The sequence below is a fragment of the Denticeps clupeoides genome, chromosome 1, assembly GCF_900700375.1.
Source record: "Denticeps clupeoides chromosome 1, fDenClu1.1, whole genome shotgun sequence".
Taxonomy (NCBI): Eukaryota; Metazoa; Chordata; class Actinopteri; order Clupeiformes; family Denticipitidae; genus Denticeps; species Denticeps clupeoides.
Genome location: NC_041707.1, coordinates 4,540,091 through 4,786,570, shown reverse-complemented (window position 1 = coordinate 4,786,570; position 246,480 = coordinate 4,540,091). Strand labels below are relative to the sequence as shown.

Genomic DNA, 246,480 nt, shown 5'->3' with positions numbered 1-246,480 from the left:
GCACGGGCACGGCACCGCCCCGCAGCACGCCGGCCCGCCGGGCCCGCCGTAGTAGTAGCCGCCGCCGTAGCCCGCCCGGGCCCCGGGCCCGCCGTGCGGGTACAGGCCGCCGTACTCGGGGCACAGGGCGTCCGGCAGGCCGGGGAAGAGGAGCGGGCCGCCCCGCGGGAGCAGCAGCGGGTCCTTGCAGCCGGCCCTCCCGGCCAGAATGCTGTCGATGCTGAACATCCCGGCGGGCATCACGGACGCGGCGACGCGCGGTGGCTCCTCCGCATCACCGCCGCGCGGACCGACGGGAAAAAAAACCCAGAAAAAAGCCCCCCAAAAAGCCCCAAAAGATCCGGCTCCTCTCGCTCCGCTCCGCGGCCGGACGCGACTTCCCGACTCGGCCGACCCCCGACGCGCTTTTATACCGCCGCTGACGTCACAGGGCGCGCCGCTCTGTGTATTGCGCGTAATTCGATTAGATTAGTTCGTACCGCCGACACCCGTCCACAAAGCTGCAGGTAATGGCGCGTATTTACCGCGTGTGTGTGTGTGTGTGTGTGTGTCTCCGAAAAGTTTTATAACCGTTTCTTTATAAAAAAAAAAAAGTTTATTTCCGACGTGCAGATAATATGATTGATGCTTATTAAAAAAAAAAAAATAAGCAATTTGGCGCGGAACCGGACCGCGGCGCGCCGCGGGGGCGAACTGTGGCGCGAAAGTTCCACGCGTCCGCGCGTGCGGCGCGCGTAATGCGCGTTATTTCGCCGACGGCCGGTGCGACACGATTAACCTGTTCGCTCATCATCATCATCGCCGCCATCGTCTTCGTCGGCGGCGCCGGAAAATTCACTTAATTTGCCCGCAAATTCGTGTGTGATTTTCGGCGACTCGCCGCGTTTATTTGCTGCTGATCAAATAAAAGTCGGCGTGGCGCGGATCTCGTCGAGGTGAAGGAGGAAGATGACCCTGAAAAAAAATACTCTTCAGCCCACTTTCCCACGCAGGTCACAGGCATTCTGTACATGTTCGAGTGAAGACTCGCAAATTAAACAGACATATTTAATTATAGGTGTAAATATGGACGTGTATACTTATAATTTAACTGCGAGCAAGTAAAACCACAAACACGCGTGGGGATCTTTTATTCTTTCTAAAAGTCCCACGCGTGTTATTCGTCTGTTTATTAATATGTGCACCATTGGTTGTGTTTTGTAAAATAGAAAATAATTCACCGGCGACGTTGCTTATAAAAAATACCGCACGATGCCGGCGACAAGCGTCTCGAAACCTGGACGCGGTGGGATTCTTTTTTAATTGAAGAATCGACGTGAAAGACACCAGCGGTACGTGGCTCTGTATTTTTTTATTTTTATTTATTTATTTATATATATATATATATATATATATATATATATATATATATATATATATATTTTTTTTTTTTTTTTTTTTTTTTTTTTTTTTTTTTTTTTCTGTAGTGTTTAAATAGATGTGTCGCGAACGCGCTGCTTAACTTGTCGCCTGGTTTTGACAGGAATGTCGCCGCCGCCGCCGCCGCCGCCTTTTCATATGCAAACAGCCCGTAATAATAACGCGTCCCGGGATTATTATTATTATTATTATTATTATTATTATTATTATCGTTATTAAAAACGTACGTCCGTCTGTACGTTTCAACCGCTCGGAGAGGTGCGAAGGCGCCACTTACGACGTCAATCACGGGGGCGCGCACGCACGGCTTCTTCACACCAGAGGTCAGAGGTCACGGGGAAGAGCCCTGTGGCACCGTCGATTTAAGTCATTTTTTACTCTTTTTTTGGGGGGGGGGCAGGCAGTAAAAAAACGACTAGCCGGTGTCACTTTCAGCAGGCGTGGGGCCGGTGCGAGTGGCCGGTGGCAGACTGCGGCACGGCGCCCGCTTCCTGTGGATTTCGGCGCTAAAAGGGCCCCTTTGAATCGGACCCGTCGCCGGTTTCCTCGTGTTCACCGTGCACGTCTGGGCCGCCGTGCGGCGAGCCGTCCGGGTCACACTGTGGCTTTTGTGAGGTCATGGAAGCGCCTCGGCCGCCCTGCCACGCGGCGAAGGGCTCGGCGTCGATCTGTTATCACAAAAACCTCACACTCACACTCACACACACACACACACATCCATTCTTCACACGTTCTCAGTATAATATCTTTCATTCCGGCCTTCTCGGCCTTTTCAAGATGAAATTTTCCTGCTGAAGCAGGTTCCACGCGGACACATTAGTACACGAATGAAGGTGCTGAGCACTTAACGGGGCTTTTAACGCCACTTCATCCTTTGTTGTTGTTGTCCCATTTTCAGCCGTCCGACACTTAAACTGTCTCATTTCCCTCCGGCGTCGGGGCCGGCGCGGGAATTAGCGGTGAAAGCCTGTCAGGGGCGCCGTCCGGACTTACCAGTCGCTCATTACCGCGCCGATCCGCGCGGCCAATCCGTGTAATTAGCGATTAAAAGCCGGGACATCTTCGGCGGAATTACAGGCCCGGGCCCTCTGCCTTTTCTTCTGCCTTTTGTGAGGATCTGGGAAATGGAAGCAGCGCCGGGCCGCCCTGCAACCTGGAATTATTCTATCAAGGCGTGCGGGAGCAGGCATGACACGGATGAATCCCAAGCAGCATATTAAGAGGGCTAACGGGGCCTTAATGTCTGAAAACGGTCATTACGGCCCTTCCTTCCACCCCTCCGTCCGTCTCCATCCGTCTGTTTTTACGCATCTTTTTATTCGTCTGACTAGTTTTTTTTTTCCTGACAGGAGACAAACGATCCGCCGCTCGCCAGGCCTGTTAATACAACACCATGGACAGCAACAGCGTGGCATCTCCGGCGAGCCGGCCATGTGGGGGCGCCGGCGAGCTCCGAGTGTGTAAAGACGCGCGTTCGCAACGCGCCGGGCGCAAATCCCGCGGAAAAGTCCGCAGTTCGGACGGGCAAATTCCCGTGCGGGGTGCCTGGAGCTGAGATGTCGGCGTCAGCCCCGCCCTGACGGTCACCCACCGCAGGAGAGGAGAAAAACCCCCCCAAAAAAAAAGCACTAAAACAGAACCATATTGTTGGGATCTGGGAGATATTACCGGGAGCACCTGGGCCGACTGGGCAGCCCTCTCCGTAACCCAATATAGAAGCTTAGCTACTGGTGGTGGTCCCATTAATCCGTTACAGGTGCCAAAGGCCCCGCCCCCGCCAAGAACCAAAGTGAAGGGAAGCACGGCACACGGTGACACAACGAAACGGGTCCTCTGCTTTTAACCGTCGCCCTTGGTGAGCAGTGGGCGGCCATGACAGGCGCCCGGGGAGCAGCGTGTGGGGTCGTCGCATCGCTCGGTGGCACCGGGATTCGAACCGGCAACCCTCTGAGTACGGGGCCGCTCCCTTACCCGCCCCGGTACACCCACCCTCATCCCAGCTGCCTCTCCCCAGCGTCACTGCAGCGGGAAGCGGCCTTCACCCCGGGATCTTCTCACGTACCGTTTTATAACCTGCCGCGGCCGGCATTAAACCCTGCAATGCGGCGGTGGCCAAGTCCGCGCTCGGTCCCCTCTCGTCTGTGGAAATTAAACGCCGCATCAAACAGTGCCGCCATTGTGATTTCACGAACCTGCGAACGTGCCAGCTTAATAATCTTTAATATCCACCGATGACAGAATGGAATTAGCTGCATATTTTCCGCCGAAAAGACAAATTCAATTTTCTCTCTCCGGTTCGTGTAAGACGGGCCCTAATCCCATCTTTATGCAGTTGTGTATTAACTCCACACCCCCCCCCCCAGCCCCCCCGCCGCCGAAATGCCACTACAGTCGCCGGCCGGTGGGACACCGGGGGGGGGGGGGGGGGGGGGCTTCTCAGAGGATCCTGGGAGTCCGTACCGTATTACGGCTAAGCTACGCGGTAATTACCCTCATTACGGGTAACTGGAGCGCGGAGAGGACGGATTTGCTGATAACGCCGTACAGGAAATTTATCGTAAATATAACGGAATAATCCCGGGAACACGGGTTTATGTTATCAGCCGTTGAAGCCGGGCCCGGGGAAGCGCAGTACTTTACTCCACTTTTTGACACCATGACTGTGGAGACTTTTCGTGAATCTTTACAGTATTTTTTGCGTTAACGATGCCAAGAGAAGTCCTGGCCATGCGGTGTTAAATCAGTCTCTTCGGAGGCGCGGGTTCATATCCTGGCCTAGCGGTTAAGGAAGCGGCCCCGTAATCAGAAGGTTGCCGGTTCGAATCCCGATCCGCCAAGGTGCCACTGAGGTGCCACTGAGCAAAGCACCGTCCCCACACGCTGCTCCCCGGGCGCCTGTCATGGCTGCCCACTGCTCACCATGAGTGTGGGGTTAAATGCAGAGGACACATTTCACTGTGTGCACCGCGTGCTGTGCTGCTGTGTAACACTTTAATTACATCGTTCTCTCCGTGTTGCTATTGGCTACAGAAACATCGGGTAATTCAATCGGCCAACCAACTCTGACATTTTCACGTTTGTCCAGTCTGTTTTTTACCCTGGTGAAGTATTCTATCTGAGATAATTCAGTTCTTCACCCCAAAGGCTCGGCTGTAAAGTAAAGTAACCGGCGAAACGCGGTCTATTTTCCCACAGTTCCGCCCGTCGTCCATCTGGTCACGTAATCTACTGGCTCTGTGCGTCGGTGGTGTACGCGGCAATTCGACGTGGAACGTCCGACCTTTGACCTCTGCCCGGATGCCGCAAGGTAGGCGCGTTAAAATGCAGGAAAGGTGGCCTCCAGTGGACCCCGGCGCAGGTCTGACGTGAGTGTGCACCGCGCAGTGGCCGAGCTCACCGCCACCGCTCTCTTCTCAGCCGCTGGAGTCCGCTTGGCCGAGAATGGCCACCGGCGGCCCTCGGCACATTTCTAAGGCGTAGCGCCGAACTCCATTTGGTTTCATTTCCTCTCCGGCGAAAGGGAAGGAAGATTAATGAAATGACCCCCCTTCAAAAAAAAAAAGAAATCCATCCTGTTTCGCTTCTATGAAATCAGCGGTGAAACGCTGCCACCGGGCCTGTTCGAGGGGCGGTGGGGAACGGGGATAAAGTTTCCGCACTCGCCTCGGGAGGCCTCACCGGTTTCGCCACGACGAGTGAATTCGGTCGTCGCTGAAGTCGGCATCTCGGCTTGCGGCTCGTTTCAGTTCAGTTGGTAGCAGTTTATCAGTAAATCCAGACGATTCCACTCGTTGGCCTTGTTGCAATCGGGACTTTTCTTGGAATTACAGGAGATGTGAGGTGTGAAAAAACCCCTGTAGACGTCCGTCAGGTTCTTGGCCGTTGTAGACCACATCTTCAGACGTCTACAGCCTCTTGAGTGTTAATTGAGACATCCTAACCTACAGATCATTTCCTATTTCCTGTGTCCAGTGCTCATTGACTCATGGGAAATACAGTTCGGCTGACATTGCGTGGTATTGATACCACGTCCCGTACTGGACCATTCTTTGGAACAGCCTGTGGGCTAGTATGTGGAAAGTGTGTCTAATAAGATAAAGTGAAGTGATTGTCATTGTGATATACAGCAGCACAGCACACGGTGCACAGTGAAATGTGTGCTCTGCATTTAACCATCACCTTTGGTGAGCAGTGGGCAGCCATGACAGGCGCCCGGGGACGGTGCTTTTGCTCGGTGGCACCTTGGCGGATCGGGATTCGAACCGGCAACCTTCTGATTACGGGGCCACTTCCTTAAAGACTAGGCCACTGCTCTTTGGGCACTAACACAACGCCCAAAGAGCGAACAAGGTAGGCCTGAGGTGTGTGTTTCTAATGAAGTGAACAAAGTCAAAGATGGGAGGAGCTAGTGGGAATGACTGACAGCTCTCACAGGTGTGAGTGGTCACATATAGCCAGCTCCTAATGTCCTACCGAATGTCACCTTCGTGAACACGCCCCTACTCGTGACAGTAGGGCCCATGCAGTGCTTGCTGTTTCGGGTCGAACTTGTTACGTTCACAGCTTCGAAAGCGGACCTTGCTGAAATGTCTTTTAAGACTCCATAAATCTCGTCTGTGACTCGCCGCCGCCGAGGCCGCGCCGAAGAGTGGCAGCCGGCGTACCCGAGTTTGACGATGATTGTTTTCAGTGCCCCCGCCTCCCCGCGACTCTGCACTCTGTCATTCCGAACGATAATAAACAAATACCAACGGTGGGGGAGAAAACCTGCTGAAATCTATTACTGGGAGCGCTGCGGTTCTGCCGCGTTTCTCCCCATCACTGTAATTTCCAGTGCCAGGCTGATTCGGGCCAGACTTGCCACATTCTTATCTGATCATGACGGGTGGTCCCGCTCCCATTTACTCCGGTGTCAAAGATCTGGAAGCCTCCGGGCCGCACTTGTGGATCTTCTCGCGGCGAAAAGCACGGCTGGGTGCACGTTCGGCGGGAGGATAAATACCGGTGGTTAGGGCACCGGTATCATAATCTTTTAATGAGTGCGCGCTGTGTTTATTTTGCTCCGGGGTCACATACTTTCTGGGGTTTTTTTTCTTATTTGTCCACCCAGATCAAAGTCAGTCCTACAATTTAACTTTGGGCGGTGCCACGCCACCCCAACTGTCCTAATTTATTCCTTTTTTTTTGTATCAAATTAACTGAACTAAATGCATGCATATACATTACATGGATAAATTGTATATATGTTTTATTTGATTTGTGTAATGTATACCCATTCCTTTAATTCATTTATATAATTGCATTTTTTTTTTATTATGATATGCATCTTATTTTAGTTATATTAGTTTTTTTTTTGTTTTTTTTTTTTGCATGCGTCGGTTCAAATTCATCCACACCGTGTCAGTGTGTTACAGTGTGTTTTGTACAGAAAATTGGCCACCGTCCACCCTCTCCTTGGGGTTTTTTTTTTGTGAGAAATCTGTCTGGGGAGTCAGAAGTAATACAAGCCCCCTAAAACGCAGCAGCAAGTACATTTTATGGCCTGCAAATCTCTGACAGGCGAAATGGCTTTACAATAGCGGTACACTTTACAACACGTACACATGTCAGAAGCGATGAGGCAAACGAACGGCCGCATGGCCCGCCACCTTCCCGCGTCTTCTTCCCTGACCGAGGAGGTAAAAGTGCACCGCCTGGAGGGTTTTTTAATCGCGAACATGAGCTTGGAATAATTGTTTGCAAACGATGAACAAATGCCCCCGAAAATCGATTTATACCTCAGCTGCGCGCTGCGGATGTGCCCCGTAATGCAGTTTGGGGAGGGGGTGGGCGGGGTATTGGTTTTGGCTGCACCTTTTGCTGAGATTTGATTATATTGATGGAGAAGATGTATGAAAGATAAAAGATTAAATGCTGAGCCTCATAAGGTTTCATTTGTCTCGTTCACGTCACATGTGTTCCTGGTTACGACATTCGCCTCCGCTCAATCATGAAATTGGCAAAAAGCGAAATGCATTTCGGGGAAATATTTTTTTTCAACGGAAAATTTCAATTTCTCCCGGTCCGATATGGACAGTGGCTCAGGTTGCAGTCGTTTGGTGGTGCAGACGGTCCCATCAGCAATCAGCAGAGTACGTCCTCGTAACGTTTACGACGAGCAAACAACAGACGTTACCGTTGACCAAACCGAAAATTCGGGCCTGCAGCGATCGGGATTTGATGGTAGACTGACCTGCCGCCCGTTCGGCAGCGGAGCACAGTACCAACCAGATGGACGTCCGGCCCGGAGACCCATCGGCCGGCATTCGGAGTCGAGTTTCCATCCCACCTACTACGTGGTGCCCTCTCCAGGCGCGGGCCGGCCCTCCATCTGTATTTATCCCATTACACAAATCTACCAGGATCCAATTAATCTCAGAAACGGTCGGAAAGTATGCGATCCGCCCCGGGCCCGAGGAAAGCTCGCGCTTGCGGTGCACATCATGTCCCCGAGTGTAATTCTACATGATCGTGGCTGCCAAACATCCCGGGCCGACTTAAAACTTTATATCAAATCCCCCCCGAAAATCGTATAACTTCCCGTGATTGCTCGCACTTGCGGCCTTCTTACAAACACGTCGAGGAACCAGGCGGTGGATCCCCTCCAGAACACACATTTTCTGTCTCGCTGCGTTACCCCGCGTTGCCAGCGTATTTATTTTTCACTTTCTAAAGTGGTGGCTGCGGGGGGAAAAAAAAGGGGGGGGGAACAAAGAGTCATTCTGTAACCATGTGTGAAGTTAATATATTTTTTTCCATGTTGCTGTTGAGTGAGCGAGGTTGCGCTTTTTCTCTCCTCTTTTTCTTTCTGGCCGACTCATATTCCACCCAGACGGACTTGAGAGAATGCAGAGTGCTTTACATCATCAGTCCAGAGGCAAAAACAGGACGAGAATTCACAAGGCCGCCATTTATTGTTACGGTGTAATTTTTTTTTCTTCTTAAATATAAAAGGAATGAAGCTTTACTAAATATGACAAGTCCAGTGCGTCCGCAGCTCAGTTTTTTGCAGGCGTGGACACAGACATGTCCATCAGTCAGCTGACCCACAAAAAACAAACAAAAAAAAAAGACTTAACCCTGTATTTCTGCAAGGAAATATGAAATTTACATACATTCCGGAACATTCTCTTCATTCTTCTGATCCATTAAAAAGGTCATTGAGACCAGATCAATTCAAATTTCTACAGTTAATCTGAAGTATTATTACTTCTTCATTATTGTTCGTTTTTTGTACGGACATTGGTGTGAGACTTTTAATGCGTTTTAAATCAAATGAAGAAGGTTTTATTTGAAATGATTCACATTGCAATGTTTTTTACAGCACAGTGTTTTTGAGAATATGTTTTCATTTGACGTCGATGGTTGGCAGTAATTCTCCGTTCTGTATTTAATGAACTGAAGGTCCTCTGAACACGTTTTAATTGACAGGCAAAATATCATATTCAGAATTACATCGCCAAACATCTGTGGTCCAGAGTTTAATTTCTATTTCAACTTTATTTCAAGAAGGCCTTTGAACCATTGCATATTTTTCAGCCAGGAGGGGTTATTGTTGTCCGTTGTCCAGTTATTTACATGATGAACATGCGCACACGCGAAACCACAAGGCCCTAATGCTTTTCTTCTGTCAGTGACCACTTTTACCAGCTGGAAAATGTCTCCTCCGCGCCAACAGAGGTCTCCGGCAAAGTATCACATGATACGTCAAAAGCTGAAGCGTAGATGGGTCACTTGCACTCCATAACCGCACGCTCCCGGACGGCCTCTGGAGAACCACCCTGGAAAACGGCTATCGGCTAATCGTAGCCTGGCTGAGGCCTGGATAAATACATTATCCCGACGAGCGAGGAGTAATCGCTGTGGCGTTATTCTGCCCTTTCCGACCCAAGACTGGGCTTTAAAATCACAAATCTCATCATACAAGACAAATGTTTACGCTGATGATTCACTTTTTATCCCACCGTTCCAAAGGCCTTCTGTCTATAGCACTTAATTAAGTGTCATTAAGTTTTGGTTAAATATCATTTATGACATGGGCATTTAAGATAATCCGAGGTACACCTAATCATTTTAAGTAACACACACACAGAGACATTACAATAAATAAATAAATAAATAAATAAACAATAAATAAATTATATATATATATATATTTATTGTTTGTTTGTTTGTTTGTAATGTCTCTGTGTGTGTGTTACTTAAGATGATTAGGTGTACCTCGGATTATCTTAAATGCCCATGTCATAAATGATATTTAACCAAAACTTTGTGTGTGTGTGTGTGTGTGTGTGTGTGTGTGTGTGTGTATATATATATATATATATATATATATATATATATTGACATTCACTCTGTAAAGGGTGGGGAGGGTTTGGACAGATGTTTCCAGATGCAGTGAATCTGCTGTGATAAAGGTTAAAGGTGAACCATCCATAAATGACACCAATAGTGTATGTTGTTACATTACACTTCAACAGCCATTAACTTACATTTGTTTCAGGTAGTTAAACTGTTTTTTAATGAATTGTGAAAGGGCAACGAACCATTAATTAAATTATTATAATCTATTTATTAGTGCATGTATATAGTGGATTAAAGTGTACATAGCCCTGTTAAAATGCAGTACAAATGCAGATTTGGCTCAGGCAGAGCCCATAACTAAATAAAAAACTATTTTTATAAATCTGTCAAAGACCATTGAGTTATTCTGCATGTGACTTTGGGCCAAACAAGAAATAAATGTTGTTGTTGTGCACAAGAGATGCCCTCGCAATATGACAGATTTGGAACCATTAGGAAAAGTAGTCAATGAAACACAGATTATAGGTCACATTACAAGTTTTGACATTTGAATCATGCATAAAGCACTTTTTTTTGCCAGTCTGACTGTGTGCGCATGTTTATTTTCTGCCTATAGGAGAATTGAACCGCTGCTCATTATTTCAGAGCTCAGCGTGTCACACTGCACAGAGGATTGGGCGTCGGTGATGTCACCGGGCCTGAGGACGTCTGAAAGACGGAGATGGTTGTATGTGTTATTAACGTTTTTGTTTGGCTAACCGTGTGTCATTTGTCTCCCGTTTTACACGTCCCCAAAAGCCAATTAGCTCGAGTGTGTCCACCGGAGTGCACTCGACGTTCTTGCTCGTGGCTTATTAAAAGCTCTTTTGAACAACCTACTACCACAGGTCGTACAGTTTCGCTTTCTTTCTTTACCTCGCTCTCTTTTTTCTTTTTAAACCGGTACAGTATTTATTTTTCCACCACAGGGTGCCCTGTGGGGACAAAATGACAACTTGACACCTTCCTCCAGCCAAGATAAAGTTTGGGAGCATGTTGGTAATGTGGAGGGCAAACACTACGTAGCGCGCCGTGGGTCAGAGGGGTCAAATCCGCAGGCCTGTTGAAGGAGACGGCCGCTTGGCACCCTGGGAGAACCTGAACCGTGTCGATGATGAGCCCCCCCCCCCCCTTATAATATATTCTTCGCTGCCCCGTCATCTTTTTTTAAAGACTCTTCAGGGATTCATTCCTTCAGTCACAGCATTGCCATCGTGCTGTAAATTCCGGCCGCGGCGAAGTGAGGACCTGCGTTTTTATGAAGTCCGAGTTCAGTGAGAGTGCAGGCCGGGCCCCGAGTCTCTGGGTTTCATCTGATTTGCGGTGGCAATCAAAAAAAAAAACAAAAAAGCCAAAGAGGGGTTCCAGCACGCTGCCCGTCTCAGATGTGTTTTGGATTGAAAATAGGATTAATGTGCTAAAGTGTGATTAGAATGGTTAAACACGATTAATTGGAACGGACTCGTATCGCCGAGGGACCTGGGGGCGGGGGGGGGTCGGGTCCGTTTCTGGACACGCTCCAGCCCGGCGACTGAACAAAGCGGGCGGACTGTCCAGGATTTTCCATGTCTCCGCTTGCGCGCCCCCTTTTTTCCTTTAGCATTTTCTCATAGCCGGCTTGTCTCAGAGCAGATTAAATACAGCTGAGAATGTTGGTCTAGGCCCGCAGCGCGGGACCCTCTGGGAATAGGCAGGAACCGCCAGCTCCGACTTGGCCTGAGCCGCACTGCTTGAAAACAGCCATGCACCCAGGGCAGGGGTCCAGGTGGATCGGCTGGGGAGAGGGGAGTAATTTGGGGTTATTTAAAATGATCTATTAAACCCCTGAACTTTAATCAGGGTTGCTACTATACTGACAGCCGTGATTTACTTACGAATCAGTAGGATGGGGATGGGAGGGGACGGATAAGCTCAAAATGGGGCGCCTGATTTCACTTCTTCTGTAGAGGAGAGAAGGGATCGGCGTGGGACGGCGTGCTCCGCATACCTGGCCTAGTCGGCGGCCTCGTTAGCACCTCACCGCTAATCGGCTCTTTGCGGAGCGGTTCACGGGGTCCTCGGGCCGGGACGGTGCCCACTTGGTTTAATTTATGGTACAAACTGGGCGACACGCTCCAGTCAAGCTGGTTCACGCCCATCTTGTGTAACACACCCCTGTGCTTTCGTAAGTGATTACCACTCACCGACTGGCGATTTCACACTGTAATCCAATGCCCATAGCGTCAAATTTGCTAATGCTGCACTTGTGCCCTTCTTCCATTGGGTACATTGTAATTTTATACTGTGTAATTAACATGTAATTACCAGTGAAATTACAATATTTCCATATAATCTAACCATGTGGATCTTAAAGTGGTCAAGATTAAATTCACACACACAAAACCATCTTACTTAATCAAAAAATAAAATGTGGTGCTGGGGATAGTTGGTTGACTGGTTCTTCCTGTTCTGAAGAAGGTTAAGAACTTTATCCTAACCTTGTACTTATGTACGACATAAGTACCACGTTGACTCGTAATGAAGGCTGTCTTGGCACCATTTACATTTTTCATTCATTTCAGATTTGTCGCGTAACGAATGTGCAAAACAAAATGGTGTCATTTACACCAATCTGGCAACACTGGTGGCCGGCTCACACTTGTTACAAAATATCTTATCTGGCTCAGTCTGCTGGTGTTTAGACCCTGAATGTGAGATGAAACACATTCTACAGGCTTTTTTTGTACATGAGTACATGACATTGCACTGATGATGCTGACCGTGTTATAAAAGCGCGGTGCACGCTCTGCCAGCTGTTGGCTGTAAGCAGCTGCCGGACTCTATAAAAACCGTTATTAGTTACGTCTGTGGACCCGCAGGAGAGGAGAACAGACAAGTGAAAGGCGTTTCTACGAAACTGGCCGCTGTAATTTTATTATTACTATAATAATTATTATTTCTGTCTTTTAGCAGCATACACAGATTTCCATTTATTTATTTATTTATTTTTGTGGTCCAATCTGTGACCTCACCAGAAAATAAGCGCCTCTGTCTCCCCAAACCTATCCAAATGCACCTTGCCAATACTGAGGGAGTGAGAGAAAGAGAGAGAGCACTATTTGGCAGACCCCCCCGGTCAGAATAAATGGCTTTATGAGTGTTTTAGCTGAATTAACAAATTGAAAAGCAAATAAAAGCACTGTAGGGAAACATAAATGTTGGACAGAAATCCAAATTTGCCACCCTTCTCTCATCCCCCCCGAGAGCCCATTCGCCGGTCGGGGCAGCGGGGGAACGGGGCAGAAGTGAAAAGTGAACTGTTGCCTTACGGCAGATTTATAAGGCTCGGCCAGTTCCAACAGTGGAGAATTAGCAAGTTATGGGCTTTGGCCTAAACCCTGTGGTTGCTTTGCCCTGACAGTGGAATAATACGCACTGTCAACCCATTTCAGATGGAATTTGACTAAAAGGCAGTCGTTCTGATGCCTGTCTGTAATTGCCTGGGTCATGGCCGAGGCTCCGGTGCAGACGAGCGAGGCAGGTATTATATATTATTATGCGATGAGGGACTTCAGACCCTCATAAAATGAAGTATCAGGGGTATTTCCCAAACATTTAGCTCAGAGGCCTGGACTGTGTAAAAATCAAGATCTGGTTCCCCTGTACCGTTTTCTTTTTTTTTTTTTTTTTTTCTCTCTTCGTACATTAATTTCCAACAATGGCCATTTTTATTTGACTGAGAGCAGAACAAGGCAGGAGCCTGCAGCGAATGGCGGAGTGAAAGCACAGAAGGACTGTAATGAACCTCTTTTTTTTTTCTCCCTGGGAAAGATCCAGAGATAACCTGAATCAAGGAGGTTGATGGGGTTTTTTTCCCCCCGTTTGGTTATCTTTGTAAATCAGATTTAAATCAAACTTAAGACTTCAGGTTAGTTCTTTAGGGATCGCCTCATGCTTAAAACATGAACTCTGTATATGCAGGTTATTATTTTTATGTGTGTGTTTATAACGAGTCGTATTAACGATGCCTGAATGCAATAGTAACTGAGCTTTCATCATAAATGTAGAGATGAAGTCACTCATTTACATTTACATTTACATTTACGCCATTTGGCAGACGCCCTTATCCAGAGCGACTTACAACCTGCTTTCAAGTTACCATCGATGAAGAGCAGTAGAATCACCGACTTGGGTGCAGAGTACAGTTGGCTGTATGCTAATGTCCACACGATGAACGTAAATTTATTGTCCCGTTGTTGTCCCTGGCTGGTGGAACAATCTGCCCTCTTCCATTCGACTAGCTGAGACTACCACCACTTTTAAGAAACAGGTGAAAACCCTCTTATTCAAAAAGTATTTCAGACAAATCTAACACGTACACACGCACATGCGTACACACTGCACAAAACAATACTAAATATATATATATATATATACATTATAATTTTTTCTTCATCTAGCATGCTCTTTTCTGACAAGTTAGGCCTTATCAGGGCTCTTAGATTAGATGATTAGATTAGATTCACCTTTATTGTCATTACACATGTACAAGTACAGGTCAACGAAATGTAGTTTAGGTCTAACCAGAAGTGCAATAAGAAGCAAGTGCAGGATACAGTTCAAATAAGATTGTTGATAAAACTGTTAAAATTACGAGAACCAATATCCAAAAGCTCTTGTCAGGTTTACGATGTTGAGGCACTACTGTTCTGCACGAACAGGCCCGAAATGAGCAAGAAAAGTACCGCAAAACTGCAGAAACTGGAGAGACGCTGAGTCTCGCGATGTGTACGCGCCGCCATCTTGGTCAATTGTGTTGGTCATCTTAGTTGTGTAAACTCAAAATTCTATAGAAATTGAACAAGAATTGCTGGTGTCTTCCTCTTGTAAGTCGCTTTGGATAAAAGCGTCTGCTAAATAAAGTAAAGTAAAAGTAAAGTAAAGTAAAGTAAATTGTGAAAGTGAAGTGATTGTCACTGCATATAGTGAAATTTGCCCTCTGCATTTAAGCCATCAACACTGAGTGAGCAGTGGGCAGTGGGCGGCCATAACAGGCCCCCGGGGAGCAGTGTGTGGGGATGGTGCTTCGCTCAGTGGCAAATTGGGAGATTGGGATTCGAACCGGCAACCTTCTGATTACGGGGCCGCTTCCATAGCCGCTAGGCCACCACTGCCGCATTTATCTAGAGAGAACACCATCCAGTCATCCAGGTTTACTAGTGGCCGAGTTAATTACATTAAACATGTTCGATTAATTGGATTGCAGCAATCGACATGTTACTTGTGAACTGTCTGCAACTTACAGAGGGGGAATTGGTGTTTCCGAACTCACAAAGGGGAGGAGCCTGTAGGCATGATTGACTACTCTTACACAGCCTACTCCCTCAATCGGGACGACTTAAACCCCCTCCTGTCAAAATGTCACGTCAAATTGCAGCGCAGCTTCCGTCTGCTCCGACTCCCTCCCATCTCCACACTCCCTCGGACGTTAGGAGAAACGTGAACGTGCTCTTCACCACAGACATGTCAGGACCACTCCCACGTGCAGACTATCAGCACTCTGATTCAGGCATTCTGGCGGACGAGAAGAATGACATTACAGGGAGTGCAGAATTATTAGGCAAGTTGTATTTTTGAGGAATAATTTTATTATTGAACAACAACCATGTTCTCAATGAACCCAAAACACTCATTAATATCAAAGCTGAATGTTTTTGAAAGTAGTTTTTAGTTTGTTTTTATTTTTAGCTATTTTAGGGGGATATCTGTGTGTGCAGGTGACTATTACTGTGCATAATTATTAGGCAACTTAACAAAAAACAAATATATACCCATTTCAATTATTTATTTTTACCAGTTAAACCAATATAACATCTCCACATTCACAAATATACATTTCTGACATTCAAAAACAAATCAGCGACCAATATAGCCACCTTTCTTTGCAAGGACACTCAAAAGCCTGCCATCCATGGATTCTGTCAGTGTTTTGATCTGTTCACCATGAACATTACGTGCAGCAGCAACCACAGCCTCCCAGACACTGTTCAGAGAGGTGTACTGTTTTCCCTCTTTGTAAATCTCACATTTGATGATGGACCACAGGTTCTCAATGGGGTTCAGATCAGGTGAACAAGGAGGCCATGTCATTAGTTTTTCTTCTTTTATACCCTTTCTTGCCAGCCATGCTGTGGAGTACTTGGACGCGTGTGATGGAGCATTGTCCTGCATGAAAATCATGTTTTTCTTGAAGGATGCAGACTTCTTCCTGTACAGCTGCTTGAAGAAGGGGTCTTCCAGAAACTGGCAGTAGGACTGGGAGTCCATCCTCAACCCCACAACCCCTCAAGGCCCCACAAGCTCATCTTTGATGATACCAGCCCAAACCAGTACTCCACCTCCACCTTGCTGGCGTCTGAGTCGGACTGGAGCTCTCTGCCCTTTACCAATCCAGCCACGGGCCCATCCATCTGGCCCATCAAGACTCACTCTCATTTCATCAGTCCATAAAACCTTAGAAAAATCAGTCTTGAGATATTTCTTGGCCCAGTCTTGACGTTTCAGCTTGTGTGTCTTGTTCAGTGGTGGTCGTCTTTCAGCCTTTCTTACCTTGGCCATGTCTCTGAGTATTGCACACCTTTTGCTTTTGGGCACTCCAGTGGTGTTGCAGCTCTGAAATATGGCCAAACTGGTGGCAAGTGGCATCTTGGCAGCTGCACGCTTGACTTTTCTCAGTTCATGGGCAGTTATTTTGCGCCTTGGTTTTGCCACACGCTTCTTGCGACCCTGTTGACTATTTTGAATGAAACGCTTGATTGTTTGATGATCACGCATCAGAAGCTTTGCAATTTTAAGAGTGCTGCATCCCTCTGCAAGATATCTCACTATTTTTTTCTAAGCCTGTCAAGTCCTTCTTTTGACCCATTTTGCCAAAGGAAAGGAAGTTGCCTAATAATTATGCACACCAGATATAGGGTGTTGATGTCATTAGACCACACCCCTTCTCATTACAGAGATGCACATCACCTAATATGCTTAATTGGTAGTAGGCTTTCGAGCCTATACAGCTTGGAGTAAGACAACATGCATGAAGAGGATGATGTGGACAAAATACTCATTTGCCTAATAATTCTGCACTCCCTGTAGTGAACGTCTCCCGTCGGTCGTTCGGGTCTTTTGTACAGCAGCGGGCAAAACCATGATTTGGCCTGTGGTTCGCACTCTACCTGCTTTAAAAAAAAAAAATGTCTTCCACCTTTATTAGCATAATAGGCAATTACATGTTTTCATCTCAGCATCTGTTTTTAATGTCCATCTGTTTCTGTTTCCTCTGTGACCCGGGCTGCTTCTGTCCTTCAGCGGGCCTGCATCTTATCGATATCAGTAATGATATCAGTATGTTTTTTCCTGTGTGTGAATCTGGCCTTGCCTCTAAATTATTTATTCAAGTGTGTGCAGATTTGACGACCAGTGACATATTTTTACTAGCTGGCCACCTGGCTGATTATATCATTCATGCACCGAGTGTTAAGATTGTCCTCCATATTCAAGAGGATCTTGACAGCAATGGCTTCCCTCGCTCAAGGAGGCCATGCAAAAATAACGAGCCGAGTACGTCAGCGCTCTAATGCGTTCGAACGCGGACATGTACGCCGTTACCGGCTGAGCGCACGTCTGATTATGAACCACAGTACGGGCGAGATGAACGTTCCGGGTCCTCATTCACATCATTACAGTGAAATGTTTATGTACGAGGAGGTTTTTCCGAATCTCGTATCGTATGACATGAATCATGCAGAAATTCGGAATACGACTTGCAGTGCAACCGTTTATTCTCCGGCCCAGGTGAGTATTACACGTTGCACTAAATCCTTCCTGCTATTTGCAATTTGCATGGTGGCTCTTACGATGGATGGATGGATGGATGGATGCAGACAAAAGGGGGAAAAGGACATCTTATTCACATACTTTATGCCACACATCAGAGAAACAGCGGGACGCGCAGTGGACATGTCCTCTCTTGGTGTCAGGTTTATTACAGGCTGCTGCCGGGGGGGGAGAAATGGCTGCACTTAGCCGTACCGCAAGTGATTTTTTTCCTCCCATTCTGCTCCACACGGTGACAGATGATGGCCTGATGTCACAGAGGGAGGGAATTTTTTTTATTATTATTATTTTGCACCCTGTATTTATTTGTTATTGCCTGTCTCCATTTTTTTTTTTTTTTAAACACTTTTCACGGCGCACAATAAGTGAAGCTTTAAGTGATTGTTGCTACAAGCCATGAAAGTTTGTCACAAGCCCTTAAAAACCCGCACCATGCGTGTCGGACTAAGACGGCTGTTGGGAATTCATGCACTTTTGAAGAGGGGGGAAAAAAATAAATAAATCCAGTGAGGGGTTTTATTGCCAAAAGAACGAACGTGATGCATGGCGGCTTTTTCCCAGGTTCCCCTGCGCTCGATTATTCTCTGCCGCGTCGTGTTTTTACTCTGTCATTACATTTCATTAAGATGCAGATTAGGGGTCTTTAAAATGCATCATCGGCGGCGGCGGCCCGCTCCCCCGCCTTCGTCGGTGTTGCGTAAGGGTCGATCTGATTCATTCTCTTGACCTCGGCCCTGCGGAAAATTCGGCCCCGACCAAACAAAACAGCCGTTTTCACGGGGGAGCCCTCGCTTCACTCGTCACCCCGGTGCCGAGAAACTCTGCGACGTTTCGCCGGTTTCCAACAAGCCGCGCCGTTCTAATTTCCTAATTACTGCCGACAGACAGCTTGCACGCTGTAGCGGCGCGGCCCCGCAGAAACGCTGAGACAACAGGGGTTCAGGCCTCGCCGCGCTGGAGATCTTCCCGGTTATTAACGGGCCCAATCGGATAACTTATTCCCACTTCAGAGATGGTGAGAACTAACTGACCTGATAGCTGTTTTTACAATGCGTGCGTGCGTGTGTGTGTTCGTACGTTCTAGACGCCATCATGAGACCAGCCACGGTTAATAACAGCCGCCGCCGTTTCGGGGGAGCGGCCCTGGACTTGAATGTCAATCCGACAATTAGAGGAACGGTTTTGTTCCGGGACCCCCGCTGTCGGGCCGGAGGAATTCCACGCGCTGAGATGCGGGGATTAATTAAGGCTCTGAGGTGCGCCGGGCCCCGACTTATCTGTTTACCCCGCATTTCGGGCCTAATAGGGAAAGCAAACAGAGACGTCGCTGCTTCTTATTTGCGGACAATTGTTGCTGATGAGGCGGGGAGATAAGTGGGGGGGGGGGCGGGGGAAGGTGGGTTGGGGAGGGGGGGGGGGGGGGGGGGGGGGCTGCGCCTCCAGCTCCTTCCCCGCCCGGCGGGAGGCTGCTGGCTAAAGCCTGAATAACAAATGAGTTTTGCTGCGGATTTGGCTAATCATCCCGGGCCTCCGAGCCCCGTGGACAATTCTCAACTTATCACAAGAGTCAGAGCACTTGAACCGCAGACCCCTGCCCCTAATTAACAAGCCGGCACAAATGAAAAGCAGCTGGGAATAATTACATAATTAAAGTGCCGATGGGGGGAAGAAAAGCATAATTTCTGCGGCCGTTGCCATAAATCTTGTGCTGTCCGGGCCCATACTTTCAAAGTGAACTCTTCGCCCGAGCAGGTTAGTCACGCAAAAAAAAAAAAAAAAAAAACAGGGTCCCTTTGTGTTTTCTGTTGGACCTGCTTAATAACAAAGAGCCGGCCGGGCGGCGGCACTTTCCCCCACAAACGTCTCCCAATCTGGGAAGGTGAGTCTTTTGACACCTCAGTGGCATGAAAAGTTACTGCGGCCCATCAGTCCTACCTAGACGTGGCCAAAATAGCCTTTTAAAAACGTATTATTTGTCATTCTAATTCTATTAAATATATATATATTTGAAATATAAATGAAATAAAATGTTCATAATATATTTCATATACATATTTAATGCTGACGTGTACGGTAAAATGGTAACATAAAAAAATTGCAAATAAATACAATAAATGCAGTTTTAAAAATATATAGAGTGAATAGCAGCAATTTAAAATCTATATATATAAAAAAAAAAAAAAAAAGACATTCCACCCTCGCACGCTGAGCCACCAGCAATGCAACAATTAAGCAATTAAAACAATTAGACAGAATAAGCTTTAAACACCTCTAAGTGTAATGTGGATGGGGCCACACGTCCAGGCGGCTGTGAGGCGGGGTCCCCCAGAATGATTAATAGTTTAATTTCTCAAAATTATTTAGACACACAAATAATTTGATAGAACGACGGCTATTAGCGAATCTTGTAATAGGCGTGTTCCACTGATGAAAGGTTTAATTTGTTTTCAGAGCACTTAAAGGGTTAGAAAAGCCACTCAACTCACATCATCAATCATCTGTCACTTAGCAGAAGTGATGCATTGTGCCAGCAAGGAAAATATGCCGACTTAAATGCATGCAGTCAGATGGATTTCTTCCTCTTTCGGACCGTGGGCTTCGGCCTTTGCGCTGCACAATGACAATGACATTGAAATGAAGGATATTTTTCCACCATGATGCATAAAACATTTCTGCAGAGGATGATCCTGGCCATTTCTCATGGCCATTAAAATGGTCCACAAACAGAGTTCAAAGAATTACATCCAATCCTGTTCTTTTGAACATGAAACGGCTCATTTTTCCGCTTTCTGGGTCGACGCGATTACACCTGTTATGAAGGAAGTTCCGTATGCGCGAGTAGAAAACAACTTTGGTAATGCACTGCCACACGAGGCATATTCATTTCTCATAATAAAGCAACAGCTTCCTCGGATTCAAACCCGACTGCCTCACCGCGGAGAACTTCCGGTCCAAAAAGAGACGTTCTCATGAACAATGTTCCACGTGCACCTTCTGCTCCGAGATGCAGAGGACTGTGAGGAGAAGAATAAACCCTCACAGGGGACATGTCCTTCCAGGAAACGGTGGAACCCGGACTCCAGCGTTAAAGGAAAGCGAGCATGGACGTTGCAGCTTCTGCTGTTGCTGCTTTTTTAGATAATGAATCAATTCGCATTTCGCCACTTCCTCCATCGTTTTCCCCGCCACCGTTTCCTCTGCGTGGACCCTTCCCACCTTTTCTGCTTTTTGGGGCAGTGGTGGCCTAGCGGTTAAGGAAGCGGCCCCGTAATCAGAAGGTTGCCGGTTCAAAATCCCAATACGCCAAGATGCCACTGAGGTGCGACTGAGCAAAGCACCGTCCCCACACACTGCTCCCACTGCTCACCAAGGGTGATGGGTTAAATGCAGAGGACAAATTTCACTGTGTGCACTGTGTGCTGTGCTGCTGTGTTTCACATGTGACAATCACTTCACTTTACACTTTACTTTTGTTGTTGTGCTTGCATGATCATTGCAAGGGTGGCTTTTTATTGTTTTGGGTTGTTTTTTTTCAGAACATAAATTGACATTGAACATAAAATGCATTTTAACATTCCCAACAGGCAGGAGATGAGCATCCGGCCTCCTCCTCCTGGAGCGGGCGGGAATGCGTCCGTTTGAAATAAGAATCCCGGTGCCCGGGCAGGGATTAGCCAGATCGGAATAATTCGGACGTGTCGCATTTAAACCAACGGCCGTGGGAGAAAATAAAAAGGCCGGTCACGCCTCAGCTCGCGCCATTGTGCACTCTCTCGCGACTGTTTACATCGGGGGGGGCGCTGCATTTCCACGTAAATCACGCCGGAAAAGCGGCAAACCTGAAGCAGATTGCCCGTGTTTACATTCGGTTTATGCGAATTTAAACAGCGTCGCGCAATTACAAGCCCAATTCATATCGTTTTTTTTTTTTCTGTGTCCTATAAGTGACTTTTGCGTGTCGGAGGAGCCCCATTTTTACATCCACGCCCGTGGACACATCAGCTCGCTGCCACACAAGGCCACGATTGCGACCGAAGCTGCACCAGCACATTTCAGCCGCCTGACAGACTGAAGGTTAAGATGTTCTGAATTAGATTTGAATTACAACCACTAAATGCCCCTGTCAGAGCTGGTTACGCCTGACACTGGCCACGTACGCCCCGGCTGACGGGCTCTTATGGGACGGCCGGGGTCCTTCTCCAGACGGCACATCTCTGAAAATTGTCACGGCACAAATGGGCTAATACAGAGGCATTTTGTTGTCCAGGAATGCTAATCCACATCTTCCCCACGCCAGTTGCTGAAAAAAGAGAGGGATTTTCGAGAGCAAAGACGGTGCCACAGGAACTTATAAAACAGAAGTTTGTTTTTTATATATATATATCAGCCGTCGTTTCAAATCTAATCATGGAAGGTAGATATGAAACTGCAAAACCAAACCAAATTGTCGGTAGTGAACTGGATGCCGTCTGGATTATAAGGACAAATGTATAAATACATCATGCTGGATGGTGGAGGTGGCGCTCACAGATCCTTCAGCCAACAGTCAAACTCTCTTAAGGAGAAAAAGAACGAAGAACGAATGGCGGAATTTGCGGCGCGTCTGGCCTGGCATCAGCAGTGGTGGTGCAGCTTTCTCAGGCCGGAGACTCCCAGCACTTCGTCTCCGGCCCACCTTCTCGTCAGACCAGGTGTGAAGGCTCCGCTTTACTAAGAAGGCCCGGGAAGCTCGCTGACGGGCCCCAACCCACAGCTTCAGACTGTGGGCCCGACAGAACACCGATGGTCATTGCAGGCATGGCTTCAGGATTAACCCAATGAAATATTTGGGGGGATGAGAGACTAATGGCCCCCTCGGCCATCCTATTTGTGGCCCAGAAGACTAAATGGGAGGAGCCCGTGGCAATGATTGACAGCTCACATGTACCCCTGCTTCCTTATTCTGGACGTTTTAAACCCCCATGTTGGTCTTGTGCTATTATGTTTCCTGATTGTTTTCACCTGCGTCTGACTGTATACATCTGCCCTGTTCGTGTCTGTCAGCCGTCCGGTCGTTGTTACGTGATGTCTCCCCTTTCCTGTTCAGCATGTATTAAACCCCTGCGTCCTTCACCCCAGCGTGACACCCCTCCTGTCAACATGTCAAAGACGCACAAGAACTTCAATAAGATCTGGACTCCTCAAAACCTGTTCTCGACAAGATCAGAAGGCTTTCAGATTATTTAAATCTGCCTAAATGTCCCTACTCAATGGCCAAACGTCATCTCTGGACGGCACGCAGAGACATCATTGGTGCTCTTACTCAAGAGTTTTACTGAAGTCCATCTTGCCAACGTCACCAGTGGGCTGCGTCACAAAGAGCGTGCGTTCAGAAAAATACTCAAGATGCTTATGCTTTTTTTTTTGGCACGAAGTTATTACCACGACACGGCAAGGCAGGAAGTGTCAGTAAACGTTGCAGATGGGCTGATGGGATTATTTTAAGACGACCTTGTGTGGTAGTACGTTTACATTTACAGCATTTATCAGACGCCCCTTATCCAGAGCGACTTACAAATCAGTAGTGACAGGGACAGTCCCCCCCTGGAGACACTCAGGGTTAAGTGTCTTGCTCAGGGAAATAATGGTAGTCTCCTGGTTCATAGGCGAGCGTGTTACCTGCTAGGCTACTACCATCCTAGTAGTAAATGTCATGAGTTGTACCATGTCTGCTTTATCTAGACCAGAATACAGAATTTGCACAACTTAAACATTCATATTTACACGCCGACCAGTAAATCACCGAGGTGATTTGAATCGGATCCTTTTTGGGTTTTTTTTTTTCTGCATCCGCAGCGTAATTACGGCTCCGCGGCGCGACGAATCGCCGGCTCGGGCCTGAATCCGGTGCCTGTGTGCTGCATCTGCGCCGGGGCAGAGACGCGGTAATTCGAGTGTGAAACTTTTCCAGCGACACCTCGTTAAAGGCTGCAGTCGCCCCCGCCTCCACCGCCCTTGGCCCACTGCTGCCCTCTGGGGTGCCCACACTATGAAGCAACACACACACACACACACACACACACACACACAAAAGAAAAACACTCGGGGGCGCGTAACACACCGCAGAAACGCATCGGAATCAGCTCCCTGGTGCTATTTATAGGTGTACGTTACATAGCGAGTGCAAACGGGGTCACCCGGTTGGCGAGCGCGGAGCAACGGCCGCAGGCCGGACCAAACGCTTACCGAGGGCATTATCAAGGCGGGGTTTACGCGGGGATTTGCTCGGTCGTAAATACGTCGCAGCTTCGTTAAACGCTGGACGGCGGCGGTAACGTATACCAGAGAGCAGATGAGCCGGGGCCAAGGGGACGAAATAAATACCGCTAATGCCGGGGCTTTAGCGTCTGAAATAACCCTCCATCTGAAACCACTTCACTGCGAAGCCTCTGTGCCGGAGCAGCGCCCGGACAGACCAAACGGCACGTCGGCTCGTTGCGGCCTCGCCATTAGCCGCTGCGGTCGCACGCCGCTGGAGATGCTCCTCGGAGCGCCGCTTTTGATGTCTTCCGAGCGAGGATGCACGGGCAATTACGGCGAGACTGTCAGCTCCTTTAAAACCGGGGCCCGTGGCTCAAAAGCGCTTTCAGGTGCGAGTTCGTAGCGCGCCTACTCCAACGCTACTACCGTTCCGCCCCGACTACGCCAAAATATGTCCTTTAATGTCAAACCCGCAGACTGTTTTCTCAACGCGTTGGAACACTTTACCAAAAAACGTCCCGAGGCGGAAATGTTTAAGGCGAAACGGAGCGGGCGAGAGACGGAGGGAGAGAGAGAGAGAGAGAAAGAAAAACACAGGCCTCATGCGACTACAGAGCTACAGCAAATCAATCCAATACCCGGGGCCCGGCCATGCCAGCGTGGAGATCTTTTATAAGTGCGCCGAGGATAAATCTACCCCTAATAACACTGTAATTTTATACACGGGCTTATTCCGCAGCTCCTAAATAACGCGCGTCGTGTACGCTTCCCTCTCCAGACGGGGACGTGGAGTATGGCGATGTGGGCCCACAAAAACGAAATATATTTATATATCTCGGCCGAAGGGTTCGGGTTTCAGATTATCATCAAGTAGCGAAAGATCCCCCGGTATTTTGTAGTGGATTTTGAGTATTAAGTCGGGCCTTTAAAGTAGCTAATTATGCGGAGTCGCGTCCTCGCGGCGACAGCTGCGCCGCATTACCAATCACGGGCCGGGCCGCGTCAGGTTACGCCTCTCAGACGCGAGCGGCACCGGAGCGGGTGCCACGAGGCGGCCTTCTGATGTGTCCCCTGGCCCCCGAATCCGAGAGCAATAAAACGAAGCGGCGAGTTTCCACCAGGGGAAATCCAGCACCCGTCCCCTCCGCGCCACCAACAACACCAGGTTATCAATTACTAATTGGAAGGGACACCGAAATTGCTGCGGTTTCATTCTTGACTCCATCGCCGTCCTAATAGCCGCCGCCTGATGAAGCCGAGTCAATCCGAGCACAATCAGGCTGTTTGGCTCGAGTTACCGCTGGATTCCAGTAGTGAGCGGTGGAACCGAAGCAAATCAAACTTTTTTTTATACTAGTGCATCTTAAAAAAAAAAAAAATAATTTCACGCCATTATCCAGAGCCACTTACAGTCAGTAGTGAGCCTTACAGTCAATAGTGTCCCCCGTCCCCCCCCGGAGACAATCAGGGTTAAGTGTCTAGCTCAGGGACACGGGGTTTGGGTCGGGGTTGAAACTTTGCCTTCCTGAATTACACCGCACGCCCTGGCCACTTTATTAGAAACATCTACGTGCGCCGCAGTTCCGCCATGTTGGCGGTGGGGACTGCCGTTCGGCTGGTGTCACGCGCAGCTTCTGATCCGATCACATCCCACGGCCACGTTGTGTCTGAAACGAATAGAGAGGCCGGCGGGCACGTTGTGTGTCCCGTTTATAGCCGCTCTTTTGGACAGGAAGGATCACGGAGTCATACGTTAAACAAAAGCAAATCCTCTCCACCTTGCCACATCTGGAACGTATAAGATGGCCAGGGTGCAAGGGCCCCCGTTGAGGGGCCAGACCTCTCCCGGCCCTCGTCAGCGGCGAGAAGGTGACGGCGGAGCCCGCGTCCGCCGCGGCCGAAGGTGCGATCCGTCTGGGTGGACCGGTCCGTCTCCGCGGCTCTGGGCTCCGTCCAGGCTCCCCGTCGCTCTCGCAGGTCCGACATGTTAACACTGGGCAGGGCCACGGGGGCCGCGAGGACACGGCTGCTCTACATCAGCGCTCCGCAAACACATTGTTCCTGCTTCAGCTCAGCAGGTTTGACATACGAGGTACAAGGGTAATTGCCTTCGGATGAAAGCGAGAGTTTAAAAAAAAAATAAAAAATTTTACCTGACGCTCAGCATTAGGGAGTCTGGAGAGGACGACATGGAAGGCCGAGAGTCACAAAAATACTATAGAAAAACGAGCAGAGACAATGCAAGATGCACCTCAAGTAGGATTTTTAGTTTTTAACCTGACGCTCAGCATTAGGGAGTCTGAAGAGGACGACATGGAAGGCCGAGAGTCCCAAAAATACTATAGAAAAACGAGCAGAGACAATGCAAGTTGCACCTCAAGTAGGATTTTTAGTTTTAGTTTTTAACCTGATGCTCAGCATTAGGGAGTCTGAAGAGGACGATATGGAAGGCCGAGAGTCCCAAAAATACTATAGAAAAGCGAGCAGAGACAATGCAAGTTGCACCTCAAGTAGGATTTTTAGTTTTGGTTTTTAACCTGATGCTCAGCATTAGGCAGTTTGAAGAGGACGACATGGAAGGCTGAGAGTCCCAAAAATACTATAGAAAAGCGAGCAGAGACAATGCAAGTTGCACCTCAAGTAGGATTTTTAGTTTTGGTTTTTAACCTGACGCTCAGCATTAGAGTCTGGAGAGAACGACATGGAAGGCCGCAAAAATACGACATGGAAAGTCGCAAAAATACTACAGAAAAACGAGCAGAGACAATGCAAGTTGCACCTCAAGTAGGAGTTTTAGTTTTAAACCTGACGCTCAGCATTAGGGAGTCTGGAGAGGACGACATGGAAGGCCGAGAGTCCCAAAAATACTATAGAAAAGCGAGCAGAGACAACGCAAGATGCACCTCAAGTAGGAGTTTTATTTTCTTGGTGCGAGGTAGGCAAATCAGTGGCAACTAGCAAGTTAACACACTCAGGTATGTACATACGTATGCAGCAGGCCTGTGAATGAGGCCATAACCAATTCTTCTTTTTTTTTTTTTCTCAACCAGTCTACTCAATCACTCCATTTGTTCTAAGCACGCGCGGCGCTTGAGGGAAGCGTGATTGAGTTCTAGACGGACGACATTTCCCATCTGAGGTAAATGAGGAGGACATGACTGCGGACCTAAACCTCGCTCATTATTTGCATCTGCGAACAGTGGGTGCAATTTGGCGGCGCGACTCAAAGCTAAAACACGGTTGTTGCGGAATGGAAATAAGCCGGCCCGCCCAAACGATCCCGTTAATTATTTTTGCATCTCGCTCGGGCAGGCCGGCCTGCTGTTCCCGAAGCCCCCCTGCCCAAACCTCATTTCAATATTTCACAGACTCGCTCATTCCTCGTAACGGAGTGGAGGGAGGATGTTGTTAGGGGGTGACAGGGGAGCAACGCCGCATGTAACATCAAATCAAAGCACATAGACAGAATATATAATATTTATTATTTCACATCTCATTTATTTTATGCAGCTTGAAAATCAGCGAAGCTAAATGCAATAAGTCACCTGCACACTGAGAAAAATCATGTTGGATATATATATATATAAATTCTTTTTTTTTTTTTTAATGAAAGCAAGTTTTGACAAACCCAATTGGATAACCTTTGATATTAATCCGGAAATGTGAGTCAATTTAAAACTATCCAGTTTATTTAAAATCTTGCTAATTACATTTCATGCACACTTCAATAATGAGGCATTTGTCCCCCAATATTTTTATCACGACCCTGGGTGAACATATTAACACCACACCACAAAGGCTACAGATTGAACACAATTATTGGATGCTTCACCAACTATTTAGATGGAAATTGTACGATGACGCGAAAAAAATAAATGCCATATTAGCAAATAGCAATATTTTGGAATATGGTGAAAGGTCCTTTTTTGTAGTTCAGTTGTAAAAGTCCCAAACACGTACCATGTACTGTAAATCCTGCTTTGTTTGATCATGGGCAATATTTTAAGAATTGGAGGGACTGGATTTCCATCAGCGATCAGCCATGAATAACAAACATCGACAAATAATTCATTTTTCAATGGACACAGAACATGTGAAGTTTTTGATCCCTCACGAGCCCTCCCTTGAGATCAAGTAGAGTGTGGGTTTCATGGGAGCAACTTGAGAACAAAACGAACTGGTGGTTGACGTTGGTCGAAATTTCAACTTTGGGATCTTAAGTAAATCGAAAAACACAAATTGCATTAGGTAAAAAAATATATGTTTCTTGAACTAAACAATCAAGAGTCAACTTCATCAATTGGTCGTATAGTCAATCTCTGAGCGGATAAAAAGAAAAAAAAAAAAAAAAACTTTTGCTTTTCACAGAAGATCTAATCACAGCAACTCAAAGGGACCCCAACCTGCCTCGCAAATCTCTCCGCGCATAATGAGATGAAGAGATTAGCATAAAGCAGTTCCCCCCACACCGAGAGCACAAAGGGTCGCCGCCGCATTAGGCAGCTAACAACGAACTTCCTAATTGAACAGTTTAGGATATAGTTCAGGAGATAGTAGGATTAGGCGTCTGTTTATTCTGACGCTCCATTAACGCCGAGCCCCGAGCGGCGCAGGACAATGGCGCAGGGCCTTTCACGCGCAATACACACATACGGATTACAAAGGGCCGCCATTATCTTAACGCGACACTGTTGACTTGGCCGGTCCAGGTCCTCCACGCGCATGGAAACGAGGCGGAATTAAGTCGCCATCTCTGGGATTTGCCCACAATCCACAAGATTCCATTAATTTGGAACCTCTAAAGCCGACCGTTACAACGAGTTCATCATTTCCATCAATTTATCTCACGCCGAGACACGTTTTTTTTATATTCTTCTTAAAAAAAAAACAAAAAAAAAATCTTAATTTGTGTTTCTTAGTGAACAGCAGGTTTCCAAGAGGTAAAATAATGATGAAGACGATGCCGTGTGCAAGGGGGTGGGACGTTCCCCTGCCTGGCCTGAAGACGGGGCGCACAGGGTTGGATCCAATTACGCGTGAGGAAGCCCAGACGCGCTCGCGAGCTGAAAGGCCATCAGTAAAGCCCAACATTAATAACCCGGCGCTGCGGCGCACGCTGTAATTGCCCAACTGCGATACGCCCTAATCCGGAGGAGGTCCTGTAGAGAGACGAAGGTGCCGTTTGACGTTCAAAACTGTGGCGGAAACAAGATGCCGGGGGTCAAAAGGTCGCCTCGTGTAAATTTGCGGCGGCCAACTGACAGATTAGTGCCAGCGAGGAACCCGCACTGGACGAGGTCACCCAAAGTTTCGGCGGGGAGACGAGCCGAAAACTAGGCGAGGCCCTCTGTGTATTTATTCGTCATCGCTTTGTTTTTACAGCGCGTGGGACGAATGGGTCGGATGACGCGGCGTGCGCCTGCATATTGTCAACACAGGTAATAAGTCACCATTACCCTCCCCATTCCCACACTCGGCCGATTCAACAAATCAGACGGGCCCGATGGGAGACGAAGGACGACTGGCCGCCATTTGCATTCCACAAATATATATCTATATGTGCACGATTATATAAATCATGAACGTCTTTTTGATTTACATAAAGAACGAAGCCTTTAAGTTCACAGCGCCTTACAGCTCCCAGATGTCGGGATACATCGCAGAAACGTTCGTGAAGAGTGTGACAAAGGTCACAAAGGACAGAGGTCAAAGCTGCTTGCATTGTACACATTTCACTTGTCCTGGCCACTTTATTACAGACGCCATCGTGCGCAATATGTCGCAGGCTCATCGGCGGCCAGCCTCTGATCTCTGGAAGTGGGTGCTGGCGGTTGACACCACTGTTGTGTCACACGCTGACCCCGGTGCACCTCTGAAAGCTCCTGCGTGTGGGCCTGAGAACTTGGGCCCGGTTCTTCTTCTTTCACTTCATGTGGGTTGTGTTCTAATGCAGCACGGGAAGAAGTCCCATGGATGCGGTGGTTTTAATGTTAAGGCTGATCAGAGTATTTCAAGTTTACTCGGTTAAATACACCACGTTTGCCATAAGCAAGTCTAATAACAAAAAAACATATGCATATAATTCATAAAAAAAAAAAAAAAAGGGTCTACTGCATTTATTACGCAGGCATTTGTGTAAACATGATTAAAATGAAACGCACTTCCCGGGGCTCAGAGCGGCTGTAAAAACCGGTGCCGGACCGGGCCCGGAGTTTAAGAGGACTGAGGTAAGCAGCACCCAGATCCCACAGCTGCCTCCCAGACGTGTGTAATGGGGGGGGCGTTTTTACCTACAGCGGAGGCCTGTGTACAAACCCTGACATCGCACTGCAACCAGATCCTCCTGGCCACCGTCATTAGGCGCGCCGCCCCGGCTCGCCCCGTTCCGACGGTGGCTCTGCGCTCGAGGTGGCCGTTTCTAATAAAGTGCCGGGCTCCGCGTATTAATATCGGAATTTTTCGTTTGATCGATTGGAAGGGAAACGATGCCTTATCCAGCTGCCTCAATGCAATCATAAAAAATAAATGTGACCCGTGTCAGCAAAATGATTGCGATCATCCTGGAGATTTCCAAACTACTGGATCTTAAAAACTGACTGTGTTGTACGGATGTGTCCTTCCTGCGCTCACTGTACCATTTCCGACAAAGCAAAGCAGACAGGCAGTAGAAATTAACACTCACAAAAAGGTGGAACGACCATACCATAAACTTTATTGTATATATACATATAGATATATATGTATATACACACACACAGACACACACTCTCAGCTACAATTATTTAAAACAGGGGAAAAATATTAAAGGTATTTGTGATCCATAAGGTGCAGACCGCAAACCATTGCAGTACATTTACAGTATGAATGAGCAGTAATACCGCGTCGGCTGCGGTGGGCGCCGGCTCGCAGTTCCCCTGCCGGCAATCAAACATTTCCACTCCGGCGACTTGCTGCTGATATGGGTGCGTGTTTTGTCCGTTTTCATCCGTCTAGCATTATGTTGCGTCGTACACGAGCCCTTTTCCAATAAATGCCGGGGCTGTGAAGGGTCCGATGAAATCTGTACAATACGTGAGCGCGAGGTGGGGGGGGGCTTCAGCTAACAAGCACTATTACATTTTAGATCCAAATTGTACAAAAAAAAAAATAAAATATTCTAACAAAAAAGAAATGAACAGAAAACAGAAATCAAGCAAGAAAAATCATTGACCAAACATAATTCAAGTCATGCCTGTCAAAGGAATTGGTGGTAATGTGGGTTACAACAGAATTCCATATTTAAGGCAGGACATCGTGTATACACAAGACATACATTTAGCCCCAGATTGTAAAGATCACCTACTTGATTTTTTTTTTTTTTTCTTCTTCCTTCTCTACAGTGTATTTAATAAGATGATAACCTGCAGGCACGTTGTTTCGATTTTTTTTTTTTTTTATAAAATACCAGCAATTGAAACAGCAGCAAGGCCAAAACCACAAGTTTTCCTTTTCAACTTAACGGCATCATATATATATTTATACATACACACTAATCTTTTTTTTTTTTTCCTTACTTTCTGACATGAGGTAAAGTATGGCGCCCAAGTGCAATGCTTATTTGTGCTACATGTTTAAAAAAAAAAAAAAAAAATCTCTGCCAGTAATAGAAGAGAAAACAGTCCGCAGCATACAATGGTGGACTTCCTTACATCAAGGTTTCCAAAGTGGACAGGTAATTCATGCCGCAGAGAAATTACTTGTCAATTACATTTGAGACAAATGATTGCGTGGGTGTGGCACCAACAGTGATTTTTTTTTTTCTCTCTTCTTCTTCACATTCTTCAGAAGGGTCATTAGCATGTCAATAGTACATTTCCTTCTGTTAGACGTGTGCAGGGCACAATGTAACAAGGTTAGCTGTTAAGTGTTGGGAGTATGAGGAGCACATTTCTCTCAGACCTTCGGAACCCACGCTTGTTTGCTGCCACCCAGCGCGGCCCACAGCAGAGTGGCGGCAAATTCATCCAACGTGTCTACATTAGGAACAAGCAAGAGTCAACGGAAAGCAACGTCACTTGTCTCGTGCCTGAGAAATGAAACAAGATTGCACTCACTAGGCAGGCAAAATGTAAAGTAAGCGTAGAGGCAAAAAAACACAATATTTCACAATGAAATGCTTTTCTCCAACAAAATGGCATGATAACACTTTTTTTATGCATGAGGTTGTCCCTTGCTTAATTATTTGCCTATTTTTGAAGCTGGGGGGCATCCTATATAGTTACCTTACTGGTAATATATGGCACCACAATTACATGAGTAATTGAAATAGTAATTATAGGTAGAGTCGCTGGAAGATTAAGAGATCGGCTGCTTAGGATTTCTAAGTGACAGAAGGCACCATCAGTTCATACGTCCCATTAAAAATAGATGCAACTGAAATCTGATTTTTTTTTCTCTCCTTGTCTTTTGAGGGAATGTCTATTCAGTGCAAAGTGTCATTTACATATCCTGCAAGTATATAATGTACTGTACATTTTGTCCAAAATACAACAAACATAGTAAAAGAGAACAAATGTCATGCATTTTTGCCACAGAAACGTGAAAGAAAAAAAAAAAAAATTGTTCAAGCTTAGTATTTTTCTTCCATAGATTTATTCAGATAAGACTTTCAAGAAGCTCACTGCATTGTTCTGAGGTAGCAGCACCGGCGTTTTCATCAGCTCTCGCCTCACAGCAGACATCCCTTCATTACTTCAGACCACAGTATTCATACCCTAGTTCTAATTTGCATCATCATTTTTTCCCCATGGTGATATCCTTAAGGGAACCTATAATTATTTAAAAATGGTATTTAAGTGGAGGGTTTGAAATATCTTGATAAACCTATAAGAGGAATTGAGCCTTTTTTTTATGTTTTTGGAGTGCAATCTGTTAAGATCCCCACAAGCATTAAGTGAATGCCTCAGCCTCTTCCCCATCTTCAAGCACTAAAATTAACAAGGTAAGGGGGAGCAAAAAAAAATAATAAAAATAATAATCCTACTAACAGAACGGAACAGCCCAACCAGACCACTATATGTGTGAAAGGTCAAATAAAGAGGTATTATAGTTACAGTGCAAAAGATGAGAAATTCAAGCTTAATAAAACATAGCACCCAAACAAAAAAAGAAAGAAAAAAAATGCATGCAATTAACTGAGGTATTCAAGTGAAGAATGCCTATTAATACAACACAAAAAACAAAGCTAGACAAGAGGTTGTCCTGTGATCCAAAAAAAACAAAACAAAAACAAAATGCCGGTTTCCACATTGCTACACATGTGAATTGCGAAGGCTTGAATGCGTGAAACCTTTTGCCATCCCATCGTCTTTAAACTTTGGTAAGTGAAGTCCGTGAAACATGCATCGTCTGGTGAAATACTGTCCTACAGACTGAATGTAAAAGGTGCTGTGTGTCTTACAGAAGAAATATCCAATATTTTTGTTTGTTCTTTTTTTTTCCCCACAAAAAATCTGCAGCATATTAGGTGATGTCATTTTCTTGTCATAATATATCAAAACTAAGTCAGTCAATGGAGACATCTAATGCTCATTATGACCCAAGAGACAAAAGTAAATATTATTGGTATCAAAAAAAGACATTACTTAAACCGCCATACAGTATAAACCTGTCATAATAAACATTTCATATATAGGTAGCTCTATAACATTATATAATCCATCCAGTTGGCTTTGATAATACACAGCTACATGCATCCTCAAGTGCCATTCAGCTAGAAACATTTTTAAAATGACAGTAATCGGGAATGTTGAATTCCTATCCATGATTAGGGTTACGGGGTAGGGAAAGCACAGAATACAGATGCATCTATGGTTTGGTGCCAATCGAACAAGACATTTAGAATTACAGAATTACCCCTCAAAAACACGGCCGACCCTAACGAAATAAGTGCAATAGTGATCAAGGAAACCACCTCTGGCGCACAAGCGTCGTCCGTCGCAGCACTTTTCAACTGGCACTGGTGTGCAGAATGAAGTTTTTTTGTTTTTTTCCATTTAACACTACATAACACGAGCCTCTTTGCCTACCTGTGGAGAGAACATGAAAAGAGTGGCGGCGACGTGACGTTTTGTTTTAGGCAAAAACAAAGCCATCGTGATGCAAGAGTAGAAAAAGCGCAAAGTTGAAACCTTACATGAACTCTGCTCTGAAAGAACCGAGAAGAACAATGGGAGGGGCAGAGAGAGAGAGAGAGAGAGAGCAGGGAAATAAAAAAAAAAAAAAAAAAAAAAAAAAAAAAAAAACTGCGCCACCATCACATCTCGACTGCAGACAGGGCTCTGTCGAGCTCAGCTCAGCTGTTTTGGACCTGAGGCTGATTGGCTTTGAGGCTGCGCAGAGCTCGGCGTGCCGCCGCCGACTTGGCTATCCGGTAGCTGCGGCCCACACCTTTAAACTTGCCCTTACCCACCACCTCCACAGTCACCCGTACTTTTCCGTCGTACGTCCGCTCAGCAGGGCTGGGGAGAGAATATATATATAACTTACTTTAAAAGATTTACATTCAAATATATTCTGCCACAGCTAAAACAACAAAAGTCTGCACCGTTTGCCCAAATTCTTCACAACGGCATCGATGGTTCTGTAGTAATTAACTGTTGCAAGTATTTAATCAACCTTCCTGAATTAATAATGCCCCATTCTTTTACGTTACATTAGCTATATTAAATAATTATGAATGCTGATTATGAAGGAAATTGTCAAATAGTTAAAAAGGTCAAATTGCCATTTTAGTAGAGACAAACCGCGGGAAACATTCGCTTTTCAGAAACATCCCTGACATTCAAACTAATGTACAAAAAAAAAAAAAAAAAAATCAGCACAACCTTCATTACATCATAAATGTAATGTCGGCTCGCATCTGATGAGCACTCCGGCCGACGGATACCTCGCACGAAACGCCCCGAGGCAGAGAAATTATTCCCACCTGAACTTTGCAGTCTCGGGCTCCATTTCAAGCAATTCTCGTACTGGAGATCGAGGGACGTTAGCTGAGAATTTTTCTAGAGGCAGAGGGAGGGAGGGGGGAATCATTTCACAACATTTCAATATAATATTTCATTTCCCCCCCCCCATCAAACGTCCAAACATCACTACATATGACAATTACAGAATATACGAGCCTCGCAGTGTGAAGCGAAACAATCACAGCGAAAATAAACTGCCGCGCAGACACTTACCTATAAGTGGCCTCATCATTGGATAATACACTTGCCAAACGGTCTCCAATGACATCTTGCTGTCCATGTAAATTGCACCGGCTAGTGATTCGAAGATGTCCCCCATCGCCTTTGGGACTTCAATGTCCTCTTCCTTCTCCTCGTCCTCCTCCGAACGGCGCAACTAGAAAAGCATTTCAATAGTCCTTTCATTTTTAAGCGTGCACCACTTCATCACTTCAGTCATCATCTTACAAATGACCAAAACAGAAAAACAAAAAAATGCAAAATGGAAAAGAAAACTTTTTAAAAAGGTGGTGTTGTACAAGTGTGCGATTCTAAACTGATGCAGCTGAAGAATGCATCCACATTGTAAATGCACAACGGGTTTGCTTGCAGCGGAATTGCAACGTGTTAAAACCCCACAAGGCACTGCTATAAATGCATTCGGAGAAAACCGCACCTCTGTTTACCGTATATATGCAGAGCCAACAAGTAAAGCTTTTTAAAAGCTCTGCTTTCTTTACGCGCTACGAGCACAAGACTAAGAGGGACGGGAAACGTGTGGGAAAATGAGCAGGGTTAAAAATAAATAAATAAATAAACCGGTGCTAATTGTAACATTGAAAATTCAATAAAACAAATGCACAACGTGCAAAAGACTTTTACCAAATTCCCAATTCAAATTTACAAGAAGCGAAAGGATAGATAGAGAAAAAAAAAAAAAAAAAAAAGATCGTGTTTGCAACCAGACCCAACCAAAATTATAGAAATTGAGCCCAAGCCTGACCCATTTGTTTGCCATAAATGCAGTAGAACATAATCTGTAATACAACTAATATTATTTTTCATATTTTTATGAACTTATTTCTTCATAAAATACACACAGTATTATTATGAAGAAAAAAAGTTGACAACACAATAAAATCTATACTAATCAATACAATGAATTAAATAAAGGAACCATGAAGTGCACTAGTCTTCGAATGATAATTAAATCAGTTTTGAACATGCACACCTCTAACAAAATGGACAGATGTGCCCCTAGTCACCCACTGCCATAACTAAACATGGACCGAACCGTAGCTGGGGGGTCCACTGCAAAGATGGGAGACTGAAATAATCCATTTTTACAATCTGCAACTTTGTGTGGGTTTCAATGAACTTGTCTTTCCTCTTACTGTATCCAGTGTTGTCCCTACGGCATAAAAAGCTTTCCAGTCAAACAAGAGCGGCTTTCCGTGCCAAGATAAGCATTTCAGGAGAAATCAAATCCAACTGTATTACCGAAAACACTGAGCGCAGAGACCGTTCACAATAATTGCCCATGTCCTGAACAACATTTCTGAACGTTAATAAGTGGCAAGGAGGGAAAAACAGCAAAATATAAAGGGCTAGTTGATCCACAGGACGATAACCGCGGAGCAGGAAGGAGCCTCACCTCGGAGTCCATTCCCTGCATTTCGTTCTTCTCCAGCTGAAATTGCACAAAGTCATCGATCACGTGGAACAGCTCGGGCGAGACGGCCTTGAAGTACTTGTGGTAGTCGTACTTGACAGCCAGGGAAGCAAATATGGTGTTGTTGACGAGTGCCGAGCGCAGGTCGGTCAGCACGCCGGGCGAATGCTGCCGGGGGTCTTCATAAAGGTGCTTTGTTATGAGGTAGTCTAAAATTGCATCGCCCAGGAACTCCAGCCGCTGGTAACAATCTTGGCAAGACGGAGAGATAAACACAGACAGACGGATGGAAATGGGAGAAATTAGCGATCAGGCGGCTTTCAGATATCACTGCATGAAGATCACAGCATGGCAGAGATGAGCTGCGAGCTGTCAGGACAACTTGCAATTCCATCTGTCAACCTAAAACCGACACACACACACACACACACACACACACACCTGTGATAGTGTTGTAATGGTATGAGGCATGAGTGAAAGCCTGCAGAAGGTAGGCCTTGTTTCGGAAAGTGTAGTTGATCTTCTCCTCGAAGTTCTCGAAGCCCGAGATGAGGTGGTTGAGGGTGCGCTCGGCGTCCGGGTGGTCGAACATGCAGCGTGGCGGGATCTTCAGCCAGCCGTAATGCAGCTCCGCCCCTGTAGCCGGGCCGCCGCCACAGATCCGCTTCTCAACTGGCAGGACCTTCAGGCCCAGGGAGCAGAGGAACATCTGGGCGGCGCGCTCACCACAGCTGGTGAGGTAGCAGCCCAGCAGGGCCTCCACACAGTCGGCGATGCTCTTGTCGGCGATGCACTGCTCGGTGTGGAGATCGTACGAAATGGGTTGCTTGCCCAAGTCAGTGCCGCAGTTCTCCTCGGAGGGGTTCCAGAAGCCCACCACGAAGTCGTCTTCCTCAGCCGCCTTGCTCGGGTCCAGGTAGCACATGGCGTCCCAGGAGCTGTAGTCAAACTCGTCACCGGCGTCGGAGGGGAAGCGTGCGTTGGGAAGGGTGGGCTTCTTGGGCACCTTCCATTCGTAGCTGGGCTCAGCTGGTGGGAAGCTGCCCAGGGAGATCTTCTTGCCGAACGCCCCGGAGCCCATCAGCATGTTGTCTATGAAGTTGATGTGCTCCTGGTAGTACTCCAGGTCGTCCTCCACATTCACCTCGTCCTTTGGCCCCTTCCACATGAGATCCACATCTTCCTCCAGGTCGTCACCATCGTCTTCATCTTCGTCGCAAGCCTCGCTGCCCTTTCCGTTGGCCAGGTCCTCTTTAGTCTGACAGAATAAACACAAGGCTTCAGAACGACGCACATTACCAAAGTCCGGCGACTCAAGTGGTGCTCAGGAGCCACCAAGGGGATTTGGAACGATTACAGCTTAACCGCAGTGTTACAGCAGCTGAGGGAGAGTAAGAAGCTGGCACCCCGGCTCAATGAGTCATAGCAGTAAGGCAACTCAATATCTGACAAGTACCCTGAAAATCATCTTTATATCATTAATAACCCATAAAGTTGACCATATGGGGAGGGGGAAAAAAAGAAAAGAACTCAAATGCATATTTATTAAATGTTAACGGCCCTGATACCCAATATTGTAAAAACAGGGATCTGACACTTAAAATTACACTCTGCCTGGCAAAAGTGGTTCCAGCCAGGGAGCCACACACACACAAAAAAAAAAAAAAAAAAAAAGTGGGAAAAGGTCCACAAAAACACTCAACCTGTCAGGACTTGAGCTTGGACTGTTTTTTCCCCCCTCCTTTTATATTTTCCATAAATTGGTTCCTTAATTCCCTCTTATTTATCATTTAACAGTACAAGAGGTAAGCAGTAACAAACCAAAAAATCCAAATATACTACTAAAAAGTGATCCATTTGAACACTTCATTGTGATGTTATAATTGGCCCATAAACATTCTGACTATAATTCTGACTATAAAGCTTGAACATTCTTTGTGTTTTTTTGTTTTTTTTTACGAAATTAGGTAATTTAGATAAGAATTCATAATTAGTGTAACTAGGCTAAAAATTAGAGTAAAAATGTTTTTAAATCCTACACCCTGTATCTGTAACTAATAATGCTTTAACCCCAGGAACATTCATAAATAACACTGCCCAAATAAACACAATTGCATAGAATCGGGGTTATTCGAAAATAAGCAGGGCTTTATAATCCAAATGCTCTCAGTGTAAATTCCAAACAGCAAACCCCCCATATTATTTTAGGAGATGGGCCCAAAATCCTCTTTATCGGGTTAAAGTGCTCCGATAGTTTTACATAAAAGCCCAGAGCTACACTCTCCCCTGGCTACAGATAAAGAGCACTTGTGCTTATATTTATGCAGCTGCGCAAACAGTCAAGTACACTAAAATCCCTGCCCTGCAGCCCCAAGATGGGGGGAAATGATCAGGAAGGTTGAATCTGCCCTCTAGTGGTGAATGAGAGCAATGCTTAAAAACAACAACAACAAAGTACAACAAAGGGCTGAGAAACAGGTGATGTGGAAAAATGTCACCTCTTCCAAATCCCACTTGTCTGTGCTGCTTTTATCCTGGTTCACCACGTAGCCTGGGGGCAGCCAGTTCACTGGAGGATCGAAGATGGAGACCACCATTCGACTGGGCAGACCCTTCTTCTTCCCTAAACGATAGAGGTTGCAGTTGCTGACCTGTTGACAGGACACATCCCTCATGTCAGTGCTTTACTCTTTTAATAATTGTGGACTAACACATATACACATACATAAAACAGTACAGGCCAAAACTTTGGACAATCCTTCTCATTCAACATGTTTTCTATATTTTCATGACCATTTACGTTGGTAGATTCTTACTGAAGGCACCAAAATTATGAATGAACACATGTGGAGTTATGTATTTAACAAAAAGTGGCCTCCACAGTCACCGAACCTGAACCCAATCGACATGGTTTGGGGTGAGCTGGACCGCAGAGTGAAGGCAAAGGGGCCAACAAGTTCTAAACACCTCTGGGAACTCCTTCAAGACCGTTGGAGAACCATTTCAGGTGACGACCTCTTGAAGCTCATCAAGAGAATGCCAAGAGTGTGCAAAGCAGTAATCAGAGCAAAGGGCGGATATTTTGAAGAAACTAGAATATAATACCTGTTTAGAGTTTCTTCACCTTTTTTGTTGAGTACATTACTCCACGTGTTCATTCATAGTTTTGATGCCTTCAGTGAGAATCTACCAACGTAAATGGTCATGAAAATAAAGAAAACACATTGAATTACATTTACGGCATTTACGAGACATCCTTATCCAGAGCGACTTACAATCAGTAGTTACAGGGGACAGTCCCCCTGGAGCAACTTAGGGTTAAGTGTCTTGGTCAGGGACACAATGGTAGTAAGCGGGATTTGAACCCGGGTCTTCTGGTTCATAGGCGAGTGTGTTACCCACTACCACCTCCAAACTTTTGGCCTGTACTGTACATATACATACATACATATACACACACAAACATACGTATGTGTATATTCATGCACATTTCACTTTCTAAGTATCTAAGTATTCTCTCTTTCTTTAAACATTGTAAAAACTGTAACTCATTTGCACACCTTCACCCTACCAGTTACACATATTTTATGTTAAAGACGTAAAAGTGTAATACTTGGTTATGTTTGCAATATTTGCATATTGGTTCATTGTTTACTTGCAACATTTGCAATACTGTGGTCTGTAGCAGTTGCAGAAAGCATTTCACTGCATATCATACCGTGTATGACTGTGTATGTGACAAATAAAATTTGAATTTGAATTTAAATTAAGGTTGTAATATTTTTAATTGCATTTCCCTAATCACTCTGCCACTGGGAGCAATCATATCTCTTTTAGCACACTCATCTCTCTCACAGCACTTTTACATTAGCTCCATTCTACACTATTGGATGGTTTGTGACATACTGGATATCGGCAGATCTATTAGCAATAATTCTATATGGAATATAACTAACCAAAAGACTCTACCCCAAGGACAGATGAATGGGTCAAGGATGACAAATAATTGGACAATGGTCTCCTCACTCACCTTCTTGCTCCTCATGTAGGACAGACGGCCTTCGTGGGCATCAGGATACGTACAGAACAGATAGGTGGTGATGGCATGCTTGAGGAAAGAGTCGCCCAGCATCTCCAGCCTTTCAAGGTTGAATCCGTCGCTGGCGTTGGAGAGGGTCAAGGCCTGGAGGATGAGGCCTGGGTTTGGGCCCAGAGTTTCTGGAGAATCTCCAGAGCGTCCAACTGTACTTACAGCTGTTGCCTCAGATGCTCCTAAAGCAACAGGCGAAGGTGCTGTGGTGCTGCCTGCCACCCTGACCACCGGGCAACGTTCTGAGGTAGGTTTTGTCACATGTCCATCGTCGAGATCGCCGCTCCTGCCTGGAGTACATTCATCTCTGGCCTTGGGCTGGCTGGTGGTACTCTGAGAGGGCTGCACAGCAACTGAGGTAGTGGTCTGTGTCTGCGTCTCGACCTCCAGCATGCTAGGGCTGGAGCACTGACAAGCGTCTTGTCCATCTTCTGTGCCATTGGTTAGGTCCCTGTTGCGGGCACAGTTGCACTTGTCTTGGTCGCAGTGTGGCTGCAGGCCAGTCGCAAGGGGTGAGTGGGTCTCTAGCTTTTCACCTGGCGGCGTGCTGCAGTTCTCACATGGGAGAGGGCTGTCTTCAGACCCGGGGACCGGCTCAAAGTCGAGCTTACAGTGATCGTCATCTTCCGCGCACGCACTGGAACATGAAATGAAAGCCTTGCTGTCGATGGATCTCTTCCATCCAAAATCTAAATTGGGATACCTGTATGTTACAGGACAGAAAGGAGATATTTAGAGATGTTTGCCCACACAAGAAACCCCCGGTTATAATTAAAATTCTATTAAACTTTTGGATGATTTTGTAATATTAATAGAAATGAATGTATTTAAGTGAGTGTGTGTTTATATTGATTTATAATAACTGATAATGTTTGTATGTGTTTGCTTGAGGCTGACCAAGACATAAAAGGAATTTGGATCTAAGGCGATGAGAAAATACACCTGCCTGATTTACTAATCAAATGGATCGTGAGCCATAAGCTGCAATACAGCGCGAACTGTGGATGAATTGCAATTAAACAGGAAAATAAATAAATCTAAACTTTTTGCATTAGAATGGTTTCTGAAGCCTTTAGGTGTATTCAGACACACCTGAAGTCAGGGGGCAGGGACTGCATGCCCACGCCAGCATCAGTGGCAGTTTGAGCTCGGAGCTCCTCTGCAGTGAGAAGGCAGTGAAGTCTGTAGAGGATGCTGGGAAGGCAGACTGCTTTCCTCCACAGCGAGGCAGGGATGGGGTGAATGGCACAAAGTTCAGGAACTAAAATCTGTAACAGATGGCGGAACGTGTATTGAAAAGCATAAGAACATAAGCACAAGACATGTCAGCAGAGTGTGTCGATACAAAGACCACCAGGCTGTGGAATTCACAGTGGTCACACTCAGCATCTGGTAGGTCATTACCTGTTTATTTTGTAGACTTTCCCATTTGGCTTTCCTCTTCTCGGCACTGCTGAGGGGAAGGGCTTTCCCCTTCTGGTTCAGGTGGCGAGGAGTCAAGAGATTCAATCTGTTGGAGATGAAAAACACACACACATCGGCTTTAATGTTTAATGTGCTTAAAACACACGAAACATAGTCCCTGCCAGACTTCGAGGGTTCACCTGGAGGATGTGTGATCGACATCCAGCAGGGGCTGGTTAAGGTTGGACAGGTCCAGGTTGTACTTGGTTTTGTAGTACTCAGCAAACGTCTCGTACTCGGGGGAAGGGAATTTGCTGAGGGGCGTCAGGTCTGTGTACACGTCCGCCACGTAAAATCGATGAGGCTGGTCAAAGTTGCGATACCTGAAGTGTGGAAGTAAAAAGAACCCTTCAAGGGTTGATGCTCACAACAAAACCAAAGAGTAAAAGTGCACACTTTCTTCCCCAAAGTCTAGCCTTTTAAGTCATATTCAAAACAAATTTCAACCCCAACTCACCTTGGAATGATGACAGCATCCTGGTAGTCCTCCAATTTGAAAATGAAAGGGTTTTGCTTTGTGTACTGGGTGTTAGGAATGCCAATGCGTGCCTCTGACTTTTCAATGTCCTCCATAAATTCGAAATCCAGATCTAGGGTGTTGGAATTGTCAACTGAGAACACACATACGCCGGAGTTCAGTTTTTGCTCCATAAAGCATCTTTATCAGCCAGACGACAACACATTGAGAGAAAACACTGTTACATGGAAAAGGCTGGATGTTCTATTTGACCTGCGCGAGCCACCTTACCGACATTGAGAGGTAGAATGCAGTAGGCCGCGTCAGCATCAGTGGGTCTGAACTCCAGAGCGGGCTTCTCAAGCCGGAGTATGTGTGAGAAGATGTACTGGTGCAGACGTGTGATGAGCTCCAGCTGTTGAACTGTGAGGGAGAAGCCGAACTTGCGCAGCTCAATGGAGATTGTGACCTCGCCTGATCGCGTGTACACCGGAAAGTGGGGTATCTGAAAGCAGCGGGCAAACTGATCAATACTGTGAGCAATTCGATGCGGTTAAATGGTGCAGAACTCAGACTTTTCTTTAGTATCTATTAAAAGCAAACAAAGTGCCAAAGTAATGGTAACTTTGAAAACTGTAAACTGTTATCTGTTGAATGGAACCTCATGGCAGACAGTGAATGAGGGGGTAGGTATAGTCATGGTTTCATGTTAATAAACTGTTTATTATCTCGTATCTTCGGTTTAAGTCTGGCAAAATCAATTTGAGAAAAAATTGTTGTTCAATATGGGAAAGTATATAGTGATCTTTTTTTTTGCGCCATATCGCCCAGCTCTAGCACTAACAATACAAACATTCATATTATAAAGCAAATAAATCAACACTATCCAAAGCATTATAAAGCAACATGAGAATATCCCTCAGAGATCATTCCAGAGCATATACCCGAGGTATGGGTTTTGCGGTCAGAATGCCAAAGCATCTGGTGGTGTCTTCTGGAGGGTAGAGCTTCCTGCGTCTGAAGTTGAGCTCATCCGGCAGAGGGGTTGTGAGAACCATGCCTATTACATACAGGTAACAGGCCTGTTCTGGTACAGGGTAACTGCCCCGAAGACATTCAGGTATCTGCAGACACAATTCAAACATTTTGCAGGCACGTAAGACAGAGGTCCACAAGGATTTGCTGGTTTAGCAAAAAATTATTAGTTCAGCACTTACAGCTTTTGGGTAGCACTGCCGTCTTTTGGTGGATCCCGGCCTCCCTGTTAAATCAAGGCAGTATAGTAGAGCACGTTTATTTAAAAAACTTGCAGCTGTTAACCAAGTGTTTTACAATAAATATTTCAAATTATAAAAATATAAGATTAAAAAAAAATATTTTACAATAATTGGAACACAAATAAATACAGTCAAGTGTTCAAAGCCAATGTATAACATAGCGTTTTTAGCCTTGACTTAATAACCAGATTGTGAAGATCCTGCAACCAACTAATAACTCGCATGTTTTAACCTGGATCTTAGAACACTGAGGAGTAATTGTTCTGCAGATCTAAGTGATCTAGTAGGAGCATGCATGGTTAGATGATTAAGATGGATTTTTTTTTTAACCAATATATTTAACTGCCTTGTGAAATTCAAGTTATTGTCAATTATCACCACCAGGTTTCCTCACAAAGGGCAACATCTGATTTTCAAAATAACCTACGTAACGTTGGCCAATAATAAGCAGTTAGATTATTTTATGATTTAACCTAAGAAAACCTAAGGCCGTCCATGCCTTAACATCTTTCAAGCTGTCCAAGTCCTTCAGGGGTGTTGGTGTATCATGTTTCACTGAAGGGCTGATCTGTGTGTAGTCAGACTAAAATTGATACGAGTTACCATATTTTTAAAAATAGAACCTAATGGCAGCATATACAGTAAAAGGAGCATAGGGCCAAAGACGTGCCCCTGAGGGACCCCATATGAAAGTGGTGCTTTCAAGAACGTGTCGCCCCGCTTAACTGTTTCACTCAGATAGGATTTAAAGCAATGTAGTGCCAATCCTTTGATTCCAATCATGTGTTCTAAGCAAGACAGCAGAATTCCATGATCAACCATGTTGAAGGCTGCACTAAGGTCTAAGAGCAGTAGAATAGCAGGGTTTCCTGAGTCTGTGAATGATAAAATGTAATTTAAAATGTATAAAATTGATCCGGTAGGCAACGTTTACCTGGCACGTTTGTCTCTTCCTCGTCATGCAAATCCAGCTCCTCTTCATACTTTACAGTCTCCTTTCCAACAGGCATCAGATGATCATCCAATTCGCCTGAGGAATAAGAGCAATAATTCCAATTTAAGCAGGAGCTGGCAAATTTACTCACAAGGGCCAGTGTAAAGATGAGAAGATAAGGGGTACAATTCTATAAGCTATGGGGTTCTTTTTTGGTCTTTTTTTTTTTTTGTGTGTGTATAATTATTTTATTCTTGTTACTATATTATTTGATTATTGTGTGTACGGGCTGGTTTTTCCTTAAATTTTTAACTTTTCAATAACACTGAAAATGTTTCCTATGCCATTTAAAATCTAACAAAAATATATACACACATATTGGCCAGTGTATATGCAGAATTTTGATGACAGAAGGTTTTGCAAAATTGATTGCAAAAATATGGACATTTTATATATTTTTAAAAATCTAATTACCTATTTTGTGTAGTTTTTCACAGCAGAGGAGAGCAACAGCTTTCTCAGCCAGTCTTGCACAGTTCATTATAGGCCCCTGGCAAGGAAAAGAACACATCCCAAGATGACTCTACTGCCACTGCACACTGCGACATTAGCAATGAAAAGCTCCACTCACAGCCACAGGCACTCTAAGAGGAGAGTTAATTGGCAGGTAGAGGGTAGACTGGTAACGTCCGTCCCTCAGCTCCACTGTCTTACACTTCGGTGCCAGGTGAGTAAACGGGTCGCTTGGGAGTCTTGCACAGTATCTGCAAGTTTGATCCAAAAAGACAGTGTATAAAAACAAAAAGTAAAAAATGCAAAATCTGTATTTAAAAAAAAAAAAAAAAAAAAAAAAAACCTGTTGATGTGTCCGATAGCAGTGTTGATTGTAACTCTGGGTCCTCCCTCTTCAGACCGAAGAACGTATGGCGGAAGAACATTGTCATCATCAACCACCGGCTCCGCCTCGAACTCGCTGCACTCGGCTGATTTGGAACATTTATTCCTAAGGATCTGCAGACAGACCATATACGCGCAATGAGCACATGCATCGTGTTCTCAGTAGTAGAAACAATAAAGCACTAAAAGACCTTTTCTATCGCTTTGTAGGTTTTGAGGTCCTCTTCGAATGCTTTTGTTCGTTCACTGTCTGCCAGCATGATGTAGTTGGAGACAGGAGCTCGTGCTCGACCTTTGGACTGCACGTATGACCTGTACTCCGTAGGCAAGTCGAAACGAACCACCAAATTGCACTTGGGAATATCAACGCCTTCCTCCACAATGCTAGTTGCAATGAGCAGGTTGGTTTCATGTGCCCGGAATTTGCGTAGAACCTGGAGGATGAGGGGGGTGGGATAGATAAATAAAACCCCCACACACACATCGTAAAAAGGCTGTACCAGTGAGGAAGGGGGATGGGGGAGAAGAACATGGACCAGGATCCTCTCACCTCCTCCTGCTTTCTGAACTCCACCTCCATCTGTTTGTTGCGAGGCTGGTTCTTGCCGATGCTGTGGCCTGTAATAAAGTTGCTGCTGATGTATGCCAGCTCTGGGTCCTGTTTGCCTGCCTCTTTGATAAGCCTGGGAATTAAATTTTTTAATGTCATTTTAATAATCACTATCATGCAGTCGAAGTATACTTTTTAAAACTGTTATTTAAAAATGCATGATTTAAACTTACCGGTTCAGAACAACTGCAGTGTATCGCCTCTCAACAAAAATGATTCCACACAGAATGTTGGTGAATGGAGAGGGAAAGTTAGCCTCAGGCTTCTCCTTCACCTCCACCTCCTCGTCCTCATCCTCATCTTCAGAGTCGCTCCAGGAAACATAGTTGTCCTGGTTGCGGTTGTTGTACCACTCAACGCTTTCAAACTGCTGCCGCTCAAACGGCTTGTACTCGTGCAGGATTTCCAGCAGCTTGATCACTTTGGGGGTCACGTACTTCAGGTCCAGGGAGGCCGGGGAGAAGTGCTCCTCACACAGTGCGTGGATCTTGCGCAGAATGGTGTCTGTAAACAGCAGGAATTTCCTGCTCAGGTCTTCCTGCTCGTGTTTGATGTACTTCTGCAGCTCCCGCACCATGATCCCCGCTGCCTTATCGGCACACCATGGGCCCAGAACCGCCAGTACTGCCCGGCAGTCATTTAACACCTTGACAAAGAACAAGAAATTATGTTAGAATGAGATCAGAGGTGCAAAAAGGTGTGTTAGTCAATCTGTTTAAAAAGTCTTATACTTGGGCTACTATGACGGAACTTCACATATGAAAAACAATGGTCTCCGGCAATGGCATCATCACCAAAACTACTTCCTAAGGCAGAAATTAGTCACTGTGAAATGACTGCCACCTCAAATCTATTCCTTTATATGGCAGACGCATGTAAAGGATAAAAAAAAAATATTCAGGCAGCCATCTTCGAGTGTTTCATTAGAAAGGTATATTGCTGCCTGAGAACTCTGACTTCTGGCACAGTTTTCTCATGTGGCTGGGCGGGGCTTCGACTCATTGGCCAGCAAGTACTTGAGTGACAGAGACAGTCCCTGTAACTGTTGAGAGTCTGTCCCTGTAACTACTGATTGTAAGTCACTCTGGATAAGGGCAGCGAGATCTCGCAGCGAGAGTTCAGAGTTGTGATGGGTTCGGTTCTTTTCTGAAACTCACATTTTAGCCTTACTTGGCAAATATGATTAAACAACACACAAAGCATTCAAATTCGCCTAATAAGGTTAAAATATGAGGTGACGGATGATAAATCAAGAGCCGTGCTTCCCATCACTAGTTCAGACGAACAGAGCTGTCACTCAACTAGCTGCTGGCCAATGAGGCGAAACCCCGCCCACAGGGGTGAACTGTGCCAGAAGTCCAACAAAATGTAAAACGAGGCAGAGTGACTGAAAAGCCAGCAGTGAAACTGAGAAAGAAAAAAAAAAAAGCAGTGAAATTGAAAGTCTCACAAAAAAAAATGAAAAAGAGGACGATGTAAGCAAAGATGTAGGTTGTCAAAAGTTCCAACCTCTTATTTTACATTTCAATGTGTTTTTTTTTTTTTTATTCTCAGCCACATTAACGGCGTTTAAGTAGTCAAGATATTTTTTTTTTCAAAAGCTCATACACTCTAAATTCTGGACTGCGGCTTTTACAACGATGCTGCTAATTTATGAATTTTCACAGGCCAGCTAGCTTCCTGCTGCCAACACATATAACCTAGTCACATCAGACCAATGAAATTGCCTGGAAATATCCAGTACTTTGACAAAGTGAGCTACCAAGATTTTAATTTAGAATGTATTTACATGTCTTAATACATACAATTAATTACTATATGCATAATGATAATTGTTGGTAAACAGCTTGTAAATTAACTATTTGATCAATGCAGACCTGTTTGGCAATGAATGTAGGTTCTCGATCCTCTCGCTGTGCAGGTATGTTGCAGTCGTCGAGGAAACGAAGGGCTTCATCCAACTCGGTCAAGAGTTGCACAGAGAGGCCGCTTTTGTCCTCATAAGGCCCACAGTCCAGGACCACCTCGCGGGGCTGGGAGGCATATCTAAAAGCCAATACGCGAGTCAGCATTGGATCCTCATCACCGCATAACTCTCAGAATTTACCTGTCCAACACGACAAGGTCCGTGGCTGTTTCCGCGTTGCTTTTCAAAATCCACTCGAGGTTTTGTATCTTCTCCTCCAGGTCACCTGGGTCACATTTTCCATTTAAAATGGAAGCAGTCAAACCCAGGATTCGGGGACAGCACAGAAAGTCCTCACATAACTGAAAATTTCAGAGGGGTTTATTACTCACCAATTACAGGAAAGTAAAAAAGAAAAGTGAAAATTGAAAACTAAACTGTGGCTCATGGAGAAAGATCACGTTAAATAGAGCTCTGCTTAGACATCTGCTTTGATATCGAAATATAAATGTAATATTCATGGTCTAATATCCATCTTATTATCTCACCAAAAGCATAAATATTACTACTTATTCTATGCAAATAGCCTTTTTGTCTGCTACAGTCACTCAATTCAATATCAAGAGCTAAATATCATCTATTAAAAAAAGAAAGTGGCTGAAATGACACGGCCTTCCAAAGGATGACAGATGAGATATATTTGTCCTCGCTTTAGCAAGGGTGACATGGTCATCCAGCAGCAGTTTAACAGAGAGACTGTAATTTTACCCTCATTATTTCCCGATAGGGATGGTCCGTGATTGCAAGGTGACATTCATCAAAAACCACCAGGTTGATTTTTGATAGTGGCAAGAATCCGTTCTTTAGCACATGTAGGAAGATGTGGCATGTCATAACGAGCACCTGCAAGGAGCGACATTACAGAAGAAGAAAAGGCTGCATGAGGAGCGAGCGCATTACCCCCCACAGAAAGATTACAGGATGACAGTTCAAGGGAAGATTGAATCCTCTTGTGATTTAAATGACGCCCTGAAATTGACATGAAAATTTCTGAGACGTGTCAGCAGAGCAACATCGAGGGGGGAGAAAAAAGTTCACCTGGTTTCCTCGGATTTCTTGGCTCCACTTTTCCTCCGTCCATGACAATGCATTCTCTGTGTACTCCCCGACCCGAAGATCTGAGTGGGTCCTAACAGTAGCCGCTTGCTGAACCACAGACGCCGCTTTACAAGGAAGTAAATGCACAACAGATGTTGCAAAGTGCCGGGATATTAACAGCAAAAACGGACAATAAACCCCAATGTGACCTCTTACCTGCATTGACCAGGAAAACGGTTCTCTTCCCGCTGTCTCTGTAGGCTCCCCGAATTTGGTGGGAGAGCTCTTTTGTTAGGAGCACTGCAATAAAGGTCTTCCCTGAGCCAGTATTTAAGCAAACAATAGTATTGTGTTCAAGAGCTGCTTCAAGAAGTTCAACCTGAAAACAGAAGTAGACACACTGTGTTGGGACAAAACTAGTCTAAAATATTTTTAAAAAATAACACGAAAATTTTATGATCGCCACTTTTCAAATCGCAATTAGCCAAATACCATGTGAACATAATAAATGACTAGGCAATATTTTATCGATACAGAGACATCAAATAGCAATATTTTAAGTATACAAATTTAGTCCACCAAGTGGTACTGTCAAGCATTTCCTTTAGTGAAGTCAGCACAGATGAGGGTCAGCGTGCGGCGACAACCTCCACTCCTGTAGATGGCGCTGTACAGCTGGGTACTTTGAATTACTGCTTGCCGTTTCAGGCAGAGTGAAATCGCAAAACATGTCAGACCTATCACAGCATTGTATTTCACTTCTGGTTTTACATTTTCAGTGAACTGTAGAATATGTACAGTTTATTATGATACGTATCATATCGTGTTATCCTTGCCAATATACACCCCTATAAATGACTAACTAGAAAAAATGTGGCATTGCATGAATAATAATACAATTTATAACAATCATATTGGTGTAATACTACTCAGACAATAACCGAAAAAGAGACAATATGAAATACAGCGCCTATTATCGCAATTCGACCCTTAGTGCCAAGTTCAGAGCTGAACAATAGCCAAACAATTTTTTTTAGGAATTGGAAGAACTCTTTTTGCAAGAGTTAATTTTTTTGTTGATTTCAAACGTGAAGCCCTTACTATTTTTGTAATATTGTGAAATAGTTCTTTGCATGAAATGCACGTTACATGAAAATGGTTTACGAAAGTAAACAGTAAATGCCCAAGCACTTTGAACAGTCATTAAATGTGGTTTGTCATATTGCATTTGTACTTTTGTCCCATCCACTCCATAATCACAGTTTTTAAGTGAAATACAATTATAACCTGGAATTCAGAAGAATTAAAATGAAAATAAAAAAGGGAATTTAGGAAAAAATTTAACTGACTTCAAAGGGCCCAATACATGGGTGGGTTAAACTTGCCTGATATTTCCTTGGTGTATAAATGTTGTCATGGATAGCTTCCTGTTGCCATGGGAGGCCAAAGAAGGGTCCCATGGGTGAGGAGGCAGGGGTCACCAGCTGTAATCCTGCCATGCTTGGGGGTCTCCAGACGTCCAGTGTTTATCTCATTTCATCGTGTTCTTCTATAGCTTACTGCGGAACCAAAACACTGGGAGTCACCGCCGATGAAAAGCTAAAGCACATCAACGGCCGCCAGACCGAGAGAAAAGCGGACTCCCTAAAGTATGTGTTTGATCAATTAGCGGGTTTTAAAAGTTGGCCCTGCTCTGGATAAAATTGGCAAGAGTTTTGTGTACAGCAGTGTGATAACCCGGCAGAAAGGAGAAAGATGGATGGCGCACTCACAGGTTGGCCCTTGGACACTCTGCTCGGTGACCAGGGAGAGCTTATTCTGGGCTTCATTATCAGCGCTCTTCTATCAGCTCATACGCCTGCATTGCATCGCTCTTCTCAATGAGCTAGAACAGAAAAGAACATTCAGACATGATATACTCCCGTTCGGTAATGCTGTTTATCTTATGATGGAATCGCTGTGCTTACACGTCTAAAGAGAGGAAAAAATAAATCCCTCTCATGAGGTCATGAACAGCCAGCTTCATCAACCATTGATAAAAAAAAAGGAAAAAAAAAAAAGAAAAAAAAAAAAAAAAAACTAGTCCTTTTGCTACACAATTACAGTTAATGGTAATTGCATTTGCATAATATCTACATATGGTCTTAAGACACACCTTTTAATAATCAGTTGATGGACAGGCACAGCCTGAGATGCGGATTCCTCTCAACGCCCTGAAAATAAAAAGACTTTCACGCTGATATTTTACTGACTGGCAGGTGAACGCATTTGCTGTTTGCTTAAAACAAGGTAATGCTAAATGTTCTACAGGGTGGGCCATTTATATGGATACCCCTTAATAAAATGGGAATGGTTGGTGATATTAACATCCTGTTTGTGGCACATTAGTATATGTGAGGGGGCAAACTTTTCAAGATGGGTGGTGACCATAGTGGCCATTTTGAAGTCGGCCATCTTGGATACAACTTTTGTTTTTTCCAATAGTAAGAGGGTCATGTGACATCAGATTTATTGGTAATTTCACGAGAAAAACAATGGTTTTGACATAACTTTATTCTTTCATGAGTTATTTACAAGTTTCTGACCACTTATAAAATGTGTTCAATGTCACCAACCATTCGCATTTTATGAAGGAGTATCCATATAATTGGCCCACCCTGTATATTAATAAACGGAACCCCTGACCGTCAAAATAAATTTTGCAGTGTTTGCATCTCCAAGTCTTTTTTTTTTTTCTGGCTTTAGTAAACCTTCATTAAGGACTCTCATTAGGTTTTGGAAATCTAACATTTGACAGTTCGATGCCACAGGCCACATGCCGTACACTTAGACAAGTGCAGGAACACAGCGCTGGGCGTGGCCTCCATGTGGGACAGTGTGAGAGCCAAATTCATTATATCGTGCACCGAAGCAATGCTAATCATGGCCAAATATATCACAGTGAGCAAAACCACGCGAGCTTATTCTCTGTCTAGGCCTAGATGGAAATTTTTAACACTTACAGCATAATTATCAGGGCGGTGTGCTTTATCATATATTGGTGTGCTACGAAACTACAGTAAGCAGAGGCACTGAAAATGAATATTTGTAAAATGCACTCAATAAAACTGTCTGGGAAAACAGAGCACTTGTGGAAGCGACAATTTTTTTCTTGTTCAGCACATTCAGCTTAATAGTAAGCGCCTGTCATGGCTGCTTACTGATCTTTAAGGGTGGTGGTTAAAAGCAGAGGACACATTTCGTTGCGTCACTGTGTGCTCTGCTGCAGTGTTGCGCAATGACAATCACTTCACTTTCACTGGAGCTACAAAGACGTTTAGATCCAGCCCATCACCCCACGTTATAGAACCAAACTGAAGACGCAGGACTATGAAATAAAAAATAAAAAAATAAAAAATTTAAGAGTTGCATGTATCCAAATCTTGGGAGCTTTTGCTGTGATTGCAGCACTTGTCTCCACCACCTTAAGTTGGACAACGGGGACGGTTTGACAGTCCTGATGGTTTATACTGAAACTCTCTCATCGTTCGCTCATGAGCATCGCATCGAGCAGCTTTAAATGATGACAACAGTGATTTAGATACTTTGAAGTGCCTTATACGATGTTGTCCTTTTTTAGCGTAGTTAAATGAACGTTTCATGTATAATATATATATTTCTGTGGGAAACTGTATTTAAAGACACTGTGTGCTATTGTACGGACAATAAAATCACTCGAATCTTGAACAAAGCAGCCAGATTTATCAGAACCACAAATCACAGACCACTACAAGCGCGAACTTACGAGAGTAAAAAAAAATATTTAAAAAATTCTTAATCGTCGACCAACATCTTCAGGCACAAATGCGGTCCAGCATTGCATACAATAATGAGGACAAAATAATAATACAATTAATGAATAAAAAAAATTGCAAAATCGGAGTTCTGCGATAGAAAAATGGCCCAAAGCCCAAACCCGCGAACCTGAACACCGGCACCAAGAATGAAATCCAGCCGCATCAATATAACGCCGCACCTCGCTAGCTGGACGTGAACGTCTTTAGCACCTTCGTTAAAATATCGATCGAGATTAAAGCCTTTTTTTAATCTCTAAATGCGGGTGACAGTGACGTTAGGCCTCGGTGCGACCTTGGCCTTGGCGGAATAAAGGAAGCCCGACGGGGGCTTCTAGGCAGGGTCGCCACCCTGATGAGCTAAACCCAGCCGGCCAAATGGACGTTTCCTTCTGGACGACTTAAACCATATTCTCAATTCAGAATAAAGAGTCAACTTCAAAAACACCCCACTGGAAACGGCGGCCGCTCGTTAAACTAGCCGAACAGCTACGCGGCACCGCGCACAAAACGCGTGCGCAATCGCGGCGTTTATATCCGGGAGCTTCTCGTGTTGTGCATTTATACACTAGAAATATATATATACAACCATGAATAAAGAAGTAAACTATCACCGTTAGCCATGCGGCTAGCTAACTAGCTCGCATGCAACGAGAGCTGCTAGCTATGCTGGCTAATTGACTCCCGAATGATTGAAACGGCGAATCGCGGCGCTTACACCGAGCGTGCGTCCAGAACGTCCAGGGCCAGCGTCCTCGCCTAATAAAACGCCTTTATTCGGCCCTCTGGTGGGAACATAGCCGCGTTGCTTTCTCCATTCCCTCCCGCTGTTATCAGACTCCAGAAGTTCACGTGAAGCCAGCAGTAGCCACGGTCCAGACGCGCATGCGCGGATTTAATTTCAAAATAAAAGTCCACGCAAACTGATGGCGGAAGAGCGGTCGACGCAGGGGCAAGGTGTGTAAGATTTACTTAAACATCAGAGGACAACACATATTCAAAATGTTCCTGTAGTTCACAGTGCAAACTCCGAGACGTAACAAGGACGACGGAATGATCGGCCTTGGCGCCTTTGTATTCACGAAGGCTTTTACTTTGACAGGAGATAAATGTTTCTGCCAGACGTGAGGTCAAATAATCGTTAATAGTTTTGCAGAGTTACTCCGGTTCCAAGTGCATAGCATTCAGCCACGACGCCATCAGGGAGCTGGTGAAGTCCGCTCAGATAACGTTTTCAGAGAAGTTCGGGTCCTGGATCTACGTAGATGTGACCCTGACCCAAGCCATGTTCCCAGACGACAGTGCCTGCTTTGCAAAGAGTTTTACTGTTGTCTGTATATCTGCACGTCTGTATATAATGTTGTATAACTAAGATCTACTATATACCACGTGTGAGGGAAAACTGCTCCAATTAAAATATGCCAATCGCCTTTGACCGCTTGGTGGCGCTCCTCGTATTCGAAAGTCTCGGAAAAACAGATCCAGCAGCCATTCATGAGATGCATGGTCACGTGTTTGGACGAAGATCAATTTTTAAAAAAATGATACATTGAGTCAAGGTTGTAGCATTTCATTTATTGCCCTTGATGGGTGCTTTTAGAACGATATAAAAAGTGTGATGAACATTCAATCATGTTGGCATTATGCAGCGTGTATGTGTATGCAAGTGAGCCTGATGCAAAACTATGTAAATATGATGTGGTCCCGCAGATTAAGCAAACTGTAATTATTATTAGTGAAATTAATTTTAAATATTTTTGAATGAAGCACTTTATTACATTGAAAAACATAAAAAAGGGTAGTATGCATTTGAGCAAAAGTTAAACTTACATATTTCATTTGTAAAGCATGTTTTTTTTTGTTGTTTTTTTTTTTATCAGGTTCCTTAGGCTTTAAATGTACACGCATACCTCAGATATGTCAATCACAAATAATTATATATGATAGACAAATTGTACAGCTAGAAATTATTGGTTACACACTAGACATTATTTTGAATAGGCTAAGATCATTAAAAGATTAAACAATCATGTCATCATTTGCTGAATAACAATTGAACATTAATATTTTTAGTTCATTTATACCCACTGCAGTACTTTTTCAGCATTAAAATACCTTTGTCTTTGGCAGTTTGTGTTGAAAAAGTGCAAAAGAACAACATTTTAAAAACTGGTACCATTCCAAATATAAATGCAAATAAATGTTGTGCAGACAATATAATTTTCCCTACATAGAAATCTCAAATTCTTTCATTTCATATAAAACAGTTTCAAACAGGGGCATGGCTTTTTTTTTTCATTAACCTCTAAGACCAAGAAAAGAAGAATATAAATGGCGTTTATCTTCTGTTCTGTACAGAAGATACCTAAAACACAGCAATTAACCCATGTGACGTGGTGCATAATTATATGCTCTTCATATATGGACTATGTAAAGTTTTTTTTTTATTTTTTATAATAAACCTTGTAGACTACATTTATTGAGCTGTCTGATGACTTCATTGGGCCTCACGTGCCTGTGCTAAGGCACGGTCAGTCGTCAAGATTGAGGAGGAGATGTGGAAGAGCCCAGAAATCCATCTGAGGCAGGACAAGGAGGCAGTAGAGGACAACCCACAAGATGAGGATGAGGTGGACTTCAGACAAGTCTGAAGGCGCCTGCTGCTCTGCTTCAACCTCCCTTTGGTTTAATATAACATGTAATATATCAGGTGAAGCAGGATAGAGATAAATATATATGGAATCAGTAACTGTACGGTGCAATTTTGTACCTTCTCTCAAAGCTGCTTGTTGTGTACGACTCAGAACTTCTCTGGCTTTCAGTCTGCGGACAGAAGTTCATTTATTAACAGAAAAACAGAGTCTTGTTAAACTGTTACAACTAAATCAATAAAAAAAGAAGAGGACAGAACAAACCTGGCACTCTTCAGGGTCGACCCCCGTTCCCGAATCAGTGGAATCCTTGACATTTTCTACGCTGTTTTTTTCACACAAAACAAACAGGTTTTATTGAACTGCAGCTCGGATATAAAATGATTTATTTAAGTGCAATCGAAAAAGTAATAATTCTCACTGCGGAAACGCGGAACATTTCTGGGGAATACCGTAGGACAAAAATCTATAAAATACTCAAACAGATGGAAACAAGGAGCACAGCCTGGAGCCAATTAAGGGGTGTAGCTAAGTTACAACCACCTGCCTAATATTATGGAGGTTCCCCTCATGCTGCTGAACACTCCGGCTGGTCTGGAGCTGCACAGTCCAAGTTGTGACACCATCAATTTGAGCTACTGCAGCACTTCTGTTCAATCAGAAGGACCTTCACTTCCCGTGCGTTGCCCTTCCGAATGTCCGTCCCCAACTGGTTCCCATTCCACGCTTCTGTGCCCACATACATAATTAACTTTTTGAAAAAGATCTCTAATTACAGCATTTACCAGATGCCCTTATCCAGAGCGACTCACAGTCAGTAGTGACAGGGACAGTCCCCCCCTGGAGACACTCAGGGTTAAGTGTCCTGCTCAGGGACACAATGGTGGGGAGGGGTTCGAACCTGTGACTTTGTGACCTTCTGGTTCATAGGAGAGTGTGTTAGGCTACTACCACCCCAATTATCTACCATATCTGCAACAATAATCAGATATTCACTTTTACTTATTCATTAACTTATATTTCATTTATCTTTGTTGAAAACAACAGCTGAAATGTGGTGGTAGTAGCCTAGTGTGTAACACACTCGCCTATGAACCAGAAGACCCAGGTTCGATTCCCACTTACTACCATTGTGTCCCTGAGCAAGACACTTAACCCTGAGTGTCTCCGGGGGGGACTGTCCCTGTAACTACTGACTGTAAGTCGCTTTGGATAAGGGCATCTGGTAAATGCTGTAAATGTAAATGAAGTGAGTATCTGCCGGTTTGCTCTAAATGTTATCTTGCGGTACTTGTACAGTAACCATAAAGGCATCCAGCTATCTGTGTATTCCTCGGTTGTTTTAATGCGGTGGCTGATCAGCGTACATGCCTCATTATCCAAAAAGACCCTGCAGCTTTGGCTAAAAATGGGAGAAAAAAAAAAAAAACCTCAACAATACCCAAATACCATTTTTGGTGTTGTAACCCGGAGCAACAGCCCTAATAATAGAGTTTTACCTCGGAGCCGTTGTGTTTTCTCTGGCATCAACCCGCTCACAGTGTTCAGCCGCTACGTCAGTCCCCGCGGAGGCCTGTTCCCCCGTGGGTGCAGCCGGGCTCTCGGTGGCCTGATCACATGCAGGGGGGACAACAATATCGCATTCATTGCAGCGTGCGACCGTTCAGGCTCATCATCCGACTGATATTCTGATACTGCGTTAATTCATGCATCTGTTTGCTTTCAGCGATCTAGACGCGGCATGTCCCATCTAATCATAAATCATGGGCATAAATGTGTGTCAGGGCCATCCGTGCAAACACAGCACAGCTCGAATGCAAATGAATCAAGGTAAATAGAACGCTGGGATCTCCAGAACCATCTAAAGTGGATGAGATTTGGGAGGGGCGTGGTGGTCGACATGTTTGGGCAACAGAACCTGGAACGAATGAATGGAAGCTGCTCTGCATGCATCTAGATGTAAATACAGCTCCGGGTTTCATTTTTCCCGATTTACCTCGTCCCGCAGTTGCCCCGGTGCCTCCTCGCTGTCCGTATCGGAATCTGGCAGCCTGCTCTGCGCTGGCGCGGGCTGAAGCGGCGTCACGCTGAGCGACAGGCGCAGCTCCAGAGGCACGCTTCCAGAAGGCTGAGGAGCAGTCGTCGCCGTCGTCATCCCGAGTCCTTCGCCAGTGCTACAGTCCGTGACAACATGGCCGTGGGGCTGCCCGTCACCCTCGAGCCGATGGGCTTCTTGGTTTGGTTCACCGAAGGCCTCAATGACTTCGCACACGGGGTCATCGTAATGGGAGTAGTACGCCATTTCCAGCGGCATCACTGGTGACGCGTCACCGCTCGGCTCCGCACTTTCACTGACGCTCGACGACCCTGCCGCGCTCGACTCGGTCCACCCATCCGAAGCGCCTCCTTCCTTTCCACTCACACCTCCTGAGCCATTCCAGAGGCTTTCACGCTCAAGTTCACGCTCTGCACTACTTGATCGACCTTCGTTCACGCCGTCCGTGATTGCAAACGACTCGTTGACTTCACGTTGGGACTTACTCGCAACAAGCTCTGAGCGTTTCCCATCATACCCCACTAAAACGGTCACGTTGTCCACAGACCTTCCCAATCCCACACATTCAAGACCCGAGTCCGGTTCCTCTTCCTCAGGTGAGTCCCTCTTGGTCTCCTGACCGTGGACACCCTCGGACGGATCCTCTAAGCTTGGAACTGGTGTTACTTCTGCTTCATCCCAAGTGTCCACATCACCCTGCTCTTCGTCACTTCCAAATACTGGAATGGCCTTGTATATCTCCAACTCGTCGTACAACATCTGTCCAGAGAAGCCTCCAAAAGCAGTTTCATGTGGTTCTTCGTGATCATTGAAGGCCGTGCTCTGAAGTTCTTCAGGCTCAATGTCCTCCTCAGACGTTGAGGAGCTGAGTTTTCTCTCTGCAACGGGATACTCGCAGTCAGTCGTATTCTCTGGGTTTGCGACAGCAGCTTCTTCTGGTTCCATCCCAGGAGGATCTATCTCCAGTGCATCAGCAGACCCGACAGGTCCTTGAGCCTCAGGCGAAGACTTGCCTTCATTATCATGCGTTGATGTGCTTTCTTCAGCTTCTTCAGCAAAATACCCCGATTCAGTAGCTTCACCCGATAAGTCAAGAGAAGGCTGCTTCACAGTGTCCGTACTTTGTGCTGGTCTTGTCACTCTTTGTTCGGAACTCACAGCACATTTGTTCGAGGATTTGCTTTTGTCTGACACCTCAAGGGTTGACCCTTCATCGTGCGTTCTTCCCAAGACGCTGCTATAACCATCTCCCTGGCTGGAGGACAGTTGTGTTTGGGCCTGTAAACTGTCCAGGGAACTTAAGGAGAAGTTGCCCTCATCTACAAACCCCTCAGTTGCCCCCGGCTCTTCTCTGTTGGACTGCGATGCGTCACAGGGGTCCTTCAGATCGCTGCCTACACTACTGTCAACGAGCGAGCTACTGCTGCGACTCTCCGGCAGCTTCTCCAACGGCATTTCACTCCAGGAGTCCGGAGAGTTGGCGACCGAGTCTCCGAACGACAACTGCGGCGGGCTGGCCGTGACCTCGGAGCCCAAGTCCTCCTTGTCCAAACCCAGCGGCCGGCCAGGAGGACAGCCCTCTACAGGACTCGGCGTCGACTCCAGCAGCGATTCCTCGCTGGCCCACGCTCGCTTCGCAGACTTCCATGCGAAGGCGGAGCTGAGGTGCTCGGAGTCTTCAGACACGGACGAGATGAAGATCTTGGGCGGTGACTTGACCCAGTCCCTTCTCACCACGTACGACAGCTCTCTATTCCTCTTCGCTCCATTTCTGACCGCTGAGTCATTCAGCCGAGCACTGACCCTTGTGGTGGGCACATACTCCTACGGGCACGAAAACAAAAGCACCCGTTCAATATTGGTACGGACCACAAACGTTCCCACGCATCTGTAAAAACCTCACCTCCTCAGTACCCGGAAAATGCTCAAGAAACTGGGACACATACGTCATTATTGACTGCTCATCAGGAGGATTAATAGTAACATCTGAGAGAGAGAAAAATAAAGGTTAATTAAGCCATTCCAGTAGAGTAAAGACGTTTCATTTAGAGTGAATTTTGGTGATGTTGAAAATCTGCAGATATGCCGAGCCATGAATGAGGTCGGCACACTTTCATGCATCATAAATAAAACATTTTCAATAAAACTCAATAATTTTGAAAATATTTTTCTTACTTGGTAAAATTTTTTAATGTTCTGATGTTTTGTGATGAATTATTAAATAAAGAAATACTGTATATAATTCTTACTTACTTAATTTTTAAAATTAATTTTAAATGTTAACTTTATGCCTTGCTTTTAAATTTTTTTTAAGTCCACGAGAACCGCACAGGACCTGTTGGTTTTTTGCATCATTCCACGTATAAAGAAAGATTCACATGACCTTCCTGTAATTTTTATACCCAGATCGCATTGACAAAGCTTCTATTATTTCTACAAATTCCGCTATAAGTTCATCACATTTTACAAAAAGACTACATTCGCGTGAGCGTCGTATCGCAGCCGCTCCAATGACGCATGTAAGCGACCAGCGAAGAACAAAGTGATGATGTGATGATGACAGGCGCCCGGGGAGCAGTGTGTGGGGACGGTGCTTTGCTCAGTGGCACCTCAGTGGCACCTCGGCGGATCGGGATTCAAACCGGCAACCTGCTGATTACGGGGCTAGGCCACCACTGCCACTGTGTTATGGTCACCTTCCGGTTCCAGCAGTCGTGGGATGCCTAGACTGTAGTGCGCCGTTCTAAATGCTTCCTCGATGTTCTCCCTGGGCGATCTCAGCAGCGCTCTCCTCATGTCTACCAGGCTGGGGTCGATGGACTTGATGACGGCGAGAAAAGCCAGACCGCTCACCCAGCTCTTTCCAAAATCCTGGACCGCAACGCCATATCTGTGGGACAGAGTGGCAACCAATCAGCTCTGTACTCCAGTATAAACACGGCAGACAAGCCAGTATCCTGTTTTGCAGATCAGGATCTAATATTTACCATAACTCACCCTGTGAAATATTAATAGTCACTTAAATGGTCGACTTTTTGTAACATGTTACAACTTGGCAGTGTTTTTGCTTCTTAAGACCAACGAATACTCAAATTCACAGAAAAAGCCTGAGAAGAACCAACTCTTACTTTCTAGTCCGTCTTTGGACCCACTGCAGGAGGGTCTTTATGGCTTTGCCGTGATCTCTGGCCGCAGCGGAAGGCCGCCTCTCCTCAGACGGGGTGCTGGAGTGGGACGTATCGGAGTCCGAGCTGGTGGGGATGGAGGACAGGCTGGAGGAAGACGGGAACTGGCTCTTGATGTTGCCAGTGAGTTCTTTAATCTAAACAAATAATAATCATAAAAACATAATTATAACGGTTCATGATTATTGGGAGCGCACAGATTTATTAAACAGAACAGAAGTGAGCTTCTTGAAACCTAACCTGGAAGAAGAGAATAATGTTCCAGATGAGACCCAGAACAATAGATGAGTTTCCATCAGCAACATCTGCTGCATCGATACTGACCAGCTTCACCTGTAAAGCCCAACAGAACTCTACTTCAATGCATATACACACACAGGAAAATACTACAGTGAAACTAGTGACACTTACGTTCCTCTCTTCCAAGAACGTCAAGACCTTGGCTATATTATTCAGTCTGAAAATGCGGTGTGAAGACGGCTTGAATCCATCGAGCTGGAAATGACATTTTGGGGTCACATGTGACAATTAAAGGCAAAAATCGAAGTAGTAAAAAGCGAGTGGCGGTGTGAAATCTCACCAGCTTGCAGCCAGACAGCTCGTCCAGTAAGGCCATTAGGATCCTGCCATCTTGGATGTCACGAAAGAGGTCATGCACTTGCATCGGAGGATTGCACTGAGGGGACACACACACACACAAAAAAAAACCATAACATAAAAACAGGCTTTTTGACCCTTTTGAGACCTTTGGAGTCTCCCGACTCCAACATTGATCATCGTACAAGTCGCCATTCCATAAACAAAGTGGTAATTTTTATAAAAGACCAGAGCAGTGGAGAGCTGGGGTCCACGTCACTTTTTCAATCAATAAACTGAGCACAAACGTGTGATTGTTAATTAGTAGGCTGATAATTTGATGCCACGCCAAGTGCCGTCTGACAGAAGAGAGAGGCTTTGTGCTGCAAAACAAAAGATTCGTCACTCCTTGTTTTCCCCCCATTTAAAAGTGTCTGGCTCAGACTGGTTCTAGTGTTTCAGACGGACTGAAGATGATCGGGCTCTCGGACTACAGCTCTGAAGAGGCTACGGTCCGCTCTGCAGACCCTTATTTACCATTTGTGAGGTTTCTACACTGATGTATAATTAATGCAGTTCAATTGCAATTCAATAAAGTTCATTAATAATTCATGAGGGGTCCTTTTCTTACTTTACTGCAGTCAACTGAGGACGAAAAAATAAAACATGATACAATAAGAACGTTATTGAATTTTCTTTCAAAATGTGCAGAAACTGGATGGATTTTAATGAACTTTCCAAAGTAGAAATGCAAATGAATTTTTTTTTTTTTTTTTTTATCTTCGCTGAAAGTTTTAAAGTTGTGGAAATACCTTCTCCAAATGCAAATTCATCCATCTGGTAAAGGTCCTCTTCTGAACCACCTCCCTTTCCACTGGAACAGAAATAAAAGGCGTGTTGTACATTACACTGTACATTACAAGCATCATGTGGCCTGGGGCCGGCGCACGTCAACACGCATCAGGGCAGCGAGAGGAAACGGTAAACGCAGGACGGCCCGACCTTCGGGCTCATTTCCATTTAACAGCCAGCCGCGGTCATTTTAATTATTCATGTCGGTTTAATGTTATTTATTGGCCAACTGTTTAACATTACAAAAGGTCAAAAAGCGCAAAGGAATGAACCAAAACCTGCAACCCTGTCTGATGCAAGCACTATACCTACCTACAGTACCACGCAGACAAAACAGGCATTGCAATCATGACCCTCAAGCCCTGGTCAAAAAAAACTTTTTTTTTCATTATTGTCACCATGTCAGATTAAGCAATCAAAGCACCATACGTTCCTGGGTACAATTTTCCAACCGACGCCAAGCGAAGGACTAAGGTCATAAGGTCAAAGGAGTTCTCAGGAAACATGAATAAACAGGTAAAACAAGAAAGGAACACGATCTTTCATGATGTTGGCGCATGTGACATATTGACTGGTGCATGTTGGAAACAGGAAGTAGCGTGCTTGCGAGGAGTCAATCATCAGGCTCCTCCCACTTATAAAGTCTGTTCATAAAAACATTATTCTGTAGGAGTGTTGAAGTTAATCTCATAGTCGATGCAGATCACAATCATTTACATCATGACGCTGCGTGGTGAATAAATATTCTAGTTGGAAAGTAGTGCCGTAGCGACGCTGTTTAAAGTTTGTCGGAATTTCAGCAGATGTTTGACGCAGCCGGTGCCTAAAGCCCGTGTTGATGGTTTGATTTGTTCCAATGAGCAGAAAACCAGTCGGGGTTCAGCCTGCACGAACATGACGCCACGAACGCCAGAGAAACGCCTGATTCAGACACCTGATTCGTGTGGACGAAGTCTTTACGTATTGGAAAACCTAGTGTGAAGTAATGTAGAAAACGTGGCGGGATGCATCGTGATAATCGAGGAATTGATCATCGTAATCGAATCCAATCGTGAGACCCGTGAGGGTTCTCTAAGTGATGGAAATACTCAAACTCCTTTGACCTTACACTAGTGAGCAAGACCAATGCCCAGCACCAGTTCAATAACAGCGGCCTAGTCATATGACAAAAAGTATGTGACATGATTTATTAACAATATGAGCGTCCACTACCATTCAAATGAAATTACAGTTTACAACGATTCCCTCAGTTTAATTATAGCCCCGGTAAAAATGAGGAAAAGGAATGAGAGGAGCTGGATCTGAACGGGGGAAGCGGTGGAGACCTGCAGGGTGAAAGTTGTAATCTTCTGAGGACTCTGCGTGAAAGCCCGGGTCGGTGTTTGTCTTTGGACCTCTCATTTAGCGGGGGGGGGGGGGGGGGGGGGGGGACATCTGGCACAGAGGAGGTGGCCTGAGCGATTCCCTTGAGAACGTGTCTGATTACACAAGCTGCTTCACACTTCCTTCTGTGCGACGGGAGTCCGCGGCTTTTACTTTTCCACAGGAAACAGATTTACGGTAAGACCACAGAACGGAGATCGTCTGTATTAATAAACGAACGTTTCCTTCTGGACCCAACAAGAGTCCATTCAACGCGATGGAATAATGACCTAACGGTCTAGCACCACGTCCAGGTCCACAACTGCGCACACATGAAATCACAGCAGCACAATAGGCCGCTTTCATGAGGATATGGGCAGCCCTGGTCTGAGCGCTCCAAGAGTGACAACATTTTTCATAAATCTGTGGAAGACGTCCCAGGACAAAAAAAAAAAGAGCTTTACAACAGCAGGGAGCCCTGGTGGAAAATGTTATTCCACAAACCAGATTAGTTAGGATAAATTTATGAAAAAATAAAGCTATTAGCAACTATACTCCCAGCTGCATTCGAAACACACTTTTACAGGGGGGGCATTTCATTTTTTAAAAACAGCCAACAGCACATTGCACAGAATGTAAAAACACACACAGGGTTTTAATATTGCATACACTTACGTAAGTGCAAAAAATCAAGAACCTGTAATAATCTTCGGCCATACGGCACTGGCCAAAGTGCATCCATCTGAGGGAGCAAGAATCATGCATTGAACTGGCTGCATCAATAATTAGAAGAGGTTGCCGATGATTTGTTTTAGTCGGCACTTTCAGACAGGAATAGGTAGGTTTAAACGATTTATTAAACTACGTTCAATGTAATGAAGAGGGGAGTGTGCATATTACATTACTAATTAAATGGTGCTACACGGATGCCTCAAATTGATCAATAAGAACAAGATTTAATCCGAATTGCATTTAGGGGGTGGGCCATTTATATGGATACACCTTAATAAAATGGGAATGGTTGGTGACATTGAACACATTTCATAAGTGGTCTGAAACTTGTAAATGACTCATAAAGTTACGTTAAAACCAAGCACACCATTGTTTTTCTTGTGAAATTACCAAAAAATTTGATGTGTCACATGACCCTCTTCCTATTGAAAAAACAAAAGTTGGATCCAATGGCCGACTTCAAAATGGCCACTATGGTCACCACCCATCTTGAAAAGTTTGCCCCCTCACATATACTAATGTGCCACAAACAGGACGTTAATATCACCAACCATTCCCATTTTATTAAGGTGTATCTATATAAATGGCCCACCCTGTACATTCATGCCATTTATCAGACGCCCCAAAAGGTTCCCGTTGTATGCTTCTGTGCTCACATACATAATAAAAAAATCTTCTTTGCATCTATCAGACGCCCTTATCCAGAGCGCCTTACAATCTGTAGTGACTGGGACAGCCCCCCTGGAGACACTCAGGGTAGTGCTGCACGATTAATCTAATCGCAATCGCGATGTCAGTCTGTGCGATTACATGAACGCAAAAAGCTGCGATTTAAATGTGATGTGTTTGGTCACATGACTTTCGATTCGGTTCAATGGAGACCTCAGATTCGTGACTCGCATAGACATATGGGTACACGTACGTCAACGTCGCCGCCATAGTGCGAGAGGCTCTGCTGTGGCGTGAAGCATATGCATGTCTATGGAGAGAAGTGAATAAAAATGCCTCACTCTTGTGCTGCTTGGGGCTGTACGCTTCAAACCAGATCGCGGGGGATTACATTCAAGTAATGACTATTTAGACTGTTCTTAGCTGTTTAGTTAACTTTTTTGAAGGTTTCCTTTAGAAATTCACCTCAGTTTACAAATGTTAACCTTAGCTAAGCTAGCAAAGCTATGCATCCCTGTGTTCAAGTCAGCCTCCAAACAACGTTTTGGTTAAACGTAAGAACTATAATACGGGATTTTATAATGGCCAAATATAATCAAAACAGTTGTTTAGCCTTACCAGGGTTTGTCGTTTGACAGTAATGTTTTTTAAAGTAAAGACTTTTTTGTGATTATTTCATTTGGTAGAATATTGTATTTCGAAAGCACTGGGCATTTCAAGTTGTTATAAGTAGTTTCTATGTTTCACTTTGAAATTAAACATTTCACTATTAGTAATTTGAATGCAGCTTTTCATTGATATACAAGCAAGTGCCCTTTATCATATCGCAATCGCATATCGCAATATTGATCTCAATAGCCCTAACTCAGGGTTAACTGTCTCGCTCAGGGACACAATGGTAGTAAGTGGGGTTTGAACCTGTGGTGATTTGTGGTCTTCTGGTTCACAGGTTACATCCACGCAACCTTCATCCTGTGCAGCCTGCAGTCGTAAAGACCAGCTGGTTTCAGTGCAGCTTTTTTGCAGTGTGGGACAGGGAGATGGTTTTCTTCTGAATGTTTTTGCTCCTGATCACGAGATACGCTTTTTCGGTTTTGCTGAGACTCAGACATTTCGAGTTGTGCAAGATGTGCATGCAGCGGCTTCCACATCTGTAAATAATGCATTAGGCTGAAGCAAACTCCACCACGGCCAGCCAGCACTAAGCTCTGCACAGCGTCTGGGCCAAATGAGGCTTTGACCGTATCGCTGACTGATTTTTAAATAATCCAAGGAAGAACTAAAAAACCTGGAGTCCATCAGCAGAAGATCCTGTCCAAACCAAGCACTTACGACAAAAAACAGACCTGGACTAGATCTAATCCGAGGCTCATGTTCTGAAATAAATATTCAATATTGCAATTTCATGTGAGACAGGAATAAATCCAGCAACTTGCTTAATAATTATCATTAAAACGGTCATCATACCATCATACTCCGAAACACTTATTGTCTGCAGCGTTGCACATGGCTGAGCCTGAAGGTAAAAAAAATTGCACCCATTTAAAGCAGTCTAATGGGTGAGACTAGTCTGAATCTCTTGCAATAAGAACAAATGTAAAATTCAGTAAGGCTGAGGCACGAACCCGGACGCTGCGTTTGCCTTTTCTGAAGCGTCTGCCCAGGGGCCCGGTTACATCACCGCGTCACATGACATCTGGCGGCTCCGTCGCCTTTGATGTGGGGTTTCTCGGCTGAAACTCTTGACACTCTAATGGAAGCGCCTTGTCCGTAATCGGAGTCATCGTTTCGACAGACAAGCAAAGCCACGATGTCCTTCCACAACAGGCGAGTGCAGTTCTCACGTTCTTTTTTTCGAAATGCTGTAAAATCACTGTCGAGATCGGAATCACAAAAGTGAGTACAACCCCTCACTTTTTTTTTAAATATGTTATTATACATTTACATTTACAGCATTTATTAGACTTACAATCAGTAGTTACAGGGACAGTCCCCCCCTGGAGACACTCAGGGTTAAGTGTCTTGCTCAGGGACACAATGGTAATAAGTGGGATTTGAACCTGGGTCTTCTGGTTCATAGGCGAGTGTGTTACCCACTAGGCCACTACCACCCTAGGCTATTAAAACCATTCCTTGGGACAAAAAGTGAAGATGTGACAAACTGATACTATGTAAAGAGGTCATGGTCTAAACTGCTGCCAACAAAAGAAGAAAATGTGGACAATGGACTGTGTCCAATTAGCCAGGTTCCCTCCCCTGGTGTCATGTGACTTGTTAAGTGTTAATGGGGAGCAGGCGAGTGAAATGAGGGCATGAGCCCCTCCCTCCAGAAACTGGGCCAACCGGAAACGGCCTCCAGACCTCGACCCTATCGAGCGACCGTGGGTCATCTTCAAACGGAAGGTGGACATCATGGAGGACTGTAAGTGGCGACCTAGTGAACTTCCTGCCCGGGAGAAAATGGCGGCAACACACATTTACATTTTACATGTACAGAATTCACCAGACACCCTTATCCAGAGCGACTTACAATCAGTAGTTACAGCCACAGTCCCCCCCTGGAGACACTTAGGGTTAAGTGTCTTGCTCTGGGACACAATGGTAGTAAGTGGGATTTGAACCTGGGTCTTCTGGTTCATAGGCGAGTGTATTACCCACCAGGCTACTACCACCCCAACACACAATAACACCACTCACTTTTACTCACTTTTCTTGCCAGCGGTTTAGACGTGAGTGTATACAAGCTATACTCTGAGTAGTGTCTTATCTTCTGTGTTGTCTGAAGGAAAGATATAATAAAATGTTACCGAGATGCTGTAGATACAACAAAAAATAAGTGAAGTGATTGTCACATGTGATACACAGCAGCACAGCACACAGTGCACACAGTGAAATTTGTCCTCTGCATTTAACCCATCACCCTGAGTGAGCAGTGGGCAGCCATGACAGGCGCCCGGGGAGCAGTGTGTGGGGACGGTGCTTTTGCTCAGTGGCACCTCAGTGGCACCTTGGCGGCTCGGGATTCGAACCGGCAACCTTCTGATTACGGGGCCGCTTCCTTAACCGCTTGGCCACCACTGCCCCCCCACAACAATACCCACCCCCCCACAAAAAAAAAAAGACAAACTGACTATAAATACATCAATACGCCCAATGGGTGGAATCCAGATTTATTTTCAGACTTTGCTGATTCACACTGGTATTTAACCGACTTAGAAGGGATTGCAAATCTTTACCTTGGTCTTCGACCAAAGCAAGCAGTCGGATAAAGAAGGCCTAGACACCAACCCCGCCCTCGAACGGCGTACGGATGTTGACTCGAGACAAACTACGGGCGACCCGACATGTCAGACGTGCAAAGTACCGCGGGCAACCTGCACGTCCATCTCTGGTGAGTCAGTAATCAATTTTAGACATTTTAAAAATGGAATTCCGTGTGACTGCGTGTCACGTGAGCGCGGAGCCGATGACAAATCCAACAAATGTATCCACGTCACAGGGTGGAGCCGCGAATTTAGTTTCCCGCGCCAGTTTGCCTTAAAACGTGCCAAGTTAAAGTCTGCAGTCCAGTGGAGTTCTTGGTCCTTTATTACAGATGTCCAATCAGAATCAGTACCTGGGCAAACTGGGAAAAAGGCCCGAATTTGGATTTGGGGAACCTGCTGCAGGTGGTCGTAAAAATTCGATAGTATTGATTAGTTTCGGAATACTGGAATACTGAAACATGAATGGAAAACATTCCTGTGAAAACAGCCACCTTTCCTTTTTTAAAGTGAAGCGACTGCCATTGTGCTACACAGCAGCACAGCACATGGTGCACACAGTGAAATGTGTCCTCTGCATTTAACCCATCACCCTTGGTGAGCAGTGGGCAGCCATGACGGGAGCCCGGGGAGCAGTGTGTGGTTACGGTGCTTTGCTCAGTGGCACCTTGGCACCTTGGATTCGAACCTGATTACGGGGCCGGTAATCTGAATCTAAAAGAATTTGGAATGGAATCAAACGGAAAGAAGATATTCACACACACACCGTTTGCGCACAAACGGATAATAATACAGCACTGACACACACACAAAACAATAACCTTCCGGTATCAATCCATCTTGGCATCCCCCAGATCCAGACCAGTGGTTGAAATGAGCTTCATCCCACTCGATGCCGATTAGGGGTCTGCCTCCCACGCGCCTCTAAACCCCGAGCAGACAGTGCAAAATCGCTTTGAAAGCGAGGATAAAAGATTCTGCCGTCCCTGCACACCGTGTACTTTGAGTTTTCATCGTTATATTGATCAAGCAGCAGTGACGCGGTTTAGGATTATCTGCAGGCTGGCTTTCGCACCAAATGCAATTAATCGGAAAATCTAATCACCATCGTGCCTGTGAGAACCGGTCAAGAACATGTTAACAAACCGGTCCTTCCTTGGATGGTACGTTTGCAGGCTGCCATGGTAACGACCAAAAATAAAAACATTACATGATCTGCAAAATGGCACTTGGAAGTGATATTAAAAATACATGATGTCACGTGTTTGTGTGTGTGAGTATACACACACACACACACACACACACTTCTATCTGCCCTCGTTTTCAACCCCCAATTGGTGCTTGTAACATTATTTAGAGCTTATTTCATATCTAAATCTACGCTGGAAAATGGAAGGACCACTACACACCAAGTCAGAAACCAGTTCACCCACAACACCCACACAGATGGTGGCCCAGCGGTTAAGGAGGCGGCCCTGTAATCAGAAGGTTGCCGGTTCGAATCCCAAAGCACCGTCCCCACACACTGCTCCCCGGGCACCAGTCATGGCTGCCCACTGCTCACCAAGGGTGATGGTTAAAAGCAGAGGACACGTCTCGTTGTGTCACCGTGTGCTGTGCAGTGTCCATAATAAAAGCTCCCAATTTTGGCTGCCATGATTGAATCAAGATGATCGTCGGCGATCTTGGAGTGGCGGACTCTGCTGCATATCAGCTCAAGCACTTTCTCAACCAATAGTCAGCCAACCACCAGGGGGCGATCAACAGCATCGACTGAAGAATCAATGCATAAAATGTTATTGTTGTATGTTACGAAATTTAGTGTTTGACAAATAAAGTTATTCATGTTACAGTCCTGTGTTTTACCTAAAATAATGAATAATCGTGATTCATAATTGTGATTACAATACTAGATTATCATTTAGCCGTAATCGTGCATCCTTAGCATTAAGGGATGTGTCCATAAAATGTCGTTTCCATCATGCTCACACACAACACACACAGGCAACATTTGATTGAAGACAAGGCAGTTCAGACAGGTCAGTGCAGATAAATGTGTATTCAGGACACACCCACAATCCCACTCTGCCCAACCTGGACAAAAGGAGGAAAAATATCAATATCTGCAAGGTCCATGACCCGTTAAACGGATAAAAATCAAACAAGTAAAATAAAACGAATTCGAATCCCTTCCACGTGCCACAGCAAATCGGCCTGGGGTGATGCCATTTCCAGGGGCCGCAACCCCAACGCGCATTTCATCCCTTTTCATTTCGTACGGGGGTTCACTGAAGCTCTGTAATATTGATGTTACAGGGGGTCACGCCTGCCTTGCGTGACCTTCCGCAACCTTCCATCCGGCTACCGTCAGCAGGCAACGGCTGTGCTGCCAGTACGGGGAGAATCTTAAGGAAACCAAAGGTCCACAAGTTCAGCGCTGATCAAAAGGCGTTTGCTATAATTAGAACTTATGTTCGGACAAAAATAATAATAACAATAGAATATGATGATAAAGGTCACGTTTTCATAATTCCACTCAAAACGTAAAAAAAGCTTCAACCCTTCATCCATAACAGAAGATTTAAATGAGGTCTGTTTTCCAAAGGTGCTCCTTTTTTGATTGAAGGTAATATTCCAATAATTAAAGACGCTGTATTAATATTAGTTAATGTTCATGAATTAGTAGGACGGTGATCACTGGTCGGGTTCACAGTACAGATTTTACAGTTACTTTTTACAGAATATACAGCACAGGCCAAACGTTTGGACACGCCTTCCCATTCAATGTGTTTATTCACATGGAGTATTTTTATTTCAGAACTCCACACGTGTTCATTCATAGTTCTGATGCCTTCAATGAGACGTTACCAACGTAAATGGTCACGAAAATAAAGAAAACACATTGAATGAGAAGGTGTGTCCAAACTTTTGGCCTGTACTGTATATATAGAGGGAGGACGGGAGAGAGAGAGAGCGAGAGAGAGATAATGAATAGAATGAAGTAACTGTGATGATCCAAGCTTCCCATTCCAAGAAGATGAATCAAATCAAATCTTATCATGAGCATCATAGGGCAAGTTTGGGCAGAACAGCCCAAGATAAGCTCCCATGTACGGTCCACGCCCGAAGACTTGTTCTGTTCTCCAGATCATACAGACAGGGGACAGAGACCGAACCCGGACCAATCCTGTTGCTACGGCTTGTGGCGTCTTCCAGGAGCATCGCTGAGCGGCCGACGACTATTACCTGCAGGATTCACCAGATCCTGGCCCGACCCGTGGGACGTTCCGGAATCAGGCCGCCACCCTCATCAGCCAAACGCCAAATGAGGCCTGTAAACAAGTTCAGGGTTCAGTCGGGCAGTTCCGGCAGCGCGTTAATAACCTGAGAAGCTCCACGAAGCGTCGCCGCTCGGCCACCCCATCCTATAGAGCTGCTGCATGTAGGCCAGAGAGCGAGGAGCTGCTATTTATAAAACCGGAGCGGTCCGCCAGCTCGGCCGTATCCAGCCGGGCTTCGCCACCGTCCCTGCCAACCAGGAGGAACACCTGCAACTAATAAAAAAAAAACCATGACCTCACCGCCGTTTACGTCAGACTCCCTTTACCGCGCGAATGAGGCGTTTCATCTGAGATTAAAAGTGAGGTTCCCGCCTGGACGTTGTGCAAACGTTCTGACCGCAACTGCTGGCAAACACCGGGGACGCTGCAGCAGGTACGGCGCGCCGGTGGCGTGGGAGGATGGGAGGACACGGAGACGGCCCTTCTTACGCAACGCCCGGGCTGCGGTGGCTTCTCGTGGGGACGGCGGGAGACGGGAAACCTCCGGACAGAAGGTTCCCGTCTCGTTCCTGTTCTGCAACTACTGTGAGAAGTAGGTGGTAGCCTGGTGGGTAACCAGAAGACCCAGGTTCAAATCCCACTTACTACCATCGTGTCCCTGAGCAGGACACTTAACCCTGAGTGTCTCCAGGGGGGGACTGTCCCTGTAACTACTGATTGTAAGTCGCTCTGGAAAAGGAAATGTAAAATATAAGCAAAAAGATCAAGAGGGGGGGGGGGTCTTATACAATATAATATAAAAGCACAGGGCCGTGCTCCAGCGTAATGAACTACTCTGCGGCAAATCATCTCGTAGCGGTTACGTAAACGCGGGGGAGAGCGAAGCCGGAGGCAGAGAGAGTGGGCACGCGAGGCGCTCCGCTCTCCGCGCCCAAGGGGCATCGGAGTTTCCGGGGGCCGCGTGCCGGAGACGAGAGGCCGTTGTCCCGATTCCCCTCGCGCTTTAAGAGCCAGACATCCCGGCCCTTCTGCGGGAAAAAAAAAAGTCCATTCAAATCAGCGTGCAAAGCAGCTCGACACACTCGTCACGTCGCAGGGAAATTGGTCCCCGGTCCCCCGTCAGGGCGCTTTCCCTGAAGAGCGAGTAAAGCGCAGCGCAGGCAAACTGTCCCGGGTTCAAAGCGCGTCCAAAAGTGTTTCATCCCAGACAGCGTTGGTCCTGATCGTATACCGACGCATTTATTTACACTCCCGGCGTCTACCAGATGCCCTTATCCAGGGACAGTCCCCCTGGAGACACTCAGGGTTAAGTGTCTTGCTCAGGGACAGGATGGTAGAAGCCTAGTGGGTAACACACTCGCCTATGGACCAGAAGACCCAGGTTCAAATCCATTACTATCATTGTGTCCCTGAGCAAGACACTTAACCCTGAGTTAAGTGTCAGGGGGGGACTGTCCCTGTCACTACAGATTGTAAGTCACTCTGGATAAGGGGCGTCTGGTAAATGCTGTAAAATGTAAAGTGGGGTTCGAACCTGGGACACCGTGCTCTTCACAACTAATTAAGGCTGCGTTAATTCTGGGACGTCCAGAGCTGTTGTAGTCCCTACTCTGCCGTGCGAGGACGTCGGTGCAGGAGAAGTCAAGGCCATGTGAAAATCTCGTTCGCTGTGAATTCCGGCTCTTTAATACAGAGGGCATTGCTCTATCGCCGGAGTGAGTGAGCAAGCGCTTGTGTGTGTGTGTGTGTGTGTGTGTGTGTGTGTGTGTGTTATGTAACGCGCTTCGGTATTGTTTCCTGCAGGGACTCATCCTAATTCTGTCTTTCAGCTCTCAGTTCTGATCAGAGGAGGCGTCAATTAGGCGGCTGCAGCTCTGCACGCTGTTCTAGTTTTTTTTTTTTTTTTTTATTAAAAACTACACCATTCACAACTTTTTACTTTTGCACGTCCTCTATGAATGTAAATGATTTGTCTGTATGAATCTGAGTCTGAACGTGTATTACTGCACGGTGTTTTGCACGCACCCTCCTCCATCATCATCATTATCATCATCGTCATCGTATGGGCGCAACCCCCCCCCCAACACGGACAAGATCCCGGGACCGCGACGGCGACCCCATTCCCAGCACTCTCACTCGTAACGAAATCTGTTCGTCCCGCTTAATTGGGATCGAGATTAAACGAGCGTGCTGTAGCCCTCGACTGAAAGGCATGATGGGTAACGCGGTGGACCCGGACCCCCGGACCCCCCCTCTCTCCTCTGGGAACTTCCAAGCGTCTGACCGGCGCCGAGCGACCGACACATCCAGCAGATCGACCCTGTCGTCGCCGCGCGATCGAACGCGGGAGCGATCCGGGTTCGCGCCCACCTACCTTGCAGATTCTGCACTCGGATGTCGCTGATCTGCCCGATGAACTCCTCCCGCTCGAACCAGTCTTCCCACTCGTGTCCAGCCATCCTCCGTGCCGCGGGCGCGGACGCTGCGGCGGAACGCGGCCGGGAGGGATGCGGGGGGCTGGCGGGCTCTCATGTGAGCGGACGCGGCTTGTTGCCGTGAAGTTAGTTTCCTCGTGACGTAGGAGGGCGTCGGGAGCGCGCACGGCACCTGGTTCCACGTTTCCTGGACTCGCCGCAGGGGGCGCTAGTGACGGGGCTCCCATCAATAATGCACACAAATTTCTACGTACAGTACAGGCCAAATGTTTGGACACACCTTCTCATTCAACGTGTTTTCTTTATTTTCATGAACATTTACGTTGGAAGATTTTCACTAAAAGCATCAAAACTATGAATGAACACATGTGGGTGGTAGTAGCCTAGTGGGTAACACACTCGCCTATGAACCAGAAGACCCGGGTTCGAATCCCCCTTACTACCATTGTGTCCCTGAGCAAGACACTTAACCCTAAGTTGCTTCAGGGGGACTGTCCCTGTAACTACTGGTTGTAAGTCGCTCTGGATAAGGGCGTCTGATAAATGCTGTAAATGTAAATGTAAATGAGTTACGTACTGTAGCGTTGGCAACCAATAGGGCCGGGCTAATTTGCATATGGCCGCCTCTGGGGGGTGGGGAGGCGAGGGTGAGTGTTGGGTGAGTTAGTGGGCTGTTCTCTTGTGTGCTGGGTCTCATGTTGCATGAGTACCTGATAATAGACATTCTGGGTAATAAAAAGCTATTATAAGATACCCACCTGAGTCATTATCACATCTCCTCTCAACACAGAGCCTGTTAGTTATGGTGCATGACTGAAAAAAAGTGAAGAAATTCTAAGCAGATATTGTATTCTTGTTTCTTCAAAATAGCCGCCCTTTGATGAGCTTCAAGAGGTCGTCACCTGAAATAGTTCTCCAACAGTCTTGAAGGAGTTCCCAGAGGTGGTTAGCACTTGTTGACCCCTTTGCCTTCACTCTGCGGTCCAGCTCACCCCAAACCATCTGGATTGGGTTCAGGTCCGGTGACTGTGGAGGCCAGGTCTCCACTTTTTGTTAAGTACATAACTCCACATGCGTTCATTCATAGTTTTGATGCCGTCAGTGAGAATCTACCAACGTAAATGGTCATGAAAATAAAGAAAACACATTGAATGAGAAGATGTGTCCAAACTTTTGGCCTCTACTGTATATATACACACACACTACTATGAACATCTTTTGTTTGCACTGGCTTGCACTGATGCAGCAGTTTTCATGTGCGGTTTAAAATGGGGAGGCTGAATGGTTTGACCCATTTGCCCAAAAGGATTTTAGTATATATTTATTTACATATTTTTTTTAATTAAAGGTTAGCCACCGCCGGCTCCTGTGAAAAGCCAGACAAGCTGGTTAAGCTGGTGCACCAGCTAGTTTGACCATCGCAAGCCATGTTTTCCACACTGGTCATACCAGCTCAGGCCAGCAGTTAACATACCGCTCATATCTTCAGCTTTTTCACAGACAGGCGGATATGTCATCGTAACCGTGGCCACGCGGGTTCCAGGGGAATTGGGGCAGATGATCTTGGACGCCACTATTAGGTTCCGCGAGTATCGATGACAGCTTGACAGACCATGAAAACTCGGGAACAAAGCCTCCAAGGAGACGCTGTCTCCTGGGCTGAACTTAAAAAAAAAAAAAAGTGCAGAAACGAGCAAGGACTGCAATCTGGTTTGGGTTGAATATGTGGCTTGTTTGAAATGTGACACTCAGATATGCTTGGTTTTGTAAAAAAAAAAAAAATCACTTCATGGAGAATTCCAGAGTCACATGACAGGTAGAAATCTCATCGCGCATGCCGCGCTTTTAGCCCTCGTTCCCGTCCAGCCTCATCTGCAAAAACATGTTGACCTTGACCTTCCTCCTGCACGCACAGTGGAACGTGTGTCTCGCTTTCCTAGGAACCCATCATGGGACATGTATCCACTTTCGGCAGTCCCGTGCTTCCAGTACGACAACCATGAAGTTACGCCAATGGTTGATTTTTATAAATTGTCATTGATATAAGAAACCAGGGATCCATTTTGATACATTTCTTCCCATAAATTGCCACAAGGACCGAAAACTTAAAAGGTCAAATGACAGAGGGGCAGAATCCGAAAATGACTGATCCAGTCTCCTGGGGGTGTGTGAACGAACCAGCATGGCCTTCATCCAAGGACAAAACCATTCCTGCCTCTATTTGGAACTGCAGAGAAGGGAACAACACAAAAGCATGAAGAAGCATCGCAGATGCAGGAGGAGAGAAGACAGCTGTGCAGACCGAGGGTGGATGGTGGCCTCATGAATACTCCAGTAATCCCAAGTATTTAGTCTGGATGAGTGGTCTGTGATGCTGATCCCTGGAGATTAATGGTTCCCTCACCAATAAAGTTGCAGAGATGACTGAACCATCTTCTAAAATCAGAGTTCACATCATTTCTCCAAATTCTGATGGCAGAATAATAAAAAGAAGCAGTGGACATTCTTCGGAAAGCAGTAGAAGCCCGGAAAGAAGCAGGAAAGTCCACCCCGTGACCATCTGTCCCCCGCATTATCCCATGCGAGCCTCCCATCAACACAGACACAGGCCATATAGAACTGCAGCATGAGGGCAACACCACCACCTCAGCCCAGCTCCAGCTCCAATTGGTTGGTCGGATACAGGAACTGGCGGTCAGAGCACCGGTTCTAAACGTTGGCGATGGCCTCCAGCCACGCATTCGCGTGTCATCGTGTGACCTCTGTCCCATAACACAGGTCCCCATTTTCCCAAGTGTATTAATGCACTCGCTTATATATCAGCGACGTTCCCTATTCCTTACAGATACAAAAAGATTTAATAAATATGATATATTCTTACAGCCATACGGCTTCCGGAGCTGCGCTGTTTTTAAGTGTCATATTTATTCATTTCATTGAAGTTTTTAAGTGAATGTCTTCTGAAGGCATCACCTCACCAACATTTACATTTACATTTATGGCATTTGGCAGACGCTCTTATCCAGAGTGACTTACAACGTGCTGTCAAGTTACCATCGATGAAGAGGTCAGTGCCGATTCATTAGGGCCCCCAACTATGAATACAATCTTTTGTTCACTCTGTTGTAGTTTCTGTACATAAGTAAAATATAAGAAAGTTACAAGTTCATCTAAATATTCTCTAAAGAGGAAGTTCTTGTTCTTGCTGTTTGAAGATAGTCAGTGACTGAGCTGTTCTGACCTCGAGGGGAAGTTCATTCCACCACCGAGGGGCAGAGACGGAGAAGAGTCTAGATGAATGTCTTCCTTTTACCTTCAGAGATGGAGGACCAGGCGAGCAGTACTGGAGGCTCGGAGTATACCAGGTGCAGTGCGAGGTGTAAGATGGTGCTACTCCATGGCTTTGTAGGCCAGCTCAGTATTTTGAACCTGATGCGTGCAACTACTGGGAGCCAGTGGAGGGAACGTATACGGGAAGGTTGAAGATCAGTCGTGCTCCTGCATTTTGTATGAGTTGTAGAGGTCGGACGGTACTCAACCTCCGGCCTTCAAGAGACACTAAATAACATTCATTCAGGTACAGCCATGACACTTTAAAACAGTGCAGTGTGTAGCCTAGCAACAGCTCAGCTTCAACCCGAAAATGCACTGCTGATAACAATCTATGTTTCGCCAAATAACGCAAGTCAGAGTTAAACACGCTCCCCCCAATTCCCCATCCTCTTCCTCTCTTCTCCTCCCCCTGAACCCCCTGCAGGCTGTACTTATCAGCCAACATGTTGCCTCTTTTACCAGATATTCATGCACACTGCATTATGGGGCGGTGGTGGCCTAGCGGTTAATGAAGTGACCCCGTAATCAGAAGGTTCGAATCCCGATCCGCCAAGGTGCCACTGGGGTGCCACTGAGCAAAGCACCGTCCCCACACACTGCTCCCCGGGCGCCTGTCATGGCTGCCCACTGCTCACCAAGGGCAGGGACGGATTACGGACCGGGCCAGCGGAGAACTTGCATTGGAGAACTTGCAATGCGTAAATCATGGGGAGAGACCTATCTTTTCCCATGGTAATAACCAGGCTGCTGAATAGAAATGGGATGATTAGCAAAAGTGCTTTGATTTAGAGTATGAATTGTATGACATTCAAATAATGTTTGTTATGGTACGATTAACGTGTGCTGTGCAGTGTATCACAATGACAATCCCTTCACTTTTTGGATGGGAGTCATAGGACACATAAATACCGCGTAATAATAACTAACGTGAATAATGTCTCGTCTCCTCAACGAAAATAAAGTTTTTACAACAACTCGCATCCTACAAAAATCCTTATCGGCGACTCACTTGATGCAAAATCTGCTCCACAAATGCACGCAACGCACGAACACAGTACAGTATTCTAGTAAAATATTTTATGGAGCGGGCACAGTAGGCGCGTCCCCACCGAGACGGCGACGTAAATACCCTGGCGACTGTGCCCGTGCTCTGCGAGGGGTGGGCCTCTCGTTTTACTGGCCTACTCGGTCGCGACCTGCCGCTCGGCCCCAGAACAGGTCGGATCAGGTTTCCGTCCGTGATGGCGTAAAGCCGCGGTGCTCACAAACAGGCGGCAGGGGTATGTGCACGGCCTAAACACAAACGTTAAATCTAATCACCGCGGATCGGACAGGCTCCCGTCCGCGGATGTGCTTCGGCTGATGCCCTGCTTCCTCCAGACCCCTGGTCACTATTAGATCATGAGCGCATGGGGCTGCGCTCCCCATGCGCTCCCCATTAAAAGTGCCTTCGAACCGATGCGATTCAGACGCCAGAACATTATGGAGACAAGAAAGATGAAAGAGTGGAAAGGAGGGGATTCGGGCCGTGTTGAGTAAACAGATTTAGATCATGTGGATCCTTCTGGAGGACGTAGTCCTCGGCCCTAGAAGTTTGCATTGTTTAACACCTGGTATTTATGTCTGAACGCAGAATCTCAGCTCATTCACTGATGGTAGTGGCCTAGTGGACAACACATTCGCCTGTGAACCAGAAGACCCAGGTTCAATTCCCACTTACTACCATTGTGTCCCTGAGCAAGACACCTAACCCTGAGTGTCTCCAGGGGGGGGGACTGTCCCCATAACTACTGATTGTAAGTCGCTCTGGATAGGGGCGTCTGATAAATGCTGTAAATGTAAATGGATTCGCCCACAAATTGCGGAATTGTTCCAAAAGTTAACGTGCAAGCAGTGAACCGAAATGCTGCGCTGGTGGGCGGATGCGTAGGAGCGCTCCAACACTTCCCAGCGAGCAGGAATATCATTCGAATAAATTAGGCCCCGTCGGCAGCCTCGGAGGGGAGTCGAAGAACGGGCTGCAAAGCTTCGCCAGTGTAACAGATCTGGCACCATTTGTCAGCTTCAGATTAGGCCAAGCGGCCTAAATGCAAGGGATCCCTTATTATCACATTGTTTACTAATATTACAATCTTATCATATTGCTGCTACTTGTCAGTCTTGTTTGTCTCAACCTGCGATGTATGATGGGTCGTTGCACCATGTCCTTTGTCGTGTATTATTTACTACATTTCTTAATTTTAAATTGTTTTTTTTTTCTTTTTTTTGCACACTGTGAATCCCCCAGAGCTTCACAATTCCATCTCTGTGTACTTGCAATTTAGCGAGATGACAAATTTCATTTTGACTTTGACTCAACTAATGAGCATAATGATATTAAAACCACAATCTCTGAGTCACTGATATAATATCTTGACATCATTAAAAGATTTGGTTCAATTCTAAACTGAAGCTGCAGAGTTAGGTTGTAGTTTTCATACGAATAAAAAAAAAAAAAAAAAAAAAAAACATGGACTCGTGTCAGGCCAAAAGCTACAGTGTGGAGTTTCATTGTTGCAGAACTTGTTAGACCTGTTTTAACATGCTGGCCGTCCACCGGAAACGTGGCGGCTTCACGCAGATTAGGTTCAGCTCTTCTTGAGCAGAGATTAGTTGCCATGACATGAGACACACATAAGAAATATGTATACAACAGCTCTCTCTTATATACAAAACAATACAAAGGCACGTTGTGCGTTGCATATTTATTTTCACTGCGAATACAGTACAAAAATATTAAACACCAGCTTGGTAAATATAATATGCAGCATATTAATACAATAGTAAAATAAAGTTATTGTACCGTATAAAAGCTTTTCAAATATAATACTCCTTAGTGCATTTTAAAGCAGTTGCACCAGCTTGCATTGCCACACGCTGACTTATATATTTACTTTTGCATGATTAGCTGGAACTAGGGCTGGGTGTTCTTAATTATGATTATCATGGGCATCATTAAATAGCCTAAGAACCTATTTCCTTGCATACAGATACATTACCGAACATACATTACAGATACATTATAAAAGATATAATGCACCTTCCAACACCTTCCATTCAAGTATGGACATCATTATATATCAAAATGATTGACTCAGAAAGCACACATATTAGGCATTTTAACTTTTAAAATATAACCAGAAAACTTAATTGATCCTAGAGGAATTTATGCTTATGTAATATAGCCTGGGATGTAACAGTATAGGATAATACATTTTTTGGAGACCATAAAGGACGATTAATATGAATTGCATTTGACTAAATCTCTTTGCTCATCTAACAACAGTGTTTAATTTTCTGTGATAATTATCATCTGATCGATGCTTTTAATAAAACAATTTGTTCACAATTGTGAGAACTCAAAACCACCCAATATACTTTTCACATATTTTCTTTATATTAATTTCTCAATTTTGTAAAAAGATTGATAGAAATCACCCAGCCCTAATTAGAAAATGCAATAAACACCAGTGTGAATCCGAACCTCCTTAAAGCAAATTTCTTAAGAATCCCTGATTGCACTCCCACTCTGGCGTATGCGCCAAAAACTCTTACGCTACAACAGCTTTGCAAACTACAAAAAAAAAAAAAGTAAGCTAAAGCTGCACAGAAAATATCACTTAATTTTAGGAGCTCGGTTGGCATGGCATGGGTATTTTATACCATTTAAAGAGTTACACCCTATTATGAATTTTCTTTGCTTTTATATCGGTCTTGTTGGTCCCCTAATAATGTATCTGAAGTCTCTTTCCAAAATTCAGCCATGGTACAGAATTACAGCCACTTTGATCCAGTCCCACAATGAGATTTCCCTGGATGTACCGTTTTGGTGTCTGTAGCTTTAAATGCTAACGAAGAAGAGAAAGGAGGGACGAGGAGGACATTTTCATTATAGGGGACCTTTAATATCCAAAAAGCCTCTCAGATGGAATACCAAATTCCAGGTTTAGCTCTGAAATGAAACAGTTCCAGCTATAAACCTTTTCAAAGGGCAGCTTCTGACGCAACGTAATACTGTCACTCTCAGTATCCCTCTCGGCCAGTCAAAAACTGACCACGGTAATAATGAGAGCTTAATTGTGCAGCCTTAAACACAGTACACTCATATCAATCCAAAGCGGCCTATTCTACCATGGATATTTCAACATGCTAGATATTGTGGCGTTATTTGTAAAAGTTGTGAAATTAAGAGGGAAAACCAGCATATTAATATGCAAAAAACAAGGGCACTGCATGAAAAAGCAAAAACCTTAAATACTGCTTATATTCTATTTTGTCGCAGCCGCCTGTATTATAGAACGTGAACAAGTTCAATACTGCATCAAATAAGCAAGTTTTAACATGCCAGTCTTCATAATGGATCCATCAATAAAAAAAGAAAAAAGAACGAGCTTTTACCACTGCAGGCTAAGATGAAGGAGGCCTTTGTCAAGCAAACGTGCATCGTCCCAAAGTAAAAGAAATAATTGAGCTCTAACCATATTAAAATCGTTTTTAAACTATTTGTAGCTTGCAATCTAATTTCCCTAACGAAGACTGTAATGACTGACCCTTAACTGGATTTGGTCGCTGTTACTGTAGCATGACGCAGAGCCACAACCGGGGTCAGAGGAACAAAGGTTAAGTCGGTTTTTTTAAAAAACGGACCCTACAGCCAATGCCTTCCAAATTATGCCTAAAATGTAACCGCTGTTGACATTCAGAATCAAGAAAAAATAGACCACATAGTAATACATAGCACCGTAAAATGATTTTTTTGGACCAGAGTTAAAAAAAGAGTAAAATAAAGTCAAACCCTAGGCTAAGAGAAAAAAAAACCCACAGTGCATATGGAGTGGACCAAAACCATGAAGTATCTAAAAACACCCCCCCGTTCGTCACACAAATTATTACGGTCCCTCACCCAAAAGTAACAAAAAAAAAAAAAAAGATATTATTGCAATTTAGAGAAGGATAAAATGCAACTACTGCAAGGCCTTTGCTCTTCTGACAAGGGCAGTGCTGCACTGCAGAATAAAAGAATTTCAGGGACGTCGGCCATCTGTGACTTGTAGTCTGATTAACATGCATTTTTAAAGAGCCACCAAGCAGGTCTCTGCTGGACTAGATAAAAGGCCCAAACTGGCGTACACTCGTGGGTGCAGCGCGTGGAACAGCTTGAGTCGAGTGGAACAGGTTGAAAGAGCCAAGCTCGCCCACACACAGACACTGCTGTGCAGAAACGCAGCAGTGGGACGAGGGGAGGGGGGAATTAAGATTTACTTAATAATAAAAAAAAAAGAATAATCATCTGCATCTCTTTTTTTCCTACTGTGGTCATGAAAAAGCCTCATTCTGAAGAATTAATAACGAACGGTAGAACACTCCACCATGGCGTTTGGATGCAGCTCTCTCTCCCCTACGTGGGCGGAGGGCCGTCATACCGCAGCATGATGTTGAAGGAGCGGGCGAAGTTGTTGGACAGGGAGCAGCTGGTGCCTTCGTCCATCATTGGCAGCAGGAAGGCCAGCAGGAGCAGCGCCAGCAGGAGGAGCTGGAGGGGAAGGGCCACCCGGCAGACCCTGTAGAGGAACCCGCAGCAGCCCTGGCAAACACACAGCACACCTCAAAAATGACATAAAAACTACACTACAAGCACGCCAACAGCTACTGATTAATATTTAGTCCTAAAGGACCACACATTCAGAAGTCTTAAATAACAAATTTGAACTACATAGTGCATTTTATCTAAAAAAAAAAAATAAAGAAAAGAATCAAATTAACATAAAAAATAATTTTAGGAGTAAGGATTAATAAATATACATACACACATTTACTAAGAAATGAAATATGAAAATAATGGTAGCCATATTTAAACATGTGAGAGGTTACATGAGAAACTAACGTGGTCATTTTCTTGACCCGTGTTGTTGCACGCACATCCAAGTACGGTCCTTCGCAGCGTGGCAATACAGCGAGAGCATTTCTCAGAGTGGGATGTACAGATCGACCGCCGCGAGACGCGGACGCGTCAAGGACGCATCTTGAAGACTGGTCGGCGATCCACGGATGAAAGGCAGGTGGAACATTTCCGCCTACAGCCCTCCGCCTCGGCTCTTCCCGCGTTTCTCTGGCGGGGGCAGAGAAGGTGACACCTCCCCCGCATCTCCTGCCTCTGCTCCTCAGCAGCGTGCGAGTGTGAGGGCGTAGGAGGATGACGAAAGAGCGTCTCCGCTTCTTCGCCACACACCCCTCACCCCGGGGAACAAATCCTCTGAGGATTCCTCTCAAAAAGCCACCCGCCTGCTGGCTGATCAGCACAACGCGAACGTCCCCACTGTTTTCGAAAGACGGTCTTACAAAGACCGTACCTCCAGAACGGCTTTAAGACATTAGATAAACGGAAGGTTGCGGGTTCAAATCTCGAACTGCCAAACTGGGTGGTAGCAGCCTAGTGGGTAACACACTCGCCTATGAACCAGAGGGTTCAAATCCCACTTACTACCATCGTGTCCCTGAGCAAGACACTTAACCCTGAGTGTCTCCAGGGGGGGACTGTCCCTGTAACTAATGATTGTAAGTCGCTCTGGATAAGGATGTCTGGAAGATGCTGTAAATGTGAACTGCCACTGAGGTCCCCTTGTTCAAAGCACCGTCCCCACATGTTGCTCCACGGGCGCAACTTCACTTTCAGATTTATCGGAGGATCGTCCTACCCACTGTGTAGATTCGGGAGTCAAAGCAGAGAGGCTCAAGGAGGAGCTCCTGAGCCCCAGCGAACCAGAAAACGAGGGCAATTTCTCTTTATTACTATGTACATAAAAAAATTTTTTTTTAAAAAGAATTCGGTGGGTTGCTCTGAACTCCTGAATTTCTGATCAGATGTGGGTGGTCAGAGGTCAAGTTTGTCTCCGGTGTGCAGCAAGGACCTGCTTGATTTTCATGTCTTCCACTCCTCACCAGAAACACAAAAGATCCTTTACCTGCAGAAACGATACGTGAAACTGGACAGTAATGTCAGGAGACAGAAGGCGAACCGGCTGGCCTGCGACCAATTGAATTCCATTCAATTTCCTTCGCGTCGCACTCCTCGTTTTACGGCCGCGGCGATGCCCTGTTCCGGAATGTGAGCAGGAGCGTGCGCTATTTGATTAACCGAAGCCTTTGGACGCCGCAACTTACTCTGCAAACATCCTCTGTTTAGACTGCCGCCAAATGACAGGTGACTGAGTAACAGACGGCGGGTAATGAAACCCGTGGCCAAAAGCCCTCAGGCCCAGACGCTTCCTTCTTAAGGGGGCGCGCCTGTGTGTGCGTTATATGGGCTCATAATGGAGTCCTTTAAACATTAACTTTAATCAACAAAACAGAACATTACAACCACCGCCTACAAGGAAAGTGCTGAAATGACACTCGAAAGTCCATCAAATTGACGCCTCATAAGTTAGAATTAAATGAGAAGGCAGATTTTTGTGACCCGCAAGGTTGGACTGTGACCCCGCCCCCCCCCAGGGTGAGATAACCAGCGATGGGAATGCTTTCATTCAGTCATGAGAAGTGGTGGTCTGGGAGAGGTGGGCCTCCTCAGCGTCTCTTCTTCTCCAGACAACGTGCGGTGGCCCGAAATGAAGTCTGCGAGGGGTGGGCTCCAGTTCTGGTGGGGGTTTTCAGACGGACTTGCTCACAATAGCGATCGCAGCCGTTTTTATACGGCGGTACATATAAAATACGCAGGAAATCTGATATTCAGCTAATAACAACAGGAAAGTCCCAATGTCGATAACATCAACAGAAACAAAAAAAAAAAAAACCAGCAGGACCAGTTATACACTTTTTGAGTGACTTTTAAGAGTGTTATATAAATATATAAGTACCTTTTCTTTACGTGTACCAATTTCTGCTCGTGGTGAAGCAGCCACCTGCAACAAAGCAGCAGATATAAATAGCCACACACGTAACATGCAATAAAATGGTGGTTTAGTGCTGCATTTGCAGCATTTTACTGCCCTCTGCTGGTCACACAACATACCTCGCACGCACGTCTGGCCCTGAGGACGCCCACGTCCTTCAGCTTGGATTTGTAAAGCATCCAGCGATAGCGCAGCTCCTCCAGGTTCAAGTCTTCCACCCCCGAGTCCGGACCCCGAGCATCTAGGAGCTGCTGGATTTGAGACTGACCCCAGGGCACACGGGAATGGAGACCCTGCAACGACGCACACAACAGTGTGCAATAAGGTTTATGTGCAATAAGGTTTCTACCTCACCCTTTCATTTAAATTTTAGATTTTATATCATATGTCTTCCTTTTTTTTTTCCCCTACACAAAGTATTTAAGATACTTCTCCGGCTCAAGAGCAGCACCTAATTTCGTTGTTCTTGTTACAATGACAAAGATATTCTGACTTCTGATTCACAGGTGCATTATAAATTAGATCATCATGAAAAAATAGAGCATGGGCAACAATGAATTCATATTTCTTATGACAAAACCGCTAAACATAATGAATTCATAGCCATTTTCACATTTTTAGTATTTGTTGTATCATGAGGTAGTGAAGTGTGTTTGATTAATCAGTTTTTTCCTCATTTTACCTTCATGGTTGCTTTGTTCACTATTGTCACCATTAAAAGCCTCTTCATGAGATAAAAGATAAGATAAAAAAAAAAAAAAAAGCTCAGTACTGTTTGAAACCATCCCTGTTGCCCAACTTAAGGTGGTGGAGAAAAGACGAGAGCGTGAAATGCTGCCATCACAGTAAAAGCTCCCTGAATAGGAGAGCCTGATTTGGAGAGCTCCCTGATTTGGTAGTAGCCTAGTGGGTAAGACACTCGCCTGTGAACCAGAAGACCCCGGTTCAAATCCCACTTACTACCATTGTGTCCCTGAGCAAGACACTTAACCCTGAGTGTCTCCAGGGGGGGACTGTCCCTGTAACTACTGATTGCAAGTCGCTCTGGATAAGGCTGTCTGATAAATGCTATAAATGTAAATGGAGACACGCACAGCTTCAAATTGTTGACTTGTTTGCAATTTTTTTCGTTTATTACATAACCTCACGTTTTATTTCATACTTCATGTGCATTCATTTCATTAATGTAAAAAACGCAAGACTCATAAACGAGTAGGTGTCCAAACTTTTGTTACTGATCCTGGAGCGGGAAGTAATGTGCCTGGAAAGCAGTACAGACTCAGGCTCCAAACCCTCGCTAAAGATGCTATAACTGGACTTGTGTCTTCCTTTATACAGCTTCAGGAGGCTAATTAAGTAGCCGTGGACTTTTTTTTTTGTTGCAGTGTTCAGGTCCAGTTGAAAGCATGTCATGTTTTTCTCTGAGAGAGAGAGAGGGTTCATTGCAGGGTTGATGATACGGACACATGCCGGTCAGCTGGAACTGAACTCACGGCTAGTTAATCATCCTCCTTCAGCATTATATTTTCACACTGTTAGGAAAATTTGTAACATCATCCAAATTTTTTTTTACCTGTTTTTCCAGGCACATTACCTTTCTCTATTACTACCTTTCAAACCTCAAATTCTTTCGCGCCCCCCCTCTGGTGAAGTATATAGAGAAAGGAGGCCCGCCGGGAAGAAAGAGAATGAATCTCACGACGCTGCTGCAGGTTTCAGTGACACGCTCACTGTGTCAGGACCAGGGCAGATGACTAACTCCGCCCACAGCATAGTGACGTACTACCACTATATACAACTGTTACAAGGTGAGCGCATGTAACAATGTACAAAATGTATGGGATGCATCGCGATGCTTCGATATCGAGGCATTGATAATGTAATCGAATCGTGAAACTTTGTGAAAAGGGGGTGACCCCTGACCCACTCAAAAGGAAGCAGCTTAAATGTAGTTTGCTTTAGTCTGCAAACGTGCACCACAGTGACCGAAAGCGTGGCATCCACACATCTTCGGGGCAGTGGTGGCCTAGCGGTTAAGGAATCAGAAGGTTGCCGGTTCGATTCCCAATCCGCCAAGTTGCCACTGAGCAAAGCACCGTCCCCACACACTGCTCCTCGGGCGCCTGTCATGGCTGCCCACTGCTCACTCAGGGTGAAGGGTTAAATGCAGATGACAAATTTCACTGTGTGCATCGTGTGCTGTGCTGCTGTGTATCACATGTGACAATCACTTCACTTTATTATTTTACTTTATCTATACACACAGTGCAGAACATCTCCACGTTCGGCTTTTAACAACACTAAATTAAACTGTTCCGACACTAATGCAAGAAAACACGTCACAGACGAGGAACAGAGCGGAAATCGCTACCAAACCTCTCAACAGTAATGTTTTCAAGTCACATCAAACAAAGCATGAAACTTTCATGCGGTGGGGGAGAAAAAAAGAGAGAGCGAGAGAGAGAGAGAGAGAGAGAGAGAGAGAACACAATACATCAACACGACCGACCTTAAGCGCATTCTGTCTGATCTTCAGCTCTTCTGCGCTCGGGGCTCTCCGGCTCAGAATCCCTGAGAGCGAGTCGCTTTCTTTCTGAAGCCAGCCTTCAAACTCCCTCCGCCTCGTCTCAAAGTCAGCGGGACTCCAGCGCTCCTTTGAAGCCACCTGAAGGGTGGTTACGCCACAATATGAATAAAAAAAAACAACAAAAAAAAACACAAGGCCCGTGAAAGGGGTCTCACGCAACATGCAAAGATCATGAAGCCCTTACCGGGGTGCCTTTAGATGACTCAGCTCCCTCGTGGTCACTGGTGGCACATTCCATGCGATAAGCAGAGGATCTCTGCTCTTTGGGACGCTCACCAGTCCATCCCATGGCCCGTTTCCCACCACCTGTGGCCAGACCAGTTCTTCCAGACCCACTTTGCAAGCGGCCGGAATCCAGCTCATCTACAGACCCGCCACGGTCACGTTGCTCTCCTCTCCAAATCCCTTGTCTCTGACTGGTTCCAGTGTTCTGATTGGTGGAAAAAAGGGTCTCCGGATGGCCCGCTTGAGCCCAGCGTTGTCGTTTTCTAAAATCGTACGTTTCCCCAGCAGAGCAAAGTTCTTCATTGGCCTCAAAACCAGCCCAGTTCCCAGAACCCTCACAAGCCGTGAGGTTGTGGCGTGGACTGAGTTTTCTCTTTGGAGGTTCTTCTGCTCCGTCTCCACCATCTGGCCTTGGTCCAGTGAGCACGTCTTCAGCCTGCTGTTTAACTTTGGACCCAATGGAACTTGTCCTAGTAGAGCTGTGGTCATTCAGAAGTCTGAAACAGCAGAAACATTCGACTGTAAATCAGAAGTTCTGGCCGTTAAAAAAAAAATGCTTCGTGTGAAATGACCAACTGACCTGAAGAGGTTGAGACTGAGGGCATGCAGCGACATCCAGGACTCTCTCAGCCTCTTCAGGTCCCGGACGATGTGAACTTTGCCCTCCTCTGAGGTCTTGGCCAGAACATTGTGACCTTGTGCCTCGGCCTGGTCAAGCTGGAGCTCCTTCTCTGGAAACTCCCCCAGCGCCCTCTGCATGCCGAAAGCAGCAAACAAAGTGCAGATAGACATCAAGACGACCTCATCGAGAACTTGCTGTATGAACGAGGTGACCAAAGCAAAACTGAAGAGACCTCAGCCTCGCGCTGACGGTTTTCCACGCTCCAGTCTCCGTTCGGACCGCGGAAGGACTCCAGCTTTTGCCTCATGATCATCAACCACTTCTCTAGGTTCAACAGGCTGTCGTGGAAGTCCTCGTGCTCCACTACGCTTTGCTCACTCTCGTTGACCTTCACCTACAGAAGGTGGCACAGATCAGAAGCGCACTGGTGCGACCGTTTCCATTTTCTGTTTTCGTGAACGAGACTTGTTACCCTGACTTTGGTGTACAGCAACTTCCAGTCTGCAAACAGGCACTCGAATTTCGCTCTGTTGGCCGGGCCTGATGACACCAGGGTCTCCAGGGCCGTGATGTGCGCCTCGCAATCTTCCAAGTCTTTCCTGATGACCTGAGGACACGACGTGCAGTGAGATCCGCTGCTCACGGTAACAGAACACACCACACCCATAATACAATGCAATAATCGCACCTTGAGCTGATCAGCCTGACTTTTCTTGGCTAAAATGTCTGGCTGAAGGCAGTCAACAGCCTGAAATCGTTCACTGACGGCAGTCAGTTTTTTGCGGATGGACTGATAAGCCTCGCCAAAGTCCTTTGTTCTGGATATTAAAGCCTGAGGGAAAAAAAAAATAATAAAAAATACATTTAGTGAAAGTGCAGTGATTGTGAAACACTGCAGCACAGCACACGGTGACACAACAAAATGTGTCCTCTGCTTTTAACCCATCACCCTTGGTGAGCAGTGGGCAGCCATGACAGGCACCCGGGGAGCAGTGTGTGGGGACGGTGCTTTTACTCAGAGGCACCTTGGCAGGTTGGGATTCGAACCGGCAACCTTCTGATTATGGGGCCGCCTCCTTAACCGCTAGGCCACCACTGCCCCACAATTTATCCATTAAGAACATTCATTTTCTAGCACAGTTTATGCTAAATCCACACACATTTCTCTAAAACTGGTTTTCGGTTTCTAAAAAGCCTGCGTCCACACGGGAGCGCTATCTGAAATGTTGTGGTCCACACAGAGTAGCAGAAAACACCCTGATCACTGTTTTCAGCCCCCACCACGCCTGTAAGTGGCGCTGTAACTTCCTGGTTTCCTTGTTTGGCATCTAGTTCTCCGGTGAGTAAAAGAAAAAAGTAAAAAAAAAAGTAAAAATTGTGTCTTTTCGTTAGAAATGTGCACCGTAGAGGATGTCTTGTAGTTGCTGGAGCTCAACCACAGACATGTTATCCTCCATTGTTTTATGTATGACCTTGTATGTTTGGGGTTATAGGTCAGGTTGGAGGTTGGGATAATAAGTCAGCATGTCCCCCCAAAAAAAGCTGCTTTACCGTCCACACGGAAAAGAGAAATTCACTCCAGAACGGATAGAAATTTTCCCGGTTCATAGAAAAACGCTCTCGTGTGGACGGGGCCTGAATAGCACATTTCAGGATCTGGCGAAGGGGAGGCACCTGGAGGCGGCTCTTCCTCTGCAGCAGCTGACCGTGCAGCAGCTCCCGCCGCCTGACGCTGGAGCTCAGCTCCGTCAGCAGACTCTCGGCTTTCTCGCCCCCGAACACCGAGCTCAGCAGGTCTCTTTTCACCTGCAGCTGGCTCAGCCGCTCCTGCAGGCGCAGGCTGTGTTGCAGGAGTTTCTACAGCAGGAAAAAAAAACATTTAAATATTTAAATCATTAATAATTTATTAGAGTACTTAATAGTAATATTGTACGTTCAATCCAAAACTCTGTACATTCCTGTTTTTTTAAACCGGTTTAAATCCTTGGTTATAACTATAAAAAGATTTTCTATGATTTTGATGTGAAATTATACAAGACAGTTATACTGCCTATACAGTGGTGGCCTAGCGGGGGTCTGGAAGCGGACCCGTGATCAGAAAGTTGTTGGTTCGAATCCCGAACCCAAGCATTTCGTTGTGTGCACTGGCTGCTGTGGTGTCACTTTTTGTGCCAAAATTAATCACTTTCGCTTTACAAGAATAATTCTGATGTCATGGAATAAAACAGCCTTAGTTTATGCTCTTTTTGCATTTTCCTCCACTGCGCTCAATAATCAGAACATACCTCAATATTCTGCACGAACAGGGCGATGTGCGAGAAGTCAGTCACTTCGGCCGAAGACTCCAGGACCTGAGCCACCATCTGGCTCCACTGGCTGAAGCCGTGCAGGGGGTCCTGCAGCACGGTCTTCAGACTGGCCTCGCTCTCACAGGACAGCCTGAACGCCCGGCCCTTTACACTGCAGAAAACGGGGTCGGGAGAAATCACGTTAGCACGTCACCTGATCAGATACTGTTACGGTAACCGTTTCTTAACCTCCCTAAAAGGCACAGGCTCCCTAAAAAACAACATTTATTTCTTATATAGCCCAAAATCACAAACAGTATGTCTCAATGTGCTTTGACAGGCCCTACAGTTGACACCCCCACACTTGAAAGGGACTGTCCCCCCGGAGACACTCGGGGTTAAGGGTCTTGCCCAGTAGTGGCTTAGCGGTTAAGGAAGCGGTGCCGTAATCAGAAGGTTGCCCGTTCGAATCTAGACCCGCCAAGGTGCCACTGAGCACACACTGCTCCCCGGGCGCCTGTTATGGCTGCCCACTGCTCACTCAGGGTGATGGGTTAAATGCAGAGGACAAATTTCACTGTGTGCACTGTGTGCTGTGCTGCTGTGTATCACATGTGACAATCACTACACTTTACACTGCTCACTCCGGGTGATTGTATAAAAGCAGAGGACACATTTTTGTTGTGTCACCATGTGCTGTGCTGCAGTGACAATCACTTCACTTTCACAATGGTAGTAAGTGGGGGTTTGTCTTTGGCATCTCACCTCTGATACTCTTTCACGGCACCCAGCAGGTTGTCAGAGAGGGGCTTGGAGTCCTTGGGGAAGTGGAAGAGCTCTTTCAGACGAGCCTTCAGCTCCTCCACTCCTGCTTCCTCAGTTATGAGGGCATTACGGACACCCTGGTGAACACACGCAAGCAGCAAGTTACTCCAGGAACACAGATGGACGCTTAAAAGGATTTTACCCACAACTTCACTCCTTCACTCATAAACTGGATAAAAGGGTCAAAAAGCTTAAGAAAGTGGTTTAAAAAAGACGTAGTAGTCCAGACCCCTGCAAACAAAGCTAGAAAATGCTGTGCCCATGTTCTCTGGGGCTGAAAGTTGGGCCAGAACCTTCAAACCCCACCCTTACCCTGAAACCGGCCCATGTATTTATATGATATTTTTACTGGTTCATGGTAGAGTTCCATAAAATACATTTTTATTAAGGATTTATATACCCCGATCCACAACAGCTTGATGCGCACCAAAATGCTGAATGATTGCTGAGTGAAGTATAAACTGCAGAGAACCAACCGTGTGCTTCCGCCACAAAGCCACCAGCTGCTCCTCCGTCTGATGGCCGTTTTTATTCTCCAGCTCGCGGCTCAGTCTCTGGACCAGGGCTCGGAGCTGGCCAACGTCGGCCCAGAGCTGCCCGCTGAGGGCTGAGTACTGGTTCTCAGAGTCCAGGGTGGTCTGATGAGAGCTGTGGACCTCGGCCAGCCTGAGTCGCAGCCTCTCCCAGGCCTGCCGGAGGGTCTCCAGCTCCCGGGTCACCTGCTCGGCCCCGCACGGCGAGCTGTTGGACCTGACGGCCTCCGCCAGGCACTCGATGTGCAGCAGGGTGTTCTCCTCCTGGAGGACGCTGTCATTCAGCTCCTGAGAAGACAACGAGACAGCGAGTGAAGCTGAAAGGGAAACACCCGCCTATCATAGGACCACCAGAACCCTAAATAAATACCTCCAGAGCACCCATGTTGTCCTCAGCACCATCCATCTGATCAGTGAAGACGCTGACCTCCTCCGCCTTAGACACCAGCCATGCCTGGAAGGCCTGCACACAGATATGATACTGCTGATGCTCCTCGGCCATCTTCTGCAGTAACAATAACCTTTCCTGCAAAGATATGGAAAGTGGAAGCAACATGTATTTTAAGGAGGGAATTAGTCGCAATAATTATTCATTGCATAGTTTCATTTCTATGTATCAGCTAGCATTAGGTCACTATATATCTCAAAACTGTTATTTGATATGAAATATAGGACCGTATAGGCGTATTCAATCATTAAATTGTGTTGAATAGATTTTGTAATAATTTTAGCTCCACCAATCCACTCATCTAAAATGTCTTTCCATCTGTAGTGACATTCATTTTCCCCCCATTGCTGATATCTGTCCGAGAAATGAGGTATGGTTACACTTGGCGTAGAAATCTTTAAAAAAATCCAAGTAATCCCTTCTCACTTTGGCTTTGTCTTGAATTTGGTTGTAGGCCTCCTGCAGGGCCTTCTGCTTCTCCTCGTCCACGCTGGGGTCCTCCGTGCGGCTGTGCAGCGTGGCGCCTTCGTCCAGGAGCCTCTCCAGCAGCTGGGCTTGAGCCTGGACGTCACTGAGCAGCACCCGGTGGTGGTCAACCTGCCAGAGCTTCTCGCGCAGGCCCGGCTGCGGCTCCGGGCCGGTCTCCAGGGCCCGCCGCAGTTTCGCCACCCACAGTTCAAACTCTTCGTGGGCTTTCAGGTATTCAGCCCAGTGCAGCCACACCCATTCAATACGGCTACAAGAGGCAATGAGAATTCATTCCTTTACTTTCCAGCACATAAAATTAGAACTTGAAGGTTCCGTTGTGAGATTATTTAACATTAATACGAGTTCCCCCAGCCTGTCTATGGTCCTGCAGTAGCTAGAAAGGTTGATAGGTGTAGAGAGTGACTTTGGCGTTCAGAGAGCAGCAACATTGTCGGATCTGGATTGTTTGTCCCATTATGTGGTCATTAGGGGAAAGGTTACCTCCCCTTTCTCATGTTTTTTCCGCCCGGACAATTTCCCACCCCTCCCATGAAACATTATCTCCACCAATGCTTGAAAACACACGAAGCATTGCAGTTGTTTGGTGACTGGATGTAAAAATAAGCACAAAATGTATTTTTTAGTTCCGTCACATTAAGACTCTGTAGAACCAGTGGGTTCAATTATTTTTTTTTCTGGAAAAACGTCAACACTACTTCCTGTCTGCACCAAACATTGTGGTTGGTGAATGGTGTTGATGATGCTCAGCTTCTATAGGCCGCTCTCCTCCTCATTAGCATTTAAAGCTACAGACGGTGAAACGGCATGTCCTGGGAAATCTCATTGTGGGACTGGATCAAAGTGGCTGTAATTCTGCACCACGGCAGAATTTCGGAAAGAGACTTCAGAGACAGTATCAGGGGACCAACAAGACCGATATAAAAAGCAAAAAAAAAATGTAATGTCAAGGGACCTTTAAAATAAAAGAAGTATGCTGAGTGACAACATGACATGAGAAAACAAAAAATATATTCAAATCATTGCAAAAATGTCTGAAGCGTTGCGAGAACACTTCTGCACCTGTGGCAGTGTGTGATGTAAGTTGACGTCTCCTCCCATAACGCTTTGAGGTCCTTCAGCCGAGCGTGTGTCTGGTTCTTCGTCTCTTCGTCACCGTTCTGCAGCAGCGAGTCAGCAGCCACAAGCACCCGGTCCATCTTCGCCCGACCTTCCTCCTCAGAGCCGCGGATTTTCTTCGAGCACGCAAAAAATAAAATACAGTGAATACGTGCGGTGTGCCAACCAAGCGGAAGGGATGAGTCGGCTGTTCGGCGCCCACCTCCGTCTCTCTGAGCCGGGCCTCCAGCGCGGCCCGGGGCCCAGTGGTGTCGTCATGGGCCCGGAGTCTCTCCTGGACGGCCTGCATCCAGGACAGGGCCGCCTCAAGGCCCTCTTTGAACTCATGCTGCTCTTGTTGAGTCATGGGCGAGGCCGAACCTGGGAGTTGGACACAAGCAGAGCACTCAGAAAAGGAGGAAATGCGAGGTAAAAAAAAAAAATGTCTTTCTTTTCGTGTGGAGTAAGCAGAACACTCAGAATGCAATAAGGAGGAAACGCAGGGTAAATTAATAATAAAAAAAAATATTTAAGGCTGTTTTTAGGCGCCTATTCCACATTTGAAGGCCACGGTCTCGGGTTTAAAAACCACTTTCGATTGCAGCCTTGCGAGTTATTTATAGACTCCTCCACGCCCACACGGACGGCTCCTTAAAATAAGCCGGGGGGGGGTGTGGTGGCGACACCCCGTAAAACATACACCCGGAACCTGGCGTCCGAGTCTCGCAACCGTGCGAGGAGGACGCGGGGATGGCCAACGGGTACGAAAGCGGCTTACCCGCAGCGGCCCGATGCGCCACTAAAGTTCCGCCATAACGCAGGAAGTGACCGCGGGCGCCACGGACAGGCGAGAGCAGCCGATGCTCCGAACGCTCGTACGCCGAGGGCCCGCCAGGCAGAAGCAGCCGATCCGCCGACCAACCGATTCGTCCGCCGGCAAACTATTTACAGGTTTACAAGATTCAAGGTTGGTTTATTGTCAGCACAACAGTATACAGTATTGAAATAATGTTTCACACAGACGCCCCCTCCATAGTACAATCGTAAAAGATCCACACACACACACACAGTACAGGCCAAAAGTCTGTGTTTTCTTTATTTTCGATGTGTTTTCTTTATTTTCATGACCATTTACGTTGGTAGATTCTCACTGAAGGCATCAAAACTATGAATGAACACATGTGGAGTAATGTACTTAACAAAAAGTGGAGACCTGACCTCCACAGTCACCGGACCTGAACCCAATCCAGATAAAGTGAAGTGATTGTTATAGTTAAACACAGCAGCACAGAACACGGTGACACAACGAAATGTGTCCTCTGTATTTAACCACCACCCTTAGTGAGCTGTGGGAAGCAGTGTGTGGGGACTGTGCTTTGCCCACTGCTCACCAAAGGTTGATGGTTAAAAGCCGAGGACACATTCTGAGAAGATCATTAGAGTCTCTTTTCCCTCCATAATGGACATTAAAAATGTAAATGTAAATGTTAAAAACACAGGCTGCATCAGGAAAGCAACCAGAATTCTGAAGGACTCTGCACACCCCTCACATACACAGACCATCAGAACTCACACACACACACACACTACCTCCGTTATACTGAGTAATATTATCTATTAATGCACCATTCCATTTTGCACAGCAGCTTTTGCACTACTTTTACTTTGCATTATTCATTTCACTAGTTTAACGCTGTCTGTCTCATTATTGTCTACGTGTTTTTATGTTAAATGTTACTCTCGCACTGCCTGCGTCCCCTATTTGTACTTTATGTCAGTGTGTAACTTTGTTAAATTGTTTAAATGTTACATGTAGCACCAGGTTCCGGATAAATGTTGTTTTGTTTCACTATGAACCGTCTAACATGTATGCAGCTTGTCACACTTTTCTCTCAGGATGATAAGGCATGACCAGGCTCTCTTGGACCTTTTGTATAACATTCAGTTCTAACCTCTCTTATATCTGCCGGGACCTTTGGGTCACTGTTTTATGTGGATGAGTTCATACTTAATGTTCCACAAGGTAGGTGCAATCCGTCAATCATGTGTCTGCTTCCTTACCCGCTATGACCGCCACGTTCCTACCGCCATGTTCCTACCTCAGTAAAGTTAGCAGTGAATTCAGTATTCGACATTTACTGATCTCAAACCTAACCCTTACCCTATTATCTACAGCTTGTGCACGATTTACAGGGATTAACACATGTAGTTTGACCCCATCTGAAAGGCGCAATATTAATGTATATTCAATCATTCCCTCTCTTTCCATTTGGAACCTTTATTTTGAATGGTTGCATATCATCAAAAGCGCAGCGACAGCCTGAAATTGGAAGGGCGGCTGCATTGTTTTGCATTTCCACAATTTATTGGCTGCAGCAACATGTGACATACATGACTTTGTGAAAGTGTTTTTTTAGTTTAATGAGTGGTGTGAATGTGTGTTGAATACAGAACACACTGCTAACTTTACTGAGGTCAGGTTCCTTCGCTTGCTAGACCCGATGAGGGGCAAGATCTGAAAATGCCCCTCATTCTAGACAGGCTCTGTCTTCAGACCATGCAAGAGGGTAATATGGTAAATTTTTCTTTTCTTAATTTTTCATCCCTGGCGTCCATACTTGAGGTCCCTCATTAAATGGCCCAGGCCAAGCAGCCAAGAACACAGCATTCTGATGTGGGAGCCAGTGCTGGGACATCTCTTACCACAAACAGAAGGTTGGGAAGGAGATGGGCCCAATTTCCTCCGTCTTTGCAATGACCTTCCTCAACATAGCTTTGAGAGTCTTGTTAAATCCCTCCACTTGCCCGTCCATCTGGGCTTAGCTCACCGAAGTCGTCATCTGTTTCACTTCAACATGAAGCGGGTCTCTTGGGGCATTCTGGGGATCGTAGTGTGTGTCCCCCTGGCCATTTGGTGAGACACCAGCTGATCCTCAGCCCTCAACTACTCGTCCCCTTGTGATGCCACAACATCCATCCCATTCTGCTTTTGTTGAAAATACATTTTATTTCATAGCGTTTCATTTTAACAAGGTTACTGCATTGTACATTCAGTGCTTGCCACAACAACGTACATTTCAAGGAGATTATTAAAGTAACTTGATTATCAGTCTGAAATAATGTCAGAGCTGAAGAAAAAACGCCTGAACCCTTTAACGACAGTCCTCATAAGGCAGTTTTGCTGGTCACTCGGCTTGTCAAGTTTAACAAAATAAAAACAGCCTTTTGAAATGTGCATACACAGGTTAGAAATGCAGCGCCATTTGAAGTGCGAACAGCATGGTTAAATGCAGTAAATTAAAAAATGTAATTGGCATTAACAAAAATAGGCGCTACTCAAAAATGTTCAATCTGCCCAAGAAAGCACTGTATATAACACACACATGCTATTCACGTCTTCGTAGGCTACAATTCATGCACACGTTGTAAATGCTTTATGGGACATGCTTGCTTTGCATTTTGAATGTGTGCATGAAGACCACAGCCAATGTTTGGCAAGATGGAAGGTAATGGAACGGCCGTGGTATTTTTGGGAAACTTTACCCGCCATTTTGAGATTAAACTATTTAAAACTAAGCAAGGCACATAATTGTTAGATTATGAGGTTTGCTTAGCTGTAAATAATTTACATATGAAGAAATCATTTTTAAAAATATAATAAACAAAGTGAGACTCAATGCTCTGTATGTCTGTAATCATCATACTTGTCTGTGGTATTTCTATATAAATGAAGAATATATAAAATGATGTGTCTTAACATGATTATAGAATATTTGAATTATTAATACTCTTTCCCTATTTAACTTAATCTATGTTTAATTTATATGTATAATTACACTCAGTATATAAAGTAGTACTGTAAGTATAAGAAGTATGCAAACTGAAAATTAGCATGGGGCACACAGGTTCAAGGAAGAAAAGAAAATGACAACCTCTTAAACCTGTATAATGTATTTATGTACAGTTCTATTTTTATTTAAGCCTGGCTATATGGGCCTTTGTGATCCAGCCATGATTAATCACCATTCTGAATTCATGCAGTAGTCGGTAGCGGTAAAATAACCAACGTGACCAATTAAATAAGTTTGTAATGCTAGAACTATGCTAACAAACTAAAGAATAATTTGGCATGTGACCATGGTTTTTGGTTTTGGTTTACCTACATGTCATGTGCTGAGTTCCTTTCATGCACTCTTTGCAGTAGCTAGCTGTTACTGTGCTTTTGTTACGATTTTTCCAGCAAGATTGCCGTTAGGCCTTGTTCACACGGATGTCTGAACCAGGCATTTTTCGGCCGTTCGTGGCATCAGGTGAGTGCGGACTGAACAGCTGTGTGTTGGAATGACATCAAATAAAGAGAAATCCCAACAAACGTTAAACAGTGTCAAGCAAAGGCCAGTAAAATGCCAATTGGGCACAGCTACAAAGTGCAGCTAAAACCCGTACGGCGCTCAGAGGGCGTTCGTTTCGAACGTCCAAGTGGACGAGGCCTTAGATGGTATGCTTTCGTGGATTAAAATACGCCATTGAAATTCTCTTTGCGTTTATTGTGAGCGCGGCGTTAGAAAGTTCTCTGTAACCGAAATCCAGTTTAAAGCATTGCACCGGTTCAGGTAACCTTTTTACAAGGTTGCTCGTTGGAGGACAATCCAATCATTTAGGATGCGTGCATTCAGTTGACTTTGCTATGAAAAGCCTCTGGTCACTACAGCATTTTGGGGTAAATGATACATTGGGGACCAAAAACAATGACAGCATGATGGGATAAAAAAAAAAAAAAAAAACATCCCATATCTAACTTATGAAGGGACCACATGATATCATGTGGAGCATTTCCTGAACTGGAGATATCATCCAGCTGCATCTCAGCCAGGTTCTTATCGAGGTCCACTCCTTTTTCGGGGAGGATCAGCAGTATACACACCAGTATATCAAGTTAAAAATGATGTAGGACCCAGGGAAAATCATCCGGGAGTACTTGTCAATGGCGTGGGTATTCTGCATGATGCGTAAAGCCCGCAGGCCCTTCTTTTTAGTGGCAGTGGAATCGCTGCTCATGGACAGGTGGACCACCATGTGTTCCTGTTTTTCGGGCTCATCCTCCGGCACCATGGGGGCTTCGGTGTAGCCGGCCAGGCTGTTGGTGTCGGCCTCGCTGTACGTCCCGTCCAGCATCATGGTCCTGGTGTGAGACATTCCACAAGTGCAAGGTAGGGACTACAGGAAAGGATAGATAAAGACAGAACCCGGTGCTTCAGGGAAGTGTTTTGGTGCCAGGCCGAGGAGATCAAACGTCGTATTACCTGTTCTCGAACCCTCTCCCTGAGCTTCCTGTCCCTTCGCTCCTGCACTGTGGTCAGGTAGTTGACTGCAGCATACTCCAGCACCGAGAGGAACACAAACACAAAGCTAACCCACAGGTAAATGTCCACCGCCTTAATGTAGGAGACCCTGGGCATGGATGCGTTAACTCCGGTGATGATAGTTGACATGGTTAGGACCGTTGTAATACCTGGGAAGGGACGAAAACAGTGTCCATGCTGAAGATCAACAAGTTCCTAGCTCACGACAGCATATCCCGTGGCTGTATTACATTAAAAAGAAAAGGTCATTAACTTTACCTAGTGATACTCTAGCTGGCACAGCCCTGCGGTCAATCCAGAAGGACACCCAGGACAACATGACCATCAGTGTGGCAGGGAAATAGGTCTGAAGCAGGAAGAAAAATATGTGGCGCCGGAGAGTGAAGTTTATATACAAGCGATTGTACCAGCCTGAAAAAGAACAATGACAAAATAGAGACCATGGTGAACACAGACACACGTTTGGGGAATGTTCACAAAAAAAACATTCTCAAATGCAAACAAAACGTCTTGCAGTGATGAATATTACATATTGGCTGTTATGCACTGATACATTACATTTATCAGCATTCCTCAGATGCCATTATCCAGAGCGACTTACAATCAGTAGTTACAGGGACAGCCCCCCCCCCCCCCCCCCCCCCTGGAAACACTCGGGTTAAGTGTCTTGCTCAGGGACACAATGGTAGTAAGTGGGGGTTTGATCCTGTGACTTTGTGGTCTTCTGGTTCAACGGTAAGTGTCTTAACCACAAAGCTACTACCACCTCATTACTGACATTGATGTACTATATGGCTGCATAGGCCTCGACATGATGCAAATTCTGATGGGTTCTACTGTTGGAAAGGTCCATATTTCATTAGGATTTATTTATTGGGGTTTCCCAGGCCTCAGTCCTGGGTCCACTTTTTTTGTTTGCACTAACTCTTTTGAGAAATCTTATCTCTTTTGAGAACTCTTGTTCTTAAACACTGCTAATTTGCATAAACTCATACTTGACTTTCAATATGAAAAATCCTGATGAAAAGATTATCATTTTGCTCTATCCAAGGTCTATCCCCATTGTCTTCCCTGCTCAATGAATGTAATGTAATTAACTGAGCAAAGAACCTCAGTACAACTATAGATCAATCTAAAAAATGTAATCATGGCTGCTGTTGTATGCTGTGGCAATAAAAATTAGGCCTTGAACTTCTGTGTGCTGAAGACAAAGCTGGTGACACCAAGTTTGGTATTTGAATGGCATCAGAGCCACATAGGGAGTGAATGGCACCACGGTGTCCAGTTCTTATTCACCGGGACTGATTGGGTGTCAATGAGCATTGACGCACCGGTGCTGCTGTAGAAAGCTAGTCGTGAGGTAGTGTGGAATTTCTGAATAAGGAACTGGGACAGAGAAATCTTGTCGTCCGTGCTCAGTGACTCATCTCCACTCTTCCAGTAAAGCATCAGGTCTTCATCGGTGTAGGCATCTAAGACACACAGAGGCATGAAAGTGACATTTTCATGCTGCGTTTCATTATGGTTAACCATGAAACTTGAATGCAACGCAACTCACAACTTTCAAGTTCCAGAGAGCAAGTCTGAGAATCCAGTGGAAAGCGACTGAAGTCCATGTTACAAGCTGCTGTTACTGTCACCCTAAAAAACACAAAAACACCTACTGTTACATACTGATGCAGGACAGACTGATTAATAAATACTAGTGAAGCAACTTTATATCAAAATCTTAAATCTCAAGAATTGACTGTATGCATCTGATAATTTGAACATTTCTTTATTGTGACTCCTGTAGAAAATAGTTTAAATACTGAGAAATCACATTAATTGCAATGAATATCACATTAAGAAATTGACTTTTCAGGATCAACTACACTACCAGTCAAAGGTTTGGACACACTTTTTGATTTACAGAGACTAAGATGGAGCCATTTTGAAGAATCCAATTTAAGAAACATATTTAGTATTTGTTGTATCAGGAGAAAGTGAAGTATGTTTGATTAATCTTTTTTTTTTTTACCTTCATATCTGCTTTGTTCACTATTGTCATCAAAAGCTGTTTCATGAGATGCTCATTAACATGAGTGAACGATAAGAAACGCATTTTTTTGGCATTTTTTGTTGTTGGTATATGACATGACCACACGTGTTATTTCATAATCTTGTGCATTCAGTTTAGTCTTGTGACCCATAAACGACTAAGTGTGTCAGAACTTTTGACAAACAAGATAAGATAAGATAAACCTTCATTAGTCCCACAAGTGGGAAATTGCATTTGTCACGGCAGAAAGTGGATAGAACAAAGTTAATAGCAGCAAAAAATAAATATGTATATGTATTTATCTACACAATGTACAATCGGTATCTACACAATGTACAGTGGGTACACCTGTACAACTGGTAACTTGCATAATTTGCAAAGCCTTTCGAATAACATGCCGTTTAATTTCCGGATGCTTTTTGTAAACAGGGAACATTCCTGCTACTAATTGAAAATTGTAGTTATTCCCAATTCAACATCCGGCTCTCGGCTCAAAGTCAAAATAAACTGGGCCACTTTCATCAATACCCGGCAGCCTCCCTGCAGCTAGAACACAGTGTCCAGCATCTGACTGTAAACACAGCGGCGACAGACCTTGACTCCACAAAGCACCTTGACACCTTCCTAGGAAAAAAACATCGTGAGCCCGAAGCAAATTTCTAATTTTATCGTTGAAAATGCAAATGTGCCTGTATATTCCCTGTAAACATTCTACATTCATTGAGTTGAAAAAAAGTATTTTAGACATTTTGTCTGTTGAGCTGAATCACAAGTGTTTTTGAGGTTGTGCGGTAAATGTTCAGCACTGTATGATCCAGGCTGGCTGGATGAAGCACCACAGGAAGGCAATTTCCAGAAAAGCTTCACAGGTTCTAACTGAGACTGAGCTCAAGACTCTGGCTGGGCCACGGCAGGATATGGTGCGGTTCCTTGTGCTAGTGAATACTGAAGGGTGACCGTGCTCCAACCGCATTTTTGGTTAAGCAGATTTTCAAAATGTCAACCTCAGAACATCCATTGTAATGTTCTTGAGCTCATTTCCTTCAGCATAGCACATGGAACATGTTAAAAAATAAAAATAAAATGTAATCTGCTTCAATTATGCTTATGAGGAAAGGTCAGGACAATATTCATAAGCACAAGGACGAAGTATTGCCGACAAAAACCAAAGCACAGACTGTCCTACAATGTCTAAATGAAAACTCTTATGGCTCAGTGACCCCTGTAATTGGTGTAATATATCACCCGAAGCATCACTTGCAAAGCTCTGCACATCAGATATATGCTTATATGTGGTGATCATTCTATAATAATAAATAATTAATAATAAATAAGAATTTATGCATACATTTGGAATTTTACAAATTAAATCAAAGGGGTGGTATGCTTTATGCTGTTGATTTTGAACTACCACATTGTATTGAATGCATAATAATCATGCCTTGCCTTTCTTTTGGATATGTAACTTTTCATCTTTGGGGGTTTTGATCACTCACGATCACTGACAAGGTCAGGTGGCTCCACACAATACAGTGGAAGGTTAAGGTTAAGGTGTCTGGTACTTCCACTCAACAAAATAGTGTCACCTTCACTCATACATTCACATTCCATTCAGTAATAAAAACAGGAATAAATGAATAAGTGCAATAAATAGATGAAAAGCATAATAAAGAAATGAAAAGCTCAGAAGCACAGCCATCATAAATAAGATACTACTCTGAATAACATCAATTATGGGTATCAATTAAGGGTCCAGTGTGGGGGGGTGTCAACTGTAGGGCCCATTGGGACATACTGTATGAGATTATTGGCTATATATGAAATACATGTTGTTGTTGTTGTATCATTTAAAATTGGTCCAACATTCGTACTGCTGTTGGGAAGGATGTCCTTGTTCTGTAGCATTTCCCAGAGGGAAGCAACTGGATGAGATTATGGCCAGAAGGAGTACGTGCTTGGATAGCCAGATTTGGAGATCTCTTCTGAAGAGGGAAGGTGACAGCCGATGGTTTTTTCGGGCAGTTTTAATTACTCCCCGCAGAGCTTTCCGGTCTGTGGCAGAGCATCCAGCGTACCAGACTGTCATGTGATAACACAGTAGGTTCGCATCTAAAACTGCATGAGCTCATTCCATTTTCAATATTCACGCAAAAAAACAAGTTTTCTCTTTTCTTGCCCAAACCTGCTTTTCTATTTGAAGAGATCCCTGAACTGAGGGGACGGTATCGACCATTGTGTCCCTGAGAAAGACACTTAACCCTGATTGTCTCCAGGGGACACTGTCCCTGTCACTACTGATTGTACGTTGCTAAATACTGTGAATGTAAATGCACCTTAGGCTGTAAAGCACATGGCCGTCAGGAAACACGCGCAGCATGATGTTCTCTGTGGTGGTGTCATGGATGAAGGACCTCTTTGAGTGGACGAAGAAGACATCAGGCACCCAGATCTTCTTCACCAGGCGGCCGTCGAAAGTCATGCTTTTGTTTGTGGTGCTGGTGAAGGACAGGCGTTCATCCTTCCAGTAATGTCGAAGGTACAAGGTCATGGTGAAGTCCTGCAGAAGAGAGGGGAGTAAAGTTCTGATGCTCATTGCAGAATAATACTGTTTCACTGAGGACAAAGCTCATATAACATATAAGATCATATAAGAAGTCATTCAGATCACCAGTATATCCCAGTGCCGCCCTAAACCACTAAAGCAGATTGCGTCGCCTTGTTCCATTGCATAACGGCGCATAATTATGTATGATCAACAATAGTCAGAAAATGCTTTTGTTACATCACAAAGAGGCTTTTACAAGAGGACGCGCTGAAATAAATCTGAAATAAAATATGACATTAATGCTGGTGGACAGTCAAGACAAACAAATTACTCAAATGTATATGATATATGTACCAAATATCTGTAAGAATAATGGATCATTCTGCATCCTGTCGCTCAGTGGTTTATAATCTGTGCTTACAGACTTGAAATGCTAAGAAAAGGCTGAAATGCTTGACCCACCATATCTACTTCGGAAATGCTGTCAAGGCTTTCCACCTGTACGTCCACTCCAACTGGAATAGCAGGCCCTGCAACACACCAACGTGTCACATAAAACATAAAACACAGTCTGGTGCATGCTTTACACAAACAGGTTTAAAAACTTTCACATAATAGATTATGTCATTATCTAATATAGATGCCATTGAATAGAAAGCAGTGTTTGTGTGTGTGTGTGTGTGTGTGTGTGTATATATATATATATATATATATATATGTTCATTCATTCATATTTTCCTCCATGGTGAAGAGATGGACACACAACAACATGCTGATTGTCCTCATTGCACTTTGGCAATATAATCGTGTGTGTGTGCATGCAAGCATATGTGTATTTGTGAGCAAGTGAAATATTTAATATGTAATGCTGCGTACAGTATATATTTTGGAACAAAAAAAATCCAATTTACACCAATGCTTTATTTTTTACTGATTTCTTTTGTGATTTTTGACTCACACACACACACACACACATTTAATATATATATATATATATGGGGTATCTTCAATAGAGAGAAGGATATACACACATTTAATATATATATATATATGGGGTATCTTCAATAGAGAGAAGGATATACACACATTTAATATATATATATATATGGGGTATCTTCAATAGAGAGAAGGATATACACACACACACACTGAATTCCTTCTTTTCTGGAGGATTAGGATTAACGAGGTCTCAGGATATAAAAAAAAATCGGTTAAGGAACAGATGAGTGCTGGCTGGTCACACAAAGGTTATTATTATTTAATATTTTTTTTTTTTTACCATTTGCACCATCCCTGCTGTAATCCATCTGCAGTGGTCCAGGGTCTCTAATTTTCTTTACAAATTAATTCATAAAATCCGTTTCAAGGAACTTGGCCGAGATTCCATTAGCAGGTAAAACAGAATGTCACTCTATCTGCAGGAACGACATTTTGAAAGGATGCAGAGGAGAGTCAAATGTCAGCTAAAACACTGCACACCACAGAAAGCCTTTGCTGTCATGCTCTTTTTGGGGGGGAATCAATGGTTCCAATTCAATCAGCCCCCTAGTGCTGCAGTTTCTCTGTCAGCCATTACGCCGACCTTGGGTGGGTTTGCCCTACATACGAGTCTGGGGGCCTGACTGACAGGGTTTCATGCCACCAGTGATGCCACTTTTTTAGACTAATCGGAAAGTGTCTTCAGGCTGCTGAGGGGAAGAAAAGACATCTTCCTTTTGTGGGAAGACGACTGCATTATTTGCAGAGGGGACAAACATTTCAGGAATAGATAAACACTAATTCTTTGGTTAACGCTGGTACCTAAATCCACACGCAGAATTTTATTGCGCCATCTTTTAGGGTCACAACTTGCATCAGTAGATATCATTTTCTAGTAAATCAAGCCAGCATCACCTCCCTCTGTTCGGACAGCGTGTCATCTTGCGTAAAGCAGCTGCCGGCCACGCACGCAAACAACGGGGATTGCGGCGGGCCCCTGCCAGATTAATCTCATCAGTAGCGTTGGTGAGATGTGGTCATGGGTCGACCTGGCACTACCCCAGATGGCCGGGATACCCCATCAGCCGAAATGTGAATGCCATTCCCGCAACGTGGGAGTGTATGGCTCTTTGATGGCTGCCACGCTTATCTGTCGCATGGACAAATGACCATATTAGTGTTTCTAATTACAACATGGACAAACTGAGATAGATAATTGGAATACTGTACAGTACTACAGTTTTTACATAAGACTGGGGTTAGACAACATTTCACTATGTTACTATCACTATGTTATAACTGTGCCATAATATTACTAAACATTTCTAATTTTGAGAAAAATACTTTCATCAAATCGTCGGGATTTACAGACAGACCAGACCTAACCGATATTAGTCATTGATCTCAATATAATTTGTTTCTTTGACCCAAACTAATCCACCGCATAACATTAAACATGTTTATGTCAGATTATTTGCAACAACCATATCATGACATTGCCAAATACATGGAATAACAGCGGAGAGACCCCTTCATGTGGATTAACAGCAGGCTTAATGCACGATTTCAGGATTGTATACCCATGCATTAGACCGACAGTTAACACGTTTGAGGAAAATCCCAGAGGTCACCAAATATACGTAAAGTGACAGGTAATACGGTCAACGTGAAGTGTGCTAGAGCCGACATAATCCAGATAAAAAAACTGGTAAGAAGCATGCAGAAATGCATCTATTACAAGAGTAATCCAAGCCACTGAACGTGGATATGTTCGCATATTCGTACAGTACCAGTGCAGTTCAGGCGAGGCGGGGCCAGCTCTAACAAATCAGGAGCCCTGGACAAACTTTCAGAACGCCATTTCTGTATGGAGATATCGGGAGGGGACACAACCAGCATCCTGGGTGACAAGGATCGGCGTTCAACCTCCGCGGTGATGTTTTTTGCACTGTTTCCTTGCAACAAAAATGCAGAGTGAACTAGGAAACTGTTGGCCTTGTCGGGCCTTGACACAGTGGCCTCATGGGAAAGTTCCATATCATTTATTATTATTAGGAATGTCTATATGTGGGCTTGTCCGTTTTATAAAAACGGCACATTAACGCCAAGTAGTTTTAAGAAACCAGTTCTTTCTTCCTCTGTTTGTGGCACCCCCTGGATGGATGGCGCCTTTGGCATTTGCCTATAGTGCCTATGCTACGAGCCTGCCCTTAGGCAAGGGCACCTAAATAATGTCTTAAAATTAGCAAGCCACCAACCCCACCACTAATAAACATCACTCCTGTTACAAAATGTGGCACTGACATTTTTGAATTGAGCATCTGCCTCCCAAAATGGCCGCGCACGACCCGGATGTGCCCGGCACAGCGCAGCATCGCCAGTCATCCGTTCTTCTGCTCGCCTTGAATCTCGGAATCTCTTTCTTTTGGGTTCAGTGCCAACGTTACAGCTCAAAGAGAGGCCTTGAGCACTCGTGATCCGTTAGTACAGTTCCTAGTCCTGCTGCAGCAAAAATCTTAGGAATTTCCGCAGGATTACAATTTGGAAAAAAAAACTGAAACTTTGCAACGGTCTTCAGCGCATAAATGACCAAGGCAACGCAAAAAGCGAAATAAACTATTAATTTCAATCTAAAAAACGCCAGAGACTTGGCAAAATAGGAAAACTATGGTGCAGGTTTTACATAAACTCATTAAATAAATGCATGAAAAGCAATGAACAAAAGTGAAAGTGTAGTGATTTTCAGTGGGACACACAGCCAGCACGGCACAAGGTCCACCGCTCTTTGGAGGAGCCGCATGTGGGGACGACTTTGCTCAAGGGGACCTCAGTGGCCCCTCAGTAATGAGCCTGCCTACTCACCTGCTAGGGAACCACTGTCCCAACAGGGACCAGTGTCAGGATCAGGTCCGGAAGGGGCTACTCCGGATCCGGAGTCTAACATTCGTCCCGTGTGTTTCTAAGTTGCCTGATTGTCCTCACTTGTGTGTGATTGTATAAGGCTGCCCTGTTCGTGTCTGTTCACTGTCAGGTCGTTTCCTGGTGATGTTTGGTGCTTCGTGTACTAAACCCCTGTCTTGGGGTCGTAAGTGGGGTTTGAACCTGGGACTCTGTGGTCTTCTGGTTCCTAGATGTGTGTCTTACCCGCAAGGTTACTATTAGACAACTAAATATAAAGTGGAGGACGGGAAATGACTGATGCCACTTAACACAATTAAAGTGAAGTGATTGTCACATGTGACACACAGCAGCACAGCACATGGTGCACACAGTGAAATGTATCCTCTGCATTTAACCCATCACCCTGAGTGAGCAGTGGGCAGCCATGACAGGTGCCCGGGGAGCAGTGTGTGGGGACGGTGCTTTGCTCAGTGGCACCTCAGTGGCACCTTGGCCGATTGTGATTCGAACCGGCAACCTTCTGATTATGGGGCCGCTTCCTTAACCGCTAGGCCACCACTGCCCCAATGGTCCCACAATGGGTGAAGACAAATGGTCCCACCAGTGTCCACGTGTCCAGTAGTGGCCTCCGGTGTCCCGGTAGGGCCGGGACATCGCAATTAATAAAAGATAAATTAAACTTTCCTTCCTTTCCCTACACAAGCGGTGTTGTATTCTTATTGCCTGGTACGACATTAATTAACATGAACAATAAACTGGAATTTGTGATCCTGCTCCAAAATCGAACCCCCACGTTTTATGCGGCGGTAAATGCTCTCTCCGACATTTCCATGGCCCCTGGACTCGGGTTGAATCTGTATTCTGCTCAGACCTCAAACTCCCATGACGTTCCCCTTGCAGAAGAACCACTAGAGTCGAGTTAATGCCGGCTATTATCATGCCAAACTGAATCAAATACACAAAAAAAAACACACACACACAAGTGTAGGACTGACCCACATAATTCAAATCAATAAGTGAGTGTAGTACAGTAACGATCACCCTACCTCCGAAAGCTGGCCTCATGGTAAAATCGTGATCATCTACGCGGAGAAGATGCTCTGTCTTCAGTTTCCGGGATTTGGTAACATCTGGCGGCTTCTTCGTCAAAGATCTGCAGTGGCACACGATGAGACGTACTGTATATTACGTACAGGACGCATACGCTGACACGCCCTGAAATATATTTCATCACAACGCACGCTGGCATGCAGCCTAATTAAAGGGCGATTCGACACGCTTCAACATGACCAGCGGGTTGCGGCGTTGCCGTTATTCCGCCGCATTCGCTGTGGCTCTGATTGAATGGAGAAGTCTGGATTAATCAGATTTCGGTGGAGCGCATCCACATGTGGTCTCTACACAGTGTCCCCGTGGACAGATGGGCGAAACGTGCGCGTGACATGTGGCTTGCGAGACGCAGGCGGCTCCCAGCATGCAGGCAAGCAGATAGACAGGCAGGCAGACAGACAGGCAGGCAGGAAGACAGACAGGCAGGCAGGCAGGCAGGCAGGCAGGCAGGAAGACAGACAGGCAGGCAGGCAGGCATGCAGGCAGGCATGCAGGCAGGCAGTCAGACAGACAGACAGTTAGACAGACAGACAGGCAGGCAGTCAGACAGACAGACAGACAGACAGACAGGCATGCAGGCAGACAGACAGACAGACAGACAGTTAGACAGGCAGGCAGGCATGCAGGCAGACAGACAGTTAGACAGGCAGGCAGGCAGGCAGGCAGGCAGACAGACAGACAGACAGACAGGCAGTCAGACAGACAGACAGACAGACAGACAGACAGGCAGTCAGACAGACAGACAGACAGGCAGGCATGCAGGCAGTCAGACAGGAAGACAGACAGGCAGTCAGACAGACAGACAGGCAGACAGTCAGACAGACAGACAGACAGTTAGACAGACAGGCAGGCATGCAGGCAGTCAGACAGGAAGACAGACAGGCAGTTAGACAGGCAGGCAGTCAGACAGGAAGACAGGCAGGCAGTCAGACAGACAGACAGTTAGACAGACAGGCAGGCACATTCATTGATGAGCTGATACTGGAAACACTGTCGGAGTCTGGGTCACGGTCCAGGATCTCGGGGTCTGTTACAGTCGTCAGGGACTGAACGGATTTCTTTCTCTCCTTTTTTAATGCCAGAATTTACGGTGATAGACCTCGATAGCAACACCGCTCTTCTGCGCTCTTACCGAAGAGTTTTCACTTCATAAACCCAAAAGAAAATCTGCGTTCATGATCATCGGGCATCTCCAACAAAGCTTGACGAAATATTACAACCCTTAACGAAATATCCGACTCACGTTCCGTGCTTCTGGGACTCCACGGGTCCCGTCCATCTCCGGTCGCGCGCTCCGCGCTCCCGACATTCCCCGAGCAGGACCATCATCATCATCATCAGCAGCAGCAGCAGCAGCAGCAGCCGCAGCCGCGGCGAGTAAGGCATCATGCGCGTCCACGGCTCAGTCCACAAGCGCCATCGGCTCCGGCGGGTCCCGGCGAGAGCGCGAGCATCCTGTCGGTCGCGCACGTGCGGGGGGGCGGCGGCGCGCGCGCGCGGCGCCGGCGCGTTTAAACGCCGCTCCGGCCTCTCATTGGTCGCCCCGGGGTGCTTTCGGACCCAGGGCACACGGCGGCTGATCGCCGCGACGCAGCTGTCGCCGCGCTGCGCTGGGAGGAGGAGGGATTAGGGTTTTTTTGCGCGCGTAATCCCGGCCGCCACTCCATTAGAAGACGAGTGTCCGCACGACAGTGGCGACACTTCGGAGTCCCATGGGGGAAAACGATGCATTCTGACGTCCCATAAATAAACAAATCTGCATATAAGACCCCAGTCACTAAGAACGCATGGATCATGTGTACTTTTTTTTATATCCATACCAGGGATTTGGCATACGATTATTTTCCAGGCTTTTTCAAGTGAAGTGAAGTGATTGTCACTTGTGATATACACACAGCACACGGTGCACACAGTGAAATTTGTCCTCTGCATTTAACCCATCACCCTGAGTGAACAGTGGGGAGCCATGACAGGCGCCCGGGGAGCAGTGTGTGGGGACGGTGCTTTGCTCATTGGCACCTTGGCAGATCGGGATTCAAACCGGCAACCTTCTGAAACCTTCCGCTTTCCTTAACCGCTAGGCCACCACTGCCCCAATCTTTCAGGACAGTCCCAGTCGTATCACTCCACAGATCCCAGCTCCCCAGGATGCTCCCCCAGGAGTTCCAGGGCTCCTCGGAGGCGGGTGGGCTTTCCAGAGGCGCAGGCCACCTCCTCGGGCCGCACTGGACAGCAGATGGCGAGGCTCCCACATTTCCCCACCGCTGAAAGCTCGGCTTATCTGGGATTTCACAGCGGTTCTGCCACTGCCACGCCCTGCAAGCATCATTCACTGGAAGCCGGCTACCGAGCTGGGGCATTTCCAATGCGTCGAAAGGTTACGTTACGTAAAAAAAAAAGCTAGCCTGGCCTTTCGGCATTCAAGGCACAAATCCGTGCTTTGGTTTGCACTTGGATCCTACGGGAATATTTACATTAGATACAACTGCAGAAACGGAACGGCAAAGTGCACTGAGACACCCACTGTTTAATTTGACTGATGTAGCATAAGAGGCTTGACATATATAAAGAGGATTTGCATACATATTACATCTGCCTAATATGATGCCACTTGCTCTCAAAGATGCGAACCCCTAGAAGAACAAGAAGAGCAGATAAACATCCCATTATGCACATAATGTACGCTGCCATAATAAACGAAAACTAGAAAACCATTAAAAGCCACGGCAGATTTGCCTCGCGTGCTCCAGCATGGACCTTGTGCTGAAACTCGTGTTTAATTAAAGCTGCCCCGACCTTGTGCACGCGAGCGAATTCGGAATATAATTGCATTGTGGTTTTATTAGCGCGCGGGTTTGCCCCAAAGGCAGGAGGAAATGGCTGCTCTTCAACAATTACAGCCAAAAGCGAAGCTCTGGGCCCATAATCCTATAGGCTTGCCTGCACGCCTCGCAGTCAAGTAAAACCCAGTGTGCAAAGATCACTTTTAAAATGCACATCTCATTATAGCCTCCCGATGGAGCGCGTGTGAATTGACACGACTGCGCATTGCTGGCGGATGTGCTCAGAAGTAACTCGGCAGATTCATGTGATGTGATCCGATTTCTGTTTGCTGGCAGCCCTGAGGGGAGGAAACAGCGAAAGCTCCGCAGTGGTCCTCGCAGTCTGCGGGGTTTGCAGCTCTCTGGTCCATTCTGAGGACCTCTGGTGACAGGCGCGTGGCCTTTTTCGAGGTCAAATTTACATGCACGTTTGCAAGGCATATTAAATGCCTGCGTATGCCTTTAAAATGACCTTTCCACCACATAATGGAATGTTTAAATGTGATATCGGTCCGCTGGGATATCCTCTGGCCATTTTCAGCATAGGAAAAAAAAAACACTGCTGTTCTTGAACACACCCACACTGATGTGTTGCACAACTCTGTAGTAACACCCAGAAAACCATATTAGGAGATATTCCTAAAATCTCTTTAAAAATATTGAGCAATTATTGATTATCCAGGTGTGCTTTTTATAAATCATATTGGTCCTGGTCTTTTTCATATATAAATATCATATATAATATATTTGATATATAATATCATATATAAAATCTGCAATGTTGCAGAATCCCTCCCCCTTACATAAGAGCATTAAAACCTTTTTTATTATTAATAATGTTTAAAGTGCATATACTTGTTGTTTTGATGTCTTCTTTTTCCACTGAACATCCCAATGCACTTTAAAGGGGCAAGCAAGGGCTTCTGGGATACGCGCCAACCTCACACTAAACTCCGGCAACTCGCCTCTCGCAGGCTGCTGAGCAGCGTTAATGTGCAGCAGCAGCCTCAGCAGCGTAATCCTCCCTGACAGCCTTCCCCGCTCCCCGCGGCGAGCCTCACCTCCTCACACCCCGAGGCGTCCGAATATTAATCACACAACTTATCAAGCCCGGGCAGGAATCAGAACGGCGCCCCGCGTCAGCTTCACGTCTGTTGGCACCAAAACAATAATTATTACATCGTCTTTTGCAGAACAATAAACTGAAGCGGGAGGAAAAGCCCCGGATCACAGATGGGCCCTACTCCGGGCTCTGCGTGGGAGATTATAATTCCAAACATGAAATTGTCTTACGTAACACATTGTAGTTTTCACCGCAGATGATTTGGTGTCCATCCAGTGCAGCACCATGGTTACGTAACGCCCCCCGACCTCGTGAGACACGCGGACACTCCGGATAGGTAAAGGTAACCGCTGGGATTAGTGCTGGTGCTGAGGCAGTGCAGTCGCCCTGGCAACAGCAGGCCCGTCCGAGAGCCCGACGCTGCTCTACAGCCAAAGTGGCATCGCTCTGGCCCAGTACCGGCGTCGTTGGACCTTCAGTTTCCCGCCTCGCTTAAATTGAAGAGGATCTCCAGCCTCCTGGTCTTTTTCAAACAGCAAAACAAAAAATGGTCCAAGGACGCGGCAGGTTTAGGTTTTGCATACGTTGCCCTGCTGACTTAAAACAACAGATCACATTCACATCAAAAAGGCACATGTATTTTATTCAGAAACAACATAAATACACAAATTAATATGTAAATTCCCAGCAAATTACTATATGGAAGCAGACTGGTATGAATGGCATTTTGCCAACTACAAGGAGGACAAATATAATAATGAGCTAACTTTGTACTGGTTTTTATCCCAAATACGAGTGCATTTGGCAGCAGAAAGAGCTCATCAAGATCTAAGATTTCTTTATTTCACCTAAAACAACAACCCAGTGTTATAATTTATTTTTGAAGTTAAATGAAAGTCTTAAACAACTCACACCACTGTTATATTAATAATAATAATGCCCATTCCTTACTATTGTTATTTTAACAATAATTGTTAGTAGTAGTCGATCCAAAATCTGGACAAGCAGATGAGAAACCGAACTCATTACTGGTAGTAGTAGTTGTTGTGGCACTAATAGTTGTTGTGGTAATAGTAATATCATATTATAGTCCACAAATGTATATTTTGTGATTCTGCATTGTCTGCCCTAAGAAAAAAAAAATTATGATTTGTCTAGACTCAAAAGGTACATGAAAAACAACAAGCTAACTTGTCCATTTCCACAAAAGCAGTATTCCATAAATATAACTGCTGGACAGATGTGGAATCTCACCATACGATGCATGGACATCCGAAATAAACCGGTACACAGTGGCGGATGTAACGGGTTTAAAAAAAAAAAAAAAAAAAAACTTACATACATTTACAATACATTCATTTGTCTCAGAAATGTCCGACACTGGTGTGTATTCCCCACGATCAAACTGAAAATGTTCTGTAATGTTAATCCCTGTACAGCGTAGCAGTATTTTATTGTGCATGACATGACAGAAATGACGAGTGGGTCAGTGTGGCTGGGCCTGGGTTCCATTCGGTGTAGTCAACTTACTCCACCTTCTCTGGCTCAGCAGCTTCCGACTCTTCTGCACTTTTAAGCGCACATCAAATACTTCTTCAATTGCCTTTTTGAAGCAGTGGAAGTTGTAATCAATAAGTCCTACGAGAAAATAATTGGGATTAGTGTTCAGGGGGCTGGGGTCACGTGAGGTTCGCCTCGATGTAAAGGCGCACTCACCCTTCCTTTCAAAGCTCTCCTCGCGGAGAAAACAGACCAGGGCCAGAAACTTGGTGACCTCCTTCAGATACATGACGGTGGTGTTGTTCAAGTGAATTATGGCCATGGACTCTTTATCATAGGGCGATCCTGCTGCATCTCCTGTAAGTCTGGTGGGGGGAGGATTATCAAACACTTTCATTAACTGAATATCATTATCATTGTAAATATCATTTTTACGTCCTGTGCTGTGTTCTGGTGACACAATGCACACAACAAATCATTCTTATCTGAGTGGAAATTCCATCACTGTCAGATTTTGTACACTATTTTGCTGTATCTTAAAAAGTTAAAAGTTAAAAAGTTAAAGTGAAGTGATTGTCACATGTGATACACAGCAGCACAGCACATGGTGCACACAGTGAAATTTGTCCTCTGCATTTAACCCATCACTCTTGGTGAGCAGTGGGCAGCCATGACAGGCGCCCGGGGGGCAGTGTATGGGGACGGTGCTTTGCTCAGTGTCACCTCAGTGGCACCATGGCAGATCGGGATTCAAACCGGTTTACACTACACGTTCAGTGGTATTATAAAAAATATTCATATAATATAATACATTTAATGGTTTATAAGGACTCCCTGTGCAGTAGAAGAAACAATGTCAAAGATGGAGAAAATGAATTACAGATTGTGCACAGTGATACAGATGTTGGGCAAAACAACTATAATCCAAATGGATAAAAGCAGTGTATTAATCTCAAATATTTACACAGACTGTGGGAAAACTAAGCAATCATTTTGTCTGTTCTAAATCATTTGGATGGTTATAAAATGCTAATACGTTTGCAAGTCTGACGTCTACCTCTTTATATAAAAATACATAGCAAACACACAGAAGCTCAATCTGATTATCTAATTGAAATTAAAAACATGGTATTAACAAATTGAACATCTGGCATGCGAAATGTATATTTAAATGAAAATGAATCATTCAGACCACAAACTTAAAAATAAAAAAATGAACGAGCAAAATTAAAAACAATTTTTTCTTCTTGGAGGCCCTGCCTGGCTACAGAAGCGGATTCATAGGTCTCATCTGCGCTGACAGCTGGAGCGCCCTGGGTCGGCCCTAAAGTCACACACGCTCTCAGGCCCGGATTTCCAACTCATGGGCCGTGCTTGGCCAATGGCGCCAGGCGTACGGTTCAATGCCCTGTTTATATATATAAAGATGCCAGCAGGAACATGCTGTTAAGATTTTAAAAAAAAAATGTCATGATACGTGCAGTATCCAAAAAAAAAAAAAGTGCGTGAGAAGTTGGTCACAGAAGATGTGAAGACAGAACACTGAATTTACCCATAAATGCAGGATATGTCAATTACCACGTCGATCATGTCACAGCACACCTCGTACGTCTGCATGTCCACTGGACTGCTGTCTGTGGCGATGTATATTTTACTGACCACGTCAAAGAGAAAGGCCTTTTCAATTCCCGAATTCTGTAAAAAAAAAAAAAAAAAAAAAAAAAAAAAAAAGTCACATTAAAGGTCATTTCATACCCAAATTGAATGAATTAATGATGTTGCTAAGAAACAGCTAAACAGAACAAAGTTTCTCAGAAAGGCTGATGCAAAATCCATACAAAAATATGAATGGGTAAAACTGTGCAATAACACATTCAAGGCCCGTGCTATAATGAGATTCTAGTGTTGATGCACTGATTTGAGGTTTCAGCAGCCCTTATAATTTGTGGAATTATGGCTTAAAACTTGCTACAAAGGGTCATGCAAAACATGTTACAATATAACAGTTACTGTTATGCAACAATTTAACTACACAACGCATAAAGCATGAGGTAACATTACACAAATTGTAAAATGTAAATGATTACACTATAATCTATATTTTCCTGTCTACTGATCACTGCACAGTGACAAAGTGAACTGTTGGATGCAAACAAGTAACATACATGTGCTGCTAGCAGTGATAAACATTATATTGAATCCTTCATGACGTGCCAGAGAAGGATCAGGGCCTTATTTTACTGCATGTTGTTGTGCTGCCACCATCTGGCTGAAAATCTGGCTGCTTAGTGAAAACAAATTTCAGGCCTTGAAAAAAAAAAACACAAAAATAGAAATGAACCATCCTTAAGTCACTCCGTTCCCTGCTCCAAGATCGTACGTACCGATATGAAGATGTTCAGAAGGTTCTCCAGAGTAGGAAGCTGAGGAATCAGCTTCTGAACTACTTTGCTGAAGGCCTCGAAAATGGAGTGGTCGTAAATGCTTGTTAGATAGAAACTGTGGTAGAAATGCATGTTTCAGTCGGTGGGACAAGTAAGAACAAAAAAAACGAGCATGCAAAAAAAATTTCAATGTCTAATCGATAATAATTTGTCAATAATGTCATTGCTTTTTTAAGTATATTTTTTTATCCTCCCCTGGATGAGTCCCCACCCATGTCTAGTGGTGCTTCCTTATATGACATGAATTAAGGCTTCACTTTATAAAGGTACCTATATATATTTCACTTAAAATACTAATGGTGTATATATATATATATATATACACACACACACACACACACACACACACACACACACACTATAAAAAAACGTACATAAAAAAAAAATGATCAGCTCGTGCTAATGAATTCATGAATTCATGCCTCAAATGTATTCTCTCCAATCCTGCATCTGCCAGGTCGTCGTTGGCTCGCTTATGAATGTCCCTCTGCTTCTCAATCTTGTGGTCATCGGACAGTCCATCCACTTTATGAATGAAGACCTCAAAGTTGATGTCGGGGTTGACTTTATAGGCCCGTGTCACAGTGAGGTGAAGCCTACTGAGTGCTTCCACGTAATCATCCTAGAAAGACAGATGTGGAAAATTACGGACTCGACAATAGGACAACATTTTAAAAAAACAAAAGTTTTCCAGACAACAACAAAAAAAACCCTGCATTGTCAGAATGATGAATCCATAAACACTTCTCACCTGTGAGTCAATAACAAAAATGAGAGCCCCTGTGCCGCGGAATATCATCTCATAGTCAAACGTGGGGTCGAAGAAGTCAATCTGCCCCGGGAAGTCCCAGATCTGGAAGCTGACGAAGGAGCTGTTGGACACGTCCTCGCGGCAGATTTTGTTGGTGCTCTCCAGGAAGAGCGTCTCGTTGGGAGACATCTTGTGGAAGACCACCTTCTGGATGGAGGACTTGCCGCTGCGCCGCAGGCCCATCAGCAGGATGCGGGGCTTCACCTCACTGCTGAAGGAGTCGCTGAAGGCCAGCACTTCTGAACACAAACACGTTCAAAATATATGAAACTATTGGTATAATAAGATTAGTTATTTAGTTAATTACTCATTTATAGGTCTTGGATTTTTTTTACATTCTAGAACAAAACTGGAATGACAGGACTATGAAATCAGACATGTAAGGTTATGTAATAAACTAAAATAAAATAGCATTTTGTGTGTCATTTGCGTGCCTCCGAATCAGGGAGCTTTTGCTGTGATGTCAGCTTTTAACAATCTTGTCTTCTCTCCACCACCTTAAGTTGAGACAACGGGGACAGTTTCCAACAGTCCTGAAGGTTTATACTGAACACTTATCATTCAAGTGGCTATTGTTGGTGAGAATAGTGAACAAAGCAGCCATGACGGTAAAAAGACGCGATTCTGAAAAAAAGATTCATCAAAAATACTTCCCTTTCTCCTCATAGAACAAAGACTAAATATGCTTCTTGCGTTGTATTCTTCAAAATGATTCAATAACAGTCTCCATAACCACCACAGAGTAGGGGAGTCCCAAAAAGGGCCAGTGGTGGCCTAGCAGTTAAGGAAGCGGCCCCGTAATCAGTAGGTTGTCGGTTCGAATCCCGACCCGCCAAGGTACCACTGAGGTGCCACTGAGCAAAGCACCGTCCCCACACACTGCTCCCCGGGCGCCTGTCATGATGGGTTAAATGCAGAGGACAAATTTCACTGTGTGCACCGTGTGCTGTGCTGCTGTGTATCACATGTGACAATCATTTCACTTTCTTCTTCTAAACTTTTGACTGGTAGTGTGTAAAATATATACATTTAAATATGGTGAAGGTCTCTGAAAAGCTTTACTATGATAAAATTGACAATTAAAAATGTGTAATAACACGAGAAATTCTATAAATAAATCCTGAGCTCATCGACGGTCTGCAAGTGAACAGGATCGGGGCATTATTCCTGACCACATCCAAGCCCTCCAAGTTCTATTTATCATGCCTTCCAGCCCAGCAGCCCATACGAATCGCATGCACCGACTGTCCATTACACATCATTATTAAATGAAACACCAAGCCGGTCAAAATGCCCACCACTCACACGCTCCTGCAAATTTAAAGTCATTGACCTTGGTTGAAACAGGGAATTTTGGGTAGCATGCACATTAACTATGAGCAGACACACAAGCCGGTTTACTTATTATCCTGACTGCAAGCCAATCACGGGCATGCTCACCAACATATTAAGAATTAATAAGAATTTTCCTCTTATTTTAGTAGCTGTACAAAGCATGCAAGTTTAATCAAAGACCGCTATTCAATATTTCTATATTTATATAATAGGGCTGCGCAACTAATCGAATTTTAATCACAGTCACGATTTTGGCTGCAACGATTAAATTAGGACAATCGTCTGCGATATTTACTTTTAAATAACCAACCACCAGGGGGCAAAAGCATCGACTCAGTGGCAACCTCAAATTGTGACAGAGTGAGACGTGCGTGACTGCGCAGGCACCTGCACAAAATTGTCCCTCATTTGGGGTTGTTAAAGTTGGAAACCCTAATAGACATACACACCATAGATATATCCACACTAAATGTTGCATTCAGCCTCTCAGCAGGCCTCAATAATGCAGTCATATTTGGACGGGGTTCCAAGCTCATTCAGTCACGCTCCTCTGACGGTACAGACGAAAATGCCAGACTCTTGCACCACGTACGGCTATAATAACAAGTGAATTAAAAATCTATGCATAACTTTTCATGGGTAAGATTTTATTTGATCATCTTGTATGTGAGGAAATTTGGCGTTTTTCATGTTACAGACCAGCCATCTGTCGTCCCACCACGACCTCATAGTAAAGGTGCTAGGTCCTCTCCTTTTCTCCCTCTACACGAGATCACTTGGTGAGGTCATTTCCTCACATGGATTATCCTACCACTGCTATGCTGACGACACACAACTCCTCTTCTCCTTTCCTCCCTCTGATCTACATGCTGCTTCCAAAATCTCTGCATGTCTAACAGACATCTCGTCTTGGATGGCAGCCCATCACCTCCAACTCAATCCCACCAAAACTGAACTAATATTCATTCCAGCAGATTCTTCACCACATCAGGATCTTGCTATTTACCTAGACAACTCGCAGCTCTCTCCTTCTGCAACAGCCCGCAACCTTGGCGTAACAATAGACAACCAACTCTCCTTCTCAACTCACATCAGCAATCTTTCCCGCTCATGTAGATTCCTTCTCTACAATATCAGACGAATCCGCCCTTACCTGTCAACCCAGGCCACCCAACTACTGGTTCAGTCCTTAGTAATCTCACGACTGGACTACTGCAACTCCCTTCTAGCTGGTCTACCTCTATATACCATCTGACCTCTACAACTCATACAAAATGCAGCAGCACGACTGATCTTCAACCTTCCCAAATTCTCCCATACCACCCCTCTGCTACGTTCCCTTCACTGGCTCCCAGTAGCTGCACGCATCAGGTTCAAAATACTGATGCTGGCCTACAAAGCCAAACATGGAGCAGCACCATCCTACCTCACAACCCTTATTACACCTCGCACTGCACCTCATATACTCCGAGCCTCCAGTACTGCTCGCCTGGTCCCTCCATCTCTGAAGGTAAAAGGAAAACATTCATCTAGACTCTTCTCCGTCTTGGCCCCTCGGTGGTGGAATGAACTTCCCCTCGAGGTCAGAACAGCTCAGTCACTGAGCACCTTCAAACGACAGCTCAAGACCTTCCTCTTTAAAGAATATTTAGATTAAATTGTAATTTTCTTGTCAAACTTTGTGTACAGAATCTACAACAGAGTGAATTAAATAGATGTATTCATAGTTGGGGTCCTAGTGAACCGGAATTGATCTCTTCATCGATGGTAACTTGAAAGCACGTTGTAAGTCGCTCTGGATAAGGGCGTCTGCCAAATGCCGTAAATGTAAATGTAAATGTAAATGTAAAGGCACAGCTGTTCTGTTCTGACACCTCTATATATCGTATAGTTAGTTCATTGTCTACAGTTCTTGCCAAATCTATACAAAATGCCTCAGTTTATGGACCTGTACTGTCTATTGTAATTTTTTTCCAAATAAGCAGGTAAATGGATGTTCATCTTTCAGATTAAATATAAAAAAATAAGTATTTTCATAGTGACAGGATGGTTGACAGGATGGTGTTTATGTAAAGTTTGTGTAAAATAGAAAGAGCAATAAAAATGTGTTTTACCTAAAATAATTAATAATTGTGATTAATAATCGTGATTACAATAGTGATAAAAATATAATGATCGTTTTGGCCATAACCGTGCAGCCCTAACGTATCGATAGATGTAGAATTGTGCAGAAGTTTTAGTCTGTAAGGTGCAGTGGAGTGCAAAACACACAAATATCAATGATAAAAATTTGAAAGTGGCAGCAACGATCGCCTACAAACAAAGGTCTACAGATTGAGAACAATGACTAGCATAAAAAAACAACAACAAAAAAACACGTTCTCCTGTCATTCCGGGTCTAAACTCTGATTGGCTGAGCCGCTTTTTGGTCTTAATCGATGCGTCGTCCGATTAATCGGCAACTTTGCGCCTGAATTCATACATGGACCGCCGTGACCTTCCGAAAGTGTGTGTGTCCATGTGTCTCTATGTGTGTCTGTGCATGTGTGTGCATCTCTGTGTGTGTGTCTCTATGTGGGTGTCTATGTGTGTGTGTCTGTCGCTATGTATGTATGTGTGTGTGTCTGTGTGTCTCTATGTGTGTGTCTATGTCATTCAGACCATACTACATGGAACATTTACATTTACGGCATTTATCAGACGCTGATACGGCATTTATCAGTAGTTACAGGGACAGTCACCCTGGAGCAACTTAGGGTTAAGTGTCTTGCTCAGGGACACAATGGTAGTAAGTGGGGTTTGAACCTGTGACTCTGTAGTCTTCTGGTTCATAGGCAAGTGTGTTACCCACTAGGCTACTACCATCCCTGGCTACTACCATACCATCCCTATGTGTGTGTCTGTCGATATGTATGTATGTGTGTCTGTCTGTGTGCGTGTGTGTGTCTGTCTGTGTGTGTGTCTGTCTGTGTGTGTGTGTGTGTCTATGTGTGTGTCTGTCGATATGAATGTATGTGTGTCTGTCTGTCTGTGTGTGTGTGTGTCTGTGTGCGTGTGTGTCTGTGTGCGCGCGTATCTATGTGTGTGCGTGTGTGTCTGTCTGTGTGTGTGTGTGTGTGTGTGTGTGTATCTGTCTGTGTGTGTGTGTGTGCGCGCGGGTGTCTATGTGTGTGTGTGTGTCTGTCTGTCTGTGTGTGTGTGTGTGTGTGTGTGTGTGTGCGCGCGCGTGTCTATGTGTGTGCGTGTGTGTGTCTGTCTGTGTGTTTGTGTGTGTCTGTCTGTGTGTGTGTGTGTGTCTGTCTGTGTGAGAGTGTGTGTGTGTGTGCGCGCGTATCTATGTGTGTGCGTGTGTGTGTGTGTGTCTGTCTGTGTGTGTGTGTGTCTGTCTGTGTGTGTGTGTGTGTGTGTGTGCGCGCGCGCGCGTATCTGTGTGTGTGTGTGTGCGACGGGCACCTCCTTCCCCGCCGCCGCAGGACGCGTCTCCGTCCGCGAACGCGTCCAAGTCGTCGTCATCGTAGTACGCGAGCGCTTCTTCCTCCTCGGGGTACTTTTCACGGCCTTCGGGCGTCATCCTCCTCCCACACCCACAAAAAAGAAAGAAAGAAACGAAAGAGGAAAAGTTGCCCCGACGTTAGAGCGCGACGGGAGCACAAGTTCTCCACACGGTCACCCGATACGGCCGAGCCATGGTGAACTTTCACCCTCCGCCCCGCCGCCCCGCCGCCGCGACAGCACTCGGCCCCGCATACCAGGGCCGCCCGCGGGCCGCCGCGCTTTCCACTGCGCCCCGCCACCGGCAGCACGTTATTTACCACAACACCGCGCGGCATCATGGGAAGTGGAGTCACTCACTCACCTTTTCATCCAACAGAAATAAAGACGAATTATTCATATTTTTACACCAGACTTGATGCTAAATGAAACTACAATCTCTAAAAATGTTTTGTTAATCTGATAAATTACGTTTTGGCAAATCACGAAAGCAACGGGAGGATAAAAATGATCAGCGGTCACCGCACATGAATAGAATCAAACATGAATTTAAGGGTGTTATAATATTTCAAAACACATGTTGTCAGCAAATGTACCCATGTACAATATTCAAAATGTAATTAAACATTTGGTGCCAAAAATATTTTTTATCCCCTAAGTTATTTGTTTACTTTTTGTACTTTTATGCTTTTAAAATTAATTCCTGTAATTTTATGAGGACTGCGGCCATCTTCTCCAATCTGTAGTCGTGCGAAATGATGTTTTTTGTCCGATATGAACAGTACATGTTGATGCAGAGGCACAGAAATGGATTCCATTCTTGTCTGTAGGCCTCAGTGTCAGTGTCGGATTTCAGTGTAAATTAGGCCCTTGAAGCGAGATATGAGTACAAGGCATTTTCTGCACCACGACAAACAGTGCAATAGACACTCTGTGAAGGGCACACCAATCTTTTACAGCATTACAGACAAAATGAATAAGAGGCTTGACTGGGCAGGGGCCATTTACTCTGATTACATCAGATTCGCAGCCACTCTTCAGCTGCTCCCGGGGGTGGTGCAGCTGTTTAGAACTGTCAGTAAGACAGTTCTCTCTCTCTTTCTCCCACTCCCCCATCTCTCTCTCCCCCCTCTCTCACTTTCTCTCTCCATCTCTCTCTCCACTCCCCCCATCTCTCTCTCCATCTCTCTCTCTCTTTCTCCCACTCCCCCATCTCTCTCTCCCCCTCTCACTTTCTCTCTCCATCTGTCTCTCTCTCTCTCTTTCTCCCACTCCCCCATCTCTCTCTCCCTCTCTCTCACTTTCTCTCTCCATCTCTGACTCTCTCTCCCACTCCCCTATCTCTCTCTCCCCCTCTCTCACTTTCTCTCTCCATCTCTTTCTCTCTCTCTCTCTCCCACTCCCCCATCTCTCTCTCCCCCCTCCTTCCTCCTTCTCATCTTCTCTCTGCTCTCTATCTTCTCTCTTTCTCTTTCCATCTCTCTCTCCATCTCTCTCTCTCTCTCTCCTCTCTCCCCCCATCTCTCTCTCTGTGTCTGCCTGGAGTACACACAGATGATGCCTGGCATTCACAGCAACTTCCGTCCCCCTGAAGTAAGTAGCTACGTCTCGTGCTTTACAGCTTTACAGCTTTACATCTTACAGGTTCGATTTTTTTGGTCAGGTAAAGATGAGGTAGCTCTAAAAGATTTCAGAGAGATTTGGTTTGGTATTTTCATGCAATTGATAGCTATATAACATGGAAATTGATTGTTTTGCAATTGTTTTCTTTTACTTATTTTAAAATTTCCGTAAATGCTGTTTTACAGTCAGTATGATGCAAAGCAACCATAGATTTCAGAAGAGTTCCTGCAGACACAGCAATGCTATTCTTCTACCTGTTCATCGACTGTGTTCTTGATAAGTGAATCGCCATCTCAGTACCTTGTTGGATCAGGGCTGGCTGGATGGGGGACCAGACACCAGGTGTGTTATGGGTAATTTACCCTGTCTCGGTGTACAACACACGGTCTGATGGCCTTTTAGACCAACAACATCACTTTTACGGTGCTGTTAAATTCAGATGTGTCCTTTTTTACAAACTGATAAATTAAAAAAGAGCACAATAATACATTTCCGCTGCACATATTCATACATGTGCTGACCTGCTTGCATTGAAGATTAGAGCCCCGCTGCAATCTTAATCTGCTGGTCTGGTCACAAGGGTCATTTTTCATCTAGATCTTTTGTTCAGCTCTGCATGATCAGTTCGGTTCACCTTCACGTAACCACCTGCTGCAGCTCACTGCATTTTATTTTTCTACAAGCTTCCTGCTAAGAACAAGATCGTTTTGAGTCTCGCCTCCAGCGGAAATGTGGTGTATTAAGGAAAGCTGCATTTTCAAAGCACAACCACAACTGAGCTTCATTCCAATGTATTTGTGAGAACGCGTGAGCATCTGTTTGCTTTAATTTTACAGCTTGCGAGTGTGTATGAAATAGGGCCGAAACGAGAAAGGCATTTTAAAAACCTGTAGCACCCGGCCATTCCACTACCATGCGGAGGCAATTAGTGGATAAAAGGTTTGACTGGATTGAATGATGCCATAATCCTCTAAGCTCTGGCTCGCACTGTCCCTCCTGGCTTTTAGTGATTTCTTCACGCGGCGTTCCTATCTCAAATGCATGAGCCGGGAGGGGGTCCATGCTCTGAGCAGCTCCGCATGGGCCTGCAAAGGCCAGGTACAGTGAAGGGATTGTCACTTGTGATACACAACAGCACACGGTGCACACAGTGAAATTTGTCCTCTGCATTTAACCCATCACCCTGAGTGAGCAGTGGGCAGCCATGACAGGCGCCCGGGGAGCAGTGTGTGGGGACGCCGCTTTTGCTCAGTGGCACCTCAGTGGCACCTTGGCGGATCGGGATTCAAACCGACAACCTTCTGATTACGGGCCACAAATCAAATCAGTTTTTAAATGCAACGCACAGTTGGCACAGGCTCAGCGAGTTTCAGGTTTTTACGAGATGACCGATGTCGCTCCATCTGCTCTCGTGTGCAGCCAGGGTAGAAACAGACATCTGGGACTCGGCAGATAAACCCTCTTGTGCAACAGTTTCGCTCAATACCAGTTTTGTTGTTTATTTAATGCAAGGATTTGTTTTGCTGTGTTTTTATTGCATTACGGTGCAAATCTCCCTGTGGTACTTCAGCACGCAGAGGTTTGGAGGACAGGATTGTCTTCTCCTGCATGGCAGTGATGATGGACAGTGATCAGTTTAGTGGTCTGTTGTATATTCCAGCATATGCATCATCTTTGATAAGTCCTAAAGTGACCCAGTAGCATCTAAAATGAAACCTGACCCTTTAACAGTTTTGCCAAGTCAGCCATTCTGGAAGTGCACCTTATTTTCTATTCTAAAAATATTTCATTGGTACACAATAAAAAGAACTTTAAAGGGACTAAATTACGAATAGCAGAGGAGAGACTCTATATAGGATGTCATGAGCTAAATGACTATTAGTGTAGTTACGGTGTCTTGGTCTGAAAATAGAAATGAAAAAAAAGAGGTTCTCCAATACCCTGGATTTAGCCTGCGGTCTCGGTTCAACTGTGACCTGAGCTGGCTGAGTCTCCACAGATGATCCCAGCCCACTCGTTGCCCTGGATTACGCATGTAAAAGTCATCGGCCGGTTAAGAAAAACACTAGGACGTGAGCGCTGTTGCTTTGCTATTTTGCAGGACGGCCGTCATGTCGAAGTTGAGCTCACTCTGTCGAAGGCCATCTGTGCCCTGGACATTCAGGATGATGTACATCCCTGTTTTATTTTTTAGAAATTATATGATCAGCAATGCACTTTTGAATTTAACGCAGTCTTTTTACTAACATTCTGCAGCAGTGTGCAAAATATTAAATTAATATGCCTTTATTAGGTTAACTTAAATGACCTAATAACACAACAAATAAGTTATTTAACATTAATACAAGTTCCCCTAGCCTGTCTAAGGTGTAAAGAGGGCTTTGGTCATTCTGCTTTCTGCGTTCAGATCTGGGGAATTTGTCCCCAGATGTCGTCATAAGGGGAAAAGTTACCTCCCTTTTCTTATACTTTTTCCACAGAGAATTTCCCACCCCTCACCTAAAAAGTATCTCCACTGACCGTCATGGCTTGAAAAATTGTGAAGCATTGCATTTGCCTGATGTTTGGATGTAAAAATGAGCACACATTTTTTAGTTCTGTCACGCGAGACTCTGAAGAACCAGTGGGTTCATAAAATTTTTCAACTTCCTGTCTGCGCCAAACATTGGGGTTGGTGAATGGTGTTGATGACATAATTTCCACAAATTCCCGCTCTCCTCCTCGTCCCGCCTCTCTCCTCCTCATTAGCATTTAAAGCTACAGACACAGAAATGGCACAACCTGGGAAATCTCATTGTGGGACTGGATCAAAGTGGCTGTAATTCTGCACCAATTTCAGAAAGAGACTTCAGATACAGTATTAGGGGACAACTAAGACCTAATTTATTTTTTGTTTAATATTTCAACAAAATTCTTCACAGCTAAAAGAGAATTATTTGAACATATAAACATGTAACATGCATCATATAACATGTTAAATTTGGATTTAAAAAAACATTTGTTACTTAAAAAAAAACAGCTAACTGAAGCTAACTTAACATTAATGTGGAACAATACTCCGGTCCCGGGCACTGAGTGCAGGCCCTGCCCCTTCCTGATTCCCTACATATGTTCAAGATAAGATAATCCTTTATTAGTCCCACACGTGGGAAGTTTCCTCTCCATATAAGGAGGAAACTGTCATTTTCACTGTGTGTGTCTGTGTGTGTTTGTGCACGTGCGGTATGAGAGTGCATGGTGATTATGTCAGTGTGCACTGTACGTGGTCAGTGGGCTGGCATGGCCGCAGGGCAGACCCCGGGCGGTCCACGCCACCAGGTCAGGTCCAAGCCATGGCCTGAGTGTTTTTAATGAGGGATGTGTGTGTTGTTTGCAGGTGTGGTTGTGCGCGGAGTGTTCCTTTCATGTGGAACCAATGTCCATTATTCAATTAAGTAAATCCATGTGTATTTGTAGAAATACATGAAAATAATAGTAATTTAATTTCCCTGTTGTCTGTTCCAGGTAGAACGAGGGACTCGCTCCTCCTACCGTTCAGCTCAGTGGAATTGGCTCAGTGAAGACTCCATAAAACGTACTTCCTGGGGTGCAGCTACGATTCCCACCTCCGTAACTCGACTCGTCGGCCCATAGAACATGTGTATTTGTTTTGCAGAGGACTATGATGGTTAGTTCTCATTTGTCGGGATGACCCTTACATCACCAGGGTGTAAACCGAAGCCTGGAATTACTTTTAATTCAATGTAATGACAATAGAATGTCAGACTGCATGCATGCATTTGGCACAGTGAAGTTCTGCAAAGTGGATCAGCTGAAATGGCAAATTTTGTCATTCCTACATATTTGCAGAGAACAAAGCATAAACTGTAAATGTTATAAAGAGTAAATCTGTCTCCAGTGCCAACAGACAGCATTGCATCGAGCCTCTGTTGTGGGAAACCGTGACGTCATCTCAGCTCTCATCCAAGGAGGCTGCGCCCTGGACCTGCAGGACAAGGTGTGTACTTCCTGACACCAGAAATGAAATATTTTGTCCACTATTCACTATCAATAACTATAAGAGTTCAGTGTATTGGTGTTTTGCCAATATTGGAATTGGAATAGATAAATAACATTCAACCGCTAAATATAATGTGTTCTCATGGCAATCAACTGGATTTAGCTTATTTGAATGTGAAAATTTAAGATCCAATTTCTAATTTTTTATAGGACGGCAACACAGCTTTGCATGAGCTTTCTTGGCACGGCTTTAGTCAGTCCATTAAACTGTTAGTGAAGGCTGGAGCCGATGTGCACATTAAGAACAAGGTAAAAAGGGTCTATATTATAATATAATATTATTATAATATTATATTATTAACACTCTTTGTATACTGTATGTATGAAAACTGCTCATATTTCATTACAATTCTCTGTAAAAGGCAGGAAATACGGCACTCCACTTGGCCAGTCAGAACGGACACTGCCAGAGCACCCGTGTCCTGCTGCTGGGAGGGTCCAGGCCTGACAACAGGAACAACGTATGGAGGACAAGCCGACGGCACGGTGCACATTCGTCTGCACCCATTGACTTCACGTGATCACAGATCTGCGCATCTTCATTTCAGGCAGGAGACACTTGTTTGCACGCTGCGGCGCGGCACAATCACCTGGCCGTGATAAAGATCCTCCTGGGTGCTCTGTGCTCCGTCACTGAGAAGAATCAGGTCTGATCATTTCGCATCCCATGGTTTATAGTACATAGAACTCAAGAACTCCAGCACTTTCACATTCACCTTCAATCACTCCAGACTCTTTTGCACAAAATCACTTTGCACAAAATCACTCTGCGCTTTTTACTTTACTGCTCTTTTTTTATGGCTCTTTTTTCTTTTCTTTAAACATTGTCTTTAACTCATTTGCACACCTTCACCCAACCAGTTACACATATTTTATGTTAAAGATGTAAAAGTCTAATATTTGGTTACGTTTGCAATATTTGCATATTGGTTCATTGTATACTTGCAACATTTGCAATACTGTGGTCTATAGCAGTCGCAAAAAGCATTTCGTGTATGACTATGTATGTGACAAATAAAATTTGAATTTAGTGCATCTGATCACTATAAACCATGAAATAAAAGCTGTGTATGATGAAATAAAAGATATATTTATCTTTTCCATTCTGAACATATAGAAAATCTGTTTTGTGAACAGGCAGGAGAAACCGCACTCCATGTTGCCGCCACTTTAAACCACAAGAAAACTATCAGACTTTTGCTGGAGTCCGGGGCCGACAGCAGCCTCCAAAACAATGTGAGTTTATTTCTCATTAAACACCAAAAAAAGTCGTTTCCACCTGCTTTTTTTCCCCCAAAAACTAAATATCGGATCATGTTAACAGGCAGGACAGACGGCCCTTGATAAGGCTCACGAACAGCAGAACCGCGAAGTTGCTCTGGTTCTGGCCAAAGCTTCTCAGGTTTGCGAAAGTCCCATTCTCCTCTTTTTCAGAGCCCCCCCGTAAGATCTGTTCCCAGACAGGATTCTTCTGCCCCGCCCCGGTATGAAAAACGGCTGTTTCTGGAACCGTTCAGGCTCAACGCTTTGCTCGCGCCCGGACGGTGAGGCGGAGGAGAGAGCAGCAGAGAGTGGGGCGCCAATCTCACTCTGTGCCCAGGGAGCAGGTGCCACATGGCAAAGTGAGTGCTGCACCATCTTCAATGGAGCCTGTGGTTCCCACCCGCTCAGACTGCGAGAACAGCTGTCACCATTTTCTTCAAAAATTCGGAATTTTGGCTCATTTTCTAACATACCTTTATTACCATACCTTTATTTATGGTGTAGTTTAGAAGGTATATATGTTTATGTATATATGTCTGCATATGCATATGCAGTTTTCGGTTCATGGGGACGTTATTTTATCTCTTCTGTGTGTGACTGTTTCTGCCTGAGATGACTTTGACTTGTGTCCTGCAGGACAGCACATCAGTGGCGGAAGACACCCAGAGCAGTGACCCAGCACTGTGCAGAAAAAGGAACAACCCGAGGGCTATCATGACAACTAAAATAAAAGATGGGGTATGAGGAGAAAAGACTTGGCTACAGATCCGACTGGTCACGTGATCTTGCATCAATGATGATGAGTTCGTGTTATTTTTGTGGCTCTTTTAGCCCACTGGACATGGGAACCACGTGAGGAGGCCAGGCCTTTCCAGTCCTGCAGCTGATATGGAGGAAGCTGAGGGGAAAGTGTACACCCTCTACACCCTCTTCCGTGACAAAGAGGGCAAAATAAAACAAGTAGGAGCTCGGAGATTGCATTTCATAATGCAAAATGTATCTATCGACTGTGCAACGCAAGGCCGGTTTATTAATCTTCTCAGGTTCCAGCAAGCGACTGTCACTGTAAGCCCCTCATCAAAAAACTTGAGAGTCAGTTGAAGGCGACCAAGAAGGAGATGAGGTCCGAGATTCACACTGTCCAGGAGCAGATGAACTGCAAACTGGGAGACATGGACCGTAAGAGGAGCCATCAGGTGTGTCAAACATTTGGTTGATCCGAAAATTTCTGTTATTGATCAGCATGTTGTTTTTCTGATTTATCAGCACTTTTTGTATCTATTAAAATAGATTTCCAAAACAATCCAGTGCTGTACAGAAGAATAAATTAAAAGACATAACAACCGCTCCGCTCCCCACACACTGCTCCCCGGGCACCTGTCATGGCTGCCCACTGCTCACCAAGATTGATGTGTCACCGTGTGCTGTGCAGTGTTTCACAATGGCAATCACTTCACTTTCTTAATAAATAAGACATTTACATTTATGAAATGCCCTAATGCAGAGTGCCTTACAACCAGTAGTTACAGGGACAGTTCCCCCTGGAGACACTAAGAGTAAAGCGTCTTGCTCAGGGACACCGTGGTAGTAAGTGGGGTTTGAACCTTGGACTTTGTGGTCTTCCGGCACCCACTACCAGACATAAAACATATAAGAACGACCATAAAAGTAAAATGAATCCAGATATATGAATAGAATATCCACTTTCCCTGTCATATATTTGATCTCGTCTTTAATGTAATACCAACGTTTACAGACTAGAATGGGGCGATCTAAAATGGCCATGTTACCGTGGTAATGTGACAACTTCACTATCAGGTGGCTCCATCTAGTGGTTATATTGTGTTTGGGGCTGCATGCTGCCAAGGGTGCATTTGAAGCTTGAATCAGTCACGGCTGCTGGACAAGGCTGTCCAAGTTTAGGGACTCTGTCACAGCTATTGACATGGACATCCCTAGGCTGGATGGTCTCCTTTTACAGCTTCAGCGCTTTGAATGACGCACCCTAGCGTCACAGAATGTGTCCTCCAAACGAGAGCTGAGAGTGAATGCTTTGCTCAGATCAAACTACTGGAGAGGGCGACTCAGGAGCGGGTGTCGGCTGAGAGGACGGCGTGCTATTATCAACTCGACCAGAGGGCCACAATGGAGCGGGCTGACGAGGAGAGGAGACAGGTACAGCAGTCCACAATTGTTCTGCAGTTGAGAGCATTACTGGGAGTAAATTGGAAAGCCGTAATGCTTCTTGTGCCGTGCTGCTGTGTGTGCTTGTGACCTTTTAAGCAGGCCCGTGCAGTGAAGGAGCTGAAAAGCTGGTGCATGTCCAAGATCCAGGACATTGATGTGCACTTGCCTGGGCAAGCGCAGTACTACAAGCTCCGGCCGTCTCCCTCCGTGGACCCGTCTGTTCTGGATGGAGATCCGGAGTGTCTGCCCTTGCTGTCGGTCGTTTCGGAAGAAAGCAGCACCTCTCTGGCAACCTACGTCAACGTGCTGCCCAGCCCAGGGGCGTCTCACTTCGCTGGAGCTAAGAGGCCAGGGTTTGATGAAGCTCCAGGTTAGCAGGCATTGAGAAATGCACTTCCTGCACTTTGTAGTTGGTAGTAGCCAATGGTAGAAGCCTAGTGGGTAACACACTTGCCTATGAACCAGAAGACTACAGAGTCACAGGCTCAAATCCCTGAGCAAGACACTTAACCTTAAGTTGCTCCAGGGGGACTGTCCCTGTAACTACTGATTGTAAGTCGCTCTGGATAAGAGCGTCTGATAAATGCCATAAATGTAAATGTAATTGCTCAGAAATTGACCACTGATGAACCCTTGCATATGGTTACTAGAACCTTTTAAAATAATTAATAATGTAGAGGTGCCCCTGATAAAGTTACTGGTTTCGTTGCAGTGGTCTCCTGGCCCCTGAACTCTGCTGACCCCCAGTGGCTGCATGCAGAGCTGCAGGAGACCGACTCTGGCGGACCCAGTCACGAAAACGATTTCTCCTTCAGCAGCACCAGCAGCAGCCTGTCCCAGGCCAGCAGAGTTCACAGGGATGGAGAGCTGGACGAGACTGTCCAACATGCCCGGCACCACAAGAAACACCTAAAGGACCGGGTCAAGGGTCACACCAACCCAAGGAGAGCCGGTGGCGCACGGGCACTGGAGTTCTTTACCACAACCGAGCCCTCCTTCGTTCAGGAGAGGGACAACTTGCACGCCATGGAGGTGACGCAGCGCTTCTTTGAGACGGTGTCCACCCAGCTGGAGCGCTGGTACGAGCGCAAGATCCAGGAGGCGGAGAAGCAGGCGGAGCAGAGGGTCCTGCAGGACCGCGCGTCTCTGCTGCAGCGCATCAGCAGCCTGGAGGAGGAGCTGCAGCAGCTGAAAAGCGGCGGCAACACGCACACCTAGAGCCGCTGGACACTACGTAGTAGCGCTGCACTAACAAAGCAGGGCTGTAAGTCAAACATCCATCAATATATGGGGTTTGTATGGAGAAAAGCATATTTGGCCAGTATGTGCATGAACTGCATGGATGATAAATGTGTACAAATACAACTAAACGATACAAGGGTAACAGTATATTGTATCCAGTGACATGACAATTATGTAAGAACAATGCTTATGTACTTACAATAAGATAAGATAAGATAAACCTTTATTAGTCCCACAAGTGGGAAATTGCATTTGTCATGTGCAGAAAGTGGATAGAAACAAAGGTAATAGCAGCAAAAAATGAATATGTATTTATCTACACAAAGTACAATCGGTATGTACATATGTACAATGGGTACACCTGTACAATTGGCAACTACCATGGTGTATTTGATGTGTGTGTTTGCGCGCCAGTGTGTGGGGCAGTGGTGGCCTAGCGGTTAAAGAAGCGGGTCTGTAAGGTTGCCGGTTCGAATCCCGATCACTGAGGTGCCACTGAGCAAAGCACCATCCCCTCACAGTTCTCCCCGGGTGCCTGTCATGGCTGCCCACTGCTCACTCAGGGTGATGGGTTAAATGCAGAGGACAAATTTCACTGTGTGCTGTGCTGCTGTGTATCACATGTGACAATCACTTCACTCTACTTACTTACTTGTTTGTCTGTGTGTGTGTGGCCAACTGTGACGTCATAAACACACATAACACACAAACACACAAAATATCTTCATAGTTCACACACTTGTTCAGTGAACACGTTCTAATGGCCGGTAGATGGTAGCAAAAGAACCCTTTAAGTGTGATTTTTTTTTTATGAATTGAATTTAACCTCTGAGCCACCATAGGCCTATGTGCAACTGTTGTGTTCATGTTGTGTGTTATCTATAAATGTAACTACAGGGTGGGCCATTTATATGGATACACCTTAATAAAATGGGAATGGTTGGTGACATTGAACACATTTTATAGGTGGTCAGAAACTTGTAAATAACTCATGAAAGAATAAAGTTACGTTAAAACCATTGATTTTCTTGTGAAATTACCAATAAATTTGATGTGTCACATGACCCTCTTCCAATTAAAAAAACAAAAGTTGGATCCAAGATGGCCGACTTCAAAATGGCCACTATGGTCACCACCCATCTTGAAAAGTTTGCCCCTTCACATATACTAATGTGCCACAAACAGGACGTTAATATCAATACCATTTTATTAAGGTGTATCCATGTAAATGGCCCACCCTGTAGTTACAAGTGATAGTATGTTATATAAACTGTGTTAAAAATGTGGAGGGCATGGTTCCATCTCTTCCTTCGTTAACTGCTGAAAACATTCCCACATTGGAGATCTTGGCTCAGGAGTCTTTCAGTGTGATGGTCACGTAATCAAGTTCCACCCTTAAACTATTAGTAAAAAAATGAAATAAAAAGGAAGGCGGCCCACACCAGTCCCCGTTCTGTGGAATATGAATGCTTTTCATCAGCCAACCAACTATTCGAGCGCTCAGCAGATCAGCAGGCGACGATCGACTCAACACCTTGACCTCTTACTTTTATAAAGGTCAAGTCTATAGTGACAACAACGAACGTGGAAATGGCCATCATGGCCACCGAGGCTAATCAAGAGTCAAGAGTGGTCATCTGTCAGCAGAATCTGACCCATGTATGGAATACCAGAAATGGCAGATGTCCATTTAGCTAATGACAGACTAGATGTGCTGCAGTTGGTTGCTATGTGGCCCTTCCTGTCCAATCAAACACGCATAAAAATACTTAAAGCGTAACGTGTGCTCTGTACTCGGGTTTTATTAAAATATATCTTTGCAGCAATGTTGTGCTGGGACTGAGCATCACTGCCCCATCGTGTCACACTCTCCTTAATTCTCACTGTTGTCCCCCTCCCACTCATGTTGTGGGTCTCACGTGCCCTCATTTCTGTCTGTATGCGTCGCTCTCGCTGCCCCCGCCATTTCTGTTTTTGTTCCTGCTTTCCCCTCTCCGGCTCCGGCTTAACACGTCTAGTTCAAAAACCAAAGTCATGGGACAGGTTACGTCGCGACCACAAGAATAATTTCACGAATTGAAATTTCTGTACAACTTAAATAGAAATAATTTAACCTCAGATCTCAGGTCAATTTAGGGGGGGGGAGTGCTGAATAATACGAGAAGAAAAAGGAAAAGGCAGCACAGCCTTTCCAGTCAAAGAGCAATTAGATCAAATGAATGGTTTTTGAATGCAGATGGACGGGCCAGGAGCTGCACGGGGCTGTTTGTATAATACGTTGGTGTCCCCGATGTGACTTCTGGCTGCTGCGGCTGAAGGTTCTGCAAGGGAAAATCAAATCAATCCCACATTGACTCTGTCAGAATGTGATGGAAAGCTAATTAAACGCCTCGGGGGAGGAGGGCTGGTCATTTCATGAGGCGGCCAGTGAGGGACGAGGCTGCTCTGGGTCGTTTCTGAAGAATGGCGCTCTACACGCAACTCGGTTCCTCCGGATGATTTGAGGGAACGTAGCGAGCAAAGAGGGATTTTCGTTTTTTTTTTTTTTCTGTCTTTCAGTGAATTCGCTACTTTAAAACTTAACAAAAAAACCCTTATAATGGCCGATAGTCCTAAATATCAGAGGAACACGAAGGGATGCAAAAAGAAACCAGAAATCCGTGAGGAACCAGCACCCATAGAACAGTTTGGAAGCGAAAGTGACATTAAAAGGCAACACGTTTTGCCACAGAGAACGTGATATCGACTGCGCTGGGGGGTGGCAGCCGGTTGTATGTGTGTGTGTGTGTGTGCTGGAGTGAGTATTTGTGCAAAGGGGTGAGAGAGGGCTGCCGTTTGAACAATTGCTTGATAAGATCTGCCATGGGCCATTGTCCCGTCAGCTTCGGATCAATTTCTGCATCCCGTGAACTCGGAGAGCAGCGGCTCTGGAACACATTCACTGTAGCAAACATTAAAGCGAGACAGGAGATGTGCTTCCATGTGGTCAAATTACAAAACTGGTTTCCTGGAGACAAGTCGTTCTGGGAAGGGATGATGATGGATGAATGAGAACTCAACAGTTTGGGACAATGCTGACCACGGACTAGAAGTAGAGCAAATCCCCTTGGAAGGTACGTTAAGATTATGAATTTAAGCTTGACCATCGATGTGACCGACTTTGAAGAATGTCATTTTGCGTGTCCCTTTGAGACTTCTCTGACAAGTTTTCGCTGTTTCCTTGCTCAGCACCGACATGTGGCAGTGAACATGGGGGACTGGAACTTGTTAGGGAGCATACTGGAGGAAGTCCACATTCACTCCACGATCGTGGGCAAAATCTGGCTGACCATCCTCTTCATATTTCGGATGTTGGTTCTGGGCGTGGCGGCCGAGGACGTGTGGATCGACGAGCAGAGCGAGTTCATCTGCAACACGGACCAGCCGGGCTGCAAGAACGTCTGCTACGACCAAGCCTTCCCGATGTCGCTCATCCGGTTCTGGGTGCTGCAGGTCATCTTCGTGTCCGCGCCCTCGCTGGTGTACATGGGACATGCCCTGTACAGGCTGAGGACCCTGGAGAAGGAGAGGCACAAGAAGAGGGTCCAGCTGAGGGCCGAGCTGGAGGAGACCGAGCCCCTTTGGGAGGAGCACAAGAAGCTGGAGAGGGAGCTGAAAAGGCTCGAGGAGCAGAGGAGGGTGAAGAAGGCTCCTCTCCGGGGCTCTCTGCTGCGCACATATATCATTCATATCCTAACCAGGTCAGTGGTGGAGGTGGTCTTCATAGTGGTGCAGTATATCTTGTATGGCGTCGGCATGGATCCTCTGTACAAGTGCGAGAGGTTGCCGTGCCCGAACAGCGTGGACTGTTACATCTCCAGGCCGGCAGAGAAAACCATCTTCATGGTCTTCATGATTGTAATCGCGGGCGTTTCGCTCTTCCTCAACCTCCTCGAAATTTTCCACTTGGGACTGAGGAAAATTAAGCAGACGCTGTTCGCAGACAGCGACAGCTTGTGCAAAGCGAAAAAGAATGGCAACGCGTCTCCCCGCCGCAGCATGGACCCGCCCCCTCCCCTCTACGTGGCCAAGGCGGACGCGGCGCTCGGCCACGGCATGCACAGCGCCGACGATGTCCTCCGCCAATCCCGGCAGCTGCGCCTCCAAAGCCAGGCCCGGATCCAGGCCCTGCGCTTCCAGACTCCCGCGGAGCAGTATCAGGCCACAAACAATGGCGGCGGGGGTTCAGATGGGGACAACGCTGGTCAATATTGTCACGAGGGGCCCTTTCAGCCCAACCACGTGCCTATGCCACACCCGGTGCAGAACCCTCAGCCCAGGCCGAGCAGGGCAGCGAACCTGGCAGAGGAGCAGAGGGACTCCTCGGACAGCGACTTCCTGCCCAACCCCAGGAAGGCCAGCTTTATGGCCCGCCTGCCATCGGAGAGCGGGACATCCACTCGGTCCTGCAGCCCGTCCGTCCAGAGCTCCGAGTCCAAGCTGGGCTCCCTCGGCAACATCGCCATGAACCCGCCGCCCGGCGGGCGCAGGATGTCGATGGCAAGTAGAGCCAAAAGACAAATGGCAACCGATCTGGTCATTTAGTACGGAGATAGTTTAGTTTAAAAAAAAACAAAAAAAAAAAAAAACAGAGACAAACAAATGTACAAGATTCACAAATGTATGACTTACAAATAAATGTAACACCATTTACAAAGGTATTTCTCAACTCAAAAAGAAATGTACGTGATGCACAAATGTCAGTGCAGTTACATTTATTCACAAACCCATAAACCTGCATTTACAAGCCACCGTATATACTTGTGGATTTTTGAAACATGTTTTTTTTTTTTTTTTTTTCTTTTTCCAAAAGGTAGCCAATCAAATGCCTCCAAAGTTTATAGCCAAGAGTTTGGTTAACATTGACAACATTGCGCTACATTCATTGCGCTGCATTGTTGTGGTCTCTTGGAAGGAATTGCAAAAACACAAAAAAAAAAGTTTCAGAAAATGAATCGGGACAAAAGTCATAAATACAAAGTTTCTCATCTCACTCATCTCAAGTGGTGTCCGTCGTTCACACATCAACACAGACAGCCGGGTGTCTGGACATAGCCCTGGATACAAGAATCCAATTGGAAAATTCTCTGAACAGGTTGACCACAAAAAAAAAAAAAAAAATAGTTCATGTGCAGCTGCCCGCTATGAGCGTCCATCACCAGACCATTTTATGTTGCAGCTATTCGTGTATGTGCAGGGTGACCAGATTCAAATGGGAATTGCACGAATGTAGTGCAATGTCGTCAACATTAAATCAAACTCTTGGCTATGAACTTTGAAGACATTTGATTGGCCTTATGTGCACAGTCATTGAAGTTTCAAAAATCCACGAAATAAACAGAAAGGTTGAGAAATGCATTTTTTTTCCTGAGTCATAAATTACATTGTTGAATCCTGTTACATTTGTTGCTGAATCAAGAAACAGATTTGTGAATGGCGTGATATTTATTTGTGAATTTTTAAACTCTCTCCATAATTTAGAGCCTTGGACCTTATGAGAGTCAATGTGGCTCAAAGAGTGTCACAATTAAATCAGTCTAAATGCTTACTCAATACAGGGCTCAAAAGTATACAATATTTGTATGAAATCCTTCTGCTTATTATTATTTGGTTACTTGAATCAGATTATCAAGACTGGGCAAGTGCAACCTGTGTAACACCTTAAACCACGTTTCTGTCTTCCAGAGTGTTTTCTTGGATATTTCGTCCATAATGAAAAAATAAAAATCATGAGAAGCAAAAGGACGCTGACGAGACTTCCACGAACTCAAGGGGCGAAAGGATTTATCAAATGCGGTTACTTTAAACTTTCATCTGCTCCACTAGCAACATTCTAACACTAACTATGAGCTACGTAGAGCTTTTCTTTTTTTATTGTAAGCACCTTATAAAACCTGTGATCTGCTCGTAGAAGCACAGAAGCAAAAAGTTGCCCAACGAACAGAACTGGCGCTCCTGATTTGGGGATGTACTTGTGAACCAATAAAGTGTTAATTTTTCAGCCACGATTGTGTTGACTGATATTGGTCCAGAAGAATCACGCACAAAAACAGACCCCGTCGAAGCGGTGCGTGTGTAATAGGAACATATAAAGCCGTACTCTGCATGGCTTCTCCTGGTAATGGACTTTGTATTGCTCATGAAGAACACTGAAGACGGCAAGACGTCTTTTCTTTTTGTTAGTGAACACTGCCATCCGGTGGAGCCCATTATGGCCAATCCTGCCTTGTGTCACAGCTATGAAGGGTGGAACAGAGGAGTTGTGGAGTTAGACAAGGACAAGCGGGGGGACTGTACAAGTGAAGACAAACTGATTAAAAACACGATTACGGAAAAAAGTATTGTACTTGACATTTTTATTGGAATGCCACTTGTGTAAAATTTCTCATCAGTCAACGTCAGGAGTCCTGGTTGATCCTCGCCCTCTTAATTCGCTCATCTATGGACAGGGCCGAGAAATAAGAGTCTCCTTCAATATTTCTGCTACAGATGAACATCTCAGGCCACAAAAGCTTTTTAAGGACTCACCACATTTGTACAGCCTTTTAACCTTCGCCACGTCCAGGGCACTCAGGTGACTTCTCTGGCCAATACTTACGCCAGGGGATTTGGGCAAAATTGTAGGTTGTCCATTGGAGGAGAAAAAGTTTCTGCAACACAACGCAGAAGTCGTGAAAGAAGGCTAAATTAAACAGGTCTAAATTCCGAGCGGACGGACAAGAAGGGATGCTTACGATCCATAATGCAGAATAGAGCTCAGGTCATAGGGCAGACCTAAAGAGTCCCCTCGCTCCAACAGAAAATTGGACTCTTTCCCTGGTAGACATTAAGGTACAAGTCAATTTACACACAAAACTAAACCCCTGTACAGCACTGCACAAAAGGGAACAATATGGATTGTATTGCTGCCCAGAAAACCATGGGAGAACGGAGTCTTTCTCTACACACATCATGCCAAAGCAAAGGGATTCTGCAAATGGCTGGTGGCATGAAAAGTGACGTGATTGTCATTGGGAGACACAGTGAGAACAGGCCACGGTGACATAACGAAATCAGTCCTCTGCGATCAGCCTTAGCAGTCGGCCGCCATGTAAGGGGCCCGGGGAGCAGCGTGTGGGGACGCAGCCTTCTGATTATGGGTCCGCTTCCTCACCCGGTAGACCACCACTGCCCCACATGTAGAGCCGAACTCCCTCAAGACTGAAGAAGCCAGTGGACATTAGGAAAGGTCCCTCGTCATTTCTAGTTCTTGGGTACCGCCGTTTCTCCATCACTGGGTGTGGGAAGCTGCCGTTTCAGTTCTAAAATGCAGCTCTTGGATTGGGAGCGGCCACCTAACAGGACAGGAGCTACCTTCAGCAGACTAAGAACTGTGGGCACCATCATTGGTGCCGCCTGGGCATCTTGACACATCAAGATCCAGGAAGCAGTCCCCTGACCCCTCACACCCTGGACGCCAGGTCTCAAAGGCCCTGCTATCTAGCAGATGATCTAGAAGTCCGTACAACCTAAACACAGGAACAGTTTCTTCCCCCACACCAGTCATGAACAGATAAAAACGCTAATCCATAAATCCTTATCCAAAGCTACTTTGTCTACAAACCATGCTTTCACTGTTCTTGCACTATTGCAAGAGTGTCCATTTTATAATCTGATTGTGTAAAGATCTGACTATTGTACTGTACTGTTTGAAAGACGCCAGTGGCTGAAACCAAATTCTATATGTGCAAACATACATTACAAAAAAAAAAAAAAAATTTATGTGGAACAGTGGTTTGTACTGGTGCAAGAGACTTCTGCATATCAATATATATATATAAAAAAAAAAATAATAAAATAGGTACTACCCTGTATTATGTTTCCATACAAGATATTGATGTAATTTTCTCGGTCTTGACGACTGTGTTCATGGAAGAAGCCAAGGGTATGCATCAGTTCATGGCAAATGTTCCCCGCAGTGCAGGAAGGACCAACATATAGTGGTTGTACGCCTCCAGTAAAACCAACAAGAGACGCACATCTTTTACAATGGGGAAAAAAAAAAACAAAAAAAAAAAAAACAAAAAAAAACAGAATTAAAATGGTGATTGTGCATTTGTTCCGAAGGCTCAATCCCAGGAACGCACCCATATCCTGTTTGGAAATTTATGTAATCCGCCTCATTTGTACGTGGATGGAAGGTCACACAAGTGCTGTCCCGGATCATGTTTAAAGCGGCCATGATGTCGTTATACTGCTTTGCTGAATGAGAGGAGAAAAAAAAAAAAAAAAAAAAAAAAAAACGAACAAGAGACCATAAGAATGTTATAAGACCAGCCGATAAACAGAACCAGGGTAGGACGAAAAGCAGACTTCCTCACATAACTGAGGCATGATCACAAAAGGGATGGAGACTTTGCCGTTGTAATCAGGCCAGATCTGATGTACAGCATCCCTGTCGGTCTGAGCACCACAACACACAATCATGAATGGAGGCAAACATGGACATGGGAACAGGCACACCTCGTTCAGCCAAATTTACCGGGAGTATGATGTCGCCTTCTGCTGTGACGTTCTCAAAGTCAAGTAATTCTTAAAAAAAGAACAAAAGAAAAAGAAAAGTTCAATAATAAGCAATATTTGGTGCAACGTTTCCAATCTCTTGTCCTGCATCATTACCATATACGGTTTCAGGATTGACTCGGTGCAATAGACGGGGGTCACTGCCAGGACTCGGGTCACCTAAATGAATAAGATTTCGTAGTCAGGGAAATAAACCGAGGTGGAATAACGGGACGGGGGACACTCCTACCCTCAGTGTTCGGGCCACTCTCCGAGAGAGGAGCACCGCGCCCTGCAATAGATTGAAGGAAAGAACAAAAAAAAAAAAAAAAAAAAAAGCCAGAGTTGAGCAAAACGGTCACGCTACGGAGATTAAATAATAATAAAAAAATAATAATAACGATACCGATTCCCAAATGCGCGCTCATAAAAACGAACCAGAGGCACGGCGCACTAAAAACTGCGCCGAACATGACTTAATTTTAATCTTTCCAACAGCGGAGACCGATTCGCCGAGATTTTATAGCGGGATGAAAGCTACGCTGGCGGCGGATGATCATGCCGAACACCCGCACGGCCTGATTGGCCTCTAATTACTTAATAAACGAGAAACGTAATTTGCAGTAAAAAAAAAAAAGAAAATAAAAGACAATTTTATTAATCTCGTTTCTGTGCCAGAAAGGTCCGTCGATTTTTTTATGTATATTTATATCTGGGACAAAAAATATATTTTAACAAATGTATCTCAAAATAGAGGTTTGTAAAAGAAGTCTTTTACGGCGCCCTTCAATGTGTTTCTCCCATTTCTAAACGTTTCCAAAGACCACTATTCATAAACCCTTCACATTTCTATTGGTGCATTTGTAGAATACTTCAAGGAAAGTATTTATTTGCGGTGTCGTTGAATTAAAAGCTGGGATGAGAACTTTTATTTTGAAGGCCGGATACCAAAGCTGGTTGTTTGTGCGGAAGCGGTGACCACGTGACTCACGTCAAACGAGGAGAAAACCTGCGTCCTCAATATAATTACGTCGCAAAACATGTGCGTTTTAAACAGATCGGAATAACCGAAGAGCGTCGTTGTGCATCGGAGCCGAACCCACCCTGGAATTACACCAGTATCCTGATTTAACGTGCAAACGACGCCGTTCACGTGTTCTTGAAGAGGAATGACAGCAACATGACCTCGGGCGTCATATCTGAGTTGGAGGGAAGGCCGGAGTTGCTGCGTGTTTGATAAATGGCCAGGTTTAGACGCAGGTCATGCGTGGCCCTGCTCGCTTTGGCGCTGGTGTTGCTCGTAGTTGTAGTTTTTCTAAAGTCCTTCGGTCCCGAGGACTCCAGAGTATCGTCTGGTTTTGGCCGGGGGCTTTCTCCACGCCTCAGCAAACCAGAAAAGATTCCGATCCTTCCTGTGGCTGAAGCAGCTCATGTGAAAACGAAAGCGAGCCTGGCAGGGGGAGCGATGAACTTGGAGACTCTGATGGAGGAGGCCATGCCCAAGCCAAATTACAATTTGCATGCGTTCTACTACACCTGGTACGGCAGTCCGACGTTTGACGGCAAATTCATCCACTGGAATCACCCCCTTCTCAAACACTGGGACCCGAAGGTGGCGGCGGGATACCCAGAAGGAAACCACTCGCCGCCCGATGACATCGGGGCCAACTTTTACCCGGCCCTGGGACCCTACAGCTCCAGAGACCCCTCTGTCATCGACCATCACATGCAGCAGCTGAGGGCGGCCGCTGTCGGTGAGGCGCGTGTCGTTTGCACCAATCTGCACTTGTTGTCGTCTTCTTGGTCACGCCGCCTTCCTGTGTTGTAGGTGTCCTGGCCGTTTCCTGGTATCCTCCTGGCATGAAAGATGACAATGGCGAGTCGACCGATGACATTGTGCCGCTGGTTTTGGACGCGGCGCATGAATATGAAATCAAGGTGCTGTATATTTTAACCACGCCATTCTTTATGCATTTAATGTCTTTAAAATGTAATCATGTTGAACATTGTGTGCATGAGTGATTTATTTATTTTTTCCCTTCCCTGCAGGTCGCTTTCCATATTGAACCTTACGGAGGAAGGGATGAAACAAATATGTTCGAAAATGTGAAATACATCGTGGAAAAGTGAGTACTGCATCACGACTAGTGCTGTGTGATTCATGACTCACTCAGCTTAATCATTATATAACTCATGAGTCATGAATCTGAGGTCTCCATTGAACTGAATCATTTGAGTCCTAACTACACCATGTATAAATTCACTCACAAATACATCTTACAATCATAAAAACATAAATTACTATTATAAAAGCTGCGGTTCCTCTGGCCGGAAATACTGACTCAAGTGATCAGTTTACAGAGTGACTCGGAGGGAATCCGAGTGTTACGGGTCTAGTCATGACTTTATATACACATTTCCAAGTTCCATTTTTTTAATGAGTGTGAATTTCTGAATCTATTATATATATATGTATTTTTTTTTATATATATATATATTTTTTTTTTTTTTTTTTGCAGCAATCACCAATATTTTATGAAAATGTAATTTTTCTGATAACAGCAAAAATAAATAAAAATCTGTTTTTCTTTCATGCAAAATTTCAATTGCATTACAATATATTGATGAGTGAAATTCACAAGAGCCACTCCTTCCATAAGAATGAATCGCTATGAAACACGAGAGAGAGAGAGAGAGACACAGTTTCTTGGCGAGAAAGGTTGAATCATAGTTCGGCATGTGGGACATTTCAGTTTGTTATGGTGCACTGTGCTTTCACTGGATGTCCAATTTTACTGTGCGGTCCGAAAGCAGTGTGCAAAGCGGATGTTCTGTCTGAAACAGCCTTTATTCCAGCCTTTTTGCTGTGTATCTCGACCCCTTTAGCATGCTAAACTCTCTCTCACGGTAAATGGGTCTTGCATGTTTCTTAGATATTCATCCGTACGGAAGCAGTAGCTTGTTCTTTCTCGCAAATATTTTGCTGCTTCTGTCCTAAAGGGCATCATATAATTTCAATGTATCTGGATTGGTTTATAGTCAGATATACAGTTGTGGCCAAAAGTTTTGAGAGACAAAAATACTGGTGTATCTGTTTGTTGCTTCAGTGGTTTTAGGTCTTATTTTTGAAGATCTTTGTAATTGACCCTGACATGCTGTCAATCAACCTCTTGTCCACCCGCCTCTTGAGGATTGACCGCAAATTCTTAATTGGATTCAAGTCTGGGGATTTTCCTGGACATGGACCCAAAATTTCAATGTTTTGTTCCATGAGCCACTTAGTTATCACTTTGGCCTGATGGCACGGTGCTCCATCATGCTGGAAAAGGCATCGTTCTTCACCAAACTGTTCTTGGACAGTTGGGAGAAGTTGCTGTTGGAGGATGTTTTGGTACTATTCTTTATTCATGGCTGTGTTCTTAGTTAAAATTGTGAGTGAGCCCACTCCCTTGGATGAGCAGCAGCCCCACACATGAATGGTCTCAGGATGCTTTACTGTCGACACGAGACAGGACTGATGGTGGCGTTCACCTTATCTTCTCCAGACAATCGTTTTTCCAGATGCCTTAAAGAATCAGAAAGGGGCTTCATCAGAGAAAATGACTTCACCCCAGTCCTCAGCAAGTACCTCTACTTTTTTTACAGAATATCAGTCTGTTCTTGATGGTTTTTTTTTGCTGCCCTTCTTGACACCAGGCCGTCCTCCAAAAGTCTTTGCCTCGCTGTGGGTGCAGATGCTCTCACACCTGCCTGCTGCCATTCATGAGCAAACTCTGCACTAGTGGCACCCCGAACCCGCAGCTGAATCATCTTTAGGAGACGGTCCTGGTGCTTGCTGGACTTTCTTGGGCGCCCTGAAGCCTTCATCACGACACTTGAACCTCTCATCTTGAGGTTTTTGATGAACCCATAAATGGTTTATTTAGGTGCAATATTCTTTCCTTTTGAAGCCCTTTTTATGCAAAGCAAAGATGACTGGACGCGTTTCCTTGCAGGAAACCATGGATAACAGAGGAAGAACAATGATTTCAAGCATCACCCTCCTTTTAAATCATCCAGTCTCTTATTCTAACTCGGTCAGCAGGACAGAATGATCTCCAGCCTTGTGCTCTTCAACACAGTCACTTGTGTTAACAAGAGGATCACTGAAATGATCTCAACTGGTCCTTTTGTTACAGGACTGTAATGCAGTGGAAATGTTTTTTTTGTGGATTAAGTTCATTTTCATGGCAAAGCAAGACTTCGCAATTCATCTTATGACTCTTCATAACATTCACAAAACGTTTAGCCACGACTGTATGTCAGACTGACTGATTAATCAGCCTGTGATCAGGCTAAAGATCGGATTATTTCCATCCCTTGCCAATTGATTGGTGCATCCGTAGTCTCTAAATACAGATTTGTCTGAATTCCTTGAGGGCGTGATATGTAAAGATTATTTATTTTACTTGAAACGATCTGATCGAACATAATATCTGATTACAGAGTGAGCGATACAAGCAAGATTACGGGTTCTCATTCTGTGTTGTTTTCCTGTGTATGACCTTAAACCTGAAACTTGGGGGGCAGATTCTCACGTCAATAAAAGGAAGCGTTTTGCTCACAGGAGCCGTGGTGTGTATAAAAATTTCTTTCATTTCAATTGTTCACGGTATTTGGAAAATAAAATTTTGATGCATTGCATACTTTTAAATTGAGAATTGATCCCATGGGACAAATGTAAAATTCATGGAAAAATCATGGAGTATCTCTGTAACTACATAAAATACGTTTTGTTACGTTACGGCTTAATTAAAAAAATTTTATTAAACAATGTGAAAAAAAGTTTACTTAAGGTTTTGGCCATATAGAAAGCTGAGATCACATGTGCCACCTGTTTCCCCTGATCATCCTTGAGATGTTTCTGCAGCTTAATTTGAGTCAGTTGATTGGACCTGATTTCTATACAACGCATCTTTCTATACAACGTCCCACAGTTGACAGCTCATGTCAGAGCACAAACCGAGCGTGAAGTCATAGGTCTTACCTATAACAGTCAGGAAGGTGACCGAGAAGCTGATGGTCACTGTGTCAGAGGAGAACCTTCTAGAAGGATTCCACCGATCAGGCCTGTATGGTAGAATGGCCAGATGGAAGCCACTCCTTAGTAAAAGGCACACGGCAGCCCGCCGTGTTTGCCAAAAGCCACCTGAAGGACTCTCAGACCAGGAGAAACTTAATTCTCTGGTGTGATGAGACAAAGACTGAACTCTTTGGTGTGAATGCCAGGTGCCACGTTTGGAGGAAACCAGGCACCACTTATCACCAGGCTACCAAGCTTGTGGCATCATATTAAAAAAGACTTATATACATGAGATTTCTCAGTTTTTTTTTAATTTTTTTTTTTATATATTTGCCATTTTCACATTGTCATTATGGGGTGTGGTGTGTAGAATTATGTGTGGGAAAATGAATTTAATCCATTTGGATTAAAAGCTGTAACATAACAAAATGTGGGACAAGTGATGCGCTGTGAATACTGTCCGAATGCACTGTAGATGTGTTTGACTTCATTTCAAACCTTTTATTTTATTTCATGTTCTGTTCGTTTTGTGAGCCAAAAAGTTTCCACATCGCACATTTTAAGGAATTTCTGAATATTATTTCTTTGTTCTCTGCAGGTATGGAGACCATGCTGCTTTCTTCAGGCACGAAACCCGTACCGGGCAGAGCCTTCCCTTGTTCTACGTTTACGATTCCTACCTTCTGAGTTCACAAAAATGGGCCCAACTGCTGAAGCCCTCTGGTAAGACGAGCATCCGGAATACTCCTTACGATGGAGTCTTTGTGGCTCTACTCGTGGAGGATAAGCACAAGAAGGACATTGTGGCCTCCGGCTTTGATGGAGTTTACACGTACTTTGCCACCAACGGGTTCTCCTACGGCTCTACGTACCGCAACTGGAGGTCGATTAAGTCTTTCTGTGACGAGAACGGCTTAATGTTCATACCCAGCGTAGGGCCGGGTTACATCGACACCAGCATCAGGCCTTGGAACTCCCAGAACACGCGGAACCGCATCAACGGGAAGTACTACGAGACGGCCCTGAGCGCCGCCGTGGAGGCGGGAGCGCGGGTCATCTCCATCACGTCCTTCAACGAGTGGCACGAAGGCAGCCAGATCGAGATGGCGGTCCCCAAAGCCGGCCACCCCGTGTACCAGGACTACCTGCCCCACAGACCTTCTGTCTATCTGGAGGTCACGCGGAAGTGGGCGAAAAAAATTCACGCCCTTGCGTCTGAAAAAGTGTAACTAAGGGAATAACTAAAGCAATTTTATCATCATTATTTTTTTTCATTCAATGAAAATGTGCAGCACTGTATTAAAAATAAAGATGAATGTATGGTCGCAAATAAAAACGGCAGGAATAAATGATCTGATCTCGGGTCTGATTGATTTCCCTGCGTGTGTGTGTGTGTGTGTGTGTGTGTGTGTGTGTGTGTGTAAATGGCAGCATCACACCACCGCGGTCCAGCCTGATTTTCCGCTATTTCGGGATGGAACGAGCGCGCCCGCGTCCGTGACGCGCCGCCGGTCCCCACGTACCGGCCACCTACGTCCCGTGCAGCCGCAGTGACGGCACGACGCGCGTCTCGTCCCACGCTCCGCGGCACCTCCACGCGTGGACGTCGGCGTTTCTCCGCGGGACGTGGGGCGTCGGGATGCTGGGCGGCCGTCGCGCCCGGGCAGCGGCCGCGACGCGGTGACCGCGGTGAGTGAAGCCGGCGGGCTCCGGTGCGACGATGGCGCGCGTTTTTATTTCATTTTATTTTATCTTACACGACGCGTGCTTCTGTCGTTGTTGTTGTAATTGCACTGTGCGTTGCTGCACGTCATTTTAAAAAAATGATATAAATGATATGTATATAAATATAGGATATAATACACGCACGAACGCGCACGTGACGTGATTTATAGGCGTTATCGTTTTTTGGGGCGCTTGTGCGGAAATCCGGCGAAATGTGACCTTCAGTGCGGCGGCGGGCGGCCGGGAGGAGCCGCTTCACCTTGCGCGCATTTCCCCCCCCCAACCCGTCCTGCGCGCCCCGAAAACGTCACATTTCATCGGACACTCTGGTCCGTTGTCGTAGACGCCGCCTGGACATGGATTCCATACAGCCATCATGTAGTAACGTTATGAGCGTGTTGTGCATGCATATATGTATGTAAATATATGTATGTATATGCACATGTATATAAATGTATTTATTTAATCCAGGGAGGGGTTGGGTCACAGGGAATGATATATTCCTTTCATATGCATGGTTTTTATATAAAAAAAAGGATCTGGGTTAAATGCACTGATAAGCTTTTTTTTTTATTCTACATTCCAGCTATTTTTATTATTATTATTATATAAATCTGTAAAAATGGCCCATGCTGCAGTAGTGGTCCCCATTCGATGGCTCTCTGCTGGCCTGGTCACCTGACATGCACAGGAGCCAGGATGCTGTTTGTATTTTTGGGACCAGATCGTGCCAGTCGGCCTTAAGATGGCAGCATTTTACACACGCTGGACAGGACACGCAGTGCGAGGCGTTTTTATTTTTGTTTTGTTTTTTTTCCTTTTTGGCCTCGGACGGCCCGGCCATGTCATGACCTGGTTGCCACGCCTTGTTCTTCTGACCTGGGAGTCGGGCGTGACGGCGCAGGGCCATTTACATTTACATCGTTCGGCAGATGCACCTCATCCAGAGCACCTTCGTTACGTTCGTCTGTAATTTTCAGACGAGAAACCCAGACCGTGCCCCTTCCCTCACAGGAGCACAAAGAAGAGAAGTAATACAAGGAAAACAATAAAAGGAAAATGTGTCACTTGAGGGTTGGCCGATGACATCAACATTATATATCTGTGGGGTTTTACGCCCTCATTCATAACCTGTCGTGTGTGAGTCCATATTTTGACAAACCTTTCAGTGTCCAGAGCGCCTTGCAGTCAGTAGTGACAGTCCCCCTGTCCTGCTCGTTACGTAAGTGCGGCTCCAACAGACTGACGTTGCTTTGTTTGCCTGTTGTTGTCCCCTTCCCTCTTGCAGTAAGGCGACCAGCGTTCGAAGATTACGAGATGAAAAAGCAATTGAACTTCATGCCGCATGTTTACGTGACCAAGTTGGGCCTCTCCGAAAAGCATTTTTTCCATCTGCCCGGGCAACAGAAAATATACCAGGTAGGGAGGGGTTTAAACCTAAATCCTGACATGTCCTCATGGTTTTAATCATCTGCAACTGGATCCAGTAAACATCTCTGTGGCCCGCATGGACGTGGTGCTCGGGGTTTTATTTCAGGCGGCGAACGTGGATCCGCCGCAGCGTTGATACGGAGGGTCTGCTGCGGTAACAGGACGTTGGCAGCAGATCTTTTACGCCCCTCATGAAAGTGGAGCACACGGTGACACGACGAAATGTGTCCTCTGCTTTTACATATACATATACAGCTTTTATCAGACGCCTACAATCAGTAGTAACAGGGACAGTCCCCCCCCCGGAGCAGCTCAGGGTTAAGTGTCTTGCTCAGGGACACGATGGTAATAAGTGGGGTTTGAACCCGGGTCTTCTGGTTGATAGGCGAGTGTGTTACCCACTAGGCCACTACCAACCACCACCCTTGGTGAGCAGCGGGCAGCCATGACAGGCGCCCGGGGAGCAGTGTGTGGGGACGCTGCTTTGCTCAGCGGCAACTTGGGATTTGAATCGGCAACCTTCTGATTACGGGGCCGCTTCCCACCACTGTCCCGTTGCCCAATCAGATCAAGATCTGGGGCATTTGTAGGACATTTCTGTACCTTAATCTCTTCAAATGTTCTTCAAGCCATTCCAGTAGTTATTGCAGTGTGTCGGGATGCATGAATCCTACTCCAATATCTACTTGCGTCATGAGACCAGGATACCTTCCTCCATTGCTCCATTGTCAAGTTCTGATGCCCACGAGGCCACTGAAGGAGCTTTTGGTGGTGGACCGGGGTCTGCAGCTACACCAGATTGCAGGCTGTCATCATTCTGTGACAGAATGCCTGGCCTTCATTCTCCACGTCCATCTATCAGCCTTGGCTGTCCATGTCCCTGTCGTTGGTTCCCCAGTGTCTCACTCCTCGGACCAGTTAGTTAAAAGCAGTGCCTCCGAGGAGTGGAATTGAGGAGATATCTGTGTGCGAGGGGACAGATTTTTGCAGGAGGGAAAACAATAAAATGTGCAAGACTGCAGGACTGCAGGAGCTTGTTCTCGATTGCTGGAGGTCCATAGGGATTCGTATTAGTAGCGTACGTGTTATCTAAGTTATCTTACAAATTAAAATGGCAATACGGCACAAACTGCGTAAATTAAATTGCCTACTGCGCCCGTAACTCTTCAAGGTTACAGGAGCAGAAACCGCGTGATAAAATTCAGTCGCAATTGTGCTATTTTGTTTCCAGAAGTTTTTATAGGTCGGAGGATGACGGAAAATGCCGAAAACCGCGTTTTTTTTAGTGATATCTAACGATATATTTTTACTTTTTTTTTTTTGCCAGAGTATGCCAGGAGCATCCATACACAGAATTCTACGCCCCCTTCTGCTCGGCACGTTTTTGCTAGGATGCTTTGTGACGTTATTTCTGATGTATTTCAAACCCTCCACAAGCTGGTTGTCCGGCCCTGTTGCATCAGAGACGTCCACGGTGCGCTTGAAGAACCTTCTGACCAACCGAAGTGAGCAGAACCAAACGTTTGTCCTGGTCTGGCTCTGGCCCTTCGGTCAGACGTACGATCTTAACGTCTGCAGCTCCCTCTTCAACATCGAGGGCTGTTACGTAACGGCCGACCGGAACCTGTACAACAAGTCCGACGCGGTCATCATCCACCACAGAGACATCTGCAGCGACTTGTCCAACCTGCCGCCCGCCTATCGCCCAGCGTTCCAGAAATGGGTCTGGATGAACCTGGAGTCGCCGTCGCATTCGTCGCAGCTGCCCGGCATCGAGAACCTCTTCAATCTAACGCTGAACTACCGCCAGGACGCTGACATCGAAGTGCCTTATGGATCTATCGTGGCCAATCAAGGGGACAAGGACTTTGCGCCGCCCGGCAAGAGCAAGCTGGTCTGCTGGATCGTGAGCAACTGGAACCCGGAGCACGTGCGCGTGAAGTACTACAACGAGCTATACAAGCACGTCGAGGTCCACGCCTTCGGCCAGGCGTTCGGCGAGTACCTGTCCGACCAGGACTACTTCCCCACCATCGGCAGCTGCAAGTTCTACCTGGCCTTCGAGAACTCCATCCACAAGGACTACATCACGGAGAAGTTCTACAACCCGCTGTTCGCCGGGACGGTGCCGGTGGTGCTCGGGCCGCCCCGGGGGAACTACCAGAACTTCATCCAGGGGGACGCCTTCATTCACGTGGACGACTTCCCGTCCCCCAAGGAGCTGGCCGAGTTCCTGCTGCTCCTGGACAAGGACCAAGAAAAGTACCTGAGGTACTTCGACTGGCGTCGACACTTTAAGGTGAAGAAGGCGTATTTCTGGGCCGAACACACCTGCCTGGCCTGCGATCACATCAGGAGGCACAACGAGTACAAGACATTCAGCAACCTTGACAAATGGTACTGGGGATAGTCCAGACCTGTTGGGGGTGTGGAGGTCGTGGTGAGAACTTTTCATTTGTACAGCGGAATGTCACCGAACACTTTCCTGGTCTTCGCGCGATGGCCCAAAGTGATGCATTTTTCTTCGTCCGGAGTCTTATTTGGGCAGCTTTGGACTTTTTACTTTACTGTACAAAATACGTTTTACTTTACTGTACGAAACTGTACAAAACACTCCAAAATGTGAATCACAAAAACACACACACACAGTATATACGTTATGAAGACGAGTCGAGAAAACAAAGATTTTATGGTTGGAAATATATTTATACCCTGTAATGTGTTTTATTTATGCATTGTATCGCGCGGGGTTCCCTCATGCCGGTGATACAAGTGCATCTATGCATTGTTTACAGAACTTTAATGGTGACTGTAGTAACGTCAACTGTAAAATATTCACGCACAGTGGTATTTTTAAACGAGAGGTCCGTATTTTTTTGTATGGATATATTTGCACAGCCGGCACACATCCCGTACCACCGTATCGGAACGCCGCAGTCGATTTTTTCAGCACTGTGTCCGTCAGTCAAGTGTGATAATGTAGCACGTAGTAGTTACGCTGATCACCAACCTCATCTGGACAGGCAATATTTTTTTTGTCCTAAAATCCATCCTGCAATGTGAAGTTCGGAATGTGAAGATCAGTGGCGGGGGGGTATTAAGAGAATCCGCGCGTTCTGATCCGAAGCCCAGGTTTCCGGACCCTTGAACCCTTAAGCACATGTTCCTCAAAGGAAACCGCGTCTCACCGCAGCACGCATTTTTCCCGTTTTATATACGTTTGAAGGATACTCCTGTGGCCCAAAGGCCATTTCCGGCTTGTGAACTGTGAACTGGATGCTAATAATAACAAGCAGCGAGGATGACGAGGGAGACTCGGTATTAAAGCTGTCATTCGTCATTTTAGCTGTAATCTAGCTGATGACAACGGCCACAGCGAAAGCTGCCCACGGATGGGCATCCGATGCGTTTCCTTTTTTTATTTCACGCCGTTCCGGTGCTTTACTACGTTGCTGCTCCTTTTAAGACCATGTCCTCCAGGTGCCATGTCGTCCCTTTCTGCCAACTGGGTCCAGTCCAATGACACTGGGTCATATAAGCTTAGACGACCTACTAGCTGGTGCAGTTAAATATAATCTGTTTTTTTTTATTTTTTTAATCTCAATAACGAAATTAATTAGTCAATTAAGACACTTTATATGGAGAATCACACAACAAAGCACACGTGAGCAGCGGCGAATGTCTCGGTCCTCCATTTGTAATTTGCCATCATCGGTGTTTACACAACCCAGTTGTGGTTTGTGGTGTAAATGGTCTTTCCAACAGCCAAAGTGTATAACATGCTTGTGTCAAAACTGAAATCTGTCATTTTCTACACGGTTTGTACTTCAGCCTCCACCTGGCGAGAGGCCGGATGAGATCTTGGTCTCTTTCATCACCAAGTCGGCTTTTTACAGCGCGTTTGGAAGTATTCTCGTCACTCGGTCAGAACTATTGACCGGAGCGTGTGTAAATAATGTGCAACTAGCCAGCAAGGAGATGAGCAGGAGCTTAAAAATAAAAATATATGTAAAAAAAAAAAAAAGTTTCTTTCAAACCTGTAGTGGGTTTGGCACTGTGAAAAAATGAATTTGCTGAATACGGATGAATAAAGCTGGCGCTGTGAAGCAGGATGACACAGAAGATGACAGCCTTGTGCTGGGAGACAAAGGCCGCTGTGTGGCGGAGAAAAGACTTTTCCTCACGAGGCACTTTCACGTACAAGAGCGCGGAGGGAGAGTGGGGTTTTTTCCCTTCTTTTTTTTTTTTTGGTCGGGATTAGTCCTAATCCTATTGACTATCAGATTGCCTGAGCCTCCGTTGGCCTCTGCGGAGATATAGCACTTTTGTTCATCCCGAGAAGAAAAAAACAAAAAACTGTGTGATCATGGGAGTATTCCCACGGTGACGCCTGTTGTAATTCACTGTACAAAAAAAGAGCTTCATGCTGTATGTGAAAACATGAAAAATGACGGTTCCTTGTTGTTTTCTCTTTCTGCTGTGCACAGACGTTCTCCGGTTCTCAGTTCCCTTTAAGCCCCGGTGTTTGGGTGAGTTCTGAGTGTGTCAGTAGTACGTGCCTCTGATTCAGCCTTTCGCTGGCTCGAACGTGTAGGCTGGTTATTAACAAAAAAAATTCAAGTGAGATGTGGTCTCTATGCATTGCAACTTAATGGATTTTCAAAGTGAACAATGTTTTTCTTTCTGTCTCTCTCTCTCTCTCTCTCTCTCTCTCTCTTTTCCTCCCTGCTGGAGGATGTTTCTGCCAAAACACTGTAATTTGCCAAATGTTTTCTCGTAGTTGTTTGTTAGTGTCAAAAATAAATGATTAATTAAACGGGCATTCATGGGTGGGGTGCATTCATTTCCCACTGGCATAGATAATAGAGCTTCATCCTACAATATGCTGTCGTTCAGTTATAGTTCACGCCACTCAGAAGCAGATCATCGAAATATTGTGTTAGCAGGAGTGCTGCTTGGGTGTAAAGTATAGTTGTTTTTGATGGCCTGTCTTAATTTTAGTTTTAGTCTACTAGTCTACTATATATATATATATGTGTGTGTGTGTGTGTATATATATTTTTTTGTCTTTATTTTGTATTTATTAGTCTTAGTCACATCCAGACTCCTTATGGTCTAGTCAAGTTTCAGGCGACTGAAGGTCTGTACATTTTAGTCAGAACCACCCAGAATTATCCAGCTATTTTAGTCTAGTTTTAGTCAATGACAACTGATGACATTTAAGTCAAGTTTTTGGTACATGAAAATTGTATTTTATTTTACTTTTTTTACTAATGCAGATAACCCAATCAGTATATTGTACAAGAACCAAGACAAAAAATATATATATTTTAAACAAACCCGAAAACAACAGTTTAGGGATTCAAATAATGCAAAAGAATATTAATCCATATATTTAAAAAGCCTTTTTCAAAGCCTTTTAAAATATATTCACCTCTTGAGTGCCTCAGACTTGTTTTTTTGGGATTTTAATACATTTTATTACCATGACATTATTTGCATCATCAAAAGTGACATAATAAAATTGTTTAAACATTATATTTAAATGATATAATTCTCAGTGATCAATATAAAAAAAGATGTTGATCAGCCAGCATTTAAATTAAATTTGTTAGCTGTCTTTTGGTGACCACAAGGGGGCGATACAAAATCTACAAGACCAATTTACTTTGATCACATGACGTCTCGTTTGCATTGTGATAGCCAAGCCGTTGAAACTCAGATCATTAAGGGCTTTAGATGTAGATAGTTAACGGTTATTTGTGTAGTCGTTGCAGATAATGATCCCAACTGTTGCCTCTGTTTACAGCCCATGCTGTTTGTGCAACTTAAGACAGCAAGCATTTGTCCAGAAAGGCTTTTAAGCCTTTGCACTTTTTAATTTTGCCTCGCTGACCAAGTAAACCCAACACGCACCCAGAGGCACATCTATTAAACTGCAGCGGGCAGCAAGGCCGCCGAAAATAGCAAGTCTGCTGCGGCGTGGCGTGACGGATGAGGCCGGTGGGACAGAGTTGTGATGTTAACAACCAAAATCCTCCAGCTGTTGCTGCTCTCTTCATTCCCCGTGGATACTCGAGCATTCTAGGAGATCCTTTTAACCTTAATCAAGTGCCAAAATCTGGTGGCTGTTTCATGTAGAGCATGATGCTGCTACGTTCCACTGGTTTCACTTCTTCCTTATAAAACATCAGGCGAAAAGATGCAAATTCTAAAGATTTGAACAAGTGTCCATCATATAGGAAGGTTTTTATTCATTTGCAGTGACCTTTGGCTTTTCCCGTCACCTCAAACGTTGGCAGTAAACATCCCAGGCCAGATGCCACAAGGGGTCCAGCATCCAGGCCTGTGCAGTTCTCTTGGTTTCACGCCACGCATGAGCCACCCCAGTTGTCGGGAAAACGGTGAACTCATCTGACCACATCTACTCCCCCCCTCATCATGGACCAGTTTTTGCGCCACTGAACTCTCAGATGTGCATTCGTCTCTGTAATGAGGGGTTTGTGCGCCGGGGCCCAAGTATAATATCCCTCCTTCTGCAGTCGCCGAGCATCGCAGTCACCGAATGTGCACTTGTGACCACAATTACAGATCTAAATGTAGATGCCACTTTATTCACCGTCCCCGAGAACTCTCGCCACTTCGCACTTTGCGGCTGGAACTCGGCTGTCATCTGTGCCCCTGTAATAAACCCTTATATCCCATATAATAACCCCACTTACATCCTTTCTTCTTGTCGTCTGGATCCACTGTTAAGAAAAACTAAAAAGGTTTTGCCCTGAAAACGAGCATCCGGTTCGCACTTTAAATCAGGGCCCATGGACGATGACCTCCGATGAACTACGATTATAAAGGGAGTTGGGGGGGGGGGCAGATTCATTTCGCCGGCTTTATGTTCGCACTCATTCCCATGGTAACATTAAGAGGGGAGCGATTTTGGAGGAACTGTGCAGTGTTGCGAGATCATAGAGTCGGCCCTCTTGTCGCCTGCGCTCTGGGGACTATCCTGTTGCAGATCCGCAATTTACTGAGAGCCCGACCCCTTGGCGGTGCTGGGGAAAGGTTACCACCTGGCACCGAGGAACCGTGTTCCGCGCCACCCGATCTCCGGCCGACAGTCCCAATTATCCTGTCCTCGCGATTCCAGGCAGCTGTCAGGCCAGTGGAGGGATGCTTTGTAACTCGATGGGATGTGGTGGCAGTCTTCCCATCTTCCTTCCATCAGCACCCAAAGCAGGACCTCCTTTCCTGACTCGTTGTCGGAAGAACAACTCACACCTTTTCGGCGAAGGTTAATGCGTTTCCACAGGAGCTCACGACACGGATTGCAGATTCATAACATACTGGGCAGCGCCTAGCAACCATGAAGGTGCTAATGTCGAGCAGTTAAAAGCGGAACGGGCTCCATTGTGTTTGTGACACGTATAGTAGGTCGTGTTGACCCCGTGTTTGAAGCATTAATATGCAAAGGCAGACGTGGCCATTCACCTACAAGCCTCGCGCGTCGCCATGGGAACCAAGGGTAGTGCAGGATCGCAACTGCAAGATCTCCCGCAGCCGCATCTCCAATAAGAGCCGGTGTTTTTTTAAAGCCCATATGCTTCCTTCATGAGCAAAAAAAAAAAATTGGTGTAATTTGTGAAATTCTGTTCTCATTGGCTTGAAATATCAAAAAAAAAAAGGAATATGAAGAGACATAACAGGTAACTAACAGCAGCAACTGGCCATTAAGTGCAAAATCATTGTAATTGTGCAGTTATATGTGTGAATATGTGATTTAACCGTCAAAAAGTAATTATGGCAGCAAAAAGATGTTCTGCTCCTGTCTACTTTAACCTTGCCGTCGACCTTCCTGCGTGTATCTTACGGATTAAGCCGTCAGAGTTCTGGTCTTCCCATGCTAAATTTGGCGCAGGATCAGTGCCTGGAAAACGATACAAGCATTATTTGGTGAAACAGCTCTGTTGGGCTCCAGTTTAACAGATGCTCTGGACAATTCATGCGGTCAGAAAAGGCACAGATTTCTCGGGTCCATGGAAAGCTGTCCACGCTGGGTTCACCCCCGCAGGCCCAGCAGATCTAAGCCTGTTGTGATTGGTGGACAGATGGACGGATTTTTGGACATGGACGTTGCTCAAAACAGAATGGAACGGAGGTGACTATATATATATATATATTATATATATAATTTTTTCCCCCCTTGCTGCTTCATCTCAGCATATTAACCGTGTCCAGTGCGCAAAGCGAACTCCCATAAAAGGTCCAGATATGCGCAGCCTGGTGATGCTCCTGGGGGATTTTCGGCTAATGGGAGGGCAGGTATTTATAGACCATCTTTTGAACGAGCATCCCCCTTAATCTCCACTCGTCCCGGTGCCAGCTCCACAAACGCGGACCCCCAAAAAACCTTTGCACGGAGTCCGTTGGTGCAGGTACTGTACTCCTTATCCTGGCATTTAGAACAGGGACCGCGGCATAGTGCTTTTTCAAATCTGGCCCACTGACCCGCAGGATGCCTGACGAGCGCTTCGACTGCCACTACTGCAAGGACACCCTGCTGGGGAAGAAGTACATCCTAAAAGAGGACACCCAGTACTGCACCAAATGCTACGAGAACTTGTTCGCCAACTGCTGTGAAGAATGCTCCACGCCAATTGGCTGCAACTGCAAGGTGGGAGAGAGAAAAGGAACAATAGAACGTCCGTGCAAATTAGTAAATGCCGATTGGTTTTCTAATTTGTGCAAATAAGTAGATGTTATGGTTACGTTCAGCTAAACCCTGCAAAGAAACAGAGCCGTGGAAGATGTGTTGCTCCACCTCCACCTTGATGTGTTGCATGTCTGTCAAAAACTGGCAGCCAGATGGATGGTCATAGGCCAGGGAAGGACCTGTTCATGCTTTAGAAAGGATCCATGTCAAGGGGCAGATCCAGCGTAGTTTCACTTTTGCACTAAAACATTATCACCCTGTTTTACCCAAATAATGTTCCAGCCTGGACAACTTGTTCTTTTGGATTTTGAAATAGTCACAAAAGCAGAATAGGAAGGAAACCGCCTGAGAACAGGTGATTAAGATGTAGTGCGTCCTTCACAGCAGTTTGCGCTACAGAATAAGGGAACGTCTGCGAACTACTGCAGCCTGTGTGAAATGTTTACAGACTGGGACACTCACCTGATCATCTTTGAAAGTGAAGTGAGCGTCATCGTGAGACACTGCAGCACAGCACATGGTGACACAACGGAATGTGTCCCCTGCTTTTAACCATCACCCTTGGTGAGCAGTGGGCAGCCGAGACAGACTCCTGGGGAGCAGTGTGTGGGGACGATGCTTTGTACAAGGGGACCTCAGTGGCACCTTGGTGGTTCAGGATTCGAACCGGCAACCTTCTGATTACGGGGCCACTTCCTTACCTGCTAGGCCACAACTGCCCCCCTTTGAGGCAGATTTTTCTGCAAAAATTCAGGAATTGTTTGTTTTACATTTACATTTACGGCATTTATCAGACGCCCTTATCCAGAGCGACATACAATCAGTAGTTACAGGGAGAGTCCCCCCCCCCCCGAAGACACTCAGGGTTAAGTGTCCTACTCAGGGACACAATGGTAGTAAATGGCCGCCAGGCCCTTTTTCGCCCAGGTCACCCGAGTTCCCCGCATACAGTTATAAATAGTCGTTCTGCTTGACAATTCGTGAATTACGGCAAGTGGTCCACGTCTGTACTTACGGTGTGTTTCTGACCCTACATGCCCGTGGCAGGACCTGTCTTATAAGGACCGGCATTGGCATGAGCAGTGCTTTAAATGCAGCAGGTGCAGCCGCTCCTTGGTAGAGAAACCCTTCGCTGCCAAAGACGACCTGCTGCTGTGCACCGAGTGCTACTCAAACGAGTACTCTTCAAAATGCAACACGTGCAAGAAAACCATCATGCCAGGTAAGGGCAGCGGGCGGAGAAATTACACATGGCATGCAGCCTAACATGTAAATAAATAAATATATACAGTACAGGCCAAAAGTTTGGACACACCTTCTCATTCAATGTGTTTTTTTTATTTTCATGACCATTTACGTTGGTAGATTCTCACTGAAGGCATCAAAACTATGAATGAACACATGTGGAGTTCTGTACTTAACAAAAAAGGTGAAATAATTGAAAACATGTTTTATATTCTAGTTTCTTTGCTCTGATTACTGCTTTGCACACTCTTGGCATTCTCTCGATGATCTTTGAAGAGGTCGTCACCTGAAATGGTTCTCCAACAGTCTTGAAGGAGTTCCCAGAGGTGTTTAGCACTTGTTAGGGTCCAGCTCACCCCAAACCATCTGGATTGGGTTCAGGTCCGGTGACTGTGGAGGCCAGGTCTCCACTTTTTGTTAAGTACATAACTCCACACGTGTTCATTCATAGTTTTGATGCCTTCAGTGAAAATCTACCAACGTAAATGGTCGTAAAAACAAAGAAAACACACTGAATGAGAAGGTGTGTCCAAACCTTTGGCCTGGACTGCATAAATATACTTATTATTTATTTATTGTCTGTTGCTCCACTCGCACTCATCTGCAAGGCTCCCGGAAAATGGAGTACAAGGGGAACAGCTGGCATGAGACCTGCTTTCTGTGCCACCGCTGCCAGCAGCCAATAGGAACAAAGTCCTTCATCCCCAAAGATAGCGGCTACTTCTGCGTTCCCTGCTTTGAGAAGCAGTTTGCCTACCAGTGCTGTACTTGTAAAAAAGTAAGTCCCAATCACACTAATGATTAGAGCTGTAACGGGGCCTAAAGGGTTAGGCCCGACCAAGCCCGTGTCCGACAGAGTCCGGACCAACCAGGCTTTTTAAAAGACCAGCTTTCTTTATGTGCGCATAAGATGGAAAGAAACGTGCGGAGAAAAGAGCAGGTTTAAAACGTTCGTTTCACCTCCTCAGCATCCATTTTCACATCTCTCTCTAATTAAAATGCATCACCTGATGACAGTGGTTGAGTGTTGGAAATCAAATTAACGTTTCATTTAATAAAACAATTGTACAATATGCAAAACACTTGTACCAACCGCCGCGGCGAATCGTATGAAAAGGATAGGTACTATAGTTCGGACGTTGGTGTTTGCTGACCGATCGTTTACAGCTGTACTAATGATGCACAAAAAAAAAAACGTTCCGCAGCTAATCGCAACCCTTCACCGCAGGCTATTACCACGGGCGGGGTTACCTACCAGGACAAACCGTGGCACCGCGAGTGCTTTGTTTGCATCGGGTGCAAGAAGCAGCTGGCGGCACAGCGCTTCACTTCCAGGGAGAACTACCCGTACTGCCTGGACTGCTTCGGCGACCTCTACGCCAAAAAGTGTGTGGCCTGTACCAAGCCCATAAGCAGTAAGTCCGGTGACCCCGCGCGTCCGCGGTCTGTAGCCTAGACGGGGCGTAACGAGCTCGGCGTCTGCGGCGTGTCTCCCGCAGGCCTGTCTGGGGCGAAGTACGTCTCGTTCGAGGAGCGCCAGTGGCACAGCGAGTGCTTCGCCTGCGTGCGCTGCTCCGTGTCCCTGGTGGGCCGCGGCTTCCTCGCCCAGCGCGACGACGTCCTCTGCACCGACTGCGGCCGGGAGAAGTGAGCCCACCCAGCGGGACGGCCAGGCGCACCGAGGGGCTCGCCGCGTGTGTTTTTCCCACCGCAGTCTGGAAAACGGCGGGCCTGAATAGCTGGAGGTGTCTCCTTGTTTTTAGAGAAACACACCATCTATATTTACCCCCGCAAGGCTAAAACATGGCTGTTTGAAAGTGTGCTGTTTCACTGCTTCGGACATGTAGACAGATGGAAGGGACGATTCTGAACGTCCCACTCTTTGTTGCGGCTTTGTTCTGTGTAACTGATGCAATGAATAAAAAGAAAAACAAGGACTTTATGTAAAATGTCCCCAGCAGAAGTTATTATTAAAAAAAAATGCAAATTTGTCTCTGTGTGTGTGTGTGTGTGAAAACAAAGTCCACACTTCTCTGGTTAATGAGTGCACGCCGCCCCGCCGCATTGTGCAACTGGCCGCATGTAACCGTAAAACGTGGTGTGGAGAACTGCGCCGGGGAAGCGCTGACTCAAGCTTCCTCTCAGGATGAGGGTCACATGGCAAGGTCGAACTGCGCCGAGTGAAAAAACGGCACAAACGGAGCGCTAAAGGAGAGGTGAGGAGGGCTCGAGTGCGGGAGACAGACCGTTACCGTCTGGCCTGTTTTATTCGGTCCGTTTCGTTTCAAAACGAACATTTGGTTGTTCAGTAACAAGTTATGAGTTGCCAGGCTTTCAGCTCAGTTGTGGTGTTTGAAAAGCCCGGCGCGGCAAAAGGAGCCGACAAAGTCGCCATTCAGTGCCTGGAGTGGTGCTGCAAGAACTTCTACGTCGGCTGGAAGGATGGCGTGGTCCAGCGCCTTGCCCCGCCCAGTAAGCGCGGTGGAAACGGTGAGGCTCCGCGGATCGTGGAGGCCAACAGGCGTCAGATGGGAAAGAGCGGGCCCGTAGCGCGGCTGAAGGCCGTTCCGCTCCTCAACCACCTGCTGGTGCTGTGGGACAGCTCCCTCACCGTCCTCAACATGTTCTCGTTGGAGCGCGTGTCTGCCCTGAGGCGGGTGGAGAACGTGTCCCTCTTCGAGGTGGGCGACGCCCGCGACGCGTCCGTCGAGGTTTTCACGGCCTCCGCCAGGAGAAGGGCGGTGAGCGTCTGCCGGCTGAGCGTGGGGACGTGGGAGTGCGTGACCCGGCTGTCCCTGCAGCAGGACCCCGTGGCGCTGGCCGTCACAGAGGCGTGTCTCTGCGTGGCCACGGTGGACAGATACGTCCTGCACCAGTACGAGAGCGGGGACGCTCTCTGTCTCTTCCAACACAACCTGAGCAAACAGAGAATTATTGCCAAAAAGGCAGGGCGAGGAGAGTTCCTCCTGAACGGACCCGGTTCCCTGGGTAAGCAGCACACACCCGCCGGCCACTATATTAGGCACACCTACCGTGTAGAAAACCCACAAACCCCACTTACTACCATTGTGTCCTTAAACAAGACACCTAACCCCGAGTGTCTACAGGGGGACTGATTGGATAAATGCCGTAAATGTTGAATGTATAAATTTACATTTACGGCATTTACCAGACGCCTTTATCCAGAGCGACTTACAATCAGTAGTTCAAGGGACAGTCCCCCCCTGGAGACACTCAGGGTTAAGTGTCTTTCTCAGGGACACAATGGTAGTAAGTGGGGTTTGAACCTGGGTCTTCTGGTTCGTAGGCGAGTGTGTTACCCACTAGGCTACTACCGCCCCATGTAAAATGTATAAATTATACAGTGAAGCATCTAGAAGGTATTTCAGTGTATGAAAGGAACTCTTGCTTTTGCCACAGGCATGTTTGTGACGAACGACGGGACGTCACGGCGTCCGCCGGTGCAGTGGCCAGAGGGGGTTCTGGACGCAGCTGTGCATTTCCCTTACGTCCTGACCCTGCAGAGCCAGGCCGTCCACGTCTACAGCATGGTGGACCAGAAGCTGAAGCAGGTCATCAGTGTGAGCAGAGCTGCGGAGCTGCTGTCCACCCCAGGTTACAACTGGATTCATAAGCAACCCGCTACTGCATTTGTTGGATTTGTTGGATCTTATGCTCTCATTTAGTGTTTGACGCCACTGGTACAACTCCTGCTGGACGTCTTTTACATTTGTGTCCGTATTTCAGACCACGTCTTCATAGTAACAGAAAAAGAAATCCACCGCTTGTCCCCTCGTCCCCTTGAGGATCAGATCCGTGCCCTTGCCCAGCGTGAGAGAACAGACGAGGCCTTGCTGCTGCTCGATGGAGTCCAGGCTCTTTTACCAGAAGACCTTTATAACGTACAGAAATCACAATCCCGGGTTAAATCTCAATGCATTTTGATATCAGGTCGTGAATGTGAATGTAAGTGAATGTTAATCAACAGCCTGGTGATTTGCAGGATTTGCACAAGAACATCACCTCCATGTCTGGAATGCAACACTTTTACCTGGAGAGGTTTTACGAGGCCAAACGGCTGTTCATGTGAGCGCTCTCCAAATTTGAATGTCTGCCGTTTGTTCGGACTCACACAGACCAATCAAGATCCCCGTTTCACAGAGAAGCCGACCTGGACCCGAGGGAACTCCTGAGCCTGTACCCCGAGGCGTCCATCATCAGTGGCCACTTTACATCTGAACTCCCTGCTGTCAGCACCTGCAGGGATTTCCAGAAGCTCCGCGAGGAAGATGACGCTGCATACAGGCGGTACCTGAGCTTCTTGGGGGATTTCCTGTGGACGGTTCGAGGGACGGATCAGACCTCCGGCCTGGAGCGGGACGTCGACTCTGCGCTCCTGCGGATCTACCTGCAGCTGGAGGAGAGCGACCAGTTGATTCGATTCGTGTCATCGCCCAACCACTGCCGGCTTGAGCAGTGTGCTGAACATCTGAAACAGCACGGGAGGTATGGGAGGCAACGATGACGGCCCTTTAACTCGAAAAAGATCCCGTCTTAGTGAGTTTCTCCCAAACCGTCTTCTTCTGCTGCAGCTTTTTTGCTCTTGGACTGCTGTATCAGAGCCACGGTCAGCAATCCAACGCAATTCAGGTACAGTATACGGTATACTGCCCACACACTGCTCCCCGGGCACCTGTCATGGCTGCCCACTGCTCACCAAAGGTGACGGTTAAAAGCAGAGGACACATTTCGTTGTGTCACCGTGTGCTGTGCTGTGAATCACAATGACAATCACTTCACTCCCACTTGAATTCAAATGCATAATATGACAATAAACACCCAGAATCTTATGAAATTCAAGTTTTATTTGTCACGTTCACAGTCATACACGGCATGATATGCAGTGAAATGCTTGTGCGACTGCTATAGACCTCAATATTTCAAATATTGCAAGTGAAACAAATATTCAAATATTGCATACATAAACAAATATTACAAATGTATGTTTTTAAACATAAAATATGTGTAACAAGTAGGGTGAAGGTGTGCAAATGTGCAAATGTGTAAAGTGAAGTTTTGCAAACGTCTGGGGGGATAGAGTCCAGAAGTTATTGAAAGTGTTTGACAGTTTTGAAAGTATCTATTTATTTATGCAGTTATTTCCATATGAATATGCAGAAAAATACTGAATATGCAGAAAAATAATAAACAACAATAAGATGCTAAAACCATAGCCCATACTGTTTAGTCTCAGGCTTCTTAGGTAAAATTTCTCATAATCTCATAATTAGAATTCATCTCATTCTGTCTGTGTGAATAATGGCCTGAAATAATGAACTTGTAGCAAAAATTGCGAACGATTAGGACCAAAAAGGACGTCCGATTCCAGGCCTCTCCACAGCAGCCCCTGACCTCTCTGTGATTACATTTCTATACTCTCTCCCAGCAAGAATGGTGTTGCCATGTCCTGAGATTACTCAGAGATTAGAGTTTTAGCTTCATAGAAGCAGAAGCATAGAGGCATGGAATGGATGACAGGATCCAGGTCTTAGGAAGGTTGGGCATTTATGTTGATATAATATAAGGAACGAGTTCATACTGTAGCTTTGTTTTGGCAGACTTGGATTGATATTGTGGAAGATGAGTACGACAACGGCTCAAGCTCAGACGTGTACCAGCACATTCTGAATTGTCTTGCCCGACTAGAGGACAGAGACACCTTCTGGACGTTCGCAGGCTGGGCATTACAGAGGAACCAGGAGGTATTTGCCTAGCTGTAGAGGGCAGACTTGCGCAGTGCCACAAGATGGTCTTCAGTAGACTACAGTGCTGCAGAACCCTGATTATTCCTTTTTCTGCAAAGGCCGGGGTTCAAATCTTCACACAGAAGGATAAAGAGGGATTTAAAATCCCGGGAGAAATCGTTGGATTTTTGGCCAAGTACCCTCTGGCACTGATGTTGTACCTGGAGTTTCTGGTCGGGGACATGAGCAGCACGGTGGGTTCCGGCCTTTCCCGCCTTTAATGAATAGACCTCATCCCTTTTTAATGACGAGCCACGGTGTCTCCGACTAATGAAATAATCCCCTCTCAGGAGGAGAAGCATCATACCCTCCTAGCCGCCACATATGTGACTGCAGTGCTCCAGACGGCCCCCGGAGAGGCCGGTGGATCAGCGGGAAAACAGATCAGATGGAGACTGCAGGAGCTGCTGTGGCGGTCACCATACTACAACGTTCATGCTGTGCACGGTCAGCCAGACTTCTTTCAAAAAACCGATAAAATCGCTCACTTCTTTAGCCGGCACTCTTCACTGAGCGCTGGCACAATCCCCCTAGAGCAATATAACGCTAATGGACTGTCTGATACTCCAGCAGTCGCTTTTCATCGAGGGATCAATGAAAGTCAATAAATGTCACAGTCACAGTCACTAATGTGACTGTTTGAGGGTGTGGATACTGTGACTGAACAGCAACATGCCAAGCAGTGTTTTTATAAAAAAAAAAATAAAAAAATAAAAAAATAAAAAAAAAAAAAAATATATATATATATATATATATATACACACACACACACACACACACACACACACTCCATATATATAAAATACGTAAAATGCACTTAAATTTGGCTCCTTGTTACTATTTTATTAAATAAGTTAATTTAATGCATTGCAGAGAAGGTTATGCATACAGATTTGCAGAAGGAGAAGGCCATCCTGCTGGGGAAACTGGGAAGACACGGGGAGGCCTTGCAAATTTTGGTCCATGAGGAGAAGGACGGACAGGCAGCTGAAGAGTACTGCCGCAGGACCTCTGCTGGGCAGAAGCGGAAGTGCCGGCAGGCCATTTTTCACACGCTGCTGCAGATCCACCTGGACTCGGGTGCGGTCGGGGCCGCGGCGGACCTGCTGGAGCGCAGCGGGCCGTGCTTCGATGCGGCCGGCGTGCTGCGGCTGCTGCCCGCCTCCTGGTCGCTGCAGCTGGTCTCGCGCTTCCTGCGCGCCGCACTGCGAGGGGCGCTGCATGACAGGAGGATGCGAGAGGTGGAGGTTGGTCTGGCCAGCCTGGAGCACCTCAGATACAGGTCCACGTGGGTCAGTGGCTAGGATGACCTTTTGACCCCATGGGGCATCGGACCTGTTGCCTTTTTCTGGCTGATTTTTTTTTCCTCCCCCAGATGAAGACTGCGGCCAGGATGATTAAGGTGGGCCGAGGGGAGGTGTGCCAGGTCTGCCAGCACCTACTCAGGAGTTCAGAGTTTGCTTGCACTACTGATGGCCAGCTCACCCACACGGGCTGCACACAAAGTCTTCAAGACTCCAGCCAGATGTGAAATGTTATCCTTTTTATCAAGGAAACTGCCTTATATCAGTCAATAAAAACATATTCGCCTTAAATGAAAGGTGTCCTCAAAATGTGTCCTCTGCTCTTAAAGCCATGAAAGACAGCCGGGGAACCGTACGTGGGATACCTTGATCAAGGGGACCTCAATGGAGATTTGAACCCACAACCTTCTGATTACAGGTCCTTATCTGCTAAGCAACCACTGCCACAAAAGGAGTTTGTTTCTGCCCCGTATCTTATATCTGTGTCAACCAGTGAGAAAAATATAGTTTTTTTTTAGCAGTGGGGGGAGCAGGCGGTCAGAATCAGGTCAACTCTAGATCTCCATATATCGATGTAACATATCCCCGTACATATTCACAATTGACCATTTCATAAGACAAAGCACATGACTCAAATCATACAAAGACCACTAATACATTAGCAAAATAAACACAGAAGACAAACACTTACCCCCCTACATCAAGCCCCCTTTTCCCGTGTCCCAAGCTGGCCTATAAAGGCACCGTTCTCCCGGACCAGGGAAAACCGCGGTGAAAACATGGCAGATGTGGATGCGTAGTTGTGTGGAACATTAAATGGACACTGAAGCCGAAGCAGCGGGCGCCTCACTGTTCGCTAGGATGGTTAACAATAAGTGAATAAACGAACCAACCTGGTGACCTATGGTGTGTTGTGTTTGTTTGAGAATGCTAAGCTATTGGCGGCACCGCGGGATGTGTAGACAGTACAAGTGATGTGCCGTCGGCACCCGTGCAGGAAACAGAAGTAAGCAGACGTGCAGGATGACGTAAGCCCCATAAAACATCGACAACGTGCACCATGCAGTTAAATAAAAAGTGCACCACACTTTCTACAGACGGACTGAGGGATGGAAAGCCGGTTCCTATCCTTCAAAAAAATAAAAAAAACACCTGGAACAAGACGGCAAAACAAGACATAGATGAGATTCCTGTGTGCGCTGTTTGTTTTGGTGCTAAATGTAATAGGACGCTTTCAGAGGTCTGCCTCAAACTGTTCTCTGGAAAGGCATCGCTGTTATTGTGATGTGCAGTAATGGTATTCATTATTGCTCGCGTGTTTTCATGCAATATTTACAGTGCGGGAAGTGCCCAGAAATTCTGACAAACAAAAAAAAAATACTGTAGAAAAGCAAAACAAAAACCGGCCATCATAGGCATCTATATATACATATGTGCAAAAGATCCAGATTCACAGCAAGCTGTTGCACTAATGTTCCTCAATCCCTCAACCCACACGAAGGCCCTCGGCCTACTACACTGTCCCCCTAAATACACCCCACAGTCATAGCCTTCTTAGGTGAGCTCAAGATGGCAGGACGGCCATAATCAGGCCAACTCTAGATCTCTAAATATCGACATAGCATATCCCCGTATTCACAATTTACCATTTCATAAGACAAAGCACATGACTCAAATCATACAAAGAACGCTATTACATTAACAAAATAAACACAGCAGACAAACACTTACCCCCCTACATCAAGCCCCCTTTTCCCATGTCCCAAGCTGGCCTCAGTCACGATGGCGAGCAGAGGCGGGCCATAAGGGAAACGATGATTTTACTAATAAATACAAATAAACGCGGCAAGGTGGCCAAAAACAGGGTGAATAACGGGGAGAACAAAAACGAGCCCGCAAGCGTGTGGCGGTTGCCAGAACTCAGTAGGTTGCCAGGTAAAAAAAAAAAACTAAGGCCTAGTTCACTCAACTGAGTCCATTAAAATGTCGCCGCTGCAGAAGGGCCGGAGTTACAGACTTTTAGAAGCGGTCAGAATTGGCTTCAGCTGTAGCCTTCACCTGACAGCCTATAAAGGCACAGTTCTACCGGACCAGGGAAAACGCGGTGAAAACGTGACTGGTGTGGACGCGTAGTTGTGTGGAATTAAATGGACACTGAAGCCGAAGCAGCGGGCGCCTCACTGTTCGCTAGGGTGGTTAACAATAAGTGAATAAACAAATGATCGGGTGGTAGTAGTAGGGTGGTAGTAGCCTAGTGGGTAACACACTCGCCTGTGAACCAGAAGACCCAGGTTCAAATCCCATTTACTACCATCGTGTCCCCAAGCAAGACACTTAACCCTGAGTGTCTCCAGGGGGGGACTGTCCCTGTTACTACTGATTGTAAGTCGCTCTGGATAAGGGAGTCTGGTAAATGCTGTAAATGTAATGAACCTGGTGACCTACGGTGTGTTGATGGCGGCAACGGGGGATGTAAAGTGAAGTGATTGTCACTTGTGATACACAGCAGCACAGCCCACAGTGCACACAGTGAAATTTGTCCTCTGCATTTGTCCATGACAGGCGCCCGGGGATCGGGATTCGAACCGGAAACCTTCTGATTACAGGGCCGCTTCCTTAGCCGCTGCGCCACCACTGCCCACTGGATGTGTAGTCAGTACAAGTGATGTGTCGTCGGAACCCATGCAGGAAACAGACGTAAGCTGACGTAAGCCCCATAAAACATCGACAACGTGCACCATGCAGTTAAAAAGTGCACCACACTTTTTACAGATGGACTGAGGAATGGAAAGCCGCTTCCTATCCTTCAAAAAATAAAAAATGAAAAACCTGGAACAAGACGGCAAAACAAGACATAGATGAGATTCCTGTGTGCGCTGTTTGTTTTGGTGCTAAATGTAATAGGACGCTTTCAGAGGCCTGCCGCAAACTGTTCTCTGGAAAGGCATCGCTGTTATTGTTGTTATTGCGATGTGCAGTAATGGTATTCGTTATTGCTCGCATGTTTTCATGCTTAAGCGCTTTTTTTTTTTTTTACCAAAAATAATGAAATCTTAAAGTCCGAGCCCGCTTCCTTTCGCTAAGACACGTTTTTGAAGTGGAGAACCACACAGAGCTCTGGAATTAGGGTCCAGCTTTTTTAGATTTTCGACCTCAGCCGGTCAGGCACCGGGCCCGGAGGCACTTGCCGTGTAGCTCTAATCCCCTCCAACCTTTCCCCGCCACCGCCGGTCCATTAGTGTCACGAATAAAGCAGCCGCACCAAGCGGGAACGCGCCGTGTTCACTCGTAATGACATATCAGCGAATATAGCAGTGAGTAAAAAGCGGCCTTCGAAAGAAGCCAAGTCGTTGCACCAAACGCACACACAGAGCCGAGGGGCGAAATTTACGGCGCGGGGACGAGACGAGCTGCTGAGGAGCAGAAGGTGGCGTCAGCAGAATACGGGCTTCGTAAAGACCTGGGCGCGTGCTCGCGTTGTCCTCACTCGGGACGGGGACAGGGCTGCTTTTGGGACGGGCTATTTTGATGACAGTTTTTTTTTTTTTTGAAAACACAGCAGCAAGCGCGACAATAAAAAAATTTACACCGAGAATTCTGGGATCCGATCACTTGGCTAGACAGTAGGGCCCGTTGGCCGGCGGCACAGATGGTCATTTCACACACGAAGAAACAGGACGGATGCAAAAATCAACAGTTATGGAAGGAATTATGGTGGCAGACCAGTCATTGCCTTTATAAATATCTGCACCACAGACAGAGGAAAGAGGAAAAACAAAAACAGGTTCATCTTGTTCTCGACTAAATTTAAAAAGGAGGCCGAATCTCAACGTGCCACCGTTTCCTTGCAAAGCCTTTCGGACGAACTTCGGCGACGTCCGAAAACCAATAGGGAAAAACAGCTTATTGACGGGTGGAATCGTTCTCCCGTGTTAAATGCGTAGCTACGGCCAAACGGCCAAATCAGGTGTGTCAATAAATAAAAACCCTGGGAAACTGCGAGGGAGATGAAGTGTTTCCCCACCGAGGTGGGGCCGTTTTTAGAAAACTTTGCCGCAAATTATTGCAGCGTGTCCGTCAGGAAAGTTTTTCCGGGCGCATTTGCGGCCACGGGGAGACAAGGCGAATCCTAATTTGCAGCCGAAGGCAGCAATAATGTTTAGGTAGGACAGAACCTAAAAAGACGGAACTTGCAGTAATTTCTAGTTTCCCTAAAGGACCTAATGCTACAGCTCTGGGGAATAAGCATGGGAATAAATAGCTTTAAGATGATCAAAACAAATCTATTTTTCACCCCTGCTGCAAGACTGTCATTTCCACCGCTTTCTTTACCTTCGGTTTTGGAGTCGGGCCACTGGGGCAAATTTGCCGTATAGACCACTGGAGACACCGCGGAGAGAGGCAGCCCACCACAGGGCCGCTGAATGCCGTGTACAGTAATCCCACTTTGGGACCCCACCCCGTCTAGGACTGCGGTGCCGAGATCTTCCTGAGAAGGTTTAGATGAGTTACCACTGTCTCAGGACGGTGCCGGCCTGGAGCCCAGCGGACCCCGGACATCGACCCACGAAACCACAGAGTCAGGAGTTCAAACCTCACGCCTTAAAAAGCATCCTGCTGATTCTGTGTTGCTCAGGCACGACCGAACATGTAATTAGTGAACGTTGCCCTGGATGGGAAATGTTAACGTAATGTAATGCGAAGAAAAATCCATGCTTGATATGAAAAAGGTGGTTAAATAGGTGAAGTTCAGCTTCGAGAGGACTTGATTTGACGCTGGCTCTTCAGCGGTCAGTGCATCAGTCGTACCAGGTCTGCTGAAGTGGACCTGTTGTTGTGTCACCACCAAATGTAAACCATTATTCCGAGACATACTATCAGTTAATGCAATGAAGCGTGCATATTAAAAATTATATAGAAAAAAAATGAATGAATACAGTGTGACGTTATTAAGTTCAGTCAAATCTGAGCTGAAACGTCCTACGATCCCACGCGGAAAAATGCGCTGATTGTCTCGCAGCACTAGTTTTCAGTTATTCGTGAAGGCTTTATTTAATAAACGATCTATAAGCATCTTAAATGGTTGATTCGACACTTATGTATAATTAGCCTAATGAGCTGTACAGAATAGCCATTCAGCTGTGACAGTCCTTGTAAGGGGAGGGGGGGCGTAATGACCCGTGGGAGCTCCCAGATCGCAGCGTTAACAGGTCAAGTCTGCAGGTACCAAACGAGAGCTAAATATGGTGCCCTTTTAATCCTCCAGAAACGAAGGTGTGGTGCTACGTCTGGGGGGGTCTGTAGAGAGCAGCCGCTTCCCACGCCTCATTCCACGTGCCGGGGAAGTCTCCAGGAGTCGGCCTACTGCTGTATCGTGAGAAGTAAAGACTCCCAAATGTGCAACATAGGCATTTTGGCTCTGATCAAACGTTCTTTCGCCCTGTGCAGAACGCACCGTTCCCAAAATCAGCCAACCACAAGGCTTCGTCGTGTACAGTAATATCATTTTGGGAAGAGGCCTGCCGCTCACCCCACCCCGCTGTATCTGGACCGTCTGGGACTTATTCTCTCATGCGGAGATCCTCCTGAGGATGTTTGCAAGATTTCAAACAAGGAGTTACCGCTGTTACGGCATGGTGGAAGCCAAGTGCCCAAAGAGCCCAACCTTCAAACCCCACTACCCACTAAGAAAAGTTCAGTAACATGTCACAGTGTGAGGGTTGGTAGTATCCTAGTGGGCAACCCACTCGCCTATAAACCAGAAGACCCAGGTTCAAATCCCACTTACTACCATTGTGTCCCTGAGCAAGGCACTTAACCCTAAATTGCTCCGGGGGGGACTGTCCCTGTAACTACTGATTGTAAGTCGCTCTGGATAAGGGCATCTGATAAATGCTGTAAAATTAAATGTGTGTTAAATATAATCATTAATCAGAACACATAAATTTGAGAAGTTTCACTTTATAATGGAACAGAACAATGCTGCTGTATGTTCCCATAAACGTACAGAGACTATGTCACATTTTACACTTCTGGCACACGGTTTTATTCTGTCAATGTTTTTGCTGGAGGGCATCGCAAAAAAAATGTTAAAAAATCACAAATGAAAGGTTTGTGGGCCCGTCGTAAAAATGCTTTGTCAAAAGATAGACGCTGCCATGCTGAAGATTCCTAGGATTTTATTGCAAATTAAAACTCTCAGAAGATGATAAAAGCAGGCATTTTTTATAGTTTGGGGGCACAGAGGGGAAAAAACGTTACTTGCGTAGTTTAATTAAACCCGGATTCCATGGAAACGGGGGGACTACATTGTGGATGCACCGCAGCAAATGAAAAAGGAAGAGCGTTTTGGGGGGAATTGGCATGCAGGCGGCGGCTGTACGAATGGTGTGCTGTGCACGCTCATTAGAGCTCGATGCTCTGCCCACTGATCTCACCCAGCGATAGACTGAGGAGCCCTGGGTGGACGCCGTTCAAAAAAAAGCACCAGGCTCATAATGTCAGGCCTTGGCACATGTCAGTCCTTTAATTTAGAAAAGGGTGTTTCGCAAAATGTCACGGAAGCTAAAAAAGATAATGTTGGGTGAATGTATGGATTGCAGACGGCTCCCAGACGAGAATGTAATTAGCTTAATTTGAGTGGAATAAGCCACTAGCTGCAGACCCATCATTTTTTTTTAAGTGATTAGGATGTAAGGGAAAGGGAAAAGAAGGTGCAATGTCAAGGCCCACGTTGACTGACGGCGCTAATTTCATACATATTTTCATGCACAGGGCGTAATCCTGGCAAGATGTGGCAATATAAAATAATACCAAAGCCAATTAAGTCACGTTTTAAGTCTAATATTTGAAGCACAGGACAATCCCTCATGTGTCATGAATGCACATCACACGTGCACCGGTCTAATTGACATCAGTTCGTGAAAATGAAGCACACTGCATGTTTAATGCATGCAGCACCTCCACATTTCGGCTTTTCTTAAACAAACATGGAATCCGCCCCCCCCCCCCCCCAGTTTTCCGCAGTCTTCCACTTATTACGAAATGCAGATGTTCAAACATGAGCAGTTTTTTTTTTTTTTCTTTAACTCGGCCACAGTAGAGAACTCTGACCAAATATATCCAACCAAAAGTAAACACCTCAAAAGTGCGTTCCAGCCATTAATAGCACTTCTCCCTTCCTGCAGAGCTGAGCCACAGCCAGCCACTTTTAGAACACTGGGAACGTAAAGTGGCATTTGCTGCGCCCTCTCGCCATTCCATTATGCTCTGAGCGTTGGCTTATGTGAGTTAGTATTAATAATGTTTGTCTGCAGAAAGCTGGCCGTCTCAAGGTGGGCTCCTGAACCGTAGGCTCGGCACCCGGAGCCACCGAGTGACAAACGAAATGAAAAGGAAAAAAAAATGTGGAAGTGACATCATAATTATTACGTTAGGAGGAAGGGAAAGTCTTACATGTGGATCTGCTCGGTTAACAGGTCTTCAGCTGTGGTTGTTAAGTGTAGCTTTAGGTCGAGTTGAAATTACAGTGGCGATACGACGTCCTTTCACCCTGAAACCCTCTGGGATTCCTGGAGGGGAGAGCACATGGACGTTTCAAGATCTCAGTCGTCTTCGTCTGTGTGTCGCAGCGCAAGTGGAAGCTGGGCCGCGTGCTGCATCTCCAGATCCATCGGTGGAACGACCACCAGGCACGACACTGAGCGCAGACTAAACAGCTCTGATTGCAGCATGAAAGGCATAAAAATGTCATATTTGTTATTTTTTTCATGTGGCACGGAAAAGGAGGACCACGACTTTCCCCGCTCCACGTGAGGCGCGAGCAGCGCTGCAAATTTACAGACGAGACAGGATCCTTTCAGGCTGTGCAGCAAATATAAAAATATATAAAAAGAAGCTGGGTGAACCGCACACAGATTATGCAAACAAGTTTAAATAGATCTTGTTGCCCTTTTGTTTGCGAACTAAAGACATTTTCTGACCGCCTGTTAGCAGTGCTGTGTCAGCTCCGTGTCAGCTCCGTCTTTTCTTTGTGCTTGCAATGTCTCATCTAATCCATTAAAATTACACATTAAATATACATACATACATAGGGGCATTTATGGGGGCAGTGGTGGCCTAGCGGTTAAGGAAGCGGCCCCGTAATCAGAAGGTCGCCGGTTCGAATCCTGGACCGCCAAGGTGCCACTGAGGTGCCACTGAGCAAATCACCATCCCCACACACTGCTCCCCGGGTTGCCCACTGCTCACCAAGGGTGATGGTTAAATACAGAGGACACATTTCGTTGTGTCACCGTGTGCTGTGCTGGTTCAAAATGACAATCAGTTCACTTTTACTTGTAACACTTCAGTGTTACAAAAGTGTTTTTGTGTCCTTGTGTTCACCTGCACCAAACCCTGGTTTGTGGAGATCAAGGAGATAATCATACGAAATGCATGTTGTTTGGCGTTTTCTTTTATGTTGGTAGATTCTCCCTGAAGGCATCAAAACTATGAATGAACACATGTACTTAACAAAAAGTGGAGACCTGGCCCCCACAGTCACCGGACCTGAACCCAATCCAGATGGTTTGGGGTGAGCTGGACCAACAAGTGCTAAACACCTCTGGGAACTCCTTCAAGACTGTTGGAGAAGCATTTCAGGTGACGGCCTCGTGAAGCTCATCGAGAGAATGCCACAGTGTACAAAGCAGTAATCAAAGCAAAGAAACTAGAACATAAAACATGTTTTCAATTATTTCACCTTTTTTTGTTAAGTACAGAACTCCACATGTCTTCATTCATAGTTTTGATGCCTTCAGTGAGAATCTACCAACGTAAATGGTCATGAAAATCAAGAAAACACACTGAATGAGAAGGTGTCCAACCTTTTGTCCTGTACTATATAAATATATATATATATATATATATATATATATATATATATATATACACACACACACACACACACACACACACACACACACACACACACACACACACATACACATATTTTATTTTATTATATTGCACTTTATTTGGCCCATGCCCCCCTTCCTGAAAAGATTAAATGATCGTGTTCACATCCATCCAGTCATTTTCTAAACCCACTTCAGGGTCACCAGGGAAGCTGGACTCCATCCATGCTAAACCGGTGTGTGGTAAACCTACACAAACACAGGGAGAACACGCAACGTCCCTGTAGAGAACAAGGTTGGGATTTGAACCCGGGTCTCCTTGTAGCCAGGCAGTAGCACCAATCACCATTCGCTCCATACTCACAATCTGATATTTAATAAATTAAGCTGTACACACTTTGACACAACATCACAGAAAACCGCCCTGAAACTTTCAAGTTCTAAGTATTTCCAGTCTAAATCAATTTTATTTGTATTAAAGCGCATTTCTCTTTATTTTTTGCCATGTTTTATCATGAAATTGCAGTGATTGCCCCATGCAGACGGCTACCCCCAGAACCTGTAATTTTCTTCGGGAAGATATCTCAGATTGGTTATTATCTCTAAGTACAGGATTGCGCCACCAACACTCCAACTCTGAGAAACCCATTAGGGCGCTTTATTTAACTTTGATTCTTTTAAATGTCACCACAATAAGCAGACTCATGTTCGCCTTCAAGTCGTAAAACATCGAGCTTAAAAGAGACTTAGCGAAAATGACATGATCCTATTCTGGTTTTTGGGATCATGACCCAACAGGTGAATCATGGGGAATGCGGTGGGTCATCTGGAATCAGAATAAAACATGGAGCGTCTGTGCTGAAGAGTTTAATGAAGACGATTGTTTTTCTTGTCTCCATGCAAACATCGGAGCGTCATTTGCCCCGCCCCTCCATTTCCACGGGGATAATTACCCGCTTGTCCGCTCATCGCCAGGGCCTGGGAAGGGCCGCTTCTCTCAGACCTCGAGGGAACGTGGCCACTCAGCCCTTCATTCAGACCACCATGATGTGGCAATGACATGGAGGTTAACCCCACCGTCCCCAATCCCACCTCATTTATCTTTTACAGGGACAGTGTCCCCCTGGAGACACTCAGGGTTCAGTGTCTTCTTATTGTCGAACTTGTGTACAGAATCTACAACAGAGTGAATAAAAATATTGTATTCATAGTTGGGGTCCTAATGAACCAGAACTGATCACTTCATCAATGGTAACTTGAATGCACGTTGTAAGTCGCTCTGGATAAGGGTGTCTGCCAAATGTCTCAAATGTAAATGTAAATGTCTTGCTCAGGGACACAATGGTAGTAAGTGGGGTTCCTGACTTTGTGGGCTTCTGGTTCATCTTGCCCACTAGGTTACATTACATTTACCTTTACAGCATTTATCCAGAGCGACTTACAATCAGTAGTTACAGGGACAGTGCCCCCCTGGAGACACTCAGGGTTAAGTGTCTTGCTCAGGGACGCAATGGTAGTAAGTGGGGTTTGAACCTGGGTCTTCTGGTTCATAGGTGAGTGTGTTACCCACTAGGCTACTACAACCGGGTTATGACCACCAAGCATTTCATTCGCTGGTTCAGCAGCTTCTTCCGTGGAACACATCTTGAAAATACCTCCACTCTTTATTCACTTGCCCAAAATCACTTTCGTTTAAGTGGTAATCTGTGGTGCAAAATTGATATTTTGAACAGGATGTTTGGGATAATGAACCGGCTGCCCGCCGGTCAGCAGATTTCGCTGCGATTTCTTCGTTCACTTCGCCTTTTCACGTCCGAGGGATTTTTCCCTCGCTTCGCTCCAGGCTCCAGGCGGAAATGCAGAGTCAGACGTTTCTCCAGGAATAGCCTGACTTGCTCCATTGACACCCTCCTAGCAGAACAAGGAAGCCGGGACCCGTCTCGCTCAGGGGCGACTTCCCAGCACCCCCATACTTCCCTCCCGGGTTTTCCGATGTATCCCTAATGCTACAGGGGCCTGGCATCTCCAGCTGAGTCAGCCGCAGAATCTTGTTCTCCATGTAACAAAGAAGATAGATTGAAAAATGTCTAGAGGTTCACTGCTGCAATCGAACACCTAATAGCTGTGAAGCAGCTCTGCCTCTCGCTCGCACCCCAGTGAACATCACTCCTCGGAACGGTCTCACTTCCGAGTGTAATTCGGGAATTTCTGCTCCCCAGAGTCTGTAATTTGCTCGACAATCGCAGTGCAGGGACCCCTCCTGCCCTTCCATTCATAAAACGAAAAGTAGCTCTTAGTGGTGGACAGACTTTACCGACATCTGAAATCTTCGCTTCCCAACTTAGACTCGCTCTTTCGAGCCTGGGGCGTGCGAGATCCGCGAAAGAAGAGCGTGGATTGTCTCTTTCTGGAAATCTCCCTGCGGCTTTACGTTACTGCCGCCCCTGTTTTTGACCTCTGCTGCGACGACTCCCTCCCCTCCAGTCTTCACAATTTCTTTTTCAAATAATAAAAAATGTGCACCGCACGTATCTGGGCGTACAGTATCACGCCAGTGTCACGCGGACGCTTTATTAGCAGCCAGCATGGCCGTATCCTTCAATTTTAATATCTGGCCCATAAACCTTAATTGCTTGTCTCAATGGAGGAACGGCGGCCGCATCAAAGGTCCGACAAGGAATAATGAGTTTAGCAGGGAATCGGAGACCCTGCCGATCTAAGTAAACGAGAGTCAGCGACGATATTTCTCTTTTTTTATGTAAAAAAATGTAAAAAGCTACACACTCCTACTGCCAACGCAAACAAACACTTAACTTCTCCAGCATGAGCCCTGTTGCACATAAAACTGCCGCTTAGATATGAGCAAAAAATAGGGACCAAGTGATATTTGCGCGTGCGGTTTTAACAGTTTTTTATAACATGAAAATGAGCAGAAATTATGTGAACCAGCAGGCTCAAAAAGTCCTGACTCCACCCTCTCTTGCTCTGTCATTTAGCTAAATGTGACTAACGGTTGCAGAGCCTAACCTCTCTTGTGGGCTGTAAACACAAACATAGTTGGAGGAAAATGGCCGGTTGACATTGGTGAAGGTGGCATGGGCAACACATTTCAAACTCGGGGGGTGAAATCCCTAAATCTTGTGCGAAGATGCGTGCACGAATTATACAGAGTAAATTTACAGCTCGTTGAGTTTTTATTGCGCTTAATCCGGGACATGGACTCTTGCCCTTTTTCGTGTGTGAAATGCATATGCAGGACTGCGTTGTTAAATATGAGTACAGAAGAATAAAGCTTTTCCTTCGAGGACGGTATGTTGAAACAATACCTGTGAAACTGCACTTGAGTAGGTCTGCTATAAATACACACGTTGCAAAAGCAGCACTTTGGAAAATTGCACTTGATAAGAGTCCAATTTTGAAAATTGCAAATGTTCAAACATGTCCTGGGCTAAAGGAATGTTTAATTATACCCCAGGTGCAAGTTTTCTTCCATCATTCGCAGCGGAGGAATCTCCCACATAAATCTGGTAAGTCCCTTTACCACAAATAGACACGATAACAGGTTTACTTTTGAAAATGCAGCCAGTGAATTAACAAGTGTCATCATGATTTAGGGGACATACTGTACAAGGACAGTTCTCGTCCCTATACTGGGACATGTGTGCTGCCGAACCTACCGAACTGGGTGTGTGCACTTCCTCCATGTCCAGTAATACACCAATTACGGTAAATTATTACCAACCAAATAATACTTGTTTTTGAGAACAAGTTATAGTGAAGGAAGGATTTATGGAACGCAATTCGAGGAAAATTAAACAGGCCTACGTGGACGAGAAAAATTATTCTTTTGCCTTTTATTGACTGTCCTATTAATCGCCATATGCCCCCTAGTGGACTTGTACTGCAATTGCATTTTAAACAAGGCTGCCTTGCAGAATTGAAAAGTTCACTAAACTGATATAAGCACATACCTGAAGCTCAATATATTTTTTCTATGTTCTTTGTTGGGTGTTTGTGGTGCAAAGTAGAAGTAAAAATACACACAGGTAAAGTCCTATAAACTGTTAGACCTGAAATAGCACAGGTAATGAAAGCCTCATTGTATGCAACCAAATGAACAAGCTGACCAAACACTGGCTTAATCCAGACACCCTGTCCATCTTGAGCTGTGTGAAGGACTAAATGGGCGCTTCTCCTTGTCATTTATATCACATCTAATTATAATTGTCATAATATTAACCTAAATGTAGAGTAAACCACGGCTCTTTCCAACCACTTATGTACTTTTATAGGATAAACTTCATAAAGTGAATGGGTGATTTAATACAGGATGCAAATGGCTGTTTTCCTCAGGGAAAACACTTCATTACTGGTATTAATAAGAAGAAAATATTGACACCGTACACGTGCATTCTTCTTCGTAAAATATATTTCCACTTAATGTAGGAACACAACTAACGGTCATCTTTCTTATTGCCAATCATTACAGAGAACTCTAATTCCACAGCCTGCATATTATTTTTATTTCTTAACGTGAGCTGAGCAAGAACAAATCATGGGTCTAAAAATTCAAAGGAAGCTGCTATCCTGATGTGACATGCCAACACTGGGCAGATCTGCCGCCTAATTACAGCTTAGCTAAGCAGAGGGAGGTACTTGTGGGGTAGGTGCTTTTTTAATGATGCGAGGGGCAGATATAGTATAAATACTCGCATCATTGTGGCAGGCAACAGCATATTCGGGACGCGCTCCCCTCCCAAGGATATACGGACACGGCAGCACGGGCAGTGCTGGCTATTTGAAAAACTATTTTTCCTTTATTTGGAGCCCAAGTATGCCGGTATGTGCCAAACTTTTGCTCTCTTGCTTCCTCTGTCTGAGGCCTTGTCTCGCCTTCTACTTGAGGGCAGCTTTAGGGCTAGACAGGTGCACAGCGCTGATACTGCAGCCCTACCGGTGCGCTGTTGCCTCTATTGAAGCTGTAACTTAATTTTGTTTCGTCAACTGAAAAGCTTGTTCTCTTTGTTTTTATTTTTCTCCAACCTGCAGATTTAACCTCAGAAAATGGAACTACGAGTAGCGAGCATCCTCTTCCTCCTGCTGGCCCTGACTACTGTTTATGGTGAAAGATATGTTGTCAAGAAGGTCATGAAAGCACCTCAGTACCAGCCGTACCATGTGAAAAGCCAAGGTGAGTACCACCTACCACATGTTACTTACACCTTGAAATTATTCTAGAACAATTTTTTTATATAAACAATTTAAACTTTTTAAAATGTATGTTTGAATGACTCTGCAGAATCATGAACAAAATTGAACGTTCTACGCATGTAGAAAGCAAAATAAAAAAGTGAAGGTGCAGAACATCATCTAGGATCGAGCTCCAGCTCACTGCATACTGAACTGTACAGTCAGTGGTTGTTTTTTTCCTCCAATGACTGTGATGGAGAGAAACAGCCGTGGTTAAACATGCCAGGTGTATGCACTGCTGTTGCTCTAGTTCTGTATATGCACAGTGTGTGTGTGTGTGTGTGTGTGTGTGCGTGTGTAAATGCTGTAAAAATGCTGTAAGTGTAAGAAAATAGAGAGTCAATGCTGCAAATAATACTGTGTTACATTTATTATTCTCATTTTAGACCAATTGTGTCTGAACTAGAAAGCAGTCGTTTGTTTGGGTGTGCCTTATTTAACATAACACAAAAAAAATTCAACATCTGTTTGGATTTATGAACACTGAGCCTCCGGGCCTGACCATGGGAACAACACGGTTTACACACTGGTGACTGTGACCACATTAAGGCAGTAATAAAAACAGGCCCCACGATCCTCTCTCAGCTGCTATTTCTAGGAAGGATGGAGCAAAATAAGCAAGCAAAGCCGGTGCAAAAAGGACGGCACATCCTCATCCTGCTGCAGCAATCTGCTGCAATGGTGTTAACATATGGCCCTCCCAGAATATTATCACTTCCACTATGGCAAGACATTTTTCTTGGAAGGATAGAGTGCAATCATGGTCACAATTCAGTTCAAGTGTAATATAACAGTCTGACTGACCTGACAGCATTAAAAAAAACATACACAGAAGTGAACAATATCATACAATGCATAATACTGATTTTGGTTTAAAAAATACAACAAATGAAGCAATAATAAAATAAGAATGAATCTTATTGGCACCATCATTATTCATTCTTGTATGTATTCATCTCTCCATGCAGTGGTGCCAATTTCAGGTGAGCCTGGACACCCGGGAGAACCAGGACCAGCGGGACCTCCCGGCCCCCCTGGCCCTCCAGGAAAAGGCGCAGTTGGCATTCCTGGACCTGAAGGACCCCCCGGACCACCTGGTCCAGCTGGATACTCTTCACCTGGTAAACCCGGCACTCCAGGTGGTCCTGGAAAGCCTGGATCCGCTGGAAGCCCCGGACCAAAGGGTGAAACTGGTGCACCAGGCTCACAGGGTCCCAGAGGCATGCCTGGGCCTGCTGGCAGTCCTGGGCCTGCTGGTTACTCATCATCCGGCAAGCCAGGGCCAGCAGGTCCATCTGGTTCAATGGGACCAAGGGGAGAACCAGGGTTAAAGGGACATCCAGGTATTCCTGGTACTCCAGGAGCAAAAGGTGAAAGAGGAGTTGGAATCCCTGGGGCACCAGGTGCGTCAGGTTCAACAGGACCTATGGGTCCTGTAGGGCAGCCAGGAAAACCCGGTGTTGGAATCCCAGGCAGGCCTGGTGCAGATGGTGAAAGTGGGAAGCCTGGTTCACCAGGCAGAGATGGGGCATCAGGTCCCATGGGAGCACCTGGGCCTAAAGGCCTCACTGGAGCTCCAGGAATTGGTTTGGCTGGAAAGCCAGGTGAAAATGGAGCTCCAGGGATGCCTGGCCCTGCTGGTCCTAAAGGTCCTTCTGGGCCAACAGGGTCAACAGGAGCTCCCGGTATTCCTGGCTATGGAAAGCCTGGTGCAAATGGTCAAAAAGGTGAGAGAGGAACAGTAGGCAGTCCTGGCACAACAGGTCAGAAAGGTGAACCAGGGCCCATGGGCCATACTGGACACACAGGTGCAACAGGGCCCATGGGTCCATCTGGTCCTCAGGGTACAAGGGGATTCCCAGGAGAGAGGGGAGCAAGTGGCCCTAAAGGGGATATCGGGGCAAGTGGGGCACAGGGACCAAAGGGATTTAAGGGAGATCAGGGGCCACAGGGTACTGAGGGCAAACAGGGTTATCCTGGAGCAACAGGTCCCATTGGTCCAAGAGGACCCACAGGACCTTCAGGTAGCAAAGGTGAGACTGGGCCAACAGGTGCAACAGGTGCCCCAGGAACACCAGGACCAGCTGGACATAAAGGTCTGCCTGGTTACCCAGGAGCAGCAGGTGAAAGAGGTGACGCGGGTTCTCCTGGTGCCAGAGGACCTCCTGGGCCTTCTGGACCATCTGGCCAACCAGGTCTTAAAGGTCACCCTGGGATTCCAGGAGCTCCTGGCCCTGCTGGTTTAACAGCTAAGGGAATTCCAGGTCCTCAGGGTCCACCTGGCCCTGCTGGTGAGAACGGAGAAGATGGCCAGCCAGGGTCTCCTGGGCCCCCTGGTCCTCCTGGACCACCCGGTGAGGTCGTCTTTGAGAAAGGCATTATCTCAGCTGAGATTGGGCCTGCCATTATCAAGACTCCAATGTCTGCTTTTACAGCTACAACAACAACCCCATACCCTCCATCTGGGGAGCCCATTAAGTTTGAACACATTGTGTACAATGCAGAGCAGCACTATGACCCTGAAACCGGCATCTTCACCTGCCATGTCCCAGGGATCTATTACTTCTCCTACAGCATGCATGTGAACGGCGCTAACGCCCTGGTGGCACTGTACAGGAACGAAGACCCCGTGCTATTCACCTATGACGAGTACAATAAGGGCTTCCTCGACCAGATGTCAGGTAGCGCAGTTCTCCTGCTCAATGAGCAAGACACCGTCTACGTCAAAATCCCAGACGATGAGGCAAATGGCGTCTTTGCGGCAGATAATGTCCACTGCTCTTTCACTGGGTTCCTGATTGCTTCTACGTGATACTGCAGTCAGGCAATCGCAGTTCTTCGACCCATAAAAAGTTTCTCAAAAAAACCCCAAAACAAATAAAAAGTCCTGTAACTAAGCATAATCTAGACAGGATTGTATTGCTGTTTGAGAAATAAAGGTGTCTTGACTTGAAAAGCTCAAGCATTGGGTGCTAATAAGAAGGAAGTAATTTATGTACACGGTTTAAAGGTCAGGGCGCAACATCAGAGATACTGTTCTTTTTCAATTTTTTATTTTAGTTTATTTTTTTCCGAGTGGAGACAGCACGTGAAGGTGTACGTTTATTTTATGTTCCAATAATTTCCGTCTTTCCTTTTCTACCTGTGATTCAGACGTTTCTGTCCCTGTTTTTTTTTTATGTGTGTGTTTTAAGTTCCTTTCTGAAACCTACCTTAACATAGTGATCTTTGTATCTGACTTGAATATTGTGAAATGGTAAATCTGATCACCAATACTTACATGATATGGCCTCATGTATTGTTATTTCCCTGGAAGATTCCTTGTGACATGTAAAACATAATCGTGAAAATAAAACCATGTCCTAAGTAAGGATTCGACTTTTCTTTCTAGATGTTGTGTCTTGCGCCCTAACTTTGATGTCTAGACGTCAACATCATCATGAATATGGCTAATGACGATTTTGCCAAATTGTGTTTCCTTCATATTTCTGCTCTGGCACTACAGAAACACAGAACCGAGCAATCGTATGGCTAACCGGTAGTATACTTGAAGTAATTAAAGCAAAACAGAATAAGGTGGTTTAATCCATGTAGCATATAGTTACACTAAAATGGCACCAGGCAATTTTGAGCAATGCAGAATTGCATTTAAAAGTGTAGTTTCGTCCGAGACCAGAGAACATCCCAAGATCCGATCCACACAAGACACATTTTTGAACATTCCCTAGTTTGCAGAACAATTAGGGAGCGCACTCATCAGTGCCTGTGCCCTTTGAGGGTATGAGAATCTGTGAGCCAGACAGGAGCTACTGCAGCGCAGTTAATTTGAGACTGGCCGCCACAAGCCACAGACAGCTGAAGGCCTTGCCAGTGCCTGCCGGCTGTGGAGCTGTGGTCGAGAGGAACGGGCTGGAAGTCAGGGCTGATCCCATCACACAGGGGACCTAATCTGTGGCCACAAAACCCCAGTAAAAGAAAAAGAAAAAAGGCGTCCAATCCTGGACGAGGGAAGGTTGGGTGGAAACACACCCTTTTTGTGGCGACGACGGCTACGCTTAAACGCAGCTCACACTGCAAAACGGTGTTTGCAGCCACACCCCTTAAACCTAGAAAGCATTTATTTCAAACAGACATATGGACGTTTAGCAAAACAGCATTCTGCGATATAAAAATGAATATATCAGGATAACTGTATGTATGAAATATCTATAGCTAAATCTCTACAGCACAGGTGAAAGGTTTAGACACACCTTCTCATTCAGTGTGTTTTCTTTATTTTCATGACCATTTACGTTGGTAGATTCTCACTGAAGGCATCAAAACTATGAACGAGCACACGTGGAGTTATGTACTTAACAAAAAAAGGTGTTTATGTTCTAGTTTCTTCAAAATAGCCGCCCTTTGCTCTGATTACTGCTTTGCACACGCTTGCCATTCTCTTGATGAGCTTCAAGAGGTCGTCACCTGAAACTTCCAACAGTCTTGAAGGAGTTCCCAGAGGTGTTTAGCACTTGTTGGGGTCCAGCTCACCCCAAACCATCTGGATTGGGTTCAGGGCCGGTGACTGTGGAGGCCAGGTCTCCACTTTTTATAACTCCACATGTGTTAATTCATAGTTTTGATGCCTTTAGTGAGAATCTATCAAAGTAAATGGTCATGAAAATCAAGAAAACACATTGAATGAGAAGGTGTGTCCAAACTTTGGGCCTGTACTGTATATCTACAGCCATCTATGCCTCAAGTAGGGGTGTGTATTGGCAAGGATCTCACAATACGATATGTACCACGATACATGGGTCACGATCGATTATTTCATGAAATTTTGTGATACTGTACATATTCTACGGCTCGCTGAGAAACAGAACGCATTACATTAATAATTCAGGAAAAACAACATCAACTGCACTTTGGACTTAATTTGCATACAAAAATATAGACATCTGACGTCCCCGTACGATATCACGATCCTAGTCTCAAGTAATTACTCACTGTGTAATAAATACTCGGTGTAACTGGCCCCGCTTGATAGGCTTTGTGAATAATTCTACGCGGTTTGCTGAGCGCTGAGCGGCGTCACGGGGGAAATTAGCCGGTTCTGCGCGACGCCACTGCAGCGCATCGTTCGGAGGCGTTTTCACGATCCACTGAAGCGTCGTATCGGTCACCACAGTGACCGCCCGCGCGGCCGTCAGGTCGCACGGGCGCGCGCTTCCCCGCGACGCGCGTCGGTAACGCGCTCGACGCGCGACGCATCCGTCCCCGTGACGTCACGTCGCGTCGGAATCTTTTTTTTTTTTTTTATTTCCTCTCGCCGCGACGAACGTCGCTGATTTAATTGGGTGGTGAACCGGAGCGCGCGCCTGCGTGCGTGCGTGCGTGCGCGCGTGCGCGCGTGTCTGGGACGGGACGCGATGCTTTAGAGGCTGCATCCAAGGTAAGCGCCCGTCCACCCGTTCGCGATGCGGAACGCCGCCGCTGCTGCTGCGGCGAGGAACATTCGTGGTCAGATGCCATCATGGCAGCCTCCACATCAAACCAAATCCCTTCCAACAGCGTGCAGATTTTAAATAAGAGACCTAGTGTGGAGGAATTCGTGGAGCAGGATGGTTTTTAATTATAGATCATTATAGATCATATTGTATAAAGTTGTATATTTTAATATAAATATGAACAGTGTAGACAGTATGCGTGGGATTCTGTTCTATGGTCTACCTGATGCTGGTGCCCACCTGTCTGGTCTCGGTTTGGCCTGCAGGACATAGATAATGGGCTGTGTACAATGCAAGGACAAGGAGACGCGCAAGCTGACCGATGAGAGGAGGGACAGCCTCATGCATCAGCCAGGGTGCCGCTACAGGCCGGACCCCACCCCACAGCACTGCCCCGCCTTCGGCGAGGCCGCCATCGGCGAGGCCGCCATCCCCAACTACAACAACTTCCACGCGCCGGTCGGCTCCGGAGTGGCCGGCGGGACACTGCGCTCGCGAGGGGGGACAGGTGAGCTCCTCCCCGGGCCGGGTATTGATCTGTAATATGAATCTGAATATTGCTGCTAGAGGTTTACGGCCTTCACTGATATTTGCAGTATTTTCAAGGTGGCATCAGTAATAAATATTTATGATCATCATCAGTCCATAAATTTGATTTGAACCTTCTTAATAGTCATAAAAAGATGATCGTCACGATGATATATCTTTTAGACGTGGCGTATGTTCATGTGGGTGGTAGTAGCCTAGTGGGTAACACACTCGCCTATGAACCAGAAGAACCAGGTTCAAACCCCACCTACTACCATTGTGTCCCTGAGCAAGACACTTAACCCTGAGTGTCTCCAGGGGGGGACTGTCCCTGTAACTACTGATTGTAAGTCGCTCTGGATAAGGGTGTCTGATAAATGCTGTAAATGTAAATGTTCCACAGGAGTCACGCTGTTTGTGGCGCTCTACGACTATGTGGCCAGAACAGAGGAGGACCTTAGCTTCCGGAAGGGAGAGAAGTTCCAGATTCTCAACAGCACGTGAGTACGGGGCTGGGCTTCGGTGGCCATCCTCCCTGAAATGACCGTCTCTGTCTCTCTTGGTCCTCAGCGAAGGGGACTGGTGGGCTGCGCGCTCCCTCACCACGGGGGGAACTGGTTATATTCCCAGCAACTACGTGGCTCCAGTCGACTCCATCCAGGCTGAGGAGTAAGTTATGAAGATTCTCTGGAAAATGAAACCTAAATGCTAAAACAATTTCTGTAATATTTGCACTTTTACTTGTCCTAATATGTAAAATGTGGAACGTCATTTGATTTCAATGTATTTAAAAAAAAACTGAAGGTTTTGCAGACATGTGACACACTGTAAATTTTTTACTAATTTCAATGAAATTCAAAGGAAATTATTATCATTAACCCGGACATTCAAAGTTCTGTTTATATATGTTATAATGAATAGTGCATCAAGTTTAATTAAAATATTCATACAATGCAACACAGTTTAATTCTTACTACTGGCTATCATGTGTTAAAATTTACAGCACTCGTGTAGCTTTTAGTCCAGTGACATTGTTGTCTCCTCCATCTCACACCATCTGGGTCATTTTAGTTGAGTTGGTTTTGCATAAGCACAGTTTTGACACCCATTATACATTGAAATTTTTGGTGCAATAGTTTTGTCTGAATGCTTATAGAGTTCACAGAATTTTATTGTGGAAGTTGGTTTTAAAAAGTGACACTAGCTTTCTGTGTCCCGAGCATCACATGGCAAGTTTTCAAACTGCTTGTATGGCTTTTGTCATAACTTTACGTTGAACTACCCGGTAATAAGGCACAACAAGTACTACCTACATGTTCATAGTTCTGACCACTAGCTATGGGGATAAAGAGTCTTGTTTTATCAAAATTTCCCATGTATCTTGTAGAGAATCGTCCATATGTGGCATTTTCACTGAGATTTACATCTGAACTGTACTTTTTTCGCTGATGTGGTACAGATGCACAGGAGATTAACAATTCCAGAGGGTCTGGCAATACCTTTCAGATGTAATCCTGATGTAGAATCTAGTTTGATAATCATGCTGATGCATTTCGTCCCAACTCACTTTAGCTGGTACTTTGGAAAATTAAGCCGGAAGGATGCGGAAAGACAGCTCTTATCCAACGGCAACCCAAGAGGCACGTTTTTAATACGGGAGAGTGAAACAACCAAAGGTAATCATTCTTATTCTTAATATTTACTCGTATAGAAAGACTTCCTGATGCTGGTGACCATCTGTTTTCAGTGAAAATTCGGTTATTTTTTGTGTTCACTTGCCTACAGACTATAGATAACAATACATGTTGCCCGCTCCGTCAGGGGCCTTCTCTTTGTCCATACAGGACTGGGACGACATTAAAGGCGAGCATGTGAAACACTACAAAATTCGAAAGTTGGACAATGGCGGCTATTACATCACCACTCGCGCCCAGTTCGAGACGCTTCAGCAGCTGGTGAATCATTACTCAGGTGAACATCTGTGAAATGGCCACGAGCATCCATGAATTCAGGCCGTTAAAGCGTTCGTGCTCTTTTGCCTAAATCCTGCTTTGGGCACAACTTGAACATTGTGAAACTTTTTTCTTGTAAAAAGTTAGTTTAAAATACAATTGTCGTATAATTGTGCTCCTGTCTATGCCTATGTGACACTTCTTTGGGTTGGAATTGTAAAGATTTTGGTTTAAAATAATTAAGGTGTCATAGAATTGTTCTCTGTTGTCTTTATAGGAAGTATGTGACCTTTGTTTGGGGTGAAAAATACCCAGAAGCCATTTTTTAATGCCCCTTTCCAACACTGTGCTCTGATTGGCTGATTTATGTAGGTGGTTTCAGCACCGGACTCCGCCTCCTTTGCTTAGTGCTTCTGATTCTTCGTAGTTTGTTTAACAGCTTAGCAATTCCAGTTTACATTTACGGCATTTATCCAGAGTGCCAGCCGCCTACTCACTGTGTAATAACTACTCTGTGTAACTGGCCCCGCTTTATAGGCTTTGAGAATAATTCTACGCGGTTTGCTGATCGCTAAGCAGCATTACGGGGCATCTAAAAAAAAAAATCAGCATTAACAGGTTCTGTGCGACACAAGAAACCTTATGATTCTTGGTAGTTTGTTTAACAGCTTAGCAATTCCCATTTACATTTACGGCATTTATCCAGAGTGCCAGTAGTGACAGGGACAGTCCCCCCGGAGTGACTCGGGGTTAAGTGTCTGGCCAAGAGTCTGTACTCTTGGGCTTTGTGCTTTGTCAGTTTGGTGTAATGAATTCTGTATTCAGTGATACGTCAGGTGAACTCAGGTTTAGATTCTATGGCACCTTTAAATGATTCCAGAATGGAACGTAGCATCGAAAAAATGGTTCACATATCCAACGAAAACACATATTTATTCATTATAATGATTCTGAAGTGACTTCTTTTGTGTTCAGCGAGAGCAGCAGGGCTGTGCTGCCGCTTAGTTGTCCCCTGCCACAAGGGAATGCCACACCTCAGCGATCTGTCCGTCAAAACCAAGGACGTTTGGGAGATTCCACGGGAATCCTTGCAGCTTATGAAGCGTCTGGGGAACGGCCAGTTCGGGGAGGTTTGGAAGGGTGCGTCATATACACTTCATACAAACACTCAACTGAGCAAGCGGCTATGCGATTGTGTTCCGAACACGATGCTCTGTTGGCAGGAGCTTGGAACGGCACCACCCAAGTGGCAGTGAAGACGCTGAAACCTGGGACCATGTCTCCGGAGTCGTTCTTGGAAGAGGCCCAGATCATGAAGAAGCTGAGGCATGATAAGCTTGTGCAGCTGTATGCGGTGGTGTCTGAAGAGCCCATCTACATTGTCACAGAGTTCATGAGCAAAGGTGCAAATCTTGATTTTTTAAAAAATTTGTTTCGTGTATTTTACAACATCTACATTTATGGCAATTTATCAGGCGCCCTTTTCCAGGCGCCCTTGTCCTGTGATTTAGTCTTTTTACTTATTTTTATTTGAATTTCCTTTTTTTTATATAAAATGCTACTTAAGTTGCAGCTGAAATACAAATGAAACATGTTACATTTTGCTCATTTCATGTTCTGGTCCGCCAAGGTGCCACTGAGGTGCCACTGAGCAATGCACCGTCCCCACATACTGCTCCCCGGGCGCCTGTCATGGCTGCCCACTAAGGGTGATGTTTAAATGCAGAGGAACATTTTCGTTGTGACACCGCTGCAGTGTTTCGCATGGAATGGAATCGCTAATTGGATGCATAGTCGTATTCAATAATAATAGGTGCAAAAAAAAATTAATAATCTAAATATCTTTTACAGGCAGTCTGCTTGATTTCCTTAAGGATGGAGAAGGACGGGGGCTAAAGCTGCCAAATTTAGTAGACATGGCAGCTCAGGTAAATAATATTGTCTTTATGCTGGGCTAATTCTGTTGGCTTTTCAAACGTACGTATTTACAATTATGGCATTCATCAGACGACCTTTAGTGACTTACGATCAGTAGTTACAGGGACAGTCCCCCTGGAGACACTCAGGGTTAAGGGTAGTGTATCATAATCACTGTAATTTCACTTTTTAGTGTCTCGCTCAGGGACACAGTGGTAATAATTGGGGTTTGAACCTGGTTTATAGGTGAGTGAGCTACCCACTAGGCGACTACCATATGCATGCGGCATTGTCACGCGCGGCAGAAATACGTTTGCCAAATGCCAAATCTGAACGCCCTTTCGGGGTCGTCTGACGTGTTGACCTCGGCTCCTGTGGTGCAGGTCGCGGGGGGCATGGCTTACATTGAGAGGATGAACTACATTCACAGAGATCTGCGGTCGGCGAACATCCTTGTTGGCGAAAGCTTGGTGTGCAAGATTGCTGACTTTGGTTTAGCCAGGCTGATTGAGGACAACGAATACACAGCGCGACAAGGTATTAGCTTCACCCTATAGAAGTGTAGTTTTAAAATTCGGCTTTGGGCCACTTCAGTAAGTGGTCAAAAACGGGATAATGATAACACAAGAGAAGCTGGATCGCCTACGTCCGTTCGGTGAAACATTCGCCCTCTGACAACTTTTCTAGGTGCAAAATTCCCTATAAAGTGGACCGCTCCAGAGGCAGCGCTCTATGGGAGGTTCACCATTAAATCTGATGTGTGGTCCTTCGGTATCCTGCTCACCGAGCTGGTAACCAAAGGACGAGTTCCATATCCAGGTGAGCTTGTCACTAGCTGGCATCTTATTAAAGCTGGGTTTAAAGGGGTTTTCTTTTTTCTTAGTGATTTTTTATTTTTTTGGGGTTCCAGGCATGAACAATCGTGAAGTTCTTGAGCAGGTCGAGCGGGGCTACAGGATGGCCTGTCCTCAGGACTGCCCCGTCTCGCTCCACGAGCTCATGCTGCAGTGCTGGAAGAGAGACCCCGAGGAGCGTCCCACCTTTGAATACCTACAGGCCTTCCTGGAGGACTACTTCACTGCCACCGAGCCCCAGTATCAGCCCGGGGATAATCTGTAAAGGCCAGATTTTACCTGACTGCATAGCCGATTCTACATAATAATCTGCCGTCACTGTCCAGAGTGTCATTCACCTCCACTTATACATCGTGGGACGCGTGTGGACAGCAAAATCATTTGAGATTTTAGGAGAAATTAAATATTTTAAACAAAGGCAACTGTACATTTCCTATTAATATTTAAAATACAACCTCTCTGTTTTAACCATTACATTCAATTTTGAAATTTTTTTTTGTATTTTTAATACAATTTTTTTCCCCCTGATTGCATCTATGTGGAAACATCTTTGGGGCATTAAGGAACTGTAACTACATTTCTGAGAATGTGGATTTCTTCTCAGCCACAAAGAGGAAATCTTAATGCTTACTGAATAATCATTCATTGGTTAAATGGTTAAATCTGTACTAAATGTAAAGATATTTAAGTGAATACAAAATGGACTGAGCTGCTCTCTCTTTGATAGCACATATTTCTCCTATTTTCTGATAAGTTTTTTTTATTTTATTGTAGGATATAATTATATATACATAGTTTTGTTGTACTGAGACATATAGAGGGGTGAGAACTACATGGGCGCAAGTGACATATTGGGTGAAATTGAGATAAACATATAAAATGAAAACTCAGATACTGCCAATTGGATATGAATAAATGTGGATTTTTTTTCAAATAAATTCTTAAGAATAGTTCACCACGTATACTGTCATGTGTATAAAGAAATGAAATCAACACGGTCAGAATAATGTCATATGCGCACAGGGATGTGATGGACATTAGGGGGCGCTGTTGCTGCTTGTTTCTGAGTGTTTAGCGCTGTTCAGTACATTTTCATTATTTACCAGACGCCCTTATCCAGAGTAATAGGGACAGTCCCCCCCCCAGAGACACTCAAGGTTAAGTGTCTTTCTCAGGGACACGGTGGTAGTAAGTGGGATTTGAACCTGGGTCTTCTGGTTCATAGCCGAGTGTGTTACCCACTAGGCCACTACCACCCCATTCCTCTGCACCGTGCATGTGTGACCTATGACTCTTTATTTGTGCCCCTTGCGATGCCTTGTCCTTCCTGCAGAGACCGTTACATGCAAGAAATAAACATGCCCTTCATTCCACAGAGATGCCGACGAAACGTCTTCACTGATTAAGTGTCTGGTTATAAATATGATAAGAGCTGTTCATGGTGGATCTATCTGTGGCTTCTCGTACGGCACTTCATTAAGATCACAGGGTTGAATTTCTAATTGATCCCAGGCGGTTCTGTGACGCACCGCTTTAAATTTATCTGGGCCAAAGTCAGGCTGTCCTGTCCAGGGATCACGCCCCATGCGGCCAAAAAAGGCGAGACGGAGCACAGCTGCTGCACGGGGTCGGCAGCTAATAATACTCGGCGGGGTTGATCAGGTTACCCCGAAGCGCCCCTCGTGCTCTCGTGTGCCCCGTTACCTTGTGAGGCACAAAACAGCACTGGCCAGATCTACCGCCCCCACCAGGGTTCAGCTTGTTCTGCCTCCTTCACCCGCATTCCCAGGCTCCCTTCTGCCATGCCAGGACACCGGCCACACTGACATCTCCAGCCGCCACCTTTTTTTTTTTAGGGACAGTTGGATTGTCCTGGGACAAGATTTCATCAAACAGAGGAAAGGCCTTGTTCCTTAACCTTGGAATGTGAAGCAAAGCATTCTTATCACCACAGGGGGGGGAAAAGGCAGAAACGGAAGGTACGGAGTGACATTTTGTTCGGTTCAGTTGTGAAAATGACTTTTTTTTGTTATTGTGCCTGAGCTAAAATGGAAAAGATGGAACATTGCACATGTAATTACTGGCTACTGTAACAGCAGAGCCCCGGTTCGGTCCGCTGGTAGCGAACCACACAATAAACTCCTTAAAAAAGTTCCTTAAAAGCCTCATGGTCTCGTTTAATAATCATGCAAAAAGCTTTTTCTGGCATGCCGTATTTTAAGCCGGGGAAGTGCACAGCATGGAGAAGGTCAATTTGGCGCCCGAGGGCCGTTTCTTGTTGTTATGATGGAGGGCACATGTTGTACCAGCCGCGGGATTTCGAATTGCCGCACAGAACAATAATTATAGTGTAATGATGGAACACAGACTGAATATGGGAATGTGAGATCCTCATATCCCGGTTACTGCCACAGAGCGGGCCGACTTGTTTGTGCTTTATGCAATAAAGTAATAATTCAAGTAATAATTCTCAGCTCAGGGCCCAGCCGTGCTGCGATTGGTGTATGCAGATGGAGTCTCGTCGCAAGAGCCAGCGCAGCAGCTTCATGGATTCCCTTAGCAGCCGCAGCCAATGGATCATCGTCCTCGGCCTCCTCATCACCTGGTCCATGGCTGGCATATTTATGTTCGACTTCATCAATTTCAAGGAAGAACCGGGTGAGTCTGGCACGGAAGGGTCAGTCAGAGAAACGCGTGACAAAACGAGTCTCTGATTCACATTTCTCTTCATTAAACAGACACACAGGAGGATCCCATAGCCGCTATAAACGATGCGTTGGAGAGCATCTCGGAATATATGGATAAAGGCCTGGACGTTTTGAGTGACCCGCTGGGTAATTATCAGTACAAACTGATCAGCATAATAAAGCGCAGCAAATTAAAGGCTGATCTCTTCAATCATCTTCTCCGCAGGTTTAGTACCTGAATCGGGTGAGATAGTCGAGTCTGCTGTTGATGGACTCGCTGATTTAGCAGGCTCGGCATCAGGACTGCTGCTGGACAGTGAAGGTTTATTCGAAAAAAAGAAACCATGAGAAATATGAAATGTTATATATAAACAATACAGATCGAGATTTATTTATTTCTAGGGAGCGTGTACGGAGTGCGTTTCTTGAAATCAGGTGGTGCTCTAATCGAAGATGTAAGAACTGGAATGCAGGATGCGGTGCTGTATTTATTCCACATCTTTGAAGGTACTGCTTCCACTGCGTTCGTCTCAGTATTATACTGACAATGTATTGCAAGCATGGTTTCACATTGTCTTAGGCATAATTTGGGTTTAAAGCACACAACGTTATGTTCTAACAGTCCAGTTTAAGATGATGGGAGACAGTGGACAGTGGAACTTTGAAAGTGCAAACAAGTTTAGGAGAGCAGCTAACTAGATGAGCCTTTATAGGTGAGATTTTTGAAGAGGAGTGATGGAGCTTCTCTGATGGAAGCTGGATGATCGGTCCACCATCATGTCTGAATTGTGGTTGCCTTGAGAGAAAGTTTGCCAATGGAGGGGTGCTGTGGTCTGGATGAAGCATAAGGCTCCAGAAATGAGTTCAACCAGGAGCAGGGCCACAATTCCATCTTTAGGCAGGCACCATAGCACCAAAGTGGTTTATTTGAGTCAGTAGATCGGATGAAAGAAGCAATGCACCACTTACATGAAGGAGACTGGCATGGTGGAAGTGGATTCTTTTTTATAAATGACTTTGTTCTGTTATTAATTAAAAGTGTCGATGCTTTTCTCCATCCACACACAGGAGTGCTGAATGCAGTGACCTCCTTCCCAGTAGGAATTTTGACTCAAACACTTGATGGAGTTAAATGCATACTGAACTTGATCGCAAACTGTATTCCAAGCATGCCAGCTAGCCGTGAAGGTACTTATATTTAAATTATGTGCTGAGCTAAACTGGCAGCATTTGGACTGTTATTTTTTATTATTACACAACATAATAATCAGACAGAAAGAGATGTCTGTGTTCTTAGGGAGTTCTTATGGAGTGGGCGCCCTGAAATCTGGTGGTGCACTAATGGAAGATGCAAGAATTGGGCTGAAGAACGCAGTCCTGTATATATTCGACGTCTTTCAAGGTAATGCTCATACTCAGAACTTTTACACAGTTCTGGCTTTCTCAAACTCCTCTTAAAATCAAATTGTTCACCTCTAACCATTATAAAAATAAATCTTCACATTTCTATCCTTACGCAGGCCTCCTCAATGCAGCGGCCTCCTTCCCGTTTGATGGAGTAACATGGATAGTGAACTTGATTGCAAACTGTATTCCAAGCATGCCAGCTGGCCACGAAGGTACTTTGCATAAAATTATGTGCTCAGTGCAGTTCTCTTATATTACTAGTTTCAAAATTGTTAGTAGACAATAAATATTTCTGAATATAGATTTTTTTTTCTTAGGGGGTTTTTATGGAGAGGTTGTCCTGCAATCTGGAGGTGCACTCGTGGAAGATGTGAGAACTGGAGTGAAGAATGTGGTTCTGTATTTATTCAACGTCTTCGAAGGTGATGAAACTTTTTCAATATTCAATATTATGTGTATTTGACATTTATATTTGATGAATATATAATTAATATTCCATCACCATACATTTCAAGGAATGAGCCATTTGAATTTTACAACATTTACATTTACATTTACAGCATTTATCAGACGCCCTTATCCAGAGCAACTTACAATCAGTAGTTACAGGGACAGTCACCCTGGAGCAATTTAGGGTTAAGTGTCTTGCTCAGGGACACAATGGTAGTAAGTGGGATTTGAACCTGGGTCTCCTGGTTCACAGGCGAGTATCTTACCCACTAGGCTACTACCACCAGAAATGAGTTCAACCAGGAGCAGGGCCACAATTCCATCTTTAGGCGGGCACCATAGCACCAAAGTGGTTTATTTGAATCAGTAGATCGGATGAAAGAAGCAATGCACCACTTACATGAAGGAGACTGGCATGGTGGAAGTGGATTCTTTTTTATAAATGACTTTGTTCTGTTATTAATTAAAAGTATCGATGCTTTTCTCCATCCACACACAGGAGTGCTGAATGCAGTGACCTCCTTCCCACCCTACAACTGCGTTTAACACGTTTTTAATTTTTTTAGGAGTGCATTGCAGACAAATGATGGATTCCTTTCTGATTTTCTGCTCATATTTTTGTCTACTCACAGGAGTGCTGGATGCAGTTATCTTCATCCCGGATCTGCTTGTGACTCAAACAATGCATGGAGTGAAATACATAACAAACATTGTGGTATATTGCGTCACAAGCATACCCATTGACCATGCAGGTATTCTACACAACTATTTTCATAATGGCTGCAAATAGAAATGATCAACACCAGAATATCCAAACATTTTTGCTTTCTTGTTCTAAGGTTGGATTCCCGAAAGCATTAAACCAATGAACGCCATTACTTACGCAACAGAAGGAATCACTAACCTAAACAAGAATGTCTTTGGCTCGTTGTCTAACATGTTCAAGAGTGATGAAGGTAGCAATCTTGCATTTAAATGATGTGTTGATAGAGCAAGTATTTCACCTAGAACATTAAAAGCACCGGCCAGAATATGTGCTGGTCCTCTGTGTGACACCAAAACAGCTCTGAAGGTGTCCTGTGGTATCTAGTTACCAAGACGTAGACTTCTGTCAAATAATCTGTGCTATTCACTTCACCTGTTGGTGGTTTTAATGTAGTGGCAGATCGGTGTACCCAATGAAATGTATGTTGAGATGAAGTGAACATTGCTGCAGCAATCTCTTACATAAGAATGAATGTGAATTAGAGATTCTGCCAGTAAATTGCAGGCACCGTTCAAGCAGTTTGTCCCAAAAGTGTCCTGAAAATAAATCTTTCCCCCTAATCTTATAGGTTACATTCCGGAAATGAGCTTTGACCCCATGAAAGTTGTCACTGATGCAGTAGAAGAAATTACTGACAAAAGGAACATGTTCTTGGCATATTTGTCAACTATGCTGATGCAAGAAAAGGGTACTGATGCTGTTTTTTGCAATCTTTAAAATATATTAACTTTGTCTCTTGTCCTGAGACTAATTTGTCTTCATGTCTTTTCATTCATTTCAGAAGATGCACTACAGATGAAAAGAAAGAAAGGTTTGTATTTCGTGTACATACAGATATGTGCTACACATAAAAGTAAATGTAATAGAGGGATCATGCATATTGAGGGATATTGTGCTTTTGTTGATTTTTACAGGAGAATTTTTCCCTCCACTAGAAACAGGTCTGTGATTATCCATTAACCACTATGCACTGGTAAAAAACATTGCACGGCTGGCATTGCATATTGTTCTTGTGAGCATGCATGCTTCCATTTAGTTCTATGCATTTCTATGTTCCACAGCACAATAACACTGCCTTGTACATTGTACTGTTTTAAAATGCTCTGTTTTTTATTTCTAATGAAACCCTTGTCTGATGTGCAGTTGGCCTAGTCGTGTAAAGGAAACTACACCTTTAAAATATTGTGAAGCACGTCTCCTTTAAAAAATAATAATAATAAAAAAAAAACGAGTCTTTTGTAAATTAGTATGTTCCCAATTCACAGATTTGAGTAACACAAATGAATGGAAAGGACTGATGGACTTTTTTCTGCATGACGATGAGATGGAAATTCAGAAAAATATGAGGGGTTTCAATAATAATTGTGTTCTTTTTGAGTCATGTATGTTTGGTTTTTTTTATGGAACTGAGAGTGTTTTGCCATAGTTACACAAATAATCAGTTATTTCATTTCTGAGTGAAATACAAGAAAAACACATATGATTTGGTTGAAATGAACGTTCTAGCATTTTCTTCATGCATGTTTGCATCTCAGTACACTTTGCTGTCACCAGTAACACAACAGTTCGCTTGGTGAACCAGTTACAGAGATCATGGACAGAAAAGAAGATGATGTTCTGCTGGAGAAGATCTTTAAGGCCACTAGTACAAAGCTAGAAGATCACAGGAGAGGAAGAGCCATGGATGACCTCCAAGAAGAGCATGAGCAAAAACAGGAAGATTCTGGTAAATTGGATTTGAAAGAGGAAGAAGATCTAGATCACATGGGAGAATATCAACAGGAGGACAGGGATGAGAAAAACAACAAGGATGCTTCTGATTATTATAATGTTTCCGAACCTGAAAATCTTGATGATGCTGTTGAAAAAAATGTTGAGGGTCTTGTGTTTTTGATGAAACCCATCACAGACGTTCCAGATTTGGAAAGGGATTCTGAAGCAGCAGATGAATATGAGGATAAGAAGAGTCCAGAGTCTGTCATTCCTGAAATAGAAGAATTTAAAGAATTTGAAACAATTCCAGATGACGATGAAGAAATGATCAGTGGGGATACAGAGGAGACAGGAAAACAGGCAAGATCTGACATAACAGAAGAAGAAGATGATGATGATGATGATGATGATGATGATGATAAGGTCCCAGCAGAACAGGCACATTCTGATATAACCGTGTCTGACTTTGAAGGTGAAATAGAGATGAAGGTCACTGATGACGATGATTTAGACAGTGAGGATACAGAGGAAAAAACATCCAATGTAGCTGACGATCATATTATTGAAGGTGAAGATGACGGTGAAGACCTGACAGAAAAAACCACAGCAGCCAGTAAATTGGCTGAGACCACTGACGATTACAACAACGATGATGCTGAAGATTACAGGGGAGGTGATGAAGATAACAAAGATAAGGATGATTATTTGGAGATCGAGGATGCAGAGGAAACAACAGCACATGATGAATCTGTTTCTGAAATAGATAACAAAAAGGATCATGTCACTGAAAGTGAAGATGACGTTAAAGACCTGATAGGACCATTCACAGAAGCACCTAAACTGGCTGATAATGAAGATGATTTAGAGCGTGAGGATGAAGAAGGAAAAATAACATCTGATCTAGCTCTAGCTGAAATAGATAACAAACATGACCACATGACTGAAAGTGAAGATGACCTGATAGAACCACCCACAGCAGCAGCATCACTGACAGATAACCACAATGTTCATGATGATGATGATGCAGAAGAAAAAATTAAATCTGATGTAGTTGTAACTGAAATGGATGACAAAGATGATCCTCTGACTGTAAGTGAAGCTGACAGTGAAGATCTAATAGATCCACCTGCAGAAGCACCATCATTGACTGAGAACTGTGATGTTAATTATGGTGATGTTCATGATGATGATGATGATTTGGATAGTGATGATGCAGAAGAAAAAATAAAATCTGATGGAGGTCTAGCTGAAGACCTTGTAGAACCACAAACAGAATCACCTAAAATGGCTGAGGCCAGTGATGCTGATGAGGAAGATGATTTACAGAGCGAGGATGCAGAAGACAAAATAAAAGCTGAAATACGTAATAAAGATGACCACATGACTGAAAGTGAAGATGATAGTGAAGACCATACAGAACCAACTACAGCAGCACCATCACTGGCTGAGGTCAGTGATAATCAAAATGATGATGAAGATGATAATGATTTTGACAGTGATGGTTCAGAGATGACAGAACCGCTGGAGACAATGGATACAGATGTATCAGCTGAACAAACCAAACCTGAGGACATACTTTTGAAGCCTGACAGTTCTGCCAATGGTGATGACCAAAACAACAACAACAACGACAGAAGGAAGGAAAAATCCAAAATGAAGAAGCAGTTGCCGGGGAAGACAAGGCAATCAAACATCACGTCCGATGTTCTCACAGAGCAAGAAGATCTGGACTCTTTGCCACAGGACTTATACGGAGGTAGAGCAACGCTTGTCCGGTATTTTACTCCCCCCCGCCCTCAAAAAAAATTAACAACCTCCTCCTTCATAACACAGGAGCAGACCAATGTACACGTACAATTCACAATTAATATGAAATATGATTTTAAGGGTGCAGTATGTAGGAGACACATATTAGCAGGTATATTACCGCATAATCACGCCTAACTGTAAAACGTTCTGTTTTCATAAGCTTTGAATAACATCGGTTCTCATCCACCAGCATGTTTCTACAGTAATCTACAACCAGACACTGGTTCTAGGCTAAAAGTGTGTGTTGTGTTTAACTTGAAGTGGTAATACACACATGCTGCACCTTTTATTAGGAGAATCTTACATATTAGTACTATTTGTTCTAGTTATTAAATACATATATGCTTAATCATTCATTCATTAATCAATCAAGCAACCCATTTTTAAATAAATATCAGACCACAATCTGATGTAGGTATTGCCAGTTATGTGTCTCTATCTCTGTGTTGTTGGGCCATAGGAATGTCTAGATTTGTGAATAAAATATGATGTAATGGATCCCAAAATGAATAATAGGATATATTTATTGACATTAAAATATCTTTACTAGCATACATGATTATAATGTAAACGACATCTGCTTCACAACTGTTATGTTTATTATGCATTATATTTTGAATTTTATTATGGTTTATTATATGTTAATTACCATGTGCTTGCCAATAACAACTTCAGCTAACAGTCCACAGCTTACTGTTGCATGTCTGCTCAGTGGAAACAGCAATTTGAAATTATTCACATGAAATTATTTTTGTTCAGAAACATATCTTCTCAACAATGTGTTTACATTCTAGTTCTTGAACAAGAAAAAGCATATAAAGAGCAAAAAACAAAAGAAGAAGTGTATAAGGTCATCCAAGGTAAGGAAGAGCTTTAACCTGCTCTACACTATGCAAAGGATGAGGATTTTTTTTCTTTTAAACAAGCTGTTCTCTTGGCAGAGTTGAGAGCCGCAGAGGATGAAGAGGATGAAGAACAGATGGCCATAACTGAGGAAACAGAAAAAAATGCTGAAGAAAAAACATCCGACAGAATGAAACGCAAAGCCAAGCTTCAGATGAACATGACTTCAGATGACCTGGAGCCCAAAGGTAACGTCCAGAGCCGTAATTTGCTGCTGAAGGGGTTTGTTGAACTGTGAGACTGTGGTGTGAGCATCTCCGAATGTGGTGATTAGTCAAATTCACTGACCGCCAGTAATATACATACATTTTATATCTGATTACTAATAATCATAGTATTTATAAGGAAAAAAATTGTGCTGAAAGTGCTATTTTGTCACAGCAGAGAAACTGGAGAAGCCCGAGAAGCTGAAGAAGAAACCCAGTGTTGAGACTCATGTGATAAAAAAGAAGTCCCAGAAAGGTATGACAAACCACTGGTACCATTATCTGTGCTGAACTAGGCTGGTTTGCTGTGCATATTTGCACTCTTCGGAAGGATTCTACGGTGGATTACTGTACCAATTTGTATGTTTCAAGTCATATTTCTCATTTTACACTTTTTTTTCTTAACCTGAAGTGAAAGAGTTAATCAAACACGTCCGTTCTTCTGTTTAACTATTTATTTTTGGCTTATTTTATTTGCTCATTTCTGATATTTCAGAGGTGGAAGCTCAAAGGGAAAGAGCCAAACCAGCAAAGAAAGGTAATGTATTGACATTAATTACCATTTTATTACCTTTTCTTAATAATGTAATTTTGCCAGAAGGAGTTTCATTTATTTTTGATGTAGAAAAATTAGATCATTTGCACACAATGCATGGAGCAGGATCTGTGAGGTTCACAGCAAAATTAATACTGAGCACTTTGGTCTTATTCAGAGTAGATTTATTAATACATAATTAATATTTCAGTTTCCTATTCAGAAAGAAAGAAAAGTCAACAAAGAAAAGTAGGACTTTAATCTCTTTAGATTTAATCCAGCTTTGGCCATGGCTCAATGTTATGTCAGCTCATATACAATAAATGTCATTCTTAATAAAACATGTAATCGGCTCCAGGAGACATGCTACCTGTGGTGATTTGCATGTATTCATTTTGAAGCATTTAAGATTATTCTATTTCTTTTCAAATGCTAAAATCCAGCTGATTCAAGCAGTTGCCTTTTGCCGCATCTTTCTGTTGAAAAAATCGAATAATTTGTCCTCATTACATTACATTACTTTTTTTTTTCATTATGTAGAAGCTGAGGTCCTGAAAGAGAAAGTCAAACCAGCCAAGACAGGTACGGTGAACACAGCATTGTTAACAAGCAGAGTTCTGCTGCATATTTAGTTTGTGACAAATCATTGAGATTCATTAAAAAATAAAAGATGTGCCGTACCATGAGAAATTCAAACAAATATTAGCAATAGTACTGTCCTGCCAGATCTGACCTATATTGTATGCTATTCTATTATCTATTTCCAGAACGTAAAGTTGCAAAGAAAGCTGAACAAGCAAAGAAAGGTTATCATCAAATTTGTGCTTCACTGGATGGAAATCTTACATCACCCTCAATAGAAATCATCCTATAGATCACCTACACAAACCAACAAAAAGTCTGTATTAGTTACATGGAACTGGATGTCTTGAACTGGATGAATATTCCTATTTAAATTGTACATATATAGTTGCATTGTTGCCTTTTTAAATTGATGAGGATTTTATATTATTTGTCAATATATGTATTGCTTTTGAATGGACTGTAATGGCTGACATGACTGTCTTGTATCAAGCAGCACCTAAAGTTTCCACAGAAAAAGCCAAAATATCACCAGAGAGAAAAGGTATTTATATGTACTATTTATGTAGATTCTCTAGCCAGTCATCATATTTTGTGCATGTGCTCATAGTCTCTGTTTATTTGCTTACAAGCAGAGTCTGATGTTGCAAAGGTGAAAGCACTAAATAATAATTTGGTCTATGAAATTTTACATACAAAGGTTTGAAAAGTTTTTTGTTGTGAAGTGATTGTCATTGTGATACACTGCAGCACAGCACACAGTGACACAACATAATGTGTCCTCTGCATTTAACCATCACCCTTGGTGAGCAGTGTGCGGGGACGGTGCTTTGCTCAGTGGCACCTTAGCGGATCGGGATTCGAACCGGCAACCTTCTGATTACGGGGCCGCTTCCTTAACCCCTAGGCCACCACTGCCCATAATTAATTGCTTTGTTTGTGTTTGTGAATTCATTATTTCTGCTGCCACTAAAATATATGTTTGCATTTCCTTTGTCATTAACCTCAAGCAGTTTGAAAGCATTAATGGATTTATTTTTATCATCCACTCTAGAAGCTGAGGATCTGAAGAGGAAAGTCAAACCAGCTCCAGCAATTAAGGGTATTTAGATTATGTTGTGTTGGAACTTCATAGCTTATTCATGTTCTTAGCTGATTTCTTAGTTGAAGGACTCCACTGCAGTAAAGAAAGGTCCAGAGCACCAAATTCCTCTTTTGTAAAGTCAACAGTCAATTGCACACACAAAAATGGCAAAAACAGTAATATTTTAACAAATCAAAGATTAATGTCCTATACATAGAGTAAATTGGACCATGGTGTAATTTCTTATTTTCCAGAAGTGCCACAAGAAAAAGTCAAGCTTGCACCTGAAGAGGCCGAAGGTAACATCATAGTATGTTGCAAAGACCATGCAAACATTTCTAGAAATTAATTTATGAAAATAAATTGTTTTATCCCCTTTAAGTTACAAAGGAGAAGGTCAAACCACTGAAGAAAGGTAAAAATTATTTTCTAACATCATTCACAGGATCTCACCATAAGTAATGCAAATGTCCAGAACACGACTTACTTATTTACTTTTGTACAATTAACAGTCTACTATTAGTTGATTGATAACTACGTATGGTTTGCTTAACTTAAAGTGTTAAAATGAAAATCAGCAAGCATGTATTGGTTTTTTACTCTTTGTCACTGTGGTGATTTTACAGTATTGTAAATAGAATATAGAAGCAACAAAGGTTGAGCTATCTGTGGTAGAAAATTCTGTGCTATAATTCTGTGCATAATCTTTTTCAAATTTTTTTAGACTTTGCTGCTTCAAAGGAAAAAGCCAAACCAAAGAAAGGTAAGTACATTTTTCTTTAAACCAACACATATCAAGCTGGTCATGTAATTCAATTTAACAGCGCTGTTATAAATATAAATCATCCCTCATAAACAGCTTTGCACATAGCCAAGCTTAAACTGTAAAGCACAGTAAATAAGTGGGAGATGTGCAAGGTATCATGATTAGCATTGTTTCTTTTTAAAAAGCAAACAAAAGTTAACCAATTTCTGTAGTTTGCTCATAACTCATAATTGGAAGATTTATCGATTTTTAAACATTTTTCTTAGATGTGGAAGCTCAGACAGAGAGGGCCAAACCAGGAAAGGGTAGGTCATAGCAACAATAATGTTTACCGTTTTCAGCAAATTAAATGCAGCCATGTGCTCATTTCACATTAGAGTATGTGTGGAGTTGTTCACACTTTTATTACTGTCTTCAGATGCTGAAGTCCCAAAAGAAAAAGCTAAAGCAAAGGAGGGTGCGTTGACCATGTTTTCCAGTTTTGCATTATTCTGTGATACCATGACCACCACAATGACAAACGTTGCTTCTTACGGTTATATTTCAATGTAGCAAGACAAGTGGCAAAAGAAAAACCAGCAGCACAAATAAAAGGTAAGTGTCTCCTACTGACTCACTACTGTCCCTGTAACTACTGATTGTAAGTTGCTCTGGTTAAGCGCGTCTGATAAATACCATAAATGTAAATGTAATGTCAATGAAATGCATGATTTATTTAACAACATTCAGTCCATAGACCAGAGTCCTGTACTGTGATGAGTAAGAATTAAATTACTTTCTGCTTCTCAAAACATTCCTGAGCTCCACTGTATTTTTCTCATTATTCTCATAATACAATTCCCTGCAACACAAGTAGAAGCACAAAAAGAAAAATTACTGCCCTCCACAAAATCTAAAGATTAAGTATTGAAGGGTTGCCTGTGATATTTTAAAGAAAACATGTCTTGTGCATTTCACTGTGCATTTTGGTTGTTCATTAGAGCCTCAGGTTCCACAGAAGAAACCCATAACTCCTGAGAAAGGTAACATGCATAATATAATATTTATTTCTGCCATTATTTGCCTATAATTGCTTATTGCAATCAATAAGATGATTGATTGCAATAAGCAATTATATACACAGCACAGTAATTGTAAATAATCTGGAGGTGGCAATTTAGGAAGATTTATAAATCATTTTTATTGTTGACCAATTTTGGTTGCTCTGGAGAGTCCTGAAACCAGTGCCATGATGACACCAAGGGACAACTATGTATTTCAGATCATGCATATTGCATTTAAAGTGTTTCCCCATTTTTCAGAACCAGCTGAAAAGGCCAAAGCTCGACCAACAAAAAAAGGTAGGCTATTGGCTGGAAATAGAGGTGCAAAGGTTAATCTATACTAATTAATGCTGCTTGATCATTTCTAGAATCTGAATTACCAAAAGAAAAGGCCAAGGCTCCAGCTGAAGTAAAAGGTTAGTAACTGGACCATCATACATCACTTCTGGCTTTCAAAGCTTGTAAACAAAAGTGCATTACATTGCGTAACTGGCTATGATTTCAGTTTTATTATCCGTATTTCTGTTTGTAGAAGTTCCAAAAGAAAAAGTGAAACCTACTCCACCAATTAAAAGTAAGCAAATAAGTAAATATGTCAGGGGGGATGTGAGTGCGCAGTTGTTAGCAGGCAGGTTGAGCTGAGTTCGGGTTTACTGTGGAAAGGCAGTGAACGAGAAAGAAAGGGGAGGGGCAGTGCTTTTTAGAACCTTACCTATAAAGAAAGATGTATAGAATATCAAAATATGGCAACACAATTCTCAGCATTACAGATTGGCATTAATACATTTTTCTCTAGAACCAAAGATTCTGAAGAAGGACCTCAAACCTATAACGAAAGGTATTCTGAATATTGTGTAGAAATACGATTATCTGACACCACAAAGTCCAGCATTACAGATTGTCACTACCACATCTTTCTGTAGAACCCAAGATTCCAAAGGAGGAATCCAAACCTATAAAGAAAGGTATTACATTTACATTTACAGCATTGATCAGACGCCCTTATCCAGAGCAACTTACAATCAGTATTTACAGGGACAGTCCCCCCCTGGAGCAACTTAGGGTTGAGGGTCTTGCTCATCGCCACAGTTTCATTTCATGCAGAAATACGATTACCTGGCAACACAGTGTTCAGCATTAACCATTGTCACTACCACATTTTTCTGTAGAACCTAAGATTCCAAAGGAGGAACCCAAACCAATAAAGGAAGGTATTTATCATATCACACTAAAATTTGATTCTCGGGCAACACCAATATCAGCATGACATATTGTCACTACTACATTTTCCTGTAGAACCAGAGATTCCAAAGGAGGAATCTAAACCTACAAAGAAAGGTATTAAGCATATCATGCAAAAAAAATATTATCCACAGAGGCTGTGCTTTTTAGAACCTGATATTCTGAATGCACTAGCATAGAAATAAAGCTAATACATGAGGTCTATATGATATTCTGCACTATGAATATGGTGTGGTTTTATTCTGTTTATAGTGCCAGAAAAGGCCAAGTCTGCCCCAGCAATAAAAGGTAAACCATAAGGCACTCAAATTCTGTATCAGTGTATGAGTTAATCTGATCAATTAAATACTTAATAAATATTAAATGTGCAGAACCAGAAATGCCAAAAGAAAAAGAGAAGCCCACTCTAACAGTTAAAAGTAAGCAAATAATGGTGAAATTGTAATAACCTGACTATGTCCAGTGTTCTAAGTTTTTTTAATGGGTTTGCGATTTTAACTCCTAGAAGCAGAAGTGACAAAAGAAAAAGCCAAGTCTACTCGAGCTGCTAAACGTAAGCATCTTTACATATTAAAAAAGACTCATCAAAATCTTCCATATTTTAGAGGTTTGATTTGCAAATTCAAATTGTTTAGAGAAAACTTTATGAAAGCGTTTTTTTTGGTTTTCTGATTTAAAACTAAGATAAGCAGAGGACAAACAGGATCTTCTCTATGCTTACTTATGAAGTCTACTTTCACAACCATATCTTCTTGTAAAACCCAAGGTTGGAACCTTGGCATATCATCCCACATTTTTAAGTTTAATTTTATAAATTAAAATGGGTTTTCTATGTTCATTCACAGAAGCAGAAGTGCCGAAAGAAAAGGCCAGGCCTACTCCAGGGGTTAAAAGTAAGAATCTTTTATGGTGTAAAAAAAGTCAAATTGAACATAAAATCTTCCAGAATTTAAATTAATAAAGGTATTTCGTATGTCATGCAATATTTTTGATTATCTGGCAAAAGAACATCCAGCATTACCCACTATCAAGGCTATATCTTTCTGTAGAACCAGAGGAGGAAACCCATCCTGAAAAGAAAGGTATTTCACATATCATGCAGACATTTTGGTTATCTGGAACACAAAGTCCAGCATTATACATTGTGACTACTTAATATTTCTGTAAAACCAGAAATTCAGAAAGAGGAACCCAAATCTTCAAAGAAAGGTATTTAACGTATTGTGCAAAAAATCTGCCAACATGGTGTTCAGCATTAATCATTGTCACTATTACATCTTTCTATAGAACCAGAGGTTTTAAACCTAAAAAGAAAGCTAGTTTGCATATCATGTAAAAAATCTGATAAGCTTGAAACCCAGTGTGCAGCATTGACCATTGTCACTACTACATCTCTCTGTAGAACCCAAGATCCTGAAAGAGGAACCCAAACCTATTAAGAAAGGTATATAGAATATCATACCAAAATGTTATTATCTGGCAACAATTCTCAGCATTACAGATTGTCACTACTACATTTTTCTCTAGAACCAAAGATTCTGAAGGAGCTCAAACCTATAAAGAAAGGTATTTTGAATATCATGCAGAAAAAATATTATAAGCAACACGAAGTCCAACATTACAGATTGTCACTACCACATCTTTCTGTAGTACCCAAGATTCCTAAGGAGGGATCCAAACCTATAAAGAAAGGTATTTAGCATATCATCCAGAACTTTTGAATATCTGGCAATGTTCAGCATTAACCATTGTCACTACTACATATTTTTGTAGAACTTAAAATGCCAAAAGAAGAACCCAAACCAATAAAGGAAGGTATTTATCATATCCCACTAAATTATGATTATCTGACAACACACATTTCAGCATTACGTATTGTCACTACTACATTTCCTGTAGAACCAGAGATTCCAAAGGAGGAACCTAAACCTACAAAGAAAGGTATTAAGCATATCATGCAAAAAAAATTATTATCTGGCAACACAAAGTCTAACATTACAGATTATCACTATAACATCTCTCTGTAGAACCAGAGATTTCAAAGGAGGAATCCAAACCTATAAAGACAGGTATTTTTCATATCATTTAGAAAGTTGGATTATCTGGCAACACAATGTCAAACATTACTCATTCTCACTACGACATCTTTAAGTAGAACTCAAGATTTTGAGAGAGTATTCCAAACTGTCACGTGTGGGCTGGACATGGCGAGGAAGGAGGACGCATTTGCACGATTTCACAGGACAGGGGTTTAATACAAACTACACGAAACAAGGGAACATAAACACGCACAATGACTCGACGGCGAACAGACACAAACAGGATAGTTTTATACAATTATATAAATATACACCAGGTGAACACGATCAGGGAACATTACACGAGACGAACATGAAACTCCGGTCCGAACTCCGGACCCGGAGTCACCCCTGCCGGTCCGGATCGTGACACAAACCTATAAAGACAGGTATTTTGCATACCATGTAATCTGATTTAATTATCTGGCAACACAATGTCCAGCATTACCCATCCTTAATATATTTTTTTTGTAGAAACCACAATTCCAAAGGAGGAACCCAAACCTATAAAGAAAGATATTTTGCATATAAGGCATAAAATTTACATATCTGACAACACAATTCTGTGAATTACCCATTCAGTACCTACCCATTGCTACTACTCTTTGTAGAAACCAAGATTCCAAAGAAGGAACCAAAACTTATGAATAAATGTATTTAACATATTGTTCTAACATTTTAATTATCTAGCAAAAGAGCATTGAGCATGATCCACTGTCACTACTATCTTTCTGTAGAACCCAAGGTTCCAAAGGAGGAAACCCCACCTTCAAAGAAAGGTATTTCACATATCATGCATCTGGAAACATAATGTGCAGCATTAACCATTGTCATTACTACATCTTTCCATAGACCCCAAGATTCTGAAAGAGGAAACCCAACCTATGAAGAAAGGTATAAAGCTTATCATGCCAAATTTTATTATCTGGCAACACAAATTCCAGCATTACAGATTGTCACTACTACATCTATGCTGGTATTTAGCATATCACACCAAAATCATACCAGTGGTGGCCTAGCGGGTAAGGAAACAGGCCTGTAATTGTAAAGGTTGCCAGTTTGAATCCCGAACCTGAGGTGCCACTGAGCAAAGCACCGTCCCCACACACTGCTCCCCAGGCACCTTTCATGGCTGCCCACTGATCATCAAGGGTGATGGGTTAAAAGCAGAGGGCACATTTCCTTGTGTGCACCACATGCTATGCTGCAGTGTATCACAATGACAAGCACTTCACTTTCACTTTTATTTCAAATTTGTTTATCTCGAAAGTTTCCAGCATTAACAACTGACATCTTTCTATAGCTCCTGAGCTTTCAAAGGAGGAGCCCAAACATATTAAGAAAGGTATTAAGCATATCATGCCAAATTTTTTATTATCGGGCAATACAATGTGCATCATTAGCCATTGTTACTACTACATCTCTGTAGAACACAAGGTTCTGAAAGAGGAACCCTCACCTATAACGAAAGGTATTTAGTATATCAAATCAACATTTGATTATTTGGCAACACAAAGTCCAGCATTACAGTTTTTCCTACTACAAATTTCTGTGAAACCAGATATTTCAAAGAAGAAACCTAAACCTACAAAGAAAGCTATTTTTGCATAACACATAAAAATATAGATCTGCCCATGCATTATTCATATTTTCTGCTTGAATAGAACTGACTGTTCCTAAACCTAAACCTATAAAGAAAGGTATCTAGCATATCATGTGGAAGATCTGATTAACAGGCAATGCAATGTGCAGCATTACTCATTGTCACTACCACATCTCCCTGCAGAACCCAAGATTCCGAAGGAGGAACCCAAACCCAAGAAAGGTATTTATTACATCACACCAAAATTTTATTATCTGGCAACACAAATCTCAGCATGAAATATTGTCACTATTGTCACATCTTTCTGTAGAATCAAAGATTCCAAAGGCAAAACCTAGACCTACAATGAAAGGTAGTTTGCATATCATGCAGAAAATTTGATTATCTGGCAACACAAAGTCTAGTATTACAGATTATCACTACTACATCTCTCTGTAGAACCAGATATTTCAAAGGAGGAATCCAAACCAATAAAGACAGGTATTTTGCTTATCATGCAGACTAATTTAATAATCTGGCAATACAATGTCCAACATTACCCATCTTTATCCATACATATTTCTGTAGAACCTAAAAGTCCAAAGAAGGAACTCAAACCAATCAAGAAAGGTATTTATCATATCACAGTAAATTTTGATTATCTGGCAACACAAATATCAGCATGACGTATACATTTACATTTACGGCATTTATCAGACGCCCTTATCCAGAGTGTCTTACAATCAGTAGTTACAGGGACAGTCCCCCTGGAGCAACTTAGGGTTAAGTGTCTTGCTCAGGGACACAATAGTAGTAAGTGGAGTTTGAACCTGGGTCTTCTGGTTCATAGGCAAGTGTGTTACCCACTAGGCTACTAACACCCTACATATTGTCACTACTACATCTATCTGTAGAACCAAAGTAGACTAATTTAATAATCTGGCAATACAATGTCCAACATTACCCATCCTTACTACATTTTTCTGTAGAACCTAAGATTCCAAAGGAGGAACTCAAACCAATCAAGAAAGGTATTTATCACACTAAATTCTCATTATCTGGCAACACAAATATCAGCATGACCTGTTGTCACTACTACACATTTTGTGTAGAACCAGAGATTCCAAAGGAGGAACGTACAATTATAACAATTCTAAAAGGCGTACAATTCTAACATTTTAATTATCTAACAAGAGCACATCCAGCATGATCCACTGTCACTACTATCTTTCTGTAGAAGAATAAACCCAAAATTTACAGAAAGGTATTTCACATATCATGCAGAATTTGATTCTCTGGCAACACAATTTTCAGCATTGCACATTGTCACTACTACACCTCTACTACACTACTACAAAACCCAAGATTACAAAGGAGGAACCCACATCTATAAAGAAATGTATTTAACATATCATGCAGAAATTTCATTTTACTGTAAGATACTTTTCAGCATTACCTACTTTCAATGCTATATCTTTCTGTAGAACCCAAGGTTAAAAAAGAGAACACCCAACCTATTAAGAAAGGTATTTCAAAAAAATTCCCAGGAAATCTGGTTATCTGGTAACACAATGTCCAGCATTACACATTGTCATTAGTATGTGTCTCTGTAGAACCCAAAATCCCAAAGGTGAAAGCCAAACCTATAATGAAAGGTATTTAGCAAGTGATTCCAAAATTATAATTATGTGTCAAAAGAACATCCAGCATTGCCCACTTTCACTACCTTATCTTTAAACCCAACCTAGATTTCTCACATGTCTTGCAAGATTTCTGATTGTCTGGCAACACAATGTCCAGCATTACACATTGTCATTACTATATCTTTCTGTAGAACCCAAGGTTCCAAAGGAAGAAATACAACTTATAAAGAAAGGTATTTCACATGTCTTGCAAGAACTTTAATTGTCTGGAAACACAATGCCCAACATTACCCAATGTCACTGCTACATCTCACTGCAGAAGCCAAGATTCCAGAGGAGGAGCCCAAACCTATAAAGAAAGGTATTTAGCATGTCATTCCAAAATTGTAATTATCTGTCTTAAGAACATCCAACATTACCCACTGTCACTACCTTTTATGTAGAACCCAAGGTTCCAAAGGAAGAAACCAAACCCATAAAAAAAGGTATTTCACATGTCTTGCAAGAACTTTGATTGTCTGGCAACACAATGTCAAGCATTATAAAGAAATGTATTTAACATATCATGCAGAAATTTCATTTTACTGTAAGACACTTTTCAGCATTACCTTCTTTCAATGCTATATCTTTCTGTAGAACCCAAGGTTAAAAAAGAGGACACCCAATCTATTACGAAAGGTATTTCACATGTCTTGCCAGAACTTTAATTGTCTGGGAACACAATGTCCAGCATTACCCAATGTCACTGCTACATCTCACAGCAGAACCCAAGATTCCAAAGGAGGAGCCCGAACCTATAAAGAAAGGTATTCAGCATGTCATTCCAAAATTGTAATTATGTGTCAAAAGAAAATTCAGCATTACACACTGTCACTACCTTTTATGTAGAACCCAAGGTTCCAAAGGAAGACACCCAACCTATAAAGAAAGGTATTTCACATGTCTTGCAAGAACTTTAATTGTCTGGCAACACAATGTCAAGCATTACCCAATGTCACTGCTACATCTCACTGCAGAACCCAAGATTCCAGTGGAGGAGCCCAAACCTATAAAGAAAGGTATTTAGCATGACATTCCAAAATTGTAATTATCTGTCAAAAGAACATCCAGCATTACCCACTATCACTACCTTTTATGTAGAACCCAAGGTTCCAAAGGAAGACACCCATCCTATAAAGAAAGGTATTTCACATGTCTTGCAAGAACTTTAATTGTCTGGCAACACAATGTCCAGCATTACCCAATGTCACTGCTACATCTTACTGCAGAACCCAAGATTCCAGTGGAGGAGCCCAAACCTATAAAGAAAGGTATTTAGCACGTCATACCAAAATTGTAATTATGTGTCAAAAGAACATCCAGCATTACACACTGTCACTACCTTTTATGTAGAACCCAAGGTTCCAAAGGAAGACACCCAACCTATAAAGAAAGGTATTTCACATGTCTTGCAAGAACTTTAATTGTCTGGCAACACAATGTCCAGCATTACCCAATGTCACTGCTACATCTTACTGCAGAACCCAAGATTCCAGTGGAGGAGCCCAAATCTATAAAGAAAGGTATTTCATATGTCTTGCAAGAACTTCAATTGTCTGGCCACACAATGTCCAGCATTACCCAATGTCACTGCTACATCTCACTACAGAACCCAAGATTCCAGTGGAGGAGCCCAAATCTATAAAGAAAGGTATTTAGCATGTCATTCCAAAATTGTAATTAACTGCCTAAAGAACATCCAGCATTACACAATGTCACTACCTTTTATGTAGAACCCAAGGTTCCAAAGGAAGAAACCAAACCCATAAAGAAAGGTATTTCACATGTCTTGCAAGAACTTTGTCTGGCAACACAATGTCAAGCATTACCCAATGTCACTGCTACATGTCACTGCAGAACCCAAGATTCCAGAGGAGGAGCCCAAATCTATAAAGAAAGGTATTTATCATGTCATTCCAAAATTGTTATTAACTGTCAAAAGAACATCCAGCATTACCCACTGTCACTACCTTTTATGTAGAACCCAAGGTTCCAAAGGAAGAAACCAAACCTATCAAGAAAGGTATTCCACATGTCTTGCAAGAACTTTGATGGTCTGGCAACACAATGTCCAGCATTACTCATTGTCAGTACATCTTTCTGTAGAACCCAAGACTCCAAAGGTGGAAGCCAAACCTATAAAGAAAGGTATTTATCATATCATGCAGACATTTCATCATCTGGCAACACGATGTCCAGCATTACCCAATGTCACTGCTACATCTCACTGCAGAACCCAAGATTCCAGAGGAGGAGCCCAAATCTATAAAGAAAGGTATTTCATATGTCTTGCAAGAACTTCAATTGTCTGGCCACACAATGTCCAGCATTACCCAATGTCACTGCTACATCTCACTACAGAACCCAAGATTCCAGTGGAGGAGCCCAAATCTATAAAGAAAGGTATTTAGCATGTCATTCCAAAATTGTAAGTAACTGTCAAAAGAACATCCGGCATTACCCACTATCACTACCTTTTATGTAGAACCCAAGGTTCCAAAGGAAGAAACCAAACCTATAAAGAAAGGTATTTATCACATCATGCAGACGTTTCATCATCTGGCAACACAATGTCCAGAATTACCCAATGTCACTGCTACATCTTACTGCAGAACCCAAGATTCCAGAGGAGGAGCCCAAACCTATAAAGAAAGGTATTTCACATGTCTTGCAAGAACTTTAATTGTCTGGCAACACAATGTCCAGCATTACCCAATGTCACTGCTACATCTCACTGCAGAACCCAAGATTCCAAAGGAGGAGCCCAAACCTATAAAGAAAGGTATTTATAATGTCATTCCAAAATTGTAATTAACTGTCAAAAGAGCATCCAGCATTACACAATGTCACTACCTTTTATGTAGAACCCAAGGTTCCAAAGGAAGACACCCAACCTATAAAGAAAGGTATTTCACATGTCTTGCAAGAACTTTAATTGTCTGGCCACACAATGTCCAGCATTACCCAATGTCACTGCTACATCTCACTGCAGAACCCAAGATTCCAGAGGAGGAGCCCAAACCTATAAAGAAAGGTATTTAGCATGTCATTCCAAAATTGTAATTAACTGTCAAAAGAACATCCGGCATTACACACTGTCGATACCTTTTATGTAGAACCCAAGGTTCCAAAGGAAGAAACCAAACCTATAAAGAAAGGTATTTCACATGTCTTGCAAGAACTTTGATGGCCTGGCAACACAATGTCCAGCATTACTCATTGTCAGTACATCTTTCTGTAGAACCCAAGACTCCAAAGGTGGAAGCCAAACCTATAAAGAAAGGTATTTATCATATCATGCAGACATTTCATCATCTGGCAACACGATGTCCAGCATTACCCAATGTCACTGCTACATCTCACTGCAGAATCCAAGATTCCAGAGGAGGAGCCCAAATCTATAAAGAAAGGTATTTCATATGTCTTGCAAGAACTTCAATTGTGTGGCCACACAATGTCCAGCATTACCCAATGTCACTGCTACATCTCACTGCAGAACCCAAGATTCCAGAGGAGGAGCCCAAATCTATAAAGAAAGGTATTTCATATGTCTTGCAAGAACTTCAATTGTCTGGCCACACAATGTCCAGCATTTCCCAATGTCACTGCTACATCTCACTACAGAACCCAAGATTCCAGAGGAGGAGTCCAAATCTATAAAGAAAGGTATTTAGCATGTCATTCCAAAATTGTAATTAACTGCCTAAAGAACATCCAGCATTACACAATGTCACTACCTTTTATGTAGAACCCAAGGTTCCAAAGGAAGACACCCAACCTATAAAGAAAGGTATTTCATATGTCTTGCAAGAACTTCAATTGTCTGGCCACACAATGTCCAGCATTACCCAATGTCACTGCTACATCTCACTGCAGAACCCAAGATTCCAAAGGAGGAGCCCAAACCTATAAAGAAAGGTATTTATAATGTCATTCCAAAATTGTAAGTAACTGTCAAAAGAACATCTGGCATTACCCACTATCACTACCTTTTATGTAGAACCCAAGGTTCCAAAGGAAGAAACCAAACCTATCAAGAAAGGTATTCCACATGTCTTGCAAGAACTTTGATGGTCTGGCAAAACAATGTCCAGCATTACTCATTGTCAGTACATCTTTCTGTAGAACCCAAGACTCCAAAGGTGGAAGCCAAACCTATAAAGAAAGGTATTTATCATATCATGCAGACATTTCATCATCTGGCAACACGATGTCCAGCATTACCCAATGTCACTGTTACATCTCACTGCAGAACCCAAGATTCCAGAGGAGGAGCCCAAATCTATAAAGAAAGGTATTTCATATGTCTTGCAAGAACTTCAATTAGTACAGCAGCACCCATTATTAGTACTACATCTTTCTGCAGAACTAGATATTCTAAAGGAGGAACCCAAGAAAGGTATTTGGCATATCATTTTGAATCCCTGGTAACAAATCCCAGCATTACCAGTTTTTTTAATAATTAAAATGGGTTTGTTATTTCAATAGCAGAGGCAGAAGTAGCAAAAGGCAAAGTCAAGTCCACTCCTGCAGTTAAAAGTATGTTTTTGAATAAAAAAGATATTACTCTTGTTAATTATCTTGTATTTTCAAATAATTTAATAGTTTTTTAAGTCATTTAAAACATTTTATGTAACATATGTTCCAATAGAGCCTGAGGTTCCTAAGGAGAAACCTGAACCAATAAAGAAAGGTATTTGCAGGTTAATCTGCATAATCTGGCAGCACAAAATCCATAATATTTTACTTTTAAAGCTTCTACGGATAAATTGAAACCGTTTTTGTGTTTGTTTTTTATTCTAGAAGCAGAAATGCCAAAAGAGAAACTCAAAGCCACTCCAACAATAAAAAGTAAGCATCTTTTTAGTGTATATAATTACTATTCACAAAAAAATCGCTGCAATTGTACAGTCCAAAGCTCATGAAAGATGCAAGTTAAAATAAATTAATATAATTATAATTTTTTATGAAAATGGATAATTATGAAGTCCTTTATAAATGTTTTCATTATATTTCCCTCTAGAAGCTGAGGTTCAAAAGGAGGAGAAGAAACTAATGAAGAAAGGTATTTGCATTTAATGCATAAATAGTAATAACCTGACAACAACAACAACGTTTTACATCATGCAGTTCAGTCTAATATTTCAATTCATATAAGCATCATGTCTACTTGTTCATTAAATTTTTAAATAATCTGTATATTATTTCCATTACTAACTGCTCAACTCTAATCGATATGCTTTTATCAGTTATTAAATCATTTTAGAGCTGTCCAAAGGAAACCAAAGGCATACCCTTTGTCCAGGTCATACAGAATCAACAGTCAATAGGCCAGCGGTGGCCTAGCGGTTAAGGTCCCGTAATCAGACGTTACGATCCCGTAATCAGACGTTTGCCAAGGTGCCACTGAACAAAGCACCGTCCCCACTCACTGCTCCCTGGGTGCCTGTCATGGCTGCCCACTGCTCACCAAGGCATAAACCATAAACTGATGGTTAAACCGTGTGCTTTGCTGTGCTGTGTATCACAATGACAATCACTTCACTTTCAATATTAACACCTTTTTCTTTCTAAATACAGAACCAGAGGTGCCTAATGAAAAAGTATTACACACCACGGCAACACAAGGTACAGTCAGTCATATTTAGGCTCAACATTCACAGAAATTATGGGGCAGTGGTGGCTAACAGGGAAGGAAGCATTTTTTTCTTTTATTTTATATGTTTTTTCCACTTTTAAGTATGTATACACCTACACATTCTCTACTCAATTTCCAACTGAACACTGCATAAGAATAAACCATAAACTGTGTTTAAATGCAAGAATATTCTGGTTTTTACTTCAATTGTTCAGCCCCTTTGGTACAAATAATTTTTCTGGCTGGCAGCACATGAGAGGGTCACACTGACATTTATTATCTGTCACACTGATGGATTGGTCTGCGTTGATGGTGTTGTGGTGAGGGATGCGTTTATAAAGAGATGACTTCTGAGAGAAACCATTTGCCACCACAAGGCTCCATGATTAAAATTTTTTGTAGTTTTATATTTTAAGAGCCGGTTTGTTTGTGTATGCAAACCACACAATACTTTTTACATACTTATTTTAAACAGAACAGAGCACGCTCTTTTGGAAAGAGAAAAATGATCTTCCTAGTCATGTGCAACACAAGTCACACTGCATTTCTGGTCTTAAAGAATTGTCTTATTATTATTATTATTAATATTATTAACTGTTTATTCCTAAATTCTTGCTGTAACACTTTCTGTATACTTTGTATATAGTAGAGCCTGTTCTAAAGGAGAAAGTCAAGCCACCAAGGAAAGGTAACTCCATTCATATTAGTGAATCAATAAAAGAATATCTTTGTAAACTCCATCATTACAGAATGGAATGCAGTGATTTTATTGGGACACTTTTTATGTTAATATGTTCTAAGCATGAAACACTTAATGGAATGTGTATATACACGCATGAATGCGGGCAAATAAAAAGATTCATTCTGTCTGTAGTCTGTTGTAAATGTATTAAATTTAATATTTTTATTCAAAATGATTCATCTATATTTCCTGACACAGATGTTGAATTGGCAAAAGCAAAAGCCAAACCGGCTCCACCATTAAAAGGTGAGCGACCCAGGTAATTCTGTTGTAAAGTATTGTTCATTTTTGCATTTCATACTTACTATTTACTTTGTCTAATTAAAATAGCAGAAGCTGGCATTCCAAAGGACAAAGCTAAACCTAAAAAAGGTATTTATTTACCAATGTATCTTAATAGTGAGTATTAGACCTTACATCAGTTTTAATTATGTATATAATCACCATAATATTTCCTGATCCAGCTGCTGAGAAGGACAAAGAAAAGCCAGAGCCCACTCCATCACCAAAGGGTGAGAAATTAAAGCCAAATGCTGCAACTCAAGGGTCAACTCTTAGCCCACTTTAATTTCCTGCAAACATACTATTTTTATATGCTTTATGTCAATATGAATAAATAAACACATGATCAATAGACGTTCCTCAACCACACCACTATTATGTTGGGTAATTATTGCATGTTTTAAGTTAAAGAGGACAAAAAAAAAAGAAAGGTATACGACCTCTTGTGACATAAAAAGCAAATGAACACATTGAACAATTCAGTAACATGATTAAATTTGGTTTGCTTGTGCACAACTGCAATTCAATAACGACTTCTTAACTTTGGTCTTTATCACAGAATTAGGTGTGAAGAAGGAAAAAGTCCCAGCTGCACCAACAGCAAAAAGTAAGGTTGTTTCTGGTGAATACATTAGGAAGGAGTACCGTATACTGTACTTATGAGATGTGTGTACATTTCTACTCTAGAGCCAGATGTTCCCAAGACTGAAGCCAAACAACCAAAGAAAGGTATTCCAACCCTTTTACTACTAAACATCAATATGATGTTCATATTAATCAATTAATCAATAAAAATGGACACTATGCATGAGTACAATCCTTACACTTGGCCAGTGTTTTCTGCTTCCAATGCACCGACTTCACAGAAAAAATGTTAATTTGCTGTCTAATAAATCCACAGCTTGTCTAATATGATCAATGAAATTAAAGTCACCTGTCACTGGTGCTAATCTTGTGGCCAATCAGTGTACAATGCTCTGATTGGCTGTGCAATAACACTGTTTATGTCATATTCTGCTGTCATGAAATTGCACATAAACCAGAAGTAGGATATAAAATATATAAAAATATTTGAGGGAAAACACCATAACCCCCCTTCTTCCACTTCCTTGTGTTGTTTTACTGTGAATTTAATAAATTCTTTAAATTTCCATTCTTTTTTTTCTAATTAACTCCTATATTAATCTAAGTTCATTCCTAAAAATGTTAATCCAGCAACCAAGGTTAAAGCAGACAGATGTTATTTTTGTATTATTTTAGGTAATCTTACATTTTATGGCATTTGGCAGAGCAACTCAGTAGTTACAGGGACAGGCACATTTGGCTATTGTGATGCTGTTTTGTTTGTTACAGCACCAGGAGCGGTTTTGAAAGAAAGACTGAAACTGACAAGAGGTAAAGCAGACATTCACCTCAAAGCAGGTAAAATAATTTCTACATCACCTCTATAAAAATCAACTGCATGGTCAACAGAGCTGACAAAGTTAACAAATATTGTCGGAAATATACAATGTACAACTTCAGTAGAGGTTGGGATGGTGCTGCATGTCTTCTTCATGATACCATTGTTATATTGTGATTTACTTCTACAGAGCTTGAAGGTCTGAAAAATCTTACAAAGCCTATTCCAAAGAAAGGTACGAGGCTGATTATTGTGTATGTAGCATTAACTGCACAACTGAACACCTCTGTTGCTTTTTTTCACAGAACACATTGTAAAGGAAAGGAAGAAGCTGGTGGAGAAAGGTACAATTTTACTACTTCAAAAATAGGATTGTATCACAGGGACTGGGGCTGTCGTTCTGTGGTGTCAAAGGTCACATCAAGGTCAAAGTGAACAGCTAGTAAAGCTACCATCTATCTTGCGTGGCTATTAGACGTACTTGTCAAATAAAATCATATTTAATAAAGAGACGAGCATGCAAACAGGTTAACAACCTTCTCTGATATACAGCAACTCCAGAGGCACCAAAAGAAGTGAAACCTGTGCCAGAGACAGAAGGTAGCCATGAATATATTTGCACGCTAATAATTAACAGAATTGACTACTGTTAGATCGTATGTAATATGTAATTGTTCTTTAAAACTTTCCAGAGCCTGAAGTTTCACAGGAGACCACTGCACCTCTGGAGAAAGGTAGGACATTTCCATGTCGTTGTCTCCTGTAGCTGAGGTGTATCACAGCGTCAAATTGAACAAATTCAATGTTTTATAGTTGTTCATATAGAATCTGTAACACCAGTGGACGTCACAGAACCAGCGCCTACAAAACCAGGTACAAATGCGCAAAAATATACATTTTTATATGCCAACCTGTCTAAACGAGCAGTGGCGCTGAACAGCACCACGCAAACATGATGAAATAGGAGCAGCCAGTATAGAGTTTCACAGTTCTATGAATGTCCGCTTCCTTTTTAGGTGAACCACCGCTGTTGGAGGAGTTTGGTGCAGAAGAAGGTGAATATTACCCAGTGTTCTACTGTACAGTGTGTTGCAATGTAGAAATAAATAGTCATAGTCACAGAAATATTTGCTCAACGTTTAATCTTCATGATCTAAACTGTTCATTCCAGCTGTAAAATGCTGCTGCCTGTGAGACCAAACGAACCGTGGTTCTTTTTTTTAAATGCAGATGACCTGCCCTACTTCCAGTGCTTCTTTGTGGATGAAGATGACACCCACTATCCTTTCTTCCCTTTCTCACCGATCCAAATGTGAGAACCCTGTCCTCCCTACCACTGACTCAAACAAACAGTGACCTCACCTGGCAGTGTGGTGCGTCAGCAAGTGTCCTGTGGCGAGGTACAAGGACTTCGAGCTCCGCAGGTGATTAATGTCATCGTCCCTGCAGGGCTTTATATAGAACACAAAAGCAGGAATTTTTTTCTGCCTATATGTGAGCAATTCTGTCTTGTGACAGTGTCCTAGATAAAAATTATTACATCAGATGGCAGCATGAGCTGCATTTCTGTTTTACTTTTAGAGTACAGAGACACCATATTAAAAACTTGAGTTTGGTGATATGTGCGTCACAAGACCCTTCACATCTGATGCGGTTCTTGTGCATTTTGGCTCTGTTTAACATCCAAGAAAACAGACGTTCTAATGACCTTACTACCAGTATGCCACGAGGCCACCAGAATGCTGGCTAGTGGCAGTACGGCAATGTTGCTGTGACAGTGGACAGTAAACAATGTCTCCTCATTTTGCTAGGATGCATTCCAATGCATTGTCTTATTTCTGAAAAATGAGGAGAATGAGAAATTTTACTTCATATCACCTGTCTGTGTGGTCTAAAGTCCACATAAGACTTAATGACCAAAATGTTATTATAAAACTATAGTAAGGAATATAATAGCAATAACAACAACAACAATAATAATAATGACAACGATATCGTATACTAACTAAAATTATTTTTAATATATTTTATATAAGAAAAATATTAAATACATAACATAATAATACATACATATAATACATAACATATAATACATTACTATTGTATTTCATACTATATATACAGTACAGGCCAAAAGTTTGGACACACCTTCTCATTCAATGTGTTTTATTTATTTTCATGACCATTTACGTTGGTAGATTCTCACTGAAGGCATCAAAACTATGAATGAACACATGTGGAGTTATGTACTTAACAAAAACTGGAGACCTGACCTCCACAGTCACCGGACCTGAACCCAATCCAGATGGTTTGGGGTGAGCTGGACCGCAGAGTGAAGGCAAAGGGGCCAACAAGTGCTAAACACCTCTGGGAACTCCTTCAAGACTGTTGGAAAAGCATTTCAGGTGACGACCTCTTGAAGCTCATTGAGAGAGCAAGAGTGTGCAAAGCAGTAATCAGAGCAAAGAAACTAGAATATAAAACATGTTTTCACTTATTTCACCTTTTACATAACTCCACATGTGTTCATTCATAGTTTTTATGCCTTTAGTGAGAATCTACCATTGTAAATGGTCATGAAAATAAAGAAAACGCATTGAATGAGAAGGTGTGTCCAAACTTTTAGCCTGTACTGTATGTATATCTGTCTTTAAAGTATGCACCTTGCACATCTAAGCAATGTGTTAGAGTACTTATTATTTTATAATACAATATGATATTTTTTTGTACAATTATCTTTCCGTGTCAAGTGTTATGAACATAAAATCACATGGCATTTACATGGATATTGATCTTCATATCTGTGTAAATATGCCATAGAACACTTGCAAAGAATGTATAGAATGGCTAAACAGTATGGAGAATTGCACATGGGTGCACGATCTAACTGTGTGTGAATTCTGTGTGGAAATGGTCCTGGTCAAAAACAGTCTCAGGCTGACAACTGATCTCCATAATGTCAAGCTTAAGGCCTGAAATTCTGATGATTGGACTTTTGAAGGACCCACAGAAACTTTGACGAGTGAAGAAAGAATGTCCACTGTTGCTTCCACCAGACATTTGTTTACAAGCCGATAATGATAAAGAGGTGGAATTGTATGTTTACGGTGCCTTAAGTAAACTTAAGTGACTTGACTGTTAAAAATGTATTACAAATCTGTTCAATGTTAGTACAGTTTGATAATTGTGTGGCTGGCCATATGGCTCATGCTGACTGTACTGTATTTCTGAGAATTAAGTTCAAGGCATATGAACTTAAAATGTTCTTTTCTGTTTTTAAATGATTTCTGACAAAACAGCACCTGTGTTTTATAGGTGTGAATTAAAAAAAAATTCTGGATCAATAAAATAAGTACACTGAAATCCTAGCTTATCTGGGCTTTATGAATTGGTGTCATCATGACAGCATGAAACGTGTTTCTGTTTCAACTTTTGACCTCAATATTGTCAACTGATTGAAAGCTGATGTGTTAAAAGATTTTCTGAATACAGCATGTGTTTAACTATTCATTAAGGTTTTTATTGTGTGCATATATGTATGAATCATATTCCCAGAGTAAATGGCACAATGCATTTCTTCGTTTTTGCCATGCCACTGTCACTGTTTGAAGTGAATGTATGGCTGAATGTGTTCAGCCAGGGTTCATTAAAACATATATTTTCTGATTGGTCACCACTGATTTTTTTTCTGTTGACATTCACTGAATTTTATTGTCATAAAGAATTTACTGCATCTTGAAAATGTTAATACAATAAACCACAAAAAAAATTAAATTATTTGTGGTCTTATTTTTTAAATTATTATTTAAATGCGGATAATTTTAGTGAGCACTTGGAAGGACAAAATGCTGTTAAATTATTACAAATTTGACCAGAAAGTGTCAGCATTGCACCTTTTCACTTGTAGATCCCAACTTGCTTCGCTTTCTTCACCTCATATCAATAATATTACAAATACATTTCAAAAGTCCACTGTTTGTTTGTGTCTCATTCACTTGTCATTCCCAACTTTCTTTTTGGACCTGGAGAGGGTTTTTGGAGCTTCTTGGCTGCATCTACCACAATAAGACCTCAGAGCCACTGGCTGCACATTAATGGGTTGTTTGCAGTCCAAAACCGTTGATGAGAGGAGCATTCACATCATCTGCCAAATTGCCACAAAACCATGAGATGGGTGGATGGAGTCAAAGTTCCATTTTACCCCAGACCCCCCCTTCATTGACCCAGTCTGTGGATACCCCGCATTCACAGCACAATGAATGCAGCACAGAAGAAAAGGACCCGCTGCATAATTAACTGGATATGGCTGTTTGCTGTTTTAACGTTTGGAGCAAAGTTGCACAGCCACTTGTAGAAATTCAAATCGACTTTATGAAGCAATGTCTTGTGCAATGACTACTGACAAAACAAAAGTGGGAGCACAGAGCAGCGCTTTTAGAGCCATTTCAGTGAATGACAAGACCTGGAAGCTCACAGGGTCAGATCTTGTCTAATGAGGATTAGTGTGCAGACTGAATGACACACATTCTGACTGAGGCGACAGCAGACAGGATGCATGCAGAACTTGAAGCAGTTCCATCGAACCGACTAAAGTGAAGTGAAGTGACTGTGAAACACTGCAGCGCAGCACACGGTGGCACATTTACATTTACGCCATTTATCAGACGAATTATCCAGAGCGACTTACAATCAGTAGTTACAGGGACAGTCTCCCTAGAGCAACTTAGGGTTAAGTGTCTTGCTCAGGGATACAATGGTAGTAAGTTGGATTTGAACCTGGGTCTCCTGGTAGGCGAGTGTGTTACCCACTAGGCTACTACCATGCCACACGGTGAAATGTGTCCTCTGCTTTTAACCATCACCCTTGGTGAGCAGTGGGCAGCCATGACAGGCGCCCGGGGAGCAGCGTGTGGGGACGGTGCTTTGCTCAGTGGCACCTCAGTGGCACCTTGGCGGCTGGGGATTCGAACCGTCAACCTCCCGATAATTCTGCCAACATGAATATAAACGCATTAATGTTAAAAATGCTGCCTATGGTAAAAGTCAGTAAGAAACAGAATGAATTGTAAAATAACAGTAATTTTTGGCAAAATGTAAATTGATAGCATAACTATAGCAAAATACTGCTGCTGGATTTGACTTAAATGCAAGAGTCCTGTCATTTTTGTGTTGTGTTCTTTTGCACAGCAGCATCTCCAATATTTTGTTTTAATGACATAATTGAACATGGGGCGTAGTGCACATGCCATGAGTGACATGTACATTCCATCAAAAACGCTGCTGCTACAGAAGCACTTCAGGGACGAAGACACGAACGCCCTTGCTGAAGGTCTTGTGGCTCACTGTGAAAGACGAGTCTGTACTCACAGATGTCAACTCAAGCCATGGTGGACAGTGACACTTCTGTCCTCTTTCACACGTTATTACACTGCACGACCCTCTTCTGCAAAATCATGCACGTCTAAGAAAAGTAAGAATGAAGGGATTTAGGTCTCTGTTGGGCCTGCTTTCCCCATGATTTTCCATACTAAAACATTAACATTACATTAAAAACACATAATTGTCTAGAAATTTCATTTAAACAAATTTAAACAGATTAAATAATAATCTGCATTAATAAGGATGAAAGGAGATCAATGAATGCCCTTGTGAAGTATCTGCTACGTCATTTGCAGAAACTCACCTCAAAACTTAGGATCTGGTCAAGGATTATGGGCGTCTTCAAAGCCCAAAAAGACACAATTATTTAAGATTTGTTTCAACCTATTTCAATATTAATCTATTTCAATTAATGACATAATTGAACATGGGGCATAGTGTTCATGACATGAGTGACATGTACATTCCATCAAAAATGCTGCTGCTACAGAAGCGCTTCAGGGACGAAGACATGAATGCCCTTGCTGAAGGTCTTGTGGCTCACTGTGAAAGACGAGTCTGTACTCACAGACGTCAACTCAAGCCATGGTGGACAGTGACAAAAAATATTAAATTAATGTATTTATTTTTTGTACAGATTAGACCATGGATACACATTTAAATTATATTTACACCATTGAGCAATATATACTCAATGTATTTACACAATGCTCAACAATTATTATTCATTTAAAAAGGAAAATAGGATACACAATGGAAACCAATCAATCCATTTCTCAAAACCAGGCTTCAGGGTTATGTGGAAGCTGTAATGTACCCCACGAATCACTTACACAGGTGTAAACGTGCAGAAATATATAATTTAAATAATAGCTTAATAAAATCAATAAATGTATAGATCAGCTGTTACATATTTGCTATGTAACGAGAGCAGCTAAAAGGTAAACTGCTTCATGAAGCAGTGACATCAACACAATTTATTGTCATTTGGCAACAGCGGCTCAGTCACTCCATGAAAAGGTGTGTTCCGAACGACCTTGAAAAATGCTGATGTCATCATCCTTTTTGGAGTCGGTTTGAAGTAGTGCATGTCCTGTGAATGAAAGGCAGCTATGCAGCATTACGGTCCCCATCAACCCAATACTCTTCAGTCTGCATCTCAGTCAGTCGTGACACGGTCCTCTGGAAGGCAAACACCTCCTCTTCCCCACTGAAGATGGAAAGCGACTTTGCTGCGTCCTGTAAGAAAAAAAAAATATATATATAGAATCATCACTGCAGGAGCACCAGCTCAGCGAAATACCATAATAATTCTGCTAGAGCCCATTGGCTGTCAGTTACCAATCATGAGAATCATCTCAAAACAAGCACAATTAGATCTTAGGATCTTAGGGACTACAGTTTCAGAGTGAGTAGATATAAAGAGAATATAATTGATGAGAATGTTCAATGTGAAGTCTCACCCGTTTCAATCCCAGGTCGTCCATAAGGACATGGCTCTCATCATCATGGTGCTCATCATAAACAAAGAGGTCATCCAGCGGTGTTTCTGCCTGAATAACAACTCTCACCTGGAATAAAGCATAACCATGTCAGATTTAGCAAGAGACAAACACTGAAGACTGCCGTATTCTTACCTTGTGTTCGTACAGGGTGTCAATGAGGGTTATGAAGCGCCGCGCCTGGGTTTTTTTGGACAGCGTGAGCAGGGGAACGTTCCGAATGAACACAGTGTCAAACACAGCAGAGATCTCCAAGTAGTCGCTGGCTCCCAAAGGCTAAAATGCACCATGAGACATGACTGCACCGCCGAGACACTCTGTGAATATTGTGAGAAGACAGCAGCCGACGCAGACCGACACTCACCCGATCACACAGCTCCTGGAAGCTGCAGTCCAGGATGGATCCACAGGCTTTGCTCAGGGTCAGCTTTCTGCCGCGCACCTTCAGAATCCTTGGCCGTGTTACTGAGACAACCAGGCCAAGAAGCCATGCATTAGGCAGAGTAGTTGCAAAAAGAGAATTGACATATTACATCTGCAATTGTTTTTCATTAATTATCCATTAGGATCAATGAACGCCAATTAACATAAAAACACACCTGATTAACCTGTTAACTTACTGTCATTCTGCTTCAACGTCATTTCATCAAAGAGTCTGTCCAAGGTAGTATCCACATCCTGCTCACTAGTACTACAACACCAAACATAAAGAATTATTAGACAGAATATAATGGATGTAGATGCCCTATCACTGTGTATTCCAAGGGCACACATTAATTTCTTACAGGTAGTAGAGCTTTCCAGAGCCAGGACATTTCCTCCGTCTGTAATCTATGCCGGAATCTAACTGGAGTGTTTGGCAATACTGCTGCTCGGAGAAAGTAAGAAAATTTTAAACGCCACATTCAAAATCACATCCTTTATTAACTGATTGACAAAAACGAAACTATAAATATATATGAAAACCTCTCAGTGGATGTTTAACCAATGAACATTGTTATATGTGTTATTGTTATAATGCATCTATATCTTAATCTTTGATTGAATTTGTATGTTTGTAAAAAGTGGGTTGAATTCAATTATGGGTTGAGAATAGAATAATACAACAGGGAAAACAAAAAAGTCCTTACCAGGTCAAACTGATACAGGTTTGTCAGGTAGAAACAGACCAAACAATGGTTGACTCGCATGCATCATAATTATGTGCATTTAATTAGTTAAATAAAGGGTGTTTAATTCTTAGGATTAAATCTTGTTATAATATTTAACACTATTGCAGAGACAAATTTGGGCATGAGGCTCAGGCAGCAGATGTATGATCGCACGTACCTGCTAAAGGAGTCAATGGCAAACTGAATTGTAGCCACGTTGCTTGCAGCAGAAAGCTGCTTAACTTATTCAAGTGCCAGCCAATCAAATTTGTTTATGCAAATTTCGTTTATTTTAATTAGATATATATTTTTCAAAATTCATTGTCGTGATCAATGCATTCATTTTGACAGCCCTGTTTTTTTTTAATCAGTTTAATCTGGCAAAGGTCAGAAAATAGAATTAATAAATGCTACATGCATCAGCCTCAACCTACCTTCAAGACTGATATGAAAGGCACAAAGTTCACTCTCTGCAGTCCGTTCTTGTAAAGATCTGTTTAAAAAAATGTCTTGCTTTGGAAATGTATTCTATGTTAAGAAGGGGGAAAAACATTCCAAAATGAACACTTACCTTCCGGCTGCCGATTGGACGTAGCCACAACTACTACTCCATGCAAGAAAAGGTTTTCAAAGAGCTGTTTGAGGATCATTGCATCTGCAATATCTGTCACCTGTAAAAAACAAAATGTATACACAACACTGCGAATGCACAGTATTATTCCAACCAAATTAATATAATTATTCAAAATGAACAGCATTTTCATTCATTGGTGATAGCGAATGGAAGCTTTATGAGGTAATATTTGGCAAAAACTGGCCACTTGTCGTTTGACGAATCTTCACTAAATAACCAAAAATTAGTGCATGCATGAAGATGTATGGCCTTTACTCACATTAAAAACATAATTGCCTTTCTATTCTATGTGGTTTGACTCCAATTTTTTGACCATTTAAAATTGAACATTTAGAAAACCAAAATGCTAATACAAATTTAGCAATCACAGTGCCTGACTCGTCATGTAAGCCAGGGTTCCCACTCGAAATCAGGAATTCCCTGATTTTTCCATGACCTCCCAGATAAAGAAATATTCAATATAACATTTGGGTGCTGAGCTGAAAAGGGCATTTGAAGGAGTTATAGAATTGGAAACTCCATTTACATCATTGTTGTTTAATATAGGCAGCTTGGTGCCCATAATCACATAGCTACACTCCTGCATGCCCTCTCAGATCTGCAAATGAAATGAGACTAAAAATTCCCTCTTCACGGGGTCTCCAAATCAAATCTGTTCTCCTTTGTTGTCCCTGGCTGGTGGAACAACATGCCCTACTCCATTCGACTAGCCGAGACTACTACCACCTTTGTAAGTCGCTTTGGATTGAAGCGTCTACCAAGTAAAGTAAAGTGTGTTGATTGGAACAAACCAAAACCTCTGACATAAAACCATCTTGCGTTCTCGAAGGTTGCATATTTTTAGAGCTGAAGAAGTTGTGAGCTAAAGAAAAACTCTCACTGGGAACAAAGACCCGTAAATACACTTCAGGTTTTTCTACTGCGCTATATGCCATTAACAAAATAGCCTGATAATTCCCTGACTTGGCACCCAAATTATCAAATGCCTCTACTGATATTCCAGAAATTCCCTGACTCATGGGAACCCTGGTGAGAGTGATGAGGTAAATTGCCGAATTCATACATTGGCACACATATGCAAATTGTCACCTGAAACTCATCAAAGCACAGGAGACACGCCTCTTCACTGATCTCTTCAGCTACAGGTGCTATGGGGTCATACGACTTGGCCATTTTCCCTGCTTTCCTCTTGGGCATGCTCTGTTTCAGTCGATGGATCCCTAAACACACATAATCACATTTCATCTGCACTCGCATCATACCAAAATTTAGATTCAACTTTTTGGTTGTTTCGGAGGAAGCGCTTTGTGCTCTCTTAACATTTTGTAATACAGAACCCAAAATGTTCTGTATTAAATATACCAGGAGAACATAAAACGCTGTAAATCATCAGTACAAGAAAAAGCCCATAAAACTATGATAAATAAAACTTACGCTGGTGTACATCGAGCATGAAGCCGTGGAAATGGACTCGCTTTTTCTTTGTCGTGTCTACGTGTGAGTAAAACATGTCCATTACCATAGTTTTACCCGTGCCTAGAATTGAGGAAAGTGGGGGATGGGGACATATGAGATGTGCATCAGTAGTAAATGTAATCGTTAATCAGAACAGAAAATCATGAAAAGAGGCTGTGGGTAACAAGTTACCACCTGTAATATTATGTACACAGATTTACAATGAAAATGGGTATGTATTGTTAATAACTTACCAACATCTCCATGGATATAGTATCCTTTAGGAGGCTTTGGTCTTGAAAAAAACTATAGAAAGAACAAGATAAGATAAGTAAATGTAAGGGACCGTCCACAAATCACATCTGCCTGTTCACTTTATTTGTGATTGCTGAGGTCAAACAGATTAAAGCCATTGTGTCAAGAAATCTTCTGAGGAACAGCCAGGTTCACTGACTCCGGTAAGGAGTATTAACCTGGTTGTAATTGATGTTTTAATGATTATAAGATGTATTTATTTGACAGAGTTTGACAGAGGACTCGAAGGATTCGGTTCAGTGGAGACCTCAGATTCGTAACTCATGAGTTATTAAATGGATCTGGGTGAGTCACGAATCACACCGGGCGGTAGTAGCCTAGTGGGGTAACACACTCGCCTTTGAACCAGATGACCCAGGTTCAAATCCCACTTACTACCATTGTGTCCCTGAGCAAGACACTTAACCCTGAGTGTCTCCAGGGGGGACTGTCCCTGTAACTACTGATTGTAAGTTGCTCTGGATAAGGTCGTCTGGTAAATGCTGTAAAAAACGTAACATAGTTAAAACATAGTTTTAATTACAATTCACTCCTGGCTCAAGTGTCCTCTCTGACGAGAAGATCAGAGGGATTCACCTTGGTCAGGAAGGATGGGGGCTGGTTGCTGTAACCTTTCAGCGTCTGCTGAAGCGCATCCAGCGTCTCCAGCACCGTTCTCTGGTTCTGGTCCTCCTTCAGGGTTCCGTCCTGTACAAGGCTGAGGTAGTGCTGGAGGGGTCCGGTGGACGCTGGAGGGTTCGAGATGTGCTCTTCAGCCGGTGAAGAAAGGACGTCTACTGAAAAGCCTGGAATGAGGTAGACATCTCAGTAACTACTCTGTAACTACCGAGTACTGTGTTGAACAGCAGTCCTTGAATCATCAAATAAACGGATTGTCGCATGGAATGAACAGTAGACTTAGAAAAGTTCAATCGACTTCGCTTTTTAAGCAAAAATAACAAAAACAGACTAGCCTGCCTCTCTGGTATACAAATTCATACGCGAGTGAAAACAAACAATTATTTCATCGGTCTAATATATTTTAATCGTGCCCACCTCGTCTGACGTACTTAAAGTTTGTACACAATCTTAAGAAGTTCGTTTTCAATAAATAATCGTCCTTAAAAAGAAGCCGAACCCTAGGCACCAACAAGGGCGCCCTGGAAGCCGCCATCTTGAATTGAATCCGGAAAACTTTATTGGTGTGGAAGTGTGAACAAAACACACATGGCTCGCTGGAGTTAGTTTCTTTGTTGTTTATTCATTTCAGCAGCAGTGTGTGTCATTAATATGTATATTCATTGTATGCTTGTACATAAAAATAAAATAATAATTAAATCAAATAATAAAAGTGTAAAATGGTCCCAAAGGCCATTAATAACTTTGATATCTGCTGCTTAAAACCAGATGTAATAACTCATTAAAATATAATTGGTAATATAACAGTAAACCCCTCTTCTTCTTTTGTTTGTTCAAAATATATATGAAAATATATATATGAAAGCCTGTCAGTGGATGTTTAACCAATGAACATTGTTATATGTGTTATTGTTATAATGCATCTATTTCTTAATCTTTGATTAAATTTGTATGTTTGTGAAGTGGGTTGAATTCAATTATGGGTTGAGAATAGAATAATACAACAGGGAAAACATTTTACAACAGTTGATGATGAGTTTTTATCAAACACAAATGAAATAACCATGACCCAGGATAACCGATGGTTATGAAGGATGTTACGCCTTTTCATAGGTACGAACGGCTTCAACACCCTCAAAGTTGAGATGCTGTGTGGGGAAAAAAAACAGTCTTTTTAAAATGCATATGAAAATACATAAAAACATAACCCATCGCCTGCAACCTCTGCCCTGGTTGCTTACCATGACCATTTTCTCATCCTGGACCTCTCGGACAAACTTGGTCTCTTTGCCGTCCCATCTCTGAACGTGCACCAGCCTGTCTCCCTCCAGGGTTACCACAGACTGTAATACAATATAAAACACAAAAATCCACCTGGTAATGGCAGTCATGTCTCATTTTCTGGAACAAAGACTAGATTTTTTCACCAACAACAACATTTACTGCGATCTAATGGGGGAGCGTATTGGCATGGATCTCACCATACGATACGTATCAAGATACGATTATATCAGGATATTTGGCGAAGTTCTACAGTTCACTGAAAATGTAAAAACAGAGCTGATGTACAAGATGCTGTGTACGATCTGGGTGGGTCATTTTACATTAATAATTCTGAACTGAATTTTTACTGTATTGTCTTTGCATTCTAACACACTGAACTAATGGACACCAAAAACGTTACGTTTAAATTGCATAAGATTGAAAAGAAGATAGTTAAGTTTTTATATTTCTGTATAAAAAAAATACCGACATTTGATGTTCCTGCATCGATACAATATCACCACGTAAAATATCGAAACTGTGGAAGAACCTTGACGTTCCTGTCGTCCGCTGTGGTTTCGTCGAACTCCTCCCCAAGTCTGAAAGAAATCTCGGTGTTTCTGAAGGTGCTCAGCGTCTTCACCGCCACTTTGTCGCCCTCTTGGCTGATGACGATGGTCGGTTTGGTCACATTTCCAATTTGCCTGGTCGCAAAACCTACACCTGTTCCATTTCAGGGGGAAAAAAGACTATAGACGATATTCTGGTATCTTATAAGAAATGTAGAATTAACTTTCATTAGGTAAAGCGAGGACTCCCCATTTTAAATATATATGCATTTAAAATGTTGCTTCTGTCATGCGTTTAACTCACCGAGAGCTTTCATATATTCATCAAAGTTCCGACTGTCCACCAGTTTCCAAGTTGCGCAAAATGCATCGACCATTTCGAACGCGGACCGTCTCGCTCTGCCGGGACGCTCCGAACGAGTCCGAGCGACGCCGAGCGACGCCGAGCTCCTCGGCCGCTGATTGGACGAGCCGTGCGGAATTCGCGGGCTCCGATTGGCCCGGGGACGTGGCGAGAACGTGGTCCTGTGCGTCGGTAACGGGACGCGCGTTAATCCCGTTGAGGGTTCGGAGCGGATTGAGATTTGTGGCGTGATCCAGATGAAGCTTTACATGTGGGCTTTATACATGACTAAGATTATTTTAGCTTCGATTATTTTAGTCAGCGATTACCGTGGACGAAGCCCCTCTTAAATATCAATGCATCGCTTGACTGTGGGTGATTCTAGATTCAAACATATATTAAATACATTAATTAAACGTTTTTGAACTTTTGGTACGTTATTCCACGTTCTCGATCAGTCCCTTCAAACTTTAGTGTGTTCATTTTTTACTAATACATTCAGCACTTTAATACACGACAGTGCCTGTTCCAACTGCTGCCATCAGCCAAAGGACACAGGAGCATTAAAACCAGGACAAACAGCATCTGTCCTGTTGCCATCAGGGCACTTGATGACATTTTATCTATTCCACCTCCAATCCAATTTCTTTTTCATGTGCAATAAGGTTTCTGCCTCACCCTTTAATTGTCATTTTAATATCATATTTTTGTATTATATTCGTTTTATATTAGTTTTCTCCTATCTTACTTTCTTTTTTTACACACAGTATTTAAGATCCCTCTGCACCCAATTTCGTTGTACTCGTTACAACGACAATAAAGATATTCTGATTTTGATTCTTTCATCGCAAATCTGAGTTTTCTCCCGCAATGTGTTTTATAACCTGAACACTAGATGTCGCCAGTGCGCTAAAACGCAACAGAAGTCAGCATTCGATTTAATACATTTACTGTGGTCATCAATTACAATTTGAACATTGATTCAGGCAAAAAAGCATTGAAATCATTTAATGTAGATTAGATTTAGATTAGATTCAACTTTATTGTCATTACACATGTACAAGTACAGGGCAACGAAATGCAGTTTAGGTCTAACCAGAAATAAGCAGCAAGTGCAGGATAAAGGTAGGATAAGTTATGGGTATACATAAGGTGATGTACAGGAAGAGACTGAATAATATCTACAGATGGATGTACAGTAGTATGTAATAATACACAGTTAGTATTAACTATAAATATGAACATATGTATTAAAAAGAAGTGTATAATCAGAATTCTACAAATGTGTAAATTGTAACGGATACATATTTATATTTACAGTTGAATACGTACAATGTAGTGCAATGATTATGTGCAAAAATGTTCAAGATTAAATAGTGTGTGTGTGTGTGGGGGGGGGGGGGGGGGGGGGTGGTCAGCAAGGAGACAGCTCTGGGAATAAAGCTGTTCCTAAGTCTGCTGGTTCTTGTCTGGGGTTACCTAAAGTACTTGCCCGAAGGCAGGAGAGAAAACAGTCTGTGGGCCGGGTGGGAGGAGTCCTTTAGAATACAGCTGGTTAGGATGCTATCTATTGTAGAGCGGTAGAAGTTCACCAGGATGGTTGAGGATAGCTGGTTCTTTCTAAAGAAGAAGAGGCGCTGGTGAACCTTCTTGACCAGGCTGAAGTTGTTAATGGTCCAGGACAGGTCCCTTGAGATGTGGGTCCCCAGGAACTTGAAGGATGAAACAGGTTCCACAGCCATGCCGTTAATGTAGATGGGATCATGCAAGCTTCTTCTCTCCCTCCTGAAGTCCACAATGAGCTCCTTGGTCTTGGTGGTGTTTAGGAGCAAATTATTGTCTGTGCACCAAGTGGCCAGATGCTGGACCTCCTCCCTGTAGGCAGACTCATCGTTGTTGTCGATGAGACCTATCACCGTGGTGTCGTCTGCAAACTTGATAACGGAGTTCGATCCATACATAGGTCGGCAGTCGTGGGTGAAGAGGGAGTAGAGGAAGGGGCTCAGCACACAGCCCTGTGGAACAGTGCTGAGCGTGACAGTAGTGGAGCAGATGTGGCCTGACCTTACATGCTGTGGTCTGTTGGTCAGAAAGTCCATAATCCAGTTGTACATCCAAATGTACTGGCCTGATGTATGTGTTAAGGATCAGGGCGGTGTCGCCACTCCTTTGTTTTAATATTGGTGTTAAAAAAAAGGATAAACTGTTTACTAAAATCATGTAAAAAAAACAGGGCAAGTGTCTTATTTCGGCTTTCCTGCAATAAAAGCACCAAGTAAATGTAAAAACAACACCCTAATACGGTCTAGAGCCATTACGAAATGTGAGATGTGTTTAAACAGAGTGACTCATGAATGCTCGGCCACAGCCTTTGCGTTGTGAATGACATGTCCCTGTATATTTTTATGACGACTTGGGTAGCCAAACATTGCAGGGAGGAGGACGCCTGGCCGCTGTCCAGCAGTGGAACTATCAGCGAGTTTCCCGTAAGCAGCGGAACGGAGGCCGGGCGCGGCGTGAGCTGAAGAAACTGCCTTCAGATACGAAGAGGGAGGCGAATTCTACTCTTCTCTTTAATGATTTCACACAGCGATGCAATACTTTCTGTTCATCGCTCTCAATAATACGCTGCTCATAATATTGTAATATGTTTGTACTATGTTTAATATTGTATTTGTACTATGTTTAATATTGTACTAATATTGTACTACAAGCCCCCTCCACAGACCTGTGATAGCACCATCTCCCTGCTGAACGAGCTGAACACCTTTTTCGCTCGCTTTGAAGGGAAAAATAGCACCACAGCACAGAAGACCACACCCCCTCCTGGTGACCAGGTGTTGACTCTGTCCCCGGACAGTGTGAGGAGATCCCTCAGCAGGATCAACGCTCGCAAAGCTCCGGGCCCTGACAACATTCCTGGTCGTGTACTGAGGGACTGTGCAGTGGAACTCACTGATGTCTTCACAGACATCTTTAACATCTCACTCTCCCAGGCTGTCGTCCCCACCTGCTTCAAAGATACCACAATCATTCCGGTGCCAAAAAAGTCATCTCCTTCCTGCTTTAATGACTACCATCCAATTACACTTACCCCCATCCTCATGAAGTGCTTTGAACGGCTAGTCATGAAGCACATTAAGTCTGCCCTTCCCCCCTCACTGGACCCCTTCCAGTTTGCATATCGGCCTAACCGCTCGACCGATGATGCCATCTCCACTGCACTCCACTCAGCACTCACACATCTGGACAAAAAATACTCATATGTTCGAATGCTGTTCATAGACTTCAGTTCAGCATTTAACACTATAATCCCACAACAGCTCACACAAAAACTGTTCCAGCTGGGGCTCAACACCTCACTGTGTAACTGGCAGGAAGACCACAAGCGGTACGGGTTGGCAGTAGCACATCCAGCACCATCATCCTTAACACGGGGGCTCCTAAGGGATGTGTGCTGAGCCCCCTTCTCTTCACTCTGCTGACCCATGACTGCACTCCGTCACACTGCTCCAACCTCTTCATCAAGTTTGCGGATGACACGACTGTGGTGGGACTCATTAATAACAGGGATGAGTCCAACTACAGAAGCGAGGTGAGCCGCCTGGCCAAGTGGTGCGGAGACAACAATCTCTCCCTGAATGTGGAGAAGACGAAAGAGATTGTTGTTGACTTCAGGAGAGGAAACACTCAGCATGCTCCTCTGACCATCAATGGTGCATCTGTGGAGAGAGTGAGCAGCACCAAGTTCCTGGGTGTGCACATCAGTGAGGATCTCTCCTGGACAAAAAACACCACTGCATTGGCCAAGAAAGCACAGCAGCGTCTTTACTTCCTCCGCAAACTTAGAAGAGCAAGAGCACCAGTCCCCATCATGTACACATTCTACCGAGGAACCATCGAGAGCATCCTGTCTAGCTGCATCACTGTGTGGTTTGGAGCCTGCAATGCATCCTGCCAAAAAACTCTCCAACGCATAGTCAGAGCAGCTGAGAGAATCATCGGTGTCCCTCTCCCCTCCCTCCAAGACATCTACAGCACACGCCTCACCAAGAAAGCCCTCGGCATAGCAGCTGATCCCACCCACCCAATGCAAACCTTCTTCAGCCTGCTGCCATCAGGGAGGAGACTGCGGAGTCTCCAGGCCAGGACCAGCAGACTGAAGGACAGCTTCACCCATCAGGCTGTCAGGAAACTCAACCCCCTCCCGGCTCTGCTCCCACTCCCCTCACTCCCCTCTTCTGCTCCACAAACTTTCTGAACCCTAACACACACAAACTGACCATGCACCAGTCACTCTGTGCAGCTTTGGTCTGCCAACTACCTCACTTGTCACTTTAAACTTACCTCTGTTGTACTACATGGGTTTGCACTCTCCACCATGTGCCCTTATTTGTATATGGTGTTTTTAAAATTGTATATTGTGTTTTTTAAAATTGTATTCATACCTTTGTATTCAATGTTACTGTTTTGTATTTAATGTTACTTGTATGGGTCTGAGAGTAACGTAATTTCAATTCTCTGCATGTCCTGTACATGTGGCAGAATTGACAATAAAGCTGACTTTGATTTTGCTGCAAGCTGACAAGGCAAATCATAACAGGAGCAGTTAAATAGTTAAATCAGAATTTGTATGATAATATGGCTATTTATTATACATAACCAAACATAAAAAATTATTATTATTATTATGCTATGTATTAGAAAAATGACACATTCCATAGCCGAACAGCCCAGAGCAAGCGCATATATCTGGGTTTGCAAAGTGAACACCCATTAAATGCTCATATTTAAATTTGCTTCACGGATTCCCTGTCAAACGGCCGTTCGACGGGACACAAGACATGCCTGCGTTCCGCAAAACAGTTAACAAACTCAGCACTTTGCTTCCCACCCACCTGGCCAGCCTTTCGGAATGTACTTTCCTGATGGCTGAATTTATGCATTGACCTTCTTCTACTTTCAAATGGAAATCACCATATTTCCCATATAATTTTTTTTCTGTTTTTTTTGTCTGATCTACAATGTCTGAGGAATAGTGTTGGTATTAGTGGGTGGTAGTAGCCTAGTGGGTAACACACTCGCCTATGAACCAGAAGACCCGGGTTCAAATCCCACTTACTACCATTGTGTCCCTGAGCAAGACACTTAACCCTACATTGCTCCAGGGGGACTGTCCCTGTAACTACTGATTGTAAGTCGCTCTGGATAAGGGCGTCTGATAAATGCTGTAAATGTAAATGAATGTAAATGTGTTAATGTTTAATCAGAATGGTGTGCAAGTCACAGCAGGGCGAGCCGGTCCGTGACCTCGTCCAATGTACGCACTGAAACAGTCCGATGTGTACAAAGAATAGAAATGATTTATTTTGATCACATTTTTATATACATATTTATTAAAACACAGATCATTAATTAATGGATTATTTGAAATGGACTGACAAGCATTGGAATGGCTTCACCAACCATGAGGATTCTGGTTGTACCGCATGACGGGGTCTTTCCAATCTCCCCTCTGAAATTGGTCCATTAAAGGTGTTCCTTCCTGGGAGTCATGGATGGGCGAAGAGAAAGCTCGCCATCAACCCAGCTGTTTGGATTCGATAGCATCTTCTCCCACATGTCAACTTCCTGAGCCTCCGAGTCCATCCAGTCCACCTTCTTGCCATAGCTCTTCCCTATAATAGAAACCGCATGTTGTGTATTTATATTTAAATAAGTGTTATATTTTACATTTTATAAGCCTTAAACTTAATAAGTAGCTCTAAGCAAGTACAAATGTACTAAAATGATATTATTTACTATCAGTTATATCAAATATACAGTACAGGCCAAAAGTTTGGACACATCTTCTCATTCAATGTGTTTTCTTTGTTTTCATGACCATTTACGTTGGTAGATTCTCACTGAAGGCATCAAAACTATGAATGAACACATGTGAAGTTATGTAAAAAGTGGAGACCTGACCTCCACAGTCACTGGACCTGAACCCAATCCAGATGGTTTGGGGTGAGCTGGACCAACAAGTGCTAAACACCTCTGGGAACTCCTTCAAGACTGTTGGAAAAGCATTTCAGGTGACGACCTCTTGAAGCTCATCGAGAGAATGCCAAGAGTGTGCAAAGCAGTAATCAGAGCAAAGAAACTAGAATATAAAACATGTTTTCACTTATTTCACCTTTTTTTGTTAAGTACAGAACTCCACATGTGTTCATTCATAGTTTTGATGCCTTCAGTGAGAATCTACCAACGTAAATGGTCATGAAAATAAAGAAAACACGTAGAATGAGAAGGTGTGTCCAAACTTTTGGCCTGTCATGTACGCATAGGCCACTTGTACAAGTGATGTGTGATATTATATCACCGTTAGCTCTGACCTGGCATTTTGATTGGCTGAGTGTTTCAGGTGCACTACAGGTGGTTTTTAAAGAGATGGAATGCGATACCTGTGCCAAGACTGAGACGGACCCCTCCTAGAAACTGATTGGAGAGTGTACTGTGATCCCAGACGGTCAGCTCACAACAAGCGTCCCGAACCTCACCAGCTCTGAATCCGTCATACACCATCGCGTGGTTAAAGATAGGGTTCTGGGTCTTCTTCACCACGCGCGTCTTCTGACGACTTTTTTTACTCGTGTCTGGTAAAATATAACTGGTAGCGGAAAACGGTAGGGAAATGTAAGAATTCACAGGGTATTTTGCCGAAAACAAAGAGCATGAGTATAACAAACAAATGACAGTAACCGAACACCAGCGTGTCAACGAGTATTTCTGCATTCCTCAACACCTGCCAAGCCACAGCCTTACCACTTCACAAAAGAGTCGACGCCCTGCGGCTTCAGCTTACGCAGCTGCCTCGCTTCTTTCAGCCACACGTGGACTTCCCCGGTGCCATGCTTTGAGCCACCTGTCCAAAGATGTCATTTCCAACCTACCCTTACTTCATAATTAATAATAACATTATGTAGATAACGTTCGTGTCGGTTTACCTGTGAATTCGGGAGGGACATACTTCAGCGCCAGAGTCAAAATTCCACTGTACTCCACTGATTCCGGCGCCTCAGAATTCTGAAAATAGACAAAACAGGCTGGAAGTAGCAATTAAGGGGTCCAAGCACCTCTAATAATGCTAAGTGACATTTTAATGGACACTTGATCAAAACTATCTTCAGAGTATTTTACCTTTTTAAGTAAAAAGTCTTTATGGGAGGCAGTGGTGGCCTAGGGGGTAAGAAAGCGGACCCGTTATCGGGTCCCCGGGCGCCTGTCATGGCTGCCCACTCCTCACCAAGGGTGATGGTTAAATACAGAGGACACATTTCGTTGTGTCACCGTGTGCTGTGCTGCAGTGTTTCACAATGACAATCACTTCACTTTAACCTTACCCTATTTATACCCTATTTATATCCTCTAATAGATCCATCATTAGCAAGTTATTGACTGTATTGACATTCCAATCTGTGGGCACAGACAAAATGAGCACGTAACATTCTTCTACTGAATTCAGCACGCAAAAAGTCATCCTGAATCTACCTTGGGCTGTAGATTGTACCAGGTGAGGGCTTCATGACGCCAGTCCCATGACCTCAGACTGATCTCCATTTGTCCGAGGAAGACGTTCCTGCCCCGTGAGTCATTGTGCCATACTGAAAGGCTGAGAGTCTTGTCAATTAAATCCTTCTTTTTAACGTTGTACTAAAGAAAAACACAGAATTAAACCCTACATAACCATCGACTCAGACCTGGTAAAAGATATGCAGCGTCCTGTTCTGCGAATCAACGCACCCTTAGAGACTCGACATAAACAGGGTTGGTTGTGCGTTTCTTGATGGACGTCTTCCTTTTGCTTCGTCGAGATTTATCCGGGAGGAGATATGTTTTCACGTAACTGTCGAAAAAGGAGTGCAAATAATAACGCAAGTACTAAATGATGACTGGCAACGGGATGAACGGGTGAATGGACGTACGGGTCTGTGCGCTGTTTCCGTGCGTTGCCAAACGCCAGGTCCTGACACTGCTCCACCATCACAATAAGCTCTTCGGCTGGGCTGTACATGAGGGCAAACTCCACTGCCCCCTGGACACTCACCCGTCCAAAGTCCCCGGCATCGCTGTATATACTCATCAAACTACCAGTGCGCTGACAGAAACACACAAAATGGCAGGGAAGAAGCATTATTAAAAAATTTCTACTTGTCACTTAACAGCGTGAGCCTGCTGGTCATAAAGGCCTACCTCTGATACAGACAGTGCACTGGAGAGATGACTCTTTCTCCCAGAAACCTCAGAACCCAAGCTGGACACAGAGCTCCGGTCACTGTCTGAATCGGGTTCCTCGTCCTGAAGAAAAAAAAAAGCACTTAAAAAGGATGCATACTGCACAAATACTGTATTAATTTATTTTTTTATTACAAAGAACAAACCTCTGAGGGTTCCACAAAAGCAATATGAGAAGTAGGAATAATTTCTTTGGAGCCATGTGATTGCTTCTCCAGAACTTGGGTTCATAAAAGACAAAAACACTATTAAAAAAAAAAAAAAAGACGAAAACTATACAAAAGACATTAAAAAAAACACTATTTTTGTGTGTGTGCCCTTATCACAGCTGGGAGCTACTATGTGATAAGGAAAGATTACAGTTGTGTTAAAAGGGCGTGTCACCAAAATGTACCCATAAATGTGCTCAGACTTCTTTGGATCAGACATTTAACACTGGCGCTTGTTTTAGTTGCTCAGAAAGATGTTGGAAATTATTGGCCTTGTCGCACACCACTGGCCAAGGGGACTGTCCCCTGTAAATACTGATTGTAAGTCGCTCTGGATAAGGCCGTCTGATAAATGCCATAAATGCAAATGCCAATGTAAATGCAAATGCAATGCATAGGAGCTACAGGCCGTATGAGCTGATGTCAACCCTCCTGACTGCCATCGCTGCATCTACAGATAAAACGATGGTTATCTGTCGTGTTGCACAACTGCTGACTAACTACGCCGTCGTAGTCGTCCAAATCAATCAGTCCTAAATCTCACACTGATGGAACAAACAGAACCCTATGCTGCTCCGTGGGAGAGCCTGATATAAATGAAATGTAAATGCGAAGCCCAAGCAGAAGCTACGTACCCTCCTCTTTCCACGGCTGAGACTCTGGTGACATGACAACGATGGCGGGCATTTCAAGGCTTCCATTTCCTTGAGAATCCTTTTGGTTAGGCCGGTCTGCAGGCCTGAGAGGACGCATGTCAAAGCTTGAGGACATTCGTTCGTCTGGCTCATTGTTTTCTTGAGAAAGGTTTAGAGCAACCGCACCCATGTTAAAAGTGCCTTTCTGCCCAGAAGGACCTTTTGGATCCACCTGCTCCATTATTGGAGTTCCCATTGCCTCAAGAAGCTCTGAATCGTTCTTGTCCATCTCCTTGTCCTCCTTATTGCTATGCTCCTCAACAGTGACATCTGTTGACATCTGTAGAACATCCGCACTGCTCGACCTTATCTCCATAACCACCACAGGAGTTTCTGAAGAAGCCTTTCCATCCGTTTTCTGTTCATCTTGCTCCAAAGATTTGCTCCAAAAATCTGATTCCCCGTCCAGGCTACGTTTCACGCTATCTTTCCTGCTTCCGTGAGAAGTCTCCTGATCATCTCGGCTCCAGGTTATCAGGTCCTCAGTAAACTCAGTAGAGCCTAATGTGTCCATTTTGTCCAATTTTTCATCATTATGTGGTTCAGTAGACATTACATTCATTTCGTTTGGCAAATCTATACCAGAAAGCACCTTTTCTTCTGCAGCATTTCCAGTTTGTCCTTGCACAACGTCGATGAGAAGCTCGGCGGAGTCTCCTTGGCCTCTTTGGTTTGACACCGGAGTGTGAGACACCAGCACAACAACTTCTGAGTCACTTCCAGCAATCTGTGGTTTGCATTTACGGTCCCAAATATCCAATTTAGTTTCACTTTTAGTAGTGGATCGTATGTCTTCATCATCATCCACAGAAACGCCAACTGGGTCTGCATCTTCCGAATGGTCTGAAGTAGCTGTCGTCATCTCCGGTAAGGTCTGCAAGCTTTGGCCTGACCTCAAAATGGTCAGATCTTCTTGATAACTGAGCTGAGAGGCCTTCCGATCCTCCACCGATCCGTTCCACAGACGAACCCCGGACTCCACTTCTCCCACCAAGTCAACCGACTCACCGGGTTGTCCTGCCTGCACTTCGGTTGAATAGTCGCCCCCAACCATCTCAGCATGCTCAAGACCCACATCTCGGGGCTTCTTCGTTCTCACCTCCACATCCACGCCTACGTGTTCTGGGGCTTCGCCACTTACTTCATACCTCTCATCTTCCGCAGGCTCCTCGGCCAGCGCGTACTTGCTTGTGTCTTCTGGGGTGTCCCCCGCCTGGGAAACGCTGGCGTCCTCGAATCTTTTTGGCTGAAGGCCACTCTGGTTCTCAGAGCTGCTGCCATTTCCTTCCACGGACACCCCAGGCCAGAGGTCTGCGGCGGGACCTTCGTTTCGGGACTCCCTCCTCTTAGACTCCGGATTTCTGGACGTGTCTTCGGAAGGTGCTGTGAAGCCCGGGATTATGAGCTCGGCGCCCGATCCCTCCGCGGAATACGAATCCCTCACTTCCGGTGAACGTCTGCCGCGGTCGGCAGAGCTGCCGAAAGGGCCGTCGTTGTTAAGAAAAGGGGTTTTTCCTTCGGGAGCGCCTTCCTCGTCGAAGTATCGGAACGTCAGGAGTCTGGCGGCATTTGCAGACGTTTCTGAGGCCAAAAAAAGAGAAATGACTGAAGTGGTGCACATTTACATGGGATGGTAGTAGCCTAGTGGGTAACACACTCGCCTATGAACCAGAAGACCTGGGTTCAAATCCCACTTACTACCATTGTGTCCCTGAGCAAGACACTTAACCTGAAGTTGCTCCAGGGGGACTGTCCCTGTAACTACTAATTATAAGTCGCGCTGGATAAGGGCGTCTGATAAATGCAGTAAATGTAAATGTAAATTTACAGAACCCTTCGACATTTTACGTGGATGCAGAAGCCCACCGTCTAAGACCTCTTCGTGCTGGGGTATCTGCGAGTCCTGAGGGGATCGGGGGAAACAGCGGTTAGACCACAAATTGCCGCTTCCTGCCGAATATGCCAAAGTAAAGTGACAAACCTCTTCGTCGAAAGAAGAGTGCTGGGAAGAAGATTCGGACCGGCTAAAACAGAAAAAAAAGGCAAGCACAGGCATATTGTGTTACTGTGTACGCGGCGAATAATCGTCTTTTAGAAAGTCGTGTGATTGGAGTTGCCGCTACTTTGAGCGCAGTTCCCATCGCTGCTCTCCCGGCGCGTTTTCGGCGAAGGGATTCGTCCTTGGCGCTAGGAGGAAGGCGACGAAGAGGTCACTGCACGGCCCAAAATGGGGACTTTTAATGAGACACTGGACCCGTACCTGGTTTCTGCTTCAACCTCATCGAGGACCGCACCACCACGGTGACGTCGGGCTGCTGGCCGTAGCGCTTGGCGCGAATTTCTTCGAACCACTGCCCGCTCATGACTTTCAGCTGCTTCTGGTCCGGCCCGGCGAGTTCAAGCCTCCTGGAAGGCACACCGGGGACATGGCGGTCAGAACCACAGCACGCTAAAAGTCTTAAAGTTCACTTTCTGCCCTTAAATAAGTCAAAACGCCAGTGACTCTTCAAGCTCTGCTCGCTTTATTGAGTAGAGTGGAGCAGAAGCTGTCCTATGCACTGAACAACTTTTTTTTTTTTTTTTTTTTTTTTTAATAATTCCTTTAGGCCTCATACCTTATTCGACCCGTTTCTTGCTTCCTCAAGGTCTCGTCTCGCTGCAGAACCTGCCTTATTGCCCTCTCCTCTTCAGCTGAGAGGAAGCTCAGGTCCAGCGGTGGGGACAGTTCATCGGTGGGCTTCATCTCGACGACGACGATAATAATAAAGTCCGCTTGCGTCAGGTTCGGTATAAAAAACCCGTCGTGCCGACGTGCATGGCGCTTGCGAGAGAAGCTCGGAGACACCTTCCGAGCCTTCTTCTCCACCCGCCCCAAGACGCGAGTGGGAGTGGGAGTGGGAGTGGGGCCGCGACACCGGACGGCGGCGTGACGTCACGACGCCTTCATTCCAGTCGCGGCCGTTAATTATTCACAGAAAACGCCCTGGAAATATTTGTCCAGCCTATAAAACTCAGGACGTATTTGTTTTTATTGTCTACATTAAATGAACGGTCAAATTCAAATGAAGATTTTTTTTAATTAAAAATTTTTTTTTTCCTCATTCAATTGGATGTTCAATTTCCTCTTTTTTTTTTTTTTTAAATTTTCCTTATTCAATTGGATGATGAAAATGCTTCTGTTATTTTTTCTGATTTGAGCTTTCTTTTTTAACCCAATGGAGGTAAGAATAAACTTGGCACACCAGTATAAACCTAGTCACGCCCCATACTTGCAGAAACATGCCTTTGTCTCCCTGGGACGAAACGGTTTTATTGTTACAAACAACAGTCATTGATTATGTGTGCATGCTCGTGTGAGCTGAACTTTACTTCTGGTACA

General features: G+C 44.3%; 19 protein-coding genes across 82 annotated transcripts in view; 9 read left to right on the top strand and 10 right to left on the bottom strand.

The window, feature by feature from the left end:
- Positions 1-357, bottom strand: part of gsc (goosecoid) — a 1,489-nt gene extending 1,132 nt beyond the window's left edge. The window contains exon 1 of the mRNA XM_028993962.1: positions 1-357. This exon is cut by the window's left edge and continues 10 nt beyond it. Within this exon, the coding sequence (XP_028849795.1) occupies positions 1-240 (240 nt within the window). The 5' untranslated portion in view covers positions 241-357.
- Positions 358-30,596: 30,239 nt separating this feature from the next.
- On the bottom strand, positions 30,597-54,000 carry dicer1 (dicer 1, ribonuclease type III). Of its 3 annotated transcripts, XM_028990233.1 has the most exons (30): positions 53,849-54,000; positions 51,453-51,510; positions 51,070-51,182; positions 50,683-50,856; positions 49,514-49,676; positions 49,298-49,422; positions 48,968-49,102; positions 48,401-48,561; positions 48,171-48,339; positions 46,467-46,939; positions 46,234-46,366; positions 45,875-46,117; positions 45,643-45,797; positions 45,418-45,550; positions 45,261-45,336; positions 44,787-44,882; positions 43,793-43,836; positions 43,520-43,699; positions 42,867-43,080; positions 42,576-42,729; positions 42,259-42,441; positions 42,059-42,164; positions 41,747-41,922; positions 40,595-41,357; positions 39,063-39,215; positions 37,006-37,822; positions 36,547-36,815; positions 35,127-35,289; positions 34,874-34,949; positions 30,597-34,406 (listed from the first exon to the last, which is right to left on the bottom strand). In XM_028990233.1, exons 4-30 carry the CDS (start codon positions 50,794-50,796, stop codon positions 34,241-34,243), a joined length of 5,640 nt encoding a protein of 1,879 aa, XP_028846066.1. In that variant the 5' UTR covers positions 50,797-50,856; positions 51,070-51,182; positions 51,453-51,510; positions 53,849-54,000; the 3' UTR covers positions 30,597-34,240. The 3 variants fall into 3 exon arrangements, with proteins under 3 accessions (XP_028846066.1, XP_028846067.1, XP_028846068.1); XM_028990234.1 differs by lacking the exon at positions 51,453-51,510; XM_028990235.1 differs by lacking the exons at positions 51,453-51,510; positions 53,849-54,000 and adding an exon at positions 51,265-51,344.
- A 1,416-nt stretch (positions 54,001-55,416) lies between these two features.
- clmna (calmin a) lies at positions 55,417-74,351 on the bottom strand. Of its 2 annotated transcripts, XM_028994011.1 has the most exons (14): positions 74,132-74,177; positions 71,723-71,808; positions 62,411-62,472; positions 61,603-61,698; positions 61,434-61,517; positions 61,263-61,355; positions 60,966-61,159; positions 60,534-60,727; positions 59,741-59,823; positions 57,778-59,661; positions 57,281-57,390; positions 56,046-56,106; positions 55,901-55,953; positions 55,417-55,809 (listed from the first exon to the last, which is right to left on the bottom strand). In XM_028994011.1, exons 3-14 carry the CDS (start codon positions 62,429-62,431, stop codon positions 55,662-55,664), a joined length of 3,021 nt encoding a protein of 1,006 aa, XP_028849844.1. In that variant the 5' UTR covers positions 62,432-62,472; positions 71,723-71,808; positions 74,132-74,177; the 3' UTR covers positions 55,417-55,661. The 2 variants fall into 2 exon arrangements, with proteins under 2 accessions (XP_028849844.1, XP_028849835.1); XM_028994002.1 differs by lacking the exon at positions 71,723-71,808 and having other exon boundaries at positions 74,132-74,351.
- Positions 74,352-80,254: 5,903 nt separating this feature from the next.
- Positions 80,255-95,425, bottom strand: syne3 (spectrin repeat containing, nuclear envelope family member 3). 3 transcript variants are annotated; one of them, XM_028971904.1, is made up of 18 exons: positions 95,344-95,425; positions 94,789-94,946; positions 94,530-94,702; positions 93,408-93,717; positions 92,904-93,059; positions 92,477-92,821; positions 91,941-92,077; positions 91,173-91,347; positions 90,562-90,744; positions 89,576-89,719; positions 89,360-89,494; positions 89,120-89,281; positions 88,846-89,018; positions 88,225-88,762; positions 87,963-88,118; positions 85,573-85,746; positions 85,418-85,462; positions 80,255-83,148 (listed from the first exon to the last, which is right to left on the bottom strand). In XM_028971904.1, exons 2-18 carry the CDS (start codon positions 94,930-94,932, stop codon positions 82,963-82,965), a joined length of 3,336 nt encoding a protein of 1,111 aa, XP_028827737.1. In that variant the 5' UTR covers positions 94,933-94,946; positions 95,344-95,425; the 3' UTR covers positions 80,255-82,962. The 3 variants fall into 3 exon arrangements, with proteins under 3 accessions (XP_028827737.1, XP_028827746.1, XP_028827756.1); XM_028971913.1 differs by lacking the exon at positions 80,255-83,148 and adding an exon at positions 84,133-85,197; XM_028971923.1 differs by lacking the exon at positions 80,255-83,148 and adding an exon at positions 84,133-84,526.
- A 2,127-nt stretch (positions 95,426-97,552) lies between these two features.
- On the bottom strand, positions 97,553-113,673 carry gabrr2a (gamma-aminobutyric acid type A receptor subunit rho2a). 2 transcript variants are annotated; one of them, XM_028971945.1, is made up of 9 exons: positions 113,619-113,673; positions 109,440-109,546; positions 104,977-105,044; positions 104,303-104,526; positions 101,487-101,569; positions 101,260-101,400; positions 100,187-100,339; positions 99,869-100,077; positions 97,553-99,782 (listed from the first exon to the last, which is right to left on the bottom strand). In XM_028971945.1, exons 2-9 carry the CDS (start codon positions 109,456-109,458, stop codon positions 99,474-99,476), a joined length of 1,206 nt encoding a protein of 401 aa, XP_028827778.1. In that variant the 5' UTR covers positions 109,459-109,546; positions 113,619-113,673; the 3' UTR covers positions 97,553-99,473. The 2 variants fall into 2 exon arrangements, with proteins under 2 accessions (XP_028827778.1, XP_028827768.1); XM_028971935.1 differs by lacking the exon at positions 113,619-113,673 and adding an exon at positions 110,747-111,042.
- Positions 113,674-114,004: 331 nt separating this feature from the next.
- On the bottom strand, positions 114,005-123,262 carry rragd (ras-related GTP binding D). Of its 2 annotated transcripts, none has more exons than XM_028982226.1 (7): positions 122,932-123,262; positions 118,084-118,382; positions 117,755-117,954; positions 117,273-117,387; positions 116,441-116,583; positions 115,105-115,253; positions 114,005-115,026 (listed from the first exon to the last, which is right to left on the bottom strand). In XM_028982226.1, the coding sequence occupies exons 1-7, from the start codon at positions 123,047-123,049 to the stop codon at positions 114,875-114,877; spliced, it is 1,176 nt and encodes a 391-aa protein (XP_028838059.1). In that variant the 5' UTR covers positions 123,050-123,262; the 3' UTR covers positions 114,005-114,874. The 2 variants fall into 2 exon arrangements, with proteins under 2 accessions (XP_028838059.1, XP_028838069.1); XM_028982236.1 differs by having other exon boundaries at positions 118,084-118,379.
- Positions 123,263-124,490: 1,228 nt separating this feature from the next.
- ankrd6a (ankyrin repeat domain 6a) lies at positions 124,491-136,680 on the top strand. Of its 6 annotated transcripts, XM_028979187.1 has the most exons (17): positions 124,491-124,563; positions 124,779-124,935; positions 128,098-128,260; positions 128,492-128,590; positions 128,803-128,901; positions 129,015-129,113; positions 129,201-129,299; positions 129,790-129,888; positions 129,977-130,054; positions 130,170-130,274; positions 130,552-130,653; positions 130,747-130,875; positions 130,959-131,111; positions 131,977-132,090; positions 132,199-132,472; positions 132,815-133,366; positions 136,573-136,680. In XM_028979187.1, the coding sequence occupies exons 3-16, from the start codon at positions 128,255-128,257 to the stop codon at positions 133,318-133,320; spliced, it is 1,962 nt and encodes a 653-aa protein (XP_028835020.1). In that variant the 5' UTR covers positions 124,491-124,563; positions 124,779-124,935; positions 128,098-128,254; the 3' UTR covers positions 133,321-133,366; positions 136,573-136,680. The 6 variants fall into 6 exon arrangements, with proteins under 6 accessions (XP_028835020.1, XP_028835015.1, XP_028835045.1 ...); XM_028979182.1 differs by lacking the exon at positions 136,573-136,680 and having other exon boundaries at positions 128,102-128,260; positions 132,815-133,667; XM_028979212.1 differs by lacking the exon at positions 136,573-136,680 and having other exon boundaries at positions 132,202-132,472; positions 132,815-133,667.
- gja10a (gap junction protein alpha 10 a) lies at positions 136,467-139,388 on the top strand. The gene is made up of 2 exons (XM_028979219.1): positions 136,467-137,883; positions 139,069-139,388. The coding sequence occupies exons 1-2, from the start codon at positions 136,471-136,473 to the stop codon at positions 139,105-139,107; spliced, it is 1,452 nt and encodes a 483-aa protein (XP_028835052.1). The 5' UTR covers positions 136,467-136,470; the 3' UTR covers positions 139,108-139,388.
- Positions 139,389-139,755: 367 nt separating this feature from the next.
- On the bottom strand, positions 139,756-142,575 carry LOC114794349 (low choriolytic enzyme). The gene is made up of 9 exons (XM_028986851.1): positions 142,331-142,575; positions 142,175-142,216; positions 142,042-142,104; positions 141,905-141,954; positions 141,744-141,825; positions 141,510-141,624; positions 141,231-141,403; positions 140,118-140,199; positions 139,756-140,033 (listed from the first exon to the last, which is right to left on the bottom strand). The coding sequence occupies exons 1-9, from the start codon at positions 142,395-142,397 to the stop codon at positions 139,823-139,825; spliced, it is 885 nt and encodes a 294-aa protein (XP_028842684.1). The 5' UTR covers positions 142,398-142,575; the 3' UTR covers positions 139,756-139,822.
- A 321-nt stretch (positions 142,576-142,896) lies between these two features.
- Positions 142,897-148,338, top strand: manea (mannosidase, endo-alpha). Its single transcript, XM_028983546.1, has 4 exons — positions 142,897-143,678; positions 143,753-143,862; positions 143,974-144,050; positions 147,585-148,338. Exons 1-4 carry the CDS (start codon positions 143,165-143,167, stop codon positions 148,213-148,215), a joined length of 1,332 nt encoding a protein of 443 aa, XP_028839379.1. The 5' UTR covers positions 142,897-143,164; the 3' UTR covers positions 148,216-148,338.
- Positions 148,339-148,412: 74 nt separating this feature from the next.
- On the top strand, positions 148,413-154,958 carry fut9a (fucosyltransferase 9a). 2 transcript variants are annotated; one of them, XM_028983561.1, is made up of 3 exons: positions 148,413-148,675; positions 150,000-150,130; positions 151,470-154,957. In XM_028983561.1, exons 2-3 carry the CDS (start codon positions 150,029-150,031, stop codon positions 152,550-152,552), a joined length of 1,185 nt encoding a protein of 394 aa, XP_028839394.1. In that variant the 5' UTR covers positions 148,413-148,675; positions 150,000-150,028; the 3' UTR covers positions 152,553-154,957. The 2 variants fall into 2 exon arrangements, with proteins under 2 accessions (XP_028839394.1, XP_028839402.1); XM_028983569.1 differs by lacking the exon at positions 150,000-150,130 and having other exon boundaries at positions 151,470-154,958.
- Positions 154,959-158,395: 3,437 nt separating this feature from the next.
- fhl5 (four and a half LIM domains 5) lies at positions 158,396-161,998 on the top strand. Its single transcript, XM_028976054.1, has 6 exons — positions 158,396-158,574; positions 158,654-158,813; positions 159,900-160,074; positions 160,706-160,875; positions 161,326-161,512; positions 161,597-161,998. The coding sequence occupies exons 2-6, from the start codon at positions 158,655-158,657 to the stop codon at positions 161,746-161,748; spliced, it is 843 nt and encodes a 280-aa protein (XP_028831887.1). The 5' UTR covers positions 158,396-158,574; position 158,654; the 3' UTR covers positions 161,749-161,998.
- Positions 161,999-162,202: 204 nt separating this feature from the next.
- Positions 162,203-167,496, top strand: LOC114792306 (transforming growth factor-beta receptor-associated protein 1). The gene is made up of 11 exons (XM_028983298.1): positions 162,203-163,085; positions 163,518-163,712; positions 163,845-163,999; positions 164,101-164,183; positions 164,259-164,603; positions 164,690-164,747; positions 165,716-165,859; positions 165,961-166,095; positions 166,192-166,348; positions 166,775-167,193; positions 167,277-167,496. The coding sequence occupies exons 1-11, from the start codon at positions 162,416-162,418 to the stop codon at positions 167,430-167,432; spliced, it is 2,517 nt and encodes an 838-aa protein (XP_028839131.1). The 5' UTR covers positions 162,203-162,415; the 3' UTR covers positions 167,433-167,496.
- A 13,303-nt stretch (positions 167,497-180,799) lies between these two features.
- Positions 180,800-184,308, top strand: col10a1a (collagen, type X, alpha 1a). Its single transcript, XM_028997839.1, has 3 exons — positions 180,800-180,942; positions 181,152-181,293; positions 182,321-184,308. The coding sequence occupies exons 2-3, from the start codon at positions 181,167-181,169 to the stop codon at positions 184,162-184,164; spliced, it is 1,971 nt and encodes a 656-aa protein (XP_028853672.1). The 5' UTR covers positions 180,800-180,942; positions 181,152-181,166; the 3' UTR covers positions 184,165-184,308.
- A 2,166-nt stretch (positions 184,309-186,474) lies between these two features.
- fyna (FYN proto-oncogene, Src family tyrosine kinase a) lies at positions 186,475-193,045 on the top strand. Its single transcript, XM_028976092.1, has 12 exons — positions 186,475-186,786; positions 187,108-187,349; positions 187,773-187,869; positions 187,940-188,038; positions 188,942-189,045; positions 189,191-189,340; positions 190,297-190,461; positions 190,545-190,724; positions 191,173-191,249; positions 191,622-191,775; positions 191,926-192,057; positions 192,149-193,045. Exons 2-12 carry the CDS (start codon positions 187,118-187,120, stop codon positions 192,355-192,357), a joined length of 1,599 nt encoding a protein of 532 aa, XP_028831925.1. The 5' UTR covers positions 186,475-186,786; positions 187,108-187,117; the 3' UTR covers positions 192,358-193,045.
- A 774-nt stretch (positions 193,046-193,819) lies between these two features.
- On the top strand, positions 193,820-222,734 carry LOC114796457 (titin). Of its 50 annotated transcripts, none has more exons than XM_028990554.1 (113): positions 193,821-194,071; positions 194,567-194,750; positions 194,831-194,926; positions 195,006-195,101; positions 195,182-195,286; positions 195,848-195,967; positions 196,077-196,181; positions 196,300-196,398; positions 196,504-196,608; positions 197,269-197,388; positions 197,476-197,592; positions 197,971-198,090; positions 198,184-198,213; positions 198,317-198,343; positions 198,985-200,871; positions 201,719-201,784; positions 201,866-202,015; positions 202,209-202,289; positions 202,530-202,571; positions 203,109-203,150; positions 203,336-203,374; positions 203,644-203,694; positions 204,205-204,252; positions 204,489-204,533; positions 204,617-204,649; positions 204,959-204,997; positions 205,267-205,305; positions 205,419-205,457; positions 205,553-205,594; positions 205,981-206,022; positions 206,302-206,340; positions 206,412-206,459; positions 206,576-206,617; positions 206,840-206,881; positions 206,967-207,008; positions 207,213-207,254; positions 207,340-207,381; positions 207,538-207,573; positions 207,657-207,704; positions 207,791-207,838; positions 208,131-208,178; positions 208,335-208,367; positions 208,459-208,494; positions 208,688-208,729; positions 208,813-208,851; positions 208,936-208,977; positions 209,059-209,100; positions 209,185-209,226; positions 209,313-209,354; positions 210,101-210,142; positions 210,216-210,257; positions 210,667-210,708; positions 210,793-210,834; positions 211,150-211,188; positions 211,277-211,318; positions 211,405-211,446; positions 211,534-211,575; positions 211,935-211,976; positions 212,430-212,471; positions 212,559-212,600; positions 212,780-212,821; positions 212,908-212,949; positions 213,032-213,073; positions 213,225-213,266; positions 213,350-213,394; positions 213,477-213,518; positions 213,605-213,646; positions 213,729-213,770; positions 213,857-213,898; positions 213,981-214,022; positions 214,109-214,150; positions 214,237-214,278; positions 214,361-214,402; positions 214,485-214,526; positions 214,609-214,650; positions 214,734-214,775; positions 214,861-214,902; positions 214,989-215,030; positions 215,113-215,154; positions 215,240-215,281; positions 215,368-215,409; positions 215,492-215,533; positions 215,620-215,661; positions 215,744-215,785; positions 215,869-215,910; positions 215,996-216,037; positions 216,124-216,165; positions 216,252-216,293; positions 216,376-216,417; positions 216,504-216,545; positions 216,628-216,669; positions 216,753-216,794; positions 216,880-216,921; positions 216,994-217,026; positions 217,116-217,166; positions 217,279-217,320; positions 217,431-217,478; positions 217,651-217,692; positions 218,208-218,255; positions 218,915-218,953; positions 219,206-219,253; positions 219,341-219,379; positions 219,472-219,519; positions 219,849-219,896; positions 219,977-220,018; positions 220,643-220,711; positions 220,882-220,926; positions 220,997-221,035; positions 221,244-221,291; positions 221,384-221,425; positions 221,505-221,564; positions 221,708-221,746; positions 221,922-222,734. In XM_028990554.1, exons 2-113 carry the CDS (start codon positions 194,597-194,599, stop codon positions 222,005-222,007), a joined length of 7,578 nt encoding a protein of 2,525 aa, XP_028846387.1. In that variant the 5' UTR covers positions 193,821-194,071; positions 194,567-194,596; the 3' UTR covers positions 222,008-222,734. The 50 variants fall into 50 exon arrangements, with proteins under 50 accessions (XP_028846728.1, XP_028846739.1, XP_028846387.1 ...); XM_028990544.1 differs by having other exon boundaries at positions 193,822-194,071; positions 218,912-218,953; XM_028990514.1 differs by having other exon boundaries at positions 193,823-194,071; positions 202,212-202,289; positions 218,912-218,953; positions 219,338-219,379.
- A 3,880-nt stretch (positions 222,735-226,614) lies between these two features.
- On the bottom strand, positions 226,615-232,622 carry afg1la (AFG1 like ATPase a). Its single transcript, XM_028978147.1, has 13 exons — positions 232,163-232,622; positions 231,704-231,912; positions 231,067-231,118; positions 230,792-230,893; positions 230,447-230,577; positions 229,295-229,394; positions 229,158-229,216; positions 228,358-228,440; positions 228,193-228,263; positions 227,937-228,037; positions 227,708-227,848; positions 227,534-227,641; positions 226,615-227,309 (listed from the first exon to the last, which is right to left on the bottom strand). The coding sequence occupies exons 1-13, from the start codon at positions 232,278-232,280 to the stop codon at positions 227,181-227,183; spliced, it is 1,404 nt and encodes a 467-aa protein (XP_028833980.1). The 5' UTR covers positions 232,281-232,622; the 3' UTR covers positions 226,615-227,180.
- Positions 232,623-232,760: 138 nt separating this feature from the next.
- fabp7a (fatty acid binding protein 7, brain, a) lies at positions 232,761-234,026 on the bottom strand. Its single transcript, XM_028978160.1, has 4 exons — positions 233,882-234,026; positions 233,559-233,731; positions 232,987-233,088; positions 232,761-232,893 (listed from the first exon to the last, which is right to left on the bottom strand). Exons 1-4 carry the CDS (start codon positions 233,952-233,954, stop codon positions 232,843-232,845), a joined length of 399 nt encoding a protein of 132 aa, XP_028833993.1. The 5' UTR covers positions 233,955-234,026; the 3' UTR covers positions 232,761-232,842.
- Positions 234,027-239,259: 5,233 nt separating this feature from the next.
- On the bottom strand, positions 239,260-246,135 carry LOC114785448 (synaptotagmin-like protein 2). 2 transcript variants are annotated; one of them, XM_028971737.1, is made up of 15 exons: positions 245,717-246,133; positions 245,362-245,507; positions 245,225-245,288; positions 245,083-245,125; positions 244,968-245,004; positions 243,042-244,682; positions 242,344-242,417; positions 242,156-242,260; positions 241,888-242,060; positions 241,706-241,808; positions 241,454-241,615; positions 240,910-240,988; positions 240,728-240,827; positions 240,367-240,572; positions 239,260-239,598 (listed from the first exon to the last, which is right to left on the bottom strand). In XM_028971737.1, exons 1-15 carry the CDS (start codon positions 245,842-245,844, stop codon positions 239,450-239,452), a joined length of 3,210 nt encoding a protein of 1,069 aa, XP_028827570.1. In that variant the 5' UTR covers positions 245,845-246,133; the 3' UTR covers positions 239,260-239,449. The 2 variants fall into 2 exon arrangements, with proteins under 2 accessions (XP_028827570.1, XP_028827562.1); XM_028971729.1 differs by having other exon boundaries at positions 244,968-245,125; positions 245,717-246,135.
- Positions 246,136-246,480: the final 345 nt, after the last annotated feature.

Coding starts and splice junctions, on each gene's coding strand:
- dicer1 (XM_028990233.1), bottom strand. CDS start 50,796: ATGGCAGGATTACAGCTGGTGACCCCTGCCTCCTCACCCATGGGACCC. Junction 45,798..45,874: donor CCTACAAAGCGATAGAAAAG/GTCTTTTAGTGC, acceptor GTCTGTCTGCAG/ATCCTTAGGAATAAATGTTC. Junction 42,442..42,575: donor GATGCTGTCATCATTCCAAG/GTGAGTTGGGGT, acceptor TCCACACTTCAG/GTATCGCAACTTTGACCAGC.
- clmna (XM_028994002.1), bottom strand. CDS start 74,216: ATGGCTGGACACGAGTGGGAAGACTGGTTCGAGCGGGAGGAGTTCATC. Junction 61,356..61,433: donor CGTTCTTGGAAGAGAGGAAC/GTAAGTGTCACT, acceptor TGGGCTTTACAG/GTGAAGCTGGTCAGTATCGA. Junction 59,824..60,533: donor ACGACTGCTGGAACCGGAAG/GTGACCATAACA, acceptor TCTCTCTCTCAG/ATGTTACTATTAATCCTCCT.
- syne3 (XM_028971904.1), bottom strand. CDS start 94,932: ATGACTCAACAAGAGCAGCATGAGTTCAAAGAGGGCCTTGAGGCGGCC. Junction 91,348..91,940: donor GCCGTGAAAGAGTATCAGAG/GTGAGATGCCAA, acceptor CGTTTTCTGCAG/TGTAAAGGGCCGGGCGTTCA. Junction 85,463..85,572: donor GGGCCAGACGTGCGTGCGAG/GTATGTTGTGTG, acceptor GCTTTGTTGCAG/GTGGCTGCTTCACCACGAGC.
- gabrr2a (XM_028971935.1), bottom strand. CDS start 110,892: ATGATGCCTTACTCGCCGCGGCTGCGGCTGCTGCTGCTGCTGCTGCTG. Junction 109,547..110,746: donor GAGTCCCAGAAGCACGGAAC/GTGAGTCGGATA, acceptor GTGCCACTGCAG/ATCTTTGACGAAGAAGCCGC. Junction 100,078..100,186: donor GCCAGCTAGAGTATCACTAG/GTAAAGTTAATG, acceptor GTCCCTTCCCAG/GTATTACAACGGTCCTAACC.
- rragd (XM_028982226.1), bottom strand. CDS start 123,049: ATGACGCCCGAAGGCCGTGAAAAGTACCCCGAGGAGGAAGAAGCGCTC. Junction 115,254..116,440: donor GACATATCCTGCATTTATGG/GTAAATTCAGTG, acceptor TCCCCCCACCAG/ACTTACAGGAGATGCAGCAG. Junction 115,027..115,104: donor GGAGAGCTTTGAAAGGAAGG/GTGAGTGCGCCT, acceptor ATTTTCTCGTAG/GACTTATTGATTACAACTTC.
- ankrd6a (XM_028979187.1), top strand. Junction 130,275..130,551: donor AGCAGGTGCCACATGGCAAA/GTGAGTGCTGCA, acceptor TGTGTCCTGCAG/GACAGCACATCAGTGGCGGA. Junction 130,654..130,746: donor CAACTAAAATAAAAGATGGG/GTATGAGGAGAA, acceptor TGGCTCTTTTAG/CCCACTGGACATGGGAACCA.
- gja10a (XM_028979219.1), top strand. CDS start 136,471: ATGAATTTAAGCTTGACCATCGATGTGACCGACTTTGAAGAATGTCAT. Junction 137,884..139,068: donor GCGGGCGCAGGATGTCGATG/GCAAGTAGAGCC, acceptor TCTGTCTTCCAG/AGTGTTTTCTTGGATATTTC.
- LOC114794349 (XM_028986851.1), bottom strand. CDS start 142,397: ATGTTCGGCGCAGTTTTTAGTGCGCCGTGCCTCTGGTTCGTTTTTATG. Junction 142,105..142,174: donor GAGTGGCCCGAACACTGAGG/GTAGGAGTGTCC, acceptor TTATTCATTTAG/GTGACCCGAGTCCTGGCAGT. Junction 140,034..140,117: donor TCTATTCTGCATTATGGATC/GTAAGCATCCCT, acceptor GTTGTGTTGCAG/AAACTTTTTCTCCTCCAATG.
- manea (XM_028983546.1), top strand. CDS start 143,165: ATGGCCAGGTTTAGACGCAGGTCATGCGTGGCCCTGCTCGCTTTGGCG. Junction 143,863..143,973: donor CGCATGAATATGAAATCAAG/GTGCTGTATATT, acceptor CCTTCCCTGCAG/GTCGCTTTCCATATTGAACC. Junction 144,051..147,584: donor GTGAAATACATCGTGGAAAA/GTGAGTACTGCA, acceptor TGTTCTCTGCAG/GTATGGAGACCATGCTGCTT.
- fut9a (XM_028983561.1), top strand. CDS start 150,029: ATGAAAAAGCAATTGAACTTCATGCCGCATGTTTACGTGACCAAGTTG. Junction 150,131..151,469: donor GGCAACAGAAAATATACCAG/GTAGGGAGGGGT, acceptor TTTTTTTGCCAG/AGTATGCCAGGAGCATCCAT.
- fhl5 (XM_028976054.1), top strand. CDS start 158,655: ATGCCTGACGAGCGCTTCGACTGCCACTACTGCAAGGACACCCTGCTG. Junction 158,814..159,899: donor CAATTGGCTGCAACTGCAAG/GTGGGAGAGAGA, acceptor TGCCCGTGGCAG/GACCTGTCTTATAAGGACCG. Junction 160,876..161,325: donor AGTGCTGTACTTGTAAAAAA/GTAAGTCCCAAT, acceptor CCTTCACCGCAG/GCTATTACCACGGGCGGGGT.
- LOC114792306 (XM_028983298.1), top strand. CDS start 162,416: ATGAGTTGCCAGGCTTTCAGCTCAGTTGTGGTGTTTGAAAAGCCCGGC. Junction 163,713..163,844: donor GGAGCTGCTGTCCACCCCAG/GTTACAACTGGA, acceptor TCCGTATTTCAG/ACCACGTCTTCATAGTAACA. Junction 166,096..166,191: donor TCGGGGACATGAGCAGCACG/GTGGGTTCCGGC, acceptor ATCCCCTCTCAG/GAGGAGAAGCATCATACCCT.
- col10a1a (XM_028997839.1), top strand. CDS start 181,167: ATGGAACTACGAGTAGCGAGCATCCTCTTCCTCCTGCTGGCCCTGACT. Junction 181,294..182,320: donor GTACCATGTGAAAAGCCAAG/GTGAGTACCACC, acceptor CTCTCCATGCAG/TGGTGCCAATTTCAGGTGAG.
- fyna (XM_028976092.1), top strand. CDS start 187,118: ATGGGCTGTGTACAATGCAAGGACAAGGAGACGCGCAAGCTGACCGAT. Junction 187,870..187,939: donor TTCCAGATTCTCAACAGCAC/GTGAGTACGGGG, acceptor CTTGGTCCTCAG/CGAAGGGGACTGGTGGGCTG. Junction 189,046..189,190: donor GGAGAGTGAAACAACCAAAG/GTAATCATTCTT, acceptor CCGCTCCGTCAG/GGGCCTTCTCTTTGTCCATA.
- LOC114796457 (XM_028990493.1), top strand. CDS start 194,597: ATGCAGATGGAGTCTCGTCGCAAGAGCCAGCGCAGCAGCTTCATGGAT. Junction 213,267..213,349: donor CACCCAATCTATTACGAAAG/GTATTTCACATG, acceptor TACATCTCACAG/CAGAACCCAAGATTCCAAAG. Junction 214,527..214,608: donor GCCCAAATCTATAAAGAAAG/GTATTTATCATG, acceptor CCTTTTATGTAG/AACCCAAGGTTCCAAAGGAA.
- afg1la (XM_028978147.1), bottom strand. CDS start 232,280: ATGGCGGCTTCCAGGGCGCCCTTGTTGGTGCCTAGGGTTCGGCTTCTT. Junction 230,894..231,066: donor CTATATCCATGGAGATGTTG/GTAAGTTATTAA, acceptor CCTCAATTCTAG/GCACGGGTAAAACTATGGTA. Junction 230,578..230,791: donor CATGCTCGATGTACACCAGC/GTAAGTTTTATT, acceptor ATGTGTGTTTAG/GGATCCATCGACTGAAACAG.
- fabp7a (XM_028978160.1), bottom strand. CDS start 233,954: ATGGTCGATGCATTTTGCGCAACTTGGAAACTGGTGGACAGTCGGAAC. Junction 233,732..233,881: donor TGAATATATGAAAGCTCTCG/GTGAGTTAAACG, acceptor GAAATGGAACAG/GTGTAGGTTTTGCGACCAGG. Junction 233,089..233,558: donor CGGACGACAGGAACGTCAAG/GTTCTTCCACAG, acceptor ATTGTATTACAG/TCTGTGGTAACCCTGGAGGG.
- LOC114785448 (XM_028971729.1), bottom strand. CDS start 245,844: ATGAAGCCCACCGATGAACTGTCCCCACCGCTGGACCTGAGCTTCCTC. Junction 242,061..242,155: donor GTGCACTGTCTGTATCAGAG/GTAGGCCTTTAT, acceptor TGTTTCTGTCAG/CGCACTGGTAGTTTGATGAG. Junction 240,828..240,909: donor TGTCCCTCCCGAATTCACAG/GTAAACCGACAC, acceptor ATCTTTGGACAG/GTGGCTCAAAGCATGGCACC.